This window comes from Camarhynchus parvulus, chromosome 7, assembly GCF_901933205.1.
Source record: "Camarhynchus parvulus chromosome 7, STF_HiC, whole genome shotgun sequence".
Lineage (NCBI taxonomy): Eukaryota > Metazoa > Chordata > Aves > Passeriformes > Thraupidae > Camarhynchus > Camarhynchus parvulus.
In genome coordinates, this window is record NC_044577.1 from 7,188,466 (window position 1) to 7,440,535 (window position 252,070).

Consider the following 252,070-nt stretch of genomic DNA (forward strand, 5'->3'; position numbering starts at 1 on the left):
ATTTGCACCAAATTTTTGCTTGAAGTGGTTTAATAAGTTATAGTTTGGCTTGTTAGTCAGCTCCATGCTGGAAGTACTGAGTATGTGGTTTCTCCTTTTCCTGTGTTTCTTAGGAAGAGTCAACAGTCATTTGCCTAGCTCCAATTTTGTTGAAAATATCCAATTTAATCTTCTGTAGAAGTGTTGCCTTTAACATCAAGCAAACTATGGTTTTGGTCAAGAAATAAAGCAGCTACAAATTAGTCAAGCATTGGGGAAAGAGCAACTTCATCTTTAGTTTTTTAATTTTAATTTTTTTAATGCATCTAAATTTAAGTCACCCATTCTGGCAATAGCCATTCAGAAGGAACAGCTGCCAGGATGGTAAACATTTTGAATTTGTTTGTATAAATGTGAAATTATGTTCTGCAGCCCTAAAATAAAAGCCAAGTTCAAGACTTCAAAGCCCAGGGTTTTACTGGGAAAATAGACCAACTATTCCTGTGGGCTTCCTGGAGAAGCCTAAAGAAGGCTAAATAGAAGCAACATAAATAGAAAGAAACTCCAGTATTCCCCAAGGGATTGAATGTGAGAATTAAAATGGTGGAAAGAAACAAGAAGACTTAACATGTATCTTTTTTCCTGTATACCTCTAGTATTTATCAGACAGGTGATTTTCAGCAGTCAGAAATGAAGACTAAGGTGTGCATAATTAAGGCTTGGTGAAAGAACAGCATGTTACCTCAGTAAAGGGGGTTATGTTTAAGAGAATAAAGCTCGTCAGCAATGCTGTAATAATTCCTATGAATGCATCCAATGAGATGCTGAACTGTAGAGATACAGTCAAAACCAAACAAAATCTCACAGTGCCTTGTAGTGAGTTTTTACAGAAGAGCTTCCAAAATAAAGACCAGATTAAGGAAGCAAAACCAATAAAGACTTCTGAAAAAAAAATTGAAATAAGAAGGTTAATGGGAAATGTAAACAATCTGGAATTGTAAACTGCTAGATTAATGTAAGGATTTAGTAAATGCTGTGATGAAAAAGCAGCATGTTCCACCTGCTCTGTAAACAAGCAGAAGGGGCTCAACTCTGAATCTAAAACACATTAGGGAGATGGATTTAGGCAAAGACAAATGTCAGCAATGTTGAGACAGAAAAACATGTTAATAGTTGCATCTTGGACATTCTGCAAAGCCTTTCAGTGAGACAGAGAAAAATTATCTATAATCAGAGGGAAAGGTAGCTACAAATGGGCTGAGATTGACAGAGTGAAGACAGTGAGCAATGTGTGAAGATTGAATGTGTACAGTATACAGGGAAAGAGAAAGGAGGAAGATTCCTTGATTTCACCAGAATTACAATCCTGAGAATGGGAAATTTAAGATGGGCAGTAAAAGTTATTAGAGAAGTGGTACTAAAAGATGTTGTAGAAATTCTTAAAGATTCTAAAGAGAAAAAGCAGGTGGATACTAAATTCATGGCAAAGCTCTCGCTAAAACCATTAGGGCCAGGTCAGTCTTTGGGGGCAAAAAAGGAATGGAACAGCAGACAAATGGCAAGGATGACAAAGAGAAGAATACCAAGAAACAACTGGGATGGTATTGAGTGTGTAAAAGGCTAAATTGCTATTAGCAGCTTATGCCTTCTGTATCTGAAGGCAGCACATTCTATTTGCTCAAACCTTGCTCTAGAAAGATTTTTGCCCAGTCAAGATATCTTTAAACATCTTCTTGTGAGCTTACAGGATCTTAAATATGAATCAGTTTTAAAAAAATTCAAGTAATGTTTATGTATTTCTGTGAAGCTGATATATATAGATAGATATAGGTATAGATATCTATGCTATGAAATTAAAGACCTATGCAGAATTATTCTGCCTGTTCCCATTAAAAACATGCATATTCCTAATCGAAAGCTGTTATTACCATTATCAGTTGGATATTTTAAAACCACATTATTATTTCATAGTCAGGAAAATATTTTAGTGATTAACTGTGGTTGTCTTTGCTAGGGAACACCTCATTCGTTCTGTCAGATACTCCCTTTCTGGCAGTGGAAAGGACTGCAAACCCTTTCACATCCCAAATAAGCATATGGCTGGCTTGTGTGTTTTCCAGTAACCCTTTAGGGAATTCAGCTTCTTGCTTCAGACTTTCCCTTTTGATGTAATAGGTTGTCTGCAATGTGGTAACTGTATTGTATTTCTTTTTATTTTTGAATGAAAACTGTTTTCCAAAAGTTCTTGAAAACACCTTCTAATTGTGCAGTTCCTGTAGGGGATGCATTCTCCAAGAAACAAGACAGAAGGATCATAGAGGGAAAAATAATTTAAATATCTGGGGAGATTTGAGTTGTTTCTGTGTCTCAGATTTGTCAGATTGGACATTGCAGTATTTTTTCCAAACTGATATTGTTCACTTGCACTGGAATGCTCACTTGTATGAATCCATGCTGTGAGATCTTCAGGATGCTATTGCTGTCTCACCTCTTGTGTTCTGTCTGTGCCAGCAGCAACTTTTACTAATGTAGGGTTCTGCACTGAAATTTTTATTTCTGTTAAGGTCTCAGAATATGGTATAGTATTATCCAGTCTCCTATGTCATCACCCTCTTTTTCTTCTAAGACCTGGACTTGTACATTTTCAAGCCACAACAATGTGCTCCTAACTAATCTAATGACCTGGAGTCCTAAAGATGGACAAAGTTAGAGAGGAAAATGTGTATAGTTGTGAATTTCCTTTTTAAATGAGGATGTAATTAATTTTTATTCCTATTTTTAAACATCCAGTTTTGGAACTAAGTGTTAGGTTTTTCTGAATTTTGAAAATCTTGGGGGATTAAATATAAATTTAAAGCCACTTTACCTCCAAAAAACCTTTGTTCCTCCTAAGCCATGAAATCTGCATCCCTACATAAAATGCACAAATAGATTTTATGTCTGTTTCTTCACTGGGCTGGGCATTGGACCACCGGAGAAGGTATTTATATCCACCAGAATGAACCTGATGCTCCACCCTCTGTAGGGATTACCATGAAGAGGTCATCTCTGGTGATAACAGTCTGCTGGTTATGATTTGCCTAAATTGGTTCTAGCCCAATAATTAAAGGTCTGCAGAATTTCATCGCTGTGGGAATGATAAGCATAAGTAATTGACAAAGAGATTTCTCATGTGTGATTTCTTATGTCTGACTACAATGAGCAGATTTAAGCATGTGCTGATCACCATTACAAATATGTTTAAAAACAGGAGAATTTAGCTTCTTTTTCTCTCATATTCTTGTATAATGGAGAGGTCATTGAAGACTGATGCAACTGCAGCCTTTCTGTTTTGGGCAGACACCAGGTGATGGTGGTCAAGGGATGCCTGAGAACACAGTGGGAGGATGGAACACCTTTGCAGGACATGCCTTGGGTGGGATTTGGCACTGTGGCTGACTTTCATCAGTAAGAACAGCCTGTGCAGAGAGGAGACTCTCCAATTAATCAGCTGGTTGCATTTTTAAACATGTTCTGAATCTCAGAAAACTGTTTTGTGAACCTCCTGTTTCAAACCACTACAAATTTGCCAAAACCAGCAAATACTTGCCTGAGGCCTTGGGATTTATGCCTGTGGGATTAAGTTTTGTAGTCCAGCAGTTCCTAAGCAGTGCCCCAAAATGTTACAAAGAATCTCTTGGCAAGGTGCTTGCAGCTAGTAAAACATTGTCTTCCTGCTAATGGGAGAGTACACAGAGTACAGCAATCCCATCCCAACTGTGATCTTTCCTGATTGTCCTGCCCATTCCTGATTCCCTGTATTACAGCTGTTCCTCCTGGGAGCCATTTCATGGTGAGTCAGCAGCAGCAATGAAAGCAGATGGATTTTGTGTTTCAGATGCAAGAGACTTTGCAATGTTTCTCATCAGGAACATATAGAGAGAGGCACCTAAAGTATCGTTATTTATTGGGACTTAAATTATTTAGTATGGTTTTATGGAAAAGGTTATGTTAGATTTTTAAAAAACACATTGCCTTTATACTGGCTGGTCAGTCAGGTGGAGTGGTGGTTTTCTAATGAGTCAATCAGTGAAAAGAAAATCTCTGAAACCCCTTAATGTAGCTCTTGCTCAAAGGCCAAAGCAAATTCTCCTTCTTTGAGGAACCATTCAGTCAAAAACATGTCGCTTGTATGTACATATAAAATATTTTACAACTATATCTGGCATGGGCAGACAAAGTGAGCTTCAGCTTTCTGTTTACCTACCTCTAAAATGAATAGTGTAGTTATATAAACCTCATCTGTAGAATATGATCAAAACCTGTCTGAAAATAACATTTTCTAAAAGGAAAAAGTTGCCTCAGTGTAACACTTCATGTCAAAAAATACTGACAAATATTCCTTACAAAGGAGCCAAAGGCAGGAAAACAAAATTTTTAAAAAGTTTGCATATTACTTGTACAATTTAAAAAAGGCTATGTAAGTATGGGTCATTTAAAATTATACTTAAATATAGGATTTTGTAACAATAACAAATCTAATAATAATCTTTCTACAAAACAATAGTATATATAATAACTAAAAAAAGAGTCCAGAAAAATCTGGAGGGAGACATCAGGAGTAGAAAAGATGAATTATGGAAACAGAGAGAAACTAAAACAATTCACCCATCTCTGTACATTTGGCCACCACGGTGGCTGAGCAATACTATCTATTTGTGCTTTTTCACCATGGCAGTAGCTGAAGTTTTATCTCCTGACAATGCCTGAGGTGAATTCTGTGTATCTATGGATCCTCATTCAGCCTGTCTATGCCTGCATGATATCCATGTCCCAAAACGAGGGAGGCCTCAATTTGATGCCGTCTACAAACAGAGCTGCAGGACATTGTGGTTTTGCCTGACAAATTTTGTACATTACTAAACAAATTTTGTAAAAGCGAAGCACAATTTTTTATCCAAGCAAGGGAAGTTATCTGGAACCAATGTTTTACAGGCATCAGCCAAAGTGAGGACAATTTTCCTTCTCTGTGATTGCAGTTGAAGATGAAGTGTTCTCAAGCCAGCTGCAGTGTACTAGGCCAGTCTTTGGATTAAAAAAACGTGTGCTGTGACCCGGGCAGAGTCATCACGCAGCTGATACAGAATAACAAGTCATTCCTAGGAGCAGCTGCTGCACCAAGCGAGGGTTCTAACCTTTCCAGTGTCAGCGAGCCCTGTTAGGTCCTAATTAATTTGAAGAGACCTTGTCATCTCAAAAAAATGCAATCCTTCTCCTGAATAGCACTTTACTGTGCAGGCTGCTTTGCAGTTCCCAGAGGTTTGGTCCCCAGTAAAGCTCTTGTGTCCAAAACTGTGCTCTCAGACCTGCTCCCAGCAGAGTAATCAGTTTAGTCCCACCAATCTTGTATGTGTGTAGTTTATACAGTGTGTTTCACATTTCAGTGGTAGTGGTAGCATAAAGTTTGCCAAGAGGAACAGTCAGCTCTCCAAGAGTTTCCAATACATGTACCCAGTACATGCCCAGCTAAATGAGGTCCTGGTGATGGCACAAAGTGATTGGCAGCAGGGACAGTCAGGCAAGCATGGTGGGAGCAGGGCAGAGCCCTTCCCAGGCACAGAAATTGCAGTTTCACAGGATCCTTTCTCAGACACAGATAGAGCCAGCTCCTTTTATCTGCCCAGTCACATGCCTGTTATTAAATTATTGCCATCTGTTAGTTGGGAACTCCCTTTGGAAGCACAAAAGAGCCAACTACAGGGATATCTGGCTTAAAAGAATTCTACTTTACCCTGCAAAGTGTGGTAACACATCCATTTTGTATCACAACATAAATGGTATGGTAATAGTAGTGCGAATTGTTCAGAAATATGTTAATTTTCAAGCTTCTGAAACAAATGACTGACTTAATTCCAGTTTTGTCCAAAACAATTCCATAACTTCTGCAAAGTATCCAGGCATGTTTTTTGTTAGGTTTTTTTGGTTGTTTTTTTTTTTTTTGGTTGGTTGACTGGTTGATTTGAATTTTTTGTGGTGTGTTGTGCACAGGTGAAAACACAGAAAAAAAAGGAAAATTAAGTTCATGTCTTACGCAATTTGATCTTAAGGAAGTTGGTAACCATCAGCTCCCATAAATTATGTCTTTTATTCATGTCAGCTTCGCAATTAATAGGTAGTTTGGAATATCTTGTCAAGGTAGCATTGACTTATGTTTGCTGTCAAGCTTGACAAGAAAAATCTGGTACTATGTTCTATGGGCTTTTTACTAATTATTTTTTAAATGCAAATAGTAAAGGTTTTGGATCAACTGTTCAGCTGTGTGGAATTACTCACAGTGCTCACTGAGTAGTTTGCTGCTCTACCTATACAGTCAAACATTGCATCCATATCCATCTGTGACTCTCACTGCATACTGGGAGGGTAGCTGAGGGATTTACCTTGTGTAAACCTCTGCTGAGGATGCTACATGCTGTCTCTGCACATGAATGGCCCCATTTTCAGGACAAACCAAACTGATACACTATAGGAATTAATGATTTCTTTATCTCTCACTAAGAAAATTCTTAAGCGCTTCTAAGTTTCCCTCCTTTGCAATGTTCTGCATAGTGGTAGTTGATATCAGTAATTCTTATTTATAATTTTAGTAACTATTTAGAGTATGTTAAAGTTTGTTTCTAGCTTTTTATGTAGGTTCTATATGAGATACAGTATAAATTGCCTTAATATTTTTTTCCATCTTCTGGGTCTTTACTGTTTTTGCATAAGATTTTTTCTATTAACTATGGAGTTGTTTCTTCTTTGAGAAGTGACTGAAATGTGATGATCCATAGATGATGAGCCATTTTGACTTCCTATGTGTGAGAATGGGAAACTTTTTCCATTAATATAATATTTAGTATTTTCTACTGGGTTAATGTCGTCCAACTTTAACTTGTTCACTTTTTATTTAAGTTTTTAATTCCTCTTCCCTTCCTGTACATTTTCATCCAAAACTTTCTTCCTGTGACTCTCATCAAGTGTGACCTCATCAAGGCATTGGAATTTCAAAATTTATCCATTCTTTTTTGTTAATGAATTCTCTCCCAAAAATTTTTCTCAGTAAGGTGGAGTCCCTTTTACTTAAGTAACTTTGCTTGACCCAATTCTCTCCTGACCCATTTCTATATTTCCTGAATTATTTCCATGGCTTTTGAAACTTGGGCAAATATTATTTAGAAAAGCTAAATGAAGGTGTTTTGATATAACTGTTATTAAACCAGTGAGGTTTGTTGCAGAAAACATACAAAGCTGGAGATGTAATTAAGCTCTTCTTCCGTCCCACTCCCCCCCCCATTCATGCACTGCTCAATGGAAACACATTCTGGCAAAGACAAAAAGCTGTGGCTAAAACAACATTAGTGGATGAGTCACTCAGAGAACTGGAAAGAAAGAAAGAAAGAAAAAAAGAGCCCACAAGCCTCTGCTGCTTGATAAGAACAAAACTAGGTCCAGATGGTCCCTGTAAATCTTCCCATACTTTCCTGAAGAAGAGAGCACAGAACCATCAAGGGCCATGCTTATGTTTTCAGTAGTTCATGTTTTCTTGGTGCAGCAGGGACTTTCAAGCACATGGGAACCCTCTTCATAATGCTTTGCACAGATTAAGATCAATAAGGCTATGCTGGGCACTGTGTTGCTTGCAGAGGTGTTGATAACAGTTTAATAAGGATTATAACAATTATTTGGAACAGCAGTTCAGTGACTAGCATGAATAACTAAAAATACAGGATTGAAAGAACTTCATTTCAGTGTCATGACTTTGCAGAGACCACAACAGCTCCAGTTGCAGAGGATCCCTATTGGATCCTTGGCCAGATTCCAGGACAGATGGAGTCTCTGGAGTAATGGCAATGAAGCAAACCCTAATAAGCATGTGCAGATTTAGTGTTTGAGATGTTTCTGTGTTCAGCAAGCTTTGGTGAGTTTTCACAAGAAAAGTGAGATGTGTTAGGCCATGTCCTGCCAAATTTCCACACTTTGTTCCTTAGTTTGATGACATGAAAGGCTTTCAAAGAATAAGCATTATTCCTCTTCTTTGTTTTGTTTTCAGAAGTGAAAGAAGTGTTTTGTCCAAGATTGTTCCTTATTATGCTTCCATACTAGTTTGAGAGAGTTTTGTTTTGGATGATTTCTACTTAAATAGCTGGAACGCTACACACTTTCAAAAGAGGAACTGTGTGGTGATACACCTGGTGCAGATGTGATCAAGATGATGTTACCAGTATGGTCTGAGGTGTGTCTATGTGTTTGCGAGCCCTTGTGCAGGGCAGTACCTGTACTTCTGCATCAGCATCATAAATGCATTTTGTTTTCCACTGCTACCTCATCAGAAAAATATCCTTGATATAAGGAGTTAAGAGTGTTCAAGAAACTGCAGTACTATATGGATAATTCTAATTTATGTAAGTTAGAGCTTCTGAGAGTGTTGGCTGATGGCTGATGAAACAAGACCCTTCAAGTTTAACTTGCAGCTCTGCACAGCCATTGGGCTGCTGTGGCCAGGCATCACTTGCCACCTATTAATCAATCAACTGAAACTCAGCGCAAAGGTGATGCAGTCTGGAATATGTTTTCAAAGAGCAATCATTAGGAAGCACAATTTTTTGCAGAAGCCATTGTATAAAAACAAGTGTAAATCACCTTTGAAGTAGCTTAAGCCAGCAGGTTTGGGCCTGAATTCTTGGCTGAAACGTTTCTTGCAGATTGGTATGACAAAGTGATTAGGTGTGGGCCAGTATGAAGTAAAACTGCTGGCAGCTGCTCTTTGAATTATCCTCCTTTGACTGTAAGCTGAAAACTGATACTGTAAGTCACTCGTATAGCTCGTCAGGAAAAATAAAAATAATCCCTAACTAAGGGAAGGAGGGGATGTGAGCACAGCTGCCTGACCTTTGCCAAGGAAGCTCCATAAAACCTCTTAGCATTCACATCCCGTTGTGGAGAGGTATTCCTCACTGCTCCCTGTGGGAGCTGCTCCCTCTTCAGCTCTGCAGGGGAAGCAGGCAGAGCTGTGACCTGGGTGACACTGGATGAGGTTTGCCGCGAGCCCCTTGCTCACTCCTGCATTTTGTCCTAGCACAGGTGGGAAGAGTGTGGTTACTTCCCCAGAGCAGAGATCAGCCTGCAAATGTTCTCCAGCGGTCAGCACAGCTGGCTTCGGTTTGGCAAAGGGCAGCACAGCACTGCTGTGCATTGCTGGAACAGTTCTCATACATTTTTCTTTGGATTTAGTCAGGCCTCTCTTCCAAACACAAAGCAAATGCCACACAGACATAGTCTGAAACAGGAGAAAATAGCTCCAGACAGCTCTTAGAAACTAAAACATCAGTGTGAGGAGCACCACAGAGGGAAATGTGTTTTGAACTGGCCTTTAAACCTGACTTCAGCTGAGGACATGGGGAGTTTTATTTGTTGTTTTGTTTTAACTTGATAAAAGACATAACCTCAGAGTCAAAAGAGGCTTTTGTTTTTAAAAAGCTTGCTTGTTCTGTGAGAAGATCTGTAGGGAAAAAAATTTTGAAAAACTGTCAAGAGAATGAAATATACATGTCTGATGTTCATTGAGTTCATTTTGCATTTGTTGTTTTGGTGTTGTTTGTAGATTGGAGATACTTGACAAAGCTGGTATTTATGCACAAGGAGTTTTTTAACCGCAAAAGTGACTCTCTACCATAACGCAGCTGCATGGAAGAAAAATTTCTTTCATTTAAATTAGCTTAATTTTCAGATTAGTTTGGTTTGTGCTTGTTTGGAAAAATTCTACTGCGTTTTCTTGATTGCTTCCTTGGAGTTATCACACCATTACTATGCTTCCTGTGCCAAAAGGATGACAATAGGAGAAATGGGCTCAACTTTTAAATTTCACAAGGTCAGCCAAACCCCAGAATTTGAAAACTCTTTCATGGTGGCTCAAAGGATAAAATGAGTGCCACGGAAGTGTTGTGATAATCCATAATCAATTATTTGATCTCAGGATGAAATCAAAAGCTTCTGATTTTTGTAGCCTTTTAGAGCACTGTTTTGAGTTCTTTTAGTGATGGTGGAATAATCAACAGAAAGTGTGGAAGGTTTTTCATTTGAGATATTTAAAGAATGAAAGAAAAAAAAAGTTGATTCAAGTACTGCTGAGAATAATCCAGCCCTGAAATTGGCTTCCTCCAGTAGTCCATCAATAATAATTAATTCCCTGGTCAAGAAAGAGTGCCTTTTGTATCCACTGGCTGCTTGTAATATCTTCCAGAAAGGAAGCGCAAGATGCAGAAATGCATTCTTTACATAACACATATGCTGCTAAGAAACAGCATAATGTCATCAAAGTTAGTGGAGATTGCAAAATACCACAGGCAGCAAAATCTCTTGCTTAAAATTCTCTCTGCAGAATTCTGTTACAACACATTATAAATGGTAGGAACACTATTTATGGGATGCAGAACGTATTAGGTTCTGAAATAAAAATTAAAAACTATGAGTGACTTAAACAGAGTCATTTTGGTTTTATATAGAGCTAGACATGGAGCACCCATGAGATCTGTTCACTTTGTGGATTGATGATGCTTTACTTCCAGCTGACAGACTGCACAGGGCTGACCTCACACAGCTTCTTCACATGTAAAATGCAAGGTTTTAAAGCTAGGTCAGCCTGACTCTTGGCTGCTGTGCTTCTACTCTCATCCTGATTTCCAAGAAATCCCTCCTCTGGGATTTCTCACAAGCTGGTTGCATGTTGAACTAAGTCAAGAAAGACTCATGCCTTGTCAGCAAGGATGCAGAGAGTTGAGAGGCAGCATGACCACGCAACCATGATCAGAACAGCCAGTCAGATGGATACAGGTGCCTGCAGATTCATGTCTTCTCTGTGTGTCTGTGTCACTCAGTTTAGCTCTTTGATCCTATATCAGAATTAATCAGCTGTGATTAAAATAAATAGAAATTTTCAACTTTCCCAAAGAACCATAAATGTAGAAGGCTAATGTCATTGCCTTCTCGTTCAGACTTTGGCAAGCCTAACAACCTTTCTGTAAGTGTAGAAGACAATGCTGAAGGGAGACACAGAGTGAAGGGAAAGCAGATGTTAAAATAAGTAAATAATACTAGAATGACAATCTTTAGATTAAATACGAACATTGGTAAATACAATCTGTAGAAATGTCTTATGCAAGTTCATCAAATGTCAGAGTATAAAAGCAGTGGAATGGGTTAGATTTTCAAAATTTACCACTATCTAAGTTTGTAAAAATGGTCAAAGAATTTACAGCTACATGAATTTTTTAAAGGATGATCAAACTGGCATAGCTTTGACAAAAATGCGTTTGACAAATGATACGCTGACCTGAGGCAAAGTCTAACGGGAGTTTAGGAGAAAATAATGATTTCAAAGCAAACATACACAAGCCTTCTGAAAAAAATTCATAAATGACAGCTGGGGGAGATATTATATAAGAATGATTCCAAATTCCTATTTATTTGGCACGCAAGAAAGGAAAAATAATGCAAATGTAATGGATCTGTGATAACTGTGGAAAGTCCCTGACCTTAAGTGAAAAAAGAGTTCTTCAGCCGAGGAAGGGACGGAAGCAGGTAGCAACTAATTTAATCCAACTAAGAATAAAGATTGGCGCTGGTGATGATCAGTCATATTTTCAGAACTATCTCAACAACGCCATGCTCTGGCCATTCCTCCCGAAGGTAAAAGCAGCTGAAGTATTTTTGTGGTGAGCTCATTTCAGATAACAGACCATTAGGAAAGTTGCATTTTTCCAAAGGGCTGGTCTTACAAAGACATATGCATTAACATGGCTCATATTAGCATTATACATAAGTGCTGTGCAGCCATGAACCAGGGGAATATGAGATGTTTACAACCCCTGTACCCATTTTATTTGTTGTGGTACTTGTCTTTGGAATTCAGGCCTTCCTCCCCTCGGATTGTCCTCTTATTTTCTGCAGACATTTGGATATGCAGAAATCTTCTCATACTCACAGTTGCAAATTGCTACCAAAAAAATGCATAATTAGTAAAATAAAATTACATTAATAATCACAGCGCATTAAATTTTTCATCAGGACACTGCAGTATAACATTTTAGAGTCTAAGTGGTCTATAACAGCCTTGGATGGAAAGAGGGGACCAAAAAAAGCAATTTATGTGTAAAGAAAGAAATCTGAGTACTTTGGCAAAACCAGAGACCAATCTTGGTCCCTCTAATCACAAAAGCTTATGAGAATGCAGCCAGTGATACTTAGAAATTAAATGAGGGAAAAGAAAAATTAAATCCCAGCTGTCTACTGGGCAGCCTGAATCACAAAAATCTCTGCAAGTATAAGAAGCAAACATAAGTTGATACATAAGTAGATAATATGATAGTCATGAGTGGATATCCCGAGTGCAAAGATCTAATGGATGGTTGGTTGGTGCTGGCCTACTTGGTGTGATTTCCATGGCTCTGAGTAATCCTCTGCAAGATGCTACATTGATATGTTTCTCCAGCACAGCCAGTTGGAATCTGAAAAAGAAAACCCAACTCTGCAGATGCTGGCATGCCACAGTTACGGTTTTGAATACAAATTCTCCAGCCTTTTTTATTATCTTTGTTTTAGTCTGTTGGTTGCTCTATTTTTCTCTATTATAGTAAACAAGCGCTACTTATTTTTAAACAGCTATAAAAAGAGATAAGTCCTAAAATAGGTGGAGCAAAACAAGGCTAAATGGGAATTCTTGTTTAATACAGTCATGCATTCTAATTCTTATTTTCCACTAGGGGCTGTTCCACAAAAGAGTTTAGGGGGCATAATTATTCCTATTAATACATGTTAATGGTAAAAATCTACTTCACTTGAAAGGTTCTTCTGTAAAACATTAATGCTATGAGCAATGGCACTATTTTTAAAATGTAAAATTAGAAATATTTAGAATTATTTTGAGGGTGTAGTTATATAGAATAGTTATGTTTAAGTCCTGTCAGTTTTGGGTGACTTAATATGATCTTAAAATGGGAAATGTAGCTACAGTTTGTAAAAGACAAAGCCAAGCAGGAGGGAACATGGGAGGGGATAAAAAACCCCAAAATGAAGCATTAATTTAGCAATATCTCAACCTGATAAGGAAATACTGCTGTACCAGGCATGCTGCTCTTCTGCAATATAAACATTTATCTTTCCATAAGGACTCAGTTTTTCATTCTTTTACATCTAGTCTACCGCTTCACTGGGGCCATAATTTATTAATAGAAATGTATTTAAACGTTTTCACCAAGAAGCATTCACATGTAAAAGAGGATGTCTGCCTTTTTAGAAGAGGAAGTTATTGCTTCTATCCATTTTTTTTAATTCTAAAATCTAATGAATCTTTTTATAAGCTAAATTCTTTTTTCCTAAAAAGCCAGTTTTTAGACCATATCATACTTCCCTGAGGTAAATGGAACTTACCCATTGGCCAGTGTGGGTGATGGATTCCTCCCTCATGTTTGAGTTTAACTTTCAGCCATTTTATGTAGCCATTGGATAAAAATTGTTTCCAAAATTCTATTAGGGACCCCAGGGGTTTTTTTAGGTAAATTTGGAGACTATCAAGAATGCTTACATGTTGCTCTGCTTGTTGCAATAGAAGAGGAGCAATTGAAAGAAGGATACCTGTGACTTTTAGTGGGTTGTTTAATGTTATGTTATTACAGAGAATCATCTGATATATTCACAAAAATTAAAATATTCGTGTTTTTCCCTTTATACTGTTAAACTATTAATGCTCTAAGCATTCTAGAAACACATGTAAAGATTGATTATATATAAATTAATGAAAGAAGGCTCTAAGTCAATTAATTACTCTGTTAAATGTAGTAATAGGCAGTGTTCAAAATGGAAATTGAGTACCCACTTCCATTCTGTTCAGTTATATATGCATGGCATGCAGGAAGGGCTACTAATGACATTTTATCATAGGCAGTTTTCAATATGCTGAATTTATACTTTTTTATTTGCTTCCCAAAATATTCTTCTTAAAATTTCAGGAAAAAACATACTGAAGGATGATAAACTGTTCACAGACATTAATTGATAGTCTTGGAAGTAAATTAGAGCTATCAAAACATTTACAATAGAGCACAACAAGAAACAAGGTTTGGAAGGAATTATATAAAGTTGTATATAAACAAAGCTTTGGCAACGTCAAATCAAGAGGAGACATTAATTTGGTGGTCTGTTATTCTGTAGCTGCTCTGCAAGAATTCTTTATGCTTTTCTTGGAAGCAAGTGACACCAGCAAGTATGGGAGATGGAAGTCAGAATAGTTGGAGTTCTGATCTGATACAGAAGTTTTATTGTATGATGGAAGTCTGGTTTTCCCTGGGGGTTTTTTTTTGGTATCTTAAATATAGTGTTTAGCTGTGACCCACTGGCCAAATATACAGTTTCTGCAAGAGTACAACAGGAGAGCAAGGTATCTTCATGAATGAGTGAACAGGCAACCTCCCACAAAAAGGCAGATGGCTACCACTTAACCCACATTAGCTCAGTAAGTACAAATTCAGAAATCTTTAACTTGGGTAATTTTTATAATTAAAAAATCTCCAAAGACATTCCAGGACATGCAGATTTCTGGAGTGACAGAAGATCCCCTACAGTTTATGACTCATCCATAGACTGGTTAGTTGCAGAAGGAGAAGTAAACACAGTCTAGGTTTGGAACCTCTGCCATCACTTTTCATGTTTGCAGAAGCTGTCTGATGAAAGATAAACAGTCCTGAAGGAAGGAAAAAATTCTTTCTACAGGGCCTTATAAGTTAAACCTCAAAAGGTAACAGCATACTTAACATTTGCTTGCCAATCCTTAAGGCTGGATTATAGGCTTACATTATAAAATATCTGCCAGGGAAGGCTGAAGAATAATGTTACATCAAATCTTTCCTCTGAAAATAACTTTGAGTGTTGAAAGGTTACACCTTAGTCTGTGAAAATGTAGCCCTTAAGTTTTCTAATTATTTCAAAGATAGCAAATTTTATACAAAGACTCAGGGCTGATCTAGGTAGGTGTTACCTGTTATGGACCTTCTTTGTTAACTTCTCAATTTCTGAGTATTTATATGAATTTTAAGATACCAGTGGAGATGGGATTGATAGTGTATTTGAGCTCCTGAGGGACCTTAGCACAGGGTTTGGCTGTGCAGGATTTGTTTTTCATACACTAAACTGGCTATATGTGACCAAATTGAACTGCAGCTTGGACAGTCATTGTGTTGAGCATTATTTAATATAGAAATTTAATGCAAAAAATCCTATGTCTTGAAGAGTTAATTTCCTTTTGCTTACTTAAGACAAAATGTAAGGACTTCATGAAATCAGTTCTAACATCTTATGATGACTAGCTATGTTTAGATAACCAGAACTTTTAATATTAACACATAAAATAGGCAGAGAAAGTAGAATAGAGTGCCTATAAGGGAAAAGTGGTATAAGATCTCTTTAAAGATATTTTTAATAGTAGTAATAAATTCACTAATTGGCCTATTTTACTGTGAACCTTGGGGAATTTTAGTTGGTTATTTTATTCATTCACTTAGATTTATGAGCTGGGTTTCAGTAGGGAGTTTCCTATATTGTTCACTGGCCTATAGTTATGATGAAATATGGATTTGTAGCTCAGGTGCATCCCCACATCTGGGTTACTATCTCTCCTAAATAAGGTGGTATTGCCATTTTATTTCACACTTTCCACATCCTTGCTGATAGGATGAGCCATCCAAATGTCTCCTGGGAATGACACTGATCCTTCCCATTTGTGGCACTTGAGATGATTCACAGCATCTACAGCCTCCAGGTGTAAAGAACATTTGGTTAAATCCTGTCTTTCCCCCACCTGGAAGATCTGAAAGGGAGCATCTGGCACATTGTACACATTGCTTACATTTGTTCATAGTTGAAGGTGACAACCTGTGGCAGATTTTCACTCTTCAGAACAGTTTTGAACAGCCACTCAAATTTTTTAGCTTTCAGCTCTTGTCCTTGGCATTAAGAGATTGAAAATCATTTCCCTTGGTTTAGATGAAGTAACTTTGATACTTAGGTGGAAATACTTGACTTCAAGGTCGTTACTACACAATTGTTAGCAGCTACACAATAGTTACTGAGTCTGAGAGATGCCTGGTGTATTGGAGAATACTTGACTCTGCCTGGTCCTCACCCAGTTCCATAAATGCTATGGCATTTATGGAACTGTTCTGGGCCTGCATCCTCTCCTGAAATTCCTTTAATCTGTACTGCATGACATAGAATGAAAATGGCAGTTTGTCCTAAATGATAGAGGACTTTTCCATGGTTTTGTACCTATCTCACAGGGAGCTCTGTGGGAGCCCTGATGTGCTGCAGGGTGGGAAAACACTTTGGGAGCAGCTTTGGGAGCAGCTTAGAGTCAGACCAGTCACCTTCAGTAGAGGCAGGAGGTCGAGAGCAAGCAGCTGCTTTTGGGAGATGCAGCACAGCTAAAGACAGCTCCAAATTCCTTGCTGGAAGTTGTAAAAGTCTTTCATACCACAAAGACTCTTAGATAGTCTTAATTATCCGTGGTGGTTGCTGTTTTGCAGTTGATATGCAGTGCCTTGAGCCTTGAGGCTCAGGGAGCTTTAGCTGATGTCCTAAGAAGCGATGAGTCCTTCTGTCCCTTCTGGAAAAGCTGTGCCTCACACTGCTCCCAGCTGTGCACAGCTTAACGTTCATGCTGGGTTCTGTAGTCTATCTTCTCAGAACTGTTTTGGGGTGTCATTTTCAAACCCTATTCTTCTTATATCTTTCATTATAGGAATGTTGATTCTCATATTTGCAAGTGGAAGTACACAACTATTATAAAATTCACTGAAAAGTGAGTTATGTTATGTTACATACTGATGTCATGTTAGGCACAAATCTTCATGAATTAATTCAGATTTTCCAACTTCGCTTAAGGCCTTTTAGCTCAAGGAGACCTTGATTAAAGGCAGATTGAATCAAACCCAAATAAGAGCAGAGGGTTGGAGTGGTGTTTACTTTGACTTTAATAGAGATGAAGTTCCATTTTTATTCAAAGTCAGGGCTGGAAATACCTTAAACCCACTATATGATGGTTGGGCTGTAGAAGGTACACAGGGTAATACAAACATTGCTAAACCCAGTCTTCTGCTGGATGTAAGGAATTTTACCTAGCAAAACAAAAATTGATTTAGATTTTATTCTTTATATTTTCACTACTAATTCTGCTCTTGTTTTTATTTTATCCATCATTATTATAAGCCTTTGGCAAAAGAAGCAAAACCAAAATAGTTTCCCACCCAAACTATTCAATGGTCTTGAGGTAAGGGGAAGAAAATAACTTTGTTGTTTGCATAATGATAGCAAAGGTTGTGTGGGGTAACACACTTTTTATCTCCAACATTATGATCTATATGTCACAGTACTGTTAGAAATACATACAACCAGCGTTATTAGGGTCTTCAAATGAGGTGCAGTTAGGCTAGGCATGCTGCAAAAGCCATCTCTGTAACCCTTAAAAAATCTCAGTAATTTTCCATTCTTTTCCATAAAACATATTATGGGCATGGAATTCTGTTCATCTAAACGTGCAGCTTGACTCATTGAATGAAAGTAATGTAAATGAAATCTGAATTACATCTGTGTTGTGTTATAATGAATAACGTCTGCTTGCTAAGACACTGAGTCAAGGACCTAGATCTGTGGAAGGAAAATATTTGTGTGTTGCACTGGAAAAGCTGACAGGCATACATCTGTGTGCTCTGCTTCACATGCTGAACACTAGGAATAATGCAAATTGTTGATTTGGCTGGGAGTAGGAAAAACATGGTTCGAGAATCAGGCCACTTTCTGCGTGACTAATTTTGAGAAGAAAATGCAAAGTCTTGAGCACTTTTTTTTTCAAGTCTGCTTATTTTGTCTTTCATATTTTGTACTACTTGTGGTATTAGCTTCAGTCTGGAATGTCTCAAGCAAAGTTCAACAAGTAAATCAACAGTTATTTTTATCCAAGACAGATAACTGATTAGCAAAGCAGGATATGAAATAGGGTATTTAATATGGTCTGAATTTTTCATGTATGTACATGCAGCTTTAAATAAACACTTTAGCTTCCTGAACAAGCAATGCTTATTACAGAGTTTGAGAGGCTTGTGTGATTTATATGAGGGCTGTTCAAAGCTCTCTAAATCTTCCTGATTTTGAATTTCACTGTGAGATCAGTTCAGAATATGAACAAACTTTAAGTATGACAATAGACTTTAGGCTGTTCATGTGGTCCAGTTTCATAAAACTATTTGAGTATGCACAAGATTTCTTTCAGAGTAATATGATAATAGCACATCAAAATTTCTAAAATGTCATCTCATAAATGTAAGCTGCTCTATCCCTTTTGGCTATGTATTACGTATGCCCATATATCAAATACTAGTTTTAAAACTGCAAGCACAGTTTAGAAGACATTTTTTAAGAGCATGCAGAAATGTTGTAAACTTGTGTGACCATGTAACAGATGGGGATTCAATTAAATTCTCAGTGCTCAGGTTAAAAGATAAGAGTTTTGTCTGAAATAGGAAAGGAAATACTTATTCATTAGGAGGAGTTACTCAGAACCTAGCCTGCTGATGTCAGGAGGAAGCTGGAAGACTTTGGGGTACTGATTTCTGCTGGATGGCAGGATCACAAGGCACCAAACCTTTACCATTTCAGCAAAACAGAAATAGTGCCAGGGATTCAAACTGCTGCTCCTTGCCTTGGTGCTAGACTTTGCTCAAGTGTTGCTCTAATGACTGTGCTGATGGCTCAGGGTCATATGACTCAGAATTTAAGTATCATCTTAACTAGCTTAGCATGAAAGCTAGTGAGAAGAAAGAACTGGGTAAAGGCAGCCTTATGAGGCCAAAACTCTACTAAAAAAAAAAAAAAAAAGACAGAAAGAAAAGAAAAAAAGACAGAGTGGAAGATGCTGCCTGTTTTCACCTAGGAATCTTCTTGCTTGATATTAGAGTTCCTTATGTACCTTAAGCATTGCTTCCTTGCATGTCCAGAACTGCCTTTATCTGGATAGCTCAGAGCCTGTTTTCTACCCAGACTTGATTTTGCTCCAACAGCTAGACAGCTGAACAACTAAACACAAGGCAGCCCCAGTGCAGTGTGTGCTCCAGGAGCACATATACCACGTTCTTGGGAAGCTGGGAGCTTTAAAGTTATAATAGTTGTGGTAATTTAAACAAAACCGGAAGAACTGCGTGCCACTATACGGAATACGTGTGCAGGACTACACGTACATTCTGTTGGGGAGCTCTTTTGACTTTTGTTTATGCAGGTTTATTTTTAAAAGCTCTAGGGAAGGCTCTGCTGTATTAGGTAGAGTGTTGCAGATGAGCTTTCCATTTTCTTATCATCCTGAAAGGACTCATGCCTTTGTTGCCCAGGGAGACATTTTCACCATTGGCTGCCTTGGGCCTTTTCAGAGCTTTTCTCCATATACCAAAGGCTCTTGCTTTGGTCCTGCTGGAGTCTCCACAATTTTGCCATTTGTACAAGTAGGAAGACACCTTGTTTGAGAGAATAACATTCATTTGATTAAAAAGTTTTTTCTATTTGTAGTCCTCTTTGCATAGTGGACATGAAAAAGTAATGTGTATATCAAACATTTATAGAAAACATTAAGTCACTGCAATGTTACCTTAAGTTATATAAATTATTATTTAAGATAAAAGTGCTAAAATTGTTAAGATCCACTCGTCTGCCATTCAAAATGGCAATAGCCCAAATCAGTCTTAATAAAAGATAGAGCTTTGCAACAATATTTGGGTTTCTGAAAATTTGTTTGCTTTAAAATAAATTTTGACGTAATCCATATATATTGGAAAACAGTTCTTTTTGAAGTGATACTGCCATCCAAACTCAATTATGGTTTCTTTGCTGCAGCTGTCAAGCTCTTAGACAAATTTTATTCTTACACTCTGCTGTTAGCCCAATATTGGCCTCATAGTTTCAATGGGCACTAATGAAATCCAGTGAAATCTTTTATGAGTGAAATAAAATTTACGTTAAAACAAGATTCAAAATTTCTAGCACATGATTTTCTACTTCAAGATACAAACAATTTCACAGGGATTTTTTTCTTACCCAGAGTGAGAGAAGTGACTTTTTGGTTCTTTTGTAGCTTATGTTACTTCACCTGAGTTCCAGCATCAATTAATTTCCCTCAAGCAGTGCATGTTCAGTTTCTAGAGGGGTTTCGTGGATTTGGGATTGTTTTGTTGTTGGGGTTTTTTTTGGTTTTTACCTGAACATTTTTTCATTCTAAAGTCTGTTAGGTAAGTAAAGCTGTGAGAAAAGAAAAGAAAAAACAACAAAACACTTATTTTTATGCATTACCATGGTTCTTGTCTCTGTTTCCGGAACTAATACTGATTTAAATATCTTTAGATTGATCCATTTTTTATTCCCCTTGAAATGAGGCCTCTCTGTGGAAAATACATGTTTCAATGCTGCCATGTGGGACACCAAGAGTCATTCTTTTAATAAATCAGAAATATTTCTAATTTCTTTACATTTAAGTATTCCATAGCTTTCTACTTGGAACAAAAGTTAACTTTACTTTACTTTAGATTTAATCATGATTCAATATTACATAAGGGTTTATAAAGTCAGATATAAAACAGGCAAAACTACCATTTCATTTAGGCCACTGCCTATATTTCTTGGTGTTTCTGAGTTTCTAAGTATCTTGGTTTCCTTCCCTTCTCTGCATTTTTCTTCATTTCTTCTATTTCTCTTCTATTTACACAATATGATGTTTAGAATTAAGTTTTGTCTCAGTCATTTTGTTCCACATTTTGAATTTTTGGCATGTATGGTTCATGCATTTGAACACTGAGATCAAGATCTTCTCTCTTATTTAGCTTCTCAATGCCATACAAGCCATTGCTTCTAGCATTTGAACAGATGCATACATCTGTTCTGTATTAGCCTATCTTTTCTTCATAATTAGTTGAGAAAGGAATAAAAGGGCTTTGTTTCACATCCTCTCAGTATTTCACTCTTCCTTGGGTGGCCGAATTTGATTGAATAACATACTAAGTACCCTGAGCTTATATCTACTCAAACCCAATTTAAAATTTTCTCGGAGAATCTATCATGTTTGGTTGGGTATTTTATAATATACACTAGCAACTGTACTTTTTTTTCGGTAGTCAGCGTTGCTTGGTATTACAGTGACACTTTGAAATGAGGCTTCTTGATTTGTGTTGGGTCTAGGCAGGCCTTATGAAATTCCTCTGAAGCAAGATGAAAGATGACAAAGACAAAGCAACTAATTTTAAAATATTTGAGTGAAAATAGGCATCTGTGGCAAAAAAAAAGAATAGTCTGGGGTTCCATCACTTAGAATATCCTGAATAAATATCACACATGGCATTTCATATTTTTCTGCATTCAGTCATCCCCACAACCCCCCAGTGTACATTGGGGGAAACCAGGCTGAAGCTACAGCGGCTGCTTTGATGTGCTTCCCCATGACAACATAGTTATGCCAGACCTGATGCTGTGAGGCAGTTTTGTTCTTCCATGTGAGTGGGAACAGAGTGGAAGAGACAGATTTCAGCCTTCACAATGCCTTCCTGCTCAGCACCACTGTAATTTTCATTAAGTCTCTTTACTGCAGAGGAGAAGAGATCGTCCCCGTTTTCACTTTCACGTGGAGTTGTGTTGTGAACTGAAAGTCTTGGTTCTCCTCTGCTTCACCATGAGCTGAGTCACAGAGTTAAACATTCTCAAATTTGTATGGTAAGGAACTGAAATATAACATAAGTGTGAATCCTGTGGCTTATGTGTACCTCTACATGTGATTTCCCAGTCACTGCTACTTTTATTGCCTTTTTTGCCATTAAAAGTGACCATTGCAGAAGTACAGGAAAGCTCTTACATCAGCCAAGGATAACCATCACTTCTATTCTCTGGGTTTTTTTCAACCTTTCACAATTATTGTGACTGGAGAACGACAGAAACACTGGGCCAAGCAACCTAAATGTGAAAACCACACTTTCACAGCACACAGTTGTAATCTGGCAATCTGAGTCTCTGTAACTTGTTGGCCAGATGGGAGTGAGACAGGAAGAGCAGCACTTGCAGAATAGCAGTCACCCAGGCCTGTGCCAGAAGGAGAGAGTTACTGGGGCATGAACCTTCAAAGTTACACACCCAGAGTGCTCTGGATGTGGTCCAGAGCCAGAAGAAATCTAAGTACTGCTTGCTCAATCAACAAGAGGCAAACTTCGTGTCTTGCACAGTAGCCCTTCCTGCTGCCAAATGGTCTGCACAGCACAATTCCTGAGAGCCAGTGAAGAGTCAGTCAGGGTATCCATGAATGCTAGAATTTTTGTAGCATTCAGGCAAGTATTTGGATTGACCAAGGTATTTGTTAAAGGGATCTGTGCTACATGGACTGTACAGGATTCTAATTATCTCTTGGCATTTTTTCTTTGTCTCCCTAAAAATGCAGCCATAATTTTCATTGCTCTCTTCTTACTTCCTAAAAATTATCAGATTCATTATGAGAAAATAGAAACACTCCTTGGTGATGTTCCACTACAGGAGAAATGAAGTGCTCAAAGCAAATTTTTTGTAAGTCTTCTATCCTCTAAAATCATAGGCAAGATGCTTAGGAATGTAAAACTGCTCAGATCTTCAAAGGCAAACGTTTCTCTTCTCTCATTAGCACAGTCTGTCTATAAGTAATAGAAGCCACCCTGAAGAGTGGCTTTTAATAGGGTTTTTTGGATGTGGGGGTTTTAAGCAGAAATGAAATACAAGGCTTTTGAAGCATTATTTTGTCATTTAGGAAACTGTTTTCCAAATTTATGACAATCATAATTAATGATTTTCTTAAAATACCTTCTCTCTCCCTATGCTACTTAAAATTATTGTGTATCATGGCATGGATCTCTCTTTCTTAAACACTTAAATACAGTATATAATTTAAGCATGAGCCAAATCTCTGCAAATGCTATCAAATATCTTGGACTTCTCTAACTAACTTTTCAAGTAACACATCCTGATTTACTGCTTTGCTGGAAACACAGGAAGGAACAATAGGACTAGAATTTTTTTCAGGGAGACCTTTTAAGGAAAGTAGTGAAGCCTAGGTATTGAATGAGTATTTGTAGGATTTGCAATCTCTCTTTAATATTTTCTTTTAAGTTTAAATCTGAATTTAATTCTTTTTGTTCATGTGTCATTTTATATACATGGCAACATTTCAGCAAGCATCAGATAAGACCAAAGTCTTACCTCACGAAGTATCACTTTGAGAAAATCTTGTTCTCTTTGACATTTTCCATCCAAATTTCAGTTGGAGAAGAACTAGAAGGGAAAATTTCTAGGGGCTGGGCAGTGAAGTTTAATTCCAACACTGAAAGGTCTCCCAGATGAATACAGCAAACCAGACAATCCAGTAGACACAAACTCTGGCCCATAACCTGCAGATAAATCTGGTTGCACAGACAATTACCTCCCCAGCCCAGTGATGTCAGTGGAAATCCATGCAGGGGTAAGGATTTGTGGGCAGACATTTGGCTCTGCTCAGGTTAGGGAAGCTGTTCAGGGATTCCATTTCTCTGTAAAGTGAGAGAGATTCTTGCAGCCATTCCATACTTTTACAGTAGATTATGATTCAGTTCAAGCCACTAAGAACTGCTGGCTGAACTGGATGCTGCATTCATCCTCACCACTGGAAGTTAGCTCCATAGCTTGGATAAGGGTGTGAATGGAAATAAGATTTTTATTTTTTTATTCTATTGTTATTTCCTTTCTCTTGTCACACAACAAAGCTTATTCAGATTTGCCCTGGGTTTGATCATCTGTGAAGATACATTAAAAAAAAAGGTGAAATTGGACTTCTAACACAGTTTCATGGGGCAGTTGACTATTTTGTAACTGAATCAAAACAATGATGCGGTAACTTTTGTACTTTCATGACAAAACTCCATTCACAACTAAATTCTTTATGCCAGTTTATAAATGTTAAAGGCATCCTCTACGCATACTTCTCTATGATCCAGTCATAACTTAACAAAATACAGCAGAAATGTGTTTTATTTATTTATTCCACAGTGTTGCTATTCCATACTTGGATACATATTTTGTAAGTATTTTTGGTTCTGTTTCCTCTAATTGTCTCTACTTACTTTCTCCTGTCCTGATGTCATATATGCTTGTCCAAAAAGTAACAGATGTCCCATCCATTACAAATGTAAAAGACTTGCTGAAGTTCTTCAGTGGAAAAAAAAAAAAAAAAAAAAAGAAGTCTTCTGAATGGTTAAAAATTCCTGGTATCTTTTCCTTCACTCTATCTTTGCTTCTGTTTTCTTTCTTTAGACCCCCTTTTTCCTTAAAGTCATCTTTTACTCCCTGTGTTCAGAATACTGTTCTGAAAGCTTTTTCTCTCAGAAATTTAAGATAGTTCAGACTAATTTTTGATCGACCAAATGAATCAAAAGATTGGCTTAAATTTGGCTTGTTTCATTAGTACTTTATGAGTTCTATGGACAACATCCTTATTCGTCTTGCAGTATTCAGCTTAGAGTTTGCTAGGAGCAAAACACGCAACTGAGAGGAAGCTGTAGCATCTATGTTTATCGTTTTGCCTGACATTTTGGTTAGCACAGGTATCCCATTTAAAACCTTCTTCTTCCATTCTTCTAGTACTAACACAGATGTTTAGAATCATCATCAATTTATATGCTTTGAGATACTACAGTAAGAATTATCAATGTGTCTGAGATACTACAGTGAAGGCACACTAAAAGTCGATGTAAGATCATGATGGCAGTTCCAGCCTTTCCCCTTTGGCCTCTAAGAAAACACGGAAGGCTAGTGATGCTGCCAAGTTTCCAAATCATTATTAAATTATACTTTTGAGTTCATTAATTTAAGCTGTTATCTGGATTGCATAATAGTCAGAAGCACCCAACAGAAAATGAGGATAGTAGCTTTCTGGGCCACCTGTGTTGTGGCTTAGAGCTGCTCATATCACAGCCTTGCAGTTCTGCATGGATGAGGCTATCAGGGGCTCTTGGTCTCTCCAGCAGGTATTTCCCTGCTTTATTCATTTTAAGAAACACTGACTCCTCTGATTTTTGGCTATTACTTTTCTCTGGTACAGCTGAACCATTTTATAAGATGCAAACCTTCCCACACTTCAGCTCACGTCTCTGGCAAGTCAGCAGTCCGTGTTCCTACGAAGCCAGAATGTATGATGGCAGCCATGCAGCTGACACAGTTTGATTTAAAAGACTGTAGTGGGGAGAGAGAGAAGTAATGAGTCCTCCAAAACAGGAGGCTCTCGGAAGAAACTCTTGCTGCTGCTCATGACTGACCTTTCTGTTCAGTCTTTCTGGTCTCTGCATTTTGGCCTTCAAAAATCATATTTCCCAAAAACCTTGTACTAAATGGAAAGGAAAAGAATTTTTTCTATTGTATACAAACTTTTCCCTCCAAATGAATTCTCTTCTGAATTTACCATTCAGAAATCCGTAGGGTTTTACTTCCTTTTTGCCACAACTTTCTTTTCTTATTCAAGTGCTTACCAGACTGGAACACCAGGGGACATCCTCAAGACTCTTAGACCATGTTAATTTTTGTGCATATTTGTAAATAACAGCATAGACAGTTATGAATTTATCAATTACAATATGGATAGATTTTCCTGTGCAGGGACAGGAGTTGGACTTCGATGATCCTTGTGGATCTCCTCCAACTCAGGATATTCCATGATTCTGTGATAGTTCTTGCAGTCCTTTCCTTTGCCTCCTTTTTTAGTGTCATTGGGATGCACGCTGAAGAACAATAAAAGGAAGGAACACCTTTTACTGGTTAGACTGTGTGCTGGTATTTTGCAGCTGATTGTGTCATACCCAGAGAACAAAGTCTGCAGGAGCTCAAAGGGATAACTGTCTTGATAATCTGTGATGTAGTCCAGCATTGCTGCTCTCTGCACACAAAAAGCAGAATATTCCTGTAGACTGATTCTTCCTGCAGGTTTTGTCACTGATACATCTAACAAAATATTTAGTGAAGCCACATCATGATATGACTGAGTCCCATTCTTTCAGTACACTTTTTTTTCTTTGCATGGAGATGCTGACATCCTAATAAACATTCAATTTAGAATATTTAATTTAGAACATTACTTTTAACCATAAAGGTTATGTTAAATTTAGCCGAAACACATTGCATGAAAATCCAGAAGGTCCAACTTTAGACCAGATGGAGCACTTCTATGAAATATTGTCCTGACTTTACTGGGATTATTCAGGTATTTAATATTAAGTGCAAAAGCTTTGCTGAGCTAGGACCTTGTGTAAACATATCTTTCTTACTTTTACAGATTAGGGGGAAATATACAAAAACTAAACAAGACAAACTCAAACAAGGTATGTGCATCTTTCCTGGTATGTTAATTTGAAGACAGAGGAGAAAAAAATTCAGATGCAAGACCTGAGGAACTGAATTCAAGGTTAGTGTGAGTAAACATCATTCTCTTGAAAGATTACACAGAAAATTTTTGAATATAATTAAGACAGAGACTTTTTTTTTCTTGTTAACATTATATTCCTATAGCTCATATAGAATAAAGATACAGTTTTTTTTTTTTTTAATTATTTTGACATTACCATTAAGGTTGCCATTACATCCTGTGGAAATGGGCTCTTAACTGTCATGTAATAGATGACAATTTTGAAGTCTTTCCTCTTGCAAACAAGCTTCCTGTTTAAGACATTTGAAACTATAAGGTTGCTGTTATGACGCCTTGCCTGCATGGGACTCCTGTATATTTTCTTTCCTGCAACATTTTTGCGGTAACATAATCTTTTATTTACATTTTCAGAAGCCAAGGATCACATCTTCTGTAATCCATTAGGCTTCTATGGCATTTTTTCCTAATTTTAGCCATTAAAAAAATTCCAATCTCATTTTCCAGTTTTGAGGAAAATAAGCATTTACTGTAGGCGATCTCAATAAAAAATGCAGGAGCATTGGTTTATGTAAACAAATTAGCCCTTTTGACAACCTTGGAAGAACAAGCAATTCTACACTTACACACCTCTTAGTGTTTAAGTTGCAATTAAGCAAATCCATGTGCCGACAGATATCTGAGCCTCATTATTCATTCAGCATTTTGAAATTCTTGTTCTTTCTGTATATGCTAATTTCTAATTGGCCAAATGTAGAAAAATGCAGGTAAGGTGGTGACGGCTGACTTGTTTGTGATAAATCATCTTTTAAAGCCTGGGATGATTCTCTACTTACTTAAAATTGTCCAATATTTTTGGCACTAAGTATCATTTTGGTGTTGTAACCTCCCAGAAAACAGCCACCTTATGCAGCTGAGCCTGAAAATGAGAACTGAGTTGAAAAAAATAAGGTTTGGACCTGAAATGTCCATATCTAGTTATGAACACACTTTTTTAAAGGATGTATTACAGCTGAGGCACTGTTCAGAGAGAAGAGATGATATGCCAGCTTTGTCCTGTACAAATGAAGTTTGCTTAAGCTTTAGCTCATGACTACATTGAAATTTAAATTTTGAGCAAGAAAGTGAGTGAGAAAGTATTTTGAAGGAACAGAGTGAAAGCAATGGTTATATGATGTTGAAATACACAGCCTGCAATAGTTTTGTTTCTTGATAGGTTTTCTTCTCAGAAAATTATTGTTTGTGTTTTGATATAGTCTGCTGAATGTAGCAGCTGTTTCCTTTTCAGCCCAATTATTCTCAACAACCAAAACCAAAACAGTAAATTTTGCAAAATAAAATATTCTGGACATTCTAGTGGTATTTTCCAAACTCATTCTGTTTATACAACATATTCAAGCTGTCACGTGATCTTTAAAGTCATACAGTCTTGTATTATAATTGTTAAAGATTAAATAAAAGAACAACACTCAAAATACAAGTCACAAAGAACAACTGAAAAAAATTCTATGATTCTCAAAAGAACAAGTTCAGGTATACTTTGCATGAAATATTCTGGTCCTTCTCTGCTTATTTCTTGTCCAGCTGCCCCTGTTACTTTCAGTAAGTTCTAAGTTTATCTTAAAAGTCAGAGGGTAATTCATGTTCCTGGCACAATGATCAATCTTCTGTCAACAAAACAGTGACCATACATGTGACAAGCTGAACTCTTTTGTGGCAAAGATGGGAAGGGACACATTCTGTTTCTCTCCAGGTCCATGGGTCTGAGCTCAGAGCAATTCCATGCCTGTGTCTCTCAGCTGGCAGAGGAGGTTTGAGGTCACAATTTGGTTAGAGAACAACAATTTGACCAATGCTCCCCAACCTCAAAAGCAAATCCTGGAGAAAGACTTTGAGTGGTTTATGAAATAATGAGAAGAATGAAAGAGATAAACAAGGAATGGTTCTGTGCTGCCTTGAGCTAGAGGGCATTGAATGAAACTCGCAAATGCCAATAACAAACTACACAAAAGGATTATTTCTTCATACAATACAATGAAATTCAAACTGCCAAGGCCTTGGGCCTTGCCATGGGATGCTCTGAATGCTGTTTGTATAGGTTCAGAATTTTCCCAGAGAACTTGCAAGGAAAATAAACCAAAAAAAAAAGGAGCAAAATCACATTTGGAAGACATTAACCCAGAAACACTGCTTGTTGCTTAGGAAATCCCTTAACTGTAAATTGCTAGAAGCAGTTTTGCTCTGGGAGAGTATCAGTTTCTAATTGTCCTGCTCTAAGACTCCTATTGAGGAATCTGCAGTTGGTTACTGGTCAAACTAGAATTTGAGTCTAGAAGGGCCTTTAGTCTGATCCTGTATAGGGAAAATAATGTTCTTTGTCTAAGTGATACATACCACATTTTGCAGCAAACTCCCTGATGCACAGTGGTTCATCAGTAAAGGGACTGTGTTAAGTGAAGTAAATTATGTTTCTGACTGTGTAACACCTTTTATGAAGGAAAGAATGTGGGCTGAGGAGTAGTGACCCAGCTGCCAGACTAATTAATGAAGTGCTAAGTAGCAACTGTCTGATATTTCTGTAGAACTATCTCTTAACATGAGGCAATTATGTTCCTGTGAGCTGAACATATCACACCCCAAATTTACAAAGATGTTTTGCATAGGAGAGGGACAATTTTCTCCTCTGTGACTTAGATTCCTTTGCTTCTTCATGAAGTAAGGCCACACTGATAATAGTGGTGCGTGTGTTAGTCCTAAATAGCTCTAAATATTTATGAATCAGATGTTTTCCCTTATAAAATATCCAGGCATCTAGTACTGATGGCTTATTTAAACTTACAAGTACTAATAATCTCAGTGGGCAACTCTAGGATTACATGAAAATACAAATAAATAATGAATAATTATTATAACATAAAGCAGTTAATATTCTGGATGTCTGAAGCACAGTAAAACAATCCCTCTCATTATTGAGTTGTTACAGCTCAAATCAAAGCCTCACGACAGCAGATTATTTCAGGGAATACTGGGAGGAAAATATAGAGGGAATAAAGGAAGTTATTTATATGCATAGTTATAGGAACTCATTTATATGTATAGTTATTTATTTGCATAGGAAGTTATGTATAGCATAAGTATATAATGTAGTCAGTGTGTATCTATGATTGCAGGAATAAAACATGCACTGAGTTCATAGCTTTCTTAGGGCTTTATGTCCATCATGTTAATGGTGACAAGGGCAAGGCCAGAGTATTTAAAATGTTGCTGCTACCTGTGGACTTAGGTAGGAACAGCATATAGTTTAGTTTTTCACAATTATAGGAATTTGCAGAAATCAAAATATGTAAGAAACAGAATAAAATTGAAGTGCTTTCTCTTAGAGAAAAGAGGAGAGTAATTTTTAATGATGAATTTGTCTTCAGTGCAGATATAAAGCAGTTTTCCTGCAGAGAAGCCAACAGCAGATGAAATCTGTAATGGAAACAGAGAGACAGTGGGACACAGACCACATAAATATGCACAGTATGTTATTTTTAATCATTCCAAAGTCTGTAATTTAGAAAAGATTTTAATCCTGTTCTTTCAATTTATCAAATAGACCCATTTCATACCCTTTTTCTTTCTGTACAAGACTAAAGAGCTAATGATGGTTTGCCTTATTTGCTTTCTTTCTTTCTAACAAACTCTTTGGTTAAATGGTGCGCAGTTGAGAATATGGAAAGCTGCAATTTTCACAGTAGTGTGACCATGCTCCAAAAAGTATTTGAGCTGGTAGTAAGCTGCTCATAAATCTTGTGCCCTTTGTTTTCTGAGTTAGTTAAGAATCCTGATCTAATTTTTAACTAATTAACTGATTTTTTAATTAAATACACTTTGTTTTAAAACTTTTTTCTAATCTTCCTGAGGAGAAGACCCCATAGTGGCTATTTTTTGTTGTTTCAATCATGTCTGCATTTTAATATCAGGTCCATTTAGTTTGATCTTTAGATAAACCTTATGGCTATTTAGTACCAAGATGGGACAACAGCCGTTTTTTAAGGCAATGGATTTTGCAAAGTCTGATGCTCCCTTTGGGTTACATATTCTTTTCTCCCATTGTCAAGTTATCTTTTCAACTTCACCTCTGGTTTAGTGTTGCTTAACACCCACATGTACTGCAATCCTGCATGCAGTCAAGCATCAGAAGTGAGACAAGGTATCTTCCTTCATTTTCTGTTGGTTCTGATATTCTGTTTAATGCTTTACAATATCACTCATTTGATTAGAGTTCATGTGTTTTTATCCCATTATGGAGACTTGGAAAAATGAGAGCACATGTAATGGTTTGTAGGGATGTATATTTGCTTTTATTTACTGATTCCTGGACTATAAAAGTGTAAGTATCTGTGTGATTTTATAAACAACTCTTACACTCTAAATGATCATAAATAAACACTGAGAATTTTTTTCTGGTGTAAAACATACATTCACAAAAATCTAAATTTCCAAAGTCTTACTAGAATTCCTTAACAATCCTTTTGAAGAAATATTCCAAGAAATTAACATAATTCAAGGAATTATCTAGCAAAGTTGCACTGTAATTATTTTTCCTGGCTTCTCCAACACAGAACTTCACAAAAGGTTCAGTATAAAACCTAATGCTACCCACGCTGTCAGGAAATTAGTTTTCCCTTAGGTAGCATCCCACATCCCCTAAGAAAACATGCGGTCTAGGACTTACAATCCTTTAAGACCACATCATGTTGCCCTAAATTCATCAAAAGCAGCCTTAACTGTTTATATTTATAGGGTACATGAGTTTGTAATGTAATCCTGTTACTTTGAAACTCTGAATCTTGATTTCTCAGCTAATAGATTTTAGAAGTCTTTCAAGTTGTTTTGTTTCTTGCCAAACTGAGCAGCAGCATGTTCCTTCATAGTATAGGGTGTGGAAGCCCCACCCTCAGTCTGTACAGAGAGCACCTGCACACTGTGCATTGACATCCTCTGAGGCTGCCCACAGCTGCACAACAACCCCATCTGACAACACTGGCTTTACATGGGCATCTTAAAAAAACAGAAAGGAAACCATTCATTGTCTCTAGTGAAGATTACTGACCTTGCCAGCAGCATGTAGACTTTTGCTTTACAGTATTGAGGGGAAAAAAGTATCACCTAGGAGCTGTAAATGGTAATGCCTAGTAATGTATTCACTCCCTTTCAGTGAAATTATGTACAGAATGAACTCTAGCACGACCTAGTAGTTGCAGCTCTTTTCTTTGAGGGCTGAGCAGACTTCTGAGTGCTGCACCTTTATATTCAGTTCACATTTCAAGTGCTACATTGTAGGGGGATAGAACAAAAGTAAATAAAGGTAGTATAGAAAATAATCTTACCCCCTAAAGAGTTGCAGCTGAGCCAATTATTAGAGAGTGAGAACAGGCTTGAGTTTAACAGGCCACACCTGTAGCCAATATGAAGCGTGTTATAAAAGAGTGGATTGGTTGGCTGAGGGGAAATTGGAGTCAGCTGGCTGCTGTGAGGACAAGGAAGAGTCAGTGCCTAGAGGACCTACCTAGGAGAACCATCAAGGAGGTATGAAACTCTAGCAATGTGGAACCTTTGCAATATAATGACAATAGAACTCTTGCACTATAATGACAACACTACATAAGCAGTAGAAAGTGGAAGCAGATTGTAAGAATCCCATTTAGCATATGGGGAAACACTAGGTTTGCTAAAAGCTGTTGTCAAAAGAGCTCTACTCTGGCCTGCCTGTAGAGAAGCTGCCTACTGCCCTGGATGCTGTCAAATGTTGTGTCAACAGCTCACAAGCCTGCATGGAGAATTATTCCTCTCTTTTACAAAAATTTGTTCATTTTCCAAGCAAACTCATCTTCAGTTGGTTTTTAATAAAAAAAATACTCTCTCACAAAGCTCACAAAGTCTTGGACACTAGAAGTGGAAAGGGCTTTTTAGGTCATCCAGTTAGCACATCTGCCAGTGCATGATTGTGCACTGCAGTTTTTATTTCTCTTTTTAATTTTTTTAATTTAATTTTTAATTAAATTTAATTCTCTGCCTACTGCCTTTTTTTTGTAATGTACAAAGGGAAGCAGGATTTATCAGTTCAGTCAAAAATTTGGTGGAGAAATGCTCTCATTTGCAGATTCAGCTTGTCTTGTTCATCTCAGTTACCATAAAGACTTGAAGATTTTGCATATTCTCCTTTCACAACCAGAAATTTTGGCTTAAAAATACATTGGAACTGAAAAAAAGCAACTTTTGAAGCTCATTCTTCAATTGTTCATCAGATCCATTTGTATCAGAACTTGCATAGTTCTAAGTATGGGAACAGAGTAAAATTGACAATTTGAATTTTCCAGAAGCACAAACTTTTGTCTCTCCTCTGTTTTTTCTTTTTTTCTCTCTTTCTTTAAGCAGAGCTCTGCCTTTATTGACAACATCCCCAGACTAAATCTTTTCCTGTCCAGAAGTCAAATATTGTTATGATGAGGCTCTGTAGGCCATCTCCCATGCTATCTCACTCCTGATTCAGCTCTTTCCCTCCACAAGGCCTGATGTTTCTCAGATTTTAATTGATTTGCAATTACTTTGTTCCTGTCAGTGGAATCTTCATGAGATTCAGTCCTCAAAACTAGGTTCCAAAACACCTTTCCTGAATGTAGCAAGGTACAAGGTAGTTAAGCATCCTCAGAAGATCTATCAGAGCTACTATAAAAGTGAGAGGAGTTTGCTGCTTAAAATCCTTTTGGGCATAAGGTTTCTGGATAACCAAGGCACTTGAGAAGAAACTGCCACTGTTCTGTTTCAAAATGTAGAAAATGCTGCTAGTTCTCTAAATAGCTGTTCAGGCTGTCTTTGGAGATTCTTTCTTCTTGTTTCAAGACTGAGGATATAAAACCTTAGATACTGCACTTCTCTAAGTTTTGCTGTTTATCCACCAAATCTATTTCCTAACACAGGGCCACATATTGTGTCCTAATAACATTTTATCTTTTATTTCAGGTCTCTTTAACTATTGAAAAAGCCTTGGAAAAAAAAAAAAAACACAAACCAGCATAAATGAAATATTGTATAAAGCTACTGAAGTGAACATATTTTCTATACATGGTTAGAAAACACATTAAATGTCTTAAGATGTTTATGCTGAATTATACCTTGTACAAGGAAATAATTGTTTACAACATACATAAACACAGAATTTCCAAAAACTGTTACATTGTCAATTTAATAGTCTCCTAAGATTAAGTTCCAGCTTGCCTTGACTGTTGGCTCTTCGTGAGAGCAAGGTAAATGGATTTGATAACAGGAACCAAGAGGTATTCATTTCAAAATATTGTGTTTACCTTGAAAGATGTTCCCAGAAATCAGGAGACTTAGTTCCAATCGTTCCACTGAATCAAATAATTTTGAACTTTGTTCTGCTGATATATTGGTTATAATGATAAAAATGTCTTATTTTTATATTTGAGAATGGACATAAATATAGAACACCAAATTGAAAATTCTAGTCCTTTTTTTTTAATTGGCCCTGGGGAAAAGACCAAGAGCTCTTCTGGATATGATTGCCTTAAAAAGAATACCCTATAACTGAAAAAAAAAACAAAACCCAACCACAAAAAAGCCCACAGTGATCCACTCAGAAGCTGAACTATATGAAGCTTATTTAATAACATGTACTTATTGGTGATTATGATATCAAAAGTTACTGACAGTTTATATGTTTTCTGGAACTAGAATTCAACTGTTCATTTTTTCCCAGGCTTTTACACATCTCATTGCTATCTAATCTAATGTCCACAAACCCACTGTAAACACAGACTGATGCAAAGTAAACACTGAAGCCTCAGTATCAGATAAACAGAACATTGAAGATTCAAATTTTTCTCTACATAGGTCTTCCCAGCTTAATTTACAGCAAACTTTCCATATGTATCAATTTTCATGGGACTTTATAAACTTTACATTGTTTTCTTTGATGAAGTCTACAGTTTTCCTGACCATGCAGAGGCTCTGATCATACTTTCTGTAGATGGCAATTTGGAAAGTAAAGGAGATGCTGTGTACACTTACAAAATATTTATTACTTAGTACAGAGGTCAGGAAGAAAATATTTTTCACTTTTCCCAGAAAAATAATAAAAATGCTTTAAGACCAATGTCTTAACTTCTGTGAGAGCTTTTGTATGATATTTGTAAAATTTTTGTGCTTCTCTGCCATTAAGACTTCCACAAAACAGAGGAGCATTAGTGGGAATTTTTGTAGACATGCAGAAAAAGTTGTCTCAACATTGCTGTTTTGCTTCATATTACAGAAGCTAGGGAACAAAAAAAAGCCTATAAAGTGGTTTTAAATGAGCCAGGTGAAGGTACTAGAAGGGCATTTGATAAATAAGTCTGAAGAGGAAGACAGTGGAATATTTTGGAAGAAAAGAGATGTTTGGCCAGTTGAGGATTATAGTATTAGCGAAGACCAAGGTGATGAAGTGTGAAACCAAAAACTGAGGAGTTAAGACTAACTTTATATCCAGAAACTACTATGGGTGTTTCAGGGGAAAAAATAAGTTTTTCAGCATAGTAAACAAAGGAATTATTTCCTACTTGCCAGCAGAGACAGAAACTAATTTTGCCAATGCAATCCAGGGATCTAGTCACCTGCATTTTTTAATTCACTCAGAAAGTTCAGCCAGCTATAGTCTGAAATTTTCTAATTCAAAAATATTAGGGATATTTTGATTGAAAAGGCTGCAGGAAATGGTGGATTGGTAATATTTTACTTTTTTAAAAATCTGTTGCATTTCTCCTTGAGTTATCTGAATAAAAAATACAAAATAGGACTGTTGAAGATGGAAATAAAAGTGCAGGATAATTAAGAGGGCAGAGGTGTAAAGCTCAGTCCAAAATGGAAAAGACAGATGTGGCCAAGACCAAGGATCTACAATCCAAACATTCCAGGGAAATGAGTAACATCTTTTGCAAACACTCCTGAACACAATTAGTCTTTAGTTTTGTGTATTCCAATCATCAGAGAGATCTTCAAAGCTGAGGAGACAAAAATATTTCTATCTAATGCAAATTCTTAACTTACTTTCACCCTGATTTTACTGCTCAGTGACTAATTAATCAACATATTAATTTTAGGTTTTCAAAGAAACTGGGGTCCATTTATTGTAGAACATAAAGGTCTCTCCATGTTCCTGTATATACCTATGTCTGCAGCACCAAAAATACCACTTTATCCAGGTGAGGTAGAATAATGCCTGAGGTTACACACATTATTTCTGCTCCTGATAAATTCATTTAAAAATGTCAAAAAAACTGCACACCCTAGAAAAGGAATCTCTGGGTGACATGTTATCAATTTATTTGCCATAAATTAAAAAAAATCATCAAAGAAGCTTTTAAATAAACATGTGTTCTTCAAGATCACATGGCAGACATGACAGAAATTTGCTTACAGGGCTGGATTGGTAGAAGGTTGGCAGACAGATCTATACCTCTCTGCTTCTGCTGCAGCAACATTTAAAGTGGTTGCTCATTTTGTGGGTGGTTATTTTGCTTTTCAAATTCTCATAGCTGTGACTCTGTCCAGGCCCTGTCCTTCCCAAAGCACACAGAAATTGGGGAAAGGATAGCTAGCAACTGTGACAATAACTTGGACATCCAAATATGCTTTCCAAGGCAGTCATCTCACGAAACTGGCCAAATCTTGGGAAAGCGAGGGCAGTTTATAATAAAATAAATTATATAAAACTATATTTATTTCAATTGTATTAAGTATAAAAATACTCTTAAAGGCAGAAAGGCAAGTTACAGCTTAAAGAAGCTGGACTTATAAAAAAGGGATGGTTTGTGTCATTAGGAAAAACAGAGTGAGACTTTGTTTTCAGATATGATATTATGGGTTCAGATAGATGCAGATTAACATTTTTTTAAAAAATTCTAGTCCAAGAGAATATGCTAAAACCATAAAATTCTATTAAAAGGCTCACATGATCTGCAGGAAGGAAAGTATAACTGTTATTGCCCTGTGCATTAAGAAAATAAGATTTGTCTGAAACTCAATATGTCATTTTATCATTCTAAAAATCAATGTAATTAAAAACTACTCATTATTTGCAAGGTCCTTTTATTAAGATGATTTTATAAAGCTCAAAATTCTAAAATCCCAAAGCTTCTATATGCATTAAGTGGCAAAGGGTAAAGGTGAAGTGCATAAAGTGTTTTTGTTGTAGGGTTATCTCATTCCAGAGTGCATTCTGGAGCACAGATGCATCAGTGCTTATATTAACTTATTTCAGACAGAATACATTTTATTTATTAACGTGCCAAAATGTCTTGACTCTGGTTCAGTTCAATGGGTGGAGGTTGTCATGTGTAAAGAAAATATGCTGTTCTGTTGTTACTGGCTTTGCCTCATGGGTTTGGAGGCAGCAGACAGGAGCAGAGCTCCTCCAGCACGCTCCCACAGAGGCACTGATGGAGCAGAAAGCTCCAGGAGGGCTGGCAGGGCTGAGGTGTCAGCCTTTCTGAGTTTCTGCTCTGTCCTCATGTGATCTGATGTTCCAGTTTTCTCCATTCACAGAGTCCGTGCCTCAAATGTCAACCTTGTGCCTGCGAAACTGCTTAGTCTGGTTTCTCCCCAAACCCAAGTCTCTCAGAATCCCAGCATCCCTTTTCCTGCTCACTCCAACACCCATCCTACACACCTTGAGAGCTCCCTCCTTGAACAGGTGACACTCTGTAAGTTTATACTTACCTGTCTAGACAGGTGATTGTTTTGGTGGTTTAAGATTAGTTCTGTTTGAAGGGAGACCAAAAACACAGAACTGCCCAGTTAGCAGAGGTTAGATGGCAACCCATGGCAGATAAACATGCTTTCATAGAAGCAGAGCTGGCTAACAATAAAGATCACTGGTGAAAATATCCAAAATATTTGTAACAGTGTGTAAAGGAACAATTTACAACGCTTATTTTACAATATCACATGTGTGCAGACCATTTTACAGTACATCTGGCTTAAAAATTGAGGGGTGTGTAAAAACACAATCATTTCTTACATCTGAAATTAATGCTAAAAGCATGAAACTTCAGTAATTAATTTAAATTTGACATAATTGTCAAAGCAAAACAAAAAGAGAAATACTGTAAACTCTTTGGGGAAAAGTTTTCTGTTTGTGCCACAAACCTACTTGCAGTGAAATTGCAGCACACAAAGAAGCACCGATTTAGCTTTCCTTAAATTTTTATTGTGTTAAGTAGTTTACAACAAAATCATTAGTGTGATGACTGTGAAACTCGGAAATGTTAAAAGAGCAAGGAGCTTCTAGCTCTTGATTCCCTGAAGATAACTGAGAGCCTGAAGGGTCAGCCAAGTAGTGGAAGCAGAGTGTCCTGCTTGTGCCTTGCTGGCTGGCTCTGGGGCTGCTGTATGGCTCCCTGGGGGCAGGGGTGAGGGCTTTGGACAGCAGGCTCTTCAGCTGCCACAGGGCTGAGTAGCTCCTCTTCAGTCTCATTGCTGGGGTTTTTCCTTTTGTCTAACTGGACTCCAGATTATCCCAGTGCTCTTAGTTAACTAAGTGATGTGTAAGGGAATGAGAACTAGACCAGAAGCTCTGAAAAAAGAGGTAAATGCAGCAGGTTAAAATGGCAGGTAGATTCACCATCCAGGAGCCTTGAGATCTGCAGGTGCTCACAAATTACTCTTGTAAATAAGACAATATGTATTGGGGTCCTATTTCAACCTCATAGTAGCTGCTCTCTCCAGACAAATTGACAGTAATTTTTTAAAAAATCTCTTCTTTTGTGCTCATCAAGGCACAGTTCAGATGCATTTGAGCCTGGATTCCCAAGGCGATCAAGCCAGCCTAGATAAGGTTAGTGTAACTCTTGGGAAATCAAAAGTACTTCAATGATAAGGAGTGTGGGAAGTGTCTTAGTATTGGCATGATAAAGTTGTGATGTTCCTACAGTGTTTAACATATTCAAGTGTCTGACTTACGTGTTAATAACTAACATTGCTTCCCACACCCATTGTTGAAGTGGTAGAAATAACTCTACAGTGGAAGAATTTCTTTCACTTGCCATTTTTGCCTGACACTTTCACAGAAACAGAAAATAGAAAAAAAAATCTTGCTTGTTTATTCTTTCTTTCCACTACTCAGTTCATTAAAAAGACCTTGGTTTGTCTATGTTTCCTATGTATTTGAACACTTGCATAATGAGCATCTATGTGTTTTGGAATTCTGATTTATTTTAAACAGAATCTTCAAAGTTGCCTTTCTGCTTGAAACATATCAGAATGCCATACTTCAAAATTATTTCCAGAAAGAGCCAGATGCAGAAATTTCTGGGAAAGATTAATAGTTTTTTTCTCTTTGGAGGTATCATTAGCTCTGCATGAACAGATTAAAGATTCTTTGCTCATTGTATTCCAAAATAGAAAAGCACTGCGTCCAAAGAAAAAGTAGTGCACATTGTTAGGTTGATAACTATAAGTTATTCAAGGTCAAATTCTCTGAATTCTTATGGTTTAAATTGTTTTTTACTCTTTGCTTAGCAGAAATTGCAGTCCACCCTTCTTGTGTACTTTCACAGGTACCACATTAAAAGCAGCTTATGAATATTTAAGTACTGCTGCTGACAGTTTTGTAGCTTTTCAAAGATACTGATGAGGTGAATTTTCCTGAAGGTCGTTTTTTTGAAAACAGTGTTTCAATAAGGATTTAAAGATGAGCTCTGAAAAGACACCTTATCGCAACTTTGAAAAGATTTTTAAAAAAATTAATTAAAAATACCCCATTCTTCCCCCCCCATATTAGCATATAGGAAATGTTTGGATTAAATATATGTTGTTTTTTCACCTACATGACATTTTATTCTGAAGTTAATGAAAGCATTATATGACCAAAATCCATTGCTGAAATTTTGCATGCTCTATGTTCATCCATCTTTAGAAGTCTAAGGTAAAATTCACAAATACACTCAAATGATGGTGCCATTAATTTGCTATGAACACACACATCTTGTACTAGTGTTTTCCTTCCATCACAATATCATCTGCACTGAAGGGTAGGGAAACTCAGGCTTTCCCATGACATAATTTGTGAGACTATTTTAAATTGAGGTCCTGACACTCAAAATTTTTTTGGTGATAACATCACATGGCACCAATTTTTATTTCAGACACCATAAGGTGTTACAAATTCTCACTAAATATATGTGCAGCTTTCATTCTCTTGATGTTTCTTGAGGATGTATGCCCTTGCTCTTGGTTTTTTTGAAGAGAATGATACCTGTGGCAGCCAGGTGTGGCAGGAGGGTGTATCTGCTTCAGCAGCAGCTGCTTACACAGAAAGCAGCTCTGACTTTGAGGACAGTGAGATCTATCCCACTCAAAGTTCATAAACCTTTCCATGATCTTCCCCTGTCCTTAATTTTAACAGTGGCATACCACACAGGCTTTTCACCATTTTACAGCAGGAGGTGACTATTAAATATCACAAACTATATCATGTGACAACCTGTGGCAAATTTGGTGATCCTTTTCCCACTGCATTTCGAGGTGCTGCTGTGCCTTCCTGCACAGACACAGCACCCCTGAGTCCCCAGAGCCAGGCACTGCTCAACTCTGCCAGCAAAGGGTGTGTAAGAGGGAGCTGTAGGGCTATTCAAAGGAAAGCATCTTTTATTCTCTTTTGCGATGTGAAACCAAGTAAATACTCTTGTCAGTATGTTTTTCATGCTTAATAACCTACAGGGCTCCTGGTTTGTATCACATCCAGGCTAATGTGCATGCACACACCTGCAGAAGGCTACTGTAAAACTTTATCCTGAGGTTGCCCCAGGCTAAAAAGCACTAGAGCAGACGCTGATGGAAAGCATCATGCATCTTCTGGCTTTTTCTGTTGTTTCCCTAGAACAATCTTTGCAAATCAGAAAACAGAAGGAATTGCACTCTACTGACAAGAAGAGGATGGGGCGGGAAGCCATTTATCATTTGTATTGATATTTTTCATATCAGTTAATAAAATTGGTACATTCATTGGTATATTTTGTACGGCAATGCCCAATTTAACCTGGAATATGAACCTCAACAGCAGTGCAGTTCTCTGTAGCTTTTGCACATGCAAGATTTTAGAAATGTTAACAGTGATTAAATACATCCTCAGAAATTTGTTCTATGCTGTGCCTGTATTTAAAAAATATCCATTTTTTTCCTTCAGAAGTTCAGCCAAAAGTATAGAAGAGCTGAATCTGGGGATCTGCACTACCTGAACAGTGGCATAGGACTAAAAAATTTACAGTGTAATACTGCAGAAGGTTGTACTGTTTCATTCCTTGATGGCACAATTCTGTTTCCAAAAGTACCAAGAATTTGATGAGAAAGCCAATTATATTTCTGAGGAATAATGGTAAGTGTCATCTGGCTGGTGAGGATAGAGTTTAAAGTACCTGACAGTCTCCATAAACTGTAATTCACTAAATGTGGCACTGGATCAGGACCAGTGCTCATGCTTATTCTACACATGTATGTATTTTTAGAAAATATTCTCTCATCCTTATGTTGTAGTTTCCTGCTTAATTAACATAAGAATGGCACATGATAAAGTTCTCTGACCTCTATAGATGGAAAATGTGTGAAGTAGTTAGTTATTTGAAATTTCATTCTGCTTCCAAAGGAAAATCTTTCCTCTCTGAGTAGTTAAAATGGTCATGGGTGATACCTTGGGAGCTGGAAAATTCATGGTATGCAGTGGTTTAGTCCAAAATGGCAAAACATGGAGACACGCAGGAAGGCAGCTTATGGGAAACATAGTACAATAACAACCCTGACCTCCTGGCCTCTAGGAATTAGGAAGTGCAATTCCTAAATCAAAACCAGCACCAGAAGTTCTGGGAATGGAAACAGGCTTAATTCTCTGTAGTGCTAAGAACCCGAGATGTCTGTAACAACAGGTCAGACTTTCAGTCCTGTGTATGTGTCTGCTTGTTTCGTGCATTCCCAAGAGCTGTGTGCTCTCCTGGCCTTGGGAAGGAGCAGAAGCCTGTGGGGGAGATGCAGGGTGGGTGGCAGGGGACTGGCACTCTTTCCATGCTGCTGGGATGCAGAGTTGCCCCTGGAGAGGGGGGATTTATATAGTCCCCTCTTCCCACAACCTCCTTGCAATCAAGACTGTGCTTCTCTCCTGTAATGCCAGCTGAACTGGCTGAATACTGTAAACATCAGGAAAGAGTCACTCACACCAGATCTCTAACCTTGCAATAATTGCTCCTGGGCATAGTGGCATTCAGCAAGAGATTCTTTCTACTGCTCCTTCTGTTTATTTTCTGCGGGCAAGATTTCTTCACTGGTGTGGGTCCTGGAGCTTGACTGATCTTTAGCAAGAGTTTGGTGGAGTTCCCTTTGAGAACAGGGGTTCAGCTGGTCTGGGAAGGTGGGATGGGATGTGTCTTCATTTAAGGCATGCTCTCAGTTCTTTGCTCTCAAACTCATGACTGCAGTATTCTTCTGTAATCACAATGCTGGCCTAATAGTGTTGTTTTTCATTGTAATCATAGTAGCGTGTTCACTCTTCTGTCATTTGAAAAAAAAAAGACATTTAATACCATTCAAATAAGGATTTAATTAATTGGAGGAGGCACTTTTCTGGATTTTCCATGTGTGTAGAAAATTATGTGCTGAGAAGAGTACATTCTTTTATTAGGAGTAAGAAGATTTCACACCTCAAAGCTGTTTATTGGAAAAAGAGTTGTATTGTTCCGATTAAAAAGCATGTTTCTCCTATTATATTTATTTCTATTTTCCATGAGACACAATTTTTATGAAAGGAGATAGAAAGCATTCCTTGTCTTTAAGAAACAAAGAGCAAGTGGATCTTGAATGAAGCATAAAAATTTTCTGATTCACAGAAAAGTTTGAATCCAATTTACATAAGGGTTTCAAGTAAAAATTTTAACATAATTACATTACCACTATTCATGGCACAGAGTCTGCAGGGATGAAAATGAACGAATGTTTGGTATTTTCGTTTGGTTCTCCAGGTGATTTTTCCTAACTATTGAACTTGGTAACCAGAGCCTACCACAACTTGCTTGTTACTACTTTGGGGGCAGGGTGGGTGTGGGGTTGTGGTATTTTTTTACTCAGTGTATCTAAGAAAACTTTCCCCCCCTTTCCTCTCATAGCCCAGACAGTTCTTCTGACATACAGTTGATCTGTTTGAAGTAGGATTTTGTGTTCTGTAATATTAAGATAAAACCTGCAAGCCCATATAAAGCTTAACCATAAAATCCATTCCGATCAGTAGCATAGCTACATTCCTATTCATATTTCTTTAGTATCTTCTTTATATGCTCTTGTTGCTGGTGTAGACTTTGAGATTCTCGAATACCAGGTGGTGATGTAATGTTCTTAGGACAGGATTCATCTTGAAAGGAAAGGTGTTTTAAAAACTGCCTTTGAAAAGTAGAACAGATCAACTCATATATCTAAATTAGGGTCCCAATTTGTTGTCCCATGCATGACATGAATTCATAATTGACACCAGTTTCCAACAGCAGAGGTATAGTGGGCTCTGTGACAGGATACTGGAGTTAACAGCAGAGAAAAGAATGTGAGAAGGTAACAGATCAGAAAAAAATCCCATCAAATATGCGCCGAGAGAATCCTTGCAGTGAGCCCTCTGGGCTGTTCACCCACCAGTGGGTGCAGCAGCAGGGCTGGCCCCAGTGTGGTACACTTCCCCTCTTTCCAGAAAAGCAGCTGGATGCTGTTCTCCTTTCTAGGAAATCAGTATGCACTTTGGGACATGTGGAACTCTTACAGTCCAACAGAGAACGTCATACCTGCCTCATACCATTAAAACTGGGCAGACTCTATTCCTGAAGACTGCTATTTCTTTTCTTTTTTCAAACTGGGATTTTATTTTTAGTGGAAGACTCTTGTATTGCAATGGTCTCTGACCTTCTTGTACATCTCCAGTGGCCTTCATTTAGAAAAGGTTGTGTTTTTTCAAGATTGCCTTTCCTTTTTTTTTTTTTGCCTTGGTAATTTTTTTGCTTCCCAACCCATTAATATTGAACAGATCAAGAGTTAAAACACTTAATCGTGTGTTCTTTTCTTTTCTGTTTTTTTTCTAATGGATGAGTCATAGTACGGATGGCCTTTTGTTATTCTTTAGTAAATTCAAACAAGATTATTTATTCCCTCATTAGAAAAACAGTAAATCAGCAAACAGAAAAATGTGAAACAATGACTTTAAAAGATATTTGCCATATTTTAAAGCTATTGGTTTGGTTTTTGGTTTTTTTTTTTTAATTTAATTTAATTTTTTTTAAATTTAATTTATAAGGGATCACCAAAAAAGAGTGCTTTCAAAATCTTCTGGATTGCTATTGCTGAAGCCTGGAACCTTTTGATGGTGAGGTACCATAGGAACTGACAGCTGAAGTACAATAAACCCGGGCACTTCTGGGACCCACATGTGCTCTCTGGAGCAATGGTGATTTGAGCAGAGCCAACAAGAGGGAGTGATTTGCATGATGGACTTCCACTTTCTACACCATCCCCGAGGTTGAAAGGGTATCCTTCTTTTAATGACAATTCATTCTTGGACTGTTCTTCTGATGAAATTAACATATTTTTTGTTACTTAGAGATATATCAAAATACTATTTCTTTTGTGATTGTGTAAAATTAAGCATACGCACAACTTCAGAACCAAGTTTATTCTTAAATTCATAAATATTTTCTGCCATCCTGTATCATCTTGATGTCCAACAACCACAAGCTGCAGTGCACAAAACTTTTATGAGACATTCTCCTGACAGAAAATCTTGTAGCTGTTTCCTCAAATACTTCCTGAGGTGCGTAGGACTGTGCTATTTCTTTAAGAAGTGCAGATCTGGGTTTTTTTCCAGTTGCCAAGTGGAAATCTGGATTAGAGACGAGGAGAAAGGATTCCTTTCAAAATAATTTTGACACCTCAGTATAAAGGAGGAGCATCCTCACAAAGGCATGGAGCCAAAGTTCTGCATTAATGGATTCCATGCCTGGAGACAGAGGAAGGTGCGTGCTCAGTACAGAGAAACCCCGCCCTGGCCATGGATGTCAAATTCCCCAGCACTCAGTACACCCAGAGGTCATTAAACTGCTTTGGCTTCTGTCCCTCCTGCTGGGAAGAGAAAATGCTGTGGGTGCTGTCTCTGCTTCACCCCTATGCAGTCATAATGTTGGCTCTGCCTTAAGAGCCTTCACAGCTGTGCTGTAACACAGTTAGTTCCCAACATGACTCAGATGAAGGATTTTATTTAATCTGCACAGGACTTTGGAAAAAAAAGAGAACTTTAGTTTGTGGAAACCTTGAGAATGTGCAAAGCTGAAAAAGAGGACATGAGAACAAGAGGCTGGGTCTCAAAACTTCATTTCCCATTGTCTCAGGATAAAATTTCAGTGAAAATGGAAAGATGGGAGAAGAATGAAACCATTTCATTGCTTTGGCTGCCTTCATTCCTGTAATAGTCCGTTAGGGCATCAGTCAGAGTTTGCATTGCTTCTAGCTCACGAACAGGAAAGGTTGAGAAGTATGTGGCTGTGTTTGGGGGTTTTCTTTGTTTAGTGGCTCTAGATGAAGTTTTTCTTATGGGTTCTTTGCCCCACTGTGCTTTCTGTCACTATTTGCACTATTCATGGTGCTTTATTTGTGTGAAACTGTACATTCCTTTTAAAATCTGGAGTTTCTTTACTATCATTAAAATCCACACAGAACAAAAAAAAATACCGGTCTTGTTGCTGGCATAGGAGTAACTGCAATGGCAAAATTTGAAGATTCTCAGTTCAGATGAAGCTCTCAGAAACAAGGAATATTTACCAACTGATTCAACAGGCCAGAACTTTGGGAACTTTTAAAGCAACATTTATATAATTTACTTACATGAGGACAGAGCATTTGGCAGGGTGGACAAGAGGTCACTTGATAAATATGTAAAAGCAAATCTCTCATTTGTCTTTCTTAGGCAGAATGTCACTAACCACAATACTCAAACAGGCACAAGGAATCCCAGATTGCATGAATATTCCAGCATCTGCTGGAGAGGTAGCCAACAGTTTTGATCTACACATCTTTTATGGTATCTACCATAGAGCACAAATACATTCAATAACGTTTACAAGCAATTGTTTCAGGTTCCTCCATCAAAGCTGCACCAATTTTGATATGAGTACCTTTTCCAGTTTAGTCCAGATGCCTAGACATTGCACCTCTAGGAGCTACCCACTAAATAATCCAAAATTGCCTGCAAGACTCAAGAACCTGTTTTTTAGGGGGGCTGTTTCTGTACAGAGGATGTGCAAAGGAAGATTTTGAACACAAAGTGTGCAGAGGATGTTCAAGGAATGTTGGTGTGCCGCAGCCTCCTCAGGTCATGTAAGTAAAATGGTGATTGCCACTCAAAAAGAATTGACTTGTGACAGTGAGAGGCAATTGCTAGAGAGTTTTGCACTAGAGTTATGAACTCAATTCTACAACCACTATTAAGTGAAGGTAACACTGATGAGGAATTTTTATGTCGCTGAGCGTTGATGTGCATTGTTCCTTGAACCCCAGCAAATACACTGCAGAACCCACATAAGGGTCATTGTTTTTATAGGATGAAATCATGAAAGATATGGTTTATGCTTCTATACAGAAACCCCAGGACTCATTTCCATACAAATTCAAGTACACATGTTGATACTCCAATCCCTGTGGCAAATAGTAGGTGTTAGGGATAAATTTGGGTTCATAATCTAGCTATAGAATAGCAGAATATTTAAGGTGGACAATCCAGAAAAGTTAAAATTTAAATTTTACTTGGACAAGTGTTGTAGTGTAAAAACAGAAGGCAAGCATTAGTGAAAATAAGGGAGTTACCAAGAGTGTTCTTTTTTTAAAAGCTTAGATTTAAGAAATTTAGATAAATATTTATTATTGTCAAACAGGCTAAAAATTTTGCAGAACTCAATGTGAAAGTGTCTTTAAGTCCAAGACCTTGAATGAATTCTATTTTTTCCTCAATTGTGAACACTTACCAAGTATCAGTCATTAGGCCTCATTAAAATTAAACAATCACTGTGGCAAACACATAGACATTGTTACAGAAAATTGACCTGCATGTGGTCTTGATAACAGTTAATTCAGTTTCATTCTCTTTCTATAGCTGAGAATGGTTTTTATCCAGGGTTTGATCTGTTGGTACATGTCTATTGAAGAGACACAAACAAATCCACCTTCTTGGATTTATTTCTTGTTCTATCTTATGTTCCGAGCATAAATCCAGCAAAACTTTGCATAAAAATGTGAAGCCTTTTGTATTATATTCTAGGATGGCTCAACAGGAGCTGGTTGTCTGTTTGTTGATTGTAGCTCCTTGAATGCTATAAACCAAATAACCTAACCTGTTAAGTGATATAATCTTAGATATGAAAACCCAAACCTGCAGGAAATAGTTCAGCCAATGCATGGGGTATTGGCTTAGTTCAGCATGGAGTATTGGAAGATTCCAGGAAAAAAATGTGGTGTGTAATTCCTTTGGAATGTATCAAGGCATTCATACCTTATAAACATTTAAGATGCAGAAGAAATGCTCAGGATATGTTAAAAGTGACATCAAATTATTCAAGACCTCTTCACACTTGCTTCAACCGGCTCCACCTCAGGTGACCCCAGCAGAAGAAGGTGTTTCACTTTAGGTGAAAATTTATTTCAGACAAATAGGCTTTGCAATGAGATCCAGTGCCTACTAGATAAACTTCAGGCTATTCTTATTTTGTGATGCACACAGAGATATCGGCCGCTTTTTTGGATGACAGTTCATGGCACTCATGAATTGTCGAGAGGAGGGATGGTTCCCTGGGTCACTATAATCTCAGCAACACCTGAGAACAAATGAATGAGCACTTCTGCAGGACATGACCTGGATCAGATTGATTGACTGAGAGCAGCAATTGGTTTGATCATTGTTTAAGCAGAGATGTCCACTGTGGCAGCTTTCTGCATTCACTCTGGGGTCTTTTAAGGCTACCTTCCCAGCAAAACTAGATTCATAACAAAACCTGCTCAAACCATCTGATTTGGAAAACAAGTTTGTGTGTTCTGATCTTATTATCAGTGAAGTTTTGTGTGGAATAAAGAAATAACTAGTTTTAAGAGGCATTGGTAGTTTCAAGATTTCTTTTTTTTTCTTTTTTTGTTCTCGCTACCTTCTTGTTTGAGGAGCAAACAGACAAAAAAAAAATGTTCTGCATTCCTTTAAAATGTTGTAATGACAGCATCAAACTGAATTACTTGAAAAGATTTCGTTTGAGAGATTGATGCTTGTGATTTGCAATCTTGTTCTCTTCATAATGTTTTTAATGTTTGCTTTCTCCCCAGGTGACACAAAATCACGTTGTGAGGTGGAAACGGTGAGATAAGCCCTGGAACAGAAGTGTGATTTTCAGACCTTCCTCTCATTAACTCTGATTGCTCATTAGCAGAAATATCCAGGTTTACTCCTCCACTTCTTGGATTCTTTCAGTCTGTGCAGCTACACCTCCACTTGCCTTTTATTTTTGTTAGGGAGCACTAAGACTAAAAATCCTCTTTGGGTTTTACCCATTGACTCCTAATTAACACAAAAAAGTGCTTTACCCTGGGTGCTTTGGCATGGGGCTTTTTTTTTTCACGCGCATATATGTCACATAGAGTGCACACTAACTGTTCATATACAGTGTCAGCATGCATTTCGTACGCACACAAAAGTTCCAGATGTGCTGTGTATCTTGTTTAGTTGACTTTAGTCTTCTGTAAAGCCAAGAGAAATATTAATCATTCATTTACTGTTAGGGGATGGGTCTTCTTCTCATGTTTCAGTAAAGGGGGTGGAAAAGAAAAGTAAGCCAATTTTTTTCCTATTTAAGGCCAAAGCTGGGGAATGCTTGTGGCTGAGTTCTGTACATGGCCCGGTGCTGGAAGGGCAGGGAACAACCGATGTTGCTATTTTGAACAGATTTTTTTCTTCTCCCCCCATTTTTATTTTTGCACAGAGAGTCTCATGTCTAATACTTAGACATGATGAGCTCTGTGCAAAAAGTAACTTTGCTCATTCTTGCCGTGTTTCAACCCTCAGTTATTTTGGCACAACAAGTCGGTGAGTAATTCAAGCTTCTTATGATTTCATGTTTTTATTTTATTTTTATTTTTACCAATAATTTTAATAGCTTGTCAGAAGTGTGTATGCACGAATCTCACCAGGACACTTTTCCTTCACTAATTCAGCAGTCAGATATTTAATGGTGAAGCTGAAAGCTGCAGGGATTTGCAGTATCATCCCAAAGGTTTTTCTTTGCTTTGCTTTCTGTAAAGTTAGAAGGACTGTACAGTGCTGTCTGCCTTGGCTGCATTTGTTCTTGTTCTTACTTGTTTTCCTGCTACAGACACTGAGGAGATTCTAAGCTATTTCTTTTAACTCCTGGAATAACATTATAACTGTTAGCTCCGTGCTGCCTGGAAGCTCTTTTTCACAAGGAATAAGTCTTTGCTTCCAGCTATTTTATTTGGAGTTCTCCTTTGTACTTGTTTGTCTTACACTGGCAGCATGGGGGTGTCTTTCAACAATTTGCGTGTAGAAAAAAAAAAAAGCCTTAAAATTCTGAAAGGTTTTGTTGAAGGATTTTTTGAGTGATATATGAAAATATGTCAGCTTACAGAATTTTTACTTTGGCATAGAACAGGAGGGTAAATTAATTCCCTCAGCTGCAATAGTTTGAATCAGGCATCTGCAGGCTGTTTCAGCCCTTCACGAGACTGATTAGCAGTTGATGGTGTGTGTAAGTCCATGTGAGTGTGTGTGCATGTTTACAGAGAGCAAGGACACTAAAAACCAACTGAACATGGAATTCAGAGGGGAGAGGAGTACTTTGTATACAAGAATTCAACCTAGAGTGAAGATAAGTGTGGTATGAGTATTTAAGTTAAACAGATGACATTCCACAAGTACAGCTGACCTTTTTTGGATGTGCTCAGTTCCTGCTTGCCAGATATTGTAAACCAGTCCTTCCTCAAGATAAAACACTTTTTTCTCCTGTAAATATGAAAGATCAGCAATTTATTTATTCCTACAGAGAGGCAAGGAATGACCTTACAATTAACTCGATAAGCAGCAGCCAAAGAAACTGTAGTGCTGTAAAGGAAAGCCAAATGCCTTTAAAATCACACCCTACACTAATCTGTATGACACACATCATGAAAACAATTACTCAAGCCCGTTCATGGCAAACCCATCTGTCTCACCGTACCTGGACAGGGACCTCTGCCGAGGGGTGAGTGACTCCACCAGGAGCAGCCTGTTGGCACTGGAGCACTTGAAGCTCAGGAGGATCTGTGCATGAGCAGAGCAGGCAACAAACTCTGCAGCACCAGCCCCCCTCACCTAGCACAGACACAGGCTAAGCCTAAGTGTCTATTAAAAAAAAAACCAAACAATCAATGCATGTATTCTGTAGAGAGTAAACAGAATTTACTGTGAACTGACCCTTTTCTGTTTCTGCTTTGCTATATACAAACTCTCTCTCCAATAATGAGTAAAGATTATAAAATTCAGTGATTATAAAATTTGGGCAAATATGTGCTGTGAGTTTTCTCTGCTTACAGCAGCAGACAATATGTATATTGTTTCTATTTAACATGCAGTAAGTGTTCTTTTATATACCTGTGTCTATCATCAGAGGAACAAGCACTAAGACACAATCCAATATAAAGAGAAGGAACATCAATTTTCTTTCTCTCCATAAACAAACCCCTCCTGGGCGCCAGGTCTCCTTCCCTCACTCTAGTCGTATCCCTGGACATTTCTGAGGTGCAACATATATTTGACTCAATAAAGGGTAAATTTTGGGTAGAAGAACAATGCACAAATGAAGTGTGAATGAGTATTCTCATTTCTCTGCCACATTCCTGTTTCATGGTGTTGTAACATTTCCTTACTGGGCTAACTTCCATACTATTTACAGGGATGAGGTTACACAGAGAGACTGATAAATCACTAGTTATCCCTTAAAAATTGGATGCTCTCCTCACTTCAGAATGTTTCTTTCCACACATTTGAATATGCTTTTCTCACAGAAAATAATAATTGAAGGAGTTGATTATTCGTATCACTAATTCATGTGCAGGACAGGGAATGGACTGGGAAACCAAATTTTCCACAACTGAAAAGAGAATTTCCAGACATGCTGAAATGCTCTCTCTTGTCAAGAAAAATGTTTATATGGTTAGTATCAAATGTAAGTCAATATAAAATTTTCCTTAGGAAAGCCTGCCAGGAGACAAGACTTGGCAAGATATTAAGGAAACTGCTCAGTATACACTGAGTTTAGGATAGTCAGATGTACCCCTGGGCTATGTGTTTCTTTGTCTTGCTGTAATAGCTTGGAATGGGGATTTGAGTACAGCCTCAGGCTAAACTTCTTCTAGAGCTTGGGATCTGGATACTGTGCAACAAGAAATATTCCGTGAACTCAAAAGCTGTGTCCTTATAACCCATCAGGATGTTTTTAGCCTGGAGGAGAAATCACCTTGACATAATCCAGGTTTTCTGATGTGTGTCAGGGCTTTCCAGCCCTGCCCATGTCCAAGATAAGATGCCCCCTCATGGCTGACAGGACACGAAGCCAGGACTTCAGGACATGACAGATGATTCAGAGTCCAGCAATGTACATTGTGTTCCACCCTTTGAAGGCACCTTTGCATCCTGCATATTAAACTACTCAAAAGTATAAGACATTAGAATGTTTCTTTAGGAAAGAAATCCATCTCCACCCAAGTTGTGAAAGCATTTGCTAAGCCTTGCAGCCTGCATTCATCCCATCTATCTTGAGTTTGTAGAGGCAATCATGACAGCTACTTCCAGAAGACAGAATAAGTTTTAGCTAGCCAGACTGGAGGTATTTGGCAGTTTCCACTGCCTACAAAGGAAGCACATCCACAGTGCCCTCACATCAGTGCCAAAAGGGAAGTCAGATGGATTTGGGCCTGTGTCAGCTGCATCTATGATGCTTAAAGGACACCTCAGTGAGCCAGAGCAGGACACTTCTCATAGCTGCACCCCAGTCCTTGAGGAACTTCGCTGAGGTCATTAGGAAAACTCTACTGCTCTGAAAGCAGTGTGGCAGCAATGCCAGAAACCTTTCAGTATTATTCCAAGTAATTTTTTGCTCTAAGGTAATTTAGTGTTTTCCTTGTAATGCAAGTATTATCTTGGATGTTTGGTCAGGAAACTAATTTCTGAGGTAATGGCTGAATGCTAAAATCTCTCTGACAAGATTTATTGACCTTTCGTACTACTTTCAGTTGCAAATTGCAGCTTTAAAATGATATATAACCATTACATGTAGGTTTCGGGAGGCAGAGTGCAAATTACTTTTCGTACTGAGCACCCATTTCTGATCCCAGAGAAAAGAATGATGTTTTAGGAAAACTTGTAAACAGCTGATTTGGCCATTTTGCTTTCTTTTTTTATTACCTGGGAAGGATTGGATAGCATGTGAAGTGGATGGTACTGTACAGATGTAGTTTATTTGTGAGACTGCCAGGCTACCATGTTTAGCAGTTAGCTGTATGGAGCACTGCACAGATGTGCTCTTTGTTGATAAATTTCCAGTTTAAGGGTAATGCTAACAACAGACCTATCTCTCCTCAAAGGTTTTGGTAACTCAGAAAGGTTTCCCTCCAGAATTTTGACAGTAAAACCAGATGATGCACATCTGTGTGCCAAGAGATAATTAACCATCGTAAGCAACCTGGACTATGCAAAGTAATGAAATATCTGGGGTCTGCTCTTCTTCCATTTTTCCTAGCTACTTTTTTACCAAGCACACAGCAGACAAGGTTATGCTTAGGAAAATTGAAACATTCCTTTCTGGTCTGGAAAAATCATGCTAAATGAAAGCCTGGGGAATCCACCCCCTCCAAACATTATATATATGTTCTTGGAAATATGACAAATTTCATAAACACATTTTATATCACACACCCCTGGAACACATTAGCCTTAGGAAAATGAGACTGTTATATAACCCTTTCATTATTTTCCAGATTTGTTTTTGACTTGAGACCAAATCACCAAATCTACACTGACTGATTTTTCTGAAAGAGGAGGTGGAGTTGGAAACATCCACTGCTTCATTACAGGGGGAAGAGGCAGAGGTAGAAGGGTGTTGTTGCTGGCACAAACCTCACTGTTGATGCCTGGGTCAGAGTCATTACGTTTGCTCTCCTCTTAGTGCTGCAGATTACAAGCAGATCCTGTTTCCTCTTCCAGCTTCTGCCAAAGTGTTGAGGTTTGAAATAAGCAGCCAGGTGTCACTTGCAAACTCTGCTGATGCCAGCCTTCCACAACAGCTGGGGGAGAGTTGTAATTAATGCTGCTCAAAAAAAAAGAAATTACCATTGCTCTTTTGTTCCACAGGCTAGCTGAGAAACCAGACTGACACTGTTCCATTATTCATTGTCCCAGTTATGTGCTAATGATGTTCACACCTGGTTATAATCAGAAATCTGCAGAAAATGGGACATACCTGTCCCCTAATTGGGACAGCATACTGAAGGCTGGTAATGGAAACGATGCAGAGCAGCATTTAGCTTTTGGGGTCAAAAGCAACCTCTTCAGAGTTGAAAGGTTCAGCCTATCAGGAAGGGCAAGCCATAACAAAGTGCACTTTCCCAGTCTAGCGGGCACCTGGAGCACTGTATCACTCTTGATTTTCTGTGGTAGGTTCTTAGCCTGCTGAAGAGCACAAGCCATAGCTGCTGTAAGAGTTGCAAGATTTAATTTGTTGGTTTGGAGTAATAATTTGTCAAAACTCACATAATTAGATATTAGTGCAATGGTCATACCATTAATACTCCAGATTATGCTGTCCTTTGGTCATGCTTGTTTAAGAAACTGGGCAAAAGATCTCAGTTAAGAAAAGGGAAATTGCTGGCAATGGCAAAGATATGTTGTTAACAAATAGGGCATTTTATGGTCTTAAAGTAACTGGATTAGGGTCCTACACCATTGCAGTTTGATACGATGAAGCACAGTTCCATTAATTATTGGCAGCACCCAAAAAAATAAAACAGACTTGGGAGAGGTATAATAAAATGTGTTCTGATTCAACACTGCTGCTGTTAGCTCATTCTCCATGTTGTAGCCTGGTAAATTGTAGATTACATAGCTTTAACATGGTTTAGAGTTCAGTATCTACTGCCAATTGTCTATAATATTGAGACATCCTGATTTTGGTTTTTGGCAGATGATAAATATCCTTCAACCCTAATGGAACAAAAATTTCAGTGTTATCACTTACCTGCTGCAATACTTTGCCAGCCTACCCCTGCTTCTACATATCCATGGTGACACACTTTGTACAGAAGGAGGACTGGGCACAGATGTGATTCCTGCTCCAGGATGGGTGCAAGAAGTGTTATTTTACCTCTGTAACTTCAGGTCAGGCTGTTGAGGGCAGCATGCCTGGCTGCAGAGTATGCTGCAGCCCTGGCCCTCAGTGTGCTGCCCACCTGCATCCCAGGGGATGCTGTGGATTCCTCATGGAGGGCTGGCTCTCTGGGTCCATGCTTGTCACAGCAGTGGTGTCCCTGTGGCAGAGGTGCTGTGTGGTGGCTCACTGCTGGTGGCTTCCCACAGCCTTGGTGACTGCTGCAGGACAGTTATTTCTCTAGCGATTTTCTTCCACTCAATCTTTTGATGCACAGGGTTCATGAAGCTTTTGGTTCTGTCCTCTCTGTGGCTTCCCTGACAAGAGACGTTTTGTCACTGGAAAAATCTGTAAGGAATTCCCACAGAATTTCCTGATTTTTCTCCATTCAATACAGTCAGACTTTTTTTTCAGGGAAATAAGATTTACATATTTATATATGGTGGCCATGCTATTAATATTTCTCACATGGCTTTGAGACTGTATTTAAAAAAAAATCAAATATTAACCCTTGCATTGCTTCTGACTACAATTAATCAAGAGAGACCCTCCAAGTAAAAAATTACAAATTACTGGAATCAGAGAGCCTCTTCTGTAAGTACAAGAGAGAGAGGGGGAGTTCTGCTAACCGTATCTTAAATGCTGGAATTGTGCATGGAGGAGTGAGATCCACCACTGGCTGTAGAGTAGCTCATCTTTCACATATAGGTGTAGTACATTGTATTTTTCATTTATTTTCAAGCAGTCATTATTTTTTCACATCTCTTTTATAGGAAAGGTTCTTTGAATTTTGATTAGAGGAAACTTAACCTACTTCCAGCCACTGCTTCTCTTTATTTATTTTCACTTGAGAGCCAATCTTGTCTCTGAGTTTGCAGAGTGGAAGCCTCTGCCTGTTTCATGTCAACATGACAATGGAAAACATGATATAACCCCCTCCAACAACAACCGTTTGTTGGCTTTAGTTTGGATAAACTTCAGCTCTGGGACTTCTGGCTTTGTTTAGTTTAGCAGAGGAGATTCCTTTCAGATTAGCTCAGAGACTACTTCCATGTTCCCCCATTTATGTCAAACCCTTCATTTAAACATGAACTATCAGAAGGAGAATGCAAATGGTACCTCCTTTAACAATGTGTGCACATTTTTGTCTTGCTTTGATTCATACAAATACTCCATGAAGAGATGTCTGCCAGGAAGGAGAAAGCATGCACAGGACTTTGAACAGGAAGAATGTGAGGGTAATGAAAATATATAAATTTCAAGGCCGAGTGTGGTTTTTTGTTTTGAAAGCCTAGGCTTTCTCCTACAGCTTAAAGGGCACCCAAATGACTGTCAAGAAATGAGGGATGTGACTTGTAGATTTAAGACTTTAGCAGAATTTGGGCTTCAGCAAAATGCAAAGCTATCCACAGCCACTGGGGACACATCCCTTTCTGCTACTAGATTTCTCTTTCAAGTCACAGTGCATCCCACCCTGGAGGGTGGCACAGGCATCTCTGCTCTCCCATCAGGTGAAACCTTTCCTCCTGAGTGCAAACCTTTCTTGGGCTGCTTGGGCAGCTTCAGGCACCCCTTTATTCCCAACTCCAGCACTGCAAAGGGCAGCAGAATCACAGGAACAACCCAGGCACGTTTTGCAGCAGTAGATATGAAAGGATGATCTGTGTCTGGAAAATACTTCCCACAGCAATTCAACTCTGGCAGTTCTTGGAAAACTCCTGGACATAATCAGTTCCCACTGAAGCTCCCTGCAGTTCACGCCCAGTGACCAGTGGGTGCATTAGAAGCATGTCTGCAGCAAACATCTTTTTTTCTCTCTTCTTTTCCTTTGTGCTGCTTCTTCTCTTTTCCCTCTTTCCATTTTCTTTTAGGAAAATAAGCAAGAACAAAATTGCATCTTTTTTTTTCGAAGAGATGAGGCAGAAACAATTGCTCATCTGAACAGAGTTAATGGGAAATATGGGAAGCGTCGCTCGTTGTTCCTTTGATGTTCACTGTAATTGCCATGCTGAGCATCAAAGGAGAGTAAACTACATCCCCCATGCTTTCCTTCAGCTATAAGCAGCAACAATAGGATTCATATTTTCTTGGAAAACACTTTCATGTTCATGAGAGCCTCTTTAAAAGAAGAAAAACCTACAGCTTCTCTGGTTTTGGCTTTTCATCTACTCTATGGTGTTTGCTTGTTTCCCTGCAGAGCAGTAGTCATTCTGTGCCAGCTGTTTAAGAGAGGAATGTCCTAGTGAAAGCAAACAATGGGCCGTGTAGTGGGAATTGCAAATCTTTGAAAAGAGTAATTGAAATCTGCTCAGACATTTTGAAGATTCTTTGCACAATATTCTAAGGCTGTTGGTGGCTTAGCTGTTGGCAGGGTGGTCCTCTTTGTAGCTCCCTCTTTTTTGTATGAACAGAATAGCATTAATATGGAGGAGTGGGGGGAAGAAAGAAGAAAGGTTTTCTAGTCCAACTGATTATTTCTGAGCAGCTGAAGAGAGAAAGATTGCTGTAAATGTCTTTCAGTGAAGAATCAAAAAAGTGAATTGTGCAAAGCCTTTTCATTGATCAGGTGTTCTCTGGCTCCAGCTCTTTTACTCATACCTTTTAAGGGCTCAGCAGATAAACTGTGCTGGATTGCGTTGTGTCTGCTGCAGATGTTCCAGCCCTCCTGGGCTATGTGGTGCTGTTTATTCTCACCCTGTGCCAGCTGGGGTTGTTGCTGCACAGAGCAGGGAGAGCTAAATGTGTGCCAGGCCTCAGGCAGCCACTTCAGTAGCAAGGCTGCTGACCTTTGATATTAATAAAAAGCCAGATCTCTGCTTGCAGGCTCTTCACTGCACCAAAAGTGTGAATTTTCACCTCACAAGGAAATTAGTTAGGAAGATCAGTAGGTCTTTGTGCTTGAAAAATGGCCAGGCATAGAACTTGATATTTAAAAGTGTCTCCAAAATTAAATTGTCTTTGGTACCCTGAGAAAACCCTCACAATACTTACTTTAGTAGCCCTAGGAGGTTGACAATGGGAGCGTTGTATCCAGTGTACAAATAGCCATTTAATATCCTCTATGAGGCAGATTAAGAAGAATTTCAAATACTGCCATCCATATCCAACAAACTGTCCAAAATGGATGTGGGGTGAATTAGTACAAACTGGAATAAGGAGTGAATGAATACAAACTGTTTTGCAGATGAATCTAGGTTAATGATGCTCTATGCATTTAGAACCCCGCCACAACCTTCTGAATTACAAATACCCTTAATTTATTGGCAGCCAAAGATATGATTCTTTTCTTTAGACAGTATGCCAGAGCACTTTAATCCTTCACTGGAATATGAAATGCAAGAACCAAATCCTTCATTTACTTCCAACTTCTGAAATTACAGGGAAACCAATAAAATCGTGCAGGGACTTAGGCCAGCGTAGAATTTGCCCCCCTGCTGCTTTACTCATCTCAGATGTAAATCCATTATGGCTGTGGAGTTATATTGGGGTGACTTTGTCCAAGGTATCTGAAAATATAAATGATATTACCACATGTATTATACTGCCATTGTAACATTTCCCATCTGCTTCAGCCTCATGAGAGAAGCATTGAATCAGGCTGATCTCTTCCAAGGCAAACCACAGAAACAGCATTGCATAAATCTGTTCACTCTCTCACAGGGCTGAGGGGAAAGAGAGGATCATGTCCCGCTTGAAATTTTAATTACTTGTCAAAAATTGTTTTAATTGCAAATTTAGACAATGCAAAACAAAAGTCATACATTTTCTCCACAAAGTGTTTAGGTTTTATCATGCTGGAAGCTTAAATCATCATTAATTAAGGAGTTATAGTTCAGTGTTTTAAATGAGATTCTATGTGGACCAAACTTCAACAATTATCAATTTGCATTCGTTCCCTTTTTCTTATCAGATGAAAAGCTGAACCTCTCTCTCATGAGGTTTTGGATCTGTCAGAGTGGTTGTAGAGTCTGGGAAGCCTGTGCACAATGACTTTTCCAGTTTTCTATTTATTCTTCCCAGGACAGACCTATTCAAGAAATGTGTCAAAGAACCCTCCAATGTTATAAACTCTGGCTGGTCCTAGCTAAAATCAGGAATGCAGAACTATGTCTTTGAGCTACACCTTGGGGCTAACTTTTTTTTTCAAAGTTTGGTAAAATCTTGTGCTGTATTTTAATAAATTTTTCCCATTAATTGATCCTAGTAATGTTGAGCTTGAACTATTACTTTTCTTTAGAAATATGTTAGGCCAGCTTCTTGTGGAATACAATTAAAAGTAGTCAAGTGTTCAAAACTAACATAACCTTGACACTTGGATTCTGACTCTAGAAGTCTTCATTGACTGCCTAAGGAATGAGCAGAATACATGTTTAAAGAAACTAATAAATCCATTAAATCATCAGATATCATATTGGAACTTGAATTTATGTCCATTTTTGCTTAGTTGAAGATACAAGTCTTTATGCAAGAATTTGGTATCATTCTCTCTAACAATGAGTACATTAAAATCATATTTCTGCAGAGTAGTATTGGCATTTATGCCAGCACTACAACTAGATAGCCACAAAAGAAGTTGTTGCAGCCTGTTCCTTATTTTTAGCATGACACCACGTGGCATCAAAAGTGATGTGCCGAAACATATTGTAATGTAAGAACAGAGGGGATGGAAAAATCTCATAGGCATTTTACCAGTAACTGAAGAGTAGCTGAAGTATGATGCAATGGTCCCTCTAAAAGGCTTTGACTGAATTATGATGAAATGTCTTCTTACTTTGTGTCCTGCTCTAATGCTAATGTTGCCTTTAGTAAAAGATTTGATCTGTCAGGCACTGAAGAGCTTCAGTTACCACCAGAACGATTAGAAGCTAACAACTTTTAGGTCTGATTCAAAGCCCAGTAAAATCAAGGGAAGTTCTGATCAGGCAGTGGTTATCCTTAATCAGGGAGGAATTATCTGAATTCTGCAGTTTATGGCAAAAAGAGGTTGATCGCTACTAAAAAGACAGAAGCATAAATATAATTTAGTTACAGAGTCAGCCTGTTGAGAGGGGACACTGAGAGGAAATCCCAGAGAAGCATCTCAATAGAGATGATCAGTCAGGAATATCTTTCTCCCATGCAAAAAGGAGTTTGACCCTTTGTTATGATGTTGTCAAGGAATAGCTAAGGAAAAAAGTGTATAACTGTCTCTTGAATGCAGCAGAAGTTTTTCCTCAAAATGACTTTTATGAGTGCAGGACCAGACAGTCAACATTTCTTGGGCAGCCCCAAGACAGAAGCAAGGTGATAGAGCAGTCTGCTCTATCCTGCCCCTTGTACAACTCAGCTTGAAATGACAGCTCTGCCAAAAAACAACTCTCCCCAACTAAACCAGCAGAGAAACCACCCTGCGCTTTGTTTGCTTATTACCAGTTTTGAAACAAGCCAGTTCTTTTGCCATGGTTTCTCGTGCCAGACACCAGCTGAAGCACGGAGGATGTTGCGTAACAACATCTCTGCTGGGATATCTCTGGTCATGATTTCCTTGCAGCACGGCCATGGCAGGGTGAGCTTTGGAAGTTGCATGAAGATCATTCCAGGGTGTCAGCATGTGTGCCCAAGGAGAGCAATTTGTGAAACCTAAACCTCTGAAGATAAAACAGAAAAATTAGTTTTTAAATCACACTTTGAAATATTAGAAAAAGCCAATAATCTGCAGGGAAATAGAAGCATTTTGTGTTTTACTTGGTAACAAACATGTTTAGGATATATTCTAATCCTGATATTTCTTAGTTTCTAAAGGCTGCAGAAAGGTCGTGGCATTTGTAGCATATAAAGACAAATGAAGGGAACAAGGAATGAGCTTTTTAAAATGCAAGCACTTGTTTGTACCAATGCAGGCCTGTTTTTTTCTTATTTATTTTGTAATCTGACATACAGACTGGGTGGGTCTTGAAGCAAGGACAGTTTGGCTGTGGGACACAAGGATCCTTCACCTGAGGATCCAGACTCTTCTGTACATTTGCAGGGAAACAGCACATGACTCCATCCTGCAACACCTCTGACAGACAAGTACAGTATTCTGAATGCTTAACCAGCATTCTTTCAAGCAGCTTTCTCTTTCTTACTCTGCATCTGAGAAAAGAGCAAAAGTGGGGCTAGCGCAGCAGCAGAACTCTTCCAATGCCAGCTTTCTTGGCAGACAAGCATCCCTAGAAGTAAGAAAGCTTCAGTTTCATTCTGAAAGCACAGGATGTAGCTGTCCTTTTTGGTGTGGAACTTGGGAAGTCTGTGAACTGTTCATTCATACTCCTTTTCCATTCCACCTGATAGCAGCTCTTCCTTCTACAGCTCAGAGAGCCCCAATGGATTTTTATGATTGACCTACTCTGGGTCAACGTTTAGGTGTTTAGGTCTGCATTTTGGTGTTTAGTAAATGGATGTTTCATTACCTTCAATCACATGTGGACAAGCCTTACAAAATATTTCATCTTTACTATTAAACCTGAAAATATCCCAATATGTATGGATATCTAAATTGGCCCTTATGTCCTCATGCACCGTGTGAAATGGATTCAATTAATTAGCTGATTAAGACAATTCCAGCTGAGAGAATGTTTGAAGGCTTTGCAGTTAAAAAAAACCCAACTGATTAAACCGTTTCTTCTCCTTTTTTTCCACCTCTTTTCCTGACTGCTGTGACCCAGACAGGGTTTGAGCCCTTTCGAGTACTCAGCACTGACCGGACATGCCAACAAACCAGGCCATCCCTGCTGCTGCAGCCAATTCATTCATTATGGGCCTGCCTGTTTCCATTACTAATGATGGGATGGAACGAGTGTGTTTGGGTTTCTTGTAAACATCATCCTCATACCAGACAGGGAGCCCAAACCATTTGCCTCGAGGTAGATGCTGTGGCATTCTTTTCTGCTCAGGAAATGGAAAGCAGCATTGCTGCATATGCTGGGGTGGATTCCTCCACCTACTCCAGTAGGGGAGAATGATTGTGTTTGTATTGAGAATAGACAACATATCTTCCTTCTACTTTGTGCTTTGCTTAAACAATATATCAGACAGTGCTGGGGTATGCAATTAACAGATGTATTTACTACGGAAGAAATGTAAAACAATTTTTGAAGTACTCATCCTGCAAAGGAAATGACCAAAACTAGGTCAGGGTGAGGAAGCACAGGTTTTGTACAGTTAAAAGAGTAACACAAATGCTCTTCTTAACTTCATCAGGCTTTGGATTCTGTCAAAGATAGAGACGAGGCCTTCTTCAAATTGGTGCTTTAGCCTTTACCAGATTCACTTTAAATACAGCAGAAGTTGTTTGTTTGACTCATTGTGTTTGTGACCAGATTCTCACAGACCAAAGCTCCTGAGTTTTGCTTCCCAGGCCATCATCAGGCAGCTGCTGGGGGATCGTGAGTCACCCCTATGTGGACTATTGCCCTCTCTGAGGCAGAACCAGACAAGTTCAAGATGTTTTTTTAATTTCTAACCCTTTAGTCACATCTCTGTAAATGGGGGATATGTGAGTCTGCTACTAATGCAATAGCTGGACATTGCCTTTGTCCAAAGTGGAAAAGCCTGTGGTTTTTGAGGATACTATTTGGAAATTTTTTCCTTTTTCCATAAAATTGTGGTAAGTCATGATCATGGTACTTGCACAAATGCAAAGCCAAAACCAACTGCAGAGCAGGTCAGATTCTCATGTGATAACAAATTCCCCTTCACCTCACTGGGATTGGGATTATGTCCCGTGTGACATCTGTCATCTTTCAGGCCATGTGACCTTGGCCATCTGTGTTTTCCCTTGCACACATTTGGGCTCTTCTATGTACCCCACTCATAGGTCCTTTGGAACTGAATTGTGATTTTCCCTTCAGCTTTCAATATTGGTCTGCTTATGGACAGCTGCCAGTCTTCCTAGAATGGGAAATAATTCAAAACCAACATACAAAAATTATTGTCTTGCCTTTTTTAATTTTATTCAGTATTTGGGCTGGCCCGGGGAAGTGCTACGCACAGCAAAACCTATAACATGAGTGCTCGGTAAACAGCATAATTTCAAATTAATTCAGGCTTTAAAATATTAAACTTTTATAACAGTGCACTAGAGATTGGCAGGGCTTCCAACAAAGCATTGCAATAAGTGCCACAGAAGTGAAGTGCTGTATAGCCATCATATTTAGGGCTTTGGGAAGAAGAATAAGATTGTGCATTGCAATAGACAAATACTGTTGAGATCTAATGTTTCTTAAATCTCAGGCTAATGGGTATGTTTAGGAATCAATAAGAAAAGCTGGCTAAGGCAAGTATGTGACTGTTATACCACAAGTCTAGAAGCAGACAAGTCAGCTTTTTTACAACCTCATTATTCCTATATGTTACTCACCAGTGCTTTAGCACAAATCAGCTTTCCAAAGGATTTTGGAGCTAACAGTTAATCTTTATGAGCAATGCAAAATGCATTATGTCATAACATGCTGACACACAGATCTACATCTGAGCACAGAGGGGGTGTCTTTAACACCCTAAGTCTTCCCAGATGTAAGTTTCCTTTGGAAATCTATTTAATACTTTCATTCTGCCAAAGGCCACAGCAGTTTTCATTGCAGCTCTCCTAGCTTATTTCTTAATTCATTTAACAATGTCCAGAAAGTTAGAAGCAAAAATGAATATCATTATATCCATATGTCTTCAAATTTTTGTCATCTTCCTGTTAAATGACGCCATCTACTGTAGCATAACTGAATCACAAACTTGTAAAAATGCAGGGAAATCTCCTTTATTTTCTTATTAATGTAAAATTATCAGGCATTGTGACATATTTTAAATTTGCATGGTTTTAATTTACATTTTTGAATAATATATAGCAGATGAGTATTCACAGTGTGAAAAATTGGGCACTGAGGAAAGACTGCTTCTGTCTTGAAAACAGAATCTTTATTAACTATCAGTGCAAAAACAGGGGAAAGATGGCCTTTTTTTGCTCCTCATTGGAGCTGGCCTCTTTGCTGTAAGGCAGCAAGATCACATCTCTGAAAAAAAAAAACAACAACAAAACAAATCAATGAAAAAGAAGTAAGAATTATGAAAAATTTGATGTAGGAATGTTCAAATCCTTGGATATGAATTTCCTAGTAAATAGGGACCTTGTTGTTTTAAACACATCGTTTAAAAATTTGTGGTTTTGAAAGGCTAAGAAAGCAATACTGGGAGCTGAAAATCAGATTACAATTAATCAAACGCATCTGGGCACAGAAAAATGTGCATGCTATACATCTCACTGCATGTGTATGCAATTCATATAACTGTATATACAAGTGCAAACAGTAACAGAATTAGGTTCTTTTAGGTCCATACAATGGTATTTTTACTTAACAATTATGGGTTGCCCTAGAAAAAAGGAATTTCTCCCCTTCCTTATTATGGTTCCAGCACCTGTGGAGCTGATAGGTGCTCAAGCAGAATGACAGCTGAGCAGTCCATTGCTCTGGGTGGTGTGGATCTGTGCCCATCCATGCTCTCCAGGGTGCATCCAACCACTCCTCCAGGACAGCTCACAGGCTCTAACCTCCCCAGCAGCTCTGCTGAGGCTCTGCCTCCCACAGCACACAGCTTTCGAGGGTTCCATGTGTGCAATGAGCCACTCTATGATTTGGTTTTTCTCTTGAGTCACTTCAGGGGTTATAAAGATTTCATTCATAATCCTTCACTTCTATGTTTCAGCCTTCCTGTTTGTCAGGAAACATTTGTCATTAGCCTTGTCAAGACTGGGCAGCCTGTTTTTTCCCTAAGCGCCCACAGCAGGATCCTGGTTTGTGAAAAGGAGGAAAATGTTTCTAGCAGGAACAATCAGCACCTAATAAGCAGAGAATCAGCTAATTTCCCTGGGATCCACGGATATGGTTCTGTGGGGTGAGGACTGGGAAGCCAAGCAATGTTTTTAGAAACTAGCTCTAGCTTGGCAGATTAAAGAAGGAGGTCTACACCCTATTCAGAGGTACACACTGTTAGGTCCTTTGAAGGAGCACCCTCTGATGCCATCACCCTGTGACATGTGGGTGTGGGGAAGAGGCTGTCCTGGAAATGGGCAGCTCTTTTCCATCTCTCTTGTGCAGAATATGAAGTTTCCAGAGGGGCCCAAAAGGGACAGAAAAGGAAAATCTGAGTTTCTAAGTGATAGAGAATGTCTGAGGGGAGTAAGTTTTCATATGCCATTGGACGGTTTTCCATGTTAAGATTTTTTGTGTTGCAAAAGGAAGGTAAAATACTGGATCCCAGCTTGATATCAAGCAAAGAAAAAAAATATTGGCTTGAAAATATCTGGAAAGGGTTTTTGAAGCTTTGTTGTTCTAATCAAGACAGTGGTCAAAATCAACTCTTGACCATAAGGAGTGCCAGCCTTAACAAGTTAACATTTTTGTGTTTCCTTCTTTTATAATTAAAGTGGAAAAATAACACAAGATGGTGTACATGGACAAGGACAGCCTGTAGTAGGATTGAAGCTGGGAAAATAAATTCTCCTGTGCCATCGGGTGTTCTGCCCCAAGATCTGCACTCTGGCTCTCCCCTCAGGGAGCTATGATTGTTTTCCCCATTGCCCTTCCAGAGCTCAAAGGAAGTAATGAATTCCATGGGTGAAACAGAGGAAAATGCCAGGTCCATGTGATCAGGGAAAACCAGCTGAGTGAGAAAGTGGGAAGGGAGCAGAAGGGGCAAACTAAGCTCAATTGAGCACATGGCAATAAAAAAGGGGATATGCTACGGTACAAAATGAAAGGATTTGTAGAAGATGAAAAGGGAAGTTATGTCGTATGGGAAAGGTGAAATGCAGAGGAAGCATGAGAAGAAAGGAAACACATCTAAGTGTGACAAAGAACATTGGTGTGGAATGGGAATACACACCCACAAATACAGAGAGGAAGAAAAAGGAAAAAAGAGACCAGGGTGCTAATGCAGTGGTGGAAAGATAAAAACAGAGATTAAAGATGCAGGGAAGGAAAAAAAAAGGGGACTGCATAACCCATAGGAACAAACTGCAATAAATTTGGGCTCAGTCTCATACTAGATAATTGTGCCCATTACAGTTTGATGATATTCAGAAATTTCTGCCTGGAGCCAGTGGCAATTTTAATGTCAAAGATTTGAATCACATCATTTGTAAATCATTTACAAAATGATTTGTCATTTTGTTTTTCTTTTTGAAGAGTGGTGTATAGTAGGTAAATTATCCTCATATTAAAGTTTTAAGAATGATGTAGGCACAAAAATAGCTCTTTCTTGAGAATGTTGTTTTTATAAACTGAATTATTTTTAATTATCCATGAAAAAAAATCTTATTAAATTATTCATGACATTCAGTGATACTTATGTTTGCAATCTAAGACTTTAATAACATCTACAAAACTTAAAATGAGCTTGTAAAACTCAGATGCTCTTAGTGTTATTTTACATTGGCTTCTTAAATGACCTGGCTGTCTGGATTGGGTTTTTCTAGGAAAATACCATCCCAAAATTTAATGTGTCAAGGCAGTTTTTTTCAACCTTTTCATATTCATAGTCTATAACAGATTTGATCAGTAAAATAGCTGTTGGGAGGAATTCACAAAGCCATGAATATTACAGATGAACAATCCTTTTTTCTGAAAACAAGACACTTGTGACATTTGAGCAGGCCAGCTGATACAATAATTGCAAACCATTTGGGCAATTAATGCGACCGTTGTTTCAGATCTGTCACATACGCTGGCTTTCAAAAAACTCTTTGAAGCCCCTTAGTGGCAGCTATTAATGCAAGATGTTGGAGACAGGGGTTGGTGCTGGACAGATGGCTTATCCGAAATCCAAGTGCAAGTGCTCCTGTTGGCACATGGGGCCAGTGGCACTCTTGCTGGAGAGCTTAGGCACGTTTACTCTTTAGCTGCAGCAGAGAATTCGATTGTTAATTAGACAGTAATTCTGCCTGACACTAAAATTACTCAAGACAGAAGATTATCAGAGATTTAATTGGGCTTTGGCTCAGCTCCAGGAGGTTTCCACTGATGTCTGTTTATAAACTCAGAGCAGACTCTGCAATTAATGTAACAGATTGCCCAGTGCCTGAAGAGCAGCATTTAGCCTTTTACTTCACATGCGTGAACCAGGAAAACAAACAAACTATCCAACAGCTTTCATATTACTCATTAGTAATTCGGAAAACACATTTGAAATAATATCCAACACAATTTTTCTCTCTTTCCAGTCACAGGATGTACCCATCTTGGGCAGGCTTATGCTGACAGGGACGTTTGGAAACCAGAGCCATGCCAAATCTGCGTGTGCGACTCGGGATCTGTTCTCTGCGATGACATCATCTGTGACGATCAGGAGCTGGACTGCCCTAACCCAGAGATCCCTTTTGGAGAGTGCTGTCCAGTTTGTCCACAAACAACAACGCCACCTCCAAGAGTAAGTTTATTCTCACTGCTGTTTCTTTGGTTGCTGCCTTCTTGATGCACGTCAACCTCAAATCATTTTGGCTTAGGTGTTCTTAAATGCTTTTCTTTTCAATGCCACTTTCTGAATTTAGGCAAATACTTAGGATGGACAATGCAGCTGATAATATTAAGTCTTCCAACTCAGTTTTGTGTAGATAACAGGCACCAAAATAGTAGAAATGGACAGAGGGCAACAACTAGGCATTACATTTTTCATTTTACGGAAAAGCATAGGAATAATGCAAACACCTTATTTTTGACTTCCTACTCAATCCATATGCATGAAAATAATGCCAACACAGAGTCAAAGAAAAATAGAGAACTTTAATAGCATCTCTGAGTCTTCATTTCTCATCAACCCAATTCTACATCATCACAGAGTGAATTTCCATTTGCAGTCTTATTGCTGACTTAATGCCCTGTAAAGGAAAGGTGATTATACTGTACATACCTAATTTATCACCATCTTTTTATAGACACCAGCATTATACAAACCAGTTGCAGCAACTTAGCCTCAGGAAAATCAAGAACATTAGTACATGCCAAGCCCCCTTCCTAAGTCTTTCAGTGAGTGAGCCAGCTATACTGAGCTTTCAGCTTATCTGAACATTTCACCAGTGTTAAAGATCCATGAGGTTTTGTTCAAGTACCTAGGTTGCCACAGACACATTAAAAATCCTTATCTACAAAACAAGAGAGTGAAAGAGATGTGAGGAAGAGAGAGAAGATGCATTTCTGCAGCTCTACAGCACATCTGTTTACACATGGAATATCACACACAGATATGTCACACACAGATATGCCACCTAGTCTTATTTGCACCTTACTTGCAGTACTCCACTGCTCCCAGGGTCCCCTGAGCTACTTCACTGAACATGTTGAGAGGTGGAAATGAGTTGTATAGACAAGCATGCTGAAGATTCAAGTACACCTCCCTCTCTTTGTTTAGAGACTCTTCAGTTCTGGAGTTCCTCATAATGAAGAACACATGAACTCTTCCCCCCAGCCTCTCTCTTTGATGTAGGAGTTTGGTCAGGCCAGTGGAAGCTGTCCTGATGACCTTGGGTGGTGTATAGAGAAATGCCATCTTGAAAGATCCGAGATCCTTTCAGCTGAATATTTTTTGGTACTGAAGGTAGCAGCTGAACACAAAAATTGAAAATCCAGGTAATAACATATAACTGAATTATTAATTGAAAAATAATAAATTGCAGCAGTAGATCTGAGAATTTAAAATTAGCTCATCACACTTCACACGCTGGAGTGAGAAGGACACAAGAAAATCATCACAGCATTCCACAGTGGAATCCTGTCCCCATTGCACTCAATGGCAAATCTGTACTGACTTCATTAGTGTCATGTTCTTGCCTCTAGGGGAGGTGTAATTCTACAAATTACCCAAGCAATAGTAGCTTGACTGACCAAAAACCCTACAGCTTTTCAATATACTGAATAAGCATTAATGGAATTCATGTGAGAAAACGATATCAAATATTGAAGCATTTTGCTCTAATGTGTGCAACTTTTTTGTTTTATTTTGATTCTGTTTTTTTATTTAATTACCTTCCTTTTTTTTTTTTTTTTTTGTAGACTCCTGGAGTAGTCAGCCGAGGCCCCAAGGGAGACCCTGTAAGTGCAGCTTTTTTTTTTTCCCTAAGGAAAGGAACAAAATCAAGACCCCATTCCTCTAGTGCTATATATATAATGGGCAGCCCCATTCAAGCTGCCAGGATATCCTGCTTTCATTTATGTCTGAACTGTCTGCAGCAGGATTGTACCATATAGCTATTTGAACTGGAGCTTTAGCTTCAACATCACTCTCAAAAATTTAAACTAAAAGAACAACATTTAGTCCAAACTGTATCATGTTTGTTATATTTTGTTATATTTCTTTACAGAAGGAGGAAAAAAAAATCTTTCAGACTCTACTAGCAGTAATAATTTCAGATTCAGGAACTGAACTGCTAAATATTTCTGATGTGTTTGATTATGTGTACCAGTTGTAATAAGGTTCCATTAACCAAGTGTTTCCATGTGTGAATTTTGTCTGTCTTCCCTGAATATTTGGTTGTGGCCTTGTTTAGGAGAGGTTTCCCACCACAGATACACAGCCTTTGTTACGAATGGAAAGGTTTGTCCCTCCATGTCCATGCAGTTGGAGGCAAGTGACAACATCTGTATCTGCTCTGTTTGTGTCTTTGCAGGGTTCTCCTGGAGTTCCAGGCAGAAATGGTCCCCCTGGCCCACCAGGACAGCCAGGGAGCCCTGGAGCTCCTGGGCCCCCAGGAATCTGCCAGTCATGTCCCAGTATAAGTGGAGGTGTAAGTCATTGTTATGTTCAGTTTCTCCCTTGGTGCTCATAGCCATGCAAAGAAATGCTGTAGGCACCTGTCCCCTGCACCTTCCCAGGTGCTTTGCTTTTGGTGGCATCCATCCCACTTGTGCCTTTGGGAAACAGAGATGAGTGGTAGGTGGGATTTTGCTGTTGTTTTGAGGGTTTGTCCATAAAATTTCTCTGGAGTGCAATTAAATCTCTGCCTTACCTTATTTTTTAAACTTTTGGGGCCAGATCTGCTGAAGGACTTTTGTAACTCAGAAATAATCTGATCAGAAAGAGTGTGATGGAGGATTTCTCCATAAGCTTAATAGTTAGGAAAGTCTCCTACTTTCCTATGTTTCATCAATTCATGTTTAATAACAGAACATTCCAACAAGACTAGACAGAAGCGCTGCTCCTCTGCTGGCAGGGAAGTGCCATGCAAGTACTATTTGTCATGGTGCCTCTTTATTTCTGGCTCACTGGATGCTGAAGTCACTTCAGAAGAGCTGGGCACACCCAGCAAGAAAGCTGATTGTAATGGAAGTGTGTTGGCAGTGAGCCCCAGGCAGTGCTTTGTTACAGGGTGACACTGCCATCCATGCAGGCCACCAAGCCCAGGGTTACAAGATGGGACTTCTTTAGCACAAAGCTGATAAATACTGTGTGTTGAAATCATTGCTACTTTTGAGTACACTGGTTATAACTTCCATATACACTTCCCATTCCCAGGTAAGCCAGAAAGTGAGGAAAGATGTCTCATTTTTATTTAATCCTGAAAGGGATTGCCTCTGCAGGACTGAGCTGTGGGCACAGTCCCAGTACACACCAGCGACACTGGTGTGGGGTTTGGAGAGGCAAACACAGGAGAGGAAAACAGGCTGAATTAGCCTCCCATTCCAACCCTGTATCAAAGATGTGCTGTTGGATCCTGACAGGAGCACAGGAGTCCTGCACCTGGTCAGTGCAGGAGCTGGATCCACAGTGCTTTGGGGGAACAGCACAGGTTCAACCCTTCCTAATCAACCACCTGTGGGCCAATAATGCATCGCTGCGCTAATGCCACATCATTTGACTGTCTGCTCATGTGAAATGAGTTGTTCATTAGGCACAGCTAAAAGAAATCAGGAAGATTATAATGATAATAATAAACAGCTGTGCTCTTTGGAGCAACAACAAATATTTCATCAACTTCCTTGAGTGACAACCAAGTCCAACAGAAAAGAGACAGACAGAGAAACTAGTGAAAGAAGCTAAGAAAGAGTCAAACCAGAGTAAAAGGAGAGAGAAAGGTAATTTTGTGGTTCAGCTAAGGCTCAGCTGTCAAGAAGAAAAATGGATGTGCCCAGCATGGGGAGGTAATGTCACCATGACCTCAGAAAGAAGACACTGGCTGGGCTTCTCTTATGTAAATATATGGCAGCTATAGGTCAAGCTAGTACTACTCAGCAGATACAAATGAGTTATTTTCATGCATTTGCTATACCACTATAAAAAAATATTTGGTTTGTAGCAATCGCATTTTTTTTTTTTTTTTTTTTATCTTTTTTTTTTCTTTTTTTTTTTTTTTTTTCCTCTTTCTTTTTTTTTCTCTATTTCTTTTACAGAGTTTTTCTCCACAGTATGACTCCTATGATGTGAAGGCTGGTGGAGCTGGTATCGGGTACCCACAACCCATTGTAAGATGATAAAGCTTTTTTTTCTGTCCTTTCTTCTTTTTAAAGAACACATTTTCTGCTCATAGATTATACCTTGGATGTGTATGTATCCTGGTTTTTATCTAATAATATAAACTTTCATTTAATTATTGCCTGCAAGTTGAATGTGATGTAAGGCACCTGTTTGTCCAGCAACACTGTTCTAGAAAGTAGCTATAGATTATCTGGATTTTTTTATTTTTCACTTTCTTTCTCCAGTTTCTTACCTTCCTTTTCCTGATCTCTGTCTGTGATTCACCTTCTCACATTACCTAAATACTTTTCCTTTTCTGTGTCATGTACATTCTTCATTTATCTACTTGATATTCTTCCACTAACTTCTTCCCTTCCTTCCAACAATTTTTACCTCTTCCACTCCTTTTAATCTTCCTTCACCCACTCAGTATCTCATTTGTCTTTACTGAGTATGATATTCCATACTTGTTAACTTTTCCACATTTCAAACTTGCCTGATAACAAGTGAGTAAACCCTTCTTACAAACTTTATTCATTCCAAAACTCAAAATATTTTCACTCTCTCTTTTTACAATTACCATTTTTTTACCCACAGCTACTTAGACTGTGTACTAAGGATGCTGTATCTGCCTGCTAGACCTGGTCCAAGATTTTCAGGTTTTTAAGTGAGAAAAAGCATGGACTGCCTCAAAGAGTTGTAACTGAGCTATGTTTCATGTGTAATATAAATCTGAATGTTGCACCTCATTATTCTCCTTTTAGGCACTGGGGTTTAGAGTTATTCAACATGAGTTGTCCTTGATTCAGGCAATCTGCTACAGAGAGGGTGTGGTGAATTGCTGCTACTGGAAATTGGCTGTGCTTCATTAAGCATAATCACTATTTTCAGCCCAATTTTGCATAACATGGTTTGGGTATCACATGTTGCAGCATTGTAAGGCAGTTCCAAGAAAATGGAGGGAGGAGAGGAGAGGAATTCCATTCGATCATCTTGTGAAATTAGGTTTACTAATCACAACAGCTCTTTTTCTTGAAATATAGTCATTATTTTCTCGCATTCATTTTCATCTATTTCTACCTCCTTCTTTTGCTAATATGATCATCCATGCATTTTTCTTCAACCATCCATTTTTTCCTTGTTTATTCATTGATTCATATTCACTCCTCACAGTTTTCACCCACAGCTGTCATGCCATCTACATTCTGCTACTTGGTGTCTTAATATGGGATGTGCTGAACTAGGCAGATAACAGAGGCACCTTCAGTTAACAATTGTGGTTAACTCCTCTCTATTTTGGCTTTTTCTCTGGAAGTGATTAGTGATTTCTTGTGCTCTGACTCCTGGACTCAGGTTAAAAAAACCACCAAACTACTTTACTGAGCACCCTAGAACATGTTCAGGGTTGTCTGTATATTTTCAGGTCATAAGGGCTTTTATATTGCATCATAGCATACATGACCTCACAGCAAGTTCCAGCAGTTACAGGCAGATGTGGCTGAAATCACTAGAGCTAAATAATGTTTATCATTTTCATTACATAGACTAATTTCTTTATTATTTTATAAATTTATCCATTTTAATTTAAATATTCCTAATGAATAAATATCCAAACTGAAGTAATTTGGAATATTAGCAAAACAAAATATAGTACCAACATTGTAGTATAGTACCAATTTTGAAATAATTTGGAATAACTGAAATAATTTGGAATAAATAATAATTTATTCCAAAATAATTTGGAATATTAGCAAAACAATAAAATATAGTAGCAACATTGGCTGTGTGTGGTTACTGTGCCTGGTATTTCCTCAGTCACACATCTCTCCATTGCTGCATTCATTCCCATGGCTTTACACCACTTGTAGACTGGTTTTGTGTTTTACATCACAGTTTCTCTTCACTTGCCCACGTAACCTCCACATATTGTCTTTGTCTCCTTCCACCAGAGCATATTCTCTAACTGGAGGACGCTCCTCTGTTCAAAGTCTGGAGATTCTAGCAGCAAGCACAACCCTAACTATCAGTTTATTTCCTCAGTGTGTAACTTGAAAAAGATTATATCTCATTTGTTTATGGCCATATGTCTAATTGGTTGATAGCTGTTGATGAGTTGAAGACTTTAATTCTGGTTGGATCTATAGCTACTTCAAATGAGTTCTAACAATGAGTTTTACAGGGACTGCTCATTCTATTCATACGTCAGAGGCAGCCCCATTTCCCAAACCCTCACAGCTCTGCCTCTTGCTGTATTTCTGTCCTAGAAAATAGCAAATATTAACATGGTACACTTCTTTAGACATAAGACAACTGTGAACTAATACTATTTTTTTTTGTTGTATAGTAGTGTACTGTCCTACATATGCCAGTATAGTACAGCAATACTGATAATCTTGTATTATGAAAATTAGGTTCATGAAATTGTAGTACATGACCTTTTCTGACACAATATGACAATATCCTGTGAAACACATTCTGTGCAATATTAACTATGGAATATTCTGCCAGTACTGCAGCACACAGTGATCCTCATATCATCCATTTATGTGATTCTTTTGGCTGTAGGAAACACATGAAGAGTTTAATTTAACAAAAGCTTTCTTTTAAAGAACCCCCTATAGCTGCAGTAGACCACTGTGCTAACTTACAAGTGTTTTCTGTTTTGCAGTATCAAATGCTTCTGTGGTTGTTGCTACAAGAAGTAGAAATATTGAGGTTTTGATTAGTTCAGACCTCATTTCTTTCTTATGGCTTCGTACTGTTAAAGCTCAGAAAATATTTCACTGGTGAAAATGCTTGCCTTACTAACTATAACAAAAGTACAGCCTTAATTCAGTGTATCCCTAGGTCATGATGAGTCTCTAGTGTTGGGCTAATTAAGCTCAGTTACATGGCAGAGAAGCTGACACTCATTTTCTCCGTCTAACAGAAATTCAGTTCTCCTTTCTATTCTTCCCCTTCAGGTAGCTGAAAAGCAGAGTTCTGAGCATCCCTCTGGGGTCTAGAGAAGGGCAGTAGTGACTCAAAAATGAAAAGTTGCAGCTCAGAAAATACCTTGGGAGTATGTTAGCCAAGCAAGGAGCAACCCAGTGAAGCCTTTTCTGAAGGGACAACTAGACAATGTATTTCCTCAGCACTGTGTGAATATATTGCTGCTTCCTTTTTACTGCACCAAGTGCAGGTCACCGAGGATTTTTCTCTGAACTAATTATGTAAAAGTTTATTTCACAGTTATTCATGGCTATTGCAACTATATTAAGTTCCATAGCTATATTACATTAATGTAACTACTGTTTTTTAATCTATGCCATAGAGTGGCTTTCCAGGACCCCCTGGCCCCAGTGGCCCCCCTGGCCCACCTGGACATGCAGGTCCCCCTGTAAGTAACATTAATCTTCTCGTAATCATCTTGTATTCTTTTACATAAACTCCTCCTTTTCTCTGTCATAAATATTAAGCACCTTTTCAGCTGATACATCTGGATACTATGCTGAAGAATTTTATGCATAAATGTCATTTTGGGCTGTACCATAACCAAGACTCAAGAGCTGAGGTCAATATACTGTGCTGGCTTAAACCCTTGTGTACCCCTTGAGATCTCTGCAAGTCCATGAGCTATCAGTTAACATTAGTTGAAGACGTGCCACTGCCTGACATCCTGCTGACATTCCCAAATGTCTATCCATGCAAAATATTAACAGGAGGTAAAGGAAAGTGGGATACACATTCAGTGAACACACCAAGGGTCTGAGTTTTTCAACATCCATCTCCTTTTAGAAGAGCAGATTAATTCTGTTTTCGCAGAGGCATGTTCTACCTGTTTCTGGTAATTTCACCTTTGGTCATCTGTTGATGGATCTGACTACAGTTTTCCTTACAATTATGGGAAATTATATAAAATATATAATTATATAAAATATAACTGCACTGTGGAATGGTGCATGTAGCTGTTCACATCTTGACTGAGTCTTTTGCTGCATTCCAGGGCTCTGCTGGATACCAGGGCTCCCCTGGAGAACCAGGACAACCTGGCCCTCCCGTATGTACCCATTCAGTACTGTGTATGTTACACGTGACCTTAAAAGCATGAATCTGTGGCACCTCTGCAGTGTATGGAAATTTTGCAGTTTATCCTAGTTGTTTATTATGATGCATGTCAAATGTACAAATATTTGTGATGCCTAATGCGTTTTTAGCTTGAAGAAGACTTAATATTTGTTGTTATTGTAGTTAATATTAATTACTTTTCTACAGGGACCTCCAGGCCCTGTTGGAATGATAGGCCCAGTTGGTCCACCAGGAAAAGATGTAAGTTCACTATTATTCATCCCATTATTAATAAATGGGAAGAAAAAAGTTCATTAAGTTGCAAGACAACAGAGGACAAGAAAAATAAGTTTTCTGGGATCATCTCTTGCTAAAGGTTGTCTTGAAGTAGCTTAGAAATTAACTAGAATCTTGTTAAAGGCTGAGTTTATAAATTCTGGCAGTTGTTTTCCAGAAGGCAGTGACAGAGTGAACTGTCACCCTGAGAGGATTTGCAAGACCACCACTGTCTTTGGTGGAAGTTTCACCTGCTTGCTCCAACTCACCTTGTTCTACCACAACTGGTGCTTTGCCAGTAAGTCAAGCAATAACAAAACACTAAAAAAATTATTTTCTTTCAACAGGGAGAACCAGGAAGACCAGGCAGGAATGGAGATCGTGGAATCCCTGGATTACCGGTATGGAAAATCTCCCAATAACAATGGTCTTCTAATCATAGGTTTTGTTTTCCCATGTCAAGTTAGTCAAGTGAACATGACACATAACAAAAATTGGCTTGTGCCCTTCATACAAGAAGTGCATGTTTTACAAATCTTTCTATATTTATGTGTTTAGGGTCACAAAGGACACCCTGGAATGCCTGGGATGCCTGGGATGAAAGGCCAAAGAGTAAGTATTGAGTGTATTGATTATAGCTGAGTCTGTTACTCTCCTTGAATGATAGTGTTGCACAGTTGTGATCTTTCAGTCATTTCCAAGACTGAATCATAGAATTGAAGTTAATTTCTGCACAATGTCATCTGAACTTCCATAACAAAGATTCAAGTTTTTTCTGGTTGCCTCAGTTGTAGAGCTCCATCCCTAATGCTAAGAAGGATTCCAAGAGCTGATAGCATCATTATTGAAAATATGCCTCTTTTGGGGGCTTAATCTTTTGCCAAGAGGAATCAAATTTTCCAGAATGCCAGAGGAATAAAATTCACAGATATGGTTTTACTTTCCCACAGGGTTTTGATGGAAAAGATGGTGCCAAAGGTGACAGTGGTGCTCCTGGTCCAAAGGTAAAAATCTAGAGTGTCATCTTTCTAAATAGGTAGAGTAACAACCCCATTATTTATTGTATAGCTGTGCTTTACATCTTAAAAAATTATTAAAATACAATAAGCATTAAAGAAACCCATTTAATACCTCAATGAAAAGAATATTAATCATTCCAAAGGAGGTAGACATTCACAACCACACCATGTCCCAATTTTCCAGCCATAATAAACATGAGATACCAAAATGAAGGGACAAGTCCTGGTCATCTGACTTTCCTGCATAGTATTTTGAAAGCCGAGTCTTTCTGATTTTTATTTCCAGTTTAATTTTTGATTTGACACTTGTTTACACTTCTCAGAACTCAGTTCATGCTGAGGACACCCAACACCCCATAGAAAGGGATAAAAAGTTGGGCTTTTTTCTGCATATCTTCCCCTTGAGTAAACCAAAAAGTGTTCTCACCAAAGTTAATTTTCTTTTCTCTCTGTAACAGGGTGAAACTGGTCTTCCTGGAGTAAATGGAGCACCAGGCCAACCGGTAAATATGTGCATCCTGGAGTGTTTAAATGTTAGCTGAGTTGTTCCTCATCCTTTTAACTTTAATTACTCTACCACTTGCAGCGGACCATAGTGAGTTATACAAATAAGAGCAATGTCTCTTTGCTCAGCCATCTGATTTCAGAAGCCATTCAACAGATTCATTTTTACAATGTTTTCTAGGGACCAAGAGGTCCAGCTGGAGAGAGAGGAAGACCTGGGAATCCTGGTGGCCCTGTAAGTAATTGCAGACATTGCTCTTACCCAGAGGGAGCACATATTTGGACTCGATATGTTGAGAATTCCCTACTTCCTTAAAGCAGTTGTAATGTAAAGGAGTAAAAAACTATATAGCATCTGAAAAAATCTCACATGAGAACTTTTAAGTCCCCAATTAAAGATGTAACACTTCTAACCCACAACACATTCACCATCTTATTTCCTGTTTCACTTTTTGAAATTAATAGATTACACATTGAGGAAGAGTTCAGTGTTTCAGCATAAGCTCAGGTTTGCAAGGAGAAGCAGGGAGGAGGAGTGGAAGCAGAGAGAGGCAGGGGACGGTAGAGAGAGGGAAAAAATACAATCTCAGAAGTAACTTGTGGGAAATGAGAAAATTCCCCTTTGACAGGTTAGAGGGTACATCCCTCATTCTGAAGGAATTCTTAGTTTATAGCATTCAACACAATCAACAAATTCTTAGTTCATAGCATTCAACACAATCAACAAAGCAGTTTGCAGCCAGCACCTTGTTTGTGCAGACACTGCATAACCTGAGCAGAAGGTCTGGTCTCATACAGCTACAAGACAGGAAACAGGGTTTAAGTCGTCAGTGTTCATCAGGTTTTTGGAGTGAAATTTAGTGTTTTATGTGAATCAGAAGTAACTGTTACTTTGAAGTACACATCTATTGTAATCTTACTCATTCACACACACAATGTGAATGTAGCTGCTATTTCCTTAAGAAATTTAATAGGAATGTATTTTTACATCTTCCTGTCACAGTGCAAGTCACATAAAATGCTGGATACTCCTTCACAAAATATTTAGTTAATTATTGCTTTGGAATTTCTCATTAAAGGAATCCTTGGGTCTTAGTCAACTAAGTGGGAAAGAACAGACACAAAAATATGATCCCTGAATCATGGACATGAAAGGATGTGGGTTCTGTGTCCAGGGTAGTGCTCTGTACCCAACACCTCTCTTCTTTCTGTAGGGTGCCCATGGCAAAGATGGATCTCCAGGAGCAGCAGGCCCACCTGTAAGGCAACTTTGACTTTCAGTATTTGTGTTGCTTTAGTCTAATTACTTCTAGCAGATGTTTTGCAGTGCCAGCAAACTCAAAATTGGGGTGCAGTTGTTCAAGAATGAGCATTATATTTAATTGTGTTTCAATTGTGTATATTTCATTGTGTTGGTTAATATACTTAAAGGACACAGGGCGATAGGAGAGCTTTAACACTGTAGATCAGAAAATGCAAAAATCCAAACCCAGATTATTCTCAGAGAACATATAGATGCATGGAATTGCTGAACTACATGAAGATCAAATTTTGAATGATCTTATCAAATATATTATTCTTCTGTCTGGAGTTGGCAAATATTTTTCTTTTCCATCTGCCTAGAAACCTGAGCATGTCCACTTGGGTGCATAGCAGCTGCATTGGCTTTTTCCTCCTTCTTTTTTTATAATTAGAACAAATTTTGAAAGTTTTTTATAACTTTATCTCCCTAATGATAGATTTCATGTTTTTAAATTTAAAACACAGAAATTCAGCTGAACATGCAAAAGTCAGGGTAACTAAGATGTAGGTGTGATATTTTAGGACTAGCCAAATCTCATCTTTTACAGCATGATTTATATTTGCTAGTTTCCAGGTGTTTCCTTACTCTGAGAAAAATCTCATAATCAGACTCCCTTTTTTAACTTAAGATTAATTCCATATGGCTTTTACCTTTTGCATTAATAGTATTTCTTTCTCTTTTAAGGGTCCCCCAGGTCCCCCTGGAACCGCAGGATTTCCAGGCTCTCCAGGTTTTAAGGTATTCAACTAAAGACACAGAACCACATGGGATTTGGTCCTTTCTCTAGTTACACAGCTGATGTCACTCTACATCATTATTTTATGAGCCCTCCTTTTCCTGGCTGCTATTACACCATTTGCAAGCCTAGAACAGATGTGCTATATGCAGCATGAGACAAACCCAATCCTCATCACCTTCATGAATGCCCACAACAAAACACCACCAAGTGGTAGAAACCATTAATTTAATGCTGATTGCCCTGGAGATGACTAAAATGCCTTCATTTTCTCATTTTACTGGGTTTTTTTCCATAGGGTGAAGCTGGTCCTCCTGGTCCTGCTGGTGTTAGTGGTAGTCCTGGAGAGAGGGGAGAACCTGGTCCTCAGGGAAATGCTGGGCCACCTGGGCCTCAGGTACATCAATAGCACTTGGGACCTGAGAGGTGCTGTGCCACCTGCTCTTCACAGAGCCCTTTGTTCTGCTCCTGGGTTAGCAGCATTGGTTACTCTGTTAAATTTATTTTTCCAGGGCCCTCCTGGAAGAGCTGGAAGCCCTGGCAACAAGGGTGAAATGGTGGGTACTTTCCACATCTCTGCCATTGCTGCACTCTGTTGGTGAGGGTCACTGTTTGGACTGGGTAGAGTCCACCAATGCCGCTCTCTCTTCATCTCTGTCTGTCATTGTCTCTCTGCAGGGACCTTCTGGTATTCCTGGTGCTCCTGGTCTGCCAGGAGGCCGTGGTCTTCCAGGTCCTCCAGGTGCAAGTGGAAACCCTGGGGCAAAAGGCAGTCCGGTGAGTTATTGATGGTATTTACACTGCTTGTACCAACAAATATGGTGGAAGTAAGACTGATACCATTTTAAAAAACCCATTGATCTTCTTCTATTTACTTGAAATAGTCTAATAAAATCTTTTATTATGAAAATGGGAAATTATTTTTATAAATATATAACATATTTTGTTTCATACATATAGGTATTGCTATATATAAAGATTATACATAAATATGGTGATAATACCTAACTGCTTTCCTAAATTATCTACCAATTCAGATACAACAAAGATACTGCTTGTGTAAATTGGCTTCATCAGACAAAATCTGTTGTTTTACAATCTTATTTTCACCTGGTTTAATTCCCAAGGGCTGAGTCCACAGTCTACTAAACCCCGAGTTGTACCTGGTCTTTCACTGTCACTTACCCCAGCAGGCCCTTTTCTTACATCCTTACACCACATGTAGCTCTTTGTCAGAGAAAATATTCGGGGACTTTCAACAAAAGACTCAATGATGTCTGAAATAGCTCAGGAACAGACATCAAATTTTACTCAATGGTGTTTAAGATTGTATAATTTCTTTCCTTTACTGCATTTTTAAGGCATCCCTGGGCTTCCACTTACAGGTTCAGCCAGCGCATGCTGCTTCCTTTGCAGAATGATAAATAAAAAAAGGAGTCAATAATTTGAAATATCATGCCTACTTCCTAGTATTTCAGTGTGTCTAGTAGCTCCAGAATGACACCCAGCTGCAACCCATAATTTTAATGGCATTTTCTACTTTTTAGGGAGACCCTGGTAAGGATGGTGCAAAAGGAGATCCAGGCCCAAAAGGCGAGCGTGTAAGCGATTTCAAAATGTGTCCAGAGACTTCTTTCAAGGAAGCCTGAACCCTGAATCTTCCCCCATACAAAATCTTTTTGGTTTTTTGGAGACTTCTAACTCACTGATGGGCTTGGTTTCTGTTGTTCCAGGGTGAAAACGGCACCCCAGGTGCTCCTGGGCCTCCTGGTGAGGAAGGGAAGAGAGGTGCAAATGGAGAACCCGGGCAGAACGGAGTACCTGGTACCCCTGGAGAAAGGGTGAGCTGTGGTACACGACCTTTTGAGCCAAGATAGACACAGAAAATTCTGAAGTTCAAAATACTTCCAGGGGACATTTGGCTCCATATATCTTCTCAGCAAATTCCAGATGTGAAACTGGGTTACAAAACTGGGAAGAATTCTTATCTAGTTTCTCCTCTGAATTGCACCTCTTGGATCTATCTCAGTTGGAAAAAAATTAATTTCTTTCAGTTTTTGATATAGAAGAAGCAGTTATCTTGCATATCTAGAAGTTTTACCAAAAGATTTTTGCTGAGAAGTAATCATAAACTATGAGATCTACAAGGGGAACAAATAATCAGAATTTCAAAATGACTTCTCAGTTAACAAAAATAAACAATCTGCTCTGGAAAGTGAAATTGATGTAAATTCTTCTACATTCAAGATACATCTTTGTGTCAACATCTCTATTGCTAATACATCTGCATCATCAATAACAACAATATTGTCAGGATGTCTTCTGTGTTCTAATATTTCAGCTGCAAACAAGTTTTTTGGCTAGTTTATTAAATAATTTTCAAAAAAATTAATAATTCTCACAGAGAAATCCACTAACTGTTTTATTCAACAAAATAAATAGCAGCACCATTACAAATTTTAGATTTCTGTTCCCATCAGAAACAAAGGAAATTGTGCTGATCTATTTGTAAATCCTAACTTAATAATTGATTGCAATATTTGCTGAAGCTATGAGTAAACCAAAGATGCATAGTGAACTAATTAATCATATTAAACATATAAAGGGGGTTGCAAAATACAATTTATTATTCAAATTTCTTTTATAAAGATAGTAGCAAATATATTAAAACAATTTAACAGAGCTCTTCTCAGTATTGAATTAGTGGAAAATAACTGTCAGTACTGAATGTGATTTTTGGTTTTTTATAGTACTTTAGAAATCTCATAAATAATGATGCAGGGACAGCTAAAAATAAAGGAAGACAGGGTATAATTTCAACAGGAACACTAAAATCAAACGCAAAATAGTCTGCAGTCCTTCTTACTACACTGAAATGCCACTTTCATCTTTTTTTTCCCCCATTATTTTTCATAAAGCTAAGTCTAATGGTAAATTGTTTAGAAGACAACCCAGTTGCTATTACCTGTGTCATACTGCCTGTGATCCATAGTTGGTTTTTGATCTGGCAGGGCTATTGCTAGTTGCTATTACCTGTGTCATACTGCCTGTGATCCATAATTTGTTTTTTATCTGGCAGGGCTCCCCTGGCTTCCGTGGCTTACCCGGTAGCAATGGACTTCCAGGCGAAAAGGTATAAGTCTTCCTCCAAAGGAGTCCTCCAAACTTTTGGAGAATCCATGTGAATTTGGATGGACAATTTCAGATTCTATACGATGCTGATTCCCTTGCTGTGAATCTCCACATCTCTTTCCAGGGTCCTGCAGGTGAGCGTGGCAGCCCAGGCCCCCCTGGCCCCAGCGGACCTGCAGGAGAGCGTGGACAAGACGGAGGCCCAGGGCTTCCTGGAATGAGAGTAAGACAGGACATCCCTGAGAAAAGGGGATAAACTCTGTTAGAGATGACTCATCTGAGCTGATGTGATAGAGGAGTGCAACCAGAAATCCTTTCTATGAGTTCCTTTAGGCAGTAATAGCATCCATTCATGGTGGGATGGGTAACGGAGCAGAGTCACAGGGCACTCCCAGGACACTGCCACAATGGAGTCAGGCAGCTTTGGGAGGCTCCCAGAGCATGCCAGGCCCTGCCATGAGAAATGCCTCTAATGTGAGTCAGCATTGGGTGATTAGCTCTTTACATTTCAGCAAATTCTAACACTACATTCTAGCAATGGAGGGGTTTTATTTAAATATGTTTCTATTTCAGTTATTATGTAAATAGACTTAAATAATTAAATTAGAAATTAATTTAAGTATTTCAATATACCTGAGTACTATATTTTTGGCTTAGCTGTAATTAGAGCAAATAAGCTGTTGGTCAGTTTTTTACAGTACATATCAGTAAGATTTCAGAGATGGCCTATTGTGCAGACAACATCTAAGTGTGCATGGAACAACATTCTAGGAACTGTACTAAGAATTAACAACTCCTAACAACAAATATATTGACATTCAAAAGCCCAACTGCAGGCCTTTAGGAGCTAAAGAAGATTTTATTGGCAAGGAAAATGAACTATTTAAAATAGAACAGAAATAATATTTAGGAATTTCAACAAGTTAATGAAAAATGTTGCACATTGTGTTGGTAGAGTTGTGTAGTCAGAATTGTTGAACTCCTTTTTTTGCATCTAAATATAGTTTTCTTCCCACATAATGAAAGGAAATTTTTGTGCTAGCTGATTAATGCCCGATGCTTGCTTATGTAGAACTCTCAGAAAAAACAATAAACCCATAATGACAGAATTTGTTTGTTTTCTCCAATTTTCCCCCTTCACAGACTGAGGGAAATGGAAAGACTTTTAATCTTTATTAAAGAGGATGATAAGAAGCAATAGTTTTTATATATTCATATTTATTAATTGAAACTTTATAATGTGCATTTTAAACTGAAGTATAACACTCTTTTTTTTCTTCAATTTGCAGGGCTTGCCCGGAATTCCAGGAAGCCCTGGAAGCGATGGGAAACCTGGCCCTCCTGTACGTACACTGTGCAAATATTTTATCCCAGTCCTCCTGCTGACCCAGCCCTACCCTAATCCCACAGTATCCACATGACAGGTTGTTATCACAGCCGGATTAATTCCCTCCTCTCTGCTTGCTTTAACTACCAGAGCCCTTTTTATGCTGCATCATTGCAAGAGCAGCATGCAAACTCTGTCATTTGGTGCTGTGTAAAATATGGAGTAGACGGGCCACAGTTGCAGTACAGAACACATAATGAGTTTTGAGCAGTGTCTCCCCCTCACTCAACGTTGAATGAGTCCTGGGAATTGCTTTATTTCACCTCACAGATGCCACATCTTCCTTTCTTTTTGCTTTTCCCAGGGCAGTCAGGGTGAATCTGGACGCTCTGGCCCACCTGGCCCTCCAGGTCCCCGTGGCCAGCCAGGTGTGATGGGTTTCCCTGGCCCTAAGGGCAATGAGGTGAGTGGGATTTCTCCTCTTCTATGCTGATGCTTGGTGAGTCAAATGTTAAACTGAATTGCTCCACAGTGAGGCTAGCTCATGCTGCTGCTTTAGATTGGTTTTAGTTTTCCACTGACCAGAAACAAGTATTTCAAATGTAGTCTTTCTTTTTTGTAAGGGTGCACCAGGCAAGAATGGAGAAAGAGGCCCTGGTGGACCACCTGGACCACCTGTAAGTTTTGCTAATATTTTGTTTAATAATGACACGGTATTAATAATAATTTGATGAGTCTTACAAAAGTGGTATCACTCTCTAACCATAGCCTAATTTTGTCTTTGAATAGGGTCTTGCTGGGAAGAATGGTGATGTTGGCCTTCCAGGTCCTCCAGGACCTAGTGTAAGTGTGGTGGGCCCATGTGAGACAATGATCAGGGGTCTGGCAGCTACAGATAGACACTGGGAATTTAGCAGAAGGAACATATTTTTAATGATATGAAGAAATGTCCTTTTATGAAGACAAATAAAAGAGCTCTTCTTTGCCATTGTTTTAATGAACAAATATTCCAAACTTTGGTGGGAGAAAGTTGAGTCAGGTATACCTGGTGTAGATTTAAATGAAAAGTCAATTTAGAGCTCTTGGTCTTTTCAAGCAGAAGTGAATTGTTGCTCCCTTTAATGTTTATGGCATTTCAAACTCCTATCAAGTTAAAATGTATCTGCTGAATCACATCTAAGAGTTGGAGTGAAAAGAGCAAATACCACAACACCAACATACATTGGTTTTTGAGTTTGTGCAATGTCATCATCAGGTCACAATAAGGAGGTGTAGATTAGAGGTGGTGAGGAGGTGTTTATATATTGAAGTGTTCTCAGGCAAGTTCATGGATTTTCTTCCTCATTTGTTTGATTCTAGGGTGCTTCTGGAGAGAGAGGAGAACCAGGACCAGCAGGCCCACCTGGCCTTCAGGTGCTGTGTGTTTATTGTTTTCTGATTCTTTTTAGTAGACTAACACAAATACACAAAATTTTTTAAAAAAATGTATCTGAACATTTATATTGGAGTGCCAGATATCATCATATTTTGAATATAATAGAATATAACATATTAACCACTTGACAAAAGTTACAAGGAGTGAATTGGCCACACATCTTTGTGTCAAAGTCAAAAACCTGAAGATGGAAAAGGCGTAACTTATCTGTGTAATATGGATACTACTGTTCCTTCATATAGGGATTGCCTGGTGGACCAGGACCAGCTGGAGAGAATGGAAAGCCTGGAGAACCAGTAAGTAGTAATTCCCTTTTTTTTCGACTAACAAAAAATTAATGAGAAGTTCTTGCTAAATTACGTTTTCAAATTCAGACAGCTCTCAGCTCTCCTCAGAGCAGCAAAGTAAAATTCATGGCTAACTTACATTTATTTTCTCATAACCAGGGGCCAAAAGGTGATATTGGAGGACCTGGATTCCCAGGCCCTAAGGTAAATAATGAAGCAAATTTTGTAATGACATAAATTAATTAACAAAATATGAGCCTGAAAACAAAGAATAACCCATTTTTTATCACAGGGTGAAAATGGTATCCCAGGAGAACGTGGTGCACAAGGTCCTCCAGGACCTCCTGGAACAAGAGGTGGACCAGGTCCTGCTGGCACAGAAGGTGCCAAGGTACCCACAGAATGTCTTCCTTTTCTGCTATTTTGCTACCATTTGGGTTAATTTTGGTTTTTCTAATAATTTTTTGGTACTCCTTAGGGTCCTCCTGGCCCACCTGGTCCCCCTGGAGGCACAGGACTGCCTGGCTTACAGGGAATGCCAGGAGAAAGAGGAGCTTCTGGAAGCCCTGGACCAAAAGGGGAGAGGGTAACACACACACACTTTTGATTTTATGTGGATTTAATGTTAGTGTCCTACAAGGCACTGGGTTTGTCCATGTCTTCACTTTGGCTGATTTCAGAGGTGCAGACTGTGTAGCAGCACTGTTGATTTAGCAATGGGATGTGGGTCCTAGATGTTGAAAAATATGGGGTTTTCCCTCAGTTTAATACATGCTAGATACTTTGCTGCATTGGGTCTTTTGGGGGATGGGTACATCAAAACTGTTCTAATTAATCTAATTAATGATGAGAATAGTTCATACCATGGGAAAGGCAATTTGGCCTGGAGTTCAGTTTTGAATCAATTTGGGGTTTTTTCCTCGTCAAAAGATGTAATATCTGATGCTGAATACTGGGCAAAATATCATCCCCAGTTTCATCAAGGAAACCTGGCTACTGAGAGACCCTCAGTATGAGATCCTTCCCCCCATTTAGGCTCACCTCCTCATGCTTCCTTTTTGCTCATGGTTTTTATGTCTTAAACTTCCCAGGGAGAACCTGGTGGTAAAGGTGCTGATGGCCTTCCTGGTGCAAGAGGAGAGAGAGTGAGTACTTAAACATCCAACAGTTTATCCATCACCTTTACACAGCCAGCTCTTAGAACAGGAGTAACCTCGCACTGAATAATACGTCTACAACAGCAACAGTTGTTATCTCATTGTGTTTCATTCCAGCAGTGCAAAACTGGGTTTGTAAACTAAATTAGGCCTAATACTGGTTTTTGTGGTTACTACTCCTTGGGTAAATGTAATGGAATTTTTTGGAGAAAGATTGGGACAATGTTTTAGAAGGAAAAGTAATCATATGAAAGATGACCTGACTGATGTTATAATGAATCACAAAAAGACATTGGCAGTAAATATTCTCATACAGAATATTCCTACAGGTTACTAAATATGATATATTTATACATCTATATAGCAAATACACATAAAATAGCCACTTGAAATACATACATCTATCAAATCACTACCTGCAGGCAGTATATACATGAAAGTAATGAAGGATGACAAATATACAAATGCAGCTTGGTTGAGTTGGAGGAAATATAAAAAATTTATTTCACACCATAAGGTACAGATTAAATTTTCAAGAAAGAAATAAGTCAGGGAGCTACTCAGGAGATGCTGAAGAAATGTGGATCAACTATCTGACTGAAAATTAGGGCAACAGGTCACTTTTATTGTATACCAGCGAAAGAGATCTATTAATTTCAGGTGGTTTTGGATGAGGTTTGGATGGTGGGGAAAAAAAAAGGAATTACTCAGCTGTAGATATCTCACACTGCAAAATGGTGTGATTTCAGAGCGTCACTCTAAAATATGGTGTGCAAATGCACTTTGGCACTGTACACTTGTTTCATTTAAGTATCTTTGGCAATCTGTTTACACTGAAACATAAATACTATTGACCAAAACAGAAGAGTTAACATTGTCATGTTTTGATACAAAATACGTCATTTTCTCATTTTCCAATTGTTTAGGGCAATGTAGGTCCCATTGGCCCTCCTGGTCCTGCTGGCCCACCTGGAGATAAGGTAAAGCATCCTCACAAAGGGGTTTGGACTGTAAGGAGTCCCAGGGGTGGCTGTCTCAGGGGAAGATGACAAACACCCCGTGACCATCCTTGTTCCCTGCAGGGAGAGACTGGCCCAGCAGGTGCCCCTGGCCCAGTGGGTTCCCGTGGAGGTCCTGTAAGTGACAAAACTTTTCTTCCTGTATAACCTTACCATGGCTCCTCTGGCCTGCTTTAGGTATCAGTGCTGCACCAAACCTATCAGCAGTACTTGTAAATTGGGTTGTAAATAAACCAAGCACATTCAGCTCCTGTTGATTCTTGGACTAAAGGCTTCAGAAAATCAGGGCTTTTAATGTTGCAAAGGGGTCAGAGGGCTGTGGTGACAGGGCAAGGCAGGAGTGTGAGCAATAGTCATGTCCATCTTGATTTAAAGTTAAGTAAACTTTCAAAAATACTCTTTTTGTATTTATTTTTTTTATATTTAACACTCTGGGATCTCAGTTGAACACTCAGGGCTCATACAGGTGTAGCTGAGTTAAGTTTACCACATTTTAGACAATTATCAGTTAATTGCTGAACAGCTGTGTTTAGTACCTTGGAGCAAAAGTTGTTTTGGATCAGATGTGTGGGGTTTTTCTCCAAAGGTGGTAAGACAAAGAAACTTCAGCAGCCTTAATAGCAGCATTCTCTAACTTTTAAAGTGAAGTTTATCTTTCTAACATCTTCCATTGCTGACATGTGGTTTTCCACAGGGTGAACGAGGAGAACAAGGTCTCCCTGGGCCTGCTGGCTTCCCTGGAGCCCCAGTAAGTGTCTGCACTGCTCTTCCTGCACAGCTCAGGCACACATAGGGCAACATGGCTTTGTCCTTCTCCTCCTGCACTGGTAGGGCAGTAGAGTTCACTGCATTCACACTTCATTTAATATTTAAACTCCCTTCAGACAAGTACCTGGATAGCATTTCTTGTCACAGTATCATCTGCTTTTTATTTTGAGTGGTTATATAACACTATAATTTTTCTACAGGGCCAAAATGGGGAACCTGGTGGGAAAGGAGAAAGAGGCCCCCCTGGTCTGAGAGGAGAGGCTGGACCCCCTGGAGCAGCTGGTCCACAGGGTGGCCCTGGTGCCCCAGTAAGTGTTCGCTGTTCCTTGTAGCTATGGAGAGGTTTCTTCAGCCCTCCCTCAGCCTCAGTGGGCCTAAGTGCAAGGAGATGAACTGCCTGAAACTTACTGGCACTTGCTATAATTTTAATCTTTATCAAATCCTTTCCTTTATCTACTTCCTTCCATGTAGGGTCCACCTGGTCCCCAAGGAATAAAAGGAGACCGTGGATCTCCTGGTGGGCCTGTGAGTATCTCTCCAACTTAGTCACTGCTAAATGCCTCTATTTATTAAAACAAGTGTGACCTAAATGAAAAATAAGAACTTCAATTACTATAGTATTGACAGTTCACAAATATTTAAGGTGTTCTAGAAGTAGTTAATTAAAGTAGAAGTCTTTAGTGATCTGGATTACCTTGATTTTAATATAAGGTGCCAAAATAGCTTTTGACACAATGACCCAAAGCTCTACAATGGCTTATCTCAACAATTATTAAATTTACTTGCCAGCTTTGCCAACTATCTCAAATCCCATTAACTCAAGTTTGAGGAGGATATATGACCTCCTCTTACCAAAAAAAAAAAAATTTGACTTTTTGTTCCCTATCAGGACAATTAATTCAGGTTTCAAACAAAACATGACTATAATTTAAACACAGCAGGTATGTAAAAAACAATTTGTTCCTGTTTTTCCAGTTTTCAGAAAATAACAAAAGTATTAATCTCTTCTAGGGTGCTGCTGGTTTCCCTGGTGCTCGTGGTCTACCTGGTCCCCCTGGTAACAATGTAAGTTGGTTTATCCCCCTTTTCTTTTAGTCTTACTTTGTGGATACATTTAGACATGTATTAATATATTATGCAAAAACATTCTGAATATGATGGTTGCACTTCAGGAAAAAAATCTGCAAAAAAGAGTTTACCCTCCTTATGGTATGGAATAGAAAGTAGGATTTTAATTAAGGTACCATTAGAGTCAATGCAATTCTTTCCATTCATTGGCTCAGCTAAGACTATAATGGAAGACATTTCACTCTGCACATGTCCAAGACACCGTATTAAAGGCATATGGCAGGAGTGATTCAAGAAAGCAGAAGGGCCTGCAGCCTATTTCCAGTTTCTGTAGTAGAGCCATGAGTAAGGAATGTGTACCCTGTGTTGGATGCATTACAGGCACTGGGCATCCAAAATGTGCAGGTGTGTGTCCAGACAGCAGGGATAACAAATGCCAGCTGTGAAAGTGCTACATGAAAGGATTCTCTTATAACACCAGATCAGATCTGGGTGCACAGGGCTGGACCCCAAATCTGCCTGCAGGCAATGACTCAGGTCTCGCTGGCTTTCATGAGACCAATGCCAGTGCATGTGTGCAGCTCACGCTTTCCTTCTTAAAACTCCTTACAGGGTAGTCCAGGTCCCCCTGGTAATGCAGGGCCTGCAGGCAAGGATGGGCCTCCTGGACCCCCCGGTAGTTCTGGTGCTCCTGGAGGTCCAGGACCTGCTGGAATCAGAGGTGAGCCCGGCGCACCAGGAGAAAAAGGGCCCCCAGGAGCCCGAGGAGAAAGGGTAAGTGTCCCTTCAGCCAGGGACTGTTCCACCAGGAGACAGGGATTATGTCTGTCTGGAACAAGCAGACACCTATGGACTGTTGAAGATGCTCCCACTGACTTCAGTGACCTTTTCTCAAACAGGGGGCTCCAGGTGAGCCAGGTCCTCAAGGCATCGTTGGCGGCCGGGGGAACACGGGTCTGCCGGGCCTGCGTGGCCCCAGCGGCCCACCCGGGATGGCAGGGGCCAAGGTGAGAGCCCTTCACTGCACCTACAGACTCAACCCTAACACAACCCCTAAACCCAGCTGCTAAAATTAGCCTAGAGAGGCAAAAAGTGCTAAAAATAGCTTAGAGACAAAAAAGTAAGGCATGTGTTGGGGGTGTTGGGGGGTTTAAGGCTTTCTAGTCCAGAGATGAGAGAATTTACAGTTATTTGTGTTTACACGCAGAAGATCAGGCTTTAAAATGTCTGGTATCCAGCTGCTGTGGGATGTAAGGTTGTCTTTCAGATTATACTATATATAGTATGTATCTAGGAGTATATTACCCACTTCACACACTTTGGGAGGGTCATGAGGAGAAGGAAGCTGTGACCTCTCCTGGGTACAAGATCCAAGTCATAGTCTCACTTACCACTTATTGTTTATCCTTGCTTAATTCTCAATATGTTTCTTGCTTAGATACTATGACCCAAACAGAAAAGTACCCTCACCTCCCTTCAGAAAAGGTGAGGTGAGGCTTGGTTTGTATTTTATCACTTATGTAGCGATAGACCAGCATTTTTTGGTTAACAGCTTTGGCCACTGTTTTTGGGCACATAAGAGACATACCTGTTTATTATTTCTTAGTTGTCAGTTAATGAGGAACATTCAATGGCCTTGCATGAATATTACCAGCCATGAAAAGAAACAAGTTTGGCCAAGTTTTTATCTCTTGTTTTGTGTATTCACAACCAGGAAAGCCACATTGGCCCATCACTTCATTAGGTCTCCAAAATCCCTGCATAGTTAATAAGATGTAAAATACCCTGGTATCTCCTGAGAACATTCTCTGCAATGGAATCCCTTCCTTTTTTGTTCAGGGTGAAGACGGTAAACCAGGCACCAACGGTATCCCAGGAGAACGCGGTGCTCCTGGTCCCCAAGGTCCTATTGGACAAAGAGGCTTACCTGGAGAGCCTGGCAGAGATGTGAGTGGATGGGATTTCCCTGCCAGCTTGTGAGTTACAAATGGGAGCTTCTGGGAGCAAATATGCTTTAAGGTTCACAATGCAGGGGCCTGGCAGATTCTGCCCTCCTGTAAGGTGTGGCCTCCTGTCCCTGCCGTCCCCTTCTCTGCCTGCAGACATCATCTGTCTTGCTTGGAACTGCACTGCCTGCAAAATAATGCAGGTCTCACAGGTCTTTTAGGAGCCACTCCACTTCCAGGAGCTCTTCGCCCTTGAAAACTCTTTCTTTGATGAGAATTGTTCAAGCTCACTGGGAAACAAGCTGTCTACTGTCTGTGAAGTTTATGAACAAACTGTGCCACTCTGTTTTGCAGGGTAACCCTGGCTCCGATGGCTTGCCTGGACGTGACGGATCCCCAGGAGGCAAAGTAAGAAATCCCCAGTATCCTTAGACTGCCCACCAAATGAAACATGAACTACATGGCAATATATGTAAACTATATGCTATGTAATTTGATCCTTGAACCTCCTGTGCTCCACTGAATATACTCCTTATATTGAGTTCTATAAAACATGGTATTTATTACCCCTTACTATCTGCAGGGTGACCGTGGTGACAATGGCTCTCCTGGCCCTCCAGGACCCCCTGGCCACCCTGGACCTGCAGGTAATGCTGGTGCACCTGGAAAATCTGGTGAAAGAGGATTTCAGGTAAGACCAAAGTAAATGGGTTACTGCTTACTTACATACCCTCCCTAGGCAAAGTCCATTTCATGCAGGAATGAAGAGGAAGTTTTAAAGAGTTTGTTATTGTCAGAGTTTCTTGTTATCAAGGACTGGTTCTACAAGAATATCCAGGGGAAAGACATCTCAGAGTTTATGTTCTGACAACTTGAAGAAATTAAGCCCAAAATTAATGTACTCCATAGAATGCCAAAAAGCACATCATCCCACCAGGCCCTGTCCTAATTTCCATCCCATCTGGTGCTCATGCAGCACAAGCAATGTGTTATTTATTTAAACTAAGGGAGTAACTTTGGAAGCTCTCAAGTTATTTCTCAGGAGTGCTGACACCAGCACAGTGAGCACCTCAGTGGGAGAGGGGAGAAAGGCTGTAGTGCCTGTGTACTGATCAGTGCCTACAGGCAGCTGAGAAAGGCTGACATTGGTACAAAAATGGCCTGGCCAGGATTCTTGCTGATTCTAGTGTGTGTGGAGCTTCCCCTTGCTTCCCAACACCTGCTGGCTTTGAACATACAGCTTATCTGGAAATAAAGAGGTGGGCTTGGCAGTTCCAAGTGATTCACACCTTCTCATTCTTACCATGTCACAGGGTCCACCTGGCCCTCCTGGCTCTACTGGTCCTGCTGGTGCTCGTGGTCCCGCTGTAAGTCATATCTAAAGTATTTGTGATGTCATCCATTCGCTTTTTCCTGTTATATGGGCAATGCTCTTATCTCCTCCTATCTTCCTTTTATTGCAAATCTACACTTACAGGGTCCTCAAGGTCCTCGTGGTGATAAGGGTGAGCCTGGTGAACGAGGCAGCACTGGCATAAAGGGTCACAGAGGGTTTCCTGGTACCCCCGGTCTCCCTGGTCCTCCTGTGAGTATTTTGCATTGGATTGGGAATTACAGCTGATCTCAGTTTTGGTGTTCAGGCCCAAGATACCTAATTAACCTTAGCTAATTTGATGGGAATGTATGTAAATTTGATTGTCAGATGTTTCAAAATCCAGATTCCCTGAATCAACCTGACATAAGCATAACTAAAGAACTGGAAGAAGCTGTTAGGAAGTGAAGATGGGTTTACTACAACCTTTTCAATAAAAACTTCTTATATATTCATTTATCATATAAGCAGGCTATTCCTCATTTAATTAGGAAAGAAAGAGGTAGGGGTTGGAATGCCTATGTCTGTTAGAAATGTATTCTAGATAGACAACTAAAACTACTCAGAGTCCAAATACCTCTCTTCTGCCATGTATCTTTTATACTGGGGCAAAATGGGCAAGAAATTGTAAACTACTGAATTTCAGACTCTTTCTATCCCTTTCTTACCCTAAAACATGAATTAACATTTGAACATAGCTAAGAGAATTGAAGGGCAAGAATAGAAAGGGATGCCATAGATTTTTATGACCAGGAAAGATTTAAGAAGGGATTTATTCTAAAAAAATGTATGAATACCCTCCATGATACAAGTGAGAATCAAGAAACCAAAGCTCACTCAATCAACATACCAAAGATAGCACCAGTACCGACCTATTCAACAAGACAATAGAACATGGAGTCTAACATATAATATGAAGAAAAAAAAAGATAAATTCTCATTTGATGATAGATAACTTTTAAATAAATGGCTTAGTTCTTTGCACTGCACACGCAAAACAAATCTGTAAATGTTTTTGAAATCATGAATGTTTATCAAATTATTTCAATAACATTACTGGTAATATTATTAAAACTGCAGCACTTTGGCTATAGCTATGTATTTTTATGAATATTAGGGTTCATCCAAAGCTCATTGGTGTCAGTTGGCTTTCTTGCATTTTGGATAGCACATCTCTATATGAAAACATATTAGAGAACATTCAATATTTTTTTCTGATTAAAGAATGGCCACCATCCTTTCATGTCTGACATAGCCTTTTTATAAGGATGTGTTCTGTATATTCTTGAAGACATTTTCAATGTCTTTATTTAAGGCACATGCTGGTAGTTGCAAGATATTACCAGGAGGTTTATGACTGACTTTTTTTTTAGGGTCCCCTGGGTCCACAAGGTGCTATTGGAGGTCCAGGAGCTTCAGGTGCAAGGGTAAGAAAAACTCCTTACTTAGCCTAATTGCAAGTAAAATTCAGACTGTTTTTAGTTAAAATAGACATAGATACAGACATAAATTTTAATGGCCATCTTAACAGACAGCAGCTGAAGAAAGAAAAAAACACCTGAGAAATCATACAGAAATATTTGAAATACCTCACAATGTATTTCTGAATTATCTGATAAACTGTTTTGTGTTCTTCATTGTTCTAGGGTCCCCCAGGCCCAGCTGGGCCACCTGGAAAAGATGGTACCAGTGGCTACCCAGGTCCAATTGGTCCTCCCGGCCCCCGCGGTACCAGAGGCGAAAGTGGCCCTGCCGTAAGTAAATGGTGCAAACTCACACAAGCAAATCTTTGGGAATATTCATGAAACATAGGATGTTCAACTCTAAATAGCTCCCTCAGGAACTCTCTATTTCATGGACAAGATTTGTGGCAGGAGGTTATCTAGGCTAAATCCAAAGCCGTGCAGCTCGTTTGCAGTTTGGTGTAACTATTGATGCACTGGGTGCTGTGTTGGTCTCAGCTGATCACTGACTTTTCTGCATACAATGGAATCTCCTCATCTCAGTTTCCCTTTGAGTCTAGGGAAGCCATGGAATGGGATTCTTAGACTGCTCTAGAGAGGCCAGAGCTGCAGAGGTGTCACTATCACAGTCACCTGCTAAAGCCAAGAAATGGTCATTCTCTGGATTTTAGTGGAAAGGGTTTCTTCTCAAAGCTCAGACATAAAGGTGGTCAAACTTGACAAAATGAGGGGGGAAAAAATACAATTTTAAGAAAATAAAGGCCTGGAAAATCTATTAAACAGATGTTTATACATCTGTTTAATTAATGAATAAGTAAACTACATATCTGTGTAAGAACGGTCATTTTTTAAGACTAGGGTCCACACAGACTTTTAGTTTTAACCAGTTCACTATTTTTTCAGGGTCCACCAGGGCAGCCTGGTCTTCCTGGTCCTGCTGGACCTCCTGGCCCATGTTGTGGTGGTGGTGCAGCTGCCCTGGGTGCTGGTGAGAAAGGTCCAGTTTCCTATGGGTATGAATACCGAGATGAGCCCAAGGAGAATGATATCAATCTGGGTGACATCATCTCTTCAATGAAATCCATTAACAACCAGATTGAAAACATCATTAGTCCTGATGGGTCACGGAAGAATCCAGCTCGCAACTGCCGAGACCTGAAGTTCTGCCATCCTGAGCTCAAGAGTGGTACGTTTAGATTTTTTTTTCACCACTGATAGCAGGTCTTGGGCATTGTTTTGGTTTTTTGGTTTTTCTAAATTGAGAATTTAAATGTGGATACCTTCCATTAAAATTTTACTTTTTTTCAAACAAATGTCATGAAAAAGATGATAAATGTAAAAGCAATTTTAAACATAATTAACTATGCATTTACACAGAATATGTATTTGACTTCAACTCCACTCATTGTGTCCTTAGAAGTGAACATATGTTTAAATCATATTAGGGGAAAAAGAAAAACATTACAAGTTCTAAATTTATTCCAAATTTCATTCCCCTTACAGAATTCACATGAACTCAGTATCTTTTTGTGTCATCTTATTTTCTTTGGCATCTCTTCAGTCAAAATTAGTACATTTCCTGATTTGGCTCAGAAATCTGTCATAGAAATAAGGTCATCATGCAGTCAGGTTCTTCTCCATATATATTAAACCCCTTAATATTTTCCCTTATCTCTAGGAGAGTACTGGGTTGATCCTAACCAAGGCTGCAAGATGGATGCTATTAAAGTCTACTGCAATATGGAAACTGGTGAGACCTGCCTCAATGCTAACCCCAGGACTGTGCCAAGGAAAAACTGGTGGACCAGTGGAAACAGTGGAAAGAAACACGTTTGGTTTGGAGAGTCTATGAATGGAGGCTTCCAGGTGAGAAATGAGCACAGTTAGCAGCCCAGACTGTGCAAACTAAAACATACACACCACACTAAAAGATAATTCTAAATTAAACTGAATGAGACAGTTAGTATGTGAAAAAATCCTGATGTGGACTGAGCCTAGACATTATTGAACAAACACACTGCCTATGTTGGTACTCTGCAGTTCAGCTACGGAGATCCTGAGCTCCCAGAGGATGTCTCCGAAGTTCAGCTGGCCTTCCTGCGCATCCTCTCCAGTCGTGCCTCCCAGAACATCACCTACTACTGCAAGAACAGCATTGCCTACATGGACCACGACAGTGGGAATGTTAAAAAAGCTCTGAAACTCATGAGCTCTACAGAAAGTGAGATCAAGGCTGAAGGAAACAGCAAATTCACATACGCTGTTCTGGAAGATGGCTGCACTGTAAGTAAACAGGAATTTAGTGCTGTAGTTAATAAATAATTCCCTCTAGATGACTAGACCCATAATAAAGGAAGAGAGCTTTTCATGGCCTGGGTAAGGAAAGGACACAGCTACAGCTAGTAGAGGGAACCTAGATTCTGTACACCAGAAGAGCAATTCCTGTAGCAACTGTAGGAAGTGAGGTGCACTTCCACTTAAATCTGTGCTTTACAGGTCTCACCTTTAGAGTCAATGTCAGAGAAGTCACAGCCACCCAGTTTTCATCCATCCCCTGTCAACTCTAAAACAAGGCTAGCTGGTTGAAGCCATGGGCTGTGGTTATGGGAAGGGGCAAACACAGTAATTTTGCAGATCCATCATTGCTTCCCTGCAGCAGAATGTCCTGGAGGGGAGGAGGAACATCCCTGAGTGTGCTGGTCTGACAGCACCTGCAACCTTTTCAGTAACAAATGGACAACTCTAACACTGTCCACGAGTTCTCCCCCCTGGGGTCATTTCCACAGAGATGGCAACCAGTCTTCAACAGGCTGAGAGGGTTTGTTATTGCAGAAATAGGAAATCTGAAATCTGATAACCTGAGGGATGACTGCCATGTAGGCCAGCACTCGTGTCTCTAACAATATTTTCTTTTGTGTTTAACTTCACAGAAACACACTGGTGAGTGGGGTAAAACAGTTTTCGAATACAGGACGCGCAAGACCATGAGGTTGCCGGTGGTTGACATTGCACCATTAGATATTGGTGGTCCTGATCAGGAATTTGGCGTGGACATTGGCCCAGTCTGCTTCTTATAAATCAAAGATCCTGCTTTTTCTGAAACCCCAGCAAACAGATTCACACTCCAACTGTGCTCCTTTGTTTCAGCCTTGTCAGCTAGTACAGGTGCCCATCTGTATCCCAGTTATTTATTAACAAAATTTCTGGGGGAAAAATCGATTTGATACCAAGGGTTTTTGGTTTTGTTTTTTTTGCTATTACACAAAATACAGTAAAAATGCTTTTTTTTTGCTCTATTTTTTTTACTGAATTCCATCTTCAAAACATGTCTCCGTGGTGCTATAATGAAACTTCAACACTTAATAAAACAACACTGTGTTCTATTAGTTGAATGTTAGCCAATTTACAAAGCACTGATTGCTCCCAGTACCAAGGTTTACCCTTTTTTCAAGATGCAGTCCATAAAGCTAGAATGACCTCCCTGTTTCAACTACCTCAACATGGACAGAAACTGGGATGTGTCTGATGAGTCAAACCAAAAACCAATCAATTCAATCAAAATGCATTGGACCCAGTGGTCAATTCCAGGGATTCATTTGGTACAAAATTGTTATGTCTGTACTGATTAGCTGTGAAAGGTACAGTTTATCTTAAGAGTTTAATACCTTAATGTCAGTAGTCACCATAATTTTATTGTTGGATTGTATTTTGTTGTCAAAGGTGCTTCTCTACTTTCCTGTCATTGCTGGTCAAGACCACTAAAATTAGGGAAGTATAAAAGACTAATATGATGGTGCTAATGTATTTTTCACTCCTAACTCTGCAAGTCAGGGTTATTGACTTGCTCAAAAAAGCAAAAAGTTAAAGGATTTAAAGCAATTGTAAATGTCTCCTGTCAAAGATTGTCATTGGCATGTCATAGTTGAGAATTCTCTCCCTTCACTCTGTAAAAGTCAATAAAGATGCAAAATTGTGAATTTCTTCTGTCACATTAACACATTTATAGTGTTGAAGGTTAACCATCTTTGTAAGCTTTTATATGGTTGTTGGTCTATTCCTTACAGAGACACATAATAAAATATCTTAATAAAATTTCTTGTTGTTTCATAAAACTGACTTCTTTTTTAATTTTACCTTTTGTGCCTTCATTCAAACCTGTCATCACCTGAAGGTGCAGCTCATTTGCAGGACACCAGAGCTTTTTCCTCTGTTGGAGTCCGTGGCACGGGGACTATTTCAACATCTCCTTTCTGAACTTTTTAAATTGAGATTATGTTTAAAAAAATTCAGAACATGGCAGAAACCAGCAAACCCTTCTCCAACAGAAGGGCTTTGCTATCTAATTAGACCCTACTTGTAAACAAATTATAAACACCTGTAACTCATTCCTCACCCAGTGTCCTCTTCATTGGCTTGTGGAAAAAGCAGATTTCTTTTTGCTGTTCCTAAAGATATTGTCCAATTCCTCACAGAACTGACAACAGCTTCACAAGAAAGCTGGTCTGTTGTTTGAGGTGTTCCCTTTGTGCACACAAATTCTCCCTTGGGGCAGGGTTTAACACAGGTGTTTTACAGGTGATTCTCATCTGTAATTCAGCACACTCTTCATGTTCCTTTCATATTTATTTCATACATTAAGAAGCATTACCTCTGATTTTCACACAGGCTGAATTTCTGAATTTACAGCAGGTAAAATAGGCAGGCTAAAAACAGTCTAAATGTTCTGGTACTCAGATAGCAATTCTGCCCAAACAGGCTCCTTGAGGATATTCTGAACTCTGCAGCACCTGACTGAAATCACACCCTTCAACAAAAACTTTCAGCTCCCAGCAAGCAAACTGTGGTGCACTGGACACAGTAATCCAAGATTATGTATTTCTTTCTAGCATAAGCACACCATTTGGACAACAACATCTATGGATTCCCTGTTTCTCCAGCATTTTCTATTTCGGCCATTGAATTGCTGATTGTTACCCTTTGTCATGCTTTTTAAACTATAATACAAACATTGTCTAACTATCATTTTATTATATTTATATATTTTACTATATATATTTTTTACTGTATATTCTTTACTATATATTTACTACATATTTTACTATATATTTACTATATTTTTGACTGTATATTTTTAACTATATATTTACTATATACTTTACTATATCTATTTTATTTATACATTTTACTATCTATTTTACTATAATTTTCAGCCATGAAAATGATGATTTTTAAACTATAAATCATGATTTCTAAACTATAATACCAACATTGTCTATCATTTTATTATATTATTTATTTTACTATATATTTTACTATTTTTTACTATATATATTCTTTACTATATATTTACTATATTTTTTTATATTTACTATATACTTTACCATATATTTTTACTATATATATTTTATTATATTTATGTCTTTTACTATATATTTTACTATAATTTTCAGCCACTGAATTGCTGATTGTTACTGTTTGTCATGATTTTTAAACTATAATACCAACATTGTCTAACTATCATTTTTACCTTGTTTTTCTTATGATATTTGTGTACTTGCAGCGAATATTTTTTCCTTGATTAGCATTTCTAAATTTTCATTTAGTTCAACTTTTCCTTTTGCAACTGCTTTATCCTCTGTCTTCCTGGAATCCTCTCTCAGCAAGACACACTGCCTTGTGAATATTAGACCCCCAGTATAGCCTCAAGTTCCTGAAAAAGTTAATTAAAATAACCATAGATTATGAGTCTAATAGCTACTGTACTCAGTTGCAGGCAACTAAAGGGGAGCAAAGAAACCTAGGGGTCCTCGCCCTACAGTAGGAGAAAAAAATTCATAGTTTCTTGCTCTTAATCCATCGTTGGACTTTTTACTTGCCTCCATAGAGGGAAAAACCCATAAAAATAAAACTTTTCTTCCTAGTTAGTCCAAAACTGAGGTGCATAAATCCAAAACAGTGGGTTGAACAAAGCCTCTCACCCAGAGAGGATTGAAGCCATGAATTCCCCGCGTGCCTTCCTTACATTTTAAGCCTCCAGAACTGCTCAGTAAAACCTGATCTTGATGAAAACACCAACAACCTGCTTTCAAGCATTTAAATTTCAAGCTGACTTGGAGAAAAGAAGAAAACATTGTAGTCCACATAGTTGAAAGAGAGGGATGGAGCTCCATGAGAGGCAGGAAAAAACAAGGAAAGAAGCTGCCCACACAGTAATAAGTCTGATACAAGAAATCTCTAATTCTGATCTACAGCCTCTCATTCTGTTACACCAGCTGATCTCATTTACTTCACAGCCTGATATTCCCATGGCTCTCTGACAGAAGAAAAGTAACAAGAGGAAAAAGCCCTTCCCCAAGGAGTTTTTCAGGACATATCAATGACTTTAAAATATCACTAATTTAGCCTTTAATATTACCTTGGAACTTTGCCTTTCCAATTAACTGCAAGTTGTCATCTGAGGGTGGAGCAGTTTTGTAGGACACAGAGCTTTTCTTCCAGTGAACGTGGATATCCCATGATCTGTGGCACAGAGACTTCTGCAACATCCCATTTTGTTGTTTTTTTACAAAAATTATGTGTAAAAAACTCTAGAACATGACAAGAATCCAGCCAGCCCTTGTCTAAGTGAAAACCTTTGCTAGCTGATCAGGCCCTAATTGCACCCAAATTGTAAACACCTGCAACGCAGTGTGTTACACCCTCAGCTTCCCCTGGGAGACAGACAAGGCTTCTCCCTGGCCACCATGGCTGGCAGCTGCTGTAAACTCCCCCAGGTCCCCTCTCCCAGCCATAATTTGTCACCTAAAGCCAGGCAAGGATAAAGCAGCACTTAGAGTGGGCTCATGATGGTTTCTGAATTTGAGCAGCTGTTAGGAACTTCTTCTGGAAGCTGGCAAATTGTCAATAACTTTCCCTCCTAAAACAAAAGAAATCAACTTTGAAATAAGCTTTGGGTGCAATTTACAACCCTTCTTTTGTTGTGGTTTCAGCTAAATAGTATTAAACCTCCATTTGCAGGCAGCAACCTGGAGGAAGAGCTGTCTACAAGAATTTTGAATTAGTAAAGGAGAAAGTTCTTCCCAACACTTTGCCATGCTATGGCTGTCCTGATAGCTTCACTAGAAAAATCTAAGTCCATTATTCCTTATCAGGTGGATGTTATTCATATAGACTCGAAAAGGTGTTCTTTTGGAGGACTGGTTATTATTTATGGCAATAAGGCAGCATTACTGTAGTCATTACATTAGAATATGTTTCTTAATAATACAGATTTCATACTCATTTCAACCAAGACCAAAAGCCTGATGGCTCAGTGAAATATCCAGTTCTTTGCACCAGAAAAGAAGCTGGATTTGACAAACTCCATATTTAAACCAAGCGCCTCTGTTCTGGAAATGTAATGAAATATATAATGTAACAAATACCTACTAAGCTACAGTAGTGTATGATTTTTTTTTATCATGATCTAACATTTTAATTCAACATGTGATTGTAATCAGATGTCCTCAACTATATCTTGTTATGATCTTAAAAAAATAAATCTGTAGATATTTCTGTTTAAAGTACTAGAAGAGAAAGAAATTTTGCAGGTTTTAGAATATGGGAGATGAAGAGATGCTTTCTATATTTTTGCCTACCTGTTTATTGGGAGGAAGCAAAAACTAGCTCACACTACACTGGGGGACTGCTGTTCCAAGATGGATGGAGTCCACCAGAACAAAATCCTGCTGAGTCTTGTCTTTCCAACAGCTCTTCATCCTGCAATAGCCTCACCCTGGAGTGTCTAGAAAGACTGACTGTAACCCACACTGTTTCCCCATCACAGCAGCCCCGCTGGCTTGAGCTGGCTCCTTCTGAGAAACCCACTGATTCTTTTTTTTTCTTTTTAATCCTGCAGTCTTATTTGGCAAATCTATGCTTATCCAAACTTTCTCTCCTTTCAGTGCGCCCCTTAGCCATGGACATCTCTAGATTTTTTGTTGTTGAGTCCACATCCACTGAGAAGGCAGCCAATGAAAGGTCACTCCTGGAGACACTGGAGATATGCTTTCTGTGGGTTTTTGTGAATATTCCTATTGTAACTTGCATTTCAGCTTCACTGTATTTGTTATAACATCTCCAAGGTACCTAGAAGAGTATGTTCACTCCTCTTCTCTGTTTGGGTGCATCTGTAAAGCAGGGATCAAATTCCTAGCAGGAAATGGCTGATTTGATATGTGTCAGCTGCAACAAAGTTAATTTTCTTCCCAGTACTGCCTTGGGATTTGGGATGACAATCTTGCTGCAAACAGATGGCTGCTGCTGCTGAGCAGTGCTTACCTTGAGGCCCTGTCAGCTTCTCACATTGCCTGCCAGCCAGGACAGCTGATCTCAGCTGATCTGAGGGACATTCCAGACCACATGGAGTCATCCTCACACATAAATCTGTGGTGGAAGCTGGCCAGGGGCCACTGCTCAGGAACTGGCTGGCTGTAGGTCACTGGGGGTGAGCAACTGCATTCTATGCAATTGTTTTGTATATTTAAATTCTTTTGTTATTATTTTCTTTCCCTTTTCTGTCATCCAATTAACCTTTACCCCTCCGGTTCTCCTCCCTGCCCCACTGAGTGGGCTGAGGAGTAGGCAAGTGCCTGTCTGGTGTTTAGGAGCTGAGTTAAACCACAGCAATATGGCAGAAAGAAATGTCACACAGCTTGTTCCTCAGAGGGCAGAGGCTCCTGAATTACAGTGATGGCTCCTGCAGTCATCACCATCTTCTGTCATTGTCATATTCCTTTGTGGCAGGGAAGATTGTACCATACCAAATATGCAGAAATATTTCACTGAATTTCTAGAATTGTAGTTGTGTTCTTTTGTTATAGTTGGTTGGGTTTGTATCAGATTCTTTACACTCAGTTGACTGAGGCCAAAAATCAGTTCTGTGATGCTTTGACAGATGTGAATTTGCTCGGTTGTTTTTTTTTTTTTCTCTGCACAAACATCCATTAACAAGGCTGCAGCCTTTTCTGGAGAATGGACAGTAGTATCTCAATCAAGGAACAAATTACTAATTTTGCAACAGAAACATTTGATAGTGCACCACTCTCTGATACTGAGAACATAACCAAACTTAAGCCAGAGCTTATAGAAAGATGACTTCTAAGTCTACCAGCAAGGAAATGGGAATGTGCACAAAATAAACATGGGGGAGGGAGTTAAACATGGGCTCTTTAGCATCCTGCCCAAACTAGTTTTGTGTGATGTCTTTGTACTTTTCCAGACCTTCTCCCAGCAAAGGATAAAACATGTAATGCCAAGAGCACAGTATACAGATCAGCAATCAAGCTCTCTGGTGTTGTGCAATACCATAAAACTTCTCAGTTTTAATATTTGCACCACTCTGCTCAGGTTTTCCTGAGCTCTGCACAGGCCATTGGTTCTCATATTGTGCCCTTTCTCTTCTGGCTTTTAGAAAAAGCAAAAACTGCTTTTTTCTCTTTTACCGATCCTGAAGATGTTGTCCAGTAATTGCCTCACAGGAATGAGCAGCAAATTCACAATAAAATTTGTCTATGGGTCTACAGCTTCTAAGGCATTTCTATTTCAGCTATTGAACTGCTGATTTAGTTTTACCTTTTCTCGTGATTTTTGAAACCATCTAATGCTCTAATTTTTACCTTTTTTTCTCTGTGATATTTGCATACTTGCAGGGAATCTTTTTTCCTTCATTAGCATTTCTACATTTCCATTTAGTTTTGCTTTTCCTTTTGCAATTGTTTTACTCTTTCTGGAATCCTCTCTCAGTGAGAAGAAAACTGCCCAGTGAGTATTAAACCTTCAGTATAGCCTGCATTTCCTGAAAAAGTGATTAAAATATCCAGAGATTATGTGAGTGTTTACCAGCTCAATTACTATGCTCAGTCTCAGGCAGTTATAGGAGATAAAAGAAAGCCATAGGGGCTCTTATTCTACAACAATAAGAAAAACGGTGCTTCTGTTTTTAGACTCTTTACTTGCCTTTGCAGAGAAGAAAAGTCTTCCATTTTCTTGCTGTTTTGTGGACTTTGGCTGTGCTGTTTCTAGCTGTAATGCCATGACATTTTCTTTGTTACATTTCTGTGTTGCTTGGTACATTTTACTACTTCATGTAGTACTGCTGGTGTTCTCCAGAACCTTTTTAGTGCTGAAAACTTTGAGCTGGTTATTTATCATAGCCACAAGGAGCTAGCAAAAGGCAGGGAAGCAGTTTGGGAATTTAATTTCTAGATGAGCTTTTAATGAATGGTTGCCAAACAAATATTACACTACTGCTTTTGAGAAACCAAGAGAAGGTTTCTGTCAGTGCTGGCAGTCCTGGGATTTGTTTCTCCCTGAGGACAGATTAGTTAAGGAAAACAGAACCAACTCTTGTAACTCAATTTAATTTAAATGCAGTCTGATACTGTATTATTTTAATCACTATATTATTTTAATCACTCTGAAGTGGCTTTTTCCTACCATTTTTGAAGTTATTTGTCACTAAGGCAGAACTTCACTAAATGTTATAGCTGACATTTACTTAATGCTACTTCACAAACGACAAATTATTAGCTCATTCACAAAATTAAAGCTATATTACATGAGGCTGTGCCATGTTTCCTGGATAAGAAAACGCCCCCCACACACTTTTTTGTTTTTTCCTTCCTAATATGATTCTACAATACTTTGAGGAATGCCATAACAGGGAAAGAGGTGCAATATCTATGTATGCTCTAAACAGAGTCAAGAGAAAAGAAAAGCATGTCCAACCACTTGCATTACAAACTCCTCACTTAACTACCTGAGAGCTTGCACTTCAGAGCAGACTTTCCTTTAGTGATTCTCCAGCCCTGGTTTTTACAGCATATTACCTCAGATGGCTCTCTAGTTACAGCTTTTTCAGTGCTCAAAGCACCTGGCTGAGGAAATACTGCACACTTGATATGGAGATAGAGATGCAAAGAGACACTTAAAAAGAAAAGAAAAGGTATTTTTCATAATCAAATAATCTTCTCCTTCAACAACCTCACAAACTACTTATATTAAACATGGATTATAATACTTGATTAAAATAAGAGATTAAAAGTAATCACAAACATCAACCTATCCTCCAAATGTTATTCATTTTGTGCATCTGGATAAATGTGCTGTAGAGATATGACCACAGCCAAATTAACATTACCTAAAAGTTCTCTAGGAGCCAGTATGGTAAGTTAACCCCTGAGTCACATATTTATAGAAATTATTTCATGCCAGTAAGAAAGAAATCATAAAGTTCCTTCATGGGCAGTAAAAGCAAACAGATAACATCAGCATGAACCTACCAACTTCCCAGCCCTTACCGCCCCTGCAGGGAAACATGTTTGGACAACCTGGAAACCTGCAAAGCCCCTGCCCCTTCAGAAAGGGGAAAAGGGAAGTTCTTGCCTGCTTCACTACAAATACAACTTTATGTCTTGTACAGAAACTGTCTCCTCCCAGTGTTAACTCCCATTGCCACTAGGAATTGGCCAAATCACACTTCACTCTTGAATAAAAATTCTCTCTGGAGTCTCAAAGAATAATATCTATGTGTATTTTCTAGGCCTGCTGATTTCCTTCATGCAACTGACACCTATCTGTAAAAGCTGACACATAAGGTACTTTACAAATACTCCTATACTCCTGTCTTCAAAATATTTCACAATGCCTTGCAAATGATTTATGCAAACAGCAACCAAACAACAATTAAGTACTTCTATTTTTAATTTCCTGGGAATGAACTGATGTGGAATGAACACACTGGAAGGAGTTTTACAAAAAGGAAACCACTTACATAGCGAGAAGCACGTATTTAATTAAATGCTTTGCAAAGATACATGAATAAAGCTATGACTTTCTTTAGGGAGAGCCCCAGCTGTTTTTTTTTTTTAAGGAACAAACAAAAAAACGTGGAGAGCACAGATGCAGTAAAGAAACAAAAAAACCTAAATAAGTTTGTACCCACATACTTTACAAAATAAAGCATGTTGGAGGTACAAAACATTCTATATACTGAATGACCAACAATTAAATGCACTGTAACATTGTTCTCTCAAACACTGCAAGCCTAACAGCTAAGCTCTGAACATGACACTGACAGTAGGCATCTTTATTTCATCAGCCTTCTAGAGAGTCATTTAGCACCATCACTTTGTTGCTTTTTTTTTTGCCCTGCCTATCTCCTATCTTGAAATAACAACAGAAGCATAGCACCTTTTAATACCTAAAAGAAAACCAGGAATATTAATTGCATCCCAACTTCCAGAGATGAGGTAGCTCATGCTAAGAAATGATGGAACTTTCCTGCCTTGATAACTCAAGGCCAGCAAGTCAAATTACTGGTGATGCATGTCTGGATGTCAGCTAAAACCAAGGAATTTCTAAACTTTCTTTATTAGTAATTGGTCTGGTATACATGTGAATGGTCTGCAACACACAGAAATTGGCACCATATATAAGACATCTGAATAATTTGATATGTAATGGCTTCTTAGATGGGCAAATATTGGAAAATCAACAAGTATTGGCTTTAAGACATATTTTAAAGATTAAGGATAATTTAATGGAATTACACAGATACATTGTGAGAAGTGAAATCTAGTCTTAAAAGTTAAGATATGGGACACCCCTACTATGGGACACCCCTATTTACCCCAGTAATATTTTTACTTCATAAATTAACCATGGCTATGGATCACTCTTCTGAGCAGACTTACATAGAAAAGTGCAAGAAAAACAATGCCAAATTGAGATGGTCTTGTCTGAAGAGATTTTCTTTTACAGAAGACACAGCTTTCTGTGAATGGCAACCACAGGAACACAAACTGGGGTACAGGGAGAAGGTATGATTGAAATACAGCCAACGGTTCACAAAAGTGCTCTACTTTTCTGTTATTCAGTACACATCAAAGCAAAAGAAATAATCATTAGAGCTTTCACATAGTTCCACATTAAATCTATCTATTTTGAATACCTGGAAATGTCAAAATAATTTGAAACAAAACCGAGGAAAAGGATTCATATTACTTTTAGAAGGTTGTCATCAATCCTCTTAAAATTGTACTAAACAGTTGGTTCCAATCATTGAAAACAGAAGGTTTGTAAGTAAAATAAATATTCAAAAGGAGGCCGGGCATTTAGAAAGAGCTGTATATACAATGCTGATCCAATATCAGCCATTACTTCAAGAGTCTCAGGATTAACTTCAATCAGTCTAAGTTCATGTTTAACTGCTGCTGTTGCTGGGTAGTGTGTTATATTCCCCCCTTGCTCTTACACAAAGCAAACTGGCCCAATTTCAATTCCAAATTCCTGGTCGGTACTGCCAATGTCCACCGGTGCAATATCGATGATGGGTAAGCGCGCCACGTTCTGCGTTCTGTACTCAAAAACTGTCTTGCCCACGTTCCCATTACGTTTCTAGAGGGAAAAGAAGTGGGGAAAATTTAAAATTAGGCCAGGGCTCTGTTAAAACCAGCCTGAAGTGCAACTGGTGAGTCAGTTGTCTGATTGCTCAGGAGGGTGTTGCTGCACCTTTGCTGAGTAACACTGAGCAATGCTGTCCGCGCTGCACCTGGGTTTTTTTGAAATGTCTCTAATGAGCAGATCTATCAGACTGACACATCAGGGCTGATTTTTCTCTTATGCTATGAAATTCTTCTCTACGTGTTCATAATGTGGGCCTTCACCCATAATTGTGGGCTTACTTTAAAGCACAGAGAGTACTTAACTTTTTTCAGGTGCAGGACTACATTTAGGAATATTTGCCAGTATGTTGGTCTTGGCTGAAACTGCCAAGTTTCTGAAAAATCTACTACTTTCTGTTTTCTGTGCTCACCACGAAATTTTAGGGAGACTTTGCCTCTCCAGCTCAGTGAGTTTCCTCCACAGTACTGCTGCAATAATCTTACCCATCTGGCAGACAAAAGTTTGTGGTTATCTCACCAGTTTGTATGATTCCACTCAGCTCAGAGCTAAACAAGTACTGGGAAATGCAAAATGCCAAGATATGTATCTCAGTATGCTCACTAAGAAGGAATTTGCAAATAGCCACTAAATAGTGCAGACTTTTATTATGTGAAGCTAGAATTATAACAAAATCCCTGTTTGATCAGTTATGTCTACAATTCATTACAAAATCCTGCAGAATTTTAATTACTTCCTTGCATGGGTGTTTTTTCCTAATTCAAGAGAGAAGTGAAAATGTACAAAAGTCCTTTTGGGCAAAACCCCCAAACTTACAGAGCAGCTGTCGTGCAGAACAGTGTATCTGAAGCGGCTGTTTCCCTCTGCCTTGATCTCCAGGTCATTGGCCCCTTTCAGAATCACAGCTTTCTTCAGGTTCTTTGTCTGGTCATCCAAGTACCCAACACTGTTTTTGCAAAGGTAGGTGATGTTCTGGGAAGCTTCCTTGGACAGGAGGCGCAGGAATGTCATCTGAGTGACAGCTGTATCCCCATACACAAACTTTGGAGATAAAGAAATAGGTCAATTAACAGGACACTGAAATTAGGAGTTGGTGAATTTGGAAACATCTGCCATTATTGTCATCTTTCAGACATGACTAGTAGGAGCCCTATTACATGAAATCTAAGGGTGGTTTCTTTCTTGTGTAATTTGCTGCCAGTTGAGGACAAAGAAATTTAGACATTCTATAACAGGGAGAATTTTGGAGAAGTTTGACTTCCACAGACATGCCAAGCTTTGGAATGAATTCTGCCTCATTTCTGAAAGGGATTCTTACACATGGAATAATGCATTAGAGTAACTTTGAAGCAGGTAAGAAACATCAAGCACAGAAAACTCCTTTACAATGCACCTGATATATTGCCAATTTATTAACTTGTTTTCTGTAGGGTTTGTATTTTATCTAGAAGCAGAACAAACGAAGTTTGACTATATGGGCCTTATAAACTAATCGATTTGCACAGGAGTTTGACAATTGCTTTACAAAGTGGCAGTGTTTCTATAAAAAACAAGCAATTTTTCTACCAGTAAGGCAAATTCTAAAATTCCTGAGGTTTTTTTTACCCTATTCATGCAGGCTCCATTTTATTCATGTTTTATGAATCATGGCAACATAAAAACAACAATCAAGAATTACTAAAAGTTTATACATTTAACTGAAAATGGTGAAAAGAAAATCTTATTCACTGGTACTGTCATAATGTATAAAGTGTGCTACTCTTGGACACATTTATTACTTAGAATCTATAAGGAGTGCACTTGACTATTACATAGCTCAATCTATTAGTTACCAAATCTGACAGTGTTTTAAAAATACTGAAATATTCTGTTTTTAGTATTCCTGAAGATAATTTGTTCCTCCACAGAGCAACTGCCTTGCAAATCCCTCTGTGTAGCTCTGCAGGCAGCTCAACATCAACTGGGATGTTAGGTCATGGCAAGACTTCCTGAATTTAGTAATAAATGAAAGCATCTCAAAAAAGCAAACAATATCACATCTGTTCTCAGCTGTTAAAGTTCTGAACTGTTCTTAGTAATAAAAAAAAAACCAGCATTATTTTTCATGCACCAAATACTGAATTTCAAGGTAATAACGCTCTATGAAATAACATTTCAATATATTCTCTGTGCTTTTGATAAACTAGGAATAAAAATGGCAAAAACTAGTTAATAAATTATATACTTCACATAGGGTAAACTTCTTTTATTTGTCAGGCTCATTAAGCCTAATCTTAGAAGTTACCATAGAGGAAAAACCCAGCAGAAAAGTGAGTGAAATTTTATCTGCCTAGAGACTGATGGATTCATCATGGATCAACCTGATCCATAGCAATCATACTTTCATTTTAAACAAATTTATAAAGTAAGTTTTGTAATTTTTAGGAGTATTGAGTTTTCCGAAAGGAAGATTAGAATTCAATTAAAACAGCAGGGATCTGGGTTATGTATCAGGGTAGAAGTACAGTTGTTTAAGACAAGACAGAGATTTCGTAAAAGACTGATAGAGAAGGTGATATTTTTGTCCAGCAGTGGTCTGCTTTAGCCAATCCTGCATTAGATGCACTTGCATTGTTTTTTCCCAGCTATTTTCTATCTTTATTATATGATATTAACAATCAATTGACTATAAGCCAGTCAATCATCAGGTATAATGTTGTGACTGTAGCAGAACCTGCTCAGAGCAGAAGTTCCAAACCACAAGGCAACAAGCTTCACAGAAGCCAATTTTAAGAGTGTCAGTATTCACTTACCTGTGATCCCCTGTTCATATCAAGGCCATACCAAACAGGCTTTAAGTCAGAGGACTTGCTGGCCCACCACGTTTTGCGGGGCACACTGGATGGGTTGGCAGAAATGCAGGTCTCCCCAGTTTCCATGTTGCAGTACACTTTTATAGCATCTTCAACACATCCTTGGTTAGGATCAATCCAATATTCACCTGCAAAGAACATAAAACACGACTCTGTTACATCACAAAGATTTTTGAAACTGGGAAGACATAAGCAGAATGATGTGCAGCAGTGCAAAGCAGTGCCCAAGGCCATGCTGGACACGAGGCAGGCTCAGAGGGCCCAGAGCAGAGGTGTGACCACGCACCACTCCTCTTGGAGGGGTGGCACAGCTTCAGGTCGTCACAGGTGCGCGCTGGGTGCTTCCTGGAGCCATCGGGGCTGCGCATGGTCTCGATCTGGCTGCTCAGAGACTTCAGTGTGGCATGGACTCCTGGGTCTGTTTTATTGTGGTCATCAGGGGCTGCTTCATCTTCAGTGAACTCCGGGAGTGGATCCGCCATGGCATCGTCATAATGTCCCATGATGTCACCGATGGCAGCAGTGAGGTGGCCTGGGGGCCCTGGAGGGCCAGGAGGACCAGGCTCACCTGGTGGGCCCTAAGGTTCAAAACAAGAAGGCAACAGAGGTCCAGTAGAGTAAATACTATGCCCAATGACAGCAAAGCCTGCCACCAAAAAAACCCCAAAAACTTCTGGGCCAGTCACTCTAAATTCAGATATAAAGAATTCACCTTTCAAAGAACGGCATGTGAGGTATGTATTCACTCTGCTTCATGTCCTCTCTGATTGCCTTAATGCCTTGCTTGACTTCTTCTTACTCCTGATTTTAAGACTAATAGCTGGAAAAGGTCTCCAAGGAATGCCCTCATTTCCTTTGTTAAACCTGTCCCTCCTTGTTCAGATCCCTGCTTAACAACTTTATTTCTTAAAATTCCTGCTTTCCATAAGTTGCCTCTGGATCATTTTCCCGGATGGAAAATTTAGCACTAGAAACATCTTTATATTTATCCAGCACAGTGCTGAGCTCTCTGGCCACAGAACTCTGGTCTTTCTGTGTTACAGAATCTACACCATCCTTACTTGGAAGAGCGGGTGTTTTCCTGACTAAGTAAATTTTCCCAAATGGTGGATTGTGAGGTCCTTCTGTCAGCATGAACCAGGACACATGAGAAGATATCTGTTAACAAACATATCTCACCCTGCCAGCCCTTCTCCGGCAGTACAAAGTCTGTAATGTACCTCTAGATGAATTTTGATGCTCTGCTGCACCAGGTGGTGGATCAGAACCGGCCTTTCCTTTGAGAGTCATTACTTCAAAACTCACAACTAGTGCTCCAAATGCACACACCCAAACTAACACACACTGTGTCTGAAAGATTAAATCTCAACCTTTATTTCTTGCTTTTTAGTTCCAACTTACAGCTGCATGCAAGACCCCATGGAAAGCAAAACTAAAAATACTGGAATGTGATATTTCTTGTGTGGTTTCATTACACAGTTGATAGAGACATATTATATTCTTATGCTCTGCCATACACTTTTCATACAGGTCTTGGTGTCTGGGCAGAAGTGGAGATACTGATAATTAGCAGAAATTCAAATGAAATAGGCAGAATATCAGCACATGATAAACACAAGGAACCCCATGTCTTACCAGACAAAGACAGCCAAAACTGCCTGCCTTTTCTTGCCCATTATTTTGTTCTACCACTTCCACAAAATAAGCAATATCAATTTTTTACTTCTCCCCATGACCACCCAGGTCACTCTTTTCTCAAATTCTCTAATTTTTTAAAAATTTATCTTCTTTCAAATAGTTTAACTACCCTTTTTTGAGTATTTTGAATTGGTGCATGTGGAATATGCCTGGGGCATTCAGCAAGGTTTAGGACTCTTTCCAAACTGATCAAACCAGTTTCCATCAGTAGTGAATTAGCTCATGGTTTGGTGTCTGCAAACCTCAGCCCAGCATGAAGAAGGTCAGCTGGGCTCAGTGTTAGAAGTTTGGGCTGTTGATTTGGAGTGAAGGATCTCCCTAACACACGGCACAGTGGAGGAGGGTGCTGGCAGTCAGGCAGGTGGCTGTGCTCACTCTCTGGACTGCCAGCTTTGAGCCACTGCTGGCCTGTGCTTGGGCCTGAGGTTTAGGACCCAAGTGGCCAAACAGCCGTGTTGGACCACAGACCCAGCAGGATCCAGTAAGCCACCCACAGAACTACATCCAGCTCAGCCTAAAAAGAGCACATGTGGATGAGGCTGGGATCATCCCAGCATCAGAAGATGAAAATGAGTAAGAAATGAAACCTTCCAATACAGTTACCCTGGATGTTTCTTGGAGAAACTACCACATTTTATCGTTTGTCTTGAGCTCATAGATGTTCAAGAAAATAACGTGATGGACTATAAAAAAGAATCTGATTATTTGAAGATAATTTTTTCCCCCATATTCCCATCAATTTACCTCAGGTCCAGCCTCTCCCACAGTCCCTCTAACACCAGGAGGCCCAGTTGGCCCAAGTGGACCAGGACTTCCATCTTTTCCAGAAGGACCAACTGGACCTGGAGGACCCTAGAAAATATAGGAGACAGATGGAATGTATTTTAGCACTTAGAAACAAAGTTTTACAAAGCAGCCCATTATATGTAGTATCTTGTCAGGAGCCAATCTGATTACTTGTGCCTATTACCAAACTTTTAAAAATCAGCTTTTTTCTTCTTCTGTTAAAGTAAGAAGGCAGTTTAAAAGCTGCTCTTCTGAAGTGAATCACCTCAGATAACATAACTTGGTTCAGCTGTATATCTTTTTCCTTAACCATTCAAGTGGGATAAGTTTCAGATTCCAGATGCTGTGCAGACAGGAGTAGCTTTTGTACATCCTCAGATACAGGCTCAGAGGTAGATGTAGATGCCTCCCTTGGATGTTCCCAAGGGACAGTATTTCTTCTTTATTTTTGAGTAAAATGACATGCATGGGGGATGAGTGGCAGAGCTGCCACATGCATGGCTTTGTATCAGCTGCAGCAGAAGTGTCTGTAAAAAGAGACTGCAGCCTTCTAGTCATTCTGAGCCAACAATTTTAGCTACAAAAAACTACACTCATGACAAAGCTTTACTATATTAAACAAGGTGATGTCTCAGTAAAATATATTAGGGTAATGACCATATGATATCAAAGTCAATAAAAGTCATTGAAATACAAGTGATGCAGAAATAGATGTCTGAGCAAGGAAAAAACCACAAACCCCAAGAAAGAAAAACCTTAAAAGTTATACTCACCCGAGGACCAAATGGGCCTGGAATGCCAGGACTGCCCTGTTCACCAATTGGACCCTAAACAGAAGAAATTATCATATCATTGTGTCATTTAGAGCATGTTACTTTAGTTTTTTAGTGCGTGATACACACAATTGATATGAATAGGATTAAAAGGTACATAAACAATGGGTGGTACCTCTACCTTAATCCCTTAGTAACTTAATTAAATTTACTGGTGCTTGCCTGTAAAGCTGTTTCTCTAGAAAAGCCCTGGTTTGGAAGTATTTATAATCTTGTGAGTGGCTCACAAGAGAGTAAATGACAGCTTTATCACCAAGTGAAAAGATAATTTAGGTGTCAGGCTTTTTGTTGCTGCTGTTCCTGTGCATTGAAACTTCCAACGTTTTCACAGCACCAGTGAATAAATGTATAAATGTTAAAAAAAAAAAAGGCAAGTTTTCCATGATATTTCCATTCAATTGACAATGAAATCCTAAAGTTCTTGAAAATATTAGAAAGAAATGCTCTCACAGTCCTTTTGGGATTTTGCACTGGGTTCCTTGACTCTAATGAATTCAAACACTGCCAAAAAGCATTTCACACTCCAAATTGCTTATCTCAAACTACCAGCTTTTGTTACTATCTTGTGCTGACAGGTCATTAACTGTAAGGGACTGGCCTTGCAAAGGGAACAAGAATAAAACACATATCTTGCAACAACAGGTTTACCTCATCATACAACAGTATTTTAAAATCGCATTAAAATACTAGCAAGTATAGACACCAGGCCACTCAAACACCTTGTGGGAAAAAAAAAAAACTAGTTTGCTTTATTTTCCACTTTAAATAACTATGTTCCTGATATACCATTTAAGTACCAGTAAATAAAATTATAGTAAAAGCAGAGCAACTTACAGGAGGGCCAGGAAGGCCTTGAAGTCCAGTGAAACCCCTGTGTCCTTTCTGGCCCCTATCACCTCGATCTCCATTGTCACCTTTGTCACCACGAGGTCCTTGGGGACCCTGTAAATATCAATGATGAAATGTGAAATTCTGAACTGGGGAAAAACTCCAACCTCAAAATTCCCTCATTTGCTTTTAGACACTGCACTCAAACCTCCTTCCCTTTTAAAGATGGAAAAGATGATGATGTTGAGGCAGCTCCAAGAATCTTAATTTTTTACCAAAGGATAAGTAAATAATTACAGAAAACTGTGCTGTGCTGTGCTTAAATACAGTTGTAGCAAATTTACTCTACTTAGCTACATGATACAGTGAAAAACCCATGGAACTGTACTAATGATAATAAATAATTTAGAAAACCAATTTTTTAAATATCAATGTATTTCTTCACTTTACTGTATATGGCAGATTATTTTTGTTAATGAGATTGAAATATTAAAGATCTCTCACAGACTCATTGTGATAAAGCATATTTTCAGTATTTAATCATCCAGGCTGCATCTTTACTTCTCACAGCTTCTTTCACCTTCATTATGATTAAAGTACAACTGAAGTTACATTCCCTAACTACAGACAACAACATCCAGGCAGCACAAATACTTTGTTCCTATTACTATCACAATTTCCTTGTTAGCTTTGATAATTGCAAACTACTTACACAAATTCAAGAATCATTGCAAAACGTGGCTGCTGTTTTCAATTCTATATTTCTCAGCCCAAATTACATGCTAAATTTCTCAATGCCAGATTCCAAATAGTTTATCTATGGCATCATTATCACTAACTACTCAATAAACTTTACTGTCTCTCAAATGACATCTGTTAGGGACAGGACAACATTGTTTTGAATTTCCCAAGTTTGCAATTAATTTTCTGTTCCAGGCTTGGATTGTAAAAGACTTATGTAACATAAAAAAGAGGAGTTTTGTTTATTTTCCTTTTCAGACTGAAGTTGGAAGTTCATTAGTTGAATTAAGGCCTTTTAGAGGGAACAGGTGATTTTGTTGTATTTCTGCCATTTTTATCTAAAAACCTCCCTTTTTGTTAAGTATTCATTTCCTGACCCCTTATTTAGACCAGACTCCAGCCATTTGCTAACTCAGATCCTTCCATTATCCAGACAGTAACATGCTCCAAATAAAGAGGCTTCCAAAGCACTACTGGAGTATGCAAATATCCAAATCTGTGCAGTTTTGCAGCTCAGAACTACCTGCACCCACTTGCAGCCAGAACACAAGGTGAAGCCCTGCTTGGCATTCTCGTTTGGGCTGAATTCCTCGCACACTTTCCTCAGTGGTATCTCAGACAAAACCACAATGACCATGAGCAACTTACAGGCAAACCTCTCTTTCCTGCACGGCCTGGGGGACCCATGGGACCTCGAGAACCCTGCAAAGGATGCATACAGAAAGAGTGTGAGGCAATGCATGAAAACCATACACAATAGTTTTTGATATACAAAGTATTTTTTAAAAAAGCATCACTTACAGTTTCACCTCTTTGACCTGCATCTCCTGGAGGGCCAACAGGACCCGGGGTTCCTGGACCTCCTGGAGAACCTGGTAAGCCTGCAGGGCCAGGTTCACCACGATCACCCTGCAAAGCAGAATTTCAATTGTTTATCTAAAGAGGACTGGTCTAGACCAATGCAACAAAACTGTAGCACTGCCAGTCTATTTTTGAGCAATTGCAACCTACAAAGATATTCCTGCTGCAAGAACTCAAGTCTGAGTTTGTGGAAGCAGATGTTCTTAGCCTCTTAGCCAGGCATCCTCAGCTTTGAGAGGTATTATATTCAAAGCTGGGATATACTTTCAGAACAAGCTCTCCATCAGGTTAACTGAATGAAAAGAAAATCTACAATAAGTCAAGAATAAAATGGGGGTTTGCAGAAGAAAATTAAGAAAATAATATATTCTTACACGTTCTCCAACAGCTCCATCTCGTCCAGGAGTACCATCATTACCAGCAGGTCCCTGGAGTTATGGAATAAAAATAGAGCTATTGATTAACTCTGTAATCCTGCATTTTTAGAAGAATTAGAAAGTTGTTCTCCACCTCTAACTTCAAGTCAGGGAGAATGACCATGTCTTTTCTTGCATGCTACAATGCTGTAATACTTACTTCTGGACCAGCTTCACCTACAGGCCCAGTGGCACCTGACTGGCCAATAGGTCCTGGGGGACCTTTGTCACCAGGTGGCCCTGTGGGACCCTGCTTTCCTGGAGTACCCTAAAAAAAGACGACAAATATCATATTAAAATTTTAATCACAAAACAAAGAAAGCACTAAAAACCTGCTGCCTGGCAAACTACTACTGCCAGACCAAAACACTATCTACATTTGTGAATGAAAGAAAACCCGTGATATCTAAAGAAAAGGTTCTTACATAATTTGAATACATATTTAATATACTTTGTATTTGTAAGAAGTTACTGATAAATCAGTAAGTCTGATGTCATTATCTGCAATAGGTATGGTGTTTTAGATTTCAGAAAAATATAATGAAGTTTGAAATAATTAACATGATTTTTCTGTCTCAACACCAACAAACCTTGTTAGCCTGGAAAAATTTCTGGCCAACTTTAGCTATAAAGTGACTTCACAGATCCAGTGGTAATGACAGATCTTCCATACCAATCCTTTTACTAGATTTACTTTTACTAGATTTAATACTATTTAATTGCTTGATCTACTGGATCATTATGCTATCCAACAAATATCTATAAATCCTATATGAATGCAAAGAGAGCTCAAATGGCAATTTGGAAGACTGTAGTTCACAATTTATGAAACAGTGCTTGCAGAGTATTTACTCACATTTAAGCAACATTTGAGTACCTAAATGAGAGTGTGGGGTTGTTTTTTTGAGGGATCAAGTTTTAAGTCAAATAGGAACATTTTAGACAAAAGCCTTAATGCTATTATTCACTTAATTCAGGTTCAGACTTTCCATTACAGCAGAAACAAAAAGGAAGTAAACCTTCCACCTCATGCATTTGAATGAGATTAAGTTCTTTACTATTCTCTCTCTATTCACTCCTGCAACTGGAGTTTTCCACCTTTCTCCTCATCTAAGGAGCTGCAAATCCCACACAGAAATTCCCAGGCCGGTGGCACATGGCCTGGTGGTCACTTACTGCAGGCCCTGGCAGCCCAGGCATGCCTCTCTCCCCTCGCTGTCCTGGCATTCCAACAATTCCTCTTTGACCAGTAGTTCCTGCTGGGCCAGGGGGGCCATCTGGGCCCTGAAATCCACAGAGGAGGAAGCAATGTCACTGTCATGTCAGCAGGAACAAACAAAGAGAGCAAGCCTGGAGCTGGTGGAGGGCCAGTCAAGGGACATACCGGCTGCCCATCATCGCCCGGGTCACCCTTGTCCCCAGGGCCACCAGGAGGCCCAGTTGGCCCTCGATCTCCCACACGGCCATGAGAACCAGGATCACCACGAAGACCTGGGGGACCTTCTTTTCCTGGCTCACCAATAGGCCCAGCAGGCCCTGGGGCTCCCTAAAAAAATGAAAACGCATCATTACATCGGGCCCTTTTCTGACCAGGACAATAAAACTCTAAGGACTGTGTTTCAGTTAACTATAAATGTATGCTTTGAGGGTAACAAATGTGAATGAGCTAAAAGCTATCATCTCTTATATGATCAAATAAATGAAATGAAATAAATATCAAATTATGTCCAAGTTCCACCCATAACCCCCCTCAATTTTCAATTCCAAACTCACTCTTTAAAAGACACTTTTTTTGTTTCTCTCTTTATTGTTTTTTTCTTTCACCTCAAGTATATAACCACTGCTAGAAAACTCACCCTTGCCCATTCTTTCTAACATCATCAAGCTAAAGTTTATATCCAAACTTTTCATTTCCATGGTATAAATTAGTGTTTCAACAGACCTTTGTTTATTTCTCAAATACTTTTAAAACACTACACGTGCATTTTAAGTTTTCCATAAACTTCACATTTGATAACCTTACAATGACTGCAAGTTGTTTTTTTTCATCATAACATTAAAACACATATGAAACATGATACAGTTCTCTGTGTGGTCAACCCTCAATTTGATCCACAGCTAGTATTTATTTATAGTATTTCTGCAAATGTTTGAACAGAAGACATTTTGTGTTTGTGGGTTTGAGTTTATTTTAATGGAACTTATGAGTAACTCCACCAATGAGAGAGCACAGAAGGGGCTCTTTCTTTTCCAAAAACTGTTGTAATTTCAGGCACCACTAAAAGGACAAAAAGTAAAATATAGAGGAAAATATAAGTTGGGGTTTTTTATTCCTCAAAGCAATTAAGTCATTGGAGCAATTTGAGCAGCAATTTGAAAGCCTGCTTAACCCAATGGAAAGCCTTGGACCAATATCAGGCATTGCACCAAGCTGAAGACTAATGAGCTTTACTTAATGGTGCAAACAATTAGTCACAGAAGTCAGTGTTGACAAACTGTTCTCTTCAATAGCATCGACCATAAACACTGGTTCAACTTCTTGCTTTATTTAACCTTCACATTCTTGGTGAGCATTTTATAAAACATACCTACTAGGAAAATTATAATTAACTTACAGTAGGTCCTGGAGGCCCCACTCTTCCAGCAGATCCTGGGAATCCAGTAGCACCCTAAAAAAAGCTCCTTTTTAATGCCATCTTTATCAAAAGAAACACAGCACTAGTTACCTCAAATGTTCTTGGCTGAATTAGTGAGCAAATTATATTTACATACTGACAAAACAAGCTGAGATATGGAATAATACACACATGACACAAAACTTCTGTATTAGATTATCTGCAGTCAGGTCTCAACACATAATATCTACTTACAGGTGGACCCTGAGTTCCTCTACCACCTTTCAGACCAGGAACACCTGGAGGGCCCTAAAAGGAAAGAGAGGGATGATAGTGAACACCCAGAACTTTTTTAATGAACAAGATCAGCCTATGTCACTGGTTCTGAGAGGATTTTATTTGTACTTACTGGGGGACCATGAGACCCAGCAAGACCCTGTGGGCCTGGAGATCCAGCATCTCCTTTCTGTCCAGGTTCTCCAGGTTCACCTTTAACACCAGGCTGACCATCAGGGCCCTATAAGAAAAATTATTTAGAAGAAACATCAGGGCAGGCAACACCAAATCTTTCCTAACAAAATAATTCTATAGAGAATTTTTAAAAGGGTAAAAATTAAAATACCAGGGGTAAAAATCAGTCCAGAAAACACTGTATTTGTTTAACAATTCAGCATGGTCATTAGAAGACCACACATGACATTTTCTAATAGCTTTCTAATCTTTCTAATACTGTGAAGCCAGTATTTCCATTTTAAATATTTTACTTATCTAGCTCACATTTTTCTTCTCTTTAGATTTTCTATTTTCCTCAGCAGCTATAAAACAAACATAGTCTTTTCAAGGCTTTTTTTCCCATCAAGGGAAGCAGGTGCAAGACTGTGAAAGGGATCCTGAAACAGGATACTTAGGCTGTGGGAAAGCTTAGGGTATTCCAGTCCATCTGGTCCATCACCTCGTTCCAGCCTTCACTACTCATGGCACAAATCTTTGCTACCTTCAGTAGACACATTTTAACTTCCTTTTTTTTAATCTCAAAGGAGCAGCATAACATACTAATGAAAATATGAAATCTGGTGAGCAATTACATAATCTCAATAAGAAAACCACTTTTCAACTGTCTAGGGTACTTACTGGCCCTTTCCTTCCCTTGATATATTGATGGGAGAAAGAAACAGCTCTTTTTGCAGAAAAAATGTGACTCCTGATCCAGAACACCACAGTATTATTCAAAATGAAGGAAATGAAGTGTGTCAAAGCACGAGGAAAGGAAACTCATTACTGTTCAAAACACATACCGGGGGGCCAGCAAAACCAACAGCGCCAGTTGGGCCATTCTCTCCTCGGGAACCCTGGGCAGAAAAATTGAAATAGCTGTATTTAAAAACCATCTTTCTACAGATAGTATCCATTTCAGTTCAATATATCAGAAAGGATGTTAACTATTCACCATCATAAGTGTCATTATACTTTTGCTCTATTAATCAGAATCAAATTATCTTTTAATTATAAAATAAAGGATGTTAGCTCTGATGTTAAAAGTTGCCATGTGTTCAAGACTATATTGAGCTTTCAGAATTCAGAGATGGAGGGCACAGGTGAGTATTAAAACAGAATTGGGAGAAATTCTGGTCACAACCCACCCCTTCCAGGGATGGCCAAAAGAGCACACACTGCATTCAACCTACCACTCCAATCACACTGGGGAAAAAACACAGTAGTTCAAAGATGTACTCTTCTACAGGATCAAAACAGGCTTCGACTGAGCTTTCCACTCAACATTTGCTTGGAAAAGAAGTAGCTAAAGGCTGCCAACTCCAGCACTCCCTAAAAGGGTGGAAGCTGCTCCAAGTTATACTGGAAATAAGAGTGTTCTGATTTATGACAGGCACATAATCAATTTCAAGCAGTGTGAAGGATCTAGAAGGGCTGAGCCTCTAATTCCCTAATTGAAGTCAACCCTTAAAATACTTCAAATCACTAATAGATGGAAGATGACAAGAGTTACATAACTGGATGAACTAAGGATTACCTCTGTGCTTTGCCCATTAAATATTTGTTTATGTGCAGTGGTATCTGCTAGGGGCATGCTTTTAAAAACACTGACACAATTACAAGTGGTGGCATCATTTCAGGAGTGAGGTAAGTGAGGGTGACTCTATAAAGTTTGCCCTAAAACAAGTATAGGTCACAGGAAGAAAATCTGGTAATACTTTTGCAAGTGCACAGCAACGAGTCAAAACTTCACACTTGGCTACAGAGAAATGGAAAGAAAAAGGGAGAAATATATCAGCAAATAAGAAAAAATGCCTGGAGTTTGGATCAGCATTAGGTATTGTTAACTTAGACCAGACAAAAAAAAAGCATGTTTACTCACAGGGTTTCCACGGGAACCAGGAGGACCAACTAGACCTCGAGGACCTGGTTCACCCTTAAAATAAAATGAAAGAATTTTATTTCCCAAGTAACTAACTTGTTTGGTCATTAAAATGCTAATGAATTCTGATAATATTAAGAAACTTCAGTAAAGAAAGGAATCTGTTTACCTTTTCACCAGTGGGACCTGCTGGACCCATTGGACCTATTGGACCAGGGAGACCCTTTTGAACAAATTAAGACAAAAGGAAGTTAGAAAAGTGATGCTCCAAAAAAACAGTTTAAAACTTCTCATATATTACCATTCCCTTTTTCATTCATTTGAATTCTACTTTATGTCTGGAAACGTCTTTAATCTTCTTTATCTAAAATTAACTTGCACTTCCTCTCCCAATAACCCAACTTCCCTCAAAAGATCTGCTTTTTTTCATTCTCTCCTTCTTCTCTAAGTTCATCATCTGTCTCTGCAGTATTCATGAATAAGGCCAATGATATAGAAATACAAAAGCCCCAGCTTTATTTCACTCTCTCAAAAAGGAATCAAGTCTTTTTTTCCCACTTGCACAGTGCTTTGTTTCTTTTATGTAGGTATTTAACTTTTTAACTTAATTTTAAAGTATCCATCATTTTTTCTGAATATCCATTTCGATCTTACAAAGTACTCAAAAATGTCCTCTATCTCTTCATAAGGCAGGCAAATAGATTCCAAACCCTCCATCCAAACCCACCAACTCCACATAATGATCCTTCAGTTCGCCATTACTTCACCTGTTCATTAACTACCATAACCTCTAAACATCCCTTACAATGAATAAGAACTGCTCTGTATCTTTGGATAATGTTTGATTTAGATAACCAATTCCAGCTCACAGATGATAACTTTATTAGAGCTTCTGTAAAGAGGGTTTCTCAAAAAAATTTTTCCTCTTTAACAATAAATGTAGTCTAGACAGGATCCTTGTATTCTGACTGTACCTCAGATTTCCAAATGCTTAGCAGCTAGTACTCCAACTGATTTTCACAACCCAAGAATCTCAGATATATTCTCAATTCATGTAAAAAGTAACTTGAATAACTTCTGGGAAGGAAAAATTGTCAATGCATACAAAGAAAACCCAGTGCAATAGAGATTACTGGACAGTTGGTCTGTGCAGCAGAGTGTGTGCAATGTGTCTTGAACACAGCTTGAGCAGACTAGAGAACTTATAAATGCAATAGGCATTCAAAACTTTCTAGAAGTGCCAGCAACTTACTGCTTATGTGAAGCTTAGTACATTGACAGGAATTTTGACCTGTGAAATTTAGGACAGATTGTGGGCAACTCGATGGAGACAAGGAAAAGGAGTCTTAGTCCAAGATTGAGATCTGGAAGATCTGTCTGCTCATTTGTTCATATTTTTACTATAGTCAACTTAGACTAATCCCAAATCAACTGTGAATCCTTTCCATTGAACTCTTAACTTCATTATTGATGATAACCAATAGGGGCTTGGTGCACAGACACGTTGTGCACAGCAGTCTTGATAAACTTGAAGATTTGGAGGGTGAGGTAATGACTGTAAATGTATGACATACCATGATAACACTGCATTGTGCTTAACTCCACAAGCAGAGTCCCCTAGCACAGTACACAAACTGCGTGTGAAGAGCAGGTCTAAAGGGAAGGACAGATGTACTTACTCTTGCCCCATCGTTGCCAGCTGTACCTTCAGCACCTTTCTCACCTACGCCACCCTACGGAAAACACCCAGAAAGTCCCAGTTATGGCACTGAACGCTGTCCAGGTCATATCCTGGAATAACTGCAGTGTTAAGGGACAGGTCATGCTACTCAGGAGGACAGCAATAAACACACTTACTCTATCTCCCTTAGGGCCAGGTGTTCCAGCAATCCCCCTCTCTCCAGGCATACCCTGAAGGCCTGGTGGTCCTGGATCTCCAGGTGTCCCACTAGGGCCTGGGCTTCCCTGGAACAAAAGACAAGTTGTTGCCTATTCATCTGAGAAGCATCTTTGTCTCCAGGCTGCAGAACATGTTGTGCCTTTGTTGAAGTCTCTGAGGTACAGTTTTAAGTAATAATTTTATCTGAAATTTGGACTTTATTCACATTCAAATACTTTTATTTTCCCATAGTGTTACTCAGGAAGTTCAACTGTAATACCGTAGTTCTTCCAAATACATCAATATTTAATCAGTGCATACTGGAGATGAAAACAGATAAAAAAAGCTTGAGAGTCTTTCTGCCTTGACCTTGATGTCACATAGGTTTAGTATGGAAACTAGGCACAGGTAGAAGTTGCCAGGGGCAGAGATGCTCATGTCTATTACAGGTCTCACATAACTAGAGGCACTCCCTTCTTGACCTGAGCTTGCTGGCCTAGTCACATCCACAGCAGATACATGCAAGCAGGCATGAAGCTTTCAGCATTTTCTTTTAACTGCTTAGCCCTGCCAAGTGTCTTTGTGTAAACTGGCATGGCTCTTACAACATTGCTAGAAGGTTTTCTGCAGTTCAGAAATGGCTTTGCCCAGTTCTACTGTGAATTCTCAACATTTAAGTACGCTGCAAATTTTTAATATTGTTATAATTGGAATTGTGTGTCCTTCCTTATATAACAGAGATGCCTTCACATTTACAATTAAAAATCTCTCTCTAATGTTCAAGCAAATGAGCAAAATTATACCTCACATCACTGCAGAAATTCAAATCTCTACTCAGGTTACCTTTGGGCCATCAGGACCATGGCCTCCAGCCATCCCCTTTTCACCCTGGAGTCCTGAAGCACCTGGTTCTCCCCTTTCCCCTGGATTGCCACGTTCTCCCTACAAAATGGAAGATTATCATTTATTTACAAGGCAGAGTAGAATTCTGGTAGACAAAATCCTAAATACACCACAAGAGCAGTAGAGCCTGTGAACAAATTTTAGGAGAAGTGATTAAATAAAAACTGGTTTTATGCTTTTACTGTTAGAGGTGGGGAAATATTTTGCTCAGCAAACTAAAATTCTTATTTCACAGCATAAACCAAATCATTAGCTGCTGGTACTCAACACCACTTCAGGAGCTACAAAATTATTAAAGGTGGTAGATTTTACAGAAACTATCTTAAAACATATTCATATTTACACCCATTTTGTTGGTGGGGAAAAAGGACAAATACTGACTTTCGCTGTTAAAGTCCATGGCATGCATCAATTTCCAACCTCACAGAACTGTTACGCACATTTAAACTCTGAAAGAAAACACCTACCCTGGGGCCCAATGGACCAACAGCTCCAGGATCTCCAGGCACACCCTAAGAACAAAATTCACCATTTGAATGAAATCATTATTCATAACTTTATATTTATGGAAATCAGAGACAAACATTTTCATTTCCAAAGTACTGTGAATGTAGATGGCCAGTTCTAAATCCTATCTGTCAATGACGAGAGGTGATAGTCCACTCAGTCCAAGAACACAGATTCTCATAATTATTTTATGCCAAAGCAGTTCTTAGACAGCTTGCAGACTACATCAATCAGTAAGTATTTTGAAACAGAGTGGGAAATTCAATTAGAGAGAGAAGAAAAAATAAAACTACTTTATAAATTGTATTTTTAATATTATGTTACACATATATTACCTGATCACCTGGCTTTCCTCCCTCACCTGGAGGACCTGGTGGCCCAGGCAAGCCCTGTAAAGAGTAAATAAAATGGTCACTAACATGATAGAAAGTTATGTAAATCCAGACTTAACTAGGACACCAAGATCATGAATGTTGCAGTACCCTCAGTACAAGAGCACACTCTCAGAGATTCCCAAAGGAAAGAGTTACATGAATATTTCACCAAAGTGTTTCCCCCTCTCTAAATCAGATAGCAGCCCTTCCTTAACATTTGCAGGACATCTCAGCCCTAGAAGTAAAGTTCTCTATAAACAGATATTGATTTAATTAATACTTCATTATCAAGACAATTATTTTGCTACATATTTGGAACTCTTTTGGAAAATCTTCAAATTAAAACTGATTGACATCAAAGGTCCTCTCAAGGGATACAGAGCTGGTGTTTAAGCCTTTGCCAGTGGTTTAGTGCACAACTGATATGAAAGTTATGGATCATTAATTATTCTGAACATCTTTGCCTTAGTTCTGAAGTTATATTATGCATCATTTGATTGAATTTTTCCAATTTAAGTTGATAAAGACATGTTTGTTTCTTTTTTAAATTAAAAAAAATGGATGCACATACCTGAAACCCTGTAGGACCTGGAGGGCCTTGTTCTCCTCTTTCTCCTGCCAGACCCTACACAAAAGGAAGTAACAAGTAAACAGAAGATAAATACAGGCAGGCTCCACAATTTTTTCTTTTCTCTGAATATGCATATTTTCAATTAGGTATTTATTTGCTATACATTTTTACTCATCCCAGGACAAGACAGCCTATCTAAAAGACGTAATAAGATGTGTATAATTTCTTTAAAATCCTCCCCCTAAAGGTTCTCTGGTAACAGGAAAACACTCAGTCCCATTAAAATCAAGAAAGATGGGAAAATTACTATGATAATTTTTTACTCCTTACACTATTTTTGTAATAGTAGAAGGAATTAGACTACTAATATATATATTTTAATACAAAACTGGCAATTTTTCTAGAATTATTTTTCTTTAAATGTTCTTGGAATTTTTGCTTGGACTCAGCAACTGGCATGAAGATTGATAAGAACAGAAGCCAAAATATGAGTGAGTAGATGGAGTACCAGGTAGGCAGGCAGGCAGAGAGGTAAAAACTGACTTACTGGTGGGCCAACAGGACCAGAAGGGCCAACTTCACCATCTTTACCAGGAGCTCCCTACATGAAAATGACAGGGGAAGAAATCTTGTGCAGTGAACATACATAACAGAAAAGCACCATTTTCCATAATCACTGCAAATAACAGCCACACTCACCCTCTGTCCTGGGACTCCTGCATTGCCTGCTTCTCCAGGCTTTCCAGGATCACCCTGAATTGCGGAAATAAAAATGACCAGGTTTAGATATTTTTCACCCATAAAATATACAAAAGTGGGTGAAGTCAAAAAGAGATTGCCGTACTCACACTACCACCCTTTGGCCCAGGAAGGCCCATGCTGCCTGGCTGGCCTCTGATTCCTATGGAACCTGCTGGGCCTGGACGTCCATCCTCCCCAGGAGCACCCTGCAGAGATAAAGCATTTTCCACATTAAATTCTAAATATATTTATTCATATGAATTTATTAATCCCAAAAAAATGCTTGTATATATAAATAATAAAACATTAACCTGGCTTGGGGCTTCACTTATCAGTCAAAATGTCTTTACAGCAGACATAACAATAACCATGCTGCTGGATTTAACCAAATGCTATGCAATTATTAGAACTGAATCGTGTACAAATAATTTATCATGTCCATGCATCAACTAGGAAAATATGTCCAAAGCATCAACTAGGAAAATATTTAGTTCAAATATTTATCAATGATGCAGCAGCAGGTAAGCAAGAGACACTGTGATACAGACAAAACTAAACAAATGTTATTGGTACCAATTTTGAAGTTAGGAATGTAAAGTAAACTATCAAAAGATGAGCCTTAATAAATAAAGAAAACTCATGTTAATAAAAGCAATTTCAGTGAGGTGGGACCTTTGAATTACTGTGACATTAACTGAAAGGCTAATTTTTGTCACTTACCAAGGGGCCAAGTTTTCCTTCAGGGCCTTGGACACCTGGATTTCCTGTCAAACCCTAAAAGCAGGAATAGTAGTGATGTTAGGTCTATAATTCTGTAACAATCAAGAAATATTTAAAAATCCCAAAGAAATGCTTGATTGCTGCTATAGCACAAACTTCTCCATGTTAAAGGTCCTCATCCTTTTATTCACTTTACAGTTTCATCCCTCACTGTCTTTGATTTTTCTTCTTCCTATTCTTTCTTGCTTTACACCTCTTGAGCTTCTCATAGGCTCATCTTTATTTCTGCCATGATCTATATCACATTTTACTGTTCCCTTTATCCCCTTTTTCTGATATTTTGAATTGTCCTCCAATAATTTTCCTGAAAAAAAATCTCGAGGTGATATGTACCACTCAATCTTCTGTGTTACCAATCACCAATTTAATGAAGGTTGGCCTTCAATCCATGTTACCTGTGGCAATTGTGCTTTACAAACACGTCCTTCCTTTGCATCAGCTGTTCTCAATCAGGGCTATTTCTCCTTTTGCTAAGACACAACCTGTGCTTCCCACCATCAGCAGAAATAAAGACAGTTCTCTCTGCCTTTAGCCCACTGAAACCAGTCTGCCCTTGCAGAACAGCTTCTGAATTCCCCAGCATTCACTGCTGCCTTTGGAGAATGAAAGGTACCACAGTTTATAGGGTACTGCTAGCAGTCCCTTACCCTTGCACCTGGAAGGCCAGGCTCACCAGGACGTCCAGGATCTCCCTGACCTCCTTTGGGTCCAGAAGATCCTGCTGGACCACGCTCTCCTTGGGCTCCCTAGAAAGACACCAGTGAGCTACTAGTTAACAGCTAGAGCAGTAACAGAGTAGCAGGTTAGATAAAATAGTATCTTCTATTAAGGACCTATTTTTGCAAACAAAGTTACAAATCATTAATACTTTTTCTATTATTAGTTTCCTAATGACTATCTTTTCTCCCCAAAATTATTACTTAAGAGTTTCTCTTCCTTAAAGCAAGTTTATGTAAGCATTTTAGGATCCCTGTATTTTTACCAAGAAGGTAGGAATTTACAGAAGTACTAGACAAATGCCTATGTGAGTCATTTCCCTGGAAGTGTTAGAGCAGTTAGGAAAGCCAGATAAACCCATCTTTTTAAGGGATAAGTCTAGAAAATCACACCACACACAAAGAATAGGTAATTTTTCACAGAGCCCCCTCCTACACAGCAATACATAAAGCAATATAGGAGTAGAACAGGTCAATCCTTTACTGTGCACATTTCAAAACAAGGGAGCCTTAAGTCAGGGACAAGCAAGCACAGCTGAACATCATGGGAACTGAAAGTGACTTTTCCCAAAAAATTTTTGTCTCAAAAAATTCAGACCCCTTTTTAGCATTTGTAAATTGGACAAATTTCTGCCTGTTTGCCCGGAAGCAGAAATTTTTAATGGAACACTTCCTTTTTATATGTCTGTATGTATGAAGATTTAACAAACTACACAATAAAAGAGGGACTCTTTTAATTTAATTTACCTTTGGTCCAGGCAAGCCATCAGAACCTGGGAAACCACGGTTACCAGGAGCACCCTAGGAAAAGCAGTAGATATGAGACAACTATCTTAATTCTTACATAGATTATTACAAATAAAGGACCAGATTTATGGATTGAAGATTCAGTTCATTTCCTTACAATTTTCTTACTTCAGTACTTTAACTTGGGGAGTGGAGGGTGGGGTTGTGACTTAAGACTGGTAAAAACATCAGTGTCTCATTCATGCATGCTGGACAGCTCCTTCTGTGTGAACAGCCTCATGGAAAGCCAAGATGAGCAGTTGTGCAGGTGTAGGAAGAAGTCTGCAATGAACTTGTCCTATCTCCATCCTTTCTCCTACCATACTATCCTCGTCACTGAATCTCCAGTGTGAAAAAATAAGACACAATAGTAACTACTGCTAGGAAAATAAGGTTGACTACATGCACAATCTAGCTGTAAGAACATCCATGGGTAGGTCAAAAGGTTTTCAGCTTAGCAGTGCATCTCTTAAGACATATTAATCCTCTAGATTTCTTACCCTCTCTCCAACAGGACCTGGTGGACCTACTGACCCTGGATCACCTCGAGGACCTCTTTTCCCTTCTTCACCTATGGGGCCAATGGGACCCTGGGGACCTTGTGGGCCCTAGTGAGAATAAAATGTTATTTTAAAAAACATTGTTAAGCTCACCATTTCTCAGGCACATTGAAACAGACTGTCTTCTGGACACTATAAACATTTTTCCCAATAAAAGAAAAGAAAATAGGTCTTGGATCAGTTAAAAATAACAGCTTTTCAGCATCTGCTTTCCTCTTTTACAATGTTTATAGGCTAATAAACTGTAATTCTGCAATTGGGCTGAACACTGCTTCTTATAATCAGCCACAATAATTTGTACTTTGTCAAGCTGCAAAGGAGTCAAAATTCAGTGAGACTAATAGAAATTTTCAAAGGAGAAGACAGTGGTAAAGAAACTATTACTTCACCTCTATATTTTTGTCAGTTAATACATGATTATTTAACTGGTGAGAAAGAAGAGCTGAAGATTGGTTGATAAACCAACTCGAACTCTGCAGAGTTGGTTTTCTCCCAAAAGTTACATGGCTAAGCCTCTGTGTTTTCTCTTCATCTTAAAAAGCATATGGAGACTTACAGGTTCACCTTTGGGTCCTGCTTCTCCCTTGAAACCTGGGACACCAGGGTCTCCCTGAAAACAAACACATGAATAGCACCAGTAAAGTTAAAAGTCTGCATAAACCACTTCACTTTGTATTATGCCATAAAACAAACATTTTCTAGTTTAGTGACTAATTGTAGGCAGTATAATATGATGCTTATAATGGTTTATCTTTACCATTATGCTTGTTTATTATTATGTTATCAAAAAAAAAAAAATCTCTTCTCTGAGGTTTATAAAGACACACTTCTTTTTCAAAGAATAGTGATATTTTGGATACACAGCAGATTCACAGGACCTGAGTATGCTACTGCTGTGTTTAAGGAAGCCCACTGCTAATCCCTGTTTCAGTTCCATGGAGCGGCGCGTGCCAGGCACTACAGTTCCCAAAGGGACAAAGACCCCGTTACCGGCTGGCCTCGAATCCCGGGGGGGCCGGTGCTGCCCTGTGGTCCTGGGGAACCAGGGGGGCCTGATAATCCAGGGGGGCCTCCAGTCCCTGGAGATCCCTACAAATACAAACAGCAAGCACAGTAAGGAAACACAATCAAAATAAGGAAATACAAGAAATTAACTTACACAATTTCTTCAACAGGAAATATGACTACTTACAGTAGGGCCCTTTGCACCAGGAGAACCATCTGTCCCTTCAGCGCCCTAAAGACACGGTACCAATCATTAGAAATCATTTTAAGGAGATTGGCATCAATCACAAAAGCAGAAGATAGTTATTTTATCCACTTTACAAGACCAGAAAATAAAGGCTATTAAATAAATGCAGCAACATATGGAAATGCTAAAAAGAGCAATAAAGTATGCAAGTTAGTGCGAATTTTAGTGCTGAAGATCTTATGTTTAAGCTTAAGTTTTAAAATATTTTGAAGATTGAGACTGTATTGAGATCGTGTAACTTTCAGTTTTCCAACTTGCAATAAAATAACAAATGAAATTAGCACAAAACATAGGAATGAGACCTGTTTTCCTTGGGGAAAAAAGGTAATTTGAGCAAAACTCTGTTGTCAGGGCACTAAAAACCCCCATAAACAGGTGAACATGCACATGCTGAGCACTGAGGAACTCAATTCAATGTACTCACAGGAAGACCTTGTGACCCAGCTGGGCCCTGAGGACCTGTTTCACCTCTTTGTCCTTGAGGACCTTCGGGACCTCGAGGACCTGTTGGACCTGCTTCACCCTAGGATTCCAGATGAGAAAACAACTTCAGATTATTTTGCTCTAAAATGTAACGCTATAAAGTAATTCAAGAGGAATATTATACTAAGCTTATAACAGAAAAACAATTCATTTTTGAAATAGTTTGTCATCCTTAAAATGCAATTTTTGCTTACCTTATTTTGCTTCTATTACTTCCAGGTGAACACCAACATTAAAAGTATAGACAGGTTTTTTTCTCAATGTATACAAGACAAGGAAACTTTGCAGAAAAGCAGCACTATCCAGGAGTCCAAATAAGATCAAGAACAACCTGTCTCTAAAATACCACTAAGTGTCTGTAATTTTACAAGTTTTTTCTACCTTCATTAATAGCAAGGCTGTTAAGATTTAGATATGGCAACACATCTGGGATTGGCTGATTTGGTTTGTTGGTTTTGGGTTTTTTTGCACAGCACAGAGGAACTCACTGTTACAGAAACTACACTAAATTTCAAATCCCTGTAAGATTAGACTGGATGATAAAAAATTCTTGCCAGCATCTTCTTTAAATTTTAATTTTATATAGGAAATATGCCTTTTGGAACTGATGGCTATTAATATCATATCTTCATAAAACAAGTCCACATCTTCGTTGTATAATCTGCTGGGCTTTTATGAGTTCAACTATTCCAATTTTACATCATCTGATGATCAAACTGAAGGTAGCTTCTCCTTTTCAAAAGCTCTAAGCGATGCATCGTGTGACAGCTTTTTTAAACATTTCCTTAGGTAAAATCATGCTGAGCCATACTAAAACATTTTATGACATGCACTACAAGGGCTATCATTTAACTGTACACTCCTCTTGTCTAGACTGTACGTTTTCCAAGAAAGGCTGGAGCAGTTGGAGCGGATGATCCTAGAGGTCCCCTTGTAACCTGCTATTCTATGACTCTATGATTAAGTTGATACTGTTATTAACACTTGTTTCCAGACATTGTCATGAATCTTGCCAGCTTCACAACAACACAAAAACATCTGCTGATCTTGGCTATCTGACCAATTGAGAGTTTCTTCTTGTATAACATTTTCTTATCATGTTTTAGGAGTGTAAAGGGTCAAAGAAGTGCAGCTGGATGCATAAGGAAGCTGTATGAGTTTTTCTATCTCTGAAGACATTGGCCTCAAAGCTAAGAAGTCAAAAAGAAAAAAAAAAAAAAAAAAGAGCACTTTCTTGCAAAACAAGAGAGGGGAGTGCCACATAGACAGTGCTACAACAAATGAAAATTTTTCATTTCACAGCTGAATCACTCCAAGCCACAAAAGGTAGTACCTGTAATTTTCTCTGTTGTGATGAACTGCACATCTCTGTTGGGGTTCAGGCATTAACCCCTTACCAGTCTAGATCATCCCAAAAAAGTGTTCTTGGCCAAAACTAGAAGTTCCAACACTAGAAGGTCCTGCCTCCATATTGCCTTCGACTTGCCCTCACAACCTCACTTCTAGCAATGTATCTTGCTATTCTTTGAATATTCTGGACAAGATTCCTGAAGCACAGCATGGCAGTCATCTTATAATCACTCCTTGACATAAGAAAAATGGAAAGCAAAGTATCTTAACAGTGGTGAATTGCAATTGCTTCATTTGGCTTTGGGTTTTATCTTCTGTCTGAAGGTCTTAATTAAGACTGATTTCACAGCAGCCTCTGGGGATCTGTACACGTCAGCCTGAGCTCTGTGCAGTCTAGTACATTTTTAGTTGTGTGCTGTTATACATTTTAAAAAGACGCTTTCATTTTTTATTTACCTTTATGCCAGGAATACCAGGAAAACCTGGAGATCCAGTTATGCCAAGTGGGCCCTAGAAAAGACAGACACAAAGCTGTAATTCAGTGGTTTAGATCACACAGGTTAGTATCTCATCATTGGGTAAATATGGGTTTAGAATTACCTGTATTTTTTAGTCATAAAACATTTGTTTATAAAAAAATCAAAATAACTCTAAATATCAGGTTTTTAAGTGATACAAATACATTTTATAGAATTGTGGTGCAGTTCTTTAATAAAGTGTTTGCTGCCTTCAGCAAAGCTACAGCTCTTGATTCACCTATTAATGCCTGAATTGCAATGTACACAGTTCACGGTGAACAATTATAGAATTAAGATTCCTAAACTCACAGCAGATTCATTTGAAAGCTGTAAAACACAGACTTTGTATCAAAATTTCAGGGCTAGAGAGACAAAGATATTTCCATTTCCATAAAGTCTCTTGTGCTGCACGAGACATTCAAGAGAACTTTCTTCTGTATTCCAAAGGCTTGGGAGGGCGGCACACAGTGGTTATTAATACTCACTGCAACACTGGTCCCAGATAATTCCTCTTTATCTTTTCCTGATTTTCTGTCTCTTTGTAAAATATGATTCATGCTGAGAAAAAATGTTCTATGTAATAAAGCTCTCCTGACAAACTTAATCAGAACAATCTGTCCCACTGAGCATTAATTACAGACAACATTTCAGCTGTGACCTTGCACTGAATTTCTACAGAACTGATGTAACAGCTCACCAAGTATATTTTTGAAAACCTATGTCCCAGTTTATTGGATCACAAATAATGTCTGCCAAATCTCTCTCTTGTTGCAGGAAGAGTTCCAGGATTATGCTGTACCACTGCACTGACCCAAGTAACAACACATTTCATTAACGCTTTCTCCAGTGAGAAACATGTGCATTAAGGATGAGTATCTCCCTTGTGATACTTGATGGGATTTTCCAAAAATATTAGCCAACCACTTATCATGTCCAGTGAAGCTGAGCTCACATTTTATGCCAAAGAAAAATTACAAGGTTTGTGTAATACCTCACAGCTTGCCATCCAGCTTCCTTTAACTTTATAGTTTGTTTTAAATACTGAAAAAAATATTTTCTTTGTTTGAAAGGTTTTCCTAATAACTAACCTTTCCTTCATGATACACTAAATAATTGAGTTGTGTAGCTTTTTGGCACTTACACTCATCTTTCGAGCTTCTATACAGTTAATTATTTCTTAATGAAGTGTTTAATAAAACAGTCTGTTCATTAAGATGACACAGGTAAATAAATTTTTCTCAGAATTTTGTCACAAGTAAATAAAGAGTATGCACAGAATGAAATTCTAACTGCAAGCAGGTGTGGTTTAGGGTTTTGAAGGGGTTTTCTTTGTGCAGGGCTTTTGGGATGTTTGGTTTGGTTTGGTAGTTGGTTTTTTGTTTTTTCTAAGCTGAACATCACAAAATGGTAAAGGCTGACTATATCAATGGGCAGAAGCTGTTATCCATATCCTACAAGTGATGCTTTCAGGAAAAAACAAGCAAATACAAATACCACATTTTCAAAGTGGAACTTGGCCTTGCACAAATAGTACAAAACCATTACCAGTTTTCACACGCAAAAGCAACACAAAATTAACTGTATGTGAGAAACATCCCTGACTCACGTGAATTCACACAAATGTATTCTGCAAATGCAGAGATTGGGCTGTGGGATCAAAACCAACGTTGCTACACTGACAGTCTGAGTGTAAGCAGCCATGTCTTCCTCTGCAGCCCTGCTGCCATGGTGAGAGAACTTCAACAGCCCTGCAAGCCAGGCTTTCTCAGCTTGGCAGACATTCCAACACAGGTCTCTGTCCTTCAGTTCAAAAAGTGACTGTTCTTAATTAAAAGGCCCCTTTACACATCTGGTAATGGAACAATTGCAGGGAGCAAATTGTGCTATCAGTGAGTGCCTTTCTTCTTGCTGACAACAAGCCATTTGCAGCTTTGCAAGTGAAGGAAAATAACATTCAAATATGAACTGCTTTATATTGCAGTGCATGCACTTGAGGCACTTTCCTCCCCACCATATGGGCTCCATAAGAGCAGCAGAGCATCACCTTCCCAGGAGAGGCTATGGGCAACTCCTCTGCAAATTAAAACCTTCAGATGAAGTAAACTACAGAGGAAAATTTTGCAGAGGGCAGCACTAAAAGTAAAATGAGTACAACAAGGAATCATTCTCAGATAATTAATTCCAGATGCACTTAACTGATACCAGCAACTGCCAACTTTTTTCTTTTTTTCTGGTAGTGTCAAAAGGCAAGTGGAAATATAGAGTGAAAAAGTGGTTGATTGAGAACCAATCACTTACCATTGGGCCTGGCTTCCCAGGCATACCATGCTGGCCACGTCCACCCTAGACAGGAAAACAGAAAACACAGAGTATTTGTAAGAACTCTACCTATTTTTTAATTATTTATTGTCAGCATTTGTGATAAAACTATATCTACTAAGGTGATTGAAGAAATGATGGATTGCACATTCCTCCAAACACTGGCATGGAAAACTTCTGGAAGAAATTATGCTCCCATTTGAGTTAATGGATTTCTCTATTTTCAGAAAGGACAATATTTTGAGAGTGTCATTGTATGGTGCACATGACACAAGTGGATCATATAAAAGTCATGGGGAGAAATGCCAGAAAAACAATACTTGACACTGGATATAAAAGCAGCAGGATGAAAGTTCTAATTCAAATATGATCTCATGTCAAGGATAATCCCTTTTTTGCTGAAAATCAAAATATTTTTAAGAAGATAGCCTTATTATCTGAAATTAAATTTTTATATTTCATCTAAATTAAAATCTGAATTGAAAGACTTAATCTTAAATTTCATTTTAAACCTTTTTCCAGACAAAATTGAAACATTATTTCCTGTTCAGTAATTTTTGCTGAAAAGAATCTCTCACAAGAAATCCAACAGAAACATAGAAGACATTTTTATATCCCAGAAAATCATACTGTGAGGGTATTTGGACTCATGGGCAGCTCTGCTATGAGAAGTTACCATATAGTTACCACTCTCATTTTAAAAGTGTTTTTAACTTTTGAAATGTATAGTACAGAAGTCACCTCACAAAACTGCTCAACCCTAACTTTCTTAAGCTATAGCAGAACTCACACCATAAGTGACTAGGAAGTCACATGAGCTAACACTTTCAGGCTTGGGGATTTAAATTTAAGTGAACAAGAGAGGAATTATGAGACAAGGAAGATTCTACTTACAGGGGCACCCTGTGGTCCAATTCGTCCTCTTTCGCCTGGCATTCCCCTAGGTCCCTTGAAGAAAACAAAAAGTGCATTATTCAGGAGGTCATCATGTCAGAATAAAAAATGGGTTGTTTTTTCACCCCTGCAGGAGTAACTTATCTTGTCCTATAGCAGAAAAGAAGTAGCAGCTCATAAAAATCCTTACAGCTTCACAGGCTTGCCCAGTGGAAATTTAATAAACTGTAATTTCTGTTTTTCCACTCCAACAGTATTTCCAGTTTTAAACACGTTAGAATAAATTCTTTATATTCTTACCGGTGACAATAATGCAACTTCTTTCACTAAATCTCATTCACAAATTAGATTCCACTTCAGGGATATTAAACTCTACACAAAACATAGTGCTTCACAGAGAGATGCCATTATCTGACATCAGAAAAAGGCTTTACTTCCAGGAGCACTGCTGAGAGTCAATTTTTGTCATGTAACACTACTCATGCATATTCAGTTGTCCAAAACCACATGTGAATGAAAATTATTCTAAAAAATTTTTCTCCATTTCACTTCCAGGTCAAGCATACTTACCCTCACCACAACCTCCAAAACCCTCTGTCCATGGTTTTCTTAGCCATTTCATTCCTGATATAAATTACTCCAGTTCTACCTCAGAGCAACCCAAGCCAGTATTTCTCATGTTGAAATCACTCCACATGAGGCATCAACATGCAAAAAGAAAACACTATCACCCAACACTTATGTGAGTTGGGAACTATCATCACACCTACAGCCAAGTCTCTGCTGGGCCTTCTGATTTACCATTATTACCTATGCCTGTGAATGGAAGGGAGGAACAGCTTACAGTGGACCAAATTCACTGTCAGAGTAACAGAAACAAAGTCTTCATGAAGAGAAAGTTCAGCTCCATGATCTCAAATGCAGATATCAAAGCCCTGCAATTCCCACTGGCAGCAGTATAGACAATCACTTCTGCAACACCCAGTACATGCGACACTCACTAGAGGACCTGTTGGACCCATGGCTCCCGTTGGTCCAGACTCTCCCTAGAAAAGGAAATGAAATTATTAGAGAAATGGGTGAAAGGAAAATGGAGTCACATCTCACCCCTGTCCTCTGTGCTTATGTTGGACCTCAGGGGCAGATTTGCACAGGTACCTGTGTGCATCACACCTGGCAAGGACACTGCTCCTCACACTGATGGAAATGCCATGTTTATGTGTTCTCAGTGTTTATGTGTTCTCTGCCAAGACTGCTGCTGTTGTTGCCTGCACAGAAAGTGGTAGGCAATCTTAGGAAAGAAATCTTTTCTCACACAAACTCTCCTTAACTACTAATCTCACACTTAAATTTAGATTTTCAAAGATTCACTTCATTTACTACTTTTTTAATCTAAAGGAATAATTCTCTCCCACATTCAATTATCACCTATGCCAGGCCAAAAATGTTTCAGCACCAGCACTGATGAAAGTGGAAAAGCCTGAAAAAGTGTTCTATTCTCTTTTAGAACATCTTTTAACCTATCTTGAAAGGACTGGCTCCAGCTGGCTATCCTGTGTTACCACTGCTTTGATCTGAAGTTGTAAGAGTGGTGCAGTGCCAATGGAGATGAAAAATTCTGAGAATAAACTAATAAAATAGTCTGTTTGATTACAATACATCTCCTCTCCAGTGCCTGTTTCTTTTAAACCAATCTATCACAATTTGAAAGAGAAAAGCCAGGTTTTAGTTTTTATGCATTGCTTTATTTGATTATATTAAAAAATGTTCAACTTGGTCCCATAGAGCCAACAGGAACCATGAACTGTCCAAGTGGAGAACTGCAAGATGTGCATGGGCCCTTTGTTAACAGACTCTGCTGTTCAGTATTACACACATGTCACAAATGGAGCACTCAGCTCACCCAGTGATCCCTCACAGGCCTAAAGCAGCTCCAGCTGCAGCTGGGACTGGCACTTTTGAATTCTATCCCCCATATAAAGGTCAGAGAGGGTACAAAGCTGTGTTCAAAAGATGTCCAGCCTTTCAGGATTTTGGTATTACACAAAACATGCTTAATCATTTATTTGTTTTGGCCATAAAAATACCTTTGCTCCAGCTGCTCCAATTTCACCTTTTGGACCATCAAGGCCTTTCAATCCCTGTAAGTTATAAAAATACAAAGAAATTGTATTTATATATGTACACACAGAGAGCACTCCCACTATTATTGTTAAAGTAACTTGATATTAAAGTATTAAGAATGGATCTGAGGTGGTAAGAGTAAGAAAAGAAAAAAAAAAAAGAAAAAAACCCACATGGAATAAAAGTTTTTAAACATTTCCTAAATGGAAACCATTTGTACAAGGTACATTTCCCTGGATTTGGTTTCCTTTTTAAAACAAAAAAGTTTTTTAAAAAATCCTAAAACAACAAGGAGGAGGCTCTGAGCCATAGGAAACCAATTTATTCCTCCCTGAAGTAAAATTCTGGCCAGAAAACTTGGTAATTTGTAATCACTCCATGTTGCAAACATATCCACCTCTCAAGTTCCCCACCCTAATGTAAGACTTGCCAACAAAGTGAGAGAACTGTCAGGTTTGCGCCTCCTGAAGCTTGGCAGGGCTCATGCAAGCTCCTTCCAGATTCCCAGAACATTTGAAATAGAGTAGAAACGCACTGGAGCATGTAATACAAAGGTCAGCTTAAAGGGGAATTGTACTGATTTTCTGCAAGGCCCTCTTTCTCTCTAGTGCCAGTATTTCTGCTACAGTTGTCTCATCTGTAGTGTAGGCAAATTCTGCACAGATACAAAGAAAAATCTTCATTCTGAAACTGGCAGGAAATATCATCTATATCAGAGGGAAACCTTGTCTCTTACCCGGTGACCCTTGAGACCTGGGAGACCAGGAGCACCAGGAAAGCCTCGAGGGCCCTAGGTAGGAAAAAGAAAAAAAAACAAATATAATCCTGATTCTGCAGATAAACCCAGCAATCATGGTACTAAGAGGGATAAGGGCAGCAGCAATACTAATATTGCTAATACTTCTTCACCTTCATCATAATGAGGAGCAGCACTTGAGCAGCTCACAGATGATACAGCCTTGAAGTTATTCTCAGCATTACATACATTTTCACTGACATTAAAAGCTTTATCATTTATATTGTTGTGTGATCAAAGTTCAAATTTCAGCAAAAGTAGTGTAGTAAGATGAGTGGCAGGTCAAGTTTTGAGGGTTAATATAGACAAACATTAATTAAGCTGAGATCAAAATTCAGAGCAAACACTTAAAATTAGCTAGAAACTCAGACCTGCAAACTGTACCTGTTCTTTCTTTCAGAATATGTCAGTCCAGAAACATGATAAACAACTGCTACCAAAACATATTTAGCAACTAAACCAAAGCTCTCTTGCACTTAGCTTCCCTCCAAGTTTCTCTGGAAAGGCTAACAGAAATGCCTTGTGTCCGAATATTGGCAACATGAATTGAGAGCAGAAATCTCATATAACAACAGTTATCCTCTCAGCAACAAAGCAAACACCAACCTGGAGCCTAGGAGTGAGCTAAGACAGGGACTTCAGATACTGACTGGCAGAACTTTGCACTCATAATTAAAAGCAATACTGATGAGCCACATCAGGATGAAGCAATAAGGAACCAGTATCATATGATAACATATGATTACTTTGCTAAAATTTCAATTATCATGCTCTTACTGGAGATCCTGGAAATCCAGGCTCACCGGCTTGTCCTGGTCTACCAGGTTCACCCTAAGGAAAGAGAAAAGGAACACATTAAAACTGGAGATTTGAAAATGGACTTTGTGTATCATTCTTCCACTCAAACAAATGAGGACATTCACATCAATATTATGCAGCCCCTCTTTGTTGTAACAATGTCAGTGAAATAAATCACCTGCATATATGCCTAGCAAATGTGCATTAGACACATTAACTCACAAAGTGTTTTTAACCAAGAACTGGGAAAACTGAAGGCTGAGGCCACAATGTATCCCAGTCATCAGGAGATGGTGCTGCCACTGGGTTTTCCTGGGAATTAATGAGTCAACTTTCTGTCATCTTCACACAGAGCATCAATTTGTTGTTATTTCCCACTACAGCATTGTAGCTTGTGATTCTCCTTCTATTTAAATATTTTAATACATGTATCATTTAGTTCTAGGACAGTGACTATTTTCTGTGTATTGCAATAGCAAAAACAATATGGTGAAACCAACAAGTATATTTTGAAGATGAATCAAAGCTCTTCAGAGTCACAGCCAAATATTCCTTTACATGCATCAGTCAGTTCAAATATACCCAGGACACCGGAATGCAGGAATATGAAAGGCTTCAGAAAAATAATTTCAGGTCAGAGAGAAGGCAAAGTGCTTCACAAATGCAATTAAAGACACCCAAACAAAGGAAATGGGGGAAGTTCTTAGAGCAGTGTCAAGATTTGACTTCCCTGCACTGAGAGTTAACTGTTGCCAAGGATTCTTAGAAGTCCTTGTACAGTTTAATGGGAAGGTAGCTGTTACACAATTAATTTGTACAGTTTAATGGGAAGGTAGCTGTTACACAATTAATTTCTAGGCTAAAATAGCATCTCCAGTTTTCTAACTAATTTCCAAATTATAAATTACAAACATATATTATATATATTATTACATATTATATTATTATAAATGGATTTACTGTGATTTGCAAATAACTAATATACACCCACCAGTAAGGTCTTGGGCTACTGTTGAGCAGTACATATACAACCATATAATATATATAAAACATACATTTTACATATATATGTATGCATACATGGATAAAGAAAAAACATCAGTTAGGAACATAATCAATTATCATTTTTAAAATAAGTTAAATACTAAAATCTTATCCAGACACACATGTGTGCTACCATTACAGCTCTTCTAACCCAACATGCAATCCCAAAAGAGAGGAGATGCCTCCAAGTGACTCCCTGTGATTTATTTTTATGTTTGATTTCAAGAAAGATTATCTCATTTAAGAACGTAGTGAGGCAAGAAATAGAGATGGTGCTAGACTTTAGGTATGATGATGACATGTAAGGAAAAGAAAGGAGGGGTTACGAAATGGTTGCCAAGATTCACAGTTGAGATGCTGGATTTAATGAGGAGTACAATTACAAAGGAAAGAAGACAATAGTAGCTAGAACAGGCACATCTGCTGGTTAGTCACTGCCTCACAGATGTCAATGTTTGTTTTATTAAAAATAGAACAAGATACAAAGAATAACAAACTTACATCTTCACCAGGTTTGCCTGGAGGTCCCTCTGGCCCACGAGAACCAACTGGCCCCTAAGAAATTAATATATTTGTTGAGAAGTCAGTTTAGCCATCACTTAAAATATCTATTTACTCCATTTCAAAGCCTGGATTTACAAAAACAGATGTAGAAAAAGGACGATTTTATGCCTAAGCACATTTGCTCAGCTTTGTGGTGCTCTTTCTAACCATCCTGACCCTAGAAAACCTGCATTATAGTATAAGAAAATACAGGATGGATTCTTTAGGAAAAAAACCCAAAACATTAAAAATCACAGTTGCTGTTTGCTTCAAACCTCTGGCTCTTGCTTTTACTTTTGAATCATTTTGTTGCCTCAAAAAAAAAATTTTCATCATCTTTTGTGTAAGTTACACTATCAGGTATGGTTTTACCAGTGCCTAACCATTCTCAGGCCTGTGCTGGAAAAGTAAGAATGATTGTTTCTAATATCATTGCTATTTACATTTAAAACAACTCAAATTCACTGATCCATGACAACATGCTTTGAACACCACAACTCTTCACTGATGTTACTTAATAGTTTCAGCTGAAACAACATGACAAAAATTCTGTTCTGAAATTAAAAAGTATAGCATATTTGCAATTCTGTTGTAGAAATGTTTGCATTTATTGGTCTTACCATAGGTCCTGGATCTCCAGGTTCACCAGGTGGGCCTGTGGGACCAGCGCCACCCTAAAATTAACCAAAGATTAATACAGTTACAAATTCCAAAAGCAATTATAAGGATATAATTTAAAATCCATGACCAGGAAAATCACAGCCTATGGCTGAGAGTCTGGATTCTAATTCAGAACCAGTTCACATTTCCACAGGAGTGAAAGTTGGATACTAAAACCCCTCAAGCTGTAGATAAATCTTGTGCCATACACAAACCCCACTGGAAACTTAACACCATGCCAATACTGCAACAAGAACAGCCTCCATTTTCATTGCTGCTCACTCATTAAAAAATGAGTAGTGTAAAAACCCTGTTAAAGATCTAATAAACTGTTCTTTTGGAGCCAATTCCTGTGTATAGAGTCCATCTGGAGCAGAGCCCTTGTTTAAATTCCCTTCTGGATGAAGGTGCACTCAGCCACAAGTCACTGAGGATGGACGCTGCCCCAGAGATGCACAAACCCCTCTCACCACAAGCTCTGCCTTCAGCTCTGGCCAATTTAATCCCCTCAGGCGAAGCACTCACTTGTTTTCCTTGGAGACCCTGAGGACCTCTTGGACCCACTGGACCCTGTTGAACACACAACTTGTTATACACTGGAAAACAACCTTCCCCAAGCAAGATTCACCCTACAAAGGGCAAAATGGCCTGATAGTGACCACCAGCATTTCTACAGTCTGAAAGGTTTCTACTCAGAAAACTGGCATTATGAAACAAACAGATGTTGAATGAAATCTTCAAAGTCCAAAATCCACAGGAATGTAATTTCATTAGCAGCTGAAAATATGGACTTGGCTGCTTCCTCCAACCTCATAGTCTCTGGAATCACAATAACCAAACTGTCTGTCCAGCTCCATGAAAGAAATGTAGTAACAAAATAAGAGTTGAGGGGAATAGTCTTCACTTGAAGGGAATGTCATTACCCAGATGAATCTCATAATGGAATCAATGACAAAATAAATTAATCTTCTTGTTCTCAGTCAAACTGAAAAGCAGTAATGAAAGGATGTGTTTAAATGTATCATACAAACCACCAAAAGAGCTTTCCAAATCATTGTGGTTAGTTACACAAAACTCAGATTGTCCCTTAGAAAGTGCCATGGTACTTTTAGGAACAATCTCAAACCTAATTGTAACTTGTAACACAAAACATTATCTTATTTTAAAATAATTATCTTGGTTCTAGGAATACAAAAATATCTGTAACAGACAACCACTCATTTTGACAGAAATTCAAGACTTATGTCCTTTAAAATTCAATATTTTTTTACTAATTTTTAAAATGCAAATGTAGAAGAGTTATCAATGGGCCATTAAAAAAAAGCTAATGAACATAAGAAACAAAACATTCTTTCAGCTGTCAGTTACTCAGTTTACAAAGGAATGAAAAAAGAATGTCATATAACATGACAAAGAGCAAGTGAATGCCAACTGACTTTAGCAGACTTTATGTAAGGCCATAGATATATTAACATTAAATTTAACCATATTTGAAAATGATAAGAGAAGAGGCAGAACAAGAGATGCAGCACCTTGAGAAAAACTGAGTGAAAGGATTAAGCAAAACAATGAAAGCAACAAAATAGGGCAGACTTGTGGAACAAATCATTTTATGTTCAGAAAGCAAATTCACTGAAGAGAGACATTAATCATAAAGTTCTTTGAAGAAATCACTGCAAAAGTTAGTCCTAAGGTAAAGTATCAAATTATCTTTGGAACCTTTCATATGGCATTGGAACTGGTTATGAAGGCTACTAGTAGGGACTTGGATAAGATTCAGGTGGGCAAACTCATGGGCAGTACAATCACTAAAGGAGGGTTTCCTTCAGAATGAATGTTAAAAATATCAGCAAAGAAGGTAAGAGTATTTCCAAGGTATCAAATGTGAAGAGAAGTATTGTTAAGAAACAACCCCAAGAGCTCCAGAAGAGATAACTTAGGGTGGTGAAACAGCTCTCACAGACAGTAGAAAATGTCAGTGTTACCATTAAGTCCCCAGTAAAGTAAAGGGCATATCTAAACAGTGAGAGATGCCAGTGAAAAATCTGGGCCTACTGGAGAAACAGGAAGTCTGTTTTGAAACAACAAAGCACAGATTTGAGTTAAGAGCTGGTTTTGAAAGTCATTTTTTCTAATTACTACCAAAAAATCCCTGATTTGATATCACATGTGAAAAGAAGTTACATATTCGTTCATTCTGCTTTGTGTTATACCTGACAACTTTCAGTCACTCTGCAGTGACTCAAGAGGAGCTGGTTTTTCTCCTGTCCCTTACTCTTAGTAGCTGCTATATTTCAGAAGAGACAGATAGAGGTGGGAGAAGAAGCTGACATTTAACAGAAAAACACTTTTTTCCCCAGGTACTGTGCAAAACTCTATTAGAATATACTGTGCATCCAGGTTTAAGAAGCACAGTGCTGTAGAGGATGAATTCCCTTTTGGGTTTTTGAACATGCACTACACTTCCAGCCTCTCTTTCTGTACAGGGCTAATGTGGTCTTACCACTGCACCAGGCATCAGTCCCATCTGACTACCAAGTCCAGACTTCTCATCCAGTCCTGCCATCTGAGCTGAAAAGGGCTGGAAAAATAAGATGGGTGATTTTAGCTGTAAGTTATTGTGATGGTTTGTAAGGCAAAAATCCATGCAGTCACATCTTCATCATTTACCTTGCTTTTGCAGTGATATCAGCTCAATCCTTGGTTTAAACACTAAGCCAAAATTTGTCTCTCCTGTAAATTTGAAGTGTTTAAAGCTTCAAAGACCACATGAATACATTATATGCTTATTATTCTATTTCCAGGGTATTCACTTTAATGTTAAACAAGTATAAAATGACCAAAAAAGAGGAAAGCTTCCCACTAAATTAATTACGGTTTTTCATGACTTACAAATCTAGACCAAAACTGCCATATTCCTTCACGTCTTCTAAGGCTTCCTTTTTTTCCACTTATCATGCTTCAAGTTCAGAAATAGCTTAAGATAAATGGAAATATAACTGATTTCATGATGACAAATTAGAATTTTTAAGCATCTTGCCCTTATCCAGCAAAGCTGAAAGCCACTGCTGTTCCCATCAATTAACAGAGACCAATGAGCTAAAGAAGGGAGAAAATTCAGTGCCCCACTTCTTATGCAAGCAAGTAATTGAAATCAGCAGTTTTATTTTGCTTCATTCAGAGCTAGAGCTTCATTCACAGCAGGCCAGAGCTTACAGGGGCTGAGAAAAAGCAACACCCCAAACATAGATTCAAATCTCCCAAAATTTACAGTTCCTCATTACATTGGTCCCCAAACACATTTCTAAAGACTGGAGATTGCCTGAGGTCAGAGACAGGAATACAGACAAAAAATGTCTTAGATTTCCTGCCACACCTTTCTTCCTTATTTTCTGTGGAATTCTATGTAGGATAACAGCCTAGCATCCATTACAGTGCTTCTGTGATTCTAAGAGATTCCTGTGTGCTGAAGATATTTACTTGGGCTGAGTCTGCTGGATTCAGAACTGTTGGGAAATGTGTCTACGTCATTAAATGCTGCCCAAAGTGGCAACCTATTGGCCTAACATGAATATTGCAGATTTTTGTCACTGTAACTATTGTTTTCAGTAACATCTCAGGAACAATGGAATGAGAAATTATAACAGGCGTCAAAACAGCAATAAATGTATAACTGAACACACTTGACAAATTCAAATATGTATTTAATTATCAACCATAATTAGTATCCAATAGAAGGAGGAGGAGAAAAAAAGTTTTGCAGAATACCTTGTCTGTATCTATAAGGCTGGTTAGCATTGCTTTCACAAACTTTCAATTTTCTCAATGTTTGTCTGAATACTTCCAGCAAGAAGTATTATCAACCACATTTTAGTTTCTCTCATTAGTTATTTCTAATTCATTTATCTTAATTTTCACTTTTCTATATTCCTGATTTGGTGCACACATTTCCTCTGTACTATTGCTCAGATGCCTTGGCCGGTGGAAGTAAAAGAACCCTTGTGGTGGTTCTAGGTTAGGGCAGTTTGGCTTTGCTAGATGCTGAACCTGCTGTGAAAGGTGCATCCTTTCCCACGTTTCTCACATTGAACTTGTCCCAGTTTTTGGCAGAATTTGCAGTGCCACTATCTGCTGGCCCTTGTGACTGGGAGACAGGAAGTGTGGGCACAGCGTTCTGTGGTCACGGAACCAAAGGCAAGTCACAGTTTATATCATGTGGATCTGGTCCAACACTCCACTTTGAGCTAGAGCAAATGTAAAACTTACCCTGCTTATTCCATCTGGTCCTGGGTGAGTGGGATGCCCTGGAGGACCAGGGTCACCAGGCTGGCCAGGGATACCAGGTTCCCCATCAATCCCTTGAGGACCACGAGGACCCTACAAAGAAAATCAGGAATTCCAGCAGTGTGCAAAGGTATTCACTGAAATAACTGTAACTGGCAAACACTTGCCTCTTTGGGATAAATCTGCATTTCTACAAGAAATCTGTATTTCTACAAGAAAGACCTTCAAACAAACAACATCCCTGAAGCTCTGTTCCCATCTTCAGATCAGAAGCATTGACTGAAATTTATGAATCCAACACTTAAGAAAACTGCAGGAATTTCTATCACAGGCTTTTTTATAAACTCAGGCTTCCTATCATTCCACACTAGAGTATACTATTCCTGAAAAACTCTTTGGCTTTGCCCACTGTAAAGAGTGAAGTTAATTCACTTCTAAAATGAATACAGCTCAGGTAAGTGTAAATATACACAGAGGCTTAGGAAACTCCAGAATAATGCTGGATTTTTAAAGCCTACTTGACATCATGAACGGTTTAGCCAGTTCATAGCACTGTTGAATTCTCAACACAGTTATAATGCCAGAAATGCAGGGAAAGTTACCTGGTGTGAAGTCACCTCTAGCTAGTATTTACAGAATAGGTTAGAGCCCATCCTGCGGCTCTCATTTTATGTGTCTCCCACTTTTAATTCCTAAACTGCATTCAACTTAACTCATATAAGAACTCAAATTAAATATGGAGGCAGCTAATAAAACATTAGCTGAACAAAATGAGTAGTAATGGGACCAATACAGACATGCTTCAATCATAAATACAGACTTTAAGTGCTTGTTACTACTTTTCTTCACTAGAATAACATACTTGACCAAGGCAAGATAAAGTTTTAGACTATGGAATGAGCTCTTCCATGTTAAGGATCCTTAAACATAGACTTTTAGAAGCCTGCCTCACTGAGATATCTTTTCAAACACAATTAACAATCAGACTGCTGGGATTTCCATGATGTGAGGGCTGTGTCTGCAACACATTTCAGTGGAATTTATGTCTGAAGTGGTATGGTTTGAACTAGTATGGCTCACAGAAGGAGCAGTGAATAGATGGTATTCTGAACAAATGAGGTCTGTGCATGTTGGATGGAAGCAGAAGGTTTTAGCACAAAACTTCATACTTAAATGTATCTGTTATAAACACAAGTACACACTGCCAAACCTAAAAGTGCTTACTGTCCCAAGGAGAAAAAGAATGAGATACCTTATTTGTTTGTTCTCAAAACAAAAAGAAAACAAATCTAAGTATTAGAGAAAAAACCCCCACAAAATCACAGCTGGCTATAAAGAATTTGGCAAGTCTATGTCTTTGCCAATTTTCAATACCCACACAAGACACCTTAACAAAATCTAATCAAGAAAAAGGCCTTTTTAAATTTTTTTTTTTTTTAGAAAAGGACCTACTTTTTAGTCACCAAAACTCAAGCTGGTTCAAAAGCAAAAATGCAACTGCATATGTCATTACCAAGGTCAAGTAACTAGTTGTACATAACCAGTTTGGTGGGGTTTTTAATAAAATATTGATTATAATTTATTTATTTTACAGCATCTATACGTTATATATGTATAGAAAAAAACCCTTTCGTTTTCTTACACCAGTTCAAGCTCAGTAAGGTTAAAAGGTAAAAAAAAAAGAGGAAAAAGGGAAAAGGAAACACATTCTCACAAATGCCACGAGGTGGCACCATTAAAACACAATTTTCCCATTCTGGCCCACTGCTGCTGCTGGTCAGGAAACAATTAAAGGTTTTGCTTATAAAAAAATAAAAGGAAAAAGAAGCTCATGGTAGGACACTCCCAAATTTCTATTTACTTGAACTGCTACTGCAAGTAAAATTGAGTGTAAATCCACACGGAAAGAAAAACATATGAATGGGTCTGAGGATGTCCAAGTTTATTTTCTGTCCTCAAAAGACCATTTGTTAACAACTAAAATGTCATCATGCTCCAAAACTCCCCCTCCCTAGATATACAGAATACATCCCTAGATGCATTTTGAAAATGCAGCCATACTATTCCCTAGCTGTCTCTCACTGTTACACTAACAAAGAATCTGGTGTAAAAAGTATGCTAATATTCCTGAATCCATGTTACATCTAAGGGTCCTGCTTTTCTAAAAGGTGGAGATCCACACTAAGGTGAGTTCTTTCTGCTCACTAGTCAGCAGGAGCCTGACTTGAAAGAACAACTAAAAACAATCTGAAGAAATAAATAAACTGCTTGGAAATGTGCTCAGCGCATTAGTAACGTCCCCAGTCAGTAATGCATTTAACCAGATTAATTTTACAAGAGCAGTCTGTACAAGATTATCTGCTCCATGAGGGTTTTTTTCATAACATAAACTGCAGGTGTGAGCTAACATTTCTTTTCCACAAGTAAAAATAAACCCCTGCACTAGTAGTCACTGTGTCTCAGTGCTTTTGGTCTCAGACCCACACTCTGGCATACACACAGCTCATCAGAACCTCTGAGGATGGAACTTTTGCAAAGAAGCTGACTGCTTCTCAATCTGTGTTATTCCTTGAAAGCAGAATAATAACCGGTGTCAAAAGGATTCAAAGCCATTTACAGCTTTTTGGGATTTTAGGTGCTTGTGGCCACCACTCTGTAGAGACAAAAGGGATGCATGGCAGGAATCAGAATTTATTTAGCATCTCATTGGCAATACTGCATTTTAGGAAAGCACTTCAGACACAGCCTCATTCAGAAAACACAAGTCAAGATTTCTCTGTGCACCCCAAGACTGCACAACGACTCTCAGAGTTCTATTAAGCATTTTGATACTCAGTCTTCTGACAAATGTCTTCTGGAGATCTGAAGAGAGCAGTGGCTTGGCAAGCATGTCAGAGAGGCTGCACATTTCCTGCACTGCTTTAACAATGTCATTACCATCTCCAGACAACAGGCACACACTGGAAACAGGGCAAGGGAGTCTGGGATAGGCCTATGCCTAACCTCAGTATTGGCTTGCTCTCTCCTGAGGGCTAGGAAAATATCCACATTGAAATTACAATTATTTGACTCTCCAATCTGCTTTTAGCAGCTTCTGTTCTTCAACCTAGCTTTTTGAAAAGGAACATGTCATCCTGGGGTATTTTCAAGCACTCCTTTTTGGCCTTTCTGTGGTTCTCCACATGCAGACACCGAAATTCCCTTATGAAGTCTTTATTTCCACTGAGCAATGCTGGTTACATTATTCACCAGCATACCAACAAATGTAGTCACATATTAACTCCTGCTAACTTCTGAGCTTTCTGCAGTGCTCTGAGCCACACAGCTCACACTGCTTCTGCTGCACAGCAGTCACCAGCAGGCAGCCATCAAGTTCTAATCAAGGGAATGTGATATTCTAGTTCTGTCTGAGAATGTTTGTTGAGAAAGTATGGTTGTGGTGGAATTACTGCTAAACCTCTGTCCATTCCTCAAAATATTCAGGTTTCAATCTACCCCAGTAATGATGAAGTACAAATGTTTTCCTCTTTGTTACCTGATTCCTGGAAAATACGAGGACAGTTTTGGTAACTCTAGAAGACACAGAGACAGTTTAAAGCCATTTAATCTTTTGAGGTTGCTTCAGGTACTTTATTTCTGAGATATTTAATAACTTACAGGTCTTCCCTTTGGTCCTCGTTCTCCTCGTGGACCCTGTGAGCCTGGAGGTCCCTAAAAGAAAGACCAGAAATATTAAGTCTCTTTTAAACTGCCTAATGATTTAAAAAGATCTGCAAACATGAAATCCAATGCTTATTTGAAAATTAATTTATGGGTTTTTTCCTACATCATCATGAAGACAACAGCTATAATAACCAAGTATTCAATATTTCTTCTCAAGTAGACATTGTCCAAAGAGAGTAAAACCATGATGCAGAGATCTAAAAAATGGTTTCATTTCTCATGTCCTCCACAGGTTAATCCAGCAAAGGTTTTCTGAATGCTGGGTTTGAGACACCCTCCCTGCTAGCCCAGGACTGCTGTGTGCTCAGCCACAGAACAGAGCATCCTGCAGCTCCTCCTGCTCCTGCTTGGACCCTGCTGGGGAGGCATTCCCCAGCATCCACCCAGCACTAAGGGCCTCAGATGTCCATGTGCCACAATCCATTCACTCAGGCACAGGCTGACTTGACACTGGGAAAAACATCCCATCATCTTCTTGCCTCCTCAGAGCCAGTGGCTCTGCAGATAGCACCCACTGAGGTGTGGAAGAATCCAGAATCCTCCTTCATATCACCCTCCCAGCACAAAGCAGGCATGGCAGGCAGTGGCAGATGCCTCATCAGAGAAGCAGAAGATCAAAAAGTACTCACGGCTGGTCCCGGGCGGCCTCGTATGCCTGAAACCTATAGCAGGGAACATAAATCAAAGTCACTACACGTCATGGCTGCATCTGTCCTGACTGCCCTACAGAAAATCAGTCATTGAAAAGCAAATAGCAAGGAAGGACATTAAAGTACCAAGCAAGTTAAAAGGCTTTTTAGGGAAAGGGGGAAAATGTAGTAAATATAATTTGCACTAGTTATCTTCCAGTTTGGAGTCTTTTTATTAGCAATGTTAGGAAAATCTTAGAACTATCACTGCTCCTCTAAAAAAGATTAAATAAATAAGTGAATTACAACTGTTTAGGCTCAAATTATTGATTGTTTAAATCTGTTTGTCTTCACACTAGAAAGGAATAAATAGGTAATGAAATTATATTTCACCCCTTTCTAGATACTAACTTACCATTACACTTTTACAAAAATCTAACCATAAAAATTAAAGATTATGGCAGAAGAACTAACAAATAACAGGAATTTCTAATGTTATATATGTGAAACAGCATACTTAATTCCACTCCTTTCATTCCTAGGGTGTACAGTTTTGTTGTATTTACTTCATTACTGAAATTTTGCTTTAAAGCACTAATATGTGCACTTCTAGAATGTGCTGATGGATGAAGAAAATAGTGACTTACAGGTGGCACTATTCCAGGTTCTCCTTTTTGCCCCTGTAGGAAAAAGACACCAGAACATCAGATGCCAGAAAAGAAGTGCAAGTACAATTACCAGCACTAGTTTCAGCAATACCATCCCTGTGACTGTGATAAGAGTAAGGCTTCCTTAAAAATACAAGACTAATTTAAAGTACCCGTGACAAATAATTCGTGTTATTTTAATGACTGTGGACACTGATTAAATGAAGGCCATAAATTAACATTATCCTCTAGCTGCATAACATACTGTCTGAAAGAATTAAACTAAACTAACTTTTCTGTTAGAACTGCTAGAAAGTGCTAGAAAGTACATTGGAGCTTGGTTGTTGGATGATTTGATTCATGTGAAATACAGAGCCTAGAGCAGCCTTTAGATTCCATTTCTTCAAGATATTAAATTAAAATACATATCATCAAATCCATGGATATAGAAATCCATCTGCAGCCTAGGGACAGGTTATTGCATAGCTTCAGAGTGAAGGACAACTTCAATTGACAATTGACTTTTCTTTGAGCTGAATGTGTTGACAATGATTACATTACAAATAAGTGGGTTTAGACCTACTGGTGGTAACTGTTTATTTACGGAAAAAAAGAGGGCTTTGCAAAGATAAAAAATTTCCTGCCTTGCTTATCAAGTAATAAATAATAAGTTGGGTACAGTGCATTTATTTCCATAAACTAAAAGTTATGGATCATCTAAAAGTTATTTCAATTATTTCTTGCAGTTGCTTACTATCTTAGAAGCCTATTTATGGGAATGCTTTTTCATTTCTTCTATAAGAGCAAGTCTTCTCTTTGTTTAACTGCACACAATGAGAGAAGCTGCCCACAAACCGTGGCTCTGGGCAAGGACACACGACTCCAGTGCCACCTCCTGCCCACTGGGCAGCTCAGCCTCAGCACAAAAACCAGCTGCAAACTTTAACAGTTCAGCATCTCCTGACACAATGGTCCCTTCCCTCCGCCTGTGGCACTGCTAGAGGTGACACAACCAAACTAGTCCAACTGGAACTCCTTTGATGTAGACAGCAGGGATTTTCAGCCAGGGGATTCTCTATATTAAGATCTGGATTTCTGCCTGCATCCCAATGTTTTTTTCATGTGGACTGTAATCTCCCCTGCTGCCAAGGAGGCCAAGAGAAAGAACTACATGTTTTTAACAGAGATTATGTGTATCTTTTGTGATATGCTTCAAGGAGATGCATGGGAGTATTTTAATGGTAGCAATACATTACCAAAAAAGTAAAGGAAATCTTACCTTTCTTCCTCTACCTATGAGAAAGGACAAAAGAAGAAAAGAGAAGAAATTAGTGATTTTGCTCTGAGAGACAGAATACAGTAAGAGTTGAGTGAAGGTGTTGCAGCTAGAGCCATCCCTGATCCTGGAGGCAGAGAGGATGGTGCATTACCTACAGGGAGCTGGGAGAGTTCCCAGGGACACACATAATCCCTGCTCCAGGTGTGAGGAATCACAACACTGTACAAAAATGTCCTCTAATTCTCAGCCTTTTTCCTCATTGCACAGAGTAACAAAAATCACATTGGGAAAGCAGAGTGTCTTGTGGGGGATTGTCAGATGCTGGCCTAATGACTGACAGGACGTCAAAGGAAGCTTTATTACTGACTCCAACAATAACCGTTGATGGATCCACAACATATTACATGGTGTTTTTCAGAAGACAGAGTTCAGTGAGGGATTTTTGGCCTTTTTTTTTTTTTTTTTTGTAGAAAGCACCTGCACTACCATGGGTGTGCACTCAGAGCCATATAGCCACACTCATGCCCACAAAAATCCCTCAGAAAAATATTTTATAAATGCCTCGAATAACAGTAAGGAATTTGGGAATGTATCCATACTGCTTTTATATTTGCTGGGTGTACCCTGCTGGTGTTAGCCCAATGCCTCCCAAAATAGAGCAAGATGCACCATCTCTTTATTAATGCTCACCACATCTTGCTCCACCGCTCAATTACAAAAGTCCCTGCTTTTGTCTTTATCTCTACTTTGTTCAATATTAAGCTGATCAACAGCAATTATATCTCCTGAAGAAATTAATTATTATGCATTGAATGTAGCTCTAATAATTCAATACACAGTATTATGTAGCTTTAATTGCAAGGTGGAAAATTTTCTTTTAGGAAAATTGAGGGGGGATTCCTTTATCCAAGTCTCTTCAGGAAGAAAAGACTTAATCTTTAAGGTATATAATAGAAAATATGCAAATAGGGAGTCAGTAATACTTCATGCTTCTTTTATATCTCACAAAAGGATATTTTCACTTTGGGGAAACATTTTACATTGACTCAGTTTACATTTATTAGAGGGTCCCTGAACTGAGCATTTGAAAGAATGTTCTTATTATATATAGTTATATATTCAATATATATACATATCTTAATATGTTTATTACATATACTTACCTTTCAGTTTTAGATGAACACAAAAAGAAGCCAGAATTCAACCTCCTCAAAATATCAAGACATTTCAGATCAACCTTTTAGCTCTAAAGCCATTTGGGCTTATATGAGACTCATAGTCCAAAGCAAACTGTTTTGAGTTGGTTATGGAGCAGCCCAAGAGGGAGGATAACTGCTAAGTATATGCTATTTTCAGACGACTTAAATTTTCACCATAAAAACAGCTTTAGGAACTTCAGTATCACAAGGTTCCTAGTTCTTTGGGCTGCCTCTCAAACTAGAAAAGGCTCTTACCTATGGTGGGGTCAAAGTCCCGTGGTGTGTGGGGACACACAGGACAGCACTCTCCTGGGGGCACCTGGGGGTTCTCACACTCCAGCAGATCCTGACACTGGATTTCATCGCAAAGAATAGCTCCATTGTCACAGACACAGATTTGGCACGGTGAGGGCTTCCAAATATCCCTGTTCAGGTACATCTGTCCATTCTGAGTGCAGGCTATTTCTTCACCATCTTCTCCTGGGACAGAGGAGAGAATATACAACACGTTTTCCAACCATGAAATCAAAGGAATGAGACTGGACAAGGAAGGAGCACATCTGGAGATGAGAAGCAGCATTATATACGCAGAGAAAACAACGCACCAGCATAGCTAAAGCTAGTATTAAGGACTTTTAAGAGATGTGTCTTTCTTCTTTTACCACCTTATTTCTTGATCAGAAAGAAGTAAAATAGAGTCCCCAATTTCTCCACACTATCAAAGGAACTTTGCCTCATGAGTCTTTGGATGTCATTCTGCTCAGTGGGGTGTCCCCTCTGCCCTGAGGAGCTCCTGCCAATTCCCTGCTCCGTGTGAGTGCTGAGCACAGCTCACTGCAGAGGTCTGACTCGGGACGAGAACCTGTGACTTCTGTCTGGAACAGCACAGGCTGCCTGCTCCCTGCTGACCTAAACAGCCAGATGGGACAGGGCTCAACAGACACAGCTGCAGCTGGGGGAAAGAAAAAAGACCATCCCATTTATTGAGTGAGGTTTATTTACTGGTGTGGGAGAATACCAGCATGGAGAATCAAATGTTCCAAACAGGACAGCCAGCCTCTGTCCAGAGGCATCAGCAGCACCCATTGCAGTGGTACTTACAGCAGGGTCTCCAGCTGAGTAACAAGAGGCTCCTCACATGATTTATGTCCAGTTTTTATAATCCAGCTGGTCATGGCCCCACATGATTAACCCAGCACACACACAATACTGCCATGAATATATCTTAACTACGTACAAAATACCTCTTAGATATTTTAACCATATGAAAGACCATAACCATATATGAAAGACCATCTTTTGTCACTATTTTTATACAGGACCAGTATGGACTGATTATATGCATACATCCTCTCTATTTACTTATTTACACAGTCACACTCACATTTGTACTATTTTACCACATATAAGTCTTTGCCTTTGTTTTCTTCCTACTTTGTAGCCAAACACACTGGATATGTTTGGATTTTTTTTAATCATGAGGTGGGTATATCTCGGAATCTTCTCCTAAAATTAAAATATGTCTGAGAAGGAGTTCAAAAAACAAGTAAAGTAGACAGTTTTGCTTGTGTATCCAACATTTCACAGAATGGCCTAGCAGCAAGAAAGGACTTTTTCATTTTGAGAAATTAAATTTCTCAAATATGAAATATTTCATCCCCTAAAGGAGTAAGCAGCTGCAAAACCAAAGAACCATCCCCAGGCTGTCCACAGACCATGTGTCACAACTTGCAAACCATGAATCCCAGTGCCAAGACAGTGTCTGAGTCACACACAGCAAAGCTGTCACACACAGTCCAAAAATTATTGTCCTGACCCCTGAGATGCTGCAGAGAAGACTGATCTTACGTGGGCGGGAGCTTCATCTGACCACAGAAATCCCTCCTAACGAAAATATCTTTGAAATTGGACAATCTAGTTAAAACCACTACTGAAAGTTCCCAAACAGGTCTAATTTCTAACTGATACAAGACTGGGAGTAGAGTCAATCATATACACAGGACACATCTGCCTAATCAAAGATCATAACCATTGTTTGTTTAAGCAAACCTGTTATTAGTGTAAAAATTAACAGCTCTAAGCACAAAGACAATTTCACTGTTCTATATGTTTCTGTCCTAATTTAAACCAGATGTAAACAGAAAATTACAAAGTAATAAATATGAGCAGATTTGGAATTTCAGCTTCGTGCCTCATCTCAAGCCCAGTTACTCCATCAAAGTCAAAGCTCGAAGAAAGGGAGCAGATGTGTCATTAACTGTTGCCTGCCATCACTAACAGCTTTTTAACACAAACTCAAATTGAAATTTTCACCAGGTCAGCTCCTCTTAAATTGTTTTATCACACCAACAGACTAAATGACTAGAAGAGGTGCTGCAGAAGCTCGGGAGGAAATGTTTTCAGTGTGAAGTAAAGACATCAACCAAGTGTGCTGCACAGTCCATTTATGACACTGTGAGAATCATTTTCCAAACTGCAGATCATATTTTGGAAACCATTCTTCTCATTTCTCCCTTGTGAGCATGACATAATGCACTGTCTGACATATTTAGCCTTTTCCCCCCAGATGTCTGGCATATGGTCTATGTCTTCTTTAACATATCACCCACAGAACTTGTTGTGCTGTTCAAAAGAGCAACAGTTTGCATAAATGAAATTTCGAAGTTATTGAGCCCAAAGTCAACATTCTGTCATAACTTCAAATAAACCACACAGCAACTGCTTTGGCAAATCAGAGCTGAGCCAGATGGTGACTAGCTCCTACCTGGGTCCTGCTCAGCGGCTGGGAAAGAGGCAGACAAAGGCAGCGGGAAAAGCACATACCAACTTCTGAAAGCTACTGAGAAGTATGCTTCCCTATCAGATTGTAGATATGATGCCAATTAAAAAAAAAAAAAGCCAAAACCAAAAGAAAAAAACCTACCACCTCATAATTTCGCCAGAAAACGCAATAGTACATATTTTGATTACATCTGGTGCTCCTAGGGGTTGTTTTCTGCTGTGACTGCATTACACTGAAAGAGTAACCTGGAAAGGGCAGTTGTTTCAAAGCCAGCTCCTTTCACAAGAACATTTTGACATTCTATTCCCAGGCCTGAACTGCAGGCGGGTTTTCCAGCTACACCCAGAGCAGCAAAGGCAGCAAAGGAAACCATTCTACCATTTCCTCTCTGCCTTGCAAATTTGCAGGTTTGTTTTAATCACAGAGACCAAGTTACAAACTCTTTATATATCACATGTTCTTTCTACCTCTAGAGCTGTAACATAAGGTGCTGAGTGGCTTGAGAAGCAGCTTTGGAAATTTTTAATGAGGCAAAGGGATCTGCTAGGCCATTAACCAATTACTTTCTTACCAACAAAAAAGTACAACTCTAGTTGGTATTGGACCTGACTAAAGAACTGACAGGATTCAAACTCACTGAGTCTCAAAGTAGCCTGCAAATATAAAAAGCAGGGTGGGAGAGATACCCAATGATACATTTAAGGACTCATTCATCCGTGAGCTTGTGCAACAACCAACCTTCAGAAAGAGGATTTCAATGCAAAGCACAGTAGGTAAAATGCAATTTTTTTCTGCTATATGTGTTGAAGTATAGTTTAACTTTAAAGATCTAATTTATCAGCAAACTGTCAGTTACAGCTAAGTTACCAGATCCTCAGACACAGAAGCTAACATCAGCAGCTTGCCATCACCAGGCACTGCCATACTCAGTTTGGTGGCACCACTGAAGCTGTACTAATTACTGGGAGGGGAGGAAGGGAACAGGGGACCCAACATGCCGTCCCAGCCGCTAGATGGCTGTCAATGTCCATCAGCCATCATGAGCAAGTGTCAAAGGTCATGCACAGACCAGGTGTGTACAATTTCGTCTGCTTTGGGCTGCTTGTACTGGAGCTTGTTTTCATTTCAGGTACATCTCTCTCAAGGTTAATTCTCAAGCCAACAGCAGGACAAGGGTTTTAAAAGACAGCATATGAAATCATTTCAATTTTTCATCACATCATTTTGAAAGCAACACCTAAAAATTTACTGCTGCTTCATTTGTTGTTTAAAGTTACTTACTTCACATTATTGTGCCCATATTGCTTTCACTGATTCCTAGTTCCCAACTTGCACATGGAAAAAGGAAAGTAAGGCCTGGACAGGGAACCAAGCAGAACAAATAGAAAGAAAGAAAGACAGGCAGAAAGAAAGAGGAAAAATGACACCACAAAAATGTGCACCATAAAAAGTAGAAGCAGTGAACCACCACCACCTCAGCTGAGGTGATGGCAGGTATATGAAGGACAGGAACACATCTTTCAGTGACCTACTTGAAGAAAATAAATGGCCTGAGCAAAACCTGCATATATGAGTATTTTCTGCAGACATGAACAGCATTGAGTCATAGATGAAATGACAAGGAAAAGAAAAGGATTTGGCATCAAAGCAACTCCATTTCATCACATTTTTACTGGTCCTACCAAATGTGCTAATTAAAGGAATCTAGAGGCTAACAGACCTACAGTGGTAGAGAACACAGTCTAACAAAAGCAAAAAAGATGATGACTGGTACTGAAAGCAGTCTGCCAGTTTTAGGCTTTCTTCTGCCAGGAGGGGCTTCTTGATGCATAGTGTAACCAAAGTCCAATTCTTTTGCATTGTTTAACATAAAGAGACTGGAACAGAAGGGGTACAGTTATTTAATGAAAAAGGGTTGGAAATAAAACTGCTTGCACAGGGGTCTTCTCATCCTCTCTCTGTCATCTTCATGCTAGTTTGTGAAAAGCATAAGAAAATATAAGATTACACAGATACAGTGGTTTTAAAGTTTAAAAAGCTAGAAAATGAAAAGCTGAGTTTTGAGATATGAATTACAAAAGTTAATCCTGCTGACTCACAAAGCAGAGGTGCAGAAGTAAATCAACATGAAAGATGATACGTGCTAGCAACCATTCTGCAGATGTACTGCTGTGCATGTGTACAGACTGCCAGGACAGGGACGAGAGGAGCTCGGGCTTAATAATGTTTGACTGTCAGCCTGCTGCAACAATAATGCAGGGCATGATCCAGATCCCACTAAATCAATGGGGAAAACCATTTACTCCAATAAGAATCATACTTCTTTTTTTTTCTTTTTCTTTTTTTGGTAATTTTTTTTCTGAGTAGTAATCAAGTATTATCTTTTATATTACTAATATATATCATTTATAATACTAATATATATAATTACTGTGACTTGCAAATTATAATATAAACACCAATTATTCTGAGAATCAGTTTTCGGGAGTGCTGACAAATACAAAATCTATTTTGCATTTGTTGCACAGAAGCAATTCTTGCTAATGATGACTAACAGAGAGAATTCACATAAGTACTTTACAGTTACATACATGAGGATGAACCTGGAATACTTTATAAATAAAAGACTGAATTGATGCACAATTTGGCCGATTTTGTGCACATAAGCATTTAGGAAGAGAAGGGAGTTCCAAATTATTGCCCACCTCCCTTGTAAAAAAGTGGGTAAGAACAAATCCCTTGCTTATGGGAACGCACACAGGCACATATACTTATGGGAATGTACACAGGCACAAAGTTTAAAACACAAACCTGTAGGAAACCAGATTTCATCAGAACTTTTTCTTAGGAAAAGAGGTGGGGGAGGGTTAATCCATCCTCCAATGTTCCTGCTTAAAAAAATCCTAGGGGATGATTTGCAAAGTTGACAATTAATAAGCCTTTTTAACAGCATTCCACAGAATAAAAGGTGTTGAATGCTTTAAAGTCCAGGTGAGTTTCAATGTGATTGAGGAGGTCAGCTCTCTAGACAAGGAGCTGCAAGACTTTCGAAGAAGAAAAGTTCCAGGGTATTCTCTTAAATAATGTAAATAATTTTAAAATATGTATTTTCAGCTGGAAAATTACAGGCTCAACTGCTTTTTCTGCAGAGGCCACAAATACCATTAAGTATGAAGAAACACTGTGAAGCATCAAGGTGCAAGTCAACTCCCAAGAAGAGACTTAATTAATTGTTGAAATTGCTGTGACCATCAATGAAGCCTTCCTAAAGCCATCCACTGCATCTGGCCAGTTGCTTCTGCCTGGGAGGGAGTTCACCCTCAGATTTTCACCAAATAGGAAAACCCAGCCTGCAAGCTCTAAACAGCAGTCCAGAAGCAGAAAGCAACAGCAGAACAATACACCCTGAATTAGGAGAAGAAACAACGTGTCAGATAAAGGGCTCTCTTAGTGTGACCCGGCAGCTGGGGATTTTTTCTTTCAGAAAATTGTGCCTAAATAAATAAATCTAAATTCCACTCAGCATTGTGATTTCAATTTTGACTGAATGGGGGAAACTGAATAGGAAAAACTATGCTTAGGATACAATTTAAAACCTCCAAATTAATTGCGAATCAATATCTGAAGTATGCAACTGCTTCTACACTTACTTGAATGAAATCTATATTACCCTACAATTGGTTTGGTGGTCCCTATTTCTCCTTTTTCTCACTGGTTCATGAATTTATGTCTCCATCAGGGCAAAGAGAAGTTTTGCTTGCCTTTTTATGGATAAGTTTCTTTTCCAACACAGAACAATTGAAAACAATGTTTTTATTACAAGATCCAACACATGCTGAATACAAAGGCAGAAAATACTGGGATCCCATCCAGTGAAAAGGCTTTCTCTCACCAGTCCCACAGCACTATCCAATGTTTATTACACTACTCAATTCCCTAAAAGCAAATCATGGTGCAGATGGTATCTGCATCTTAACCTCACTGGTCCTGAGCGGCTGAACAAGAGTCAACCCTTGCACACACTCTAGACAAGGCAGGAAACTGCAGAAGCAGCCTTGCTCAAAGTTTAGTCAGACTGGTCCTTTTCTTTTGGTTACCCCAGTCTTGGACGTGTCTATTTCAAAAGCACCCAGTTAAACTAACTCATTCGAGTTATCCCATGAACAAGGTTAGATGTAAACATGTTTAACTTTGTTTTTCTCTGTTTTTACTTCAGCTCACAAGTAGGCTGGCTGGACACATTGCTGGGTGCCTGCAGGAGAATAGGGTGAAGGAGGGAGCTGGAGTGCCTGATATGCCAGCAGTGCTTATACAAATACTCTCAGATGACCACATTAAAGCCTCCAGCATGCAGTGGGAAATAAAATCACTTCCAAATGTCCAAGGCTGCACAGAGACTGTCATGGAGAGGCATTCAGGGCATGCCTGAGAAAACGCTACTGCAAATTTCAGCAGTTGGAGCAAATCAGTCAAAAAGCAAAGTTGGTAGCAAGGTCCCTGGTCTCTGCTGGAGCCCACATGGCCACAAATGCTCTGCTTGGACTTTGTCATGCAAGGTAGTTAAAGTCAGATCAGCTACTGCTGACTCAGTGTGGAAAAAGCCTAAACAAAGTGCTTATCATGGGCAATTATTCTGTTTATTATCTCAAAAGAGGCTTGAGGCAACAGAGATCATTCCGTTTTATAAGCAAAATGTTGGAACACATTCTTGACTAAGGGATAACATTTTTAAGAGGAATCACTTCATTTGCATGAAGACAGGCTGGTCCCAGAGAAACATCAGATTCTTTTGGTGGGGAGCTCACAAAGAGAACACACAGCAAACACGTTTCAGGCAGCTGAGGCAGGGCCTGGGCTTGGCACTGCTAAACACGCACAAGTTCAGCAATGCAGGAACTGTCTTTGAAACTAAAACAAAAGTAAACCTGCAAATTAGCACATTTCCCAAAATGTAAGAGGTTGAAACCTTCTGAAAGCAAACACACCCCAACAGTGGAAATCCTGCCCAACTTGCCGCTACTGGAAATTTAAGTAAATGTGATCAGGACATAATGAACAGCACATAACATTTCTAAACTTAAGTCTAAAATAGCAAGATTACAGTAAAAATGTAATATTATTCTACTGTCTATTTTGGCTCCCTTTCTGGAATCCACAAATGTTTGATTTTTATCTTTCCAAAAGCCAGACTTGGACTGCTGTGATTTAGCAAAAACAATGCATTTTGGCTGTGAAGAAAATTCTCTCAGCTACTTCCTGTGCCATTATCAGTAAGACACTATTTCCATTCACAGTCCATTTGGAATCCTGTAGTAAATCTAGGGACAATTCACAAGAAGCTTCCCTGGCTGTCCAGTCAGCCAGAAACCTATGGCCCAAGGAACAAGCCATGCAGGGTAAGGTTGCACTGTGTCAGCCAGGTTCTGAAATAACCATCTCTTGGGGTTCCCAGCACTGATCCCTGTGGAATGTCACCATGATCTAGCCACCAGCTAGACTCAGAATTGCCAGCCATTACCCTGTGAATTCAATTGTCCCAGCAGTTCATCATTCACCTTGTTATCCACCTGTTCAGTACCATACTGAGTACTTCTCCAATTTTTCTATGGATGCTATGGGAGATGGTGTCAGAAGTGCTGCTGAACCAAAAGTAAACAGTGGCTTCACTTGTGCACCAAGACAATCATCTCATAGAAGGAAATGAGATTTAACCAATTCAATGGAAAGGGGAAAATGCATTAAATAAATAGCCCCTAGCTCTGTCTGCTCTTCTCTGTACCCATCTATTCCAAATCTTACAAGTTCCCCTGTTCCAGTTTCACATATGCTGTAACACACAGAGTCTAACTGGTAAAAGAGCAATGAACTGCAAAATAACTGGTTTGCCTTCCTTGTTTTGCAGGATTTAGCTCTTTTGAAGCCACACAAAATGCATATGGATGTCTTTTCTTATTATATCTAAAAGAAACACTTGCTGCTGCCCAAACACCCTCATTCTTTGAAGCCATACACATCAAAGTTCAATAGCAACCTATCATTACACCCTGCCTTTTCCACAAAGCTATCCTACATTGTGGTTTGCAAAATGGACTCCTGTAATCCCCTAAATGCATCCTTGCTGGCTAATATCACCCTCTTTTTCAACTAAAAATAAAGATTTGTAATTAGCAAGAAAACTCAGTTCCATAATTAAAAATCCTTGCATTCCAACAGGCTCAGCATTTCAAACTGAAGTGAAAACTACCCAGTGTCTGGGTGGAGTAGGAAGGTATTGCTGGAAAGCTGTACTCATAATATGCTGTTTGTACAGCAAAGCCATTAATTTGCTGAAATTCTGGGCCTCTAAGAAAGTAAAAAAGAAGAATGGTAAGCAAAAAATCTGCAAAAATTTCAAGAACAAAGCCTCTTGTTTCTTTCCTGCCACTATTACCTTTACCACAGTTCAGACAGCTCAGTCAGCAACTTCTGGATCCAAGTTGACATGGAACAGACTTTGGTAGCCCTCAGGGCACCATGGCTGCTTTCAGCACAGCATCAAGGAGGGAGGCTCTAAAGGAGCACCCTAGTTTTCACGTGTAATCCTGAAGATAATCACACCCATGTACATGAGGAAGAGACAGAGATTTGGATGTGTCTCATGCCCAAGAGAGAGTTAAACTTATTTATTACTTACAGATATAGCAGCAATAAGCAGTTTGCTCCTTTCAGTGAGTAACAGGAACAATGTTAGTAACAAGTGAGTAGGGCTTAGCTCATCTCAGTAGAAGTTTGAAATAAAAAACTTAAGACCGAATATAAAAGCAAGACAATTAGCATTGCTCAGGAATTTTTCTACAATGTGGGTTATGGGTTTTTTGAGGGTATTTTTTGTTGGAGAGCATTTCATTACTGAAACAACAAGGACAGTCCTTTTATTAGCTACATGACTTGAAAACCTTTTCTTTCATTCTCGGGATGTTTGAAATCACCTATTTCAGTCTAAAAAACCCACTGGGATTTGCTAGAGGGAACCTCACACCAATAAAAGCCTTGTAAAAAAAATCTAAGTCAAGCTGCGGAAAAATGTTTTCACTGACCTGACCCAATTCCATCTTTTTCATCATTTCTGAATCATGAGACCTTTTCAAGGTTGCCCCAACTCATCCAGGCTGGCAAGGGAAAACTCAGTTGTTAAAGAGCAGCTTCCCCTCTAGCACAGGCTGGTGATTGTACAATGCAACAAGGATGACTTCAAGTAGACTCATATTTACAGACCAACATAATTTAAATCCCACTGGAAGAAGAACAGAGCTAGGTCAGATGAAGAACGTCCTCATTCCATTTTCAGAATGCTGCATAACTTCATCGCATTTTAAAAAAGAATTTTAAGCAAAATCCACTTTCTTTTTTTGCCTTGAAACAGTGGAAAATGGCAACATTAACTTGGCAAGAGAAAATCCCATGAAAGAACTACAGGTATCCTTGCCACCTGGAGACTCTGTGTTACGGTATGACGCACTGGATAAAATTAAATATTTTTATTTCCATTTAATTTTTAACTTGTCTTTGGTACTGTCCCAATTCTTGGTCCTTACAAATGTTTAAAAAAAGAAAAGAAAAAAAAAAAAAAAAAAGGTCAGCAAAGAAGACATACTATCCACCCTGTCATTTAGATGCATAGCAGTGATAAATGGATACATACCAGCCATTACTTAGCTCTGCTGCAGGATTATGGTTTCTGGGACAGAGGAAATGAAAGGCTTTTCTGCAGGCTCTCCTACTCCTAATCATTGGACATCATTCCATACTTCAGGGGGCAAGCATTATGAACTTTGTCAGGCAAATAATCCATACTAAAAAGTTTGGAATGAATTAAAATTCAAGTAGGGATCCCTAGTTTAAAACAAACCAGCCGTCATCACCTCCAGCTACTGTTTGCTTTGAACTTAATCTATTTAGTATTTCCCTTACTTCCTCCTTTCAAAACTACTTCATCATTTTTCAGATCTTTTTAATTTTACCCTACTATTGTTTCTTTGATATGAGCCTTTAAAAGCCCGAGGAGGCAGCATCCAAGTTACAATAACATTTTTTTCCCAAAGCAAAGCACTCTGAATACTGACATCTTGTTGCACCACTAAACTCCCAAAGCAGAGCTAGATTCTGAAATTAGGTTGATGTAAATGCATAAAATACAAAAGAGAAAATAAAGCGTTTCTATAAAAGAATGGAAACCTGTGTGTGGTTGAGCGAAGCATCCGTGTTTAAGGGATGCAACTCCAGCATTAGGCTCAAAATACTTTCTAGGGAACAATCCAGGGTATGTGGGCACTCTAATATGACTATGCCCCATTGCTGGTGTAAAAACTTGGCCTTCACTGCACTCAGTAATCAGTATAATCCATACAGGGAACCCTGACATAAAACTGGGCTCTAACATGATCAAACATTGGGCTCTGAAGTGGAAATCACCAGCTGGAAGCCAGGAATCCTGCACAATACCTTTGACTCAGTTTGACAGTAGAAGTGTCTTAGTTTAGCCATCTCCAAACTTACATGATAATAAGTAAAACAAATATTTACTTTTTCCTTAGGGAAGAAGTTTCAAGAAAGAATTTGGCAGAAAGACAGCTGAAAACCAGCTTTTTTTTCTTTTACTTAAGTCTTCAGTGCTATTAAATGATAAACCTTTGAGGACAGAGCCAATGGCATCAAAATGCACTTATTAGTGTCAGTGGGCTTTAATTCCATGTAAAGCATCATTGTGTTACATTTAGAGGCACACGATGCATCACATCAACTCCTTATAAACACCTTTTGGCATAGTTTGTTTTTTTATTCTCTCTAATGCAGGAGATCATTAGAAGTGATTATCTGTGGTACAAGAAATGCATCTCTAATTGCATCTTTCACACAGCATTTAAGACTGCAATACAAACAACAAATAACAACAGCCCAATCACTTGTTTGAACTTTACAGGTCAGGACTTTCATAAACAACATAAAGGTCCACTTTAAAGGCCCTGTGGGCTCTGTTTGCACAAGGAATTATTGCTGGCTTTGCATTAAAACAATATTCTGTGATTGAAACAGCAGTTTGGCATACAAACATAATGCAAGTTCCTTCACCAAATCTCTGAAATATTTTTCAAATCACTCCCTGGAGGAGCTCAAATAATGTTTTGCTTGGTTCAGATAAACTCTAGCTTATCACAAGCTCATCAGAGTCTTCAGAGTTCTTATTTTTCCTCAAAAAGTACCCTCTTTTCCTATCTTTTTAGGTTCCTACATATTTTCATTTTCTGAACCACAAAACTCTCTCTTCAACTTTTCCATTCAAGCCCCAAATACTTTCTTTGAAACTCTTTCCCTAAGGAAAAGCCATATATTTGCCTTACTTCAGCACCTCACACATTTGAGTGTTACACCAAGAAGGCACTTTAACATTACAATTTCCCATTCAAGAGCTGCTCAACAAGACTTTTCAGGTATTGGTAATTCTGAAACAAGAAGTAAACCACAACACCTTAAATAGACAATCACTTGGCTGCTTTTTACTGTGAATTTAGAAATATGAATCCAGTTCAGCAAAACACTGAATATGTTGGAATACACTCTAAGTAACAGTAATGACCAATGCTTGTAATCACTGAAGGACAGAACTGAGACCATTGTCTTGGTTCTTCAAAGCCTGTAAGATATTTATGTTCAAGTCCTTTAAGTGGTGGCTTTATTGCCTGGGTCACTACTTGCATTTTATTGTAAAGCAACACTGGAACATCTCCGCAAATTAATGCGTTTTCTTCTACCTGGTACTGCAATTCAATTAATCAGTCAAGGATGTTATACTTCCGATTTAGCAGAGCTTTTGAAACAAATCTGATCTTTTAGCTCCTTTCGATCACGAAGGGTACCACCAGAACTACTCATTTTTCTTGAAGTAAAAGGCTGGAAATATTGCATTCACAGCTAATTTGAAGACCCAGCTCTCAGAAATCTGTAGCTGCTCCAGTTAACACCAGCTGAAGATTTTGACTTTCACGACTTTCACTCCCTTGCTCAGGAGCTGTTTTTCACATAGATACCTACCTATTGGACAATTCCCAAAGGATTAGAAACAGCTGGCATCTATCCATAAAGAGGTTTATGACAATCTCCAGAACGCAGTGTCCTATTGCTAGATTTATTTACATTAGTGAAAAAATGCAATATTGCCAATGCCTTGCCTCACTAACTCCTTCTCCACTGGTGGTCTGGGCTAACACAGCCTCATGCAGCCACTGCCAACAATATTTTCTGCAAATCAGGCTAAACATGTCATCACTATATTATATTATCACTAATCTTATGAGGTTGGTAGGCTTGGAATCAAGTTCATTAAAGGGTTGTTATAATCAAGTTTTCTCAAATAAAATTTACTGCAGGGCTTAAGAAGTGACAATTTCAGCCCACTAAAGATGCACACCAGTGCTCAAGACAGAGCACTCTGATAAAGGAGTGTCCCACAGTGGAGCTACAACACATGAGAGAGACACAATTGATCTGCACCAACACCGAGGCAAGATATGAGCAAGGAGCCAGATTGTGTCGTACGTGCAGCGAGACCGAGCTCTGCGTCTCATCCCAGAACTGCCTCACCTGTGTGCTACACCCAGACCTCCCAAACACTCAGTGAACAGCCAATGCTCCAAAACAGCCCTCAGGTACAAGGTAATTTCTGCCTTAAGGAGAGCAGTGATGGAAATGCAACATGCTGACACACCAAAGAACATCTTCTTGGGAGAGGGCTTTCTGCCTGGCTCCTGTCAGAACTTCATGTGAGAGTTCAGGCTTTCAGCAATGTTGCAACACATAGGAGATGAATGCCATAAAACAAATTGATACTCACAGACCACCCACAAGCAGCAGGCCTTCAGCACTGAGTTGGTATCATCATATGAATTATTTCTTCTCTACTTCCATTCACCAGGGCTTTATTCAATGTTTAAAGTAAAATCCTTCAAAGCCTGTGCTCTCCTAACCTCTACCTGTTGTCATGAATCTTACTTTCACACATGGTAAAACAACAGACAGAACTGCATTAAGTGAGCAAAACAGAAGACCAAAGTCTCACAGACTAAATACACAGAATTTGTGTGAAGAGCTGGAGTTGCACTGAGGTTAATGGATCAATATTCTCACTGACAGACTCTCCCACTGTTTACCACTGCCCATCAGCACAGTCACCTGTGCACCAGTTTTTAAACAATAAATTGCAGCAATTTTAAAAGCCACAGAATAAGATACATGTCTAAGTGTGGTCCTCTGTGTTGTATCCCTGAAGAGCTACCAAAACAGATGAACTGGGAGAATATAAAAGGAATATGGCTTTTTGCCTCTGGCAATAAAATAAACACGCATAAATCAGTATCAAAAGGGAAAACCATCCTTCATAAAGCTCATCCTTATCATGTCCATAACTGCACCCCTTTCTATTAAAGGGAGCAAAATATTTTTCTAGTGATAAGTTTGACAAGAAAAGATAATAAGCACCTTATTGGAAACAGATGGTTTGCATTGCTATGCTATAGATAAAGTTGTGTCAGCATCTCCATAAAAGGCCTCCCTGTTTCCAGCAGTTTCCAGCTGGCAGGCAACATTTCTACCTCAATGAGGAAAATAAAATCACAGGAATAACCTGGAAAAACCAGGGGAAGAGTAATCCTTGAACTAGCATTGGAAAAGAGAGAGGGGAGGTGTTTTGGGGAACAGCCTGGGAGAGGGTGTGATGGTATTCCTGACAGAAAGCAGTGGCTGTTCAGACGCTGCTGCAGTGACCTCACTGACACAGAGCCCCAACCCACAGCATCCCTGTCCTGTCCAAGATGCACACTGTGCCATCTATGCCCAGAGGTGCAGATACAATATCTATTTTTAAGAATAGTCCTCAACCGAGGATGTGACTGTTAGAAACCAAAAATAACACAGATAAGACAGCTATTTGGGTTAGTCCTAAACAAAAAATCCCAGTGAAAATCTCTGTCTAATGGATGATCCAGCACGGATTTCATTACTGCTGAAACAAAACCCAAGTTAACAAGTCACACTCAGATACATTTTGGAAAATGTTAGCGCAGCTTTGTCCTTCCCAAAAGCATTGATTGCTTTGATCTAGAACTGATGATTCCCTGGGATAATGTAATGTATTTTCACTAACTTCATCTGTTGAAAATCAATGATTTTGAAGATATATGAAAAAATAAATCTAACAATGTGCCTCTTACTGTTTTAGATACAACCCAGAATTTAATGTTACAGTTTAAACCCCCTTCATTTAACAATTACAAAAATGGTTTTTAGCTTCAAGCTTCAATAAATTTGGATCAGGCTCCTCCTTGTAGATTTAGAATTCACATTGACTAGACCTCTGCTCTTCTGCTAGAAACTTCGGAGTATTTGAATTTCCTCCTATATTTGGATCACAAACCCTTTCTTGACAAGGAATATGCTCACTGCTTGACAGGGGAACTTTTGACAGGGTTTATTTGTGGTTGGCAGGCTGTTTTGGTTTTCTTACTGTTGTAGAAGGCACTGAAAATGAATAATAAACACTGTCAACATGACAGATTAAATTTGCATCAGATGCCATGAGCTATTGCAGTTACTTTCATATGTAAACCATGAAAATGTACAAAGTGCAACAAAGGTTGCACCCACCCAAAGCTAGGTATTAGCTTTACATAGATATATAAATATTAAATTATACATTATGTAAATTACATGCATGGGGGTTTTGATAGAGAAATTCCCCCAAGAGGCAATTTTCAGGAAATTGAAGACTGTTGTTTTTTGGGTTTGGCTGGGGTTGTTTTTGAAAAAAGTTTGAGTGAGTGACTGATGTAGCTGAGTGCTGAGCTCTGTGACATTTCAGCAGGGGTGTAGCCTCCTCTGCAATTCTGAATCTATAAATGCAAACATAAGAAATTGATATAAATTTGTGTTTGGTTCCGGGTGCATGGAGAATCTTCCCTGTGGAGGTACTGTAGAACAGACAGGGAGAAGCTTACTTTCAAGATCAGAAACACCCCACTGTGCACACCTGATAAACCTGATATTGCATAGAAATCACTCTGATTTGGTTTTAGAAAGCAAATTAGAAATCAATTTATAAATCTAGTAATTTATACTATGCCAAAAACATAAACTTCTTTTGGTACTACGAAGTATACCTTCATTTTTGTAAATTATCCAGTCATATGTTAGAAGATTGTTACTTGACAGAGCTGCATCAAAAAGGTTCTGGGATGCAAAATATCCTTTCAGTGTACTAGAAGAACAATGCAAGTTAAATACTCCCAAGTTCCACATGTTTGGCTGCAGCACTTTAACAAAGTTACAAATACATTGTGTTCGAAGTAAACCTCACTCTGAGGCATTCCTTGGATATCAACACTTGAGGAATATAAACAGCCTTGTTGTTTCAGGGCCCCTTATACTCTTGATATTAAGCAGAGCAGTGCAGTTGACACTCCATACAGTCTATAAATCAAATATAACAACTTACAAAAGCATGTAGCTCACAGGCTGCTTGTTGCACTTCATAAAATCTTGCCAACGAATCAGAAAGGTGACTGCTGAGTGAGATACAGTTGTGGCATTAATAAAGGACTAATCAGAAATAAGAAATGTCCATTTTAAGAAATAACCTTGGCTAGCTGCTGAGTGTCTGGCCACTGAAACAAACTAAAAGTCTTAGTATCCTTTAGGTTTGAATACAGAACCCAGAAATACCTGCACTTGTTAGTTTCTATTCAATCATCAGAAAATACACAATCTCTATATATAAAACAAGATATCATTTGATAATAATGCTTGCAAATGATCAAACTGGAATTATTACATCATAAAAATAATTCTTAGACACTGCCATTTATTGATTTTATTATATAACCAGTCAAATGAATTGAAAGCTTTGGTTTGGTACAGATCACCTCTGTGTGCTCTCAGGTACATCTGTAGAAACCACGTTCTCCATAATGACTACACAGCACTTAGTAATTACATTTCAAGATCTGATTCAAACAATATTTCAATTTATGCTGCTAATCTAATATTTTCTTAACTATTATGTTAGTAGGCCAGTCACTGCTCATTTTTAAATAAATAATATTAGATATGCAATTAGAGCTCAGCATACCAATTGGATTCTGAACATATTAAATTATTTCTCTCAAAAATAATTTAAATTCTGTATAATTTCTTAGTGTGTTTTCTTACTGTCCATAATGTAATTTACTTGAGACTCATGCCTCATCACACTTGCTTTAGCAGCAGTTCCAGGACTCTTACAACTGGAAAGGAAGTTATTTGTACTAGAGCTGATCTCTGAGGCCTTTCCACAGATCCAGGTAAATATCACTGAAGGCCAACCACTAAATCTCACTATAAGAGACAGTGAAACCTCCCAAGTTATAATGGGATGCATGATTCCTGGCCACTATTAGAGAATAACCACATTGTAGTCAGCCTTCAAAAAAACCCAAAAAATTCATAGGACAAAATTTCAAGTCAATGTGAATATTGATTTAACGTAAAAATTCCAAACTCTAAGTAACAGAAGTCACTGCTGAGCTTTAGCACTGAGGCACTAAAGAATAATAAAGATTTTGTCTTGTTAGGAAATGAGAGTGGGGATACCAGACAAGACTCTTCAGTGTGCATCTCTGAGACCCCAAGACTTCCAGCATGCAAACAAATATGACATTAGACCACACCAGACATAATGGACTCCACTAAATTATCCAGAAGCACAGATGGGAACCAAGTATCCACAAGAACCTCCCTGAGAGACTACATTCTCCAGCTAGATACGTGAGGAGCCACCAAAAAACTAAAAGGTATTTTTAACCATTCTGGAAGAACTAGGCTAATGAGGCACACTACATTTTTTCATAGTGATGTAATCAATAAAAACAAAGAACAAAAACCCAGTTAATAATCTTTCAGAAATTTAACAAAATGCTACAGAAATTTCTGGTTTATACATACCCGTATTTATATCTGGACAACATGATTTATTTTGACTCCAAACTATATAATTTTATAGGATCATTTACTGGTGCTATGGAATAAGTAGTTCACTTAAATACTTAGGAAGAATTATTCTTTAAATACTGGAGAAAAGTTCTGAGATGAAACCCATGGCTTAAAAATGAACATCATACTGTGATATGATGTTCATTTAGTGAACATCATTTCAAAGTGATGAAATTCCCTCTTCAGCACTGACGGACCACTTATCCTTGAAAGTAGTAAAGACACAAGAACCCCCAACCTTTTGTTATCACTGTGTGAGTATATATATTTTTTATCTATATTACCATCTACAGAACTGAGCAATGTTTGTTCCATGTTTGCCTTCTGAAACTCCAGTTCCAACCTGAAGTCACAATACATGGCACAGACACTAAGCAGTTATTCAAACAGCATGAGGTTCAGCCTTAACACATCTGTCTTATAATGCTCCTTTCAACAGGTGGGAACTTTCCCATCTCCACAAATAGGAAATCATTTTAGCCCAATGCCAAAGATGCCACCTCAGATAATAAAAGAGGGAAGTGAAACTTCCTCACTTAATCCCAATGGCCTGTGAGAATACATGGTCCAGGATTTGAAATCCAGGTGAGGTCTGGGGATGCTGAAAAGAGTAATTCCTGAGCATTTTTATAACCAGTGATTTCTACAAATTTCTTAGCACACAGGGCAACATGGGATACCCAACCTGAGCCCAATTTGCAGTGCCTAGCAAGGCAGCCCTAAGTGATAAATTCCATCTCCTGCTGAGTCAATTAGAGAGCAGCAGGAGGGTATTTAAGATCTGTGGAGGAGATTCTGCCTGCCCAGGCAGGTGCAGTTTCTCCATGGACATCTCCAAACACACCTGCACTCTGCTTGCAGGGTGAGCTCAAGCCTGGGGCAGTTCCAGCACAAATCCCAGAGCAAGGCTGGAATGGCACATAGCCAGGAGGATGCTGAGCCCCAGACTGCAGCAAGCCAGCAGCTCCTCTGGGAGCTGCCTGGATGCCCAGGCCAATGGAGCAGCTTGGAGAGTCAGCATACTAAGCTTTATGAAATAACTAGTCTCTAATCACTAAATCAGACTGGTTACTTTTTTCCCTACCAGAGATGCTTATTGCCACTTTGGTATGTAAAAGCTTTCATACATGTAAACTGGGTATTTTCAACAAAACTGCCATTTTTTAGATTGTCAGCGTATGCTCTGCAGGATGCTTTCATCTCAACAGCATGAGTCAATAAAACTGAAATACTGACATCTACTTTCATAAAATGCAGAAACCAAGACATTGACCTGTGGCTACGAAGACCCACTGGGAATATCAGACCTCACAAAACAGTCCAAAAACAAATTGACAAGAATGAGAGGTAACCAATGACTTCCTCAATATACCAAGCAAAGCATATTGTCCTCTGAAATTGATGCACCATTGCCTGTGCTGCAATAACAGACAAGTCCCTTTCTAAATCAAACCCTAAAATCTGCCTTATTATCCTTCAATGATTCTCATTCTTCATGAAAATCTGTTCTAAAAGCTTTAAAACTGATTTTTCTAACAAAGCATTTCTGAAAAGTAACTAGACTTGAACTAGTTTAAACTACCATAATTGTGTTTAAGGTAATATTAACTCAACACCTTTTGACTTCTATTCAATTATTGCAGATGTATTTCTTGGCTCTCAAATCCCAAGTGGTTCAAAACCACCTGTACAGGAATTCTTTCATTTTCCTTCAGTGGATGACTGGTAAACCTCTGATCAATACCTTCAATAAGCACTTTCACATAAATTTCCATCCTCGCAGAAAGCTTGCCAAACTCAAGAGACAAAAGAGCTTCTGTGCAACATTTTATATCTATTTTTATGCCACAGGAGATCGTTTTTCTAGGCTGAAAGCGGTAGTTTCCTGCCAGATCCACCCACTCATACTGTAGCTTCTCATGGTGAACACTTCAAAATACCCAGAGGAGGAACTCTGGTTTAACACAGATCAAAGAACTTTATCTAAAATATAATTGATCGAAGTTTTGCAACCTGAAGTTCCAGTACATATCAATCTTCTGCATCAGCTCTTCACCTTAACACACATGAAAATTTTCCTCCGCAGACCATTACTGATGCTCAGTCTTTGATTTTCAATTTTTAGCCCATTTTCCTCGATCTCTCTGTAAGTTTAGATTGCTTCAGTTGCCCCATCATTTAGTGTAATAAATACATCTAGAAAAATTCTACTACCATTAACAAATTATTTAGAATAAAATTTAAGAAGTTGACTACAGCAAACAAAAACTACCCTTTTTTTGTGTGTGTGAGTGTGTGTGAAGGAGCTTGAAATACCACTTTGAAAAACACTTACCCCATGACATAAGCAACTTTTCTGTTACAGGAATCCCTCCACAGAAGTTACCCATAACTTAGGGTCAAAAAGGAGGCAGCACCTATCAGCTTTTTTTTTTTGCAAACAGGTGGTGAGGGCTTAAAATTTAAACACATTCCTCAAATTTCCTCTGTCTACAGCACATAGCATATTTTAAATGGTTTACTCAATTTATTTGCAATCTTCATGTCTGTTGTAAGCATAATGAATACATGCTGAGATATCCAACAACAACAAACCAATCATCACTTGCCAGAACAACTTCAAAGCTCTGAGACATGTAGGGAAAATCAAAACGATGCTGCAGGAATTTATTTTCCAGACTCTTCTACTTAGAGCTTACTAGCAGCTCTGCCTTTTAAGTGTTCTGTCTCATATGGTGAGGAGAAATACGTCCTGCTGCTATTTACTTATCTTCTGGCACTGGCTGCTAATCACAGCCAGGCTGTGATTCCGGTATTTCATCCCTAGGACTCCAGTCAATCCTACTTCAGGGAACAGGAGACTCGACCCTATTGCACCCCTTTCCATTGCTGGATGGTCTGGAAACCTGAAGCAGCTGAATCAGATACACCCCTGCACCTAAAAAGCACATGGCTCAAGATCTATTTTATTTGTTGGGAAATGGCCTCAACTGCTTTTAAAAAGTACTTTCATACATCTGTCAATATTGGTAAACAGCATAAAGTAACACGAGATTTCTTCTTCTCTTCCTATTTTAAGCTAAACCAAGAATCATCTCACATTTACAAAGAAATTCTTAAAATATGGATTTGGGTCTAAACAAGAATTTTTTAACAACACAAAATAAGAATTTCTGTTGGCAACACAAAATGTAAATTACTGACACAGTGGATTATTTAACTGTTTACCAAAAGATACATACATGGCAGGATGTGCAGAATCTCTCCTAAAAACTTGTTCACTTGAAGTACCTCCATACAACAAGGTTACAATGTACATTGCTGTCCCCAGGTGAAGGTCCTGTTCAGGAGTTTGTGACTTCAACGAATGTGACCCAGAGTTTTCCTTTTTCTTTCCATGAATTAAAATCCCTCACAAAATTTTTCTCCATGACTTATGCATTACATTATTTTATAATATCCTGCCCTGTGCAGGATAGCATATATAATAAATGGAAAACAGACACGATCACTCTGGGATTTCATTCATTCTGAATTTTTTATGGATTTATATGCATGAAATTTCCTTCTGTCTTTCAAACAGGCCAGTCTGGAAACGTACCAGATTCTACTTACTTACATTTTGTTCATGTTATGACTAGTTAAAAAAAGGGACACCATAATAATATAGGAGGCCAGGACCAAATCAGGATAGTAGGGCTGTATTTTTTAAAAATTCAAACTAATTTGAGGGAAGGCATCAATATATTTGTATTAGGAATACATTATATTATTGTAAATAATTATTTTATCCTATTTATATTCTATTTATCCAAGTGTAGCAATACAAAGAGGCATCAAAGACAGAAAACTTCCTGACAGGAAAGACAACAAAAGCGAATTGGGGGTGATTCCTGGAAAAGACTTCTTTTTTCCTGTGTTTGGCTGGTGTTGCTATCATGGCCACCAATACTCAATCCAAATACATTGCTTAATATAATCAAGCAAATACCTTTCCAATCACTTTTCCATTGCAACTTTTACGGTCTTATAAATGTGTCTACCAAACTTAAATTCACAAAATCATTCATACAGCTCTGTAAGCTCCAAGCAAATACAACTGTTTGCTTATTAAACCCAGAGCATATTAAATATACACATTAAATTACATATGAAACAGGAAAATATACATTTAAACCCAAATTGTTTAAATAGTTCCTTAAATATATTTCCAAATGGATTTCATGTATCCATTATTAATGTACAGAGGTCCCCTAAGATAACTACAGCTGTGTATGAAGTGCATAAAATGTAAATGCAGCTGTGTGTCCTGGCTGAAACCAGGTGTCCTGACATCCCAAACCTGGGCCCTGACCAGATGACATCAGAGCCCACTTCTAAGTCAGCCCCTGACACTTCTTCCCAAAAAAACTCAGGGCATAAAAGCAAAGAAACCAGCCAGAATTGTGGAAATTTCCCCTTTATCCAACACAGAACTGAGATGTACACAGGAGATGCACCTCAGCCCCTCCCTTTAAAGAAAGTCAGAGGAAAAAGCAATGTGTTGTTTGCAGATCTAAAATGCTGTGCAGTACACTGCACTCCCAACATTTTTCAGGGCCTACATATTAAAAACTGCTGGAAAGCCATTATCCCAGGGATCAGCTGCTCTTAGCAAATATCCATGGGTTTCCTTTCCTGCAGTCACTGCACCCCTGCCCCCTGCACTTCCCATATATTTTGTACTTGGAGAACTAAATAAATATGAAAGAGTGATAAGGGGAAATTCCTGACAGTGATAATTACTAACCCAAAAATGGGGGGGAAAAAAAAGCTACATTTCATGTGTCTTTATGAGTGATTACATCCCATCATACTACAAAAGAACTAAAGCACATTTTCCAGTATTTTAGTACATATGGGAAACTGAGATATAGCCAGAAAGGCCATTTCAAACGGAAATAGCTTCAGTCTTCCAGAGTTCAGAAAACTATTCCATTTTTTAAAAATATCTCCTAAATCCCAAGGCAGATTAAATCCAGAAAATGTGGAATACAAATCAGTCTGAAGGCCCAGGTTAGCTTGATGAGATTAATTTTCAGCCCTTGGCCAGGGTTTATTTCCTTTCCCATTTACACTCAACAAATCACTGCTTGTGCATTTTTTCCTCTCTATTTCAGGCTATCACCCTGGCTTACTCAAAATAAAGAAAAAGCCTGGTCTAGCCAACAGCACCTGAAATGGTGCCAATCATGGCAAGAGAAAAGCATAACCCAGCAGAGATGCACCACTGGGCTGAGCCCTAAGTCAGTTGCTTGCTTGGCCCTGATTTTTTTTAGTCTCAAACACATCACCAAAAGGGGAGTTTATGGGGAATGTAGTTCATGGCCAGCAGGCAGTACCAGCTGGGTGGTGAGAGGACACCATTTTCATGGCATGGCATTAACCAACATCTACTTCATAAAGCAAATGGAACATCATAGTAAATGCACAAAAATTCCAGAGAGATGTAGGAATGCTGGAGTGTGAACACCCCAGCAGCTCCAACCAGCCTTTAATGAAGTACACTCAGTGTTTGCTCAGTGTGGTGACTGCATGTTCACCACACACAGTGTGTCTGGGAAATGCAGAGCAGGTACTCATGGAGCATTTTCCTTTCAGTAAAGCAAAACCCCCTGTTTCCTGCCTGTTAAATTTCTACTGCTTCAGGTTTTCATTTCTAAAAATGTTCTTCATATCTAAAATGGCTACCTTTTCTGACCCGTGGCACTCACTGACACAGAACCATACATGTTACTAGCCACAGAGCTTAATTACAACAATGGGTTCATGGTGGCAAAATTCCCACAACAGGTCCCATGCTAACACACTAGGTCTTTATGAAGAGTACTTTCCTATACAAGTAATTTTTCCCCCTAGAGATGATGACATAGCACAACTGAAGGTCACATCAGCTCCCTCCCATTCTTTTGGCTTATAACAAAAAGATGTGTATATATATGTATATATATATATGTATATGTATATTAAAAATCAACGTGGAATTTATACATGGCTTGCACTAAGGCACAAATCAATATATTGGAAGCAATGATAATTAAAGGGGATGGATGCACACAGCTGTAATGACTGTGTCTCTTTATACTGGTTCAGAGACCACTACACAGTTTCTCCTCTGATGACACATTATTTCACAGAACCAGAACCAGAAGAGCATTCAAGAAGCCCAACACCACCAAGCACAGCGTTCAACCCTTGAGTTGAAAACTTCCAAGCCCTTTGAGGCAAATCAGTATCAAATCCCTACTTATGTGTGGATTTAATTGTTACATAAAGGATGGCAGGTTTTATCCATTACCCTCAAAAATCATTGTTCCAATGCCTACTTACAGGAGCCTCACACCCGAGAATAATTCCCTAGAGCTCAGTTAGACAAAAATTCATTAAAGCATCTCTCTATTTCTCACATACACAAAAATTAAGGTATGGTGCAGTCCAAAACTAGCTTTTTCAGAGAGTGTTTCAGACTGGTTATTTTTAAAATCTTGAACCTTATTTCTTAGTTGTCATTTACCTCTGAAGTCAGATACTGATCCTGAAAAGCTTCAGGAATTTCTAAGAGCAAGGGTACAAAAAAGCATTTAGAAACTTTACACCATGTTGTATGGTGTAACACCAAGTTTTAGTTTGGTTAGATATTTCCAGGTTTATCAAAAACTTGCATTATATGTTCTAATTCCTTCCTATTTTGAATAAATATATATCTCTGTATAATTTAAAATGACAAATAAAGTGTAAATTAAAAACAAAAGGCAAAAGTTTTAAAATCTTCATTTTAAATAAATTTTGATTTACAAAGAGACAATAAATTATAAGCACTGACTAGTCTAACATACATGGTTTTCACCATGACACAGGAAGGCATCTATTTCTCTGCTGGTCATGAGTACAACATATTTATAATAATGGCAATAATAAAGATTACTATAAACTATTCCATTATTAAATTGCTTTTTAATGTGAATTCTACCCATTTCCACCTTGCATATCATCCAAACATAATCACATCTGTCAGTACCAAGGAGTAAGATATAGTGGATACATTACTGTATCACCTCTCATGATTTGATGATGAGACTGAAGATACACAGTGCTTTTCTTAAAACTCTAGGTTCTGGGTCATATTATTTATGAGGATTTAATCTTTCATGAAAAGAAAGAGAATTTAGCCCCAAGCATGCAAAGGAAATATTTAAAACACAAAGTAACTTTAAAAAAAAGAAAAAAAGCATGGAGGGACAACTAAAAACCTAAACCAGTGGTGAAGACAACTAAAAGCTAATCTTACTTTAATTTCATATACTGTGACTTATGATTTCATAAGGTTTTGCATTGGAAATACTGACACATTTCTGTTCCAGCAATTCCTTTACAAGTGTGTAGTCAGGACTGCATCCCCTTTCTTACCGAATCACAGCATGTTCTGTCCCTTGAATTTCAGTTCCATTCATTCCCTAAAATATTCCTTCACCATTCCCTAAAGTTCTCTATTGTCCTTCCAGAAAGGAAAGAAACACCTGGCACTCTCTCCCTCATTATCTGGGCTTCCACGTTTCAGATCAGTTCTGCCCTGTTCATGTTCTTGCCTAGTATGATTGCAGTTGCTTGGTAAAGAATAAATATAGACTAAAATAACTATTACTATGAAAAAAATCTTTATAAATTTGGTTTCTTAGAGTGAGAGTAAAACAGCTGTTTTAGTTTTTCTTTTGTTGGACTTTTTTTTCAACATGGAAGAACTGGCATTAGAAAGTGCACTGTAAAATCCCAATGGAGACAAGGTCAACCACCACTGGAGTAACTCTATCTCACACAGTTACCTTACAGCAAAATCCAGGCTGGTTTTCCACATTGGCATGAGTAAATGCACATTAATTATCTGGTGGTGAAAACACATCTTCTTGGCACTGAGGACAAAGCTATCTTTTTGTTCACTTTGGCACAAAATCAGTTTTCGAATATATTTCATCTGATAGTATTGAAACAGTTCACAGATTCATTTAGAATGCACAAACTCTCATTTTGGTAGCTGATATGAAGCCAGAAGCACCTTTGGTGTTGATTATCAATATACGTGATGTTTAATTATTTAATTATCAATGTACCTGCTAACCATTAATGCACTGCTGTTTTAGGCAGCTGAAGCTAAATGGACAGAAGACATCTATAAAATCGGCCTCACTACCACACAGGTTTACTCCTGATTTTTCTGTTTTAGACACACAGAATCAAAGAATATCAATCTACTGATCAATAAATTAAGGAAAAATAGAAGTGGAATTCTTCCCAGATAAGCATATGTTTGCACCTTTTACTTTAAACCCAGTGGGGTCCCACCCACAGCTGAATTCCAGAAACAGGTCATTTCAATTTTACAAATGTCAGGCAAAGATTATAGACAGGTTCTGCTAAGGTGACATTAAGATGTTTCTGAATTATAAGTTGTCCCTTGTCAAAACTGTACCCTTAATTCTGTAATTCCTAACACTCAGAAAGGCTCTTTTTTTGTTTATTTGTCTTGACCTTCTAAAAAAGAGACCTTTGCTATGTTCCTTCAGCAGCAGCCCAACCCACTGACACATTTTGTGCAAGAAAAAAATGCATGAGGCAGATGGTAACCAATCCCTTCCATACATGTTGCTGGTGGTAAGAGACACCCAGCACCCAGCCCTTGCACAGAACACTGCAGTTACCTGACTGCACGTGTGAGCAAGCCCCATGGAACACCAGACACGCTGGCCTGCTCTGCTGCTGTCACACTCAAACACAGATTTCATACAGAGCAGTCAGTGCAAGAACTGCACGTGTCTGTCTGCTCATCTTCCCTGCACATAAACAGAAAACATCCTCCCATTTTGGCTACATTTAATCTATTGTTTCTGAGAGGTTGCAGTCTTTTAAACAAAAAATACAAGCTTAATAATGTCATCTCTGGCACCAAATGTACTATTCAGTCATGGTTTAGACTTTTAGCAGCTAACTTTTCATAGAATTAAAGATCTTAGTGAGCGACACAGTGTTATCTGTATTTTAGTTTCATGATATTTACCTCATCTACTATTATCAGCATCAGAATGTTCTTTCTTTTTGTTTAGTTAAAGTTTTCCATTTCAAAATGCTTTATTAGTAACCAAGTTTTAATTAACTGCACATGCATTTCCCCAGTTTTCAAGAAAAGCCTAACATCGGCAATATACGTATCAGATGCATCTAATCATTTTCCAACTCCTACCTTTGCTCCTACGTCCTCCTCCCACAAACCATCTTCAGAGTCACACAAAACAATGTAAAGCAAACCACAGCTAATAAATCCCCATTTAGTCAGCATTAGAGCATCAGACATTGATCATATGCATTGATCCAAAAACACTGAAAGGGGACACTGGTTTTCTGCATTATCAAGCAGCTTGAACTTAGTTTACCTTCCCACCTTGCAGAAAACAACTCAATTATAAATAAAATAGAGCTCAGGTATTTTGCTGTAAAATCCTTTCCAGGTCATGAGAACAGAAAAAGCTTAACAATGAGTCCTGGCCTGCTGCCTTTTGCATTTTTAGTGTCAGGTTCTGGCAGGTCTGCACTACTCACAATCAATCTTCCTCAAACTGTAATCCTGACATATCAGATATTTATTTATGCTATTTATATAAGGGAAAGCTATTGGGTTCACTTTCTGCTTGACATACATCCTCCCACAGCTGGGCTCAGGATTCCTGAGCCCTCATTCCCGCTCCTGCTCCGGATTCCCTTACCTAGTCCTCCTGATGCATCCCTGACTTCCCTTAATGTCTGAGAACCTTGCTGTGGGCTGCATTTCCCATGACCTGCTATGCAACTTCCAACTGGTTCACTGTTACCCTCTCAATACAGACTTGGCACAGGTGACTATTAGGGTGTGTGCTGGTTTTACTCTGTAATCGCATCATCGTTAGCAGTTATCCATTTTTACACTCAGATCAAAAAGTACAGGTAAAATATATTTCGCTCAAAAAATTCTTGGCATTTCATAAGATCCAAAATACTACATTACATGAATTAGTAATTTAAATGTGGCCATGAATTACCCTCCAAAAAACAACTGCAGGTTCACACTAGACAAAAAAAAAAGGCTGAATATTACTTCAAGTGCAAAGTAGATACAAATACCTATTTAAACAGTGCCTATTTAAACACATTCATCGATATATTTGTCTTGATTCAATTGCTTAAATATGGGTCCTCTAGTGATATTTTGGATACCAAGGTGTGGACAACCTCTAAGTAGACCTAGCAGATAACAAACACTGCTTTTCAGCGTGTGTGCATCCAGCAGGCTGTCACATGGCTTCATTAGCAGGTTGGATCATGCTGGGATGTTCAGGATTGTAGCTGGCACTGGTCTGCAAACTTCATGCTACTTTTGAATAACCTACACACAAGGCTGGGGGATTTTAATATGTGTAGAATAACCTGTGTTTTGGTTTGACTCCATTCCAGTTTCAGCTTGTACATGTCTGGCTTTGCAAAAACCTGATATTTGAATTCAAATACAACCATTAGGTAATCCTCCAGTTGCAAAATTATTTAGAGCCTTAAACCATAATTTGTTTTTACTTGTATTATGAACATGAAAACCATTTACCAGATATTATTTTGCATAATTAACATTAACCATTTGCTGTAAATTTTAAAGACGTTGGAAATATTTTGCTGGTATGTCATGCCTTCCAGAGAAAAGGCAGAGTATCTTGGCTAATTCTGAAGTCCTTAAAACATTTGATGTAGCATGACAAATAATGGAATCAGGGATACAATTTGCACACATCCTGTCTAAAAACTACTAATGCTAATTTTTCTCAGATAACTCTTTCGAAATTTATTTTTTCCTGATGATTTCTTTTTCTGTTCATTGAATGAATTCAGAAAATACAGACTTTATGACGTGTCCTGTACAATCTCCTCCTAAGATCAGGATTCTGTACTTGTACTGAAAAAATTCTGCACCGTGCATCTATTATGTATACATTCTAAAGTATTTCAAATGTACAGACATGATTTGAGCACGCTACCTTTTTAGTTATGATTAACATTAAAGAAAATTATTTAATAAATTTATAACATAAAGGGATCTTTTTTCCATCATACCATGAAACAGCAATTTGAAGATGACATTTAATTTACATTAAATGTTTTGAAATGTAATTATTTCCATCAAAGGATATTAAATACTTTGAAGTTTCAAAAAAAACCCCTTAGGTTATATAATATTACTTTGTTCCTATATTATAGTTGAGGAATGTGTAGTATTTGAAAGTATTTGTCCCTTGTTTGTGGTTGTTCAGCTGGAAAGACTTCTTTTATTGTTGTTTTCTAATGAAATGATGCACAACCACCACTCGACCTGAAGTAAAAAGGGCAAATAAATTGCTTCTTTCAAAAATCCAGGCCTACATGTCTCCCAATTTAGAACACTGAAATCTTTACCTCTCCAAAATAGTAGGCCCATTCACCCTGAGATACTGTGAGGACAGCTACTCATCAAGTACATTCCTTCCTTTTTTTTTTTTGGCAGGCCAACTAGAGGTCACTTTGCAGAAATTTGACCTTAGTCTGCACTAAGCTGGAAAGATAAATTTGATTTCTTTTTAGCTAGAGTCTATTTAACACCTGATTATCTAAATTAATAGCTTTTATAAAATTTGAAAGCATTTTCAATATCAGACTGAAAACTATTGCTCAGTTTACTTGCCTCGCCATAATAATAATGATGATGATTTTGGTGTTAATGTTATGGTGGGATTTGGACTCCTGGCAGGTCCTGTCTAACACAAGCTATTCTATGTAATATTCTGTAATCATTTCACCATTGCTTTCCTAATCACACATTGTGAGAAGTCATGTAGTTCTGTTTCCTGAAAGAAATTTGTTCCCAGAATTTTACAGGAGCAATACTGTATTTTATCTGCCTCTCTGGTCATGTCTTAAAAGTATTCAAGAGGACTGCACTTAATTTCACCTGATTTTGAAGGACAAGAAGTTAAATTTACTGAGTATATTTTGCTATTTTTTTTAAGTATTTTAGAGATTTTTATAATAGGGTATCTTTTACTTAGAAATACAGCTACATCACATGCAACATTAACGACACTGGTATTGAAAGGACACATTCAATCACCTACCTTTCATCCACCAGGAAAAAAAGAAAAACCAGGTTTTTTTCTGAGATGCTCCACAAATATCCGAAAGGGTTTTTTCCAGTTTTACTAGAAAGTGATTAACCCCTGCTCTTCACAGCCAAAAGTCTCTTTAATACACTGCATGTCCTATTTTGTCACCCTGAACAAACTACATTTTGATCTTGACAGAAGACAACAACCAAGCAAAGATACTGCTCAGTCTGATTTCATCTCACGAGCGATTATCAAACGCAATCAAAGCTGTCCAGTTCCCATGGTTTGGGTACCTTTCCTCTCAGGAATACTTTTGCAAGGACATTCCATCCCCTGGTATGGTTGTTTCAAAAGAAAAAATGGCTTCTGGCTGCCTCAAAGGTGCTGAAGTTTACTCTAGGTGGAAACCCCTATTTTCATGCAGAGACACCCCCCAGGTGGGTTTTTTAATTTTGTATGTGCATTTTTGAACAGATTTTACTCTCAAACACTACACAGTAAATTCTGCTTATTTTTTCTATATTACAAATTTCATCATTAGTCCCCTCCATAACCAAGAGAAACATGATTTCTCCACATTTAACATTTGTCACATGAAAAGAGATCAACTGCTACACACAGTTACTTACACTACTTTCATCATAACCAAAGAGCCTTGTGTGATAATACAACTTTTGTTGTTGTTGTTGTTGTTGTTTTAATTAAGCATTTATGTTGACCCTCCAGAAATACAAACCAGAACCTGCAGTGTTTATTCCATACACTGGAGTGACAAACATACTTACAGTCAGAAATGTTTCCAAATGAAGAGCTACACTTTTAACTCATTTATAAACATACAGAAAGCCATTTTTTGAAGGGCCTTGCCACCATTACACCCACAGGAGAGATACTTGTTAACACAGCACAAAGGTTTCATCTCAGGTAGCTCAGAGTGCAATACCTGGATCACTGGAAAAGAAACAGCTGCAGTGTAATACATGGAAAGGCAATTATGGAAACCAATGTGATGCCAAGTTACTAAGCATTATCAAATAAGTTCTCCTGCCAACTATAGGAGAGAGCTATAATCCAGAGCTATAAAAATAAACACCCCAGCCCACAAAGATCAACAGTATTTCCTGCCTTTTTGCGCTGGCTACAAAATATTTTGATTGCACTTCTGTCAGGATCTAATGGAAGTATAGAAAATGCTTGTCAGAATGGAATTTTAGAAATCTGATGTCAGTGTCGTATTTCATACTTCCATTTTCCCAAACTATGCTTATCAACTGGGGGGAAAAGGAGGGAAGATAATTATTTAGAGAAACAAAGAAATGTATCTCATCCCATTATAATTGGTCATTAAATACAAAAGCATGTCAAGCCTTTTTTTTTTTTAATGTATGTTTTCTTGATTATTTTCATTCTGGAACACAAGGCATATTATTAACAAATACACAATATTAAATAATGACTTAAATTCAACCACATTGCTTACTAAGTTCTCGGACAATTCCAGAGAACATTAAGTAGCACAGAAGGTCTTGAAAAACAGAAAATCCCTAAGTTTTAATTGAAATCTGGGCTGATTTAGCACAAGGCTGAAAGAAAGGTATACTTTTCTTTTCCCCCTTTTTTCCCCTCCCAGCTCTCCCCAACAATCCAGTGCTGCCAGTGTGATGCTGCAAAGAAAGGAACCAGTGAAACAACAAATGTCTCCTCTCAACAAGGGGCTCAACTCTTCCCCCATCTGAGTCTCACAGCTTGTGAATTCTCTGGCTCCAAGTCCATTTTTCTTGTTTACATAATTTTTGAATCAAGTCAGCATACTGGAAACATACATGGTAGTGCTCTAGCAAGGATAGAGATCTTCCTGGCTCTAGGGACAGCAGTTACAGATGTTGTGAAAGATATGGGGGGCGCTTATCTCACTGTATTAACGACTACTTACACAGGGATATCAGTTATGAAATTCTCCTATGGTAAAAAGTCTGATTTCTAAGCACATTTTTGTCTAGTAATTCAATTTCCTGACATAAAAAGCTTAATTTTTCATAACAAGTTAAATTCGTTTTATTCTATTTTCTGCCTCTTTTTTGGTAATACAGTTTGACCAGAAAATAAAGAAATTTTAAAGTATAAGTTAATCCTAAACATTTCCATAAAAATTCGGGGGAAAAAATAAATAATATCTCACTATGACAACATTCACAAAGCCTTGCTCTTCTTTTTAAGTGATACACTAATATTCATTCATCAACATAATCAATGCTTTTCTTACTTTTGCCCCACATATGCATACACAGATTTGTTCACACTTCAGCATTTGCCCCAGTCTATTAAGAAAAGCTCTGTAGCAATCAGGACATTTCTATATTTCCAGGAGATTACATGATCTCAAGAACTTCAAACGTTCACTTATCTGGATATTAATCTTATCAGTTGCTTTTCTTCCTGACTTAACATACAGAAAAGAACAACATGGACATAATTTGCCTAATTTTATTCATTTCAGTGGACCACAAGGTTGATGATACTCCAATGCTTTATTTAAATAACAAAACATTTCAGTCAGGAGACAAACAAGCCTCCTAGGGTTACGTTTAGGTAGAGCTATTAGTAGTTCTACTAACATCACAGAATCTAAGGCAACACTTGCAGTCCTAACAAGAACTTGCCCAGCTCCTGAGGGACCAGGCAAAAAGATCTGCTCCTCTTTTAAGACATTTACAATGGTATCAGTGAAAATACTAAGTTAACTACTTCTGAGTGGGAATCAACACACTGAAACCTGTCTGTTTCCGTCCTGCGCAACATCACATAGTACCTGAAATGGCATCCACTGATCACTCAATACAAGGCCATACCAGGGCTCAACTTCTCACCCAGGAGGGAAGAAAAGCTATTTTTCACGTCCTCCAGTTAGGAAAAAGAACTGTGAATCTCAGTAACAACATCACAACAACTGAATGAGGCCCTAATCCAAACTTTAATTCAGGCTTTTCAGGGCTGTGTTGGATGAGACCCCAAAAAGTAGTCAACAACAGCTTCTTACATTTTCAGTTGTTTTTCCAGTTTAGAAGTGTGTGTGCGTCGTGGGAGTTTCTCCTAACCCCAAATTATAGCCTGGAGGTTAGGAAATATTTCCAAATTCATGCATGTCCTTTACACGCAAGCTAAGCTTAGTAAGGACAAGAATTTCATTGTATGACTGCTAACTATGATCAGCATTAGCTATAGATACCACAAGAAATACCACAATAGGATCTCATCAGTCATTAATACATCATATTTTACAGACAATGTGGTCAAACACTAAACATGGGGCACACCTGGTTTCTGGATTATTTTACAGACCTTTAGCTTGCATAAATTGTTCCACTGAAGTAACAGTAGCACTGTAATTTACACCAGATGAAGACCTATTCCAAGATCTGCCTCTTCCAAACAGAAATGTCAGGAGAGTAAGTCAAATGATCTGACTTGATGGTACATTTTTTTCATGCATTAGTAACCTAAGTATGAAATTGCCATTAAGGGAAAAATATACTGCAAAATTATTTGGTGTTGAAAACCAACCCCAGAGAATCCTCTGCAGATGTGACCTTGGTTCAGCACAGCTCAAATAAGCCCTTCAGAGACATCCTGGGTGGGACTTGGCTGCCAACACAGCACCTTGGAACCCGGAAACCCAGACTGGTGCTGGGTTTTCTCTGGGGGATAAGGGGGTTGGGTTTTTAGTGTGGGGTTTGGGGTTGGGGTTTTTTGAGGCAATCAGGTCCCCAGACAACTGCTGTCCCGTGGAAGTATCTTGTTCCAATCTCCCTGACTAATATGTATGGAAGATCCCATTTGTATATCTCCATCTACCCAAGCATGGCAGTAGCCAACAATCCTTGGGTTTAGTGCCAAAAATAATGTTAGTGTATATTCTGTTAGTGAAATCAGAACAGTCATCTAGAAAGAACCATGGAGACAGAACCAGGACCAAAATTAGATATCACACCAGCCTCTCCCCAAAATTAATAATCTACCATTAATGCCAAATTATAACTTTATGTTACCACAATTCAAGTATGGCCTTTTATAGAAGTTTAATTGCTGGAAAATTTCTATCAAGTGTCTGTAGCTAAGAATATAAGTTCTAAACAAGTATTTCTAAAGAAACCAAGACAATCTTACACTAACAGTTTAAGATCATGAAAGTTAAACATAGTCTATTCCCTTGTCCACTGGAGAAATGAATGAAAGCAGACCCCGCCATTAATTGGGTTTTTAATCACAGTTATGCTCGGATAAGATTTTGCACTCGAAATCTGAGACTTGGAGCACACAGGGAAATGTCTGCAGCATGCATCAATGACCTTTTGCAACTGAGTTCTGGTATTGAAACAGGACTTTTCAAATGTCCCAGCATGATCAGTTCTAGGGGCTTGGTCCAGATCCAAAACTCTGGGCTTGTTTAATAAGGAGATTCCAGGCAGCCCACAGCTGACCCTGGGCAGCCACACTGGAGCTGCAGTTTGCTGACGTGGACGAGCTCTGTGCTGGGGACTGAGTAGGTCCAGATGCTCCTTCTCTCTTCAGAAAGGAAATTATAGTCTATAGAAGAGGAGCTTGGCACAGCCAGCTTTCTAAACTAGGAAATTTCATGATCTGCTGGAATATATTAAAATGTACATTTTTAACTCCAACAGAGACATAGCTTCTCTCTGGAACAAACACTTGATAGGAGCAGAGTTAGAGGGCTAAGGGAATGCAAGGGGCTGGATGATTTCATTACCCCTAAGCTAAGGTAGTTGGCAAACATGGGTATGGTTTACTGCTTTTTTGCCTTTTTTGTTATGAATTGTATAGATAATTGATGGCAGGTTGCCTAGAGCCTGGGATAGGCCTCCTGCATGAAAGCTGAAGTAAATAAATGGTGGCTTGCCCTTATTTCACTGGTTCTGTGGCTTGACATTTAAAGGTACCAGCCTAAAAGAATGGAGCAGGCTCATCACACACAGTGGCAGCCTGGATGTCACCTCAGGATCAGCTCCTGGGTCTCAGCACTGACATCAGGCCCAAACTCTTCCGGCAAAAGGGAGAAATTTCCAAGCGGTTTTCCAAAGACCACTGTTTATCAAACTCTGAATTTACACTACATACTGCAGACCAGAGGAAAAACAAATAAAACATGTGAAACAATAAAAAACATGTGAACAAATAAAACCTGGGAGCTGCATGATAAAAATAAAAAAAAAGTTTCACTCATCATTTTCTCAGCCAAAATTTTTCTTGTACAAATAAACCTATAAATATCAGATTCAAATAAAGTGTTTATCATCTCAGTTACACACAAAATCTGCACAGGTGGCTCTTCTTCAAACTAGTGAATAGTATTTTCACTACATGTAAAATATCTAAGGTTAGTAGTTCAGTGCCAAGCATATCAGAATCAAATTTCCACTTCACAATCTCCTTGGCTGTGAAAATAAAACTTCACTGTTCAAAACATTAACTTGAAATTAATCACTTTTCTTACCTTCATGCTGATCTGTAAAGGCAAACAATGAAAGTGTACATGTTTATTCTGTTCTTTCCAATGTAGGAATCAACTTGGAATCATAATTAGGATCAGCAGTCAAGCACTAGTTTTCTTTTTGTTTCACTAATGGGAATTGATACATATTAAAGAAACTAGTTCTCCCTTTTTACCCTCAAAGTAATTAATTTACAACAAAAACAAATTTGGAGTGAATGATATGTGTTTTTTTCATGGCGCAGAATTGAGGGAAGGCATAGCGTGAGGGAAGGCATAACTAACCATGCATTTCCCATAACTGCTATGTAATTTCAACTTAACTGCACTGTAAGCTCTATGAAGTCCCTCCATGAAGTAAATTTTCTCTGCACACCTCATTGCTGTGGCTGCCTGGATTTATGTAATCGAGAACAGTTTGAGGTCAATTTGGAAAAAGGCCTCATTGATCATTGGCAAGCTGTCTCTGAAAAGAATACACTCTGAGGAGCCCAGTGCTAAACGCACAGAGACAGAAGAGCCAATTGGTGAAGTACTGGTGACTGCTTTATTCAGAACATAATTACCCTTGAGAATCTCTCAAGGGCAATAAATTAAATCCCAGATGCACGCCTGGAAATAAATACTGAAAGCACAGAAAGCACAGAATAGCACTGATGTCAATCATTCACCTGGTTACAGGAGCATCTTCTTTCAAACAGGACAGAACATAAAAATGTCTAACAGTCTTTTGCAAAACATCCTCCTGCAACTGAGCTACACAATTGAATATTCCTGCCATTTTAGTGTCAAGCCTAAGAGGCCAGGAAAGCTTATACTACTGCCTCAGAAGTGCACTGCACAGGAGCCAGGCTATGCTTCATACAGGCTCCAGAACTGCCTTTACAAATATACTCCCTTTCAATCAGGCCTCAAAACCACCTGACGTCCTGGTATCATCTTCCTTAATACCAACTTCTTATGAACATAGGTAACACCTTAAGCTGAGTGGGAAACTTTCCTATACAACAACTGATTAATTTCAGGTAATTGCTAAACTATGCACATGTTAGGAAAATAGAGAATTTAAATGCCCAATGAATCAAGCAGAAATGCAAAGTCGGTTTTGGATCAAAAAGAGCTGCAATATGCTTCAATTTTTTCTGCTCTCTGTTCTCTTTTTATACTCTTATGCAGACTGCATAACATATAGACCGGCCTGTTCAAGACATCATCAAATTTTTCCTTTTTATTACAAAAGGAATATTCATGCCCTGACCAAACAGTCCACATTAAAGTCCATACTACTTCCATTTCTTTCTGCAGAAAATTTCTCTGAGTAAACGCAGTCTAAAGCCCTGGTGCAACGCATGCCATGAGCTTTAGTCACATATGACGTGCCAGAAATTTCACAGGCTACAAAAACCAGCATTTTGCAAGCATGTCAGACTCTTCCTTGTATAGCTCTGTGTGTGCTAACACAGGTACTGGAAAACTCATTATGCATTTAGTTGGACTAAAAGGAAAACATTACCCTTCAGGCACTTTGCATGAAGACAATCTCATTTCCAAAACCAGATCGGTCTGGTTGCAGCCTCCTACAAGTTTCCCACAGGATGGGAATTAAAAAAAAAATAAGACAACAACCAACAAGAAAAGTAGTGTAAGCTAGAACAGCAAAAATGGTATTTTTAAGAAATACATTGTGTTCTTTAGCAGTACATCTATCATTAAGGATAATATTTAGATCTGCAATTTCTTGCAGTCTCAAATCTCCTACTGGGCTACAAAAATGTATAGCAGAGAATGGCACACGCCTACATCACCCTCAGGGTCAGGGACTATGCTTAGTTCATTAAGACTTGAAAGAAACATTTTAGATGCCTGAAGATATTGTGCTGCATTGCACAAAAATATAATTGCTGTAACAACCTACAAGTGACACAGCAGATGATTTTTCTTTTTCTTATCTGTGCTCCTGAAACCTTGTCAATCTATTCCTAATCAAACTGGAGATAAGGTTTTCAGTGTGACAGAGGCTAATGTCAGCCAGAACCACCTGCAATTTTTTTAATTAAACTTGCCTCAAACCAGGCTATACCATTTGTTGATGTCTTCTCAGAGCAAGGCAAGCAGTACAAGAAGCATTGTTTTAACAGGACACAGAAAGGGAAAGAGAACCTTCTTCTGCATTAGCTCTGAAATCCCTTGTAAATCTTCATCCTCCTTATGGTAAATAACTCCAGGAGGAAGGAGAAAAAAAAAAACAAACTATGCCCATCCCCCCAAAAATCTAACAAACTTATATCACCCTGCGAAAAAATCTTGCCTTGTACCTCCTGAGACAAATACAAAAAGAACCAGGCCAAAGCAAGATCTAGCTTCAAGCTTCACAGTTTGTTAGATATCAAAAGGGGTCATAATAATTAGCTATTTGTCTTGCCTGATTCTGACAAAATGTCCTAAAGCTCACTCTGCCATTTCAATAAATAGTTATAATTCAAGACAAAAGCAAAAGCCAGAGGATCAGTGCGCTGGTATTTACATCTCATTGTGAGCTGCATTCCATTGTATAAACAAGTTACTTAGAATTTTCTAAGTCATGCAAACTTCAAGGAGGAATTTCAGTCTCTCAGCCTCCAGAAGGGAGGAGATTTAAGGGGAAAAAATAAATAAATAAAAAGAAAGAGAGAGAGAGAAAGTACATGCACACAAGAATAAAACTTATTTAGCCATCTCATGAGGAAATAAAATTCACTTTGGGGTAAAAAAATAATTCTGATTTTTTGATTTTGGTGACCAGAAGCATAAGGTGGCAGTTGTGACAAACTAAAAACTAACTTTAGTAGAAGCAAATCCTTTTGCTTAAGCAGCCCCAGATCTGTGCTTTCAAAGTAAACAGCTGAAAGTCAGAAGATGAACCACTCCATTAATCCTAGCCAGACTCAGATTTATATGATTATGCTGGGAGACAGCAGGCATCCATTAAAGCCAGACCTTTTTTTCTTGTGGGAGGGTAGAAACCAAAGGACAAACTGGGTAAAGGTCTTTAAATGTGGGCTCAGCACAGCCCATACATCTACTGTGATACCCTATAGTAAGTGCTGCACAGTATCTCCCAGCTGTGTCCAAGAGCAATGCCCAGAGGGCATTATTTGATGAAGCTACACATTTCCAGGACCTATACTCCTGCATCCTAAGACCACCCCAGCTAATTTGACTATTGGTGAATACTAAGTCTGGGTAACAATACTATTTAAGAGTGCATGCTTTCACTCCAACTCGTATTTCAGCCCACAGACCAGCTTCAGCTCAAAAGCAGTGCTATATTTCAGCTATATTTGCAGACTCCTTTTCAGAAGTTTAAACATTTAACCAATAGGGTAAGAAGACTTAAAAGAAAAAAGAGCAGCCCAGGCAGAATGCTTTACTCCTTTTCTCAAGAGAACTCTACTTGGCAGGTAGTACCAATGATGTAACTTGGGCTTTGAATGCAGGGATGTGGATGCAGCCATGAAGAGCAGCAGCAGCAGAGTCCTGCTCTCTTCCCTGGCATTTTGAAATTGCATGTCAGGAATTGCTCAGGTGTGATTCCAGCCCCAGTAAAAGAAAGGCAGGGTACTGTCACACCAGAAAGTCTCCTCTCATGGCATTGAATCAACACTCACTCACATTTATAGGACTCAGACTAAGCCACAGCTGTATCCTGTTAGAAAACAGGACCATAGGAGCATCCCCTTTCCAGGCAGAGTCACATTCCCTTCTGCTATCATCACTCCAGCCTAGGGGTCCCAAAGCATTCTTCCAGACAGAGCTAGAGATCAGGACGTTAGAAGCACCAAATGCCAAGTCACTCTCCAGACTAAGGCATGCTGAAGTCTGTCCCAAACTTAAACCTTTACTGAATCTCTTGTAGCTTCATATAAAAGTTACCAGGAGTTTTTCTATTATATTTAGCATTATTAGGCACACAGATCACCTTGAGAACCCCAAAAGCCTTAACTTCCATGTTCTTCTGTACATGTGTAGCCGAGATGATGCAAGAACTTTTAATATGTCAGATTTGAGCATAAAGCAAACTCAAACCAAAACCACCAAGATTCCCTTGGTTTCCAGTGAAACCAGAAACTGGGCTGTGTTTCTGTATTGATGTTTACTGATGACAGGAAGCCAAATCACGTGAGTTTGTGCAAAAATGTCAGTATAACTGATAAAAGTTATTTAAGATAGCTGTTCTATTTAAGATAACTCACTGCTGCATCATTTCACCTAATCAAATCTTACTTCAGCTTAAAAAATCCTGAAGCTTGTTGCCCTCTTTTAAAAGAAAAACTGAAATAATTAAATTTTTCCTTCATTAAGGAGAAAAAAAAAGGCATAAGTTGTCTCATTGCAATAAATAAGACTATTCATGTGCCTCAAGTTAGGTTCTAAACTACTCTCCTGAAAGGGAGATTTAAATTACCAAATATTTACTTTACATGTTCATTACATTCAAACACAAAAAAATAAACTGCCTGTAAAATAGATAAATTCCATACTGCAGAGGTTTCCTAGGAAACCAGGAAAGGCTCAGAGAAACAGACAACAGCTGGAGGGGAAAAAAAAGCCAACCCCAAGAACTAAGTGCTCCATACCCTCATTTTAAAAACCACGAGAATGCTATCACTAACATTAAAGCAGTGCCTCTCACACTGGTTGGCCCTGGCACTCTTCATAGGGGCAAACATACACAGCCTAAAGAGATCAAGATTTAGCTCTTCTCTCCCCATGATCTCACCTTGCTCTCCTCTCCAAAAAACAACAACAAACCAAACCAAGAACTGTGTGTTTTTGCTAAAATGTGGTACGGCTGCACTGTTGGCGTGTACACTAAAAAGGACAGCCAACCCCAGAGAGATGCCTACTGAAACCGTACAGCAAGCAGGTGATTCACAAGCCAGAGATTTCTTTGCTGAGGAGCCAGATTCCACTTCAGAAACCAGCCAGCTATTCAACATGAAAATCCATGCCATTCCAGAAATGTATTATTAGCACAATGACTCAGTATGTATATTACAGTAGTACCCCAAGGCTACATTTGATATCAAGGATGCTTTGTGCTCTGCACTGCACAAATTCATAGGAAGGCCCTGCATTTTACAGAGAAAATATAAAATCAAAGCATGCCAAAGTTATTCAAGCTCACTGTCCAGGTTTAGATGGAATTTTCTATCATTACAGAAAAGAAAAAAAAAGGGTAAAATAACTTGTCTAACCTCAGTCCTAATTTCCTAATTTTTGAAGTAGGTTCCCAGCACTCTGCCAGGCACCACTATAATTCCAAGATTCAGTGTGGTGACAGCAGCCATACTGTCATGTTGGCTCCTCCTTCTCCCCATGGCTCCATTTTCCATGTTCTGCTCTGCTTGTGACCAGGCTCAATGCCTCTGACATCAGGTTCTTCCCTGCCTTTGTTGTTGCCAATGCATTTTTCAGTCCTTTCTGCCTCTTGCCAAAGCAAGCATTAAACATCTGGAAATCATCCTCCATTACTTTCACCAGCGAGGTGCATCTGCCTTGCACTGTAGTTCCCATACAGTGCAAAGACACCACACTCACATAAATCTGTAAAATGCCCTAAAAAAATCTAACACACCATATATTAAACCATTTTAATATGTACCCTGCAGTAAGTTACAAACATGCTATTTTCTTTAAAGATGTAAGCATATATACTGGGGATCTTTACAGACCACAACACTCCTGATTCCAGAGAGTTCTAAAGTACAGTTATTTACTCTAAGGATTGTGTTCTCTTCCTAGCATGTGAAATCTTTCTAGTATTAGAAACCCACAGATTTTCAATGCATGTATTATGGGTGCTGGTTTGGGAATTTTAAGGGTAAAAGAAGTCACTCCAATGGAAAATTAATACAGAGGAAAAGAGATAACACTTTTTTCCTTTGCACTTTTTCCACTATGAAGGAGTAGAAAATGCAGGCTACTTCCACCCCTTTTCCACAGTCCAAAGTCACAACAGGACAATGACCCCTTGGTTGTATGGAGCTGCAGGCTCCTCGAGAGGTCCAAGCCCCATCACACTCCCAACCCCCCTCTGGAAGTTCCTGCCTCTTACGTCCCTTTCTCTTCTATTCTCAGAGCTCTGGACACACTGAGGATTATTCAGAAGAATTTCAGGAAGCCTCCAGGAGCCTTTGAGAAGTGAGATAACCCAGTTACTCAATGGTATCTTTCCTACCAAGAGACTCATCACTGATATAAGCAATAAAGCCAAAAATAGATCATACTTGGTTTAAAAGACCCAAAACTTTATTGGTTTATTGATTATATCACTTGTCAACAAAAATTATAATTGATAACCTGGATGAACTAAATTCACGGTAACTTGATTTTTCTGAAATAGCATAGATGGCTTAAAGATGACTAAATTGTCCTCAGTATTTGGAAAATGAGACACTCCAGCTGAAGGAAAAAACTCCTACTTTAAAGTAGACAGAAAATAAGTCATAAATAACTGTCATAAGATAGCAATCACTATGGCAATTCAGCACATTTTTATTACATCTGAAGATTTGATAGAACCCTGTAAAGAAAGTATTTGTGAAAAGCTGAGTGTAAAACAGCTTCTGTTTGCTGCTTCTGCTTTAATTTTTTCCTTAAATATTTTTTCTTGATCTACTGGGACTGGAGACATGAGATTTCAGACTAGAAAGTGATTTAATATCAATCAAGCTTGTCTATGATTTCTTGAAAGAGAGAGAACTGCTTTAAACAAGATGCTCCCTCAGCATAACCTCTGAGTACCTATGATAATACAGCTGGCCCGAGACAGTTCTCCTCAAATGAGGAACAGTTCCCTTCTGGCTTTTAGCTGGATTTTCACTATCATTTTAACGTGAAGCAATGATCTTGGAGCAACTGGGCCAGGACAAACTCACAAATTGGCAGAAGGCAGGTTTAGATTAGCTACTAGAAAGAAATTCTCTCCTGTGTGTTGGATGAAGCACTGGAACAGGTTGCTAAGAGAAGCTGTGACTGCCCCATCCATTGGAAGTGTCCAAGGCCAGGTTGGATGGGGCTTGGAGCAAGCTGATGTAGTGGAAAGTGTCCCTGCCCATGGCAGGGGGTGAAACAGGATGAGCTTCAAGGCCCCTTCCAACCTGAACAGTTCTGTGATGATTCTTCCTTTTTCTCCCTCAATCTCTTCCTACACTACACTGCCATTATGCCCATAATCCTGCACTTCAGGTGGTCAGCTTGCTGATGGGTGCTGGCAAGCACTTAATGACCAAAGAATACTTGGAGAAGATACTGTATGGACCTTCTCTGCCAGACATCTCCTGCTCAGCAGGGAGCAGACCTCAGGGACACAGTTTACTCTTCTGTTCTTACTCTAAATGAGTTCATGTCCAAAGCTCTGAATTCCTGCCAGCAGTATCAGAGTCGTTGTTTGTGTTTCTATTCAGCCACATTATCCAAAGAACAAGGGCACAAAGATTCAAATTAATTCTTTAGTCCTCCCATGCTACTGCTGCATAGTCCAAAGGCTATAAATGAAAAGTAGTGAAGACACAAACCACCATGAAAGCTTTTCAGTATGAAAACAACTTCATTATATCATTCTCCCAGCTATACTGCTCACACAGAGCTGCAGAAAAATGCAAATTCTCCAAAGCTCCAAACAAGTTTCAGCTGGCAGCAACATGGCCAAGGAACAACCTTAGGAGAGCTCTCCAAAGACAAGACCTATCTTCAGCAGCAGATACAAACAGAATCCCGAGGGTCTGCATGAATAGAAGCTCCCTGAACAGAGAGCATCCCACCACTGGCCCTCTGACAATCATTCTTAGTCTTGGTGCTTATATAACACATGACCTTTCTGCAGCAAATGCGGGTGGGATAGTGGAATAATGGAATTGTTTCTCACTGCAGAATAAAAGGCAGCACAGCAGGCTATGAAAAATGTATGTTGCTTACTAAGAAGAGATAATTGTAAGCAACGGTTTGGGTATTTTAATTACCACAGAATCAAGGCTTTATCATCATTCAAAGCTTCCAACACATTACTGTTTTCATAATTATAAATCAAATTATAAAATAACCATTTATATTAAAATAATTGTGTTACTTCCTATAGTCCATACCACTGGTTTATCCTTTCTTGTAGTTCTGGAACAGTACTAACTCTTCAAACTTCTCTAAATTTAAGCTAGGAAAAGCATAGAATCACAGAACAATCCATGACCAAAAAAAAAAAAAAGTATCTAGAGAAACAGTATTATTTGCACATGCACAATGCACTGATTACATAAAAGACATAAATAACACATGATGCCACCCCCTGGGGTACCTCTGTTCCTCTAAGTGCTACAGGACTGTAGCCATTTTTCTCCAGCTTCAAAGTACCTGGTTTCTCATTTTATGCCATGGACAGAAATATATTTTCTTCATTAAACCTGGAATTAATACATCCTACTTTCCAGCTCAAATCATACCTGACCCTCTGCACATGACAGCCTCACCAGGGCATTCAAGAATGGTTGAACAAGGTGGGTCTGTTGCAGCTTGAGATTTCAGGCAGTGCAACAATCCTTCCTCGTGCTCTGAAAGTTCAAACTCCAAGAAGCCTTTGTCAAAAACTGAAATTCCAAGTTAATCTGATTAATTTATTCATTTTACATTAAAGGATACTTGGGTTCGCCTTGTTGGTTGTATAAAGAATGGGGGGTTTGTCTACACAATAAATTGAAGTGCAAGTCTAGTCTCCCTTCCCTGACTCAACTGAGAAATCCGCTGGATTAACACTGATTTATTCTCTCTAAGAAGAATTTCTGAGAAAATTATATCATCAGGACTTTACACACAAAAATGTGCAGGGTCACAATGACAAACATAAGTGAAATAGTGCACATATAAGGAGGGATCACATGCCTCCAGCTGGAATTCCGACTATTTTTTATTAGTTTGTTATTTCTTGGCACTGAGTTTGTTGCCTTCCTCTGTATATGGAAAAATAGTTGTATACAGGCCATGAACATCTGCTCAGTTTTTTAAAAGGATTATATTGTTGCATGAATGTCTGCCTTTGCAGTTTCTGCTTCCCTGCACATACACACAAGAATCTGTTTCTTTTCTGAAAAAAAAACCTAAAACCAAGTTATGTGTCCAGTTGACCATTTTAATTCTAACCACAGAAAAATCATAACTTATAGTTTACCTAGATAGTAAACACAACTTCAACACCAGGAGTTTTTCCTAAGCAGGGTTTCCTAGGAGCATTTATCACCAGTCAAGGGATTTGGTAGATACTTCTTTTTTTCTGAAAACTTCTAAAGCATTAGCAAGTTAAAAAATATGTATTTTTAACCAACTTACATTTAACTACTGTTAAACAGGACCAATCCTGCATGTTTTCCATGAACAAATCAAGCTGATAGAATATTATCACACTGAAACAAATTGTAAGGATGAAAAGACCTCGCCAAGAAACGAAGACTGAGCATGTTAAAACATGAGTCATGAAATGACCGTTCAGTTTCTATGGCAATAATCCATATTTGTAAACATCGGGGAGAAAAAATGCCTGCCCTAACAAACACAGCATGCAATTATTCTTCAAATACAATGAATTTTCCAAAAAACTACAAGTTAATGTAAATAGGTCAACCTGACCCTCAATTTTATGTATTCCATAATTCTGAGCAAAGTTTTGCTCAGGCTGAACAGAAGGAATCCTCTCAAGGAGTCTTCTTGTAGAAATTTCTGTGTAGAGTGTCCTTCCCACACTTTTACAGTCAGGAAAGTCAACCCCAAATTTTCTAATTCAATGAGTTAGTCCCCATGGAATTACAACTTTGTCTAATAGATACTAGATTCCTATTTGCTGCTTGCTTAGAGTTATATTAATTCCTATTTTTGAATTATTTACTATGCTTAAACCCCCAAACACATATACCTACATGCACACATATGCAGGTTTTCTCACTAAGAAAGCAGAGGTACAGACATAATCTGGGGATCTGGAACTTTTGGGGAAAAAAAAGAATCAATACAGCATAACCAGGGAATTATCAATTGCATTTACATATATAACCAGGTCCAGCCAGCATGGGTTTATGAAAAGCAGGTCTTGCTTGACCGGCCTTATCTTCTTTTATGACAAGGTGACCCACTTATGGGAGGAGGAAAAGGCTGGGATGTTGTCTACCTGGAACTTAGTAAAGTTTTGGTCACTGTTTTCCGAGGCATTCCCCTGGAGAAATTGGCTGCTCATGGCTTGGATGGGTGCACTGTCCACTGGGTAAAAACTGCCTGGATGGCCAAGCCCTAAGATTGGTGGCGAATGGAGTTAAATCCAGTTGGTATCTGGTCAGCAGTGGTGTTCTCCAGGGCTCAGTATTGTGCCCAGTTCTGTTCAACATCTTTGCCAATGATCTGCATGAGGGGATCACAGCAAGTTCACAGCCAGCACCAAGCTGAGCTGGAGCATCAGTCTGCTGAAGCAGTGCTGTGCAAACAGTTGGGTTCAATGATCTTAAGGGTCTTTTCCTAAACAATAGTTCTGTAATTCTAAGTATTATCAGATCCTCACCAAAATTGTGACAATTATAAAAAGAGGGGTGCTTTTCCTCTTTCATATAGAATCATACAATATCATTCTCCTTAGGAGCTGTGAGGACTATTTACACAGATGAAAGACCCATAAAATCCAAAGAAGCGTTTGGCACAAATACTCAATAATTCTTTTACTTTCTCATAGCTGCAGAGGGCTTTCACTTGTCATCTTATTCCCAACACTTGCCCCATTATTGGGACTGTGCAATCTAACAAGGCCTTATCTCCCTAAAGATAGTATCAGTGAGAAGATAATAGACACAGTTAACAGCCCCCATTCCAGCAGCTGAGCTGTTTGTGTCTCCAAAGTCAGTCCAATCTCCTGTCTCCCTTGCAGGGTTTCCAGACAAAAAGAAAGACCTTGAGAATTCAAAAAAGGCAAAGAGGATCATTAATCTAAAGAGATTTTTCTTTGTATACACTGTCAAATTAGATATTTTCAAATCAATACCAGGGCTCACACTGGTCTCAGCTGAAGGAGAGTTGACACCACAAGAGCTGGACAGGAAAATATAACTCAGACAAAGATACATGGCAAAAACTGATGAGAACCAAAGGCAAGTATAGGATTGAAGAGAAATATGGGAAATGGTGGCAATAAACCTCCACTGCCACACCCACATGCAATTTGCACAGACAACACTTCTTGAACAAGGTGATTCCCACAATTTCAAATCTGATCCAAAAGTACTGATTTTCCACTAAAGGTGTGTTTCTAATTTATTTTTAAAAAACTTTTACACTCCCAAGGGGATGGGAAAGGATCCCAGATGCACATCCTGCTTCTGCTAGTAGTTCCCTCTATGCCAAGGCCTAGGGAAAGAGGAAGGATTGTAGAGTTGTGTGGAAAACCCTGTATGAAAGGTTCAGAGCTTTCAGGTATTCAGCATTTAAACAGCACAAAATTTCAGCCACCTCCTGGGCACTTTCTGATCCTTTTGCATTTCTGAACTAGACCAGGTCTCTACAAAGAAACTAAAACCAGGATTTTTCAGTCCTTCTAGGATTTTGCAGCACTGACCTTATTGATAAATAACTTTTAAATAGGCACATTTAAACACTCTCAAAATGACCAATTTTGCTGTAATAGGTTTGGAAGTGTCTGGTTTTCACATTTTTACATGCATTTTAAGCACATGCACCATGTAGCACTACCAGCCAAGTGCTCTTGAGCAGAACAGATCAATCTGCAAGGGTTTCAAGAGGAAAAAAAATAATAAAGAAACTGGCATTACTTAAAAGCACAAGGTAATGGTAATTGGTAAAGGAATAGCAATTGACAAAAAGGTAAGCAGTATGTTTGGTTTGAAGCATTACAGTTCTTTCATTAAGGTTTTTTAACCATATTATCTGCTTTATTATATTCAACTTATCTATCAATACCAATCCCCCTTATGATAAATTCTGTAACATACTACCACAAAAGCTATTTCTTTCTGCCACTGCGTCTAAAGTTGACAAGCAGCATTCAACCCTTATTTTTTCTAGGACTGTCATGAAAAATGACTGGTACAACACTGGTTTACATCCTTTCTGAAAGTTGGATAGATTTTTCTAATCTACACTTCCTGAAGTGCCCTTCTTGCTTTCTCAGACACCTCTAATATTTATCTGATAGTACCTATATTCAAGTAGTACATAAGTGAATGAGAAATAAAGCACTCACAGAAAAAGTCACCTGCAGTAAAATACAGCATTGATAGATGTTAGACCTCTACACAAATACCAAACCCAAGACAAACTAAGAGTAAAATCTGCCCACTCTTCAGCATTTGTAGGCTTCAATCAGGAGCTAAATGAAAGGTGAAATCCCTTTCTTATGCAATGAAATGAGACCAATGTGTAGAATGCACCCTACTTCTATTTTCACTGCACCAACCCTCACACCACATGAAAATAGGTCTGGGTTTGGTTTCCTTTTAATATAATGAACATTGGAAAATGGTCTGTATAGTAGACAACAAAAGCTATTAATTCTCAAACAGGAAGATGAGTAAGTGATGTAAGTGTAAACAGATGTCACTAATTTATTACAACATATTTTGCTCTCTGACTTACCACGTACCTCTCAGTGGCCTCAGCCATCAGCACATGAGAAATACATCCCAGAATGTGTTGCTACATTACTGGTTTATCCCATAATTTCCATAATTCCAAAAATCTAGTAAATGTAATAACCCCACAGAAAACTCATATAAATTTTGCAATTTTTCTTAAATAGGCAAAAAGCTATAATTTTTATTAAATGGATACCAAAAATGAAGTCAGTATTTTCATAAGTGTTTTGTTTGGTATTACATGTAACTGAAAAATGCATAATACATGCCTCCCTTCATAGCAAGTATATGAATTACACTCACAAGTTTATATAAAGTGCCCCCTCTATGGGACTTCTCACACAGCTGTGCACGGGCAGGACAGTCTCATTTTGCTTTGTAGAACAAAAGTTTCAGAAATATTGCACTGGTTTATTCATTAGGCTTTGACTCCTCCTCACTTATGCAATCCAGCGTATTACCAGAGAGGTTCAGTTACAAGAAAAATTAGACCCTTAAAAATACACGATAAAGTAAGTGCAAACTGCATTGGAGGGTACATCCTACAATGTGCTGGAATGCCCTACAAAGGCACTTTGTAGGGCACAATTTAGAAAAGAAGCCAGTGCTACATATAAGAAGGCTAGGAAGTACGTTCTGGAGTACAATAGCTCTAGACTGTCCCACCACCAGCCCGCTCACATTTCAGGAAATCAACACAGATCACGACATCCATCCCGACTGATGAAAGAGTACAGCCACTACGCCTTCTCCTGCCTATCAGTGTCTCTCTCGCAGGCATTGAAACGCCACTAACACGAAGGGCTACCAAGCAGCCGCAGTCAGGGCAGGTCGGGCGGTGAGGCTCGCCGCCCTGCGCTCCTGCCCGCACGGAGCTCGCCCCGAGCCGCCGCTGCTCCGCTCCGCCAGCCCCCGGGCGGAGGGGAGGCTCTGTGCCATCCTCGGCGTCAGGCAGCCCCTCCACAGGAGCCTGGGGGAAAACGAGCCCGAGAAGTAAAGAAAGGAAAATGAAAAGGAGGAGGGGGAGGGGTGAAAAAAGGGAGAATCCACGTTTCTGCATTTCTCTAAAACAAAGAATGTGAGAAAGCAGATGTAGTTCAGCGAAAACGACTCCACCCTGCGAGGCTTCGCTGTTTACTCTCCCAGCTCGCTTGCCCAGCTGTCCTCCAGCCGCGTCCCAAGCCCTTTCTTTTGTTGGGAACTTCCCAGCGGCCGCAGCCCCGCCGGGACGGGGGGCTCAGCCCGAGCGCCCCGCGGCAGCACTTGGCCTTTGACCGCCCCTCCCGCTCTGTGCCCGCAGCCAGCGCCGCAAACCTCGGTCTTCCGCTCAAAAAGCCAAAGCGCAAACCCCTCTCTGCCCCCTTCTCAATACGTGAAAGCAAAAGTCTTACTCTCGTATCCCAGAGGTTTTCTGCTCCACTTACTAGCCAAATCACACAATAAACACACCGCATGCAAAGAGGGGGGGGATTATGATAACTGCTTTAGAGGCAGAGAGAAACTCACCACCTTCATACTCTTCCACTTCTTGCGCTTTTATGGTTATAAATCGGCCTAATAAAGCAGCGAGGATGAAAAAAGTTCTCGTTTGTACCAAGACTGCCATCATGCCTAGATATTAGACATGTATCCTCCCTGGGCAGCAAAAAGTGCAGAATCGTAAGGTTATTTTAGCACCATGAAGCCAGCTGAGGAGTCATTCTGCCTTTCCGCATCAGTTCCAGGACAAAGTCTGCGAGCCCTCTTTTCAGCACCAGCTCCACCGCAGTCTGCAAACGCTCTTTTCAGGGGATGCAGCTTTAAATAGGCAGAATGCTGCCTCCACTTTCTTCCTGCCCCTTTTCAGCTCGTTCAGGCTCCTAACCATCCACTCCCTGCCAAGCAACAGTCTGATTGATGGTAAATAACCGAATCAGAGCTGGCTTCACTCTTCCTTGAACTTTTCTCTTTACGAGCACACTTGCGGGATACTTTCCTGCTGCTGTGCAGTGCATGTGCTTTCCCAGGACCATTTATTAAGCAATCAAATGCAGAGTTTTAAGAAGCTGTCAGGAAGAGAAAGCTCTGCTTTTACTACACCCAGCGTACGCTTCCTAGAAATGGAGGGTATAGCCCCATTTGGAGCCAATTCCCTTATTAGGAACTCGACAGCCTCCAGCACGCCAGAGGATTTCCTCCTCTCCCTTGATAACTGCCCCCTGCCTCGCTGTGTTATCAATCGGGACTCCAGTCCCCTGAGAGGGACTCACAGAGCTAAAATAAGGCAGCTTTCTTCAGGAACTTGCAAACAATCCCCCTTCACCCGAAGGGAAATAATCATTCTCAAATGAATTCTTTTGCTGAATAATCTTTCCTCGAATGCCTACGTGGTCTGTATTTACTGTCCTACCAGTTGGGAAGACTGTTGGAAATCACTGGAAGATGCTCTACATTTTCAATACCAGAATGCCTGTTCAAACTATCCAAATACCTGCTTTTCTTCAGGGTTCTCTGCCCCTGTTCCCTGACAAACCTACCTAAGCCCCAGCCTAGTATTTAGCCCTTAACAATGTGCCTTAATTAGCATTCTAGCGTGAGCACTAAGCAAATCTCTCTTTTGTGGATCACTTGCAACTGGGAATAGAATGTTAAATTTTTTTCTTCCCACAGTGTTTATGGTCTGCTGAAAGGAAGCTCAGTCACTAATCCCCTCATTAGCTAAGAATGGGGTCATCTATACCTGCTGCAGGGAAATACAGATTCATCTGCTGGAAGGTTTTCTGTGTTCAGCTATTTCAGCTTGAGAACAATCCTATTTGAAGCAAACATCTTCACCTGGATTCATACAGATTGGAAATTCCCTGGCTAATCACAGGATGATTTAGCACCTCTCAGTGATGCAGAATCCTAAAGCCTGTGAAGTTTTCTTCTGCGTCTTCAAAGGACCAGAATGCCCAGAAGAAGAAAGGTAACCCAGAAAATGGGTTACAGTCCTGCAATGCTACATCAAACCTACTCGAATAGCAAAACCAGAGATGACTGTAAAAATACACTGAAAGAGAACATCATCAAAGTTCCCTACTCTCTTGCACCAAGCTGTCTTGACACTTCTTTTTCCCCCTGAGGTATTCAAAGACAGCTTCTGTGATTTCACTCCTAGAAGAGATTCCTACAGTGATATCTAAAAGTTGCCCTTCATATCTAATTCTGCTTTGATCCTACCACCAAATTATGACACGTAACTGAAACAGATGAACAACAGAATAGAAAAGGATACAAATTGAATCCATGCCCTTATGCTCCTTATAAATACTTCCTTCTATCATGGTTCTGCACTTAGAGATGGTTTCAGTTTTATTACAAGCATCATATGGAATCATTAAGTCTATCATTTTTCATTTAAACAAATCCACTTCCAGGTCTAAGCTTTTTGATAGCATTCCACTGGATTTGAGTGAGAGAAAATCTTCAGGTACTACTACTGTGAATAGAGTCAGACCAGGTAATTAAGAGTGAGCAGATAAATAATTCCAAATATGCTCAGTGTCACTTCTCCCTTCTTCCTCTCAATAGGGGAGAAGCCAACATTGCATAGAATAATACTGTATATTTATGCAGCAACTTCTCTCCAAGGGTTTTTTTTCACTTTTTTCCATAGATTTTAGGATTCTGTAAGAACAGAGGAATGTGGAATTTCGCAAATTAGCCCAAGGTCATGGATTCACTAGTAAAGCATTTTTGGAGCTCATTTTTCCTCTGTGCCAAGGAAAACTTACACAAGAAGAAACTTCCTTGGGAGGAGAATCTTGGGCCCCAACTCCTGGAGCAGATTCTTCCCCAATCCACCTTCATTGTTACAGATCCAGCTTACAGCATATAACCACACCTAATTTAGTAGACAGAGAAACTGCAGAAGTCATAGGACTGAATCCTCTTTGTCTAGTCCATCTCAGTAGAGAAATAAATGTGGAAAAGCAGGAAACAAAACCAGGCTCTTTCCACCAGCAGGAAACACTTTGAATTCAGGACTGACTCATCTATCAGTTTGTGGCTGATTACTCACAGGAGATAAAAAAGTGATATGACATGATTAAAAAATCACTTTCTAATAGAATCACAAAATAGTTAAGGTTGTAAAGGACCTTTCTAAGTCATCTAGTCCAAGCCCCCTGCAACAAGAAGGGACATCTTCAAATAGATCAGGCTTCTCAGAGCTCGCTCCAGCCTGACATTGAAGGTTTCCAGACATGGGGCATCCACCATCTCTCTGAGGCTCCTTCTCCAGTATTTCATCACTCTCATCATAAAAGTCTTCCTTATACCTAGTCTGAATCTACATTCTTTTGGTTTAAAGCCATAACCCCTTGTCCAATTGCAATAGGCCCTGCCAAAATGTGTGTCCCTACCTTTCTGACAGACGCCCTTCGGGTACTGGCAGGTTACTATAAGGTCTCCCCAGAGCCCTCTCCAGGCTGAACAACCCCAACTCCCCCAGTCTGTCTTCACAAGAGAGGTGTTTCATGCTTCACATTAGAGCAATCTTCATGTTTTAAGAATCTTTATACAACAGGTAGGGAAACGACAAATCACAACGGCAAAATCTTCACACAGAAGCAGTGTCTACTCAGTGATAAGCTCTAAAAAGTCTCGGTGAAATGAGAGCTCCAAGAAATGTCAAGATACAATACTCTGAAAAAATATATAACTAAATACTCCCTAATATCCTGTTTGCTGCTATTACCTACTTTTAGCCAGTAAGTCAGTCAGTAACTGTAAGTTATCTGACCTAAAAGTCACATGTAAAATTCAAAATTAGCCAAAAGTCAAAAGACGTTGTGAGTGATAGATGTGGCTAGAGAATACTCTTATGTAATTGTAAGGACACAGAAATATATTAAAATATAATTCACACACTTAAACCTTTCAAAATCTCAAAGTCAGGGCAGAAAAACCCAATTAGCAGTTTCAGATGCATCCAAGCATGCATACATATGAGCAATTAAAATCCAATCTCCATGAGGGTCTCTCCAATGGAGTTTAAGAGCCTCTCTCACCTTTCACACTGTTACATACAGTGTGACAGTGCTCCTGTTCTAAACTAATCTGTGCAAGCTGATAGAAAGCATCTTCACATAAATGTGTGAGCCATCTGCTACATATGAGAACCTGCGCCAGTGTTTTAGATCAATATGAAATCAGTGGATTCATGGAAACTGGAAATAAACTGTAGCTGAATTCAAAGGGTATCTGCTCAAAGACAAGCAAGATTTTCAAAAGCAGTGCGGTTTCACCAAAGGGAGCTCACGCCAATGTGAGAGTTGCCATCAAGTTTTATGTCGGCAGTTAAATCCACAGTAAGTGCTGTTTGAAATTTCCACCTTGTATAACTTCTTCGATCACACACTTAGCTTTAAAAAAAAAGCAGGAAATTTCCACACCATATATTTAACTTGCAAAAATATAGTTCACATAAAATGCTTGCCCTTTCTTGGAATTAACCATTAAAATGAACATGACTGAAATAATATATGAGGGGAAAATAGTTCTACCTTTGAAGTGTGTTCACTTTGCACTTTTAAGACCATTACTTCATGAGGAATCAGTTTCCCTATTTTACAGGACTTTCACATAGTAAAAGGAGAGAAAATTCTGCTATTTAAAATGAGAAAATGTAATAGGAAACTACAGAAAAGGGGAAGAATGAAAACAGAGGAATATTATACTACTTTTCAATCATATTTTAAATGGACAAGATTCCAAACTGCACAGCCTCAAAATCATAGTCTTCCTGCAGAGAAATCCACAAAAAAAGCTAGTACAGGTAGAGATTTAAACAATGCTACACCAGTAGCACTACTGCCCAGTTGGAGGAAAATATTCCCATCAACCTTTGTGTAGGAAGGTTTAATAAATGAATTCAAGTCCTAATAGAGGAAAGATATCTTTCTTGGTTGCATTCAACCTTTGTAATGTTGTTTCAGTTTATTTTTAATTTTGGGACACAGGATGATTCTTTGCTTTAAAATTGCTAGTGAGGAGTCTTGGATTATGTCAGTCGCCATAAATAGGCTTTTGCTATGAGGAACTCCAAACCCAGTAAGTTCAATAAGTTATTGTCACTGGCAGCCTTTCCTTCAGAATGTCTCAATTAAATTAAACTCAACATTAGTCTAAGCAAAAAAAGTCAAGAAATTAATTAGGGAAGTAATTAGGGAAAGTCTTGCATGAAGTCCTCTGAAAACTATACTTATTCTTTACCTAGAACAGGAAAAACAGCATCATTATTTTATTCTTTATTACAAATTCATTGTCAAGCTGGCTTTTGTCTGCCTGAGAACTTAAACTGATTAAGTGAGAACATAAAAGGATCACAGCAAGCTACCCACTTAAGTGGCAAGGGCAAATGCTAATCTGTAATTCAAATGGGTCCCAGCTGATGGCCTTTACTATTTTTCCTAATATTTAATAATTTACCTGAGGACCCTAAGATAGCTTACTTTGTTCCTTTTCACTGACTGAAAGTCCCTGCAAAAGGAGTTAAAGACCTATGCAACAAGCATATTCATAAATCCAATAATTTTTCTGACCTAGGGAATCACTTAAACCAATGGGACTGTAAAGAAAGAATTTGGCTGAAAGTTTTTTTTTAACCCTATTCTCTTGTGGGCATAGGCTTGTTATAAGATATTGAGGCTCAGGATTACTTAATCACCATCACTAAACTTTATGCACAGATTTAAAATAGTATTATTTCATTTTCATTCTTCTATTTTAAAATTCATGTCCAAGACTATGTAGAACTATTTTGTCTTAACACAGATTTCAGACCACTGAACTATACTTTAATATGCTCAGTGCAGCCACAAGCACAAAATGAGCTCTTTGGTAACTAGTCATCATGTCCTAGTATAACACAACATGTCTTCAAAAAAAAAAACCACTGTATCTTTCTTTTAGAGTTTAAATTGTGAAAACTAAGGACATAATTAAAATCTTATGTATTGATTTCATCCATGGTTAAGTTTTGTATCTGTTGCTGTTTATTTAAACAGATGTGAATTTTAATTTAAAATTTAAATTGCTGCAGGTTTCACATATTCAGAAATATTACAGAATTTATTCTCACAATGTAAGAAGAATCAATGACCCCACTGAAAGAACCAGAAGATGATGTGGACCTCAATTAAACTCATTGCCCATGCTCTTATCTAAAATCCCATGTAGATGGAGCCCTATAGTCACCAGCATTTATGCGCTAGATGTAAATCTAAGAGTGAGTGTCCTCAACTACCAGATGCAAAATAGTCATATCAGCACAGCATGTTGCCTGTGCCTGTGTTCAGCTCTCCTCTCTTTATAATTGTTTCAGTCTGGGTAAGAAAAGAGTCCATGGTTTCCATTTTGTCTCATGCACTAACATCCCATTGGCCACCATCAGGCTGTGACCAAAGTATAGTAAATACCCCAGCCAATCGTTCTCCCTATCATTACTCTGTTATTTTTAAATCATTGATCTTCAGCCTTAGAATTGAATCTGTAGAACATCCAAAGCTGATGGAGTCATTTACTTGAAACCTGGGCAATAAAACATTTAAGTTTGTAGCAGCATTCTTACCAACCATGACATGAGCAAGTTGAGAATGCAGTCCTACAAACCACATTTTTGCTCCCAAGTTACATCTGATTTCCTAGTAAAATAAAAATGCTGAGAAGCCTGTACACACTACATGCCAATTAACAGAGCTGGCCTACAGATGTGACTGGAGAATGGCTAAAGCAGCTCCAGGAGGGACTTTGGAATCACCAAACCAGTCACAGAACACATATGTTAAAATAATCTTACAGAAAAGTACATACATAATGCTCCAAGGAAAGTTAGTTACTGATCAAGCTCTACAGACTAAATTTCCAAGTAAGATAAACCCCAAGGTGACCAAATGCACTGGAATGTGTGTGAGCTCAAACTGAGACTTTGTCAGCAGTTGCTCTGGGCCTGAGGCTGCTGCCTGCAGGGAGCTATGGGGGAACCATCCTGGGTGGCCTGCAGAAGGGAGTGTCACGAGCAGATGAGGCACTGTGCAAGCCAAAAGTGGAGACAGGTCCAAGGAGAGTCTTCCCTCACAGGGAAAGGGCCACTAAAATAAGGAATATATTTTCCCCCCTAAAAACCCCACATTTATTACTACATCCATATGAAACAAAGTGCCTGTGACTTTACACACATTATAAAGTAGGACTGAAGGGATCCATTTACACAGGATATTGTTTCCCATGTAAAAAAAACTTTAGCAGATGGTTAGTGAATGTTCAGTATCTATAGACACATTTGGACAACATTCTCAGGCAAGTGGTGGGATTCTTGGGGTGTGCTGTGCTTGGCCATGAGTTGGACCCAATGATTATGATGGGTCTCATCCAACTCAACATATTCTATGACATAATGCCCTATATTAAATGTAAATTTTCCAGAAAAACCCCAATTTTAAACATGTTGGTTTTTGTCCTAGATAGCTGAAGTGCCTTTGATTCCACTTACTTACCACTTAAAATTGGGACAGGGCTCAGCTCCATTGACAAAAGGAACTTAGCTTGCTCAGCATCTTCCTGGAATTGCTCAGATTTCTATAAGGTAACCACCTTAAAATACATTATTCAATATCTTTAATTAGTAAGAATAAACAGATTTAATAATTTTGGGGCAGGCATTTTTGACACCAACTCAAAGCAGTAAACACAGGGGTGAAAGATCGCCCCTGTTGAGGTTAGCAGCAATATTTCAGCTGCTGATTTAATGTATTCTCTTGCCATGAAAGCTTCCACCCCTTTTTTACCCATCCTTTCATCACTCTGTTAATACATAAACTTTCATCTGCTTAAAGGATTGGAATAGTCGAGATGATCCTTTTAGATTCTTTTGAGCACAATTTTTCTTCTAGCAAGAAAATGTAATTTAAATAAAGGCTATCTTCTTTCTTAAAAGTGAGTCCTCTTCTATAAAATAGGATCTACCTCTATCAGGTTAGTAAGATCTGATAAATGGAAAACTAGGGCATTCATAAAACCCAATTTAAAAGCAATTTTAAAAATCATGAAAAAGGAAAACTTGTCATATTTTTAGTATTTTCCGTGTTGACATGGACATTCCCTATTTCTTTCTTTTAAGCAGCCAGGGAAAAACTGTGCCAACATGGACAAAATTATGGATAATTAATAAAAGAAAGAGGAATAGCAACAGCAGTGGAAGGATGTAATAGAGAAAAAGGAGGAAAAAAGGAATCAGAATTTGTGTGGGTCAGGGATATAAGACTTGAATTTATGCATCATATTCACACAAAGCTGAAACAAAGAAAAATTTCTGTAACAGAGTTATAATTCTAGCACTGGGATGTTGGTGTCACTACTAGAACTATAAGCCCAGGACATTAAATAAATGTCAGCACAGCTGTGTCTAGGTTCAAATAGAGAATGCAAAAGAGGTTTATTCTGCCTGCTTCACTTTTCCATTTCCTTTCCATGCTGTCTTCTTTCCAATATTTTATAGCTTTTATGAGCCGTATTGCACTAAAATTCTGTGAATGCATGTGTGGAGCACATTTTGGACTGCCTTTAAACATTAAGTGCTAATTGAAAACATAGTTTACTCAGAAACAATTCATCAAGTTTGCATTTAATTTTTGCTGTGGAAAAATGTGCAAACTGAGCCCTTTTAGAAAACTTTTTGAGATTTTAATTTCAATGCAGCAGCTCTTAATAAGGTAGGCTTATTTTCAAAGTTATGACCCATCACCAAGTGGATTTTCATCTGGTTAATGGGCTGAAGCAGATTGTGGAAGAGAATATATACTCTCTATACTCACTGATATGCTTTATTTTGCCTCAACTGATTGCTTTCATGATGTAGTTCAGGAAATCAGCCTCTTACCCTTCTTAAAGATTGATAGCTTAGATGAGCCTCAGTCATTTTAGAAAATAGTTATTAAAGCTTAAAAATGGTTGCACATTTCCACAATAGCATCATTTATTTGCTTCTCAAAAATCCCCCTACCCTTAGATCCTCATGGCAGGCAAAAACTTCTATACAAAATCTTCTTATACCTCTTGTTATGTCCTTTCTGGCAGCAGCTGAAATACTCAAACCTGGTGGGCCTGCAGCACATGGACACAACCTCACCTTGTAACCCTGGATCCAGCGATGGGGGGGTTTGAAATGTACCCAGAGTTAAGTGACAGCCACAGCAGGTAACTGGACTGCTCATTTTCCCTCAGTTAATGGCTGTTTGCTATCTGGAAAAGATTGAGAGTTCTTGTTAGAAAGCAAGGGTTTCCATAAATTATTCATATTCAGGTACTTTAAAAGTACCAGAGCATGTCACATACACTCTTTCTCAAATTTGCTGGGACATTAAATTACACCCACATCACCTCAGCAAGCAAATCAAATCTGACCACTGCTACACAGAGCAAAGCCCACACAAACTGAGCCATGTGTGAAAAAGCCCTGCACAAAATGTGGGCAAACTCCAGAGATCTCTCTCACCATGCTTATTTCCATCAGCTAAGGTGCTTTCCATGTGAGTCCCCTAACCAAACCCAGTCCTGTGGGAAATTACCCATGCAGTGCAGCCCCCACTGCTCAGGGACACAGCCCTGGCACTACAGGGCACTCTGCACATTGGCAAGAGGAAGAAAGATTTTTAATAAACTCGGTCCACTTCATTCCATGTCCACTACTTTATATTTCCAATTGTCACATATATTCAAACTTACTGGACTAAGCTTTTTTTACTTAATCCAAGCACAAGCACACCCACAAAACCAAAGTATAGGTATGAGTTACTTGTATTTCTTGTGATCAGGCTGGTTTATTGATATCTCATATTATGTTATCATTTTGATCATGATATTCTTACCAATCATTCAGGGTACTTTCAGAAGGATTGTTTGACTTTTTTTGTTTAATGTGACCATTATATTGTCTCTTAAATACACTCCCAATCACATCTTTAGGAAGAAGAGAAGCCTGAATAGCAAGTACTTGATGTTCCACAGATTTTGTGATACTGGGAATTAAATGTTTGATTGTAATCAGATACTTTTACCCCTATACTTCAACATCTCATACACTGGGTAGAAAACATAGATGAAAATGCTCATTCAATTTCTTCTCTATACTTCCAGCATTCAGCAATGCATTAATTCTCCTATGAAGAGCAAAGTTTAAATTGCATGAAGAATAATTTCAAGCAGGATAAAGTATGTAGTTTTGCTTAGTGTAAAAAACCTTATCCTTTGCAGCTAGAATGCAAGTTTTAACTATCTGCTATTATCAATTTATATAATATTTTTTATTATTACTGATAAAGGTTGCAATCGAAAATATCAATTCATATACAATTTTAATGAAGCTGGAAGAATTTTCAGATTTTTTCATTTGTGTCTTGGAACTCCTTTTAGAATTACACCTAAGAATAAGAGACTTGTGCGAAATTCTAGCCCTACTCTTCTAAGAATGCAGGAAAAGTTTTAATATAAAATCTTAACCTAATTTATTCGCATTCAGGAAGCCTGTGATAATGTCCCACTGGAGAGAAAGAAAACACATGTCAGAGGAAAAGTTCTGTCAAGAACTTGACAATGATCCCAGTCTTACCTGCAAGACTCCCTTAGGAATTGTCAAAAATCTCACAAGCCCCACTGAAGCCAAAGGGCTTCACGCAGATGTTAATTCAAGCATATAGCAAACTCTTAAAAAGTCATCAGCATTTAGTCAAATATCCCTACGGCTTAGACAATTTTCAGGACCCAGTTTATTTAATATATCTTCTCTTTTTCTTTTTTTTAGTCTTTTTGAAATTTTAGATTGAGGCTTGTACACCAGCCATTCTGAATAATCTTGTGAGGTTTCTAATGTGTAGAAAATAGAAAGAGAAGGGAGGGGGGAAAATGTTGCTCCTAACCTCTCCTCAGTGCCACAGATCTTTAAAAATACTATTTATTCCTATGAAGGAGAATTTTTAGGCCCCTGAAAAATCACCCAAATTGTAGAATACAGCCATTTCCAATGGTGGAGTGACCAATAGACCACAAAGAGCTCATTGCACTACAGCTTCAGGATCAGTACTAGAAGAAACTCAGCCCAATGACCTGCTAAAGCATGTCCTGGAATAGGACTTCCACCATGGCAAAGGAAATCATCTTGCCTGCTGCCAGCAAAATAACAAAATACAGATTGTGGTAGAAAAAACCAACAAGGTAGATGGAGTCTTTTACACTCTCTGTGTATGTTGTTATGGCAATCTTGCAGTGGCTATTTGAATGTTTGCTGCTAGACCTATAACACGGAATTTAAAAAGCCCACTATCATATATATCGGCTCCAAGAGACCATCAGAAGGCCAAGTTGAACCCAACACACACATAGACTAAAGGAAGTACTTAGTTAGAGTGGTACACAGACAAATATTTTCTTTGGCAGAGAACAGGTCTCTATAAACAGGAACATGGTCGAATCATGCACTTTTTGCAGGAACTAAAGCATTCAAACTCAAAAAAAAGTCACTACCCAAAGTTATATAGGAAAGAAACAAATAGCTAAATAATCATAGAATGATTCCTGTATTTTCACAAAGCTGGATCCCTTTCAACAGCATACCCCTTCAGTAATATTCTAAGGTTTTAAAACTCTGTATGATGTACCCAAAGAACCATTAGTTTCTACAACAGTGGATGCTTCAGTAAATCCTTCAATACATCTGAAGGCTGTTTGCAGTTGTTTATTTTCAAGCTTTATTTAGTATCACATTTCCACAGATTCAAGTCAGCTCTAAATGCCCTGAACACAGAGGTCAGTTAATGTCAGAAAACTCAAAGCCAAATGCTGTTTTTCTAATGGTGGTGAGAAATTAGTCAAACTGCAGAAACAATTCTTTGAAGTGCTACTGAAACTAAACTCTGTGATATTTACCAGCCTTCATGGAAATCATTCTCCATTATCAATAAGAAGGATATACCAAAAGTAGTTCTGTCTTTCGTTCACTCACATTTACACAGGGGCTACTGGAAGGCTTTAATCCTACAGCTTGGCTTGTCTACAATACTCCTCTCTAAACATACATGTGCCCAATACGTATCCTGACAAGCATGCTCTAAATGTTTTTTCCAGTTTTTATTCAAAAGTGAATCTATCCATATTACTGAGGACAGACATAACTGAAGTTTGATCTGCTTCTTTAGCAAACACTCATGATCTATACCAGGCCTATGGAACTTGGTCCTTCTCCAAGTTATCTCTGTTGGTCCTGGAATTCTACAAATTCACCTATTTCCTCCATCTCTGAAAGAAGATTTATGTCTAAGGCACTTCAGTAGCTTGTGATTTAACAATCTAGGAAAATGTTCCCAGTGAATACTTTTTCTATATCCTTTAAGAGTGACACAGTATCCCTTTAAAAGCAAATGTACTTCTAAATAAAGAGCTAGCAAACAACTAATGTAAAAATTACTTTTCCACATTTGAACTGATGAATGCAGAAATTCTGTGGAATGACCCCTTCCTAAGGTGTAATGTCACATTCAGTTTTACAATTATGTGTATACTCAAACTTAATGAGTAATTACAGAATTTGATTGGGGAAATCAGGTGAAATCAGCACAGTCCCTTATCTGTGCAATCCTCTGCTCCCATTGTGGAAATGAGGAAGGGTTTAAATGGCTAACTGGAGATAAATATTTTTGTAAGAAAGACAGCTGTGTGTCAGGCAGGAAAATTCAATCACTAGTACTCAAACAAAAAAATGAAATACTTTGAAATCCCAAGGTCATAATGCATCTGTGTAAGTCTCATTAAACTTAACTGACATTTTATACATTTGTTGAGAGCAAAACACTCTCCTACAGCTGCAGATCTTTTGAATGACTGTTCATTTTCATGGCTTTTTATGACTGTAGGCCAGATTATAATTTAAAATTGCAAAAACCATAGTATGTTTCAACAGACTAATCAACTTTTTTGGCTTTGGCTTTGTGTTAGCTTAGTCTTAGCTCTGGGTGCTGGATCTGGGGCTGCCAACAGCTGTGACTCACAGTGGCACAGCTCCTACCATTGTCCCCACGCTGCCAGGTGACAGCAAGGTACTCAGCCTGGCAGCCCGACACATGCCAGTTTAAAGGAGGGCTCATCCATGAGACTCAGTATCTTGTTCTCCAAGCTTTCCCACTCAGAAAGAGACCTGGCCATGAGGAGAGCTGCTGGTGTCTGCTCACAGTGATGAAATTCCAGAAGGGCTCACGCAACAGCTCTGGGGATTGGACACAATTGATCCCTTGTTTGGCAGGGTCCTGTTTCCTCAGGACCCATTTCCACCTCTCACTAGGGTTCCAAATACATCCCTTTAAATTGCTATGAAAGCTGCTAGGGCTTTAAAAGCAGGTCAAGGCTAGGGCAGAGCCAAACAGAGAACCAAAACTGTTTCAAACCAGCTCAAAAGCCAAAAACCACTTCAAAGACAGTTCTGTGCAAGCTTCATGTAAGTGCCTAACTGAGGACATTCAAAGGTCTGCAAATTCCAAGAAACACAATTCTGGCTAGATTAAGAAAGATGAGAAACGTGAAATAAATCATCTGACTTTAAAATCCCATCTTCTTCAAGCAGTAGACATGCCTGAGATTTCCCCTTTCCATCAGATGGCCAAGCATCCTCCCCCCAGGCCATTCCTCAGCAGCTGGCTCTCTCCTCTACCCAGCCCTGCTTCATCTGAGTCCCTAACCAAAAGTCTGACTCACTTCACAATGCTGTCCCAAAAGCTATTTTTATTTCCCAGCTTTGTAATTCTCTCTCAGATGTTAATCTATTTGCTCCTCCCTCCTCCTCCCACATAAGAACTTTAAAGTCTTTTTTTCCCAGCCAGGCTAATAAAATAATAAAGCAAGCAAAGAGATTGTGAGCTAAAGCATTTTGGAACCAAAGAATTATAATGTATCAAAAATTAACTTCCTGTGCATTTCTGTAGCAATGCAATGTTAAAAGTGTTTTTTTTTTGGTCTCAGAGCAAAGTTCCCCGTAAAATACAGAGGGAGATTGGAAATTCAGCATTATGCTAAGGAATACCTCATTTTCCCCTGAACAATGAGGTTACTACAGCTGTGTAGTCACCAAGTAGGAATCTCTCTTACTGGAACATAAAAGCTGCTCTTTTATTCAAAAATTCCCTGCTGGATTTCTAAGTTCTAGTGAGACATGCAAGAGTGAAGGACTGATTTGGGGAGTGCTCAAATTCACTTAATAATGGAGGGCTGAAAGAAAGTAATTCTTATTGAAACTTTTTTTACAAGTATTGAGATTTAATTTAGTTGAGCAGGAACATAATATCATGTTAGACTAGTTATAACTATTCTCAGGTTTTGGCTATAGAAAGTAAAATTGCAGCTGCAAACCAGTCCCTGACAAGAAGGATGAGTCACATTTCAGTCTGTTTTCACTTAATTAGATTTTTTTTTAACGTATGTAGGGTTTAGAAAAAACAACACAGACAATCATTCCAACTGGAAAGTTATTAAAAGGCAAAATGAAGAGGTTCTGACTCCATGGCTAAGGTGTTCCTGACTCCAGGAAAGCTCTGAAGAAGTTACCTTATTAATGTAGAGAAATAATAAGTCTTGCGAAAGGATGCCCAAAATATTTCTCAAAAGTAACACATGGTCTGCTACTTGCCTAGAAAAGGAAACCTTATTTTAAATTAACCTGGCAGACATACATTACATGAAAAGAAAAAGTGTGAAACAGAATTAAACAGGAGAGATAACTACATCCAGCTTTTCCATTTTTGAAATTGCTTTTTATTAACATCCAGTGAAGAGATGGTTCCACAGTAAAGCAACATGGTTTAAAATGCAAGGTGTTAGTAAGGGCTAAAAATGAGACTTTAAAGCTTATTAATCTTTGGATGACATGCAAAAGAGAAAAATAATACCTTTTGAAAGCAACTGAAGCAATTACAAACCTGTTGCCTTTTACTTTTGTAGAGGAAGATGGTGTCTCACTTAAAAATTCTTCAAGTGCACCCAGATGAACATGTTGCTCTGAGATGCATCATGTCACCTCAAAGACTTTGACACAGAGGCTGTTGCTGAACTGAGAGATTTCCACAGGCACTTCAAGCATTAAACCAAAGTGACTCGCCATAAAGATTACATTGCTTAAATACAAGGTTACATACAGCTGCCTAAGGTGAGAGAAAGCATAATGTGTTCTATGTGGACACTCCTTGTGCTAGGCTGCCCTCCTTTCAGAATAGATGTTATAAGAGACCCTATTTCTCTTCAAGCACAGATAACAGGAAAAACAATTCTGGTTTTTTGGGGCATGGCACATTTTTACCTACTCAAAATTAGATTAGAAAATATTAGCATACTTGGGCCAATTCCATAGCTTGCTTTATAGCACCGTGCAATTGTAATTTTCCATGCAATGGTGCTTATTCCCTAATTGTTTTAATCCTTTATTCTCATGCTTCAGTACCTGTGCCTTGGGTCCAGGATAAAAGTATTTCAACTTCACACACACACACACACATATATACATGCACACACAAATCAGTAAGTAAATCAGACAGAAAAACAGGCATGGATTTTTGGTTTTCCTCCCACAGCTGAAAATACCAATATCAATATATCAATAGCCACAATAAAGTTTGACTTGGATGGAGTCAGTGTTCATAACAATCCTCAGGCTTTTAAAATTAATTTCATTACCATGTAGAGATAGCTCCTAACATAAATTTTTCTGAAAATCTGAAATTAACAAATTAGCAAAGGGAAAGACAGCAATAACAACTGCACATAAAAAGTTGCAGATGGCATGTTGGAAACCATTGGAAAATCCACATTATGGGATGTTTTGACAGATCACAAGGTGCAGATGCAGATGCTATACCAGCAATGCCTTGACTGAAGCTTGTCAATGTCAACAGATGAGAGTTTCATCTGCTTGCCTATGTGGAAAACTTGAACTACTAAATGAAGATGATGGTCCAGAAGTGAATACAGACCATTACACTAAAAAATTACCCAACAAGGCAAAGTTAAAAGAACAGGCCAACAGTAGGAAAAATTGGAGCTAGGACCATTCATTACATTAGGTACACTATCACTCCTGAATGGGCAAGCTGAAAATGTAAAAACAGTATTTTGGGATAACTAGCAATGTCTTGAAATAGAAAAAAAAACCCTGGCCACATAACATTCCTTATAAAAAATTACTCCTGTCCTCAATACTGTTCAGTGCTTCTATTGCATTTACTTCTGTAGAAGCAACTCACTTTTATTTGATCTAGGGATGGAAGAAGACTTGGAGCCAGAAGATTCAGCACCCAAACCCCATTCCTTGGCAATCAGATGAAGGCCATAGGCAGTAAGGAAGACATCTGAGACAAATGTTAAATAAAAGAATAAACAGAAAGGTACAAAATAACTACAAGGAAGAGAGACAAGAAAATGATGAAATTCATTTGTGTGCCTAAAAGCATCCATGTGTCCATGTAATATTCATACTCCCAGAGCTGGAAGGAATGACCAGACTGTTGATCTCAGAGTTCATCAGTGTGCAGGGGAACAGTGCTGTGATGTGCCCTTTCTGGAGGCTGCAATTTGTAATTGCGCTACACCAGAAGGCTGAAGCAAAAAAAGCAAATTCTTAATTCCTTCTTAAAGTCACAGCTTCACCTGAAGTATCACTCTGTAGAAACACAGAGAGTAAAAGCTTCCCATAAAACATAAAAAAGTGGTTTCCACGTTAATGGTGATATTTCTCATTTTCAGAAAAGACCAAAGAACCAAAGATACAGTTTTCCTTAAATGCAACAATTTAAATTAGCCATTATTTAAGAAAAGTAGAAACACATATATAATATTAGAATATTTGTCTGCTTGTTCAAATTTTATTTCAATTCTTCAGCCTCTATTTAAAAGGTTTTACTGCTTCTCTCTGAACACAAGTAACTTTTAACTTCCAGTAGTGAATTTACTGACCTTGAAGTAATGATTTATGCATCATTTCCTGCACTGCCAAGCATCTGTGGATGCTCTCAAGTGAATAGGGAACACACAGGTTGAGAAACTGTATAAAACAAGCAACTGACTTTTTACTTTGGAAGTCTTTCCACTCAGTTGCCTGCTATTTCAATGATTTTCAGTCATTGCAAGTCTAATTGATAGTGAACAAAACTCTTTCAGGCAGGCCTCAGTTTTACCTCATGGTATCCTAGTGTGAAAGGAGAAATGCAATTTGATGATACTCCTGCTCTTTAAAACCAGTGATGAACAATTCAGCCCTGCCACCATCATATAATAGGGTGTAATGTGGGCTGCTCTTCCATCAGCACGCCCAGCTTCTGTGCAGAATTTCCCTATGGACATTCCCTTTTTATGTTTTTCCCTTTGCTAAATGTGTCACCTCAGTGGCACAAACAGGGACAGCAATTATGAAGGGCATTTCCAGACAGAGAAATCTATCTGCCTGTCATGTAAATACAAAATGTAGCAATTTTGCAATGTTGTTTTCTACCCTGACATTTCACTGAATTTGTGTCCTGTTGTTAGCTACAGAAAATAATTCTGTAAATACAGATGTCATTTCTCCTTCTTGAAAACCTATGTAATGGATTTCTAATATATAGCACTTATATTTACCTTTATATTATTTGCATTTTTCTGGATATTTTTCAGTAGATCATCTTGTTCCCCAGTTATTATTAATTGTTATTAGACTGTCACTTCAATCTGCCTTATTTTTAACCTGAAAGCCAATTGGCTTTTCTACAGTTCTGATCTTCAAATGAATTTGATTTGTACCCATCACTGACAGATTATGTCAAGAATCTATGCTTCCAAGGAAAGCTTTGTCCAAGTTACACAGGTTGGACAAGTTTGATTCTCTGATGGAATTTTTTCCAACCTATGCTTATAGAAGAGATGCCTTTTCACGTGTGTAGCCGCGCATAATAAAAGGAAACAGCTGTGTGCCCTCTAACAGGAGACTCTAAATGATCAACTATTGGCATGAGCAGACAGTGGTAGGTGATCCTCTGACTGCAGTGATGCAATGGATCTTAAATGATGTCATTTGAGACCTAGCCTGGGGCCAATGCAAACCTGCCTACTGACATCCTCAGGGATCACAGCCGGATTTTCACTGCAGGGAAAGCACAAACTGCCTATTCCACTTACTGCTACATGGGTTGCCAAAATTTTGACTCTATTTTTGAGGTACCCTTGTAATTTTGACTCTATTTTTCAGGTACCCCCGTTTCTTGGGAAGTCTGACTGCCCTAACTTCTTAAGATTAAGGTCAAAGAGAACTGCAAGTAGACATCTTCATTTCAGTGTACAAAAAAGCTGTTATGGACTTTCATGTGTTTTTACAATTACATGGATTAGCAGCTTTCAGTCCCTAAAATAGCAGCATCTGTCATCATTTATGTTCCTACCAAAGTCGTCTGGTATTCCAGAGTGGTTAAGCTTCTCCACAACTATGTTCAAATGAAGGAAATGAAAAAGATGAGGAAAGAACCACCTTATTTTGTATATGTGCAGCCCCAGACATTCTAAAATATCCTTTTTTCTTTAAAGAACAGTTCACTTGTCTTACCTTCTTAATACGTTTTCAAGAAACAGTGCAGATGGTACCCTTTTGAAATCTGCTGGGTTAGGAATGTAAATTTCTAAGATTTATAAATATGGTTTACACCTTTGTATAGGAAAAAACCAGGGCATTTAGTTATAGGACAATGGGAGATGGATTCAAACTGAAAGAGGGCAGGTTTAGCTTAGATATTAGGACGAAATTCTTTACTGTGAGGATGGTGATGCCCTGGCACAGGTTGCCCAGGGAAGCTGTGGATGCCCTATCCCTGCAAGTGTTCAAGGCTAGGTTGGATGGAGCTTGGAGCAAGCTGGGATAGTGGAAAGTGTCCCTGCTCATGGCAAGGGAGTTGGAACAAGATAACATTTAAGGGCCCTTCTAACCCAAACCATTCTATGATTCTGTGAAAAAAGAAATTGGAATAGGTTCTATCTTGCACGCCTCTTGACTTTAAAATTACCTTCAACATTTTAAACTAGGTGTGTCAGTCATATTTCATTGCCTAATTAATAAAATACCTTTGCTCAGCAAACATGGGCAAGAACTGAACCTCATACATTTCTTTAAAAAGTAAATTGGTATAAACTCTAAATTCTGCGCCCAAACTCTCAATACTGCTAAAAAATTCATTCAAAAGTTTGAAACCTGAACCTAAAGGGAAATACTGCACTATGACTAGAATGAAAAATTTGGAAGAAACTTCTGGCACAGCCCCTTTCTCTGGAGGATCTGGAGAGCCTTGTCATGCTGCAAGAAGGAAGCAAAGCAGAGTCACCTCCTACCTGTCAGCTGCCACGAACTGGACAAACTCTGCTGATTGTTTCACCTATGCTGCTTTTGGATAGACTTTTCTGGGTGCTTACAAGAATTTCTCCAGACTAAGGGAGCATCTCTCCACCTTAAAGGCACCTGTCATCAAATTCCCTACAACTGCACCTCTCCCACCATCTTTTTTTTTTTTATAACTACCATTTATCAGCACAGATCAACCATAAACAACTCACTTCACAGACCATTGCAGCATTAGCTTTTCCCATTTTTAATTCTCCATTTGAGCAAGATATTTGTATTACAATGTTAGCTCACTGTTATCTTGGCTATTAATAACATTGTACTCCATGTAACAAAAAGTTAAGTGCAATCTCAAGGCAGTCATGAAACTATTCAAGAGTTTAACTGAAGTCATCTTACAAAGTGACATTTTGGTGTGGTTAATGATAGAAAAATTGTTAGCTCCGTCTCATTAAAAAACAGATCTCTGCAGAATGATTTGCAGAGCACAGAAAATATATAATTTAATTTTATTTCTGTCTCTAAAACAGCTACAGAACATCACAGCAACTGTTGAGCCTAATTACCAGTGCCATTAAAGTAAAATTACATTACAATTATTTGTTTCAAGCTCTCTTTTGAGAACAACCTTCTCTATCCAGGCAGTAATGAATTCATACTGCCTTTCCCAGCCAGCATAAGGAGCTTAGTGTAGAAATTATGGATATCTTCATGTAGAGTAGAAAATAAAAAACACTCTTGCTTTTCCCAAAGCCACTGTTAATGCATTTGGAAGATTGCATTTTAGCCTTTGAGAACACAGTCTTGCTCTCCAAGATGAAATCTCACTAGCACCACTGAAATAAGTGCAGTTACCAATCTGCAAAATCAGCATAAGCAAGAAAATGAGGTCTGTTAGGGCCAAGTGTTTCACATTAAACATTGCTGGTATAAAATGTCTCCAGTGTTCATTTCCTTTAAGAAAGGGGCAGGATGTGACTCAACAGAAAACACAAGTCATTTAACAGTGCATTGAAGCACTTTGCGTTTCTAGTTTGAGTCTAAAAGGCATTTGAGGAGCAGACTAAGAACAGATGTTAATTAAAGTATTAATAGTACCTCCCTGACAGCACAATGTTTAAATGTGGTCCATTTAAAGTGTTCTCCATTGTTTAAAAATATATATGCTGTGAATCTTCAGTGCTCATGGACCTGCTGCCATTTTAAGGTGCTAAGAATGAACTTCCACTCACCATGTACTGAATTCTGAATTCTGCACAGACCTGTTTCAAGCCCTGCATTTTGACAGAACAATATGCCAAAAAACATTTGAGCAATGCTATCCTGAAAACTATTTCATTTGCTAAATATAGATCACTCTAAACTTAACACATCAGGGACACATCTAAAACTGCAACTTAAAAGTCAGCTGCACAGCAATATAGCACATGATAGTAAAATTATAGGGCAAATATGACACATCATGTCTAAAGTGCCTCAGAAGTTCCTCAGTAGACTTACATATGAACAACGCTGTCTGCTTCAAACAAGAAATGACCCATCACTCTATGATAATTTTCAGAGTATCCTGAGTAACCTAAGTATCCTGCTCAAAATGCAACCTTTTTACTGTGGCAGCTCTTTTTTTTTTTTTTGCCTAGAATATTGTAATTTCAGCATTGCTTCAGATAATGAGTACCTTTCACATGCATTTGACTACCACTTACATCATTACGGACAAAGCCAGTAGTTGCTGGTCTGATGATTCACCATCAGCCATGGTTTTCCACTGTAAAAAATGAACACTGTAGCCAGTTAAGAGGGAAGAAGCACTTATGATAGTGTTAAGAGTAGCAAAAGTGTCAAAGAATTGCAAATTTTATTCAATCTTTCCACAGCAAACATGAGACCTGTATGCTATCATGGTTTCTGCAGCTGTCAAAGGCAGCCTATTTACCTACACTGCAAAGGAGACAACAGCAACCTGAATGAATTTTTAAAGTCATGAATTTTTAAAGCTACACCATTAAATGAATTTGCTCTATTTTGTAAAAGCCGCCCACCTTGTACACACCAGCTTGACTTTTCATCTCTCATAACCCTACCCAAGATTACTTTGATTTTCGAAGTTACCAATATTATTTACCCTAATTGTGTTAAAATAAATGTCAGCTTATTTAGTTGCCTAAATAAAATAATTCTGGGGAGAAAAGGGAACCAGAGGGTTCAAAAAGAAACAAAAATTTTGACTCGTAGGCTTGTGACTCAAATGTAGTTGACTCCAACAATGATGGATAGTTAAATTGTGGGATTACTACACAGACAATCTATGGTTTCAAAATTATTTTCTAGTGAACAAGTGCTATTAGTACATAAACTGTCATAACTATCCATCAAAAGATGCCCTGGAGGCTGAAACATGCTTTAAAGTTGTCTCTCTGAATTAGGGTAAGTAAATTAACAGCTTGATCTATACCTGTTCAAACTGAGTCCGTTCTCATAAAAGATAAATTTTATTTTTTAGTATTATCAACATGACATATCTCACAAGTATTATGTCTGGTTAAATTAAAAAAAAATATCTGAGGTCTTACTGTCCTGACAGAATCTCTTTAATTCCCAACCATTTTGCCTAATAATGCTGCCAAATTAGAATTTTCCATTCATGAAATTCACTCACTCTACATGAATATACACACTCTACAAAGACATATGCATACAAACACATATTTATACACACATATAGAATCCATACAAACGGAATGAAGTATGAGGGCAGCATCCAACAGGGAAACACTTACTCCTGATCCCTTAAGACTGCCTAAGGCTAAACAGCTTTAGCAGCCACAAAAATTCCACCTCTGTACCCAAGACCATCCCTGTGGTACCAATCATTTACAGAACTGCTCACCTGGTGATTTCCATGACAATAATTGTTTAGACAAAAGTCCTGGGGATCTGAGGAATCACCCAAATGAAGGAGGGAGAAGATCCATTGAGCCACACAGTGCCATCATCAAACCACCAAACCACCACAGTACACAACTCCCTGAACATTCATTGCCTGTGTCACGCCCTCCTGTATTTTCACATTAAGTTTTAAATGCATTAATTTTCTGCCAAGACCCTGATCTACAACCTGCTATGGCACACAAAACCTGGAGATTAAACTAATATATTTTAGAATTCTTTTTTTTTTCATATTTTTGTTTGTGATTGTTGCTTAGAGGATAGGCCTTGCATGTTTTTTCCTCCCTTTTCAGCACAAAATTCTGTTTCAGAATGTAAATTCAATCTGTGTATTCCTCACACTCATTTTACTAGACATTCAGAATAGAAACCATTCACTCAATACTTCCCCAAACCTTCTACTGCAGTACAAGACTGACAGCTTCTCTGGGTTTGTTGTTGAAATATCACAATATTTTGTTTATCAGCAATATGATAAAATACAAAAAACAGAATAGACTCACATCTCATATTCCAAATAAATTTTAGAGTAATTTAAGACTCCTTGGCTCTTAGAAGTTTTCAAATATAAATCCCAGGAAAATTCCTTTCACTTACTTTCCTCCAGGAGTAGCTAAAGGTGTACAAATATAGGAGTGGCAAATTCCAGAGGAACTTCAAATAGACTCTTCTATTTAATCATATTTATCATAAGATGGTACTAATCCTTCCTTGGGGCCATGTATTTTAAAGCTATATTTGGATACTGAGAAATTTTTGCTTGCAGGGAATGTAAAGTATCATTGGCCTGATTTTTAATTTAAAGTGATTTTGGAACTTGCCTGCTTCCATACCCACTCGGATGGATTCTGACATAAGCCTGAAACAACTTATTTCCCAGTAGAAAAAAAAAAGAAATTGCTTAAGGTTTCAGGCATCTCTTGAGTGAGAACTCTCAGCATAATCCAAGGGTGAAATCCTATCACTGTGAAAGTCCTACTTGCATCTGATATGCCCAGATATTTAACTACTGTCCATTTTTCTGACACTGACAAGAATTTATAAATAATTGAATTCTGCAGGAGTCTAGCAACAATTAGCATAAGTCTGGGGCTAGAGTACAAAAATACATACTCAGTAACCCTTTTATTATTAAGGAAATATTAAATTACCATAATCTATTTCTTATTTTCATTCTGTTGTAAAATTGATTATCAACATACAGCCATGCCAGAAGCACATATGCCAAAGAAATCTGTTTGCAAATTTGACTGCCAAAGAGCAATTGCTTTCTTAAACCTTGGAGAAATGGGAAAATGAAATCTATTGAAAACTAGAGATAAGGAACTTCATTTTCCCTCACATCCAAGTAAAAATAATGTAGAAGCAGCTGCATGGCAATGGTTCTACAATTGTTATTTTTCTGTAACAGTAGATACATGCATTCGAACAGTAATATTAAATATACTTTCAGCATCAACTAAAGATGTTTGTTACTTAGTTTGAAGTCAGAAAATGCCTGCAAATACCATATGCATAACACTAATGCTCAGGGTAAATTGACTTAATTTCTCTGGTTTGCAGACAGCAAAAATGAAAAGGCAATGCAAATGCTGGCCCAGGGTGTTCATTGTGTCAGACTAACACTGTCTTGTACCACTGTCTGCAAACGTCCTACCAATCAGGAGCCTCTGTTGAATTGCATGCCCTTTTTTCACTAAAACAAACATTTTCCTTCCTAGGAGGCTGTTGTATAGTTTCTTTCTTACTGTCTATTGTTCAAAGGAGCCAGTTTGGAATAAGCAAAGACAAGATGCAGGGCTGGAAAAGATGCTCAGTCACATCCTACTAAAGACACACATCTTAGTTTGTCCATGACAAGCAATGTAGATTTCCTGTAGGTAAAATTACAATGACTGCTTCTTTGAAACATGTCTTCAAAAGTCAAAGTCTGCTGCAAAACCTAAATCCTACTTTTGGATGGAGAGAGAATTTTCCCTCCTTCCCGTATCCTCAGGCTGAGAGATGCCAGGCCTTCTCTGCTTTCCCTCACAGAGATTGCCAGCTCCTATATAATAATACTTCATTTTGCATTTGATACTTCTAGACATTGTTACAAAAAAATTTCTGCCAATTTCCTCTTCAGTATTGAACTTGATAGAGAGTAAAAAAAATCTCTAAGGCCAAAATCATGCTCAAAGATGAGGGGAAAAAAAGAAAATTTGCAATTTCAGAAAATTTGGTGGGGGTCAAACATCCATGCCATGTAACACACAACAATGAGAAGCTGCTGTGTTATCACAACAAGAAGATTATTTAGACATAGGCATGAAGATACAAACTGTGCATACTGCATGTACTTGTGCACAGGAGTGAGTCTGCAGTGGGTGGATGCTTTATTTAGGCAAGAGTTACCCATCTGTAACTGCGGGAGGGAGTTGGCAGATGGAGCTCTGGAGTTCCCTGCTGGAATCTGGCCAGGGCACTGCTGTAACCAACCCCTCTCTTCTGAAAGGCAGATGGAGAACTTGCATGTCATATGCTAAAGCTGTTAAAGAGCACTGAGCCACTAGAGACACATTCCCTCTGCTTTGTTCTTTGCAGACCTATTTCTACTTGATGGAGGTCTGTGTGAAACTCCCACCTCTCTAAGACAACGGCTTCATAAACTGCTTCTGTACAAGTATGAGGAACAGTAAGGACACAATGCAGTTTTGATTCTGGTTTTTAGATTGGAATAACCTCAAAATCTTTTCCCAACCATATGGTAAGTCTCAATACTAATTTCAAATTTTAAAAATCCCACTGAATTAATATTTCCTTAAACCTCTGAAGAATCATTATTCTAAAATGCCTGCACTTCAAATCTTAGAAACTAATTTAAAATAAGAATCAAAATTGAGGGTTTTTTTTTCCTAATTTTTTTACCTAATTCAGTATCCTCCACCAAGTGGTTTAGTGGTATATAAATAAAGAGAAACAGCTAGTACATAAAGTAGGAAACGTTTCATAAAAGGAAAGCACTTTGAAATTCACTCAGGCTTTGTTCCTTTAGGGCTTTGCTCGTGTGCATCCCTAAGCAGGGAGCACAGACACAGGGGACATGGTTTCTTTCCATTATCCTGCCTTCTCATGGGCATGTCAAGTGAAGGGTTGTTCAGCCTGGATTCCAGACAGAGAGAACTCTGCAAATTCCTGTTGTAGCCAAAGCATAGCATAACTGCTGCCACCTCTACTGCTCAGACACATCCTCTGTTTCACACAGAAACTATTTGGAAAAGATGAGAGAGTTTTCAGTAGGAGCAGGGAACTTTTTTTCATTCACTGGAGACTAAATACAGACCTTTTGGAACTCAGCTTTGACACTGGATGAAAGAAATAGCTGCAATCATAAACCCTAGCCATTCTTTCAGCTCACATGGAAAACTTGTACAAAGTAAATGGTTATTTTGTGAGCTTCTCAGATCGGAGCAAAAGGCATGTCCTGAGTGGCTGCTAGCCTGGAGAAAGTGCTTGCTTTCTCTTTTAGCTGCTAAACTGAGGTTATGCAGTAAGATATGCTCCTCCAGAAATATGCTTCCCTGCTCATAGAACCTGAAACCTCTGGCCTGCTCTAATATACTGCCTTTTTCTGCCTTCTGCTTTTCAGCCACAGAAGATAATCTCTCAAATCAAATAGGAAAACAACACTTCAATGGAGAAAGATGTCCTCCTCAATGTAGATTATACAGACATGCAGTAAACTCTCCATCCAAGCCCTCTCCGTGCTACCCTGTCTGGAGCACTTGCATTGCAGCAGCTTCCCTTCCTCACACTGGCCCTGCCTGCCTCAGCCACCAGGCCTTTGGGACACCAGCCATTCTTTTTCTCAGCACAGTAACACTGCAATCCATAATTCTTTAAGGAAAAAGGAATAGAAAAAGCTGTACATTAAAGTCCAAAATACCCTGGAAAAGAGAAATAAGCCATAGCTCACTGACCACAGAGACAAACGACTTGGCTTGGGAAAACTGCTGAGGCAGTGGCCTCAGCTGCCTGGGGCAACTGGAATATTCAGTAATCATCTCCTCAGCTGGCACAGTTCACACAGAATTTTAAGGAAACACAAGCCAACAGTTTTCTTTTCTTTAAGAGCTACAAGGGAAATTGCAGTGGACTTCAATTCAATTCAGGAGCAGCTCAGACAACACGAAGCTAAGAATAATAATCTTATCAGCTACTTCCAAACACGACACATCTTTTATTTATACTAAAAATGCAATTGAGAAACCAAAGTTTTAGAGCAAACTAAACACTTTTCAGTGTTGTTACAAGAAGTGAAATCCCTGGGCACAGATGGAAGTTTGCAGCTCGAGCTGGCCACAAACTGCTTGCAGATGCTGTTTTATACACCCACCTGTAATGTCCATATTGTGCATGCATTTATGCATAAACAGCAAAGCATTTCCAACCTACACAAAAGCTCTCTCTAAAGAAAGCGGCCTTGGGACAGTGCTTGTTAACAGTTTAAGTCCAAATATTTTCTGGACTTCAAACCCAGTTAATATTCATGAAAAATGTATCTAAAGCCTGAAACACGCATGTATTTCAATTCTATGCATCAATGTAAATATTATATTTATACAATATTTAGTAAAACCCCACAAGTATTTAGGACATTTAATCTGCAGTATGCTGCTTAGATGAATAATTTATCCTCACATCCTTGGAATACCCACACCACTGACTATATAATATCTTAACTTTATGTCCTTTGTGGCATGTCTCCTGCTAGATCACACCACTGTATGTATTTTGTCAACTGCTACACATCTACAGTCACTGAAGAGTCAAGTCTGATGGCGTAGAAAATATTTTATAAGTCAGAAAGTCTTTATGGTGTGCTGTTCATGTTGCAGGGACTCTTCAAATTGCTTCCAGACAGTGCTATTTTTATAATGCCATCACAAAACTAAATCCTATCATATCCATTCATGACTTGAGTGCAGCTTTAGATGAAAACTGCATGCATCATAAATCAATCGTTGCCCAAACTGCTGAACAAAAACTCAGACAGAAGTTCAGATAAAGCATTAAGGAGGTCAGGACAGGAATTGTCAAAGTCCTCTCCAGTCCTCGCTTTTAAACTCCACTCTTTCTTTCTGTGGGAACTGTTCATCTTAATTTCTGGAGGCTTTTGGTTTTCATTTTTTTCCTCAGTAAGTCAATCAGAACATGAGCAGCAGTTGCACAAACAAAACCAAGAAGTTCTGACAGCTATCAAGTGCTCAGGAGGGAAAGGGAAGAGTAGCAAGAGAAGACCAGGCAGGCAGACACTGCAAATGTTTTTGCTGTTCCTGTTACGGTTCCTGCATTACTGTTTTACTTGATCTGACATGACTGAATTTTCCTAAAGCAATTTTCCAGACCTGCATGGGGCCTTGAAGTTTCCCCTCTGTCAGTAACACACAGCACTTGTGCACAGGAACAACCTGGAACGACTGCCAAGACCCAGCAGAAGGAGAGCCATACCTACAGTATTAATTTCTCCCATATAGTTTCCACTGCATAATTCATAGACAGGTCTTTGTCTTTCATACCAAAGCAATGCTCCATCAGCTTTTTACAGACTGAAGGAAAAGTGTCCTTTTACTCATCTCTAGAGTATCTGTGGAAACATGAGCCAGGGCAAAGTGCCAGGCATCAGAAATCCCTGAGACCACTGCCCATATGGGTTTTCAATGCATTACATCAAAGGCACTTAATTCCCAGCTTAACTCTGAGAGTTAGATTACTAATACATAGTATGTAATAAGGGAAATAAAGTAATTTGCAAGTGCCTTTTAAAAAAATTTCTTCTGATGACTGTAAAGTTAGTTGTCAGCAAATGTCACCCAGGAAGCAATTAGCAGCTCAAGGTGACAACAACTCCCAAACCACTGCCAAAAAGGGGTGTGGGAAGCACTGCTTCTTTGGGATTTGGCATTGTGTTCTCCGCTGCATTCCCCTCTCCACCTTTCTAATTTTACAGTGTTCTTGTCCTACAGGTATGGAGTATTTAGAACACTTTTTCACCCCAAAAAATACACTCTAGAATATATATTAAATTTCACTTTTCCAAGGATGTTCAGGCAAATAGTTTGTTCACACTTTAACCCAGTATGAAAACAAAACCCTTAATAAAGAGGTAAAATTTTTGGTTTGTCAGCCTAATCTAAAAAGAGCAATTGTACCCAGAGTTTTCATAAGTATATTCTGTTGGCTTATATGTTTATTAAACTGGGGGAATGCATGATCCAATCATTTTGAATTTTCACATTAAAAATACCATATAATGGGTTTACAGCACTACAGAACCTCACGTCTGAGTTGATTTTGGGTTGGGTTTTTTGGAGGGTGTATGCATCTATTTTTTTTTTAAACTACAGAACACTGATATCAGCAGTTCAGTTGGTTTGGAATTTTGTTGTTGCTTAGATTATTTTGGCTGTTGCTCTCTTTACAAGCTCTCTCATAATTTTTTATCAGTGTAATTTAAAATAGTTCCTTCACCACATTTTATTAATCATTTTCACAAACAGTGATTTTAGAAGCCACAAATTAAGCTGCTTTCTGAATGTTCCAGTCATTGCAAAAGCTTGCAGGGAGCCATGCAGCCCTTTCCCAATACTCAGATGTACTCTGGGAAGTTTCCAGAGAATAGGAGTTCAGTGTTCAACTACAGCTGAACTTAAATGGGAATACCTCACCATACAGCTGTGAAAATCTTCCTCATAAAACCTGACAGAATTCAGAAGTGCTTTAGAAAGACGTCATCCAGTTAAAACAGCAAAACCTTAATTTTTTTAGAATAAAATTTCCCAAAACAAAAAAAATAATGTTTTATATGACCTTTCAATAAAACATTATGTGAGAAAATGTGCAAATTATAGTCTAACAAATATGGAGGAAATGTAGGAAAACAACCCACCTTTTTTTTTCCTTTGGAGATAACAAAGTTTCTCTTCTCCTTTCCCATTTATTATTTGGTCTTAAAGTCCAATCTCTCTCTTTTCACAAGCCTCTTCTCTTTTCTCCTCTGCTACATAACTTAGTAAAGAGTCCAAACTACCTGATGAGAATCACAGCTAAGAAAAAAACCCACACATCTGTGCAGCATGGAAGAGCATCAAACCTGCAGTGACTTACTGTAATGCTTAAAGTGCCTATTAAGTTCCTATGAGAGGAGAGAGGGAACAAAAAAAAACATGATATCAAACTTTATGAGCAGAAAGTTTAGATTTTTTTGCTCTACTTCGTAGAAATGCAGAACAAATTCATACAATTTTAACTCTGCAAGTTTTCTAGCAGGCAGGAGTTGCAAGGAGTGTGTTACTATGACTGATGTTACAAATGAGACTTTCTCATTTGGCCAATTTTAAATTGTAGTTTCTCTGGAAGCCATAAGAACCATGTACCAAAGCCTGGATTCACTGAAGCAGCTGGGCTCTAGTGTAGTTGCTACCATTCTTTAATCATTCCAGAGAGCATCTCTGTCACAAAGCCAGGAAGCCAAAGCAGAATTCAAGATGTTAAGACAACAGACTTCGAAGGCTAATGCAAACAATTTGTGCAAGCTTTACTGCTTTCCAAATTAATAAAACACAACCATTCTTAGATACTGCTCATATAAAATGCCCAATAAACAGGATTGTCATTTTGATCCAAAATATCCCACCTGTAAAATCAATTTTGTCGGGTAAATACAGTTCAGTGACACCACACAGGCCTGCAGAAAGAAACTCAAAGAGGCATTTTAGATAACCCTTCAAAAACTGGTCACATTTTTTGTAATACAAATGCTGGCACATACAAAAAAATTTCAACTAGTTACTGATTTTACAGTTTTTACCACTGATCCCTTAGTACTCTAAATACTGGATGTTTTACCAGCCCCAGAGGCACAGGGAATTTACCTGTGGGATTTTGTGTGTCACATTTCTAATTCATAAACTTCAGGAATTGGCCTGCAAGACCCTGTTCTTAAAATCTTTAACAGAAATCAATAAAAATTCCACTCCTCAAGATTTATCACAGCAGTAAACTGGCATCTCTGAAGAGTTCTGTTGGTTCTAATAAAGATAGACAAGGTCAGAACTGATATTTTCAGTTATCTGGACTTGGTGGCAACACCACCCACATTCTTCCAGGTTTCTGGAATCTAGAGGATTTGGTAATTTTTACCAAGTGCTCAGGTCCTATCACATAAGTAGAAATCCCACCAAAAAAGTAGAATTTTGCAGAAAAAGCTCTTTATAGTTATTTTTAAAAGATAAAAGTAAATGTTTTAGTGAATTCTAGTATTGCTCTAGTTAATATCTATCAATTTTGTTTTTCTGGAAAATATATGAGGGCAAGATTTGAAACTGCAGATGCTTACTCTGTCACAAATAAGCTCTATGAGGGCAAATATCACAAAAATCTGGTTTACAGATGCATATATTCAGGTGGGGGCTTTTCTGGATTTTGGGAAGGCAGGGTTTGGTGTGGAATTTTGGTTTGTTGGGGTTTTTCGTTGTTGCTGTTTTCAAAGCAAATGAAATACATTAAAAATGAAGCCACCTGAATCACTTCTCAGGAACAGGAAGAGATCAACTCCTCCACTTGGCCGTTGATTAATTTTGGTTTTTTGTTTTAACATTTTGCACACTTAGAAGTCCAGGTCAAAGACAGTGCATCCAAGGGTTACTTGCTCAAGCTCTTTGTGAAGGCTACAATTCACCTACCTTGACCCTCCAGCTGATACAGCTGCATGCTACTGGAGAAGTTTTCTCCTGACTGCTTGTGGAAAAGCTCCTGCAGCGCCTGGCACACTTTTTCAACTCCACCTAGTACCACCTGGTTTGTGAATTAACCTCTTAGCAACCTGGATGATTCAGAGCTGTCATTAAAATCTATTTTTGCTAACAAGTAAGCATCTATTTCTTGGCTGCTGTGAAAAATAGTCACAGAAATGTAATCAGTTGCAGATGTAAAGCCAGCTTTTTAATTAACCTTTTGCAATTATTGGTTGCTATACCTTTTCAAAGCTGTCTTCTCTCAGCAGTTAATTATTCTTAAAAAGACACACCTTTCTGGCATAGGTTTGCTAAGACATTACCCGATTTGAAAAAAACAATCTCTCAAGTAACCTCTAGTGTTTAAAAAAGGATACATTTTAAAAGGGTGGGGTTTAGCACAGAAAGCTCCATTTAATAGTGGAACACATGAAATGCAATGCTGGCTGTTATAATGAAATGCAGCGTTATATTTTTAATCTAACATTCAGATCTTTATTTTTCAGCACTTTTGAGAGCTATTTTTACTTGAGATCAGTGAGTCTTCTCTTTCACCCACTACATGGAAGTGAAAGTTGGAAGAATGCAGTAGGTACTGTAAATACAGAAAGGTATCAGTGCCCTTGGATTCAGTTCTGTGAAGCGATAGAACAGTATTTTATTAAATAAGTAAAAGGTAATTTTAACTGGAAGGGGCTGGGGAGTGGGAGGAGGGGGGAAGCCAAATTAATATTAACAATGTAAGGCAGGTAACCCTTTACAGAAATTGAGCTCTAGCCATTCCAGAAGCTAGTAGTATTAGGCATCATTAACTCAGCCTCAATAAAATCATTTCTATGCACACTATGCTGGAGTCTTAAACATTTGAAGAATATAATAAGAATCACAAAATATTTCTGCTACTTACTGCATACAATCTCTCCTTCAGAATAAAGATTCCATCACTCAGATCCAATCTTTTTCATCAAAATAAATCTTTCTTGTAAAGTAGATCAAATCTGCTGATAAAAATTTCCAGTTACAATATTGTATTTAAAAAATTACATTTTGTTTTCAAACAACCAAGCCTTTCCCTCTATAATGAATGTTTCATAAGCATGTTTATGCATACAAGATGATTTTCAGGACTCAGATCAGGAGACCTGCTCCTTTCACGCCACACAATAAATCCATCATTGTGATTGCTAAACTTTGTCACAGCAGATGGATGTTGTGTTTTATACGGAACATGGTACAATCTTAAATCTGGCTTGATTTGACAGGATTTTGTCTGCAATATGGACAGGACAGCCCAGCAACTGAGGCTGGGCTATGGCCAGAAACAGCTAAGGGCTAAAACCCAAACCTGACATCAGTGGAACCCCAGGCACAGTGTGAGTAGTCAGGTACCCCTGATTACCCACACAGACCCAGGAGGTTCTGTACAAGAGCACGGGACTGGTACAGCAAGCACTCTCATGCTGTGTTCAAAACTAAACAAAACTAAAACTGACACTGCTCACTTTATAAAGTATTTCAGAGGGAGCAGAAAAAAAGCATTCAAAACCAGCATTTTGTTGGCTGTTTAAATGTCCTTTAGATTTACCCTTAGACATCTGATGTGAATCTTAAGATGAATAAATACTTCCAATAACCTGGGTTTAATGATTCTAAATCTCAGGGTGCTTGTCTGACAAAGTATGACACTTATGATAAATTCCCAAAACTAGAAAAATACAAAGAAAATTATACATTTTCATAGTTTATGAACTATTACAACATTCAGTTTTACTTCTTACAAGAAATCATGCTGTTTGATAGAGTAAATTACAAGGTATTGTAAACTGAGATAGAGTTTATGGAAGCTCTGAAAATAACTCGGTTGATGGACTGGACAAAACTATCTTATAGAAGCAGAGTGTTGAAATCCATTACCTCCCCAAAATGTGGGGAGCCAATAGTGATGCCATGGTTTCCTAGTTACAGAAACTTGGTCATGGTGAACGCACAGCCCCCAAGGTCTCATTACCTGTTCTGGGGGAGTACGTGTAATGGAACATTACTTTCTGTAACTGGTTTTCAATGAAGGATTATTAGTGGAAATGCTGTATGAGAACTAAGTCTAATGTCTGCCATATTCCTGGTAGGTTTTGGTACCTTTAAAAATCTTAAGTCCTGGCTGCATACTTTACTTGAGTTGTCCATTTTTGCAAACAGATGAGTAACTTCCCACAGTGCAGCACAGAGGTTTTGTCAACGCATTGTTCCGCATATCAGTGTGGCCAGATTTCTTTTCCAAAATACAATCTGTGCAAAGGGGCAAATTAAATCAGGCTGAGCATGGCAGCAATCTGTGAAGTGCCAGAAGAAGGTCACACTGCTGGCACACAGAGCCAAGGGCCAGCCAGGAGATGCCTGCCTGCCTGCTCAGCCCCTGACCTCAGAAGCTCATGGCAGGGAGAAGGAAATGAAGTGCCACGTGAAGAAGCTAGTAAGGAGCACAGACTTAGTCTGCTAATTGAATGTATGCTAAATAGAATTCCCTTATGTTCTCAGAGCCCAAGTGCAGGAAAAAACACTGTTCTACAACTGAAGTGAATGGAAAAATGCTAGGAAAGCCAGGATTGGACAAGACTTGTGAGTCACTCCAGAGCTATCCAAAGGGATACAGAGGTCGGCCACTCGCTAGAACGTGGGCTGAAACAGTCACTGATTTATTTTCCAAGAATCCCAGTAAGAGGCACTCTCAGGGGAGCACAAGACAAGAGACTTTGCCATGATTGCAGCTACAAAGATGACTACAGTTCAGAAATTCTGCCAAACTTGGGAAGCTACAGCAGAAAGTCAAACTGTACTTTGAAAGTTCTGAGAATGCAAGCAGGAAGAGCAGGAAGGAAGCAAGACATTACGATAGCATAACTGCTAGAAGAGTTTGGGAGGAATAAATGTGGTTATTAATTGATTTATTCAGATGCATTCTTATCAAAGAAAACATCAAGGTTTCATGTTTGGGGCTCCTATTTTATGACTATATGTTTATAGACAGCTTTGGTCACCCCTCTCTGAATTACAGGGCAGTGGGCACTCATTGTTAGGAAGGAATACATATAGTTACATTTACTGCTGTACTCAGAATTCAGCTCCCCTCCTTCATTCCACAGAAGTGGTGATTCCAATTACCAGTGTCAGACTAGAGAAAAAGACATGTAGGACTACTTAATTAAATGAAAAATTTAGAAGATAAAATTTCATATAAGCCATCCTTTTTGCTTTGAGTAATGGAACAGTCTGAATTAGGTTAAATGTAAGAATTAATAGTTCTCTTATTAGTAATTGTAAATCAATTTCTGAAATCTACCTCTAAGGCGCTAGATTATTTTATTTAATTACACAAAGGTGCAATTAAACTAAAATGCAGAACTTTGGCTAGCTACTATGTTCCTCTTCCTTAATCTAAAATAGAAACATTTAATCTGCCTGGCAGAGACATTTTATTTACCAGTATCCCTGGAAGTCACCAAGTTCAAGCTGACTCTGAGTAAGCCCTGCAAACCCCTGGTCTTTGAGCCCCGGCAAGATGACTTTTTGTGCAGCTTAGCCACGTTACTAACAGGGAGATACAGCTCTGGCAGCTCTAACTGTATCTGCAGCACATGGAGCTACATGTTAAGGAAACTCTGACAGAAACTGGGCAGAAATAGTAGAAATTACCTTATATGACATCATAAAGCACAGGCCTCATATAAAATTAAATGTATAAAAGCCATAGTTTTAAATGAGGAATTGAGAAAGGCAATGGAAATATAGCATGTCAATTTTTTTATTTATGAATGATTTAAGGCTGAAGACAAAACCCTGCAATGTGGGTGCAAACTAAAGACTTAAAGAAGTGATCCAAAGTAATCAAGTCTATAATTCTATGAAGTCACCTTTTGTCAGCTGATTTTGTCACAATCCCATCAGCCCCAAATTCACCTTGGGCATTATTTTCATACTCAAAACAAGTTTGTTCAACACATGGGTTATTTACCTGCTTTATCGTCTTTAAGTAGAATAAACAAGAGCCATTATTGACTTTCCCTTCTTTGAAACCTTCTGTTCTCAGTAGCATTTTCCAGTGCTGCTAAAGGGAGGGCTGGACCGCGGCAGCCCTCTAAGGGTCACTGGGCTGTGATTGAGAACTTCCTTGGTGTCTCCACTGCTCCACAGACTGCTCTCTCTGCTTGACTTAGATCCCTAGGTTATCGCTGATTATTGTTTGATGAAAGTTCTTATTCAGAGGTAAGAAAAATAAAATTAAATCAAAGTTATGATCAGGGTGTCTATCCTCCCATGACTTAAATCTTCATGTTTAACCATTAAAGCACAGGTGATGCTCTGCAGCACAACCTTTTTCCTTTGTATGATAATATATGTCACCATCCTGTAATATTTTTCATGCTGTATGTATTTTAAATGGGGAAAGTAGTAACAAAATTGTATAAATTTTGTTGATGTAGTTGAAGAGGAATCCCAGAGATATAAGACTGGAAGCCACAGTCCATCTAGGAAGCCAACCTGGAAAACAGGACTAGTGCTGTGGGTAATGCTGGAGTTTGAACATTTGTATTTTCTTCCAGAAATGAAAAAACTCACACCCTGGAATTTTTTAAAGCTACATATATCAATGCATAGTCTGAAAATGCTGTGAGCTTTTACATGATATTTTCTGACTGCTTTTTAAACTAACCTCACTTTAAGTGTAGACATGACCCTTCATTTTTGTCTAGAAAAGATGACTAATAGGATTCTAGTTAGAAATGTGCGGTTTTAAATATATTATCCTGCGCTTTGCATCAACTGTCTACACCAAGATGGGAAATATTAATCATTGTAGCAGTCTGCCACACACAAATAGATTAATTTAACAGATGTACAATTTAAGTAAAACTCTGAGCTCATGATGAAAAAGTTGGAGTAAATCCAGTACAAGGAAAATAAAGCACAGAACTTATTAAAGGAAGAAATGTGAGAAAGAATTGTGCTAAACATTCTTCTTATTCTTGCTTTCTCAGGAGGACACCATGCTGGGCAAGCTTGGGGAAGGAGGAGATCTGTCTGCTCCCTGAGGAAAAAATGGGGAAGAAGAGATTCATCAGCCCTCCCCCCTGGAAAGCTGAGCCCTGCTCAGTCATTACTTGCACACAAGAAGAGAAAGAGTAGAGGCATTCTTCTGTCTGACTTCCACTGCTCATTAGATTTATGAGCTGAGACACAAGTAGATCACTTTGCATGAAAGTCAAAAGGGTATTCTTTTCTAACTTGATGCAAAAAACTACAGAAACAGATAGAAAGTTCTTAAACTTCAATAGGATTTGGATCTGTGTCACTGAACTACAAGATGACAACTTCTTTCCCCTGGATAAAACACATAAAATCAACACAAATAAAAGCTCTTCAGTTTTTCAGTAGATCAAGACAAAAATCCTTAAAGAAAGACAATCCTTTATAGTACTCAAAATATTATTTCATCTCTCAAAACATTATTAGCATACCATTTCCATAACTTCAGTTGGTCATACTACCACCAAGCAGGAATAGCTCAGTAAATAGAGTATTTAAATTGCAGTCTTACTACACAGCTAGAAACACACTGACAGGTTGTAATTCTTCAAGAATTATAAGCTATAATATATGCTGTGGCTACTTTTTGGCTTCTATGTATTTCTAAAATAGACCAGTATTTCCATTTATTAACTGAGTTATTACAGCTTTAACATATTTTAAATTACTCCTGTCAGAATATACTCGAACAACTGATGACTTAATTTTGTTTTGTGGAAGGCCTTAGAAGTACCAGGCAAAGTTTGTATTGTAACAGCATTATGGTGAGGAAAGGAAAGAGTAAGAAAGAAATCAGTGTAAGCAATGGGACTGCAAATCACATACAGAACTAAAAAGTAATAAGCAGATAGGATGACTAAGCAATGTAAAATCAGAAATAATCTCCTGGCTAAATACTGTTTGGTATTTGAGGTACCTACAGGTTGACAGGAATTATAAAAATGGCCCCAGGTAGGGGATGGGGTTTGGGGCAGGGGTAAGGGGTTTCTTCTTGCCAGGATAGTTTATGAAACAGTATATGAAATACAACTTTTAAATGGACAATACAAATATCCAGATCCTTTCTTATTCATAGCTGCATATTCCAACCTAGAAACTCATTTGGAAAAGGGAGTGTCAGAGAAAACACCTTTACTGATTAGAAGTGAATTAAATTAGTACTGTGAAATGGAGTACAGGTAGGATTAATTTGGAGGCAAACATCTCAGAAGCAGTCTCTATAACTGACAAAACACGTTGTACTTTCCTTGAAGAAAAACAGGCTTGTGGGTGCAAGACAAATTGAGCTGTCATTGAGGTGAGCTTGCAAAAGGTATGTAATCATGTCTATAACTTGATATAGACTTATTCTGCCTTGCCTGTTTTTGAACTTGGTCTCCCCTAGGTCTTCCCCTCCTCCCCTCCAATAAAAGGACAGAAATCTTGATATTTGCCAAAAAGCACAAGTTTGTAGGAACTCTCACTGCTAAAAAGCACAGATAAAAGACCTGATATAAATATTCACATAAATTCACATAAAAGGTTCAAGTCTATTGTTAGCCACTATCTCCTTTTAGAGGATATCAGCATCAAAGAGCACCTGATAACACTTCAATATTTCTAAAGTTCAAGGGTTCCCATTCCTTCACATCCTTTTCCTCTGTGTTCAGATCCTGGGGTATGGCAGGGTGTGGAGTACCCTCTATTCTCAAATTGGGAAAAAAGTTGGGGTTTTTTTCCATATCATTCATACCCTAATTTACATCACAAATATGAATTAGAATTTTTCCAACAAAAATATAAATCAGTAAAGCATGTATGCTAGGGCATATGGAGCTCTTATTTTTGATACCCATTGTCCTGTTTTTTCAAGGTAACATGAAAAAAAGAGAAACAAGAATGAAATACATTTCTAGCTAAGATCACTTTCTTATTTCTATTACAAATCTAACTCAGGAGAATAACAGGAAATTTCCAGTTCATTCCTATGTTCTCTTAAAATTTAATCTATTTTGACTCTGTGGTCTAGATATGTTTTCATACTTTCTCTTGTTTTTTTCCAGTAATTTATTCTAATACAAACATTAGTTCAGCATTCCTTTCAATTAGAGCAACGTTCCAATTCTCTCACAGTCAATATTCTCTCTTAGCAAAGAGATTTCTTTCTTTAGTACTATTAAGCTGAAGTTAACTGGTTTGCTTTTCTTCACCTTTTCCCTCCTCCGAGGACTTAATGCAAAATGCAATTGTATAAGTTGATAGTAGAAAATATCCATTTTATAGTGGCAATAGTAGAAAAATTTATCAAGATGTCTTAAACAACAAGATATCAATCGCATTAAATCTTAAGCACTTGGCTGATCTATATAGACCCAAGGTACTGTTTGCTGTATTCCCCTCAGTGACCAGAGATGAACAGGAACCTCTAGAGGCAATTCAAGTCACAGACAGGTTTTACTTTGGTTCACTAAAATGACTTCAAAACAGATTTGCTTACTCCCCTCAAAGGGAGGGTGTCAGTCAAGAAATGGCATCCCTAATCCTGAACTCTGACTCTCTACTATGTAGGAATGCCATCCTTTACCAGCAGTGCTGGCCAAACACACTGGCAGAAGGTTTCACATCACTGTGGCCATTAAAAGCAAAGCCAGCCTGCTTCCATTACACAGAGTAACTTTTCCCTGGCAAAGTTATGTCAAAAGCTCTTTCAGCCCATAGATCACAACAAGCCAAGAATTCTCTACAGTCCTCCCAAAGGTGAAACACAGAACCTGACCCAGAAATCTGATTCAGTCACTGGCCTCAAAACATCTGCTTTGCTAGTTTATCCAAACTCCTTTTCCCACATAGACACACTTCAATGGGTTGAGTTGGCATCATTTGTGTCATTCATTACATCATGGACTATTATTCACTTACAATAATGACCATTTATTTCTATTGGTTATGAGGCATCTTGGTAAACCTAATAAATTTATGTTAGTCTGCTCTTTGTAATCAGCCTCTAGTAGAAATAATTTACCTGTAAACAACTAGCACAACATAAATGCAAAATCTGTGAAGATTTCCACAGGCTGCACTTTCACTACAGTTACAGCAGCTGGAGGTAAAATACAACTAGAACTGGCTACATAGCAACAGTTCATATTAACTGAGCAAAATGGCTCTTGTTTTGTTGATACAATTTATCAAATCACTTTTTTCAGCAATGATTTTATTTTTTAAAGAACCCCTAATCCGAAAGCAGCTCTCATCTCTAATTCAGTTGCAGGTGATGGCTCCTCACAAGTAGGCTCTCACCCCCTAGGCTGTTGAGGCACTCACAGCCCCTGGGGCAGAGGGGGACACACAGAAGTGCCCGGCCCTGTGCCCGGTTAGCACAGACCAACACTGACATCTGGTGCCAGCAGAGCCATCTTACACAGGGACAAAGGTCTCACTTGACACCTCACTGAAGAGTTGCTCGTTTGATGCTAAGATAAATCAGCATCTCCCATTCAGCACCAAACCACAGCAGAGTCTGAGTACAGGGAAAATAAATGAAACAGTAAAAATGCCAGGGACATACTTAAAGCCAGGAGAAGAAAGTGAGAGAACATTAATATTTTTTCTGCAATGCACTTTTTCCAAAATGGTGCTCTTGGCTGTCATATCACAAGATCGTTTTAGCTGCTGCTAAAACAGACATTCCCATTTTTGTGAGAACAGTATTAAAATAATCTGTGCCAGGATGAGCAGAGCTTGCACACTAGAAAAAGCACAAGTGTTGTTTCATTCTGAAAGCCAGGGCTTAGATTGAGGCTGGCATGAGCTTACCTTGCTTGAATGGCTACAACCACTATATGCCCTATTTTTTGGGCAGAATTCCTCTGTGCCAGCACTTTTTGGCTACTTGCCCAGAACAAGCTGTTCTTAGGCAATGGAGCATTGAGCCCAATCTGTATCAATGAGTCTAGCACAGGTAGGGTTTGGGGTGCAATCTTTACATGCACATGTAACGTCCATTTCCCTGTAGGCCACAGCCTTTCACTGCCACAAATATCAAAGACAGGCTGACACAGCAGAGAGGATGATCCCAATGGTATTTTAAAGACTGTTCAAGACTATGAAGAACCAATTACAACAGAGTATGACTGTCTTACCTGGTAAGAAACTAAGATTTTACACTGCCCTTAGTTCTGCTACCAGCTGCTAGCTCAAATACATCTGTGTGAGATGCACAAAGCTGCCCCAAATATAAGCCAAACTCACTATTCTCTCATGCAAGTAGCCAACAGAGAACTATTTCCAAAATGTAGCTGTTCCATACAGCAAAATACTTTGCAACATGTCCTTGTTCCCATAAGGCACTCTGCAGCCAGCAAACTCTTGTAATAATGTTATTTGCAAGCACAGACTTGGAAAAAAATGGCTTTTTATTATTGCATCTTTGTGCCAGTGCAGACAGCATCCTGACTTACCAGATGTTTCTTATTTCTTTTCTCTAAACTGTACTTTGGTATTTCTAGAATTGAAGGTTTCAGACAAAGAGGTTTCTGTTACCTTAAGAAATCCAATTTAACACTGCCTCAAAAATCTGTGATTACCCAAGTAAAGCCTGATTGAGAGAAGCACACCAAGCCTCCAACCAAAGAGAGCACTTTGAATAACTTTTGTAACCCCACGTCTTTAAAAAACACGGAAACAGTAATAAAGTCTGCAAGTTCCATGAATGGAAAAGCACTCGTTTTGTGAAGTCTTGAGGTTTTGGAATACAGAGTTGTGCTTGTGTTTTTTCTTTAGTTTTATTTTTTCCTTTGTTTTTTATTTTCTAATTGAGACAGTCAAAAATACTGAAATCCCAGAACCATATAGGGGATTATTCAGGGAAAAACACTATTCAGGATTTTGAGTGCACGTGCAGGGAAGGAGGTGCAATGGCATGACAAATAAAATGAAGTATGGTTTGCCTGATCAGTGCCAAGTGTTGCTGATTAGTTTTCATTTCATCTTATTAAGGTTTCAAGACCTTTATTTAAATACCACAGCTACTTCAGCAGATGCATGGCCAAGGTTTGTGATTTTCCTGCTTGCAGGAGATGCCAGGACATTTCAGTTCTCTGATTCCTAACAAGCAGCAGCTTCTGCTCTACGGAAATATGAGCAAATATAAAAGGCACACAGTTGATAGCACCTTATTTACTGACTGTTTTTGCCACTACAAAATTGCACTTAAATTATGGATAGTCTCTAAGCCCTACATTAGGAGTGTGTATTACTTTTGAAAAATAACTGTAAAGCAAAGAATGTGGAAAACAAGGTGAAACTCTCCTTCTCTAGATAATAGATAAGACGGAAGGAATTCACTGGGGGAGGGGAATTAAAGCACAGTAGCAGACAGTTGGGCAAGAATGGCAAATAAAGTCCCCACAGCAATTTATAATTTAAAATCATGTTACATTGCAGTAAAGACTGTCCTTTTTGGTTTATTTTCTGTCTCACTTCCAGATTTTCACCATTAGACTAACAGCTTACTCAATCAGAATGGATTTTTTTTTTCCTATTTACTGGCCTGCAATAGCAATAGCAGTTTGGGGTGGCTGCTCTACAGGATGGCTTACTACAGAATATTGCAGTTGCACACTCAGTGTCAAGAGAAAGATCATCTTTTTGAATTATGCCTTTACTTACTGCTAATTGAGCTCTATATCTTTACATCTCCTACCAACTATGGAAGAAACCAGGTTCCCTGCGATACAACCTACAGGCACAGAGAAACCAAGACTCCCTATAATTTCACCACTCAACATTATTGCATGACAATAATAATGCATTGAACTACAAATTCACATTTGTTTTCATATTCTTGCAATACAACATTTCTATTTCTCTTCTACCAGTGTGTGTGAAAATTCAGGACCCATTATTATGCAATTGGGCAGTCTCTCTGTAATAAATAGTTCCCTGTCTGACTGTAAAACTTCAATGTAGTTATTTCTGACTTCTTTAAGCTCTCAGTCATGCTCCTTCTCTTTCTCCTTTTCCCACCCTTTCCACAGTTAGGACAAGGGATTTCCTTGCATGCTCTTACAAACCCAGGTCTCTGGAAAACAACTGTAAGGACTAGGGAGGGGTTGGCATTGTCCCAGAGGCACTTCCAAAACATCCTCAGTTTTGGGGTCCGTTAGAGCCTAATACTACATAGTTTTCAGATTTCAAATAATCCAACTAGAAAAAAAAATGGTTTCTACAACAAGAGCTAAGAATTTAATGAATTCTAAATTGATTCCTGTGTACAACGTCAGCAAGTGCCTATCTTTGAAGAATTTCCATTAAAAGAAGCCGTCCAAGCTTACTTCAGCTCCCAGCCCTTCTCATCACAGAAACTGTAAGACACATTCAATCACCAGAATAAACATTTGTTCACTCATCTTGTATCTCCTCCTTAGTCTGCTACAAAAAAAGAGCCTGCTCTCTTACCAACAGCAATTTACACAAAATGCTTGCTTTTGTGTGACCTTTCCTATCCAGCTTGGAACACCACTCTGGCAGTCCCTGATCCCCCTGCATTGGCCGCTCTCCTGGGTGCAGCAAACACCTCACCAGCAGCTCCAGGAAAGGTGACAGCCATGGGATGGCCCCAGGAACTGCAGTCTGCACGAGGAGGGGTTTGTTCCTGGGCAAAGGCATAGTGCCAGAGTGAAAAGTTTGCCCTTCCCAGCAGTCACTGGCACGAAGGCCTGGCCAAGGAAAGGTTTGAGTTTCCACTGCTGTCAACCAGAAGCCTTTCACAGGCACTGTGAAAGCAAGACAGAGATTGCTGCTCCCTCTGCAGTCTCTACAGTGAGACAGCTGACTTCTGAATAAGAGGCTATTAAACAAGACACATAGATAGTATCTAAAAAAGTTTCTAGGAAAAATAATAATCTTACTGAGACTAACTTTAGTCTACTGTGCTTATTTTTAAGCAGTTTTACCAATTTCAGTTAAGCCTGGTATCAATATAAACAATGCAATTGTCAGTCTTCCATTGCTTTCACTGGGATTTGATTTTAAGCCAGCACTGAGATGTAGCACTTGGTATCAATTGTTCCATGCACTAATGTTTGTGAAAACACACACATGTTAATTTCTCAGCATTCTGGATGGGTTTCACAGCAAGACAGCTCCAGCTGTACACACAGAAAGGCAGCTCCCAGACCCCAAGGAGTGACTGGAGTCTGCTTTCAAACCAACATTTTATGGATTCACAGAAGCTCAAGCCAGGTTATGACTGCCTGGAGTTTGTGCTCTGGGCACCCAGGAACATGAGCCCAGTGTGAAAGCCTGGAACATTCTATGATACCATGAGGATTATAAAGAACAGCCAAACTCCAATCCACACACACTGCCTTTAGAAGCTGCCCGTGTTGCACTTCTACTGCCTACCTGTATCACCCACCTAGCTCAGCACTACTTACAAGTTAGATTCTCAACATTGTTTCATAGATCTCTGCTGATTCCTTACTTAGCCACCATGTAACAGCAGCAATTTTTGGCTAATTACACAAAACCAATCCTAAAAATGCAGCTATGTGCTTCCAAAACCTTCTCTCAACAGACCATGCATTCTCTAATGCACACCCACTCAAGAGTCGTTTGTTAAAAGTGAATATAAATCTACAAAATTCCAGGGAAAACCAAATCTGCTGCCTCGCAAGCTTCTCACCCTGAAATCAAACACATAGCATGCCTGGCAATATAAAATATCTTTTTTTTAACAGCACCTTTATGTTTACAATAAAAGGTAGGGGTTTTCCTACTTATCATCAAATTTTTAAAAATTCCTCACAGCTGCTTCAAGTAGTTTGGAAAACGTAATAGCATGAAGTTGTTTCTTGTTACTTTCCATGAAATAGGTGGGGTGATGGTGGCCATGTACATATCACCACATTGCTGATAGCAATGGAAAACTCATCTGCTGTGCAGGAGGCGCACTGAGTACCAAACTGCATGGTTAGGATTAAAGTCTGGAGTGTATCCATACTTGGAAAGCTTTATTGCATCCATGTGAACATAGTGACATGCACAGAATACCTAGGGCTGTCCTAAGCTTGCCTTCCTAGACAGTCAGAGAAAGTATTTCTGTCCTTCCTTCCCACTATACAGCTGCCCTTTCTGAAAACAAACACATTTCTGGCATATTTCAAGAGGTAAGACATGTAACACTAGATTTTCTGCCACAATTCATGCATTCTTCCTGCTTTTCTCCCTGACATTTGACACAGCAGCCTGAAAAAAAGTACCCAAGTTTCATGTGGTATTTGTTGCAGATTATAAAATTCTAGTAAACAATGGATTTTTTCCTTATTTGAACCATGTGTGTTCTACTCTGTGATCTACCACAGATGGTATTTTTCTTGTTACATAGATGCAGTATCCTCTGCTGTTAAAGGAGTTATATGTTTTATGAGGGAACAATACAATACCATGAATTCAAGCAAGCATCTTTAAAACCAACTTGAAGAGTAGTTTATAAATTATAGGGAAGCACAAAGCTACCTAGCATTGATGTGCACACAGAAGGGCCACAAAGGACAACAGAAAATTGACTATTTCAAGAGAAGGCCAGACAAGTTCAGCTCCTGATTATTTTTGAGCATATTAAACATTCCTAAGTGTTCTGTTCCACTTCTATTTCTACATTAATTGCCAGGCTGTTGATTATTTCTTCGTTTTCAGTTTAGAGCTTGCAAAAAACTGAAATAAAGTCATACCCTTTAACACCTGTAAAAATACTGCAATTAATGGATGCCTAGGAAAGTGGGTCAGAACAGAATATTTGAACACAGATAAAAGATATTTCCTTTGGCCATGATAGAATTTTTTATTAGATACATATTTGAGGTCCTTTATTCAAATCCTGTAAAGAGGCTGAAAGAGACTTCAGACTAAAAATTGGTCAGCTGGGTATTAGGAGATCTATGTGGTTCCTCTGATGTAGGATAAATGAGATAAGGGTGGAGAGATATTTCAGAGGTACTCCTTAGAAGCTATTGTTGTTAAAAATGGGTTTGATTTACAAATATAAAAGGAAAGATTTTTGACAATTGGATTACATTTCTGTGGCTATCAGATATTAGAAAGTTCTGCCTATTATAATAGCAGTTACCATAAATGTGTTTTGAGGGAATCTGTAAGGTATTTTGTCTTTCTGTAAGGGCTCTCAAATCCAATGTGTGACACAGGCTCATACACATTTTGATAGCTTTCTACAGCCAGGGCATTTCTACCTTTTCATATAATAGAACTTAATCTTCTCCCCATAATTTCCAGGGAATTAGCTGGATAGAGAAATCAACAATGAAAATATCAGTTCAAAAAATATTAGTCATAGTTCAGAAAATACTTGATGACATGATTCATAAGTCTTCATTTTTCTATTTGGCCCTGCCACAGACCTAAGTCCTATTAATTACTGATCTCCTTGGATCAGACTTCTCAAAACTGAACTCCTACATTTCATCTCCAGAGATTGCATTTCTTAGTGCAATTAATATTTCAATGATGTGAATAATTTATCTTTCTGAAATAGCCTACTTAATAGAAATAGGTAATAATTTCCAAAAGCAGAAACCCAGGCTTTGCCAGTAGGTTTTGTCATGGAAAATTCTATCGTGACAGCGCTACGTGTTATTTCATAGTCACAAAGGGCCATAAGCACAACCAGATGGAAAGATGCACTAAAAGTCTCCTATTATTTTCCTTTCTCTTAAAGCATTTATTGTGGCGGCAGTTTAGCATTCAGTTCCCCAGAAATTCTGGTGGTAAATCTATTTTTTTGAGGAAATGGTCCTTTGATACACTTGTGTAAAGTGCCAGCAACACAGAGCTCAGTTCATCTCTGAGCAGATTCATCATAAGCAGGGGTAGAAAAGTTGTGTTAACACCAAGCATACAATAAAACTACTTAGTAAATCCTTAGACTTGGAATTAAAGTCATAACACAGCAAAAGCAGACAGTATAGAAGGTGACGTGAAGAAAAATAAGCATGTCTGCAAAGCTAGGCTAGTAGTGGCATATTAAAGACAGATTTATAGGAGGACAGACATAAGCCCATGAACATGCTTTAACTGATCCAAAAAGGAAATTTCTTATATGCTTGAAATCAATGGGTAAATAAAGTTCTTACTGATTTACAAAGCAATGGCAGCTGCTAAGCCATGTACTTGGTCAATGCAGTTCCCAGGAATATCGATGAAGCTCAAAGGCTAGTTTCAGGGGATTTTTGTTTGACTGGCAAGAGTTTGAAATGTTTCCTGGATTTCTATTTGTGGCATCAAAACCAGTTGGACATAATCTCTGGAATATCTACTACAGTTTGTCCAAGTTTATTCTGCTTTTGCAGTTTTATACCCCCTATTAAATGGGGAAAAAACGTCAACTCTTCATTCCCTTGCAACAAAGCTTTTCCAAACTTTGTCTTGCTGTACTTTAAACCTACCCAAATGATTTGTGAAGCAACCCTGAAACAGAAAGAAACTGCCTTAGTAGTAAGGTAAAGCAACTCTAGCTTGAACATTATTCCTCCACAGAGCCAGAAACTGAGTAATAGAATAGAAAGAAAAATTACTGTATAACCTCCACTAAAGAGGTTCAAAAGTTCGTTTCATTTTACTGTCTTGGAAAGCTGCTGGTACGTATCCAACCAAGTTTTGCTTGTATGTATGCAAAGCTGATAGATAAAGTTAAATCTATAGTGTATGAATACTTAAACTGTTGAAAGAATGGAAATTCCAGGGTCCATCAGGCTCCAAACATCTTTTTTACATGTGCACAATTAGTTTTATTTTGGGAGGGGAAAAAAAAGTAATAAGAAAAGAACAAAATCCAGAGAAAATTGCACATAGCCTTGTTCTTTAACAAGCAAAAACACACCGAGGAAGACAAAACACAAAATGCATCCTGGACCTTAAAATCCTACACTTCCCAAGAAAGCAGGCTATGACTTAAAACATAGCTCCCAAGTCTGACTTGAAAGAGATCTTTGAAGGCTGGTTCTAAATGAACAAATAGCTCAATTACTAAATCAAGTTAATTTTCACATGCCTGATCTCTTACAAACCTGTGACAAAGTTGAGATTCACATTTGTATTGAGAGTTTTGTTGGAACCAGAAGTGGGATTACAAAGCCAGAAGTAGGTTTTTAGCTGTAATGTGTCTTTTGCTACTGAATACATTGTGGATGGAAAGACTGTAATAAATAGCACAGAATGTTCCAAAGGCTGGTGAGATGAAAAATGTTGGGTTTTGGTTTTTTATCCTGCTTGGACTAAGCTTTGTAAGCACAGACAAAAATGTGAGCAAGTCACAGCTGATTCAGATAGAAGGAAATTTCTACTCCAAACTCAAATGCAAAGGGGTTCTGTTGAATGCCTTGGCACTTTTAGTCTCAATTCTGAAGCTAAAGCAAGAAGAACAGATCACAGTAGGACAGATCACATACAGAACTAAGATGCCATTTGATAATTTTCCTGTACTTTAAATTTTAAAACTGAAAAAAAAAATATTCCAAAATTCCTGAAAAAAGTTCAGATAGCTCCAGACTGAGAAAGAGGGGGAGAGGTTGCCAGTTGTCCTATATCAGACTTTCAGATATGCAAGAAGCCAAGTCTTCAATACTTGGAAGTTATTTCCAGCTCTATAACCCTCACTCTCATTTTCATTACCTGATTGCATCATCTGAAACACCACAGATTTCCCAAAGCTCTTTAAAGAGGCTTAAAAAATAAATTTACCAGACCAAGGCAGACTGACAATGAATAGTGCCTCATGCTGCAATGAGAGTGATTTTAAAAAATAAATTATATACATATAACTTGTATTCATATGTAAATAAAAACTACATTAACAAGAAAAAACTTGGATTGTGCATTGCTGCCTCTGTTTTGCAGTAGTGTTTCTAAAGCAGGAACTGTAACTAGAAGATTAGAGGGGTTATGGAAAAGCTGATCTCTCAGTTGAAAAAAAATCCACTGGCTTATTTTAGAAATTATTTAACTGGCAGTTGCTACACTTGGCCTTTTATCTGTTCCACAGCATAAACTCTGACAGTCTAACACACTCTTTCTTTCTTTCAGTGCTGGCTGATGAAAGTGTGCATTTTCCAGTGACTGTATAATTCTGTTTTGGACTGATGTCATGGCTGCCACTCCAGCAGACCCATTAAAAATAAAAAACATACACACCTAGAACTTAAACTGTTACCCAAACCAGAAACTTGTGATTGCAGAGGCAAGATACACCACCTTATAAATGGATTTTGATGTATGGCATCTGTTTTACTGAGAAATACTGTAGATTCCAAAGCACGCACAGTTTAGGAGCATTTAAGTTCCAGAGGGGAAAAAAAAAAAAAAGAAAAACTGCATGAGAAAAATGTCTGGTCAGTTTGAATTCACTGTAACACTAGATTAAAATGTGAGAAGGCCATTGCTTGAGGAAAAAAAAAAAAGCTTAATTAAGACAAACTGGGACTGAAATGCAGGAGAAAATTCAGTGTTCCTTCAAAATGGAATCTCTTGTGGAATGCTGCACCAAGGGGAAGAAAGCTTTAAACACTTGTCCTTGACAATACTGATTAGAAGACAAATTGCCAGTAATCCATTTTCATGCACAAAACACATTTCATAGTATATACATAATTGAGAAGAGATGAACAGAAATTATTCAAAGGCATGCTTTGGCAAATGCTTAATGAATATGCTTTGTTCCCCCTTAACTTCAAAAAACATGCCATAGACGTGAGGGTTTGCACTTTGTCACAGCAAGGCCAGAGAACAGATAAATACAGAAGAGCTTTACTTTAGATTTACAAATCATGGGTCAGTGGAATTTCCAAAAAGGGAGATTATATATGTGGTACTAAAACTGTCATCAAAAGCAGTTGCTAGAAGAATTCTAGAAAAAACCTTCATTAAGGCTATTTCTGTCAATATCTTGCCCAAACATACAGGAGCCTGAACAACTGTGCTTTGAACTCAGGTGATGGTAGCTAAGCAACATAGTTGTAAATAGCAGAAAAATCAGCAAAGTTAACTATCTGTTTTTTCTCGAAATGTATAGTACACCAGGTCAAGCAACAGAAAAATGCAGCAGTCACCCTGACATGGCCAGCTAACAGGTCAAACAGCCACTGACACAGCTTCAAGGCAGACTGTTAAGTGTATTGAACAAGGCATTCTAATGAACAATCAAACGAAATTGACATCTTAGGGGAAAAAAACCATCAACTCATCTTTGGTTTTGTTAACAAAAATTCAAAATATATATGGCTGACGTTCATTGTACAAACAAATCAACCTATCTGTAAGTCAACTTTTGTTAAGAAGTTTTCTCAAGTGTTTGTAAAACATACTAACCTAATTTACCCTACAGTAGAAGCTTGCCACATATTTTCTTCCATTCATCTCAAACATGTTATGGAAAAATAATAGTCAAGACAATCGTGAACATTTTTGTTTCACTACAGTCACATACAGAAGCAATTTCCTTTAAACTACTTGAAAGATGCATGTGACAGCAGCAGAATAGTCCGAAGATATCCAAACCAGCAAGAACATATGATTTCCTACCTCTGGCTGTACC

The 252,070-nt window shown here is 38.6% G+C and overlaps 2 protein-coding genes across 5 annotated transcripts; one reads left to right on the top strand and one right to left on the bottom strand.

Annotated features, from left to right (window-relative positions):
• The first annotated feature begins 48,409 nt into the window (after nt 1–48,409).
• On the top strand, nt 48,410–97,396 carry COL3A1 (collagen type III alpha 1 chain). Of its 3 annotated transcripts, none has more exons than XM_030951795.1 (51): nt 48,410–48,641; nt 66,203–66,408; nt 68,028–68,066; nt 68,642–68,758; nt 70,362–70,433; nt 73,739–73,804; nt 74,411–74,464; nt 74,680–74,733; nt 75,096–75,149; nt 75,307–75,360; nt 75,699–75,752; nt 76,226–76,270; nt 76,453–76,506; nt 77,486–77,530; nt 78,259–78,312; nt 78,609–78,707; nt 78,823–78,867; nt 78,989–79,087; nt 79,858–79,911; nt 80,044–80,151; nt 81,390–81,443; nt 81,567–81,665; nt 82,732–82,785; nt 83,134–83,232; nt 83,393–83,446; nt 83,559–83,612; nt 84,129–84,182; nt 84,447–84,500; nt 84,651–84,695; nt 84,784–84,882; nt 84,970–85,077; nt 85,583–85,636; nt 86,575–86,628; nt 86,731–86,784; nt 87,362–87,415; nt 87,636–87,743; nt 87,907–87,960; nt 88,447–88,500; nt 89,116–89,277; nt 89,403–89,510; nt 90,343–90,450; nt 90,804–90,857; nt 91,033–91,140; nt 91,763–91,816; nt 91,927–92,034; nt 93,195–93,248; nt 93,468–93,575; nt 94,188–94,470; nt 94,963–95,150; nt 95,325–95,567; nt 96,215–97,396. In XM_030951795.1, exons 1-51 carry the CDS (start codon nt 48,563–48,565, stop codon nt 96,359–96,361), a joined length of 4,383 nt encoding a protein of 1,460 aa, XP_030807655.1. In that variant the 5' UTR covers nt 48,410–48,562; the 3' UTR covers nt 96,362–97,396. The 3 variants fall into 3 exon arrangements, with proteins under 3 accessions (XP_030807655.1, XP_030807657.1, XP_030807656.1); XM_030951797.1 differs by having other exon boundaries at nt 81,567–81,639; nt 82,751–82,785; XM_030951796.1 differs by having other exon boundaries at nt 70,377–70,433.
• A 7,701-nt stretch (nt 97,397–105,097) lies between these two features.
• On the bottom strand, nt 105,098–203,368 carry COL5A2 (collagen type V alpha 2 chain). Of its 2 annotated transcripts, none has more exons than XM_030952459.1 (54): nt 202,780–203,368; nt 153,346–153,570; nt 151,892–151,905; nt 150,613–150,645; nt 149,966–149,998; nt 149,271–149,324; nt 145,596–145,706; nt 143,833–143,910; nt 141,855–141,899; nt 141,290–141,343; nt 140,628–140,681; nt 139,062–139,115; nt 138,225–138,278; nt 137,452–137,505; nt 136,366–136,410; nt 135,365–135,418; nt 134,450–134,494; nt 132,090–132,143; nt 130,225–130,323; nt 129,741–129,785; nt 129,539–129,637; nt 129,105–129,158; nt 128,489–128,596; nt 127,950–128,003; nt 127,134–127,232; nt 126,427–126,480; nt 125,814–125,912; nt 125,665–125,718; nt 125,513–125,566; nt 124,966–125,019; nt 124,356–124,409; nt 123,981–124,025; nt 123,454–123,552; nt 122,589–122,696; nt 122,411–122,464; nt 120,901–120,954; nt 120,732–120,785; nt 119,653–119,706; nt 118,767–118,874; nt 118,613–118,666; nt 118,358–118,411; nt 117,127–117,288; nt 116,919–117,026; nt 115,903–116,010; nt 115,701–115,754; nt 115,267–115,374; nt 115,114–115,167; nt 113,731–113,838; nt 112,837–112,890; nt 112,022–112,129; nt 109,866–110,157; nt 109,520–109,707; nt 107,544–107,768; nt 105,098–106,721 (listed from the first exon to the last, which is right to left on the bottom strand). In XM_030952459.1, exons 1-54 carry the CDS (start codon nt 202,880–202,882, stop codon nt 106,575–106,577), a joined length of 4,491 nt encoding a protein of 1,496 aa, XP_030808319.1. In that variant the 5' UTR covers nt 202,883–203,368; the 3' UTR covers nt 105,098–106,574. The 2 variants fall into 2 exon arrangements, with proteins under 2 accessions (XP_030808319.1, XP_030808320.1); XM_030952460.1 differs by having other exon boundaries at nt 202,783–203,273.
• Between the last annotated feature and the right edge of the window lie 48,702 nt (nt 203,369–252,070).

Coding starts and splice junctions, on each gene's coding strand:
- COL5A2 (XM_030952459.1), bottom strand. CDS start 202,882: ATGATGGCAGTCTTGGTACAAACGAGAACTTTTTTCATCCTCGCTGCT. Junction 139,116..140,627: donor CAGGCAAACCTGGTGAAGAT/GTAAGTTTGTTA, acceptor CTCTTTCCTTAG/GGTGAACCTGGTAGACCAGG. Junction 136,411..137,451: donor TTGGAGCAGCTGGAGCAAAG/GTATTTTTATGG, acceptor TTCCTTTTCTAG/GGAGAGTCTGGACCAACGGG.
- COL3A1 (XM_030951795.1), top strand. CDS start 48,563: ATGATGAGCTCTGTGCAAAAAGTAACTTTGCTCATTCTTGCCGTGTTT. Junction 78,868..78,988: donor CTGGCAACAAGGGTGAAATG/GTGGGTACTTTC, acceptor GTCTCTCTGCAG/GGACCTTCTGGTATTCCTGG. Junction 93,576..94,187: donor GAGGCGAAAGTGGCCCTGCC/GTAAGTAAATGG, acceptor CTATTTTTTCAG/GGTCCACCAGGGCAGCCTGG.